A 214,437-nucleotide genomic window follows, 5' to 3' on the forward strand; every position below is an offset into this window, starting at 1 on the left:
CGTTTTTTCACTATTTTGTAGCAATACCACATCAGATTACAAGCCATGATAACAGTTATCAATACTTCGGTACAGGATAGCTGCATTTAGACATAAACTAATATGATTTTTGATAGTGAAATTAATTTCACATTGAGTTTTCTTTAACATTAATCAGTGTAAACCATACCTGATCTTTTTTCTCGTTCCTAATTTTTGGTTTGAATAACATTTCAGACACATGAGGATGGACCATACAGGAAGAGAAGAAACTAGTTTGAAATTGAAATACTCGTGCAAGTTTCCCAGATGCAGGAGTAGTTATTATGTAAAAACAAATTCCAAACACAAGAATAAACATTTCTATAAATTTCCAGCTGCATCAAAAAGTGAGACTTTAAAGAAGTGGAAAGTGATCTGTAATATAGATGAAGGTGTCAACTGTAGTTATTATTATGTGTGTGAGGATCATTTTTATGAAGCAGATTTTGTGAACTTTACTAGACACAGGCTAAATCCTTGTGTTATACCAAAGCACATGGAATTGGTGTTGTATCAACCTCCCCCCCCCACCCATTTGTGTTACACTGGTGGTGGTGGAGAAGGCGGTTTCACCACATTGGGTGCAAATATAAGTGTGCACGAGACAGGTCACAATGCAAGATCTACAGCAATACAACGAAGCAGTCCCCCTTTACAGAGCACAGATGATGGTGAGTACAGCTTTTTATCCTCACCTGTTTATGATGTTGAAAGTAGTCCAGATGCAATGGGATCTGGCGTTTCTAAAGGTGATTTAACTCCAAGAAAACACAAAATGTATAAACTGCATAGAATTACAGTTTCCAGAGTGTGTAAATCGAAAAAACAGCTACAGAATGAGAGGAATAAATTGAAAATTCTAAAAGAGTTGAATGATGACAGGAAATTTCAGTTAATTGAAGAATAGTTGAATGATGTGACTAAAACTTTTATTAATAGTCAGTTAAGAAATACCAATATGCAGCCCAGAGCAGTACGGTGGTCTATAAAAGATAAGGCATTTGCTGTATCTATTTATAACCGTAGTCCCCAGTTGTACAGATATTTGGCCACGTACTTCTCCCTTCCGTCTGTCAGGCTGCTCAAGGGAGTGCTTTCCCACATACCATTTGATACAGGACTTAATCCAAGCGTAGTCCCCAGTTGTACAGATATTTGGCCACGTACTTCTCCCTTCCGTCTGTCAGGCTGCTCAAGGGAGTGCTTTCCCACATACCATTTGATACAGGACTTAATCCAAGCGTAGTCCCCAGTTGTACAGATATTAGGCCATATACTTCTTCCTTCCATCTGTCAGGCTGCTCAAGGGAGTGCTTTCCCACATACCATTTGATACAGGACTTAATCCAGCTTTATTAATCTTTTTAGCAAGGGAAGTAAGTAATATGCAAGTATGACAAGTATTGTGCTCTACTTTTTGATGAAATGTTTGTGGATGATGGTATGTACTATGATGCACACAAACACTACGATGGGTATCAGGATTTGGGTCATTAAGTACGTTCACCTGTAGCTGCTAGTCAAGCATTGGTTTTTATGCTGAAGGGAAACAAGTTCTAGCATATTACTTTACTGCAACCACTTTCCACTACACCCATTGTTCACATCATAAGTGAACTACAGACTATTGGGTTCAAAGTGGTTTGTACTGTATGTGACCAGAATGCAACAAACCAAAAGGCCCTTAAGCAACTGCGTGAAGCAAATTTGTTGAAGCCCAGTATATTTCATTTTGTCATCAATAATCAAACAATTGTTACCATTTATGATGTACCACATCTGCTCAAAAACACTAGAAATGCTTTGATAGATAATAAAATTCAATTTGAACCCCACAAAGTAGCTAAGTTTGAGTACATCAGTACAGTGTTCTTTTTGGATTAAAAAAAAAAAACGGTTCAAAACTCTACCCAAATTAAAAGCACAACACTTTAACTTTTCTGATTCCAATGTCAAAATGAAGGTAAAAGTTGTTGGTGCACAAATGAGTCATACTGTTGCAGCTGCAATTGAAACAATGTTTCTACTCACATATTACCATCTGAAGCTATACACACAGCTGAGTTTGTGGAAAAGGTAGATAATCTCTTTGATTCACTCAACAGTAATGAGCAATATCCCAGGGATGGAAAACAATTTAGGTGTGCTTTATCAGAAAATTCGCCACATTTAGAAATGTGGTATAGCATATTGAGGGAAATAGGCACCTGGCATATAAAAGATTTAAAAACAGGAAGAAACAAGACGAATATGTTTAGCTTCATAAAAGGTTGGCAGATTACATTACAGTCTATTATTTTCTTGTGGAAGACATTGAAAGTGGTTGGATTTAAGTACTTAAATTTAAAGGTGTTCAATCAAGATGCTTTAGAAAATTTCTTTTGTTGTATAAGGCAACATGGTATTGCTAAAACAAACCCAACTTGTTTTCAGTTTGTGCAAGCTCTGAAGACTTGTGTTGTCAATCATATGACTTTGCCTTTCAAAGCCATGAGTGTAAGTAACTGTGAAAATGATGATTACACTCCCTTGAGCAGTTTGTGTCACTTTTTGGCAGCTAGTGGTAGGAGTGAACATTTAAGTGAATGTGAGATGAATGACACTGATACACCTGAGCAAATGATGGTATCATCGAGTCTGTAGAAGATCAACAATCCTTAGCCTATGTAGCAGGCTATGTACTAAAAGCCATAGATGTACCAGATGATTGTGAAACATGTAATACCAGTCTCTACTCCTCTGTTGTGGCTGAAAATCATTTGTTTCCCTCATTTAAAGAGAATAGTGAGGAGCATTCTCATTTGAAATATGCACGTGAAAGAGTCATGATTTTCCTAAGGGCTCTTCATGATCAGCTGTATGAGTATCTAAATAGTCATGGCCACACAACAAGACTACATGACAATTTTGAAAAAAAAAATGTTCTGTGTCATACAACAATTTGTAATAAACATGACATTGAAGAGAGACTTCTGAAGACAAGTACTCCATTTATAATATACAAGTATGTGAAAGAAAAGAAATTTACAAACAAGAGAAAATTGAGTATGCAAAAACTTAAAAAGAAGTTCAAATCATGTTAAAAGATTTTGTATTTTGTTTATTATGTGTACAATGAGGGACGCTCCCTATACATTTACAAATATTGTGTTAAAAGCAGAGGATTACATGTTCTTGTATCAAAATCATGCCTTTGATTTGTTATGACAAAATCTGGTAATTCAGCAGGAATATAACTTAACACTTTCTAGATGTGATGATTGGATTCTAAAAGTATAATGAATAAACTACTGTCAAGTGGAATTTGTGTTAATGTTCAGTTGTGTACCAAACAAAGTTTTCAAAGAGGAAGTAAATAAATAAAAATGTTAAAAATAAATGTTGACCAGCGTCTTCTTTCATTATTTAAACATGATGTGTGTTGCCAAAATAACAGCCAAGTTGGGGAAAAAAGAAAAAAAAAGAGTTGTGTGTTGCAGTTCATTTACTTTGTATGTCTCATTGGCAAAAACATTTTGGCTACATTCATGTAGTGTCTACCTGCTCTGCTCCCAATTTGTTGTTCAGTTCATATAAAGTAGTATTTTGCGTGTTTCATAAATTTATTTGAACTGTGCAGAGGTTCAATTTCAGATGGCTGAATATCCATAAATAACAATCAATAGAAAAAATAATAAATCGGATTTTGTAGACTTTACAGTACATTCTTGCTTTGTAGCACAGATTTTTTTTTGTAAATGACTTCTTGGTTATCCATTAGCTGTGTAGTTATTTATTTGTGTAACCTACTATTCAACGTTCGATCATGCAAGTGGACATAATGTGCTTTAGGATATGTGGAAACATAAAAATCATTTATATATGCATGCAATGTCAGATTATTTTTTAGTGTGGCATGTGGTAAAGCTCGTTTATTTCCACATGGTAATGGCCACACGGCCAAAATCGTAATATTGAGTTTTACAAAAAAAATTTCACAGTCAAAAGGTGACGTAGTAATTTACGAAAATTTTCACAATGTAAACTGCAGCTACGACTAGTTAATGTTTGTTTTTGATTGCGATTTCTTTTATATATTACTTTGCTATGCGGCCCACATTCAAAGATTAAATGAAAAATATTGTCATCTAATTCGCGTATTTTAAGATAAACATAAGAGATTTTCGCTCAATATTTTTTCGTATTGAAGTTCACAGCCAGGCCACAAGTAGCGCTGGTATCGTTCTGTTTTTCCATATAATAACGGGGTCTTTGCACTTCTACTATATTGGTGTTCTGTGTTTGCAGCGATCTTTTGCATATACAGGCGTGTTCGCAGACAGATCGTTGCATGTGGACCAGGCTTTAGCCCTTCTCGTGGCAGACAGTGAAAGCTTGACAGTTTATAGTTGACAGTCGCTGTTACTTTCGACTGAGTCTTGTGTGTTCTGTTCGTTACTTCGCTTGTTTTTGTGGTTGTTACCGTGTTGTTATTGTGTGGTCCAGTTCTCATTAGAAATATGGAGCAATACATTTGCAATTTGTGCACTGCAACTTATAGCAACAATAGAAACTTATATCGCCACATCCGCTGCAAGCACCCAGTTGCTGTTGGTGAAAACTTTATGTGTGTTTTGTGCGGGTATTTCACTCCCAGAACAGATGCTCTAAAGCGTCATGAGAATGCTATACATAAAACAGAACGCAAAAATGTAGTGCTGTGTGCTTTATTTGACTTTGGCAGCTCAAATAGAAACGGAATGCTTCAACATTATTCATTGCTCCATGATCTAGTTATTCGCAAAGAAAATCATGAGTTGTGTGTTCAAAGTAAATTTTATGAATGGAAACATGAATTAGAAAAAGATACTGTGAGTGAATTTGTACATGCAAGAGGACAATGTAATAAAAGTGCGGATGGAAGCAGCAAGTTATATTTTAAGTACCACCGTGATGGAAATTACAAACCATGTGGAAGCAATAAACGTCACTTAAAACAAGTGGGCAGTAATAAAATTGGTGGTCACTGCCCATCTAGAATGGATGTGACACTTTATCCATCAGGCCAAGTGAAAGCTATTTTTTGTAGCACACATGTGGATCATCAGCAGGAGATGGGCCGGTTGAGACTTTCGAAATTTGAATGAGAGGAAATAGCAAAGAAAATTGCTATGAAAATTCCGTTTGATCACATTCTCGACTCCCTTAGATATCTGATTTAAGATTGTGGTTTGCAACATCATAACTTGCTGTCAAGAAAAGCTATCCACAATGTAGCACAAAGTTACAACCTGAAGTCTGAGGCTATAAGACATGAAAACGATTGTACTAGTGTGGAATAGTGGATGAGAGACATGCAGGAGGCAGGATCTGTTGTCCAGTACTACAAACCACAAGGTGTTGCATCACAAGGATACAATCAGCGAAATGAAGATTTCATTTTAATAAAAATGAACGAATCTCAGAAAGATATGTTGGTGAAATTTGGAGGTAACTGTGTTTGTATGGACAGCACCCGTGGTTTAAATGACTATGGGTTCGAATTGACAACGTTACTAGTGCTAGACCAATTATGGCAGGGATTTCAATGTTCGTTGCTGTTTTCCAATAGAGGAGATCTTCCAGTTATGGAAGTTTTTTTAAGTGTCATAAGAAACACACTGCAAGTCCCAGTACATACAAATGTGTTGAAGTCTGACATGGCAGGTGTGTTTTTCACTGCATGGTGCAGAATAATGACTCCATCTAAGCAAAGATTGTTCTGTTCATGGCATGTTGACAGAGCATGGAGAATTAAATTGTGTGCAAGTGCAAGTGTATAAGCTAATTAGAACATTAATGGAGCACAATAACCGAGAAAGTTTTCAGGGAATTTTAGAAGGGGCTATACACTACATGAAAAAAGAACCGGACCTTTCCGAATTTGGGAGGTATTTTGAAAAACCTACAAGGCCACATCTACAAATAGGGGAATATTGTTACCACCAGCACAAATCTCCAAACACCAACATGCATTAGAAAGAATGCATGGTGTCATCAAACACATATACAGGGTGTTACAAAAAGGTATGGCCAATCTTTCAGGAAACGTTCCTCACACAAATAAAGAAAAGATATTATGTGTACATGTGTTCGGAAAAGCTTACTTTCCATGTTAGAGTTCATTTTACTATGTCTTTCACCTATGCTCAATGGAGCACGTTATCATGATTTCATACGGGATACTCTACCTGTGCTGCTAGAACATGTGCCTTTACAAGTACGACACAACATGAGGTTCATGCACGATGGAGCTCCTGCACATTTCAGTCGAAGTGTTCCTAATCTTCTCAACAACAGATTCGGTGACCGATGGATTGGTAGAGGCGGACCAATTCCATCGCCTCCAAGCTCTCCTGACCTCAACCCTCTTGATTTTCATTTATGGGGGCATTTGAAAGCTCTTGTCTACGCAACCACGGTACCAAATGTAGAGACTCTTTCTGCTCGTATTGTGGACAGCTGTGATACAATATGCCATTCTCCAGGGCTGCATCAGGGATTCCATGCGACGGAGGTGGATGCATGTATCCTCGCTAACGGAGGACATTTTGAACATTTCCTGTAACAAAGTGTTTGAAGTCACGCTGGTACATTCTGTTGCTGTGTGTTTCCATTCCATGATTAATGTGATTTGAAGAGAAGTAATAAAATGAGCTCTAACATGGAAAATAAGCGTTTCCAGGCACATGCCCACATAACATATTTTCTTTCTTTGCACGTGAGGAATGTTTCCTGAAAGTTTGGCCGTACCTTTTTATAACACCGTGTATTTGAAGGGAAAGAAGCCCAAGCAATTGGATGTGGCCATCCATGCACATATACGCTACATGCGAGACAAGTTGGGTGATAGGTTGATTCATTTGATTAAAGGAAAATGGACGACCAAATTATCAACCATAAGGCAATGGCATCTATCATCAGAGCAGTTGAAACTTAAAAATGTTATTTGTGGAGATAGAGTGTGGGATTTAGTATCAACAAACAATGAGGATACATACATTGTATAAAAAAATGCGAGACAGCCTATGTAAAAGTGAGCTACGTTGCTCTGACTGCAAATCTTGTATTAATGAATACATTTGTAGTTGTCTTGATTCAGCTATCAAATTCAACATGGGCAAACATATTCATTTAGTTTGCACATTTACAGCTGAAAAAATTGATAGCTAACCTGAGTCCTTGGACACTGACTTGATTGTCAGTGAGACAGGTAGTGGCGATAATCAGGATGTCATAATGACGGAGTTGCAAAACCCTGTCACATCGAGACACTTTAAAAGCCTGGAACACAAACGAGAAAAGCTTTTGCAACAGTCTAATCTATGAATGAAGCCACATCTGAAGAGGCATGTGAAGTCATCAACAAATGTCTGTCCTCTCTGATCCCCACTCTTCAAGCTATGCAGTCTACATCAACTAAATTACCTGCCCTTTGATCAAGCAAAGTTTCTCAATTTGAGCCTCAGAAAAGGTTTGTGGCAACCAAATGAAAAGGGAAACAACATGTGTGCCAATCACGAAGCCTGACATCTCAGAAAGAAGAAATATTGTTACTGGACTATTACCAACACATCAAGATGAGGGATTGAGCAGTGACTGATATACACTTTGCAGGATGGGTCTTGAGCCTTCAATGTCGAGACTTGGAATGGAGACTATACACAGTTCTTGAGTGAATGTTTAGAACCCTATTATTCTTGAATCGCTTTATTGATTTGTTCTTCCATTTTCATCTACAGTTGCACAATGTGCAAGAGATATTTGGATTTTTATGTTAATATTAACAGTTTTACATATAATATACCTTTGTACACAATAAAATACATTAATATGTTAATAAATGATGAATACTTAAATAAATGTTGTTACACTATATACAGAAAGAGAAAATACAAACGTTCTTTTGAATGAGACTGCATTGGGTTAATATAGAAAAATGTATTTTTGTAGGTATTCATTTACTGTGTAAAAACAGTGATCAACCAAGTACAACTTCAATTTAGATTTGAAGTGACCAATGTTTTGTATCTGTTTAATGGTATCTGGTAACGCATTGTATAGATTGATACTAGGATGGTTAAGACCATTTTGAAATAACTTTGTGTTGGCGCTTTGAATATGTACATCCAATTGTTGTCTTGTATCATACCTGTGTATTGCATGATTTTGAGTGATGAGTGGTCTTTTTGTATGTTTTGCTTTAAATACACTACATTTTCATATATATATATATGCAAGGAAGTTGGAGGATCAACCTTTTTTGAAACATATGTATATATTTCATCAAAATGGTATCTGATGAAATTTTAATAGACATCTGATATAGTATGTCTTACGTGAAATTTAAATTGCATATCTGAGGCAATTAAGACTACAAATCTTATCAAAAAAAGGTACTGTGTTCTATTTCACCATGGTTCTAACCACATAAAAATAGTGCTTAGATGGATTCCTTTATGTTTTTAAGGCCTTTATCATTAGCAGCGATGATTTTCATTTGCTTTTTCTTTATCATCAAAAAACACAAATGGCAGTCAGAGTGCACAGGAAATTAATGTTGTGAGCTCGGACTGTTACACTAAAGTACTTGTAAATTCCTGTAAACACAGTTTGCGCTTAACTACCAATTTCTTAACCTGAAATATCTTTAGCGAGTAAATTTTCTATGTCACTACTACTGAGATCATAGAAACAGACGGCCCAATTTTAAAATATTTCGAGTACTAACAGGTAATGCATAGATCTTACTCTAATAATAGGCTCATTACGAAAATTACGTTATTTCATAAAGCCTGCCAGGTGTTTCTGACTCTTCAGTCCAGTGCAACCTATTAACAAATACTTCATCTCAGGCTTATGAAATAGCAATTTCGAAAAGCCTTCCTTCTAATCAAGTTTTAAATTTAGGACATTTCGAGAAAAGCAGATGCTAGGACAGCAATTGAGGTGTGAATAAGATCATACTTTCTGATCAAAACTTGAAAATAAAAAAATATGAAATCGCTCAAATGTTTTGTGAAATCATTTATTGCCTAAAAGTAAGAAATAAATAGATTAAAGAGTAAAAACTATGGATAAAACTTTGTACACAGAACATACGAAAAGGATTAAATGTAAAGAGTTTTAAAAAAATTGTTGAAAATGATTGGAATCATACCAGAGCGCATTTTCGAAGCGCTCAAACTATACACACTACCTCTACACTATGGATGCCACAGGAAGAATGGACTAACATTTTTGTAGTTACCACTCTTATATATTTGTCGGTTATTGAGAGTCTGTGGTCAGATAATAAATGCATGTCTTCACTTCATTGACGAAGTAGTCAATCGTTTCGGTGGACATTCTCGTACATTCGAAGAATTTGTTTGTGATCTTCATAGTTGATGGATAAATTCAGGGTGGCATTCTTTAGAAACAGCTGATCGGCTGTGGTAGCCATGTTGCAGCGGGAGCTCGTCATCTGCAGACCCGAAGTCTACCGAACCGAAGTTAACCGAGTTCACCCGATCGGCTCCACAATTTTCAGTCCCCAGACATAAGTGTTGCTGACTTGTTGCTGTGTATAATATATACGATGGACATACACAAGAAGATTCCACGCAAATTCGGTGCAAATCAATGCACGAACTCATTTAAATACTTTGAATCTGCCCTCCAAAGATAACATTTATTGAAATTGCACCAAATACAGGCCGCAGCAAAACAAATTTTATCAAAAATTTAACCAGCAGCAGATTCCCCTGCTGACAACCATTACAGTGATATTAAGTAAGAATGATATTAAGTATTATCACATTATTGGAGCATATCTCAAAGATACAGACATTAACATGTCATTATAGTGGACCAGAATTGTTATGGAAGTACATGTATCCCTGTACCACATCAATGTATAATTTCAGTATTCTTATGGATAACTACACTCCTGGAAATTGAAATAAGAACACCGTGAATTCATTGTTCCAGGAAGGGGAAACTTTATTGACACATTCCTGGGGTCAGATACATCACATGATCACACTGACAGAACCACAGGCACATAGACACAGGCAACAGAGCATGCACAATGTCGGCACTAGTACAGTGTATATCCACCTTTCGCAGCAATGCAGACTGCTATTCTCACATGGAGACGATCGTAGAGATGCTGGATGTAGTCCTGTGGAACGGCTTGCCATGCCATTTCCACCTGGCGCCTCAGTTGGACCAGCGTTCGTGCTGGACGTGCAGACCGCGTGAGACGACGCTTCATCCAGTCCCAAACATGCTCAATGGGGGACAGATCCGGAGATCTTGCTGGCCAGGGTAGTTGACTTACACCTTCTAGAGCACGTTGAGTGGCACGGGATACATGCGGACGTGCATTGTCCTATTGGAACAGCAAGTTCCCTTGCTGGTCTAGGAATGGTAGAACGATGGGTTCGATGACGGTTTGTATGTACTGTGCACTATTCAGTGTCCCCTCGACGATCACCAGAGGTGTACGGCCAGTGTAGGAGATCGCTCCCCACAGCATGATGCCGGGTGTTGGCCCTGTGTGCCTCGGCCGTATGCAGTCCTGATTGTGGCGCTCACCTGCACGGCGCCAAACACGCATACGACCATCATTGGCTCCAAGGCAGAAGCGACTCTCATCGCTGAAGACGACACGTCTCCATTCGTCCCTCCATTCACGCCTGTCGCGACACCACTGGAGGCGGGCTGCACTATGTTGGCGTGTGAGCGGAAGACGGCCTAACGGTGTGCGGGACTGTAGCCCAGCTTCATGGAGACGGTTGCGAATGGTCCTCGCCGATACCCCAGGAGCAACATTGTCCCTAATTTGCTGGGAAGTGGCAGTGCGGTCCCCTATGGCACTGCGCAGGATCCTACGGTCTTAGTGTGCATGGGTGCGTCGCTGCGGTCCGGTCCCAGGTCGACGGGCACGTGCACCTACCGCCGACCACTGGCGACAACATCGATGTACTGTGGAGACCTCACGCCCCACGTGTTGAGCAATTCGGCGGTACGTCCACGCGGCCTCCCGCATGCCCACTATATGCCCTCGCTCAAAGTCTGTCAACTGCACATACGGTTCACATCCACGCTGTCGCGGCATGCTACCAGTGTTAAAGACTGCGATGGAGCTCCGTATGCCACGGCAAACTGGCTGACACTGACGGCGGCGGTGCACAAATGCTGCGCAGCTAGCGCCATTCGACGGCCAACACCGCGGTTCCTGGTGTGTCCGCTGTGCCGTGCGTGTGATCATTGCTTGTACAGCCCGCTCGCAGTGTCTGGAGCAAGTATGGTGGGTCTGACACACCGGTGTCAATGTGTTCTTTTTTCCATTTCCAGGAGTGTATATCAAAATACACTGAATAGATAAAGAAACTGGTTCATCCTCTTAATATCGTGTAGGGCCCTCGCGAGCATGCAGAAATGCTGCAACATGGCTTGGCATAGACTCGACTAATGTCTGAACTAGTGCTGCAGGGAACCGACACCATGAATCCTGCAGGGCTGTCCATAAATCCATAAGACTACGACAGGGTGGACATCTCTTCTGAACAGCACGTTGCAAGGCATCTCAGATATGCTCAATAATGATCATGTCTGGAAAGTTTGGTGGGCAGCAGAAGTGTTTAAACTCAGAAGAGTGTTCCCGGAGCCTTTCTGTAGCAATTCTGGACGTGTGGGGTGTCGCATTCTTCTGCTGGAATTGCCCAACTCTGTACCTAAGGCATTAGATTGAATCCCATTTAATGCCCTGCTCGCCAAGCTAAAATCATATGATATTGTGGGATCTGTTCTTTGAACTGTCGAATCCTACCTAAATGACAAATAAAGAATTATATCTGTTGTAACAGCAACAGGAACAGTCGCAGGGTTGAAGTGACGGAAAACGCGGCAGCACCCGCGGAACGGCCAATGAATAACAACATAACGGGAGAGGACGGACACGACCAACGAAGGACTTTACGACAACAACAAAAACGAAACAACAGAGTCAAGAAAACCTAACTAAACAACCACATCCACTTGTAAACAGAACACGAAAGTAAATAAGCTGTCTAAGGCGAGGCAATATGTCCTGAGATGTACGCAAGATAGACTTGATGGCTGAGCGAGAGGCAGTACTCTATTGGGGACGCCACTATTGGCTGCTGCAACCACGTGTTCCACTGTGGTGCCCACATTCTAAATGCAGGCCGGGAGGCATGCGCCACCACAGCTTATGGAGCGATGGTGGAGAGACCTCTAGGGGTCTTCGACTTCCATAACGTTTGGCGGGGATCCAAATTCCATGGCACGTGGTACAAGATCCCTCCCCCCTGAAACTTGCACGTAGGGGTGGAAACACCCTACACAGTGCCAAGGTGGGTGGTAGTGGGAAGAGGAGGTGGACTCATCAAACAGTATTGGCAGGGAGGAAGGGATGCCCGAGGTATCCGTGACAGCCCATCCAGAGTCCAGTTCAGGGGGAGGGAGCCGCCAATCCACCCGGACTTGGAGAGGGCCGGCGGCGTGCCCTTGGCGAGACAGCAACCAGGGGCAGGTATGGTAACTCGAGGATCACATCCGTACCTGAAGGAGGTACGGAAAGAGGTGGTGGCGCGAGTCCCGACGGCACGTGGGCAGAGCTGATTATGATGGCGGCTCTCCAACCCTTTCGGCATCTGCACCGATGGCACACGACGCCCATGGGCCGTGCCGTCTATTGCGGGTGTCCAACCAGCCTTGCACCCATACTCGTGGGCCCACACGGCCTTGCTAGGGGCGTACCACTGTGAGGGCTGGTAGTGGGGGTGGGTGGAGGATGGCATCAGTAAATCGAGCAGGGTCCTTGGCTGTCGCCCATGAAGGAGGTCTGCCGGACTGCGTCTGGCAATTGGCGTAGTGCGATAGGTGCTCAAAAACAGGGTGAGGACCGACATGGTTGGAGATGTGTCAACGACCTTAGTCAACTGTTGTTTAAAAGTGCAGACAAGCCTCTCTGCCAAGCCATTGTATGAAGGGTGGAAAGGGGGGCTACAGATATGTTTGATACTGTTGGCCTGACAGAAGTTGCGGAAGGAGGACACCTTGAATTGGGGTCCATTATCGGAGACTATGTGTGTGGCAGACGCTCGATGGTGAGCACATGGGCCAGGGCTGTGAGTGTAGCCTCCATGATGGTGGATGCCATTTGGACAACATATGGGTATTTGGAGTAGGCATCAACGACGAGTTACCACATGGACCCCAGAAACAGGCCCGCAAAATCGAAATGGATGCGATCCCAGGGCCGGCGAGGCACAGGCCAGGGTGCAAGTAACTGAGGGGCCTCGCCTGCTGATGCACACAGACTGCAACCACGGACCAGGCGCTCAATATCGCCATTGATGCCAAGCCAATACACATACCAATGAGCCAAGACTTCCATATGGGACACACCCCATTGCCCGCGGTGTAACAAACTGAGCACACGAACCCACAATTTGGAAGGGATGACCACCCAATGGGCATCTGACTCCGTGGCGAACAGAAGGACGTCACCGACCACGGAGAGCCTGTGGGACAGGTGGCGCCAGGGGCTGAAATCGGACTGCATCCGACGAGTAACGTAGGACGGCCACCCGTGGACCACTTAGTGGAGAACCTGCCGCAAGACAGGCTCACGGCAGGTTTTTTTTTGGTCATCAGTCTACTGACTGGTTTGATGCAGCCCGCCACGAATTCCTTTCCTGTGCTAACCTCTTCATCTCAGAGTACCACTTGCAACCTACGTCCTCAATTATTTGCTTGACGTATTCCAATCTCTGTCTTCCTCTACAGTTTTTGCCCTCTACAGCTCCCTCTAGTACCATGGAAGTCATTCCCTCATGTCTTAGCAGATGTCCTATCATCCTGTCCCTTCTCCTTATCAGTGTTTTCCACATATTCCTTTCTTCTCCGATTCTGCATAGAACCTCCTCATTCCTTATCTTATCAGTCCACTTAATTTTCAACATTCGTCTATATCACCACATCTCAAATGCTTCTATTCTCTTCTGTTCCGGTTTTCCCACAGTCCATGTTTCACTACCATACAATGCTGTACTCCAGACGTACATCCTCAGAAATTTCTTCCTCAAATTAAGGCCGGTATTTGATATTAGTAGACTTCTCTTGGCCAGAAATGCCTTTTTTGCCATAGCGAGTCTGCTTTTGATGTCCTCCTTGCTCCGTCCGTCATTGGTTATTTTACTGCCTAGGTAACAGAATTCCTTAACTTCTTTGACTTCGTTACCATCAATCCTGATGTTAAGTTTCTCGCTGTTCTCATTTCTACTACTTCTCATTACCTTCGTCTTTCTCTGATTTACTCTCAAACCATACTGTGTACTCATTAGACTGGTCATTCTGTTCAGCAGATCATTTAATTCTTCTTCACTTTCACTCAGGAAAGCAATGTCATCAGCGAATCGTATCATTGAAATCATTTCACCTTGTATTTTAATTCCACTACTGAACCTTTCTTTTCTTTCCGTCATTGCTTCCTCGATGTACAGATTGAAGAGTAGGGGCGAAAGGCCACATCCTTGTCTTACACCGTTCTTAATACGAGCACTTCGTTCTTGATCGTCCACTCTTATTATTCCCTCTTGGCTGTTGTACATATTGTGTATGACCCGTCTCTCCCTATAGCTTACCCCTACTTTTTTCAGAATCTCGAACAGCTTGCACCATTTTATATTGTCGAACGCTTTTTCGAGGTCGACAAATCGTATGAACGTGTCTTGATGTTTCTTTAGCCTTGCTACCATTATTAGCCGTAACGTCAGAATTGCCTCTCTCGTGCCTTTACTTTTCCTAAAACCAAACTGATCGTCACCTAGCGCATTCTCAATTTTCTTTTCCATTCTTCTGTATATTATTCTTGTAAGCAGCTTCGATGCATGAGCTGTTAAGCTGATTGTGCGATAATTCTCGCACTTGTCAGCTCTTGCGGTCTTCGGAATTGTGTGGATGATGCTTTTCCGAAAGTCAGATGGTATGTCGCCAGACTCATATATTCTACACACCAACGTGAATAGTCGTTTTGTTGTCCCTTCCCCTAATGATTTTAGAAGTCCTGATGGAATGTTATCTATCCCTTCTGCCTTATTTGACCGTAAGTCCTCCAAAGCTCTTTTAAATTCCGATTCTAATACTGGATCCCCTATCTCTTCTAAACCGACTTCTGTTTCTTCTTCTATCACATCAGACAAATCTTCATCCTCGTAGAGGCTTTCAATGTATTCTTTCCACCTATCTGCTCTCTCCTCTGCATTTAACAGTGGAATTCCCGTTGCAGTCTTAATGTTACCAACGTTGCTTTTAATGTCACGAAAGGTTGTTTTGACTTTCCTGTATGCTGAGTCTGTCCTTCCGAAAATCATATCTTTTTGATGTCTTCACATTTTTCCTGCAGCCATTTCGTCTTAGCTTCCCTGCACTTCCTATTTATTTCATTCCTCACGGCAGGTACCAGCAGCAATGTGAGCAGCCATAAGAGGCAGACCATCCCGTGCATCCCGGCGGGCGGAATCAATGTGAATGCAGAGGACCTCCTGTTCGTCAAAGGCAGGATCGGGGCCTGCTGGGAGACATGACGAGGTGTCTGCTTTAGCATGGTAGACAGTGGGCTTATACCGGATGGTGTAAGAGTAATTACATAAAAACAATGTCCAGCACTGGAGATATTGAGCCGTCCACTCTGGAAGGTGAGAGTGGGGTCAAAAACTGTTACCAAGGGTTTGTGGTCTGTCAGGAGGGTAAACTTTGCCGCAAAGAGATAGGTGTGAAATTTTTGGACTTCAAACACGATCGCCAGAGCCTCCTTTTCAATCTGGGAGTAGTTCCGTTGTGCTGGGATCAACGTCTTATAGGCATAAGCGATGGGCTGTTTGGAGCCATCGGCATCCTGGTACACAAGGATGGCCCCAATGTCGTATGCCGACGCATCAGCCACCACAACCAAGGGGCAGTCCAGAGAAAATGGAGTAAAGCAAGGGGTGGACTTCAGCATCGACTTTGAACAGAGAAAAGCCTGGTCACAGGTAGGAGTCCAATCAAAAGGTACCCCTTGGCGAAACAAGTGATTGAGGGGTTGAGCAACGGATGCAGCCTGGGTCATGAACTTTTAAGTAATAAGTAACCTTGACCAAAAATACCTGGATTTCAGATAAGTATTTGGGACAAGGAAGGGCCGCAATGGCCATGACATTACGACCTGAAGGGCGAATGCCATCTTTGCTAAGCCAGTGGCCTAAGTATTCCATGGTTGAAAGAAACAACACTTATACAGTTGACAGTGTAAACCAGCCGACAGCAAAGCGTGAAATAAGGCGCTGAGGTTTTGCAAATGTTCCTGGCGGGAACGACCGCTGACCAAGATGTCATCCAGATAATTCACACAGGCAGGGATAGGCTGTGTAAGCTGCTCCAGGAATCGCTGGAAAATGGCCGACGCCGAAGAGACACGAAAGTGAAGGCGCTTGTACTTATACAGTCCGAAAGGCGTGTTGATAACCATGATGTTCTGAGACTCGGCATCCAAGGGCAACTGGTGGTATGCCTCAGCCAGGTCAATATTGGAAAAATACTCTCCCCTGTCAAGCTTGGCAAGAAGGCCTTCCTGTCAGGGAATGGGGTAAGTGTCAACGAGGGACTGAGCATTGACTAGTGCCGAAGTCCCCACATGGCCAAAGGAACCCATTGGGTTTCCGTATGACCACCAGTGGTGTCACCCATGCACTGTAAGTTACAGGACCCAGCACGCCAGCGGCCTGGAGCCGATCAAGTTCCTGCTTGACCGTTGGCCGTAAGGCCACTGGAAGGGGCCAGGCCCAGAAAAAGCGAGGCTGTGCATCCGGCTGTAGGGTGATATGCACCTGAAAGCTGGAAGCACATCTGAGATCCGGTGCAAACAACGACGCAAAAGGACCACAGATCGTCGAAGTCCTGAAAGGGAACAGCCGTGGAAACGACCTAAACTTCGTCGGAAATTGAAAATCCAAACAGTTGAAACTCATCCAGGCCAAAAATATTCGAAGCCGATGGATGGTCGACGACAGAGAGGGTAAGGAGCGGGGATCACACTTGTACGTCGCCAGTACGACGAACTGCCCACGAAGGGGATGGAACTGTCTCCACAGGAGACCAAACGGCGAGAAGGATGCGATAACGCAGGAGAGCCTAGCCGGGTATATGTCGCCATATTAATCAGGGAGACGGTGGCCCCAGTGTCAACCTGCAAACTGACATCCTCAGTGAAAATGCAGAGCATGAGGAAAAGCTTCCGCAGTGACGGGTCATCCTGTGGGACGACCAATTGCAGAGCATGAACTGTATCTTGAGGCCGAGGAGGGGCAGGACTGAAGCGAGTCGAGCAACAATGACAAACTGATCGGATGTGGCCCTCCTTGTTACACAGCGTGCACGTTCTCCAGTGGTGGGGACAATCAGCCCGCGAATGTGCAGTAAAGCTCTGTGGGCAAGATGGAAGTGGTCCGCGTGACTGGCGAGGAGGGGCGACCGACGGCGCCGATGCCATAGAGACGTCTGACAACGAGGAGTCCCGATGACGCTGGCCTCTGTCGGCCGGGCCACGTCGACGTCGCGAGGGCGGAACCCACCGTGACGCTGCGATCGCCGCCACCTGCGGTCGCGCCATAACACTCTTGTTAGCCGCCTGAGCAATTTCAACGGAGTGGGCAATGCAGAGAATCTCTTCCATGGAGGGGTTGTCGAGTTGCAACGCCGCAGTACAGACCTCAGGATCGGGAGCCATCTGAACCACCACATCCTGAATCAGGGAGTCCGCATTCGAAGTCTTACACTGCTGATCTGTGCACATAAAATCGCATCGATGGCTGAGACACTGCAAGTGCATGACCCAGGAACGATACGATTGACCAGGCTGTTTATGGTACTGGTGGAACTCCAGCCGAGAGGCGACCACAGGGTAACGTTGGGAATAATAGTTTGTCAGCAAAAGGCAGATCTCCTGGAAAGAGAGAGCTACAGGATCGGACAACGGTGCCAGCTTGCGGAGAAGAAAGAACGTGTCTGGGGAGGCCCAAGACAAACACAACGACCGCTGCAAGGAGTCGTCCGTGACTTGAAAGGCCATGAAATGTTGTTTCAGCCAATGTAAGTAGGTTTCCCAGTCCTCGTTAGCGTCATTAAATGGTTGGAACGAGGGTGGACTTGGGAAAGCATCGGACACCCGATGACTCTGAAGCTGTTGTGGTAGTGCACCCTGAGCATCAACTTTGTCCGTTACTAACTGCAGCGACTTTTGTAAGATGTCTAACTGGAGCTGCTGCTGCTGCATGAGCTGCTGCTGTTGCTCCAGCAGACAGACCAACTTCGCCTCCATACCAACAACGAACACCGTTTACCTCGTCGCCAAAATGATGTAACAGCAACCGGAACAGTCGCGGGGTTGAAGTGACGAAAAACGTGGGGGGACCCGCGGAGCGGCCCGCGAATAACAACACAACGGGAGAGGAGGGACACGACCAATGAAGGACCTTACGACAACAACTAGAACGAAACAACAGAGTCAAGAAAACCTAACTAGACAACCACGTCCACTCGTAAACAAAACACGAAAGTAAATACGCTGTCTAAGGCGAGGCGATATGTCCTGAGACGTAAGCAAGGTAGACTGTAAAGGTGGGCAGGAAATCGGGCCTCTATTAGAAATCACAGTGATTGAGAAGTCACAGGTATCACAATAACAACTTTACAAAATCTAACTGCGATTTCAGTCACAGTTAGCAGTCGCAAGTAGCATTACACATTCAACGCCATGAGCCATCTGTTGGCCGAATTCCGCACTGCTTTCTGCGATTTCAGTGACAAGCGGTGGCAAGAAGTCACAAGTAGCAACTAAGAAGCGCAGTTAGCAGTGCCATCTGTTGTTCTCTCAGGCTGTATCAGTTGTATGGTACAACCTGTGTTCAACTCACGCACAACTGCATGTTCTGGCTGTCTACCTTTGTAAGTAGGCTGTTTAGGTTTTTTTATTGGTAACGCCGCCGCCACGTAGCGCTCTGTATGAAAATCACTGGCTGTGCCGTGTGCAGTCTGTGGCTGGTTGGCATTGTTGTAATACTCGCCATTGTAGTGTCGGGCAGCGGCAGCTGGATGCTAACAGCGCGTAGCGTCGCGCAGTTGGAGGTGAGCCGCCAGCAGTGGTGGACGTGGGGAGAGAGATGGCGGAGTTTTGAAATTTGTAAGAATTGGTGTCATGAACTGCTATATATATTATGACTAGTGAGGTAAATACATTGTTTGTTCTCTATTAAAATCTTTCATTTGCTAACTATGCCTATCAGTAGTTAGTGCCTTCAGTAGTTTGAATCTTTTATTTAGCTGGCAGTAGTGGCGCTCGCTGTATTGCAGTAGCTTGAGTAACGAAGATTTTTGTGAGGTAAGTGATTTGTGAAACGTATAGGTTAATGCTAGTCAGGGCCATTCTTTCGTAGGGATTTTTGGAAGTCAGATTGCGTTGCGCCAAAAATATTGTGAGTCAGTTTAAGCACAGTCTTGTATAATTTTTCTAAGGGGACGTTTCATATGTCGACCCTTAGCCGAGGATACCTCACTGGAATCTTCTGATTTTTTCTTGTAGTTTGTGTAATTAATGTAGATTTTTTTATTGCTAGCGCGTAATCATAGAGAGAATTTCCTTTGTAGTTGTAGTCTTTCATTGTTGTACAGTACAACAGTTGTGGCATGCATGTAGAGTTGCACGAAGTATTTCGCAGCTGCGCTTGCAATTAACTAGATATTATTTTCAGTGCTATGTTAATGTGTTCTCTTATTCTTGTTCTTCAAATTGTGTTTTTCTGTGTTGTCGTGTGAAAAATTGTGACAATAATGGCGTGTGAAAAACGTAATACTAGGCTCCAAAGTAAACTGAGAAATGACAGTGAAGACGAAAGCAGTGTGTTAGCGCCACCATGTAAGGAATTAACTAATGTTCAAAGTAGTAATTTGGTAATTGTGTATAGGGAAATGGAGCGGGTTGCAAATAATGGTGTAGGCAGTGAAACAATTAGTGAACAGGGAAGCGTTATGGATCGATCGGTCGGCAACAGCTCGCCTCAGGATTCCGAAATGACAGGACACAATCTTGCAAATACTGTAGATTCAGATTTTGCGTCCTCACCCTTTTCTCAAATAAATCAAGACACATTTTCTGATTTTCAAAATGCGAATATTGCCGGTTCAAATGCACTGCCGAAAAGCACTGAGGAACATGTATCAGACACCAGTGCCCTGTTATTACAGTTCATGCAACAAATGGGACAAAGGCTACAAAAGTTAGACACAACGCTTGAACAAAATCAGAAACAAATGGGACAAAATCTTCAAAAGTTAGACACAATGGAACAAAATCAGAGAGAAACACAACAAAAGCTTCAAAAGTTAGACACAATGGAACAAAATCAGAGACAAACACAGCAACAGTTGGACACAATGGAACATAATCTTCAAAAGTTAGACACAATGGAACAAAATCAGAGACAAACACAGCAACAGTTCGACATAATGGAACATAATCTTCAGAAGTTAGACACCACACTTGAACAAACACGTGAAGATTTAACTACTGAGTTACATAACATTGAATCGAAATGTCAAAAAATCTGTAATGACGTAAAAACACAAATTTGTGAGCATTTTCAACCTATTTTTTCGCGGCATGAAAACTCATTACAGAATCACGAAGCAGCCATAAAAGAATTGCAAACTGTTGTTCGTGAAAATCACGACACCTTGCAAGCTAAAATGAACTCAGTTGCATCCACCGATTCGGTTACGCAACTTGCAAGAACTCAGGAAAACTTAAAGGACACAGTAGATTCGATTTCAACACAAATGGACACTCTGAAACTTGGTTCAGAAAAACACACTGAGGAAATGTGTTCACTATCGGAGAAAGTAGACGAACTTTCGGATCAGTTCACTAATTTATCTACGAAGGTAGATGATAATCTCAATGACACAAAACCGGTAGTCTTTAATGACACAGAAGAGTTCGAACAAATTAGGAAATTCAAACAAAATCAGAATCAAATTAATACACAACTCCAAAGAGAAATCCGGGAAGTACAAGATTAGTTGACACAGGTAATACAAGAATTACGTATTTCAGAGGACACTCGCACTCCAATACGGGAAGAGGGACATAAAAATACGGAACTGCCACAAAATAACAACACAGGGCACTTTGGAGATTATGAAAGAAATTGGCAAAGTACACCGAATTTTGAGATGGAACCGCCGAAACGACGTAACAATGACCGATATGCGATCCGCCGACACGATGATTTTGACTATAAGCTATTCATCACTAAACGTAAATTCAAAACATTTAAGAATTCTGGCAACGACATTCATCCACAAGTGTGGCTCCATCAATTCTCTCATTGTTTTCCTCCCAACTGGTCACTAGAGCACAGATTAGAATTTATGTGTGGCCACTTAGAGAATGAACCAGCTGTAAGAATGCGATCGGTCATTCACGATTGTCATAGTGAAGGAGAATTTTACCATGCCTTCCTCTCAGCATATTGGTCTCAAGCTACACAAGACCGAGTAAAACATGGCATCATGATGATGAAACAATTCGAACAATCTGAATTTTCCAGTCTTGTGAAATATTTTGAAGACATGTTGCACAAGATTCAGTACCTGTCAAACCCATACAGCCCGTCAGAACTCATCCGCATTTGCTTAATCAAATTGCCTGAACATTTACGGCATATTATTTTAGCAGGACGATGCAAAGACGACATTGAAGCTTTTCAGGGACTGTTACAAGAACTGGAAATTGACACTGACAATCGCGGAACGCGAAAACAGGAGCACAACAATTACAGGTCACACCTGTCACAATTCCGCGATGACAGAAATAATACACGACAAGGCTATTCGTACAACATAAATCTTGACCAAAACAGACACCACCCGTATGACAACCGTTGGCAGAGTAGTAATTATTACAGGGAAAGATCACCTCTCCGCGGTAATGAATATCACAGACAAAATCAGAGAAACAGACAATACGGGAACCAAAATAATTATTATCAAGGGAGACGGAATAACTTCAGACGCAACGGTCCAGCGCGCAGTTACGATTCAGGGAGAAATTCTCCACCACATGACCGACAAACAAGAAACTATGTAAACTACCAACAAAACGACAGACCTGAACTCGATCAGAAATGGCGAGCTTCAAACAGGGCAGAGCCTTCTCGTCAAGGTGAATTTGTAGAAGTTAGGTCTCCTAATCCCAATAACGGCGCGCGCCAACAAAGAAACAGACAATGACTCGCACCGCAGGCAGCCGCGTGCGCCGACTGGCTCAGACAAAAATAACGTAAGCTAACCTTGAGCAAAATTCCAGTGTTCCTTACCGACGTAACCACATGATAATTGCTTTTCAGTTGACAGTCTGCGTACTAGGAAGAGTAAAGGTTTACACCACATTTTACATGTAAAACCGTTTATTAAGAGATAATCTGCTTTTTAAGTTTGTCTTTGCCATAAAACATTTCACTTCACATTTGTAGTATGTTTTGTCACACTGAGAAACTGTTAACATGCAACAATGTTTTGAAGTTAACTATCCAGTCTAGAACCTAGGGAACATTTTTAAACAGAAATTACGAATGCATGGTTATAGTGAACAGACGACACAGTGTTGTTATTTGTACATTCTTGCTTGTTAGTTGCACGATTACGTAACGACTATAAGGCTTACATACTGTTAATGAGGTTTTAATGCAACATTTTGGTTCAGTTGAAAAGACATTCTTTATTTGAAGTACTTTCTGTGAGATTAAAGATGACTTAGCGTTTGGTTTCTTTGATAGCTGCACGATTATATCACGACGCTACTAATGTGTGACACAATTTACAATGTTGCTTTTGCAGTTTATCTGTTTTATATCTGCACAGTTTTTCTGAATTTTTCTGGAAAGTAAAGCATGTTTTAGTAGTAACGTTTGTGGTATAGCTACAATGAGACAACCTTTTCTGTAGCACAACAATACGTACAGTACAGTACTTACTTCATCACGGCAATAAGCGTAATAACTAAGATATCTATACGCAAAGCATTTCAATTTCGTTTATCATGAGGTAAGTACATTGACTTCTGCAGAACTTAGCTTTCGGAGGACAATAACTACGTCACTTCCACAGAGATTGTCTTACAGCAAGACGCACATTTAGCGCTACAGGACACGCATTAAACTATTTATTTTTCAACATATTTGAATTACAAAGAAAGTTTTCCGTGATACATTTCATTCCATTGCTGTAATCTGTAACACCTGAGGATATAATTACATTATTCCTCAGGGGGGTACACGCTTACTTTGTGTACCATGTGTTTGGCAAGCACAAGGAGCCCTAGCTAATATGGTATTTGTTTATACAACTTTACACATCGGTACCATATTTCTCTAACACATAAATTACACAGCTATCTGATCATTTAACTGAGAGAGACAAACATTTACTTTACTACATCAGTGACAGATGTTTACGTAATTACACAGTTGGATAACTTCACACTTACGAAATTGTATTTTTTTTTCTGTACTTTGTGAACTGTTCATATTTTTTCGGAACCATTGTGATACTATGAGAGCTTTGAATGATGTATTTGGTATGGGATCATGATGTTTGAAGTACGTTTGAGGTAGATGACACTTTTGACATGAACAGAGAATTTTTTTTAGCTTCTGAAATTATTGGAGGAAGCTACGGAGATTTTGAGAATTTGACTGTGGTGTTATGATGTTATTATTACGACGACGATGTGAATTATGCTGCTGAGGTATGTTTAAGCTGATGCTACATGAGTTATTTGATTATGCTATGTATTTGTTATGATGAAATATTGAAGAAGTGTCGACGAATAAGGTAAGAAATAATGAGTAGTGGTTAGAGACTCTGATTTGTGAAAAAGGATGTTGGAAACCGAGAATCGTACTTTAAGAGTTATGAAATGAGTGTATATGCGTGAATGTATCACTATGCTGGCGAAAATTTTTTGGACACAATTATGTTTAAATGATTTTATTTCTACAGATTTGTAACGCAAATTCTTGACCTCTGAATTTTTTTATATGAGACTGCCAATGTAGCGGAAACTGGTGTCGTAAATATTTCGATAAGACAGTTAAGTGACCACCTGCATGTAATGTGTCGTGGGCACCCAGCTGCGCAACAACCACCTGACAAAAGAAAGCCATTAGTGTGTGCCTGTCAGAGGCACAGGTGGAGAAAAAAAAGAGGCCATTATCCTCGCTATTGAGATTCCTTTGTAGAAAGCATCGCAAATACTACACGCCCAAACTTGAAAACATATGATTACACTGTGGAGCTCTTAATTTATGATATTTACTAAAATGCCTAATGAAACGACGAGAAACATTTCATGGCTATTGTCCTGCTAGTTGAGAGAAATGCCATGTGGCTTGCTTTATGCATTTATTTACTCATTTTGTTTAATATCTAGTTTCTAACTGCACTGAAGCATTGTTTAAAATAAATTTTATGGATGTACTAATATAAATATTTTATGCCTACAGATCCAGTAAATAATAACTTTATGATGTACTTAAAAAAAACGAAGTAGCACAAAAAGACATTTCCTTCACAGAAATTGCAAACAGAATTGTCTTTTCAAGTACATGGTAATATTTTTTTACAATAAATTTTTGTGGTGCACCACTTTAATTGCATAGACATTAAGATGTGAATAGACATTGTCCTTATCTGCATTGTTGTCTTTAGTGTACTATTTTTTCTGCTTGTGGGTTTGTCATGTTTAGGTATAAGTTATAGCATTTGCTACAGCTGTTTGCCATTCATAGTGCTACTGAATGTCACTTTGTATTACTAGGTTAAGCCAGTTTTATTACTGATTTATTTTTCTTGTTTGCTGTGCATTGCCTTATATTAGTTGTAATATTGCTGCCTTTTTTTGCCAATTTCCATTTTTTAACATTGCTGTTTGTGTAAATTGTTTTGTGCTGCTGCATTGCCTCATCCCTTAGTTAAGCATCTGAGCTCAGTAGATTTAAGTTAGCTTAAGAGGGGGTAGCCTATATAAGAGAATGATTTGTGATGGATTGGAAGAAGTTATACGAAAAAAGTACAGAAGGCAGGTATAGATAGGACTTTTTGGAAATAATGAAGAACGAAGGGAGATCTCCGAGAAGTAAAGAAAGTTTTGTTTGCAAAATACTGCAGTAAAACAAACCCTGCCCTTTCCTTGTGTTATCCCACTATGTGTTTGTGTACCCTTGTGTATTTATGTTCTTCCTGTCTTTATATGTTCATCTGATAAGACTTATGTTGTAGAATTTTCTAATATTCAGTTACATTCACTATGATGAGGAATACTGTTATCCTCAAATATAATTTGCATTAATAATATGTCGTTTTCTTTGTAAATATGTTTAGAAATTATTTATTCTGTTCTGTTTTAATGCTCATGTGTGAAGTTGATGTTTCAAAAGTTATTCTGATCTTTTATGTATGTCGTAAGTTTTGTAACACTGATGTATTTGCTACTTCGATTCTTTTGTAAAGCCTGTACTACTACAAATGTTATCTGTATTATTATGTTCTTTAAAGATGTATTTTGTACCTTTGTTATTGTATTCTTATGTTATAAAATTGTAATTGACACCAGTTCATCAAATTAAGTAACTTGTAAATTACATTTCACTGCACACGTTTCTGTTGGTCATAGTATATGCACAATATGTGAGAAGTAGGGATTGATAGTGTTTGCAAGTGTATTGATAATTCAGCAAGGGATTGGTTAACAGCATTGCTGGTTCTAAGGACAATTCCAAAAACTTTGTGAGTGGACAAGTGGTGGGTTATGGACTTGCTATGTTATCCGCAAGACTCTTCAATGGTGATTGTGCGCCTGCACAGTCAAACAGATGGCTGCTGGCCATCTCTACAAGGACTACAGTGGGTCTACACCTTTGATGACCCACCAATACCATTATTTCTACAAGGACTGCAGTGGGTCTGCACTTCTGGTGGCCCACCAATACTGTAATCTCTATCAGGACTACAGTGGGTCTGCTCTGTGATGACCTACCTACCGATAGTCTACAACGTCGACTGACTCTGTTGTGGCCCATTACCTGTCTGCATGTCAAGAGTCAGCACTGTCTTTCCGTTGGAAGGACAACACTACTTCTTCAAGACTGCATGGAAATCCACTACTTCCGTGTGCATTTTCTTTTACTACTCAGACTTTGAGAAAAACACTGCAATTTTACTTTGATGAATGATCATGACTGTCTTTATGGACTGTGAGAAAATTTTGGCTTTTGACCAACATTGTATCGATAAGTGTGTGCATTTCATTTCTTTGTTATTGTAATTATGAAAAAGATTTCAAATCTGTATTGGCCACTGCCCAAAACAACTTGTAAATTTTTTTGTGGGGAGCATGGGGGCTATGTAAGTAGGCTGTTTAGGTTTTTTTATTGGTAACGCCGCCACCACGTAGCGCTCTGTATGAAAATCACTGGCTGTGCCGTGTGCAGTCTGTGGCTGGTTGGCATTGTTGTAATACTCTCCATTGTAGTGTCGGGCAGCGGCAGCTGGATGCTAACAGCGCGTAGCGTTGCGCAGTTGGAGGTGAGCCGCCAGCAGTGGTGGACGTGGGGAGAGAGATGGCGGAGTTTTGAAATTTGTAAGAATTGGTGTCATGAACTGCTATATATATTATGACTAGTGAGGTAAATACATTGTTTGTTCTCTATTAAAATCTTTCATTTGCTAACTATGCCTATCAGTAGTTAGTGCCTTCAGTAGTTTGAATCTTTTATTTAGCTGGCAGTAGTGGCGCTTGATATATTGCAGTAGCTTGAGTAACGAAGATTTTTGTGAGGTAAGTGATTTGTGAAACGTATAGGTTAATGCTAGTCAGGGCCATTCTTTCGTAGGGATTTTTGGAAGTCAGATTGCGTTGCGCCAAAAATATTGTGAGTCAGTTTAAGCACAGTCTTCTATAAATTTTTCTAAGGGGACGTTTCACCTTCATTTGTTAACAGGAAACTTCACCATTCTACAGCCAGCAGAGGATTTCCAATGCATGTCTGATGAACCATTTTCACCAAACTGATGGAAAACCTATTTCGGCACCCTCCGCTGGGTGAGCGAAGATGCATGTGAAGTACTTCATATCCCTGCCACATCTCGGATACAAATTGAGTCTTCTTTTTCATAACTGCAGTGATTCTAAATCAGGGGTTTGTGACATACTGAAATCCATGAGTATATATTTGCTTGACACTTGTGTGTGGAAGAGATATGTTCTGTTAGTGTCGTACTGGGATGGCCGGAGAGGGTGATGTTGTCGGGGTTATAAGGCGTGGCTGGGTAGAAGAAGGTGGCTGTTTTTAGCAATCTTCCTCTTTATTGTTGGTTCTCCCAATACATTTTCGGGTAGATCAGCCCCACTGCTTGTGTTTTGGTGGAGACTAGCTGATGCACGCAGTCCGGGGAACGCGATGGCGCGCTCGGTCAGCGGCTGCGCAGGCGGTAGGAGGTTAGCGGCACGAGACGCGGCCCAACTCGCAGATGCGTCGGCTCGTGATGACGCCGGTAGTCGCCGAAGCAGCAGCGGGCAACGTTCCCTGTCGACCGGTCCTCGGAGACAGTGTCAATGATGACGACGACGTGACAGCGGCCAAACGCCTAGTCGGTCGAACCGCCTGCCGACGCCCACATCTGATGCCCTTAAATAGTGCAGACCGCTGCTGAATCCGCCGATTACGCGGTATTGTGTTTATTAGAACATTCTCGATGAGTTGGCTAACGCAACCGCGTCACACGCGCCCTGCGCATGCGTAATTCTGCTAATGCTGCGTTCTGATGGCTGCCGCACACGTACACATATACCGACGCTCGTTGTAAAACTGTGTCACCTGCATAACGCGCTGGCCGGCCTTCGTCTGCCGTTTGCCGTGAGGCTGGCGCATCGAGCACTGAAACACACTAAATCACAATTTCGCACTGTATTCCTAAAAATAAACCCTTGTCCTCTACAATTCCTCCCTCGTACGAAAAGAATTCGTCCCCAAATTCAACCAAAAAGTCAAAACAACTACATTTCACTTCACAGTTACCACAAATTGCTATTTATTCACAATGTTCACTGTGTTTATTCACTTCTATCCTCAATCTAATCTTTGTCCATAAACATTACTCAGTGATTTTGTCTGGACCCTTAGGTTAAAAGTTGGAAGGGGCAGGATTTGGGCTACTTTCCCGTTGAGTCGATAGTACACTAATCCTACGACAAAGATAAAAATACAAGTGGCAGTGGTTGATGATCCTATAACTAGTAAGGGTTGCTTATGCTCATTACGGTACTCATGCACTCGTTGAAAAAGTGGTACATTTCAATCAGATACTTCTCTAGTAAACTCAGAATAATACGATCTGAATACAAATTATTCACAGATGGCTCACCATTGCATATTGTAATAGTGCAAATATAGATGTAAAAAATGTCTGATTCCACTACATTATCCCATTGCCAGAGTATGTTTAGAAAATACACAGTATTTGTCTTCACACAACACAAATCATAGATCGTAACTATTCATTAAAATTCCCTATTAAGTAGATTCACATTAAGAGTTACATTAACAGATACACAGATTAGTTGAAGAGTATGAAACAATGCTGCAAGTTAAAGTAAGAAAATGCACAACAACAGCTGGGGCACCTATGCTCGCCACTGCATTTGTTTACCAAAGGACAGTAAACCCCCTCTGGTACCATTCTTTGTACACTTTGATGTTAGATACATGATGAAGACCTCATGATTTATGTGTGTATATGGTTTGAAGTTCCATAGTATTTGCATGTGCAATTCCCTGTATGTGAGAAGGACCTCCATACACTGAGAAAAACTTCCTACATAAAGACCTTACTTTATGAGATAAACAATGTGATTTCAGTAACAATTTCTGACGTACCTGTAAACTCTTGATGTTCCCTAGTGGAATCTGCAGCTTATTCCTTTCCTCTGCGGCTTTCTGAATCTATTCCAATGCTTAATTAATTATTTCACAGTGTCTTAAAAGTTATTGTGTAAGGAAGGCTACACACTGTTTTATTCAATCTGGTAGTGGTTTATTTCTGTAACACAAGGAGTGGAGGCAAAGCTGTAGAATCATTCGGTAGTTTGTTAATGATGTATTGAAAATCACATAGGTGTAAATCCCAGTTTCCGTTTTGACGATAGGAATACGACCTGCAACCTAATTCTTTCATAATACGTTCTGAAGGGTTACAAGATGGCATAAAACGTGATATAAATATTGATTTATTTCTTGTATGGCTCAAAGTTTTTAGTCATGTATTAGAACGAAATTGTTGGCCATTATCAGAAATTACTTTGTCAGAATGCCCCACTTCTTTTAAAAAAATTCTTTACTAATGCATGAGAAACAGCTTTTGCAGTAGCTTTCCGTAAAGATGTAAATAGGACAAATTCAGAGTATGCTCAGCAGCTAAAAAAACAAATGAATGGCCATGTTTAGATTTATTAACTGGGCTGGAAATGTCAATATAAGCTAACTGTGTTAGTTCCACAGGAATGATCGGAAATAGTGGTGTTCAGTGCATAATTGTATGATTTTTACCTTTTGACACAGTTTGCATTTTGTCAAGACAGTACCAATTCCCTATTCCTTATTGTTGAAGTAACATATATCCCGCAATTTCTGAAAACGTTTCCTAGCACCAAAGAGTGCATAACTGAGATATGTGTACCAAATGAATTTGTTGATGAGTTTGTCTGGCAAGCATAGTACCCAAAGAGGACTGTCAGGACACCTACATCTGAATAAAATGTTATTACATATAAGGTAGAACTGTCTTATCCCAATATTTGTTTTTTTTTTTGCCATTTCTTCTTTATGTCTTTCCAGAATGGATCCTTCTCCAGTTAATGAGCAATATCACATAACGTAGATGAAATTAAAAAACAAAATGCATGTACTACAAACTGAAATTATATTCTCTGCAATCTTCCTCATTACTGTGAACTAAACCAACAGGTGTATCAGTAATAATGTTTTCTGAACCCAGAATGTAAATCACTGAATTCCTGAAGGAACAAAGCCCAACAAGATGAATCATCATGATTTAGTTTAGCTGTCATAAGAAACTGAAATGCTCAATGATCGGTGTATACCTTATGTGTTTGTAGAAAGTAACGAAATTTATAAAATGCCCAAAATATGGCTAATGGTTCAATCTCAGCGACAGAAGAGTTACATTCAGCTTCGGTTAAGACTCGAATTGTAAAACTTTTACTGTATAAGAATTCAATTTTCTACGATTTCTTGAAACAAGTAGACACCAAGACCAGCTTTTGAACTATCTGCCAAAAGACAAAAATCAATATATAAATCAGGATGTGATAATATGGGTGCAGTTTTCAGATCATCGTATTCGGTCTGGGTGACATCGCCCCAGTCCCAAACTGTATTCTTACCTGTCAGTTGACATAGTCTAAGTGTAAATAAGGTCTCTAAGCTGATCAAACGTCGATAAAAATTCTCAGCACCTAATAATCCTCTAAGCTATCGTTTTTTTTATAGACACAGGCACTTCTCCAATAGCTTTCAGTTTTTCTGAATCGAGTAATATACCTTTTGTAGAGACAATGAGGCCAAGAAATTTAATTTGTGTTTTACCAGATTCTGATTTTTGTAAATTGACTGTAATACCATGCTCAAGAAATGTCTGTAATAGTTCGCTCAGTGGCTGATTGTGTTCTGTCTACGAATTTTGCACAACAAAAATCTCGCCAACATATGGTAGGGGGTGATCCAGTCTTTTAAATGCTTAGGTAAGACAGTATTCAGACCTCATTAAGTGTAGCAGATGAAAACTGAGAAAAAATGGTAATTTTCGAAATTGGTAGCAGTTTCCAAAATAGGGAAAGACCATATGTTTCCTACATTCAGGTTGTAATTCGATTTGCCAGAAACTATATCGTAAATCAAGAGAAGACATTACCTTTACACCATGTAATTTCTGTAATAATTCGATCTGTTTCTCGTTGTATTATAGTGGTGATCAATCTGGAATCGAAAACAAGTCTAATAGAATCATCTTGCTTTTCAACAACATGTAATGGGCTGTTGTATGAGCTCACAGCATGCTCAATTATTCCCTGATCTAGCATCGATTGTATTTCCTCCTTAATCTTTTCTCCGTATGTCAACGGAATAACATAAGGTAGCACAAAAAATTTATGTCCCTTTACTTTTAATTCACAAAGTAAATTTTGTAAAGCTCCTACCTTGTGGGATAAAACTTCAGAATGTCACTAAAATTTCTAATCATTCGTGTGTGTCTGCATCAGAATCTACTTCATCTCCGAATACTTTCTCTTTAATTAACTGTTCTGTGGTAATAGATTGTTCAGCTTCACAATGAAATGTAATGCCGTCCATGCAATTGTCAGACAGATTCAGTGATTGGTGTGCCTCAAGTGGCAAGAGAAAAATCAAACAGTTCAAATCTTCATCTTCCTTTGTGAACCGACTCTGAAATTTACTTGTAACATTATTTCACCATCGCGAAATTTAACATCGCTTTGTATTCATGTAGGAATTCTACACTCAAAATTGCTTCTGTTGACAAAAGATAAACTATCAGAAAATTCGCAGAAAACTTGTGTCCCTGACAAATGAAAACTAACAAAGTTTGATTAAGTAAATCTGCACTCTTTCCTTGAATCACTCACGTTAATTTAGTTCCTAATAGAGGCAAATTTGGACAAACAGGGCTACCAGGATCAAGAAAGTGAGACGTTTGCTATGTAAATATTTATAATAGGATGTAAAAATGTATTTTCACAGTCGTTATTTTCTTGTAACAAAGTGTCTCTAATGTCATCAGAAACTACAAAAGTAAAATGGCCCATTTGCAGGCTGTCATTAACTGCAAACTGTTCATGTGCAGGCGTGGCTGTTAGATATTGTTGTGTCGGCTCGTTTGGCCTGGAGTTGAAGCATGGGTTGGACAGTCTTACTTCTACAGTTGCACCACTCTCAAACTTTGAATTTCTAGTATCGTGGCAATTTTGGTTTAATCTGTCATCATAATTAGTTCGTCTTGTGCAACTATAATTAATATTATTGTTCTGTAGGCTCGATTCCCTTATTTCTACAACCTGAGCACCATGTTCGGAATTGAAATTTATGCAGTCACGCCAATTTCGATTTACTCTGTCATTACCATTACATCTGAAATTGTTTACATTGCTATGACGACTATGTTCATGCGATATCTGTTCCCTTATTGTTAATTCCGATGGTCAAGAGAATCATTTCTGGAACGTCTGTAATCTGTACTGTACGGTTTATGTCTCATGCACTATGTGATCAAAAGTATCTAGGCACCCCCAAAAAATACGTTTTCCGTATTAAGTGCATTGTGCTGCCACCTACCGACTGGTACTCCATATCAGCGACCTCAGTAGCCATTAGACATTATGAGAGAGCAGAATGGGGCACTCTGCAGAACTCACAGACTTCGAACATGGTCGGGTGATTGGGTGTTACTTGTGTTATACGTCTGTAAGAGTGATTGCCATTCTCCTAAACAACCCCAGATCCATTGTTTCCGATGTGATAGTCAAGTGTAAAAGTGAAGGAACACATATAGCACAAAAGCATACATGCCGACCTCGTCTGTTGACTGACAGAGACCACCAAAAGTTGAAGAAGGTCATAATGTGTAATAGGCAGACATCTATCCAGATCATCACACAGGAATTCCAAACTGCATCAGGATCCACTGTAAGTAATATGACAGGCGGTAAGTGAGAAAACTTGGCTTTCATAGTCGAGCAGCTACTCGTAAGCCACACATCACGCCGGTAAATGCCAAAAGACGCCTCGTTTGGTGTAAGGAGCGTGAACATTGGGCGATTGAACAGTGGAAAAACGTTGTGTGGAGTGACGAATCACGTTATACAACATGGCGATCAGATGGCAGGGTGTAGGTACTGCGAATGCCCGGTGAATGTCATCTGCCAGCGTGTGTAGTGCCAACAGTAAAATTCGGAGGCTATGGTGTTATGGTGTGGCCGTGTTTTTCATGGAGAAGGCTTGCGCCTCTTGTTATTTTGCTTGGCACTATCCGAGCACAGGCCTACATTGATGTTTTAAGCACCTTCTTGTTTCCCACTGTTGAAGAGCAATTCGGGGATGGCGACTGCATCTTTCAATACTATCGACAGTAACATCACTGTAATGGACTGTCCTGCACAGAGACCTGACATGAATCCTATAGAACACCTTTGGGATGTTTTGAAACGCCGACTTCGTGCCAGGTCTCACTGACCGACATTGATACCTCTCCACAGAGTAGCACTCCCTGAAGAATGGGCTCCCATTCCCCAAGAAACTTTTCATCACCTGAATGAACGTATGCCTGCGAGAATGGAAGCTGTCATCATCAAGGCTAAGGGTGGGCAACACCATACTGAATTCCAGCATTACCGATAGAGTTCGCAACGAACTTGTAAGTAATTTTCAACCAATTGTCTGGATACGTTTGATCACATAGTGTATCATGCCTGTTTTTGTCACGTCTCTCATGATATCGTTCACACGAATTCCACTTACGTTTTCGGTTACCCTGCTGACAGTAATTTTCCCAATACTGATTACTACTATCTCTTTGCGTTTTATCATTATTGTTAAATTCAAGTTCTTTCAAAAGAATCTGAAAAGTTTCCAAGTCATTCTTAGAAGGTCCTGCCAAAGATATGCGGCGCAATCAAAGAGGAAATTGAGTCACTCAAATGCGGATTAATTCCGACCGATTGTACAGATTAGTTAAATATCTGTTCATGAGCTTCAATTTTCAAAGTAATGCACTGGAGTTGAAATATTCGATTACTCATAATTTCGCATCATGATAAAGTAATGTGCGATCTTGAGTTGTTTCAGATCAATAAGTGGACAAGAATGCGTGATAAAAATCACTGTACATTTGACAATCATGCGCAATTGATCTCATTTTTGTCGCAGGTACTGCTTCGAGATTCAAATGCAAATGAATTCAAGTTTGTGACAGATCGTCCATGGTAGCGCTAAAGAATAGTCAAATTGCTGTAACTACTCCTTAGAGTGAATTTCATTGCTAGCGTTGCGAAAAATCTTAAATTTCTTTACTGTGAGAAAGTGTTTGTAAACAAAAACATCGTTTTTCTGAACTGAAAAGGTTTCTCTCATACTGTAACAACATTACAGTCATTTTATTCACGAAGGAAGTGATTAGCATTTCCAAAATTAGTGCATTATTGTGATAATTATTGAAGCTATGGTATTGTTATCTCTACCGGCCTTTTCTTCGATATTGGCTAGTTGTATCTGTATCATTCCTACGTCACGTTTAGTTTGTTGATTAATCGTCACCTGGCCTTCTTTAAAACATTGCAGAGACTGAAATTCTTTGGTATCAGCGAACGGAGCCGGCTGAGTATTGTCTGACCTATTGTCTCAATAATTGTTCGTTTGCATCACTCTCTCAGGTAATTCTTCGACACGTTTTGCAACAGTCATCAGCTGATTTTTCGTCTTTGAAACTTTAGTGTTAGTCTGTAACTCTAATGACTCGAACTTTCATATTAATTCCACTACTTGCAATTTCTGTTGTGACATCTGTTGTCTCTACTCAACAATATCAACAGACTCCACATGTCTAAGTCTGGACTCAAGATTATTAATATCATACTTGAGTTCCTCGCATTCCTGATTTTTCTACCCTTCTTAGATTTCCTCGAATTTAAGATTTAAATTATCATTAATCTCATCCTGAAACAATTTGAAGTTCTCTTCCGGTTTACTACCAGATTCCTTGAGGTTGTCACAAAGTTCGTCATGAAATTTTTTAATTTTATCATATAATTCTCTTATTTCATTATTGAATTTGCTAAACTATTCATTGTTGAATTTCCTCATCTCATCAGTTTGAGCTATTATTAATTGTGTAACGTTATTGTTGAAAGAGGAGAAGACAAAATTACTTTGTTCTGTAGAAGTAAAGCAATATCCAAATATCTCATAACAAAATTGGACAGTTTTACATTATTTTCATAATCTGAATTGTGTGTAGTTTCCTGCAGTTCGTCATGCATGACTGGAAAATAATACCCTGCGCTCTGATTATTCACTGTATTGTACGAAAGTTCCCTGATTTTATTACGCTGAGAAGAATTTTCTACAGTCTGTCTCAAATTTTCCGACACTTCATTTGAGGCTACCTCTACAGTCTTGCCCATTCCTGCTCGTGCTCTAGTTTTCATTGTTGTTGTAACAATAAAGGAAATAATAGAAAATGCATAACAACTATCTTATAGAAAACTGTTAACTTCACTGTTACAAAATAAATTCTAAGCTAGAAAATTACTGAAATAAAAAGTTTTGAATTAATGCGAAGTAGAGTGCAGGCAACAAAAATACTATGCAACAACTACTTACCAAGTGCAGTTGCATAAAATTTTGCGAATGCAGTAGCAAGACGAAGCAACACTGAGTGCGAAATCGTCCAACGAAACTAAATCCTGGCTGACAAGTCGACAGGTGAAACTGATTCATAATTATTTTATTTTATAACTCATGTATATTTGTAATTATTGTTTGTCCTGCTGAAAGACATATGTGACGTTGCATCTTTGACAGTAAAAGAATTCTGATTGAGAAACAAAAGAAACAGAAATAAATTACTCTTCTGGCAATTCATAAAGAAATCAGTTCTCAAGTATGTGACTGCGTGTTTTAAAACATTATCTAACAAATGTTCCGTAATGCTTCTGTATGCAACGAACAACTTACCTCATCTTGCCGCTGCAACTGCGTGATCAGCAACGTGCTAAAAACATCTCAAAAGCGATACTGCGATCTATGTAGAGAGCAATGGATGGTCATAATAATCGCAGCTACTGCCATATATTTTTTATGCAGATACTGAATGGTCTGGCTCGGTGTGATCAACTAGCCTTAAAAGGCGTAAAAAATGAAATAAACCATGAAAGACTTTAATTTACTATATACGCAGAACAGATTATTTAAACACTGACAAACTTAACACAGCCTTTAATTATTCCACAATGTCTATACTCGATAAACACATTTATGGCCACAACAAAGATATGAATATTACTCTCAATGTATGCATACACAAATCGGACAAAATCCCTCGAGTGCACAAGCAAGCAATAACTATGTGCAACAAGAAGACACGTTACCAAAAATTCCTCAATTAATACCAAAGTCACCTCTGGCGCTAGTAACGCAATCACGGCAGGCAACGACATCTAATGTTGTGCGGCTTCTCTTCATGGCAGGCTATGTCCGACGACTTCCAAATCCTCTCAACAACTGTTCACTCACTACTACTCGCGATAATAATATCTCAAACTCAGAATTTGTGTATGCACACTAGCAGAATCATTGGTCAACTTTGCAAAGAAGTGCTGATGTCCAGAAAACTTTTGTGTAATTTTAATACATTCAGTTTAAGTGTGTTTCCCATCATTGATTTGATTAGGAAGAAGAACTTGGCACTCTAACATGGAAATAAAGCGTTTCTCTGTCCATATCCACATATCATATTCTTTTCCTCTATGTTTCCTGAGAGTTAGCCGCACCTCTTTGGTAAAACTTGCAGGGTAATGTCCTGACATATGTATTACATAAGACTGATACGCTATCATATCACACTATATGAATCTGTCTGGGAGCAATGAATTGTTCATGTGCGAGTGTGGTTTTGGTGGAGGCAAGAGGAATTTCTTTGCTTAGATATTGATACTTGATAGAGCAGCGAACATAGCCAATCCTCTCCTCCATAAAATATATGGTTTCATTGAGGATAACTGGTACATTGGTAAAATTTGAAGGAGGAAGGCACCTCTGCCAATTCAAAGTTGCAGACAGCAAAGACATGTGAGACATCACATACTGAAAGACCCTCTTGCGATACGAAAAGCTAATTACCTGCCCGAAAACTTCTATCAGTCCAGAGGGTCAGATTCACCATCCACTGCCTACTGCCTTCTTCCCACTGACTGCCTCAACATAGTCACAGTCGATCAATATATATACAGATGGTTCCAAAACAAATGAGAGGACTGGCTTCATATACTTCTATTGGAAAACAATATCTTGTACCACAGAAGCTACTCCAGCAACAATAACTACATCTCTGCCAAAAGGAGCGAAGAGAACTACAGCAGAAGAAGCAATATCAAGTGTTCTGGATAAGTGGAAAATAGTGGCTCCTCGCTGTCTACATGATTTTTTAGTGGAACACAGCAAAATGAAGAAGCCCATAAAATAGGTAGTGAAAAAGATATTATAGCTCCTAACCAAACTTTTCATTCTAAAGACAATGACAATCATGATCTTAAAATCTGCTACCTGAATATTCAAGGAGTAAAAGACAAAGAATTTATTGTAAATAATTTGGGACTAGAGAACAAATTTGATATTTTTTGTCTGAGTGAACACTGGGCAACAGAGGGTGAACTTTCAGCCATCAAATTTGATAACTATAAAATATCAAATGGTAACTGTAGAAAAGTGCATAAAAGGGGTGGCATGACATTGTATACTAACCAGTCACTCAGTCACTCCATCAATAGGTTGGATCTAGACTATTTCTGTGATGAACAGAACTATGAAGCCACTGGTGTAGTTACTGACAATTTTAATTTAGTGATAATAGCCTTATACAGATCACCTAAGGGTAACATTAGTGTATTTTTAGAAAAACTGGACATGCTGTTACATGTATTTAGAAAGACTAAATGGTTACATTGTGACATTGTAATACGTGGAGATTTGAATGCAGATTATGTTGTAACAGCCAAAAATAATGTCAATGATCTCAAAATTCTTCTAAGACAATACAATCTGCACTTTATCAATAATAGACCCACAAGAGATGACGTATGTTGTGTCAATATCTTTGTTAGTTTCAATACTACAAAAGAATCATGTAATGTGATAGTATTTTCATTCTCAGATCATGATTCTGTACCATTAAATTACATAATCAGGTTCTGTGCTGATAAGAGTAATATTGATAAGCCTGTCCCAAAAATGGTAATCACTAGATTGTTCACAAATGATAAAATTGACAGGTTCCGTAAGTCCCTTACTAACAGAGACTGGTTTGGCCAATGAACTGGTGACACAAATTATAGCTTATGTAAAGATCTTCCAGCAAAACTAATATTTGAAAGGTTTTTCAAAGCATTTTTGACACACTTTAATGAGTGCATTCTGGTACAGAAACCCAAAATAATCGTCAAAGGCAAGGGTATAGACAAACAAAACCCATGGTATACTGCACAACTAACAAATCTGAAAAACCAAGTTATGTTGTTGCATAGAATACATCAAAATTTGAAGACCGACCATGGCAGATCAGCTTATGTTCAATGTAGGAAGAAGTATTAAAAAGCCATTGTGGAAACCAAAAGAGCACACAACTTCAGCAGTATTGAGAATTCCATGAATAAAGGCAAAGCTTGCATGGAAACTAATAAATAGAGTTACTAGAGATAAAATAAGTAAAAAAATCAGTATATGCCCTCAGAAATTCAATGATTTATTTATTAAGTCAGTACAAGAAATAGGAAATGCTTTCACCAAACCTGTCATTAGCTCATCTGAGATTCTTTCAAAAAATGTTTGTAAACAACTGGTAAATAAAAGAAAGTTTACCTTCTCTGAGGTCCCACCTAGTCTCATACTAAAAATAGTTAAACATCTGAAATCATCTGAGAGTGTAGACATATATGACATTTCTTGTAACATTCTAAAAAAGTAATATATTGTATTGTGTATTCTTTAACATACTGCATCAATAAGTGTATATATGAGTGATATTTTCCTAATGAGCTAAAAGTGTCTAGGGTAGTCCCAATATACAAAAAAGGAGATACTGACTCACCTTTAAGATACTGACCAATTTCCAAAGTCCTAGCTCTCTCTAAAGTGTTTGAATGTGTAATATACTAACAAGTAACTGTGTAATTTGAAAATGCAGGAATAATTAGCGAATCACAGTGTGGTTTTAGGAAAAACTTGTCAACTGTTGATGCTATAGACTCAGTAGTCCAATACTTACATCAAGTGTTTGAGGCTAAAGGATTTACTCAGTTCACCTTTTGTGATCTACGTAAGGCTTTTGACTGTGCAGAGCATAAAATGCTCATAGAAACCTTAAACTATTAAAATAATACCTACAGGATCGTAAGCATGCTGTTTGTGAAGGTACATAAAAGTTCAGTACTAAATTAGTTAAAATAGGTGTACCACAGGCATCTGTACTGGGGTCTATTATATTACTAATAATGATTAATGATCTGCCATCATTCATCAAAAACATGACAGTACTACATGCAGATGATATAATTTTCATTCATTGTAATAATGATTTCAGTAACCTCAAAGTTTGTGTTGCTCAAGCATCCTATTGGTTTACAGCAAATGGCTTTCTACTGAATGATAACAAAATGCAGCAGATGGTTTTTAGTCTAAAAGACAAGCCTCCATCAGATGATCCTGGTTGTGCTAAGTTTTTGGGGGTATATATAGATGAAAAATTATCCTGGGATCAACATGTGCAATATATTAGTGGTAAATTGTCCAGAATGATGTATTTCCTACAGCGACGTATGGACTGTGTACCTCAAAATTAAGTTAGAACGTACTATTTTGCATTTTTCAAAAGCATCCTAACATATGGTATTCTTTTATGAGGGAATTCGAGGCAGTGCATCACGTCCTAATACTGCAAAAGAAAACCATTAGGATAATTACTGATTCTCCATATAAAGTACACAGCAAACCATTGTTCTGTGAACAAAAAATCATGACTGTAATAAACCTTTATATTTACTATGTTTTACTCCACACAAAAAAGAAATTACTGGAAGCAAAACGTAGAGAAAATATACATTTCTACAACACGAGAAGGAGCAGATCCATTTATACTCCTTACCACAGATTGTAAAAGTCACTTAACAGCTATGAACTGTTGGGATATAAATTATTTAATTAGCTTCCACAATATCTACAAGAACTACCAGAACAAGCATTCAAACAAGAACTGTACGAATGGCTAGTTGCTCACCCATTCTATGACAAAAATGATTATTTAAAATGTAATATAATTTTATAGTATTAATGATATGCCTCTTGTTTTCTTTGAATTAACAGTTATATTGTATTATATGACAGACGTCGTCTATTGCTGTAATGGCCAAATGACAATAAAATTACTATTATTATTAATATGTTTAAGCTCCCAATAGCCAGCATCATCACTGCCAAAGTTCTTGAAATTAAGGAGGCTCTTACAAATGTGACAAATCTGTTAAACGACACCCTTATTATCACAGATTCGAATAATCCACTGGAACACATAGAGAACCTGCAATGGGTCTCCAAAACTAACCACCATGAGCTTGGTGTCCTTAAGTTAATCTACGAGTGAGAATACCAGCGTAAACATATCTGATTACTGTGAATCAAGGGCCATTCTGGTATTTTACACATTGTGTTGGAGGATCGGCGAAACACTGATCAATGGCAAAATTTATATCATTTACCTGCTGCATGCAGATTTCATTGCTGGTGTAAAGAAGCAAGGCTTTCACGAAAGGTTACAGGTGATTAAGCTGTTTCAAGAACCGAAAGGAAAACATTATGCAACAATACTGCCGGGCATTCTCCAGAAAACTTGATTTTTCACTGATAAGGCTATCAAGACGTCACACTACTACTACAACAGATATCCGATTTGGTCACTGTTGTTATTTTCACATCTTTATAGGATGAAATTTCAGCTGTTTTCGAACTGTGAAGTGCATTCAGATGGGAATGCAGACCTCACCCATGTGATACTTGGATGTTTGTATTACGACAAAGGCGCAAGCTTCTCATGTCCTTGATTAGAGCAGGAATTCCCCTACCTAAGTCTGTAACAGGTCTCTTTTGGCAGCTCCCCACGGCAGATTATGTCATTCCTGCCCAGTTTATTCAAGAAACGATATACAGTCATCAATAAGGCGCAAAAAATTCACCTTGAGAAAATATGACACATGGACGGTCTTAACAATCGGTGGTCAGCGAGAGGGATTTCAGTGAGGTGGTCTTGATTTTGTCGATACAGTTGTCACGGAATTCATAAGTTAAAGATACTCAAATGCGATTTCAACAGGGTCCACACATTGGAACCAGCGTTGATGCCAACTGTGTTCGTCAAATGTGTGGACCAATGAAACAGCATTGGATCCAACATTGACCCCAAGGCTGGCATGACTCCATTGCCTGCAGGTATTTCGATCAAACATTAAAGGATGTAGGGCCAATATAGATGCGCCAACCACACATTGGCACCAACATTGTTTGTTTTCTGTCGTTGTCGTTTCGAAAACGAATTCGTTTGTTTATTCATTCGTTCATTGTAGTTTCAGGAACAATGGAGTAACATTGTTCACGCGTAAAACCGCAAATGCATCGACCCGATTAGTGTGTCAGACATGTTTACATTAGCTTTATGCCAATAGTCGTCAAACTGTGGCCTGCGGGCCATATGCAGACCGAATCAAGTATTCATGTGGCCCATGGTCCTCAGCTGTACTTTATAATAATACGCATTTAGCAACTAACAGCCGAATGAAAAGACGTTAACTAAGTTCTAGAAGTAGCTAAGAATCTAGTTTTCCTGCTCATTGTAAGTCTTTAATTTTAATTGATGTTGTTAAATTCGGCCATGAGCTAATTAAGAGAATTGGCTGCTTACGTAGGAGGCAGAGAGGTATATAGCAGAGTGTGTAGGTACATGGTGAAAGGCCCCCAGGATATAGTTAAGTTAAAAATTTATTGAAAACAAAAAATGAAACACCGATTGACCATAAGAGTCGGCGAAGACATTAATTATGAATGCACAGTTAGTCGCAGACAAATGAAAAAACTCATCATTAATTTTTCTTTGTACTTGATTTTGTTTCTGGCTCTCTTGTATGTAGAAATTCTGTTAAGAAGTGCCATTCAGAATATGACGGGCTATGAGCATTTTGTATCAGACATGTTTCGAAATATGAAAAAAATTGATACCAATATTTAGTATTTGTTATTCAAGTGAAGTGAAACCAAGTAAGGAGGATTTTCTTATTTACGATACGCAATGGTGTGCTTCACGTCCGTTGCCTGCAACTACAATTGAAATGTAAGAGAAGAAGTCTGATAGCCTAAAATTCGTACAAGCACAGAACAATTCGTCAGGCAGTTATAGAGTCACAAATTGACAGTAGTAGTAGGGAAACAGTGCCATCACCCCACATTGTGGGTTGCCTACAATCAGGACCAAGAATGCATTAAGTGAGAATTCTATTGTTCTCTTTTGACTGACAGGTACTTAACCTATTGTTCTGCTAAGAGGATTAAGACCCCCGAGGATGATCCATCCTTTTGATTGACAAGTTATGAGCCCCTGGGGATAATCATTCCTTTTGATTGACATGTCCTTAACCTATTGTTCCCCCATTCCTCCCCCCTCCTCCTCCCCCTCCATGTGCTACTCCCCAATCCTATTGGAATCCCCTCGCTGATGCAAACTCACTTCTGATATCAATTTGACTGACTAATTAATTAAATCGATAACTTAATTAAATTCCCAATCTGGGAAACCCCTACCCCTCCTCCTCCCCCTCCCGGAAATTGGCGGGAAAAAGACTGTTGATTGGCCATTTGGATGGAAATCGATTGCAGTGTATGGAATACTGTTTAAACAAATTTAGACAGTGTGTAAAATGGAGCTTCTTCTAAACAATTTCTGGCCTACAATGTGGTGTTTGTAATGTAGTTTAGTTATTTAGTCAAAGAATTTGTCGAAAAATTGACTGCACTGTATGGAATACTATTTATTTAAAAAGTTTGTGGCTGACAAGGCAGTATGGTATACTTAAACGATTGCGGAGCTTTTTTATTCTGATCATGCATGGAACACTGAATGGGCTCACTGTTACTGCAACGGTATGTGTTCATCAGCACTCTGCTGCCACCTACAGGCCATTCTGCACGCTGTTTGTAGCACGCTTACCAACTTACAGGATAACGGCGCGAAATTTCGATTTGTTATTACAAATTTAAGGTTTTCGTTTGACTCACCCTTGTAGTTTGCCGCTGAAATTCTCATAACGCGTCCGTCTGCAGAAATCGGCGGTGTGTTCCGATATATGTGATGAACTTTTAGATACAGTACATAATTGCTATGATTTTCTCGTATGTGTTAAACACCAGTGTGCATCGAATAATGAAGAAAATAAAAAATAAGAGCTTTAACATCCCTGATTCCAGCACCAAATATAAACCAAGCCCATTCAGTATTCCATGCACAATCAGAATAAAAAAAGTGCTGCAATTGTTTACGTATTCCAGACTGCCTTGTCTGCCAAAAATTGTTTAAATAAGCAATATTCCATACAGTGCAGTCAATTTTCTGACAAATTCTTTAACTAAATAACTAAACTACAATACAAACACCACCTTGTATCCCAAAAATTGATTAAAAGAACAATATTTCACACATTGTTTAAATTTTTTAAACAATATCCAGTATACTGCAATCTATTTCACCTATATTCTGTAAAAAATAAATAAACTATAATCTATACACTGCCATCAATAAATGAACAATATTCTATACATTGTCTAAATTGTTGAAACAATATTCCATACCATCAGGTTATCTTCCAGTCAGAAGGCTGTTGCACACAGCGACTGTTATATTAAATTGTAAATAATTGATTTCAGCTATCAGTCATTCTTTTTAATTTTTTTAAAAATTTTAGTGGCAGATCTAGATTTAATTGATTTCATTGAATGAACAGTGGATGAAGCCCAACAAACAGGCATTACATGCATTGATACAAAATGATAGTGCATTGAGAATGCCTTATTTCTAGCTGAAATTTAGATCTGCCAATAAATTTTTAAAAAATTTAAAAAGGACGACTGATAGCTGAAATCCATTATTTACAATTCAATATTCCATACACTGCAATCGATTCCTGTCCAAATTTCCAATCAACTCAGTCTTTCTCCCAACAATTTCTGGGAGGGGGAGGTTTGGGGGAGGGGCAGGGGTGGGGGTTTTCCTGAGGAGGAGATTTAATTAACTTAATGATGTAATTAATTAGTCAATCAAATTGATACAGAAGTCTGCTTGTATCGGCGAGGGAGGGGGGGGGGGGTTCAAGAGAGATCGGTCAGTAGCAGTTGGAGGGGGAAGAGAAGGGGGAGAGATGGGGGAACAATAGGTGAAGGACCTGCCATTCAAAAGGAAGGATTATATGCAGGTGGTCACAATTTGTCAATCAAAAGGATGGATTAGCCTCAGGGGGTCTTAATCCTCTTAGCATAACATTAGGTTAAGGACCTGTCAATAAAAAGGGAACAAAAGATTTGTCCCTGAATGCATACTTTCCTCTGATTGTAGGCAACCCGCAATGTGCGACGATGGCGCTATTGCAATACTACTCATAGTGGCTGCTAGTGGCTGTAACCTGAAACAGAAAACAGTCAACAAGAATTGTTAGAAGTGTTGCCGACTTTTAAAGACCTTTTCTTGAAGGCCAGCGGTCATCTTACTGCACCCTTACTACAGAAACTCTACTGCAGGCTCATAAGACCCTAATTTTTATATGTTACCAATTTATGATAAGGTCGGTATACATCTGGCCTAAAGTGTCGACCCACTATGTCTGTATAGGATATTGAGCAAAAGAGTTTGACGTCCACCACTCTACACAAATTTGACTCAATGTTGACTTCATTGTGTGGGTGCCATCCCATAAACATTAGCCAGCTCTGGTGTCACCAGTGATGTATGGAGTGTTACACAGAAGAGTGTCCACAGATCCTGTGAAGATACATTCCCCGTTATTCTTGTCATATTCTTTTCAGTTGCAACTACACGAAGTTTAACTACAGTCTGTGTAATTAAATATGTCGATGTTGTACATATGATACTGTATAAAAATTCTATCAGTATTCATTTATCTTTCTAAATGCTTAATGCGAAGTGCCAATTAATAAAAAGAACTATATTTTTGTCCTAGGTTCTTGTAATTTTATTCATAAAGATATGTGCCTGTTAAGTACTTTATGTTGTACAAAGAGCGAAGTGCTAAGGCAAGTTCGGTACCTCGCAACAGAACCAGAAGGAAACATAGTTTCTGCCAGAAGCAACGACAAATGAGAGACAGTGGCTTTGACAGGCCCTTAGAAGTTTCAATACGCCTCCATGTCAGCTTCCTTACTTAAAAGCCAGTGGAATTCTGTGCAGCCCACTCATCAATTATCATCAAAGATTACAGCATTTTCTCTTTACTGAGCCAGCAGTGTGATAGTTGTGTTCGACAGAACTCTCCATAAAAGTTTATCTTCAGTTGTATCTGTAAGAACAGACTAGAAACATGTTCTGAATCAAGTGATGTGTTAATGTTCAGTAACAGTAATAAATACTCAGGACTTGCCCGTTGACAAGGATTGCAACTAAGTTAAGTATTTCACCTTGTTCATGTTATAATAAAGTGATTTAATATTTTATATGCTCTTATGTCTTCAAAATTTTCCTCTTGATTTTCGGTGTATTGCTGCAGCAACTGCTTCTGACCTACCTCTGCCGACTGCTTTTGCAATACATGCGCCATCGGTGGCCTCCTAGTTTGAAAGAAATTTTCCACCCAGTGGTGCAACACTATTTTTTGCATTGTCATGCCCATCTATGCGGACTGATGTTGTGCTGTTGCATACAGAAAATAACAATGCACTTATGGTGATTCTTCACTCCATTCAGCAGGAAGTTCCCTCTTTACTGCACCAAGGTCAATGTACTGACTGAGCAAATGATCACTCATTGCAGTGTTTATGCAGGACATCACTTGGCTGTGCTGAAATGCTTTTTGAATGGCCATGTTTGTCATGGACATGTTATGCATCCATATTGATTTTGCAGGTTCATTCTGGAACAGAGATGGAAGTTAGTAGTAAATACATACAATAAAGTCCATTTGTTGTCCCCATGATATCCACCACTACTGCAAGTACAGTAATGGCTGTGTCGTCTTTTTTAAATATATTCCTGAGGTTCTTGTCTCAGTTAATCGACTACAATTCATGTCAGCCAATTTCCAGCAGTTTTATCCCGGCAGTGGCATACAATCAGTCAAATGTAGAAGCTAAACAGTTTGTTCGAAGGTTCAAAAGTCATATCGAGAAACTATGTTCCTGCCACAGATAGGAGCAAGCATTAAAAATTTTTCTTTCCTCCTACTGCTTTTTCCATGTGATGGGAACTCGCCAGCAGAATTATTACAAAGGCGTTGCCACCATACCCCATTGCATCATGAGCAGCTGCATGGAAGCAATTCGTTTCTCCAGGTCAGAGAAAATTTCAGGAGCAGAAAGAAGTCTTCCTTGAATTTTTGCCAAGGAGCAGTATTGGGAGCGTGGTGTCATAACATAAGCATTAGGATATTATTCTTACATTGTACAAGGATCCGCTGGACTACATCAGCATCACAAAAACCAACTGTGGGACTGTTATGAGTTTGTCAACGATTCTACCGCAGAATTTTTGCCCACAGATCGAGCAAGCCACTTGGGTCCACAACAGCCATCATCTCCACTTTTCTGTTAGTTCCGGCAGACACCAGCCAGGGTGGTGCCAGTGGAGACTGATGTCACACCACCGCTGCAGAGGTCGTCTCTGCATCTCCGCTAGTTGTGGCCAGCACAATCCAAAGTGCTGCCCATGGAAGACAGAGCCGTGCCACCACAGCTGCTGCACTCTTTGATAACATTGGCTACATTGGTGCCCATTCTGCAACCTGTGTTGATTTCAGTGAGGCCGTCATCCCCACCCCCACCCCCACCCCCAAGATAACTATCACGCTAATCCAGAAGATCTCCCAGTTCTCCCCCAACCACTGTGTCTTTGTCTCTGGATGCTGGAATGCACCCTGTGGCTAGTTCTTAGGACAGTGTTCATGGTCGCTCACAAAGTGGATCAAAGTGGATTCTGGGGAACGGACAGGGAACTGGTATAATACTTCAAAATTACGAAAAGTCTTTTTAGAGGCAAACTTAAAGAATTCTGGAATATACACATGTGGCCTCATTAAGTACAGTTACGTGGAAAAGGTCAACATATTTCGATGTCAGTCGTTCTTGTGACTGCTGTTGAAGACGTCACACGATGTCGTCTTGCGTAGTGTCAGGAAACACGTTGCAGTCAGATAGGTAGTGCCCGGGCTGGAACAGGAGTTGGGCGTCGGCACCCAGCGCTGCGTCTGCATGGCTGCAAAGCACCTCTGCCTGTCTACACTGGTGCCTCTTCATCTTGGACTGTTTAGCCTGTTTTGACAGCTCCTCAGCAGTTATGTGAAAAAACATCAGCTTTACATTTCTGTTTATTAGTAGAGCGTTTTGCTGTAGCGAGAAGGCACCAAATGGTTAGTTTTAATTCAAGTACAGAGCCAGTTCTGTAGAGATTTGTCACTTCATTTTCTTGGACAACTCTTGTTACACTTAATGTGATACTGCCTAACCATTCTTCACAGAGTTTGCTTTGCCCTTCGATTATGAACAGCCATGATTATGTCGCTAATAAGTATTTGGCGAGTGTCTGTTTATCGATGACTGATCTTTGACACACGCCATTCTAATAACATTCGTCCCAGCGACTGTTTGTGCCTACTGTAGTTGGCATCCGTCGCTCATGTGAAATTCAAATTGGTGCTTGTGCACAACTACTATCCACCCTAAAAGTATTGACTATGGTATCTTCTCTTTTATGCCATTGTCCATACACTTAGGCTGTATCTGTTTTAAAGTTAGTTCACAGTTTTCAATGTTCACACTTTGTACACGAATACTACTGCACATTCTCTTAAAACTTTCACTATAAACCTTTGTGCTGATATTGACCTTATTGTTGGAGGCTGTTTGTTGCCTACTAAACGCCCAGTATCGCACATTCACTTTATCACCATTCATAAACAGTCACAATTCTGTTCCTTCATTGTTTAACAGCTCATTTACGAGTCCATAGTAACGTGTATTTACATTTCCAGTTTTACTTATGTGTAGACATTTTCATATTTATTTACATTCTGAGATGATGATGTGGCCGCGCTGTCAACTGGTTATCGAGGCACGTCTCGTAACAGAAACTGTGAGCCTCAACGTAAAAGAAGAAGTAGTAAGTCTCGAAATAAATACAACCCCCAGGGGCAAGTACTGTTATTACCACTTTCCCTTTGGGCAGAACTGCAAGCCTGAAAAATGCACACCTCCATGTAGCTGGACTGGAAAGGGAAACGCGAGCCAACAGTTGAATTAGCGGCAAGTTCTGCTGCCCAAGTCCATTGCCGCAAAACCCGTTTATTTGTAACTGACAAAAAAACGGGATTGCAATTTTTAGTCGACAGTGGGGCGGATGTTTCTGTAATTCCCCCTCACGCAAATGTTAATGGTGAGTGACCATATAAATTGTGTGCTGCAAATTGTACTGAAATTTCTACATACGGAATCGAACTTCGTACTATTGATCTGGGACTGCGACGTCAATTTCAATGGCCATTTATACTTGCAAACATCAATAAAGCTATATTGGGTGCTGATTTTTTGAATAAATTTCAATTATTGGTAGATGTCCATAATAAAAAATTAATAGACGATGCAACCTAGCTCATTAATGAGGGTAAAGTTATGTCAGTCTCAGAGGAAAACTTCCTGAGCACCATGAGTCAAAACACAAAATTTACAGATCTACTGTTGCAGTATCCAGACATAGCTAAACTTAATTTGGTACCTAGGGAAATTAAACATGATGTCAAACACTATATTACAACTGAAGGCCTGCCTGTGTTTTCTAGGACTAGACAATTAGACCCAAAGCGCATGGTGATGGCAAAACAAGAATTTAAATCCATGTTAGACAATGGCATCATTAGAACATCCAAATCGGCATGGGCAAGTCCTCTCCATATTGTACCTAAGAAGGATGACTCTATATGTCCGTGTGGGGATTATAGACTGTTAAATGAAAGAACAATTCCAGACTGTTATCCTGTACCTAGAATAGAAGATTTCCATTGTATTCTTCAAGGCAAAAACATATTTTCTAAAATCGATCTCTTTAAGGCCTATTATCAAATTACTATTGCTGAAGAAGTTAAGCACAAAACAGGTGTAATCACACCATTTGGACTCTATGAATTTAATGTCATGAGCTTTGGCCTGCGGAATGCACCTTCAACATTCCAGCGATTTGGGCTAGATTTTGTGTTTCCTTACCTTGATGACACTTTAAAAACCTCATCCAGTATTGAAGAACACCGAACACACTTGAAACTAGTCCTGGAGCGATTGTCTAATTATGGACTTTGAATCAACATATCAAAATCAACCTTTGGAGTAAATAAAATTGAGTTCCTGGGGTACTGGATAACATCAGAGGGATCCCGTCCACTACCTGAGAAAGTGCAAGCAATTTTAGAGTATAAGTTACCTGACAAACTGCATGAGCTCCGCAGATTTCTTGGCATTGTCAACTACTACCGTCGCTACCTTAAAGATGCGGCACAGACTCATGGTGTTTGGCATGACTATCTTAAGGGAGCAAGAAAGAAGGATAATAGACAAATTCAGTGGACTGAAGAAGCATAGAAAATGTTTGAGAAATCTAAACAAGATATAGCAAATGCTTCATTGTTGCCTTTTCCTAACTCAGAGTTACCCCTAGCATTATGTACAGATGCATCATATATTGCTGTTGGTTCTGTGCTCCAGCAACTGGAAAATGGAAATTGGAGACCTGTTGCATTCTTTTTACAGAAACTGAGTAAATCACAGAAGGGTTACAGTACCCACGATCGAGAATTATTGGAAATTTACCTTTCTGTAAAAAAGTTTAAGCATTTACTGGAAGGAAGAGACTTCACTGATCATAAGCCACTCACATTTGCTTTCAAGCAAAACAATGATAAGGCATCTCCTCCACAGATGAGACAGTTGCAGGAGATTTCACAATTGTCGACCGATATTCGTCATGTCAGAGGCCATGACAATATTATTGCAGATGCCCTATCCAGAGTTGATGAAGTAGTAATACTGGATTATGATGAAATTCCCAAACACCAGCAACAAAATCAAGAACTACAGCAACTCCAAACAGGGAACAACCCGTTAAACTTCAAGTCATATCAACTTCCATCAGGGAAATCATTGTGGTGTGACACATCCACTGTAAATATCAGACCTTATATTCCTCAGCCTTTTCCTTATCAAATAGTTCTTCATTTTCATGGTTTAGCTCATCCTGGCATAAAGACAACAGTGAAAATGTTGAGTAGCAGAGTCGTTTGCTCAAACATCAAAAGTGATGTGCGACAGTGGACTAAATCCTGTGCAGTTGTCAGAAAACCAAGGTCACGCGCCACACAACATCACCGCTAGAAAAGTTGATGAACGTTTCAGTGTTGTACGCATTGACCTCATTGGACCTTTTCCTCCTTCATAGGCATGACTTCTTGTTTAACTTGTATTGACCATTTCACATCTTGGATGGAAGTCATACCACTTGACGATATTTCAGCTGAAAAAGTGGCAAGAGCCTTATACCAGCACTGGATTGCAAGATTTGGTGTACCATCACCAGGTAGTCACTGACCAAGGAACACAGTTTAGATCGCAGTTGTTTAATAATTTGGGCATAGTATGAGGAATGAAAATTCAGCACACAACGCCGTATCATCCTAAATGCAATGGTAAAATTGAGCGACTACACACAACTCTGAAGTCTGCAATCAAGGCCCATAACAGTTCTAATTGCACAGAAATTCTGCATACTGTTCTATTGGGGTTGCGCACTACAGTGCGAGAAACATCGAACCATTCCACTGCACAGATAGTATATGGAAAAACTATAAGACTTCCTGGTGAATTATTTGCAGAGCCCACCACAAAGGTTGACCTTGATTCATTTACATCTAATTTGAAAAAGCAAATGCTTCATCTGAAACTTAGTAGGCCTACACAAAGCAAATCAAAATGAGTATTTGTTCCAAAAGATCTGCATACCTGTTCCCATGTCTTCCTGAGATGTGACAGGGTTAGAAAACCATTAGTACCTACATATGATGGTCCCTTTCCTGTCATTTCAAGACATGAAAAATATTTCACTATTAAAAGGAAGTGCAAACACATAAATGTGTCAGTGGACGGACTTAAACCAGCTTCTTCTGCAAGAAAAATGGGAATCAGAGAAGGAACTTCCAAACTTTTCCAAGGACACTGAACCACAACACCCCACAGAGGAACCATCTCTAAATATCAGAGTATCGAAGTCAGGACGGATTATAAGGTTCCCACCTCGATTCTTAGAGCAGTTGTCTCTGTGGGGAATTAGTCAAATATCATACCAGACATTTGTAATTATTTTGTATTATATCTTTTGTCATTCCAATATGTTTTTTATTGTTTATGTTAATGTTGTGCTGACTTTTTTAAGAAAATTATTTCATCACCATGCTTTAATTCATAACCATGTTACTGGTGGGGGAGTAGTGAAAGGCAACAGTGATGAAATCTAAATGAAATTTTTATATTTTATGAAGTTGCCAAGACCGTTAATAGTTATAGTTTATTACTGATAACATGATGTTAAATCTTTAAAAATTTTGTTTTGTTTATTCTTTGGTAACAAAGATGTGATGATTCTGGGATAGCTGATAAGTAAGAAGTTAATAAAGAAGTCTTAAGCAGGCCAAGTGGTGTATGTTCTTGGTGACTAAATATAGTCAAGCAACATCTTTTGGGAACTGCCACAAATATTACGTTACAGCAGTTATAATGGCTATACAGCCTTCCATGTCAAATTTTTGTCTCAAAGAGATCCTTATGACATTATGTGCAGACTATGACTTGACTTTATAATAGCATTTACATTTTATCTCAAATCTGAGCTCTTGCTTCATACTTTTATTTCTCGTTTCTTTAGGACCACAGTACATGTTCTCTCCAGAAAAGCAGATCTCAAATATCGGTTCTAAAAAATATGAAAAAAAAAACAAATCTAATAAATGCTTAAAATAAGAAGCAGGCATGCCACGAAGACACGAGTTCGGCTCTAATAAAAAAAATTACTATCTCATACAGGCTCTGGGAGCAAACAAGATAGCTTGTGGTGTCTCAAAACTCCTTTCGTATTACTTCAAGGAGCTGTTTCCTGCTATACTATATCATATGACATTGAAATCATATTTGTCAATAACGAAATAAATCAATTCACTACACATTTACCACAAACACTACAAGATATAAAATAACATCTTACTGTTTTAAAGTTTTTCTAACCGAGCGTTTAGTTTTTATGCAAGAATCTACTACTTTATTGCAAAATTTTAATAATTAAAACATTAAAACACCATAAGACTCCATCCACAGCTCATGGTCTTGCAGTAGCGCTCTCGCTTCCAGTGCATGGGGTCCCGGGTTCAATTCCCGGTGGGGTCAGGGATTTTCTCTGCCTCATGATGACTTCGATTTGGTGTTCTTCATCATCATTTCATCATCACTGACTCGCAAGTCGGGCGAAGTGGCATCAACTAAAAAGGACTTGCAATATAGTGGCCGAATTTCCCCACATGAGGCCTCCTGGCCAACAGTGCCATACGATCATTTTATCATAAGATTCCATTCCCTGTACAGGATATACTGACTGGTTTCTCTTTTAAGCAAAGTTATTCACTGACATTGTTTAGTGAAATAAATATTCAAGAATTTACATACATACTAGACACAAATACCATATACATAAGAAATTAAAAACACTTATGGCTACTACATGTAAATACTAAACTAATACTTATAAACAGTTCTCACTGGGCGTATTTTTTTAGACCCTTGTAATGATAAAGACCATACCAAATCCACGATCTGTTTTTCCATGTCAGGTCTAGTAGTGCATCACTATTCATTACTTGGTCTGGCATAAATCGCCGGAAAAATGAATCTGAGCGAATGAAGGCTTTCAATTGCTTTTTGGTACATGGTCAGGGAAATTACTCTATTGCAACAATTTTATTAGTGTCAAGTACTATACCAGTGGGTGAAATACTGTGACCTGATATTCTATCACTGCCAAACTTGGAGTTTTCTAAGTTGGCAGTGATGCCAGCGTCAGCAAATTTTTTCAGCCCTCTTGTTAATATGCCCATGTGTTCTTCTCGAGTGGGTGCGGCTATTAAAAAGGTCTCCCACATACGATGTCACTTTATTCAAAATCTCTTGACCCAATACTGAGTCTAATGCAGTTATACCTGTAAATACTCCAGTGTTAATCTTTAATCCAAACTGCAACACTCTGAATTGATAGCTCTTCCCACTAAAAATGAAAGCACTATATTTCCTTGTACTTTCTGATAGTGGGATCTTCTACTATGATGACTGGAGGTCCAGTGAGGTCAAATATTTCACACCAATGAATTTTTGCATCTGCTCTTCCAGGTTTTGTGGTCTAGTACAAATAGGGACTACGATTTCATAAATATCAGTAGCATCTAGAACCAGCCTAACTTTGTCCCCTGATTTAGCTACAGCGACTAGCGACATTGATGATTTAATTATACCCCACTGAATCATGTTTCTAATCTGTTTCATAACTGCTTGCTTTTTTGTTCATGAGATGGAGTAAGCAGTACAGCAGATGGTTTTGTGAGGTATGAATAGTGCCTGGATGGGGAGAGAATAGGAGGGCGACCATAAAATATAATACATAATGAAAACTGATTATAAAGTGCTGCTTAAATAATTGAAAAAAGAAATTTTGAAAGAATAATGGAAAGAAATTGGAAAGTACTGATATCCTGAGTGAACTTTAAGTGGCATAATATCAACAGACCTTCAATATTCAACACACTATTAAATTAACATTTGTACATTTATATACATCCTTTTCTGTGTTACCACTATTGTGCACAGTGATTGGTATGACAATACTGGCTCCAGATTGCCCCTTCTATGCTCACGGAAATTCTTCTTGTTTTACTTTTGACCCTCTTGATGCAGTATTCTCAGTGCAGGCAAAATGGTGAACAGAATATGAATGTACGAATAAACTTTGCTGTCCTAAAAACTTTTGTAGCACTTCTTTAATGTAAAGTTTGGATACACATTTTTATCAGTATTAAAGCGGCTATCACTTTTAGTGACGAACAGGTCAAGAATAACCAATTGAAGAATGTATCTCTTCTTGCTTCGTTTGCATGCCAATATTATCTAAGGAACAAAATTACTACATACATACATACATACATACACACACACACACACACACACACACACACACACACACACACACACACACACACACACACACACACACACTGTGCACTGATGTCATACAGAGGTGCACAGTGTCACAACTTATTTGTCTTTTTATGGGTTAATAACTCTTCTAGTATGGGCATAGCCTATATTTTTCGGCCATTGTTGTTATCCTCCACGATTATCAATTTATATAGGCATGTCAGCTCCCTTAACACATGCATACACAAGTTTTCCTTCATAACGAAGTGCTTGCTGTAACCTCTTAGTCCCATTATTGTCAGTCATTATCTACCCAGTGTTTAGCTTGCAAAGCATGTTCACACAGCGCAATGTCCATTACCATCCCAGCTCGCTTTCACATGTTAAATACAAAGTCAGAGTACCCGTGTTGTGTGTTCACATGCTCTTCATTGCACAAATTCGTGAAGCTCCTGTTCAGTGGCGTGATCCTTTGCAAAATCTTCAGTGTGGTGACAACTGGTTTCCATATCAGTGGTCCGAGGAATGTACTTCACATCATCACTCGCACTTATTCAATGGGGCACCATCTGTACATTTGACAGCCTCGACAAGGTAAGTTTTCTTTTTGCCATTTCTACAGCATTGTCAAGCTCAAAAAAGTCATGTTTTTACGACATTGTCGTGCACAGAAAATACATGTTACACGACATTTTCTCATTTTTAGTTCATTAGGCGCACACTCACATAACTCACAGACACATTTAACACTTTGCAGGCAGGTTTCATATGTTTTTGCACTTTGTTTTTAAACATCTTTCATACCGTTGCCTTACACAACATTTCCACATACTATACACACAACAACAAAACTACAAAAATAAACTTATCTTGTTCATTTCCTGACATGCCATTACCATTGCTATATACATTATAGTCTGATGGTCATTTTTTATTAACTTTTGTTAAATTATGATTTCGTTACATTGTTTAATTCCAATTACCCGAGTACAGTCTTTACTCTCACTTGATTTTACAATATTTACATAAAAATTAATACAGTAATAGATTCTTTTTTCTTTTCTTTATGGTATAAATCGACATACATTTCATCTCAATTTACAGTGACTCCTTGTTGGAGCATATTTATTAATTTCAAACAATTAAAGAAGTAAACAGTGGTAGCTACAACAGATTCTACACGCTGCTCAAATAACTATGTGTGGCCTCACCTCTCTAGCATGTTCCCATATGGATCTACACATTACAGGGTTGAGCAAATTTCATGGAAAGGCATTTATGTGCTCAGTTACATCTTGTTACTATACTTAATTGTGATCCCCAGAACAAAATAATTTGTTGTTTATAAACACAATGCAAACCTGATGATACCAATTGTATCGAATACTTACTCAGTGTTTAAAGGGCAGATCAATATTTACTTGTTATGTTCATTGTATAAAGGATAACAATTTAATATGCCAAGGTATACAGAGTTGTGTCATCAATATTATGTGTTATGTACAATGTGCGTAAAATAGTGTTTATATGTGTAGCAAACGTGTATAAAAATTTTAGTGTAAATCAGGTGCTTGACGCTTTCTTGGGTAGTCACCATTCACATTAGTTGGCTTTCGACCCCTTGATTATTTGATAGTGCTCCACCTTAGTTCAGCATCATGATATGCAACATACTGCAACTGTATTCTTCTACAGATATTTTCACAGTATCACATTCATACATATCATGAACTTACTTAAATGTCGATGCATTGTTCCCTGCAAGAAAAAGCTAAATACTAACTTAAAACTAAATCTTCATAGATAATTGGACAGTTACTTGATGGTCACTAGTACCTTATTTATACATTCAACAATATTTTCATTTATTTTAGTGTGCAGTCGTGCAATCACAAACTCATTTAAAGTCATGTGTGCATCTCTACTTACCTTACAAATCTGAAAGATAAAGTGTATTCTATGCTTAGTGCCACCTCTTATTCAGTTTGCCACAAATATTGTACTCGCTTGTTACCTGCAGCAAGAGTTTTCTGGTTCCTCAATTACAATTTCAATAAAATTTGTAAATATATAGATATAATGTACATAGTGTGTAGCTTCAGTAAATATTTCGTAGTTTAGGATCCTTTTCTGTATATATAATCCCTTAGCTTATCTTTGTTTGTGTGTATTGTGTAGATAGTCGTAGTTGTAGTAGAGACTCTTCCTTCATGTTCTATGTCCCTGTTTATGCAATAGGCTTTAAAAATACTAGTATGGGCTGTAGCTCATAGGGTTTGTTTGTTTTGGGCGCTCCAACACTTTCAGCTGTGTCTGTCTGGCATGCACGCGCTTTCAGTTTTTTGACTAGTTTTCTCTCCAATGCACATGCGCTGCGTCACTCTATTACCATTAGCTTCACGATGAGTTGTGTAGTGCATTGCGCGCTACCGTGCGTTTCACAAGTTCGTTTATTCATTTACAACTGGGCTATGTGCAAAGCGAAGCGTTTTGTTTAAAGTATCATCATATCTAGACTCATAAAAGTAAAATTCTTCCTTGTTACATCCACTCACCTTATCATTTACAAATATGGCATATAAGAAAAAACAAAAATTTTCCTTATCAACTAACAACATAAATTCTGGAATGTGATTTTCCAACATTCTAAATTAAATATTATTATACATACATAAAACTTTAGAAGGTATACCTACATTGATCGTATCTGATAAAGCAAGTGTTGATCAAGCTCACATCCTCTCTCCCTCCAAGGTCACAGAACGGGGGCCTAACATGACCAGTTCAAGTTTTCCGGTGTAGCGGTGGCATCAATCTCTGGGTTAGGTGTAACTTCCACTATGTGGACTGTTGGTGTTCGATAACGCCCAATAATATCCTGTGAGGCTCTCGAACGAAATTCTCTTTGCCTCTGCACGTTATTCGCCATGTGTGTGTTACTTTGCTGACCGAATTTCGCTGTCTGTGGGTTATTCGGTTGTCTGTATTGTTTTGCCAAACGATCGACTGATTATTGCAGGTAGCTTGTGTCTGTACATATTGTACAAGCTGGCCATACGCTACTCGCCCACTGTAGTTGTTTTTGTTAAATTTTTGCCCATTTCTTTTAATATCCACCTTTGAATTTACGGCTTTCTCCATCGCCATTGTGATTACTGTTACCATTACCATAGGACTGTGTGGGGTAAGGTTGCCATCCATATTGTACTACGAATCTGTTGTTTATTTTTTGGTCAATAAATCACTGTGTTACTATCGGCATATTAACAGGCTGTGGTTGTACTGGTTTCTCTTCGTATATTAAATCTGTTGAGTCCAGTATGGAGAGAAAGTATTCGCTGCCATGTTCTGGAATGGTAATGAGGTTTTCCCTAATGTGGGCAGGAAGACAGATCTTTAAAAGTTTCTGTAGATCTACTTAAGATTCCGGGTTTGTCCAGTATTTGGTTTTAGTCAAACATTTTTCGAAATAGCCTCTTAAGCTTCCATACTTACTACTGAACGCAGCTGGATTGTATACTTCACGTCCGAGCCTCAGACCAATACTTATCCACAAATGCTCTCTCATACTGTTGATAATTGTGGCAACGTTCCGCCATGTCCGTAGCCCTTAGCAGAACGTCACCCTGTGTGTAGCCAACAACAAATCTAATTTTCTAGGCTTTGGTCCAGGTATGAGGTGAAACATTTCGAAATGCTCTGATAAAGACCACATGGTGTGTTCTTTTCCCTTCAGAAGTAAATATCGGGAATCGTCTATGCCTAAATAATCCCTCATCTGCAAGTAGTGTTGACAAACACGCCACGCCATCGGTGACAGGCGTTTTTATGTTCACTTGTGGCGTAGCACTTGGCAACTGTGCTTGCTCGACAGGTACAACTGCCATCGAGTGTTGTTGCATTGTGCAACCTTTGCAATTTTCCTGCGACTGACTAACCCCGTATTGTGGGTAACCAGTAAAGGTATCTAACTTCTCTAATAGCATGGATTTGTTTTCTGTCATATGTTTTTTTCGGATGCCTGTAGTTTTAGTAACACAGCCTCGTAACGTTTCCTCTGCTTTCTTTAAACCCGAATATAATTTAGCTAGTTCACTTCCTTTCTCTTTTAGAGCTTCTGCTACAGTATCTACATAATTTTGCATTCTGACATTACCTTATAAGCAAGGGTGCTGCCCTTATCCAGCTTCCCTGCTTCAGTTTTTTCAGTTTTTTCCTTTACATCTGCACATATCTCTCTGTTTTTTGCAAATTCTGAGTCTAAATTTAACTGATCTACTCTTGGACTCAACTTGTGTATTTCTGTAAGTAGGTTTCTGCATACGTCTTGCAGATCGATGACTGTGTTCGTCACACTTTACTGACGCCTTCACTTTGGATTGCGTTTCCTGAATTTAAGTATATGCTTCACTGAGGTTTTGTAACTCACCTGCTAGTTGTTTCTGTTTATAGTCTATGAATATTACTTTTTGCGTTAACATATTAATACTGGGGGACATATCAGTAACTATTTCTTGTTTTAGTTGTTTACCGATCTCTGACAACTTTCTGAATAATTCGTCAGATACTTCAGTGCATATAGTGTAGCTCACCTCATTGAACTGTTGACTTACACTATTCTTGAAATCTTCAAGTGCCTGATTGTGCTGTGTAAGCAGTTGTCCTATATATTCCTGATGTTTTGTGAACCACTGCATAAACTGTTGTCCTATGTTTTCCTTATGTCCAATGAACTGCTGTGTGAACTGTTGTGTTATTATTTGCACGAGTTATGTCAAATTCATTGTCGCGTGCTTCAGTCTCACTATTTGAAAAAAATTTCACCAGGGAGATCTGTGAAATTGTCACATCCATGGTCATGAAAGTGACATTATGATTAGTTAAGTTTCCAATGTCATCATTTTTTAATGGCGGGATGCCAACCTGGTTGTTTTGGTAGCCATCGGCCAGTTCACAAGTTGGCTCATTACTTTCAACTGTTGCCAAGCCCAGATTTCCGACATCTTGGCATATTACATTTTGCAATGAGTTTTCAACAATGGTCATTTTCTTTGACACCATTGTGAACAATGTTTAACAAAATTATGAAAAAACTATTTTCAAAAACGAAATTTTGTTTGTATTGGTACTTTTCAATTAAAGACGTTTTATATGCATATTCATTAACGAACTTGATTGTTTTCTGTTGCAGTCTTACAGAATTTGAATAAATTATTTTGCAGTTTAATGTTGACTTAACACAATTTGTAGTTTTTCCTATAGAAATGCACTTCTGTAAAGGATATTAATTGGCATGAAAGGAGATTATCTAGTGGGAGAGAGGTGGCACGAAGCCCGGCCATTCAAAGACAAAGCATAGCAGCTTCCTGTGTTTGCCACTGAAGTAAGCATTCCAAGCGCTCCTTATTTGTAGGCAGAATTTAATTTTGATTTGCTCCTTCAAGTTTTTATTGGTTCCAATCTCACAGACATGTAACAAATGCAACAAAGGTCTTAATAGTTTCTTGTAACGATAAAAATTGATCTTTTATCTCAAAAAAATTTTATCTCAACAACTTAAAGGTCTGTTTATATTCTGCTCGGCGCCATCCTTTAAATGTTCGCCATTGAATAGTGTCTGGTGGGGGAGAGAATGGGGGGGGGGGTGTAGAAAATAGAATACATAACGAAAACTGATTATAAATTACTGCTTAAATAATTAAAAAAAGAAATTTTGAAAGAATAATGGAAACAAATTGGGAAGTACTCATATCCTGAATGAACTTTAGTTGGAATTAATATCAACAGTCCTTCAATATACAGAACATTATTAGATTAACATATCTAAATGTATGTATGTCCTTTTCTATATTACCAATTATTGTGCCTCGAGATTGGTATGAGAATACTGGTTCTGGATCGCCCTTCCTCTGCTCACGCAAATTCTTCTTGTTTTACTTCCGACTCTCTTGATGCAGGATTCGCGGTGCAGGCATTGTGGTGAACAGAATATGTATGTACGAATAAACTTTGCTGTCCCATTGGATACACATTTTTTTATCAGTATTAATGCAGCTATCAGTTATAGTGACGAACAGGTCAAGAATAATCAATATAAGAATATATCTCTCCTTGTTTTGCTTGATGCAAATATTATCTATGGTACAAAATTATGTATAAAAAGAAAAGAACGAGAGAATAAAAAAGAAAAAATAATATGATTCTTTACGGGTACCACCTCTATATGTTATGTTTAGCTCTTGGCTAGCCCAGGTTGCTCAGAAAATACACATATATAATTGGTTAGTAATTGAATGACATTCTTCTGTTACTCTAAGATTAAATATTCAGATCCCTTAATTTTGGAGGTAATCAGTTGTAACTTGTCAGGTAATTCCTGTTCCATGTCTTAGTAATAATATTCTCACTCATATAGTTCATGTGTGATATGCAATACCTTCAACCATGAACATTTTGCTTCGATCCTCTGGCGGTAGTTATCACGGATTGCTTTTGTCCAAACCATTTCCAGAGGTACACTCCTACTCCCATTCTCAGTGCTTACTTCCCCAGTTGAGAGATCAATTTTTTCTTTCCTCTGCCACAAGAGTTTACAACCAAATATGCAGGGTACCACAAGACCCTTTACCACGAGAAAAGAGTATGTAAGTAGCTTCTTCACTTATTTTAATATCCACTTTTATTTGATGTTTTATAAGTTGTGACTGAGTGCCAGTAGCATCGGTCGCTTTTCCGTTGCTAAACGGAAATGTCGGTGTTTTGTTACCTTGACTTTTCTGTTTTTAAGGATTGCATGTCTATAACATTTAATGAGGTTCCTGTATCAATAAATTTACGAATACATGACATATTTCTACCTCAGCCACCACTTCTTTCAATTCAGCGTTGAGTTGATTACATTTATGGTGTTCGATCAACAAATTCTGTTCTATTCCGACACCCACATTGTTGCGCAACATACTAATTTCGTTTTTTGTGTAACTGCTGCCATTCTCACTCTGTTTCACTACCAACAATGGAGAACAAATTGTGACCATCTCCAGTTTGTTTGATGCAAGGCTTCCTGCTGGTTGTCGTCCCTTACCTCAGAGATCAGCGCATTATGATTTCGATTATATTATGGGGGACAGGCTGTTTTGTCCCGGTTGTGCAGAATCATTGCTTTCAGTTCTTGTTATATTCTGGTTGTTATGAGGTGGCATTTGGTTTCACTCCCATGGATGTGGTTATGCACCTTATCCTTGAATATGTGTTTACTACTCTTGCAGTTGCTATTATGATTTGGATGATATCAGCCATCATGCCTATGCTTCCTGTTGTATGGGGATAGGTCATTCCCTTTCAGTGACTCGTTGTTGTTATGGTTGATCGTTGACTCTACAGTACTGTTATTGTGGTGGAGTCTAACACTGTCAAAGTTTTCTAGGTCATATTCTGGTATGTTAATTAATTTTCCTTCATGTTATTCGAGACAGGCCCATCCCAGTAACAGGTAGTATTTACATACTTTTCCAAATAGTTTCGCATGTTGCCTTGTTTTGGATTGTATGCTTTGGATTACAGACTTGTTTTCTCAGTCTTTCTTGTGTACTAGACGACCAATATTTCATGAGAAACACTTTCTCAGACTGCTCACAAGTATAACAGTTGTAAGCAGTTTTTGATTCCCCATAAGGCTGTGTCACCCTTTTTATGCGAAATAATAAATTGGATCTTTGGTCCTTCCATCCATGTTAATGGTAAAATGTTTCTGAATCATCTTATAAATACCACAGCATGAACTGATCATTTTTCGTCTGTGAACATCTGGAATTGGCGATGCTTAATTAAGCTTTCCTCCAATCTTATGTCTGTTATGTTTGGTGCTGTCCCTACCATCTGTAATTTTTCTTTTGGAAGTTTGTGGTAAAGTTTTATAGACCCAAACTGCTGAGGTCATCGGTCCCTAAGCTTACACACTATTTAATATAACTTAAACTACCTTACACTAAAGACGACACACACACCCATGCCCGAGGGAGGACTCAAACCTCCAAAGGGGGGAGCTATGTGGATCGTGACAAGATGCCTCAGACCGCATGGCCAACCATCTATGTGTGGTGTTCTGGAGTATTACTAAAATTTCTCAGATCAGACACATATGGTGCTCAGGTGTGCCAACCACATGGCCAATATCTTCGGTATTCCCACTGTTGCCTACTCTTGGTTCACCAATGACTTTGTCTATTGCTTCTTTTACTTCAGTGTCATCATGCTCCTTTGTTTCAATATCCTCCTTTCTGACCATAAAGTCATCTCCCGGTCTACCTTTTTAGCCTGAGTTCCAAGATGCTGCTCAACTTTGTTATTAGCATCTAGCTGCATGTTTGCCATTCTATCAGATAACTGCTGTATCTCATCTTCTGTTACCTCTTGAGCAGAATGTAGTGTCTGTACATCCTGTGACACGCTCTGTGTTTTCATAGACCTGTTTCATTTCTTTCACTTTGTTATTTATCTTTTCTAAATCACTTCTTGTCCGATAGGCCACAGCTTAAGTACTTTCAGTTAATTAAGTTGCCTATTATGCTCTTCTAGTTTGAGTGCAAGTTGTCTATTGTACTCTTCTTCTTTAGGTGCGAGTTGTCTATCGCATTCTGCTTGCTTGAGTGCAAGCTGTCCATTTTACTCTTCTTGCTTAAGTGCAAACAGCCTGACACATTCATCTAATTTGTGTAAAACTCTGCAAATGTATGTGGTACTGGTAAACACAACGGTACTCTATCTACTCTCTCAGAACAGGATTCTGTTTCTATCCTAGTAGGCGTTGTTTGCCCTGTACTTTCTGATGCTTGGTTATTGGGTTGTTTTTCATGAGCTATTTCACTTGAACCTTCCACTTCTGGCTGTTTATTTTTCATATCAGTGGGTACTGTACTACTTTCATCAGTATCTACATATGAACACTTTCTCTTTCAAATAGAGCTGAACCCTCTCTGCTTTCCATTTGCCCTTGTATCTTTACCATAATGGACCTTGTCAGCTTACAAATACTCTCACAAATAACTCACAGTTGATACAAGATTACAGTAACACATAAAATGCACAATGCCACGACACAAATTTAGTTTCACATTCTTGTTTTCGGGTAATTTCAATCGTTCTAGAAAATATTTATGCACCACAAGTCATCAAGTGTGCTTTCTTCACTGCATGAAACGCAAAAGCAAGTGTCATGCACTGCAGACCTTACCTGATTTACTTTCATCAGTATTTGGTTTCCTGACTGAGCACAGAATTCTTCTCAGGGTCATATTTTACATTAGTTTATTTCATCATGGTAGATTAGATTAGATTAATACTTGTTCCATGGATCATGAATACGAGACTTCGTAATGATGTAGAACATGTCAGGTTAATGGAAGATGTCTGTAAACGATATTACATTACACAAAATATTGCATGACACTAATGTTTAAGTTAGTTTTTTCCCCTCCCTTAATTTATATCTAAAAATTCAACCATTGAGTAGAAGGAGTTGTTATTTAGAAATTCTTTTAATTTATTTTTAAATGTTGGTTGACTATCTGTCAGGCTTTTGGATCTGTTTGGTAGGTGACCAAAGACTTTTGTGGCAGCATAATTTACCCTTTCTGTGCCAAAGTCAGATTTAACCCTGCATAGTGAAGATCATCCTTTCTCCTGGTGTTATAGCTATGCACACTGCTATTACTTTTGAACTGGGTTGGATTATTAACAACAAATTTCATAACTGAATATATATACTGTGAGGTTACTGTGAGGATCCCTAGATCCTTAAATCGATGTCTGCAGGATGACCGTGGGTGGGCTCCAGCAATTATTCTGATTACACGTTTTTGAGCAATGAATAATTTTCTACTCAACGATGAATTATCCCAAAATATGATGCAATACGAAAGCAGTGAATGAAAGTAGGCATAGTAAGCTAAATTTACTGAGAATCTTATCACCAAAATTTGCAATAACCATAATAAGCATACATAGCTGAACTCAGACGTTTCGGGCAGACCATCAATGTGTTGCTTCCAGTTTAACCTCTCATCAGTGGCCACACCTAAAAATTTTGAAAATTCTACCTTAGCTACAGACTTCTGTTCAAAGTCCATATTTATTACTGGAGTTGTGCCATTTACTGTATGGAACTGTATATACTGTGTTTTATCAAAATTTAAAGAGAGTCCGTTTGCTGAGAACCACTTAATAATTTTGTGAAAAACATCATTTACAATTACATCACTTAGTTCTAGGTTTTTGGATGTTATTACTATACTTGTATCATCAGCAAAATGAACTAACTTTGCATCTTCATCAATATGGAATGGTAAGTCATTAATGTATATCAAGGATGGTAAAGGACTTAAGACCGAACCCTGTGGGACCCCATACTTGATAGCCCCCCCAGTTTGAGGAATCAGCTGTTGTTTCAACATTACATGAACCACTTATTTCAACTTTCTGCATTCTTCCACTTAAGTATGAATTAAACCATTTGTGCACTGCCCCCCTCAAACCATAATGATTTAGCTTATCTAAAAGAATTCCATGATTTACACAATCAAAGGCCTTTGAGAGATCACAAAAAATACCAATGGGTGATGTCCGGTTATTCAGAGCATTTAATATTTGATCCGGGAAATCGTATATAGAATTTTCTGTTGAAAAGCCTTTCTGAAAACCAAACTGACATTTTGTTAGTACTTTATTTTTACAAATATGGGAGGCTACTCTTGAACACATTACTTTCTCAAAATTTTTTGATAGAACAGTCAGATGAGAGATTGGGCTATAGTTGTTGACATCTGACATATCCCCCTTTCTATGCAACGGTTTTACAATGGCATATTTCAGTCTATTGGGGAAAACACTCTGCTCTAAGGGCTATTACATATGTGGCTGAGAATCCTACTTATCTGTGGAGAACAAGGTTTAAGTATCTTGCTGGAAATGCCATCAATGCCGTAAGAGCTTTTACTTTTCGGTGAGTTTATTATTTTACTGATTTCAGAGGGAGAGGTTGGTGCAAATACAGTTGTTTCAAACTGCACAGGTATGGCCTGTTCTATTAGAAGCCTTGCCTCTTCTAGTGAAGATCTAGATCCTATTTTCTCCACGACATTTAAAAATGATTATTGAAAATATTTCCAATTTCTGATTGTTTGTTAGTACACTTGTCATTCAGTTTTATGGCACTAAAGTCTTCCTGTGCTGTTGGTTGCCCTGTTTCCCTTTCAATAATATTCCAAATTGCTTTAATTTTACTATCAGAGTTACTGATCTCAGACATGATACATATGCTTCTGGACTTTTTAATAACTTTTCTTAGTACTGCACAATAGTTTTTATAATATTGAACAATTTTGGGGTCAGTACTCCCTCTTGCTTTTAGATACAGTTCTCTTTTACAGTTGCAAGATATTCTTATTCCTTTAGTTAGCCAAGGTTTTTTATATGTTTTCTTGGAATTATGTTTAACTATTTTCTTGGGAAAACAATTTTCAAATACCCTTAAAAATGTATCATGAAGTAAGTTATATTTCAAGTTTGCATCGGGTTCCATATACGCTTCATCCCAGTCTAGCTGCTTTAGGCTTTCTCTAAAGTTTGCAGTATTTATATTGTTAATTGAACACACTACTTTGAAATTCTGATTTGATATACTGCATGGAGCTATGTCATGTACTGTAACTAGCTGTGCACCATGGGCTGAAAGACCATTCTCAATAGGATAAGCATTTATGTCCTTAAATTTATCTTGGTCTATAAAAAGTTATCTATCAATGTCCTGCTGTTCTTTCTTATCCGAGTAGGAAAATCAATGATGGAGCTCAAATTGAAAGAACTGAGTAATACTACAAGGTCATTCTTCCTATTACACTCTTTCAGGGAATCAACATTGAAATCCCCACAAATGATAATTTGCTTCCCCATGTCTGACACATAGCACAACAAAGCATCCAAGTTTTCTAGAAATAGCTGGAAATTCCATGAGGGGGACCTATACACTGTTACAATTATGAAAGTACATTCATTTAGTTTTAGTTCAGTGGCACATGCTTCCATATGTTGCTCTACACAAAATTTTTTAGTTTCTAAATTTTTTGCACTGTGGAAGCTTTAGACATATATGGCAACTCCTCCTCTCATCATATTATCTCTAATTACATGTGCAGCTAATTTGTACCCATTGATACTAACCTTTTGCATATCAGTGACAATAGGTGCTCAGACAGACATAGTACATCTATTACATTCTCAGTTTCTATATCTTCTAAACAAATCAGAAACTCGTCAATTTTATTCTTCAATCCCCCAATCTTTTGATAAAATATACTAATATTATTTTTCACTTTACTTTTGTGAGTATCTTGAATTTTTTTAACATCTTTAGCACATGCCTGGCTGAGTTTCCCACTGGACACTGATCTTACACTAAAAAAGAGTTACCACCATGAGATGTAGTTCCTCCCCCCTTTAAATTTCCTGCTATTAGGCCAGCTAAATTACCTTTCCCCTTCTTGTTGAGGTGTAGGCCATGTCTAGTATAGTCCCACCTACAGAGTAAATCAACAGGAACCACACCAATGTGTGACCCTGCATCAGATCCAAGTAGCCATTCCAACTCCAAATTAACTCTCCTGACGGAAGAGCTCAAATGAGGCCAGTCGTGTCGCTCCAGAACCGACACAAACCCAACACTGGTATGACTCGATGATGATGAAATATTTGCCAGGTCACACTCTATGCTGTACCCCAGATCTCTGTCAATACTGTTGCCTGGCGCACCCACAATAACCACGATATCTTCCTTAGTAAAGCCTCTGCATAGTGAACCTAAATCCTCTGTAACCTGCCCCAGTCCAACACTAGGTTTGAAAAAATTGTGACCTCGTATTCTGACCCTAATTCTTCCTGCAGAAGTTGGCCCACACCCCTAGCATGCGAACTACCTAGCAACAAGACTTTCTTTCTCTTTGCAGACTTCCCTACCTTCTTATTCAATTTGCTGCCGAAAGCTTGTTGAGCCCTGTCTACATCTACTTCTGTAAGAGGCTCATCAGTTTCTGACTGAGGCAACAGGTCAAACCTATTTTGTACATTAATAACAAAGCTGTCAGAAGAATTTCTTGGCCTGTTCCTTATGCCTGTTGCCACTTCCCACCCTTGTTTACCCTCTCCCCCCTTAACCTGCCCAGTTTTCGCCTAGCCTCATCTAACTCAGCCTGAAGGGCAGCAATTTTCCTCTCCTGTTCCACAATCTTTCTATCTCTACTGCATAGCCTACAGAACCACTGATGAGTCTCGCTGATTTTCCCAATTCCCACGCCACCACAATCTCCCCAATGAAAAAAGTGACTACATCCATCACACCAGACCCCGGAGCTAACGATTCTACGGCGCGTAAATATTTTGTCATCTCATTCTCACAAATATATGTATAAGAGAAATTGTGGTTGTATTTAATACATGCAATAGACAAATACATACCCAAGTATACTATAACAAAGTCTACAAACTGATAGAAATTTTTATATTCAGATTGTTGTATGTTCGGGCCCCATGCTATAGGGAGCCAGTTTATGTCATCTCTGCATTTAAATATTACTTTTTCTATAAAGTGATAATTGCAGATTGTTAAATTTTGTTGTAGATTGTCTTTAAAAATCGTAATGAAAAACTTCTGTCTATTTTTGTTTGGTCACAATAATGTAGTTACTAATGAATATTATTATTTGCTGGGTAAGCTCAGTTACATTGGATTTAGTATGCTACATATCACAATTTTTATGTTAGGTGGAGGGAGAGGCATAAATATTTGCATTGCCCTGCATAGAACTTATTTAGCATCTGAAACAAAATTGAATGCAAGAGAAATACTTAATTGTTGTATTAGTTAATGCTGTCATTGACTTTATATAACAAAAGTCTTTACTGTTCACAAAAACATTATAAGTGCCTGTGTTAGTCCAGGCCAAGTGTCAGGTTGGGATTTATGTCAAAATACAGTAAGAAAATGTTTAGAAATTGTACTGTTCAGCTTCTCTGCTGTTCTGAGAATGAAACAACTTAATTTAAATCGTTGTTGGGCTTTCACCTTTTACACAGTTAGTTTAAATTCATACTTTTCGTGTAATGGCAGCTTCTAGCTCTCGTCAATGATGATACTTGAACTGCTAAAAATTATAAATGCTGAAAAATCTTAATGAATCTATTTACAGTACTTAAATAATTCCAACAACTGCTCTATAATTATATATTGAAATATTTAACACACACACACACACACACACACACACACACACACACACACACACACACACACACACAAACCTGATTACTCAAACAGATACAGTTCGACCACTAACATCGAAAGCAAACAATACAGAGAGCGAAATCTGTAATGGCGCTCTTTTTTTAATAACAAAAAATTATTATCATGTAACTCTAAGATAACTCTTTTATAACATATACTTTTTCTTTAATGCTTACGTTAATTACAAAAACAGTTTTTGATAAACAAAATACACATTACATTTTCAACACACAATGATTCTCTGGGTTTTGTGAATGTTTGTTAGAAAAAGGTTTATGTTATTGTTCATTATTCATCGTTTGTAAGTCTATATTGTACTGCCATTAGCTGTTATTCCATTCACTGTCTTCTCACCTACATCTACATTCAAGCCTCCCCCAACCATAGTCACATTGCATGGCACTACACGATGGTAGTGCAGAGGGGGAGGTTTAGGGTGGGGGGAAGGAATGTGGTGTTATCCGAAGAGTGAGGTGCCAAGATGGGGTTGGTACTTCACAACAGAACTACAAGGAAACAAGGTCACTGCCAGGAGCAACGACTAATAAAAGACAGTGGCTTAGACACGTTCAGAACATTTTCCATACGCCACCACGTCCACTCACTTACTTACATCTCAGCAGCAATCATTGTCAATGATAAATGGTATCGTCTCACTGCTGAGCCAGAACTGTGACCATTATGTTAGACAGAACTCTGTGTAAATGTTTATCATCAATTGTACTCTGTGAGAAGAGACTGGCATCATATTTTTATCAAGCGATACTTTAAGCCAGGTTCACACACGCAACTGAAGTGATGCCACAGCTTGTGGCTTTCTGTAGTGGTACTGTGAGCTACTGTTCACACAGAACACCACAAATTCTACATTGCACGGCTTTCAGCATGGTGACAACTGAAATAATATGGGTGGATATTAATATTATAGTGGACCTCATGGCCTTAGAGCTGTAAAAAAAAGTTAAATACATAGAAGATGATCCAAATGTTATACCCGAAGATAGAGGTGGCACAGGGATAAATTACGGGCCACAAAGACACATATAAAAGAAATAGCACTCGAAAACAAAAGTCTTGTCAGCACTGGCACACTAACCAAAAGTTGGCATGTAAATATCATCTGCAGGTTCGTCCCTCTTCCAAGATATTAGAATCCTATTCTATTCGTTGATCTAGACATTTAGAATAACGAAATTTTTGCTTAATAGCTGTCACATCAGAGTCTACAGCTATTTCCCGTCTATGTACAACCCACAGTTTGTACAGTGCTTGTGCTAATACCTTGTAGTTCTTATAGTTCCAGGACCTGCGAAAGTGACTTTTTTCGGCATCAAAACGGAAACACACTGAAATAGAAGAGTACAGCTGCAGAATAGTAAAATTTGTGTTTCTTCAGCTGCACCACTGAAACTGGGCGAACACATACGCAATTTCTTGCAACTGCAGCAGGTAACTAGCTGTGGCGAAACTTTCGTTGTGAGTGTGAACCTGGATTTAATGTTCAGAGACAATAATAAATACTCAGGACATTCCTGTGGATATGGATTGTAAATAAATTGAAGTATTTCATCTGGTTCATATTACAGTAAACTGATGTGGTCTAATATTTTACATGTTGTGGGATCATATCGGCCCCCTCCAGGTGTAGTCGGGTTCATACAAGCAACGAAACTATCCCCATAGTTAGTGGTATACTGGAGTTTTAATGCAGTGACGTGTGAAAATTCCCAGTTTTTAGTGGTTCACCTTAAGAGACGCAACCTTATTCATGCCACAAGAAAGTCAACTTGTTTGTACTTCGTTGCTACACTTTCTTTCCACTATTGCTCCATGGTGGTAATATTTCGAAATACGAGCATTTTGTCGTAGTCATCTTGGAGAAATTGATATTGTACTTCATCCGATTTCATTTTGTTTTAATTTTATTACTGAGGGAAGTGAAAACTGTTGTCGGCAGTTACACTTTCACACACACATATATATATATATATATATATATATATATATATATATATATATATATATATGAGTATGTGTGTGTGTGTGTGTGTGTGTGTGTGTGTGTGTGTGTGTGCTCACGCGCCCGTGCGTGCGGAATTCATTGGTGTATCTCACAATCTGAAAATATCTTTGGATTAATAAATAAATAAACTTAATAGATGTAACCAAACAAGCCAGTTGTATAAACGTCATGGTATGTGAGATTAGCGTTGTATAAATAGTGGATTACATGCAGGAAATAGCTCCCGAGTGTGACGCGGCAGCTGTTAAGCTAAAAATTAATTATTCGATATGCCTCCACCAACGAATACAATAAGATTCTAAAATATTAGGAGAGTGGCGTGTCTGTAGATGATATTTATATGCCAACTTTTTGTTAATTCATCTCCGAGTGTTATGTCTTTGAAAAGTGTGTTTGTAGCCCCTGATTTATCACTCTGCGAAATCTGTTTTCGAATCCAACATTTGGGTTTCGATTTCCTTGTGTTGAACTCTTGTTATAGGTGTAATACCATAAACTGCAATATAACGTTAATACCCGCCCAATTGATTTCAATTGATGCCATAGTGAAAGCTGTGCAACAACGTAGAATTTGTATCTTCCTTTGTGAACGGTGGCCTTTGATGCTACTACAGAAAGCCACAAGCTGTGGCGCCACATTAATTGCGTCTGGGAACTCGTCTTAAAGCTAAGAACCTACCACGAGTGTTTTCCGTACGCAGCATCAAAGAACACAAAGACGTGGAACCTGAAATTCTCCGTTTCTAGAGTTGTATATAACAATAATGAAAAAACACGGAAAAATGTACACTGTGTATTCGGACTATTCTGTCTCATGTAGCTTATGTTGAGGATTGATTCTATACACAATTATTAAATAAAGTTTCCAGTGGTTGTACCAAAAAGGATTATTTCGATATTAAAAGGAAAACTTGGGGAATTGTTGAAATGCAATAGTGCGTCGGGTACCGGTAGACAATTGATACTCCGGATATCCACAGATTTTATTTGTCTAACTCGCATCAGAGTTCAGACCAATGGAAAGCGCTTAGTTTGGAAAACTCCGCCAAAGCCATTTTGACTTAATGTTGACCAATAGAAGTGTGTGCGTTTGTTGTACTCACATGTTGAAGCTTCGGAGATAATGTTTTTGATGACGTAGATTTCATTATATAAAATAAACACCACAAAAAACTTCTCGTTTGTTATTGCATATAAACATGGCGAATATTACATTGGATAAAGAAGCGTTTTACAGGCGCATGAAACGACTTTATGCTGCTTGGAAGGTTTGTTTTTTTATAGTTTAACAAATATGTTTGCAAAATTATTATTCTCTGTGTATATTTTTTCGTTATTTCGTGAGTTTCGTTATATTCTGGTGGACTGTACAATTTGTTCATATGTGTTGATTTATGTACTATTAGTATGTAGCCTACCAGAAACTGTAGTTCCGCACATACCTCATGCTTTTAATTCTTTGAGGATGAGGATGGCATCTGTTTGATTTATGGTACAAGTTAGTGTTATTAAAGGCGTACCATAGTACTGTTAATGTAGCCTGCAAAAGATTTTTTGAAATGACTAACTTCGTAATGGCTTGTTCAGAATTTAGTATGAATAAATAAATCTTATGGATGTTAGTTTATCGTATCTTTAACTTTTATGTAGTTAAGCTGAGTGTGATTTGCTTACATAACGAAGAATAGAAAAGAATTGAGACTTGCGCATAAGGAATTGTTTTCTGAGGGTGTTTTTTAGTTTGGGCACTCATTTCTAGTCTCTGTAATATGCATATCGCGTGTGTAGAGCAGTTTAAGGTACTAGTCTTTACGCAAATTATGCGCGGAAATTTCGAAAATGCTCCCCTCTTTATCTGTATTAGTTTATGATTCATTAAATAAGCTTCATAACACATACAAGTTCAGTGATTTAATTATATTTCAGTCTGAGAAGACACTGCTTTAACTATAATGTTTGTTTCCAAGTTTTCTTATGTTTTGTGTCGTGTAGCCACATCACAATAATAGCTGGGTATCATATATTCCATCTCTCTTGTGGGTTTCACCTTCAAATTGGTGCTTCTATCCATTCTCTATGGCTGAGCCACAATAGCTGGTGAATTTCTATTGCATTACTTGTCTAGCTGCCTCCCCATAATTTGTCTTATTGTATTATTCTGTACGTAATCCATCTTCAAAATGCTACAACTTCATCTCTAAATTAGATGATTTGCTTCTAGGCTAATCCTTTAGCTACACCGCTTTCCCAGAAAACAGTTAAGTTGCCTTATCGCTTTTTACCCTTGACTATTGCGTTACTTATGTTAACTGCACTTTTGTGATTGGATGATATAGGTAGGCTATTTGAAGTACAGTATCTGAATATGTCATATAATTTTTTTGATAGTTTGATGTCTATTTTTCTTTTTGTTATTTCTCATACTGCTATATATTCAGTTTTCTGCATGTAAATTGTCAGTCTGTATAACTTGAATGTCAGTGGAGAGAAAGATGTCAAAGTTTTATCTCCTGTCAGTGTTCCCATGCCACGGAACTTTTTCCACCATCTCAGATTTGGCTGAAATTTAGCACACCAATGCTACCAAGTGTGGAAAACTTAGGTACAAATTTTTAAGTTCCTCTGCCAATTAGTTCCAGAATTATGGCTTGTGAAAGAAGTCGGCATGACCCGGAAATTGCAACCCGAATCTGGCAATCAATCTTCAGACCCAACTTCAGATCTTAATAACTTGGAACTATTCTGCAGAGTCCAGTGACATTTTTACAGCCCAGTAACATCCACTTAGAGAACACACACTATGAATCAAAACACCAACAACATATTTCTGAGGGAAAATAAACAATTCCAAAATGTGATTTAAAAAATGTATTGCGTTAAAAGGTACATATTGTAGGTGCCCTGTATGCCAAATATAATTCACTCAAAAAGGATATAATGTTTTTGTGGTAAGCTTAATGTTGCCTAAACACGCACAGAATTCATCTTGCCCGTATCAGTCACACAAACTGAGTTACATGCACACAAAATTTGAAAAATTACATGAAAAACATGGATTTTCTAAGTGTGGTAGCACAAAAGGGACAAATGATATCCAAGCCAAATTTCAAACACTGCATAAGTAGACCATAATGATATATATCTCAAAATTTCAGCATGTTATTGCTAGACATTTGTGTACAATGGAAGTTGACAGATGTATTTGGTTATGTGGCCATTGTTCCACAACACAATTTTGTAAAAACATATCAAAAGGATTCCAACACCCGTCTGCCAAATGTGGCCAATGGAATGATCTTGCTGGTCCTGCTGGTGCCATGAAGTTCACAAATACATCACCTTCTGCTCCACAGCACTCTGCAACACATCCTAAGTACTATTTGTCATGATAAACAGCAATAACATAGCAACCTGGTTGTATGTTGTTGCTTTTGCTTCTGAATCCTGAGTCAGACACACTGTGAAGACACATGTTGTGCATGAACCTATAGTTATAACTGGGCAGTCTGCTCATCTGCACATTGTCAAGAGTCCACTGGAGAGGTGATGATGGCTCCTTGTGCCTGCAACAGTTTTAACGTGTTCTAGTCTGCAAGATATTCTGCAGATTTTGCTCCTTCTCAAATGTCTTGTTCCACCACAATTCTGCTATCAGAGAGGGATTTCACCCACATGTCAAAGTCTGCACCATGCATTGCTGTTTAGGTTGTTCCTTATGTACTGTCCTTCACTAGGTAGATTTGTTTCGAGAACTTAGGACACACAACCTATATTAGAGTTGTTTTTTGTTACGTCACTTAAAATTGTTTCTTGTGTGAAACTAAGGAAAACACAATGAATGAAACACAAACTATTCCACAGCATAATAGAACAGAACATCAAGGGGGGGGGGGGGGGACGAAATCCACAGAAACAGATTTAGCCACAATGGCAAAGGTTATTTTGCAGAGGCGTAGGTTCTGTTTCATAGTAGCCAACATTCCCATTCTGTACCATTGTGTCATCTTTGTCGTCTCAATCCTTAGATTAGTCGATGAAACTTCGTTCCTGTTAGTATCTCTACCATATGTGCGAGCAGTCTTGTTTCTCACAATTTCTGTAGAGATACGAAGATAGCAAATTTGGAGCAGAAGTTTGGTGGCTTTCAGGGAGAACTAGATAAGGTAAAATTAGATCTGAAAAGGTTGGGGGGGGGGGGGGGGGGTTAGGGAAAAGGAGGTGGGAACTGGCAAAAGGCTACAAAAGAAATAGGAACAACAGTTTTGTTGTTAAAGTGGAAAACAGGTTTGATCTATTGTCACAGTTGGAAATTGATGAGCACAACAAACTTTTAAAAAGTGTTTGAGAAGTAAGAACACAGTAAAAGTTGTGAAGAAAAAGAAAATCTTGTTGTTAGGCAGCTGTGGACTTACTCTTCTGTTAGGGTAGGTAATTTAGATATGGTTCCTGTTGACACTATCAGTAGGTGGGACTATGTGGGTCATTACCGTAACCTCAGCAGGGGGGGGGGGGGGGGGGGGCTGTCTAGGCTAATAGAAATATCTTAAGGGTGCCACTGTCACATGTGGTGAAGTACCATTTGTTATAAGTGACAGAAAAACAGTTTTAGTAGGGTAGGGAGGGCAGAAACAAAAGATATTCAGAGACAGATTGAAAATGACATTCACATTGAAAAACACAAGCAGCCAGAAAGCAAATTTTAATATACACAGTTCATGCAAACAGTCCGTAACTGTAACCGGATAGGTTCAGAAATTGATAGAAAAATTAGGGTCATACAGTTGTAATTCAGCCAGTGCACAAAATCCTTATTGCATCGGAATATCTGAGAAGTGACGGGAAGATTAATAAGTTGCTTATTTATGTTGAAAAATTAAGAGGTGAGCAAACTAGTTGATATAATCTACCTCTTTCAACATCATGCGACCACCAGTATTGATATGTTAAATGCTACAGCATTTAAGCTAGCCTCTTACTTCTGTAGAGAAAATAGGAGTTGCAACATTTGTCCAGAACTGTTTTAATTTTAAGAATACTGATATTAATAAACTCTGCTCAGAGCAGCATTTAGAAGGCCTATTTCATAATAAATCTTTTATAATAGTAAATATATACACAGCATCTTCAGGGAACTTTAATATCTTCATAAAAGATTATGAAGCTTTGTTGTCCCATAAGTTATTTTTATATTGTTATAATCACCAAAATGTTAGCCCAAAAACTATAGCTGATCTACAGTGGAACAAGAAATGCAAACACCTAAACAGCACTCCCAGGTCAATCACGATCAATATCTGCAGGCCATATCGGGCTGAAAAAAAGAAAACAGAAAGGTGAGAAGTCCTGGTTAGAATTTGAAATCAGTCTTCTTCACAAAAAGATAGGCCTGCTTAACATGAAACTTACTAACCACACCTAGAATTAACTAGGGTGAAGTGGGGTAAGTGTAACCATGGGGTTAGTGTAGCCACAGCTTATGGTGCCTTAGAGAAGCTGTATTTTTACCTCTGACGTATCACACATGTTAATTTACTCCTTTCTTTGTTATATTTAACCATAAGTTGTCAAATCTGATATAAATTGGTTATTAATTTTTGGACTTGAGTTGACGTCTACATTTTCACTCTGCGAGAGAGTGACATGTTCAGAATTTGCTGGTCTGTCATTTTTGCAGTTTTAAAGATAACTGCACAATTTTTTTGTTACAAACTAACTTTTGCATGATAATTTCAAATCTGAGATTCGTTTTACTCTACTGATAAAGCTCTTGATATGCCAGACATGGTTACACTTACCCCATCTTTTTCCCATGTGGGGCAAGTGTAACCAATCGGCTGGGGCAAGTGTAACCAGGGGCGTTACACTTGCCCCAAACTAACTTACCGGAACATATTTACGTATTTAAGCCGTAACCTTGTTTTTGCCATCACACTAGATCAATTAAATTGGCCTTCCTGTGTGTGAAATCTACTTGGGACCAAAAGTTAACTCATCAGGGGTAAAAATTAACAAACGTGACTTTTCCACTCTCCTCACTGCTGTATGGAATGAAACACCACCTGAATTGTTGAAAAGTGGTTTTCAAAAAGTAGGAATATTCCCTTACAGTAGAGAAGTAATTATTAAAACTAAATGTGATACAGAGGCATATAAAAGATATATAGCTCATACCAAATCTTTGGCAGAAACAAATCCAATGCCAGCTCATGATTATGCAGCCATAGACAGTGTGGAATCTACGTCTCTAACAGAAAGGACTCAGATTTTTGGGAAGCTTCCAGCTGAACAACCTCCTGAATTTTATAGGCCTACATGTACTGAGCCCTGTAGTTCTCCCAGTGTCAGAGTTCTTTCTCAACCATTTCCGAGCTAACCAATGTTTCATTATGTCCTGGAACTTCTGATTTGTCATTTGAAAGCTTGTTATTGGAAACAGTCCAATGGTGTAGTCCCACTGGTAAAACAAAGAAAAGAAAGGATTGTGCCAGGAGCTGAAGTTATCACTTTTCAAGATGCCACCTATAAAGAAAAATATTTTAAAGGCAACATGAATAATAAGGAGAAAGCAAAACAAAAAAGCATTATCGGCATAAAAAAGGGCTTGGTAATGAAATGTAAATCTTCCAAACAAAGTGCCGTTACTTTATCCAAAATGGCATCTCAGAATGTTGTGGAAAAAATTCCCTGATTGCTCATGTGGGCAACAAGAAAAAAAGACTGGATGTTGAGTCAACAAGTGAAGAAAGTGAAACTGAAGGACGCCTATCTTTAATAAGTAGTGATGAAGATAATGACAACACTGGATGATCTCAGGAAAGAAATGAGGAGCTGTGAAGAAGAAGGCAAACTTTTTTGAAGATAAAATTACAGTTGGAAACTTATGTTCTGGTAGCTTTTGCAACAAATAGTAATAAAATTCATTTTATTGGCCAAGTTACCAAAATTAGTGATTTAGGAGATCCATAAGCAAAAATAAGACAAAGCATGGCACCACATTCTGCTGGCCTGATAGAAGAGATGAGACACAAGTTCCATCCTCTGATGTCATTTCAGTGCTCCCTCAGCCTATTTTGGGTCACAAAGGAGACCTGACATTTGGTGTTACATTTGATTCATACAACAATCAGAGACTAAATAATAGTTAGGGCCTAAGTGTGAATATAATAAGTTGAATTAGGGCAGTTTACCATTAAACACAAATTGCCAACAACTTTTGTTCAATTACTATGAAAAATAATAGAAAGTGAACTTATAAAGTGATTTTTTTTCTTTTTTCTTGAGAATAGATATTTTATTATTTTTGTTAAATTGCCTACTAAAGAAAAAAATTATTACTTTTGTAGAATTTAAATGAACAAATTACTGGCCTAAAACAAAAATAAATCATCTATGATGCGTTGTGTTTCAGTGTTTTGTGGTTTAGGCTAACACTTATTTTTTAGTTTAGCTAACATTTTCTGTGTATTTCATAATATACAAAGAGGCGTGTGCAAAAAAGTTCATATCTTGAGTAAAATTTAAGATATTTTAATAATTTAAAAATCCTCATATTCAGTAAAAATTGGGTAATCAGATCACTTACCCCAAGTCTCTTTTACAATGGGGCAAGTGTAACCTCACAGCACAAAATTTTTAAAACAATAATAATTTTTTCTTTCAAAAACAAAATGTATATCGTTTAAAAGTCAATAAGCCAAACTTTAGGCATGAGAAATTTCAAATACATATCTTCAATAACAAGTTGCCAATTTGGTGTCAAAGTTGAACTATGCCAAAATGTGGTTACACTTGCACCACTTCACCCTAATTATTTTAACAATTACATCTTGAGTATAATGCCATGTGAAACCATTATTCCTGTAATATGATATATGAAGATCACTCATAACCAGTTTAAAAAAAAATAGAAAAAGAGAAGCTACTACACAGAATAGTAAGAACGACACACACCAATTTTAGAAGAATCAGCACTTAGATGATACAATCCCAGACAGAGAAAACAACCCACCCAACAAAGGGCTGAAATATAATGTACAACCTGAAATAAGCACCAAAATTATAAAAGTTATTATTATTGCACCAAAATTAAAAAGTTTTCAGTTGAAACTTACGGGCTGGGAGGCTGGAAGTTTCAACTGAAGACAACACAGGCCATGAGAGTCTACATTGTAATATTATAAAAGTTATTATTATTGTACCAAAAAAATGCTGCGTTAGGCAGTAACGGAAAGACAGCTATAGCTCAGAAGGCTATGAAAGTCATAAACAATCAACTAACCAAACAAGAAGCAAGTTATAATGCTCATGAAGGGGACGGAGAACACTTAAGATATAAACAGAAAGTTAAGTAATAATAAAGCCATAATTATTATGGCGGACAAAGGCAACACATTATGTATATTCAAAGAAGAAAAATACATAAGGAAAACATCAGATTTCTTTATTGAAAATGGCATTACTGAAAAATGCGAAAAGACCTCCCAAAAGCGTTTCAGACAAAAGTCAAATGAAAAAAATCATATTTCTTGCTAACTGACAGGGAGAAGAAATATAGCTACATTTAAGAATCTTAGGGCACCATAGCTAAGAACGCAACTAAAGATAAACAAAGAGGTTGTTGCGTTCATCCAATTGTGAACTCAAGAAACAGCTCAACTTATAAAATTGCAAACTAACTTAACCAGACACTCACGAAGACATGTACATACACGAACAACTACGCCATCAGAAGCAGTCAGCAGCTAACAGCAGAAATCAAAAACATCATCTCCCATTCGGCCCCTAGTATCATTTGACATCACAAACCTATACACAAACACTCAAAGCCGTCAGGTCACACCTCATAAAACTCCAAAAACTATAAATGGCAGAAATTATTGAGTTCATGGACCTTCTTGAACTAGTGCTAAACTGCAATTGTTTCACGTTTAATAATAAAATGTGCATGCATTATAGAATTTACAATTGCTAACACACATATCAACCACCTTGAGGGGGAAAAAAAACCACTATAAACCAAGTTGAATGGATAACATTATTTACTAAAAACATTATCTTAATGATACATTGCTCCTGTTGGATGTTGACACAAATGATATTAAAAACATGCTAGATACATTCAATGAACAGGATAGAAATATAGACGTTGCAGTGTAATATGAAAACAGTGACACATCAATTTCCTAGACATTAACATCAGTAAAGGAGGCAAGTCACACAATGTCAGAAATCACTGAAAGACAACAGCATCATATACCATTATACACACCACACAAGCATGCTGCATACAGAACCAGCAGTATACTATGGATAAATATGCAAAGCTCAATGAATTGAGTACAATCGAACAAATTGCTACAGCAAATGGCTACAATGACACTAGTTGACAGCGTCACATGAAAAAGGAAAAACTATATAAAACCAACTTCCACATGGAAATTGAAAAAGAAAGTCCCTGCTTGCATTCCTTTCAAATGCAAAGTCTCCTGCAAAATAGCAAATATCGTCAGACCACAAAACATTAGCATTGCCTTCACAACAAACAGCTATGTTCGCGGAAGACACGAGTTAACAAACATACAGATAAACACTCACAAAGCCTACGGCATTAACAACTATAACAAATCAGCAGTAGCCACCCACATTAGAAACACAGACCACCCATTCCATGATGTTGCGCATGATCTCCATGTATTGCCAAAAATGAACAAGGGCACCAAATGGACTTCTATGAAGAACTGGAGCTATTCATTCATGGAGACAAGTTACTGAATGATAACTTGAAAGTAATGACATTGAATTAATGTTTTATCTTCATTGTACACTGCTGGTTTAGCAATATAAACTATTGTATCTTAGCATTTAAGAGTCTTTGGGTTGATGTAAACAAATAGTGAAAGTGTTAAGTTGTGATGTTCTTGTTACTGTGCTCTGTATGCCAGACAATGAAATTGCCAACAAAAATGTAAGGAAATGCCCTTACAAAATGACTAATCTTGCTTATCACATGACTTGCACACTGTAACATATTGATTATTCTGAACAGGCATGTATTCCAACACACAACATCACTGGCACACACAGCAAAGGAAACTAACCTCACTGCATTTTAATTACAATGTAAAAGTAACTGTAAATGCACCTGATGATGGCAGCATGCTGCTGTAACATCTGCCAATAAAATATAAGTAACAAGTGACTGTTGTAGTATACATTCTTTCATGAAAATCTTGCAATGCAGTCACAACCCTCAAATATCATCCATGTAACATGGATAAATTTAAGGATCACATAATAATTAACATTTTTTTGTCAGAGGTAATGGTGATGTATGCTGAACCTGATAGTGTTCTAACTCTCAAATCTGCATTGTGAGTTGAATTTATTAAAACTGACACACAAAAAATGAATTCCTTTCTCTCACAGAAATTATCACATATTGAAAGAGTAGCTGGTTAATAAAAAGTACTTTTAAGTAAATTGGTGAAATTAACATTCAGTTCTTAATCTGAGATCTAGTTTGAGATTCAGAACCATCTATTTTCTGTACTTTGGTTCCAGATCACATATTTAATAAGTAATACTTGCATGTATAGTACAGGTATTGCAGTTGATGTGAGTATGTCTTTGTTGATTTCTAACAGGATTCTGATAATGGGATTGATGAAGTGTACAAGAAGATGGATGCTCTTGTGTCAGCTGTGGGTGTGGATGAAGAAATTGTGTACAGCAAGTCAACAGCAATACAGGTAAGGACTATATAAAATTAAGACATTCCTCTCAAGAAATAAAAATTACTATTTGGAGTAGAGCAAATGGAAATACAAAAGTTAAGTCTAATAAATTCTAGGATGTTGTGTAGCCAATAGGAAGTGGCAGCCTGGAAATAGGAAATGTGCTTGTGTTTTAAAGGCGTGGAGGAGGTAGGTACAGAAAAGTAGTTGATTTTAATGACTTTACAAAAGCCAAAACTCTAAAACTTTAGATCTTCCTAATTCAGTCCAATAGTTGATGGGAGCAATTGATTGAGACCACCTATACTGCTAGGTTAGATGGTGATAGGAGAATTTGGAAAATTAGTTCAGGAATTCATAGCCTTACTATAGCAGTTGATTATTAGGATCCAGTCCAACGTTACACTGGTTAATGGAATATTCTTATCAAATTTTGGTGGGTTGTCTATAAATGACAATGTACAACAGGAGGTCCCACAGGGATGGGATCGATTTTTTTTGAAACCACATACAATGTGCTTTAAGTTAGGATTGCATGTCTCACATTCTTCAGCCACTCACTCTGGTGGCCCCTCATCTGTGGGTAATCAGTAAAAACAGAATTACAGTATTTCTTATCAGGACTGTTAGTGGTAGTTTCCAGGCTCTAGTGCATCATGAGAAATTTTGTTTCTTGTCGATTATCCACAAATGATAGATCACCAGAGTGAATGGATGCAGTGTGTGTCACCTGGGACAGTGACAAGTTGATCCAACAGCTGGGGGACCTCCCTTTGTAAGTTGAGAGCCAACCCACCAAAGTTTATCAGAGTATTACCATAATAGTATGACCTTAGTCGGGATCCTATTAATCAACTATAAGACAGGGATATGAATTTCAAGAAGTTATTTTATCACCCTCTGTAGTACCTCACAGTCTCCTGTGTCCTCTTATTTGTGTTAGCTGTGCTGTTCAAAAGTATGCCTTATGATCACTCCTTAGTCCACTGTTGTCAGTACATAAAATTTGAACATCGGGAGAAATGCTCGCTTGAAGATAAAAGCAGATACTAGCCGAGACTACAGGTGGTGATGTAGGATTTGATCACAAATGACAACCTGTGCAGTTCCCCTGATATGTTTCAAATGTTGTTTGTGGTCATAACAGCGTTTTGTGTAATTGTGGGTATATTATGTCAGAGCTAAATAATTTCTGATGCGGGCAAATTATTGATGCTTGTATGGTGGGTGCTTTTGTAACCAAGGTAGCCTAAGGGGGATGTTTGTTGTTTGAAGAGGCTCCGTATTGAAGATTTATACCACATTCAGGGAAAGCAGAAAAAGTTATCTGCTAAGTCACAATATGGATGTGTGTTGGATGATTTTGACAGATGGTCTTTGAAGAGGATTGTGATGAAAATTAAGAGAATGGCAGCTGTAAAGTAACTGCAGAGCTGAATGTTGCACTTGCAAATGCTGTCAGCACCAAAACAAATGCGAAGGGGGCTCCTTAAGCTGGAAATTGTAGGACGATCTGGAATTCCAGTGGTGCAAACACCTGTAACAGGGAAGCAGGATGCCAAAGCCATAAATCCTGTCTATGGGGTAATGGAAGATAGTCATTTGATTAGGTGCGTCTTGTTTCACACTGTTCCCAACTTCGGGCTGAGTTTGTCTGATTACACCATTTCAAGCTTACGATGCAGACTGCTTGCTGCCAAGTGTGAAACATGATGGGGTGTTCGGTGATGATTTGGGCAACCATTCTGTGGTATTCCATGAGTCCCAGTTTACTGTGCAAGGTCACTTTACTGCCAACAATTATGAGACCATTTTGGCTGATCGGACCCATGGTCCAGTGTTTATTTCCCAGTGGCAATAGTGTGATCCAAGACGATGGGACCAAGCGAGATGGCGCAGTGGTTAGCACACTGGACTCGCATTCAGGACGACGACAGTTCAGATCCACATCTGGCCATCCTGATTTAGGTTTTCCATGGTTTCCCTAAATTGCTTTAGGGAAATGCCGGGATGCTTCCTTTGAAAGGGCATGGCCAATTTCCTTCCCTAATCCAAGCTTTTGCTCCATCTCTAATGTCCTCGTTGTTGATGGGACATTAAACACTAATCTTTTCGTCTCCTCAAGACGATGAGGCCGCTGTTACACAACTTGCATTGTCTTCCAAGACTGGTTTTGTGAGATTGGGAAGAATTGTCTGTCGCATCTCCCCTGGCCTCCACAGTAACCAGATCTCAAAATCATTGAGTCTGTGCGGTCTACTTTGGAGTGAATGGTGTGTGATCGCTATCCATCTCTCATTATTGTTACCTGAGCTGCCCACTATGTTCCAGGAAGAATGATATAAGATTTCTAATTTTAGATTACATGGTTGGAGATAAAACAGTGATCTATTGAAAATTATCCCTTAATGAAACAATTAAGACCACAAATAACCATTTATTTGCAGATGATGACTGGTTTTGGGGGGTTTATGCTGGCTGTCTTCTGATCTACAGCACCATATGGCTAAAGTCAGTGGTGCATGGAGTGGATGCGTGATACTATGGTCATTTATTGCTTATAACCACTGTGGGATCACACAGCTGTTCTGTGCACTGCTGACTTCAGTTATAGGGTGCCATAGATTTGAAGATGACAGGCATAAAGGCCGAAACTGTCATCATTTTTAAACACACAATTATTTACCATATGGATTGTTCCATTGAATGGTATAAGATTCCTTTGGAAAAATATGTGTTTATCCATTAAAAACTGACTGGAAACTGTTTTGAATGCCAGCATGTTTTCTACGCCATATTAGGTGTGGTAATATGTTGTATTTTTCGATGTTTCCGTATTTTTGTGCACTCCTTTTATGTGGAGCAGTCTGTAATTTTGTTCATTTGTCCTCATCCTTCCCTCCTTTTCCCTATTTTCTCTTGTCTTGTGCACCCCTTTTATGTGGAGCAGTCTGTAATTTTGTTCATTTGTCCTCATCCTTCCCTCCTTTTCCCTATTTTCTCTTGTCTGCCACAAAGGAGACAAGTTACTTTTCTGCACCTTGTCTCATTGATGTTCTAGGTTTCAGTGTGAATTAACCTTCTTTCCAGCATACTTTTTTCCTATACTTTTCACACCATTCTTTTCATCCTAATATGAGTAAACATCATGAATATTTTCCTACAAGCCATTTACAGAGTTAATTTGAAATTGGTGCCTGACATGACTTTACCTTTATTTATTCCTTGATCATGTGCTCTATCACAGTGCACCCATAAAAAAACTAAATGCCACTTCCATTCAGTTGGCAGTTGCAACCTATAAGTATAGTCTGTTGGATTGTTGCTCTGGTACTAGCTATGATCACAATTGTAATTCATGTAGTGTTGGAGTGAAGACTATTGGAAATGCAGACAGGACAGGCTCATGCTGTTTCATTAAGCCAAATGAAAATATTTGTTCCACTTCATTTAGTTATCTGCTAATCATATTCACACTTTATCCTTAACCAGTGAGTCCCAAAATGATGAAGTTGAGTTATGATTTATAAGTTGTCATCAGTTAAGTGCAGATACTGCAGAAGTTATCACAGCAAGAATTTGTTTCGTGGTGTCCTTTCATGAATATGAGATATAAACTATTGGTTAATACGTGGGTAATGTGATAACAGTATTTGGTATAAACTGTGCACCCAAAACAGCAGATTTTATCTGGTACAAAAGAGAACACACTAGTCCAGATGATGCTGTGGTCTATAATGTAAGAGCAAGTGTTGACCTAACCCCAGACATACTAATTTGTCCGTGGTTTACTTAATAGTTCTGTGATAGTTCTTTCAGGACTACTAATACTAATGCCAATTCTTTCCTATAGCCTTGTTCAGTCCAAGCTGTTGCATTGTGTTTTAAACTTCCACAGGTTTTTTGTGGTGCACTCAGGCATATTCTTTGGGAAAAAGGGTGTAAGTTTTGTCTTCTGCAGGGACAGTGTGTGTAAGTTTAGAGGTGGTAGTACTGAACTATGTAAGATGGTTTTTACATGATATTTGTTTTTATTTTGTTTCAAATGTTATGCTGTTGCACTTGAAATGCTGGATTTAATTGCAAATCTTCAAACAGTTATGCTATTCTAAATAAACGCTATATTCTTCTGGGTGAGTCTCCCAGCAAAGTGCTAGCAAATTAATGTTAATTTGATAAAAGTTCTCCATTTGAGGCTAAAGAATTTCCTCAAGTGCATGCCTAATATTAAATTCATTGATGAACCTTCTCATTACCAAAAAGAAGTAGTGGTGCTATAGAAAAAGAATGTGTTAAAACAGGTTGCATACCAAGTGCAGAGAATCTTTTGTTTGCAGATTTCAAACTACTTTTTGTATTTGAGTGTGAGCTGTTTCATTATTTCATGCAATATTGTCTTCTGTTGTGTTTTAGTTGTAATACCTCTTTGTTTTCTTTTTTAATTTTGCAGACATGGCTGTTTGGGTATGAGCTTACAGACACCATTATGGTACTTGCTGAAAATGCAATTCATTTCCTGGCAAGCAAGAAAAAGATTGAGTTTTTGCGTAAAGTAGAAAATGGCAAAGATGAAAATAGTGTTCCACCAGTGAAATTGCATACCCGTGACCGAGTAAGTAACGTGAAAAGTTCTATATTTTCTGAAGCATAATGTTAGAGCAACACATTAATCCTTAGCTGTGCTCTACAAGCTGGGCTTGTGTATCAATTGCAGCCCTGCCACTGCAGTCAACAAATTGAACTCTGGCAGGACCACTGCCTTACTGTGAATGCTCTCTGAACTGCGTTTGGGCTACCTGGCAACACAGTTTTCTTTACTCTACAGATAGTGCTCAGGTCTTCGGTCGACAGCATTCAGCAGGCTGTACAAAATTCATTTAGAGTAATATATCAGTTGCAATGATAGTGCTACCTAATGTAAGAAACATCTAACATCCATTGTTGGCATTTGTGATGTGTGGAGAAGAAAGTGATGACGAGTACATGAACTACAGTGATACAAATACACCAAGTGACAAATGTGATATCAGAGGCATACTAACCACTGACTGGTTCTACAATAACATTGTCAACTGTAGAGTAGATAAGAGTGAATTTTCATTTACCGGGAACCAGATGTAAAAATGCGTTTTACAGATCCTCCGAATCTACTTGAGATCTTCACATTATCTTTTGATTATATGTTGTTAACAATAATTAACGAGACAAGCAAGTATGCTGCACAGTTCACTTGTGGACATACTAGAACTACAGTTGTTTTTGCAGAAATGGATTCCATTGAACAATGGAGAATTGTATATTTTGTGTTCAAAGTTCCTCCTACAAGCAATAGTTCAGAAACTAGATATTGAAACATATTACTCAAGGAACAAAATTCATGAAACACTGAATTTTCAAAAAGTAATGTGTATGCATGAGCTGCTTGAAGAAAACCATTAGATTAGGAAAATAAATCTCAAGGGTCATGCTTATTTTCATAATGCAAATTGCTGCTCTCAAAAGCTTTCAGTAGTTAGGAACTTACAGGGAACTTACAGTTGCAACAGTAATTTGATTTGAGCAATGTTCGCAGCAACAAATCAGATTACATTACGGTACAAAACAGTGCTGTGGGACTTGGGAATAATTATATAGGTGAGAAAAGATTAGTGGTGCACCCAAAAGCCAGAGGCAGCTGCGCCACAGAAGCAGGCAATACAACTTTAATGCAGCTTCTTGGTGCAAGAGATGACCTGGTCATTGTCAGAAGATGGGCCTTAGCTGCTTGGAGCAGAAATGAGAGCAAAGTCATAAGCAGTATGACACAGTCAGAGATAAACTTAAAATGACCATTGAATATCATTGTTAGTAGTGTTACATCTTTCGAAAAACATTTGTGTTGTGGTTTTCAGTCTGAAGACTGGTTTGGTGCAGCACTCTATGCTAGTCTATTCTGTGCAAACCTAATTATCTCTATATGACAACTATAACCTGCACCCATTTCAACCTGAATAGTATACTCAAGCCTTGGCCTCCTACAATATTTACCTCCACACTTCCCTCCATTAACAAATTCACTATCCCTTGATGTCTGAGGGTATGTCCTATCAACCAATCTTTACTAAAAGAAAAGGTTAGCTACAAATTTCGTTGTTCTTCAATATGCTTCAGAACCACTCATTAATTATTTGATCTACCCATCTGATCTCCAACATTCTTTTATAACACCAACTTTCAAATGCTTATATGCTCTTCTTCTCTACACTGTTTTTAAACCACCTTTCACTTTTGTACAAGGCTACACACTACACAGAAACCTCCAGAAAAGACTACCTATCATATAAATTTATGTTTGAAGTTCTAAAATTTCTCTTTCAGAAACACTTTTTTGCCATTACCAATATCCGTTTTATGTCTTCTCTGATTTGGGCTGTAGGTTTGGGGTAACTGAGATAGAATAGAAAGAAAATAAGGATATCTGGTCACATGAGTGTATCAATGAGTGGATAATATTAACAGCAGCAGAAAGTGGTGTAACAGAAGTAAGATTCATCATGAATAGAAAGGTAGGCCAGGGAGTGAGTTACTATGCACTGTACAATGATAAGATTATTTTCATCAAAATCGACAACAAACTTGTGCCAAAAATAGTAATACAAATTATGTGTGTCTAAGTCATTATCAAAATATGAAGATGTCGTATATTATGATATTCAAAGTGTAATTCAGTATTCAAAGGGTGTTGAAAGTGTAATAATGATGGATGATTGGAACACAGTAGCAGGGGAGGGAATAGAAGAGTTATGGGAGAGTTTTGGCTTGGTAGTAAAAATGAGATAGGAGAAATACCATTTGAGTTCTGTAATAAATTTCAGCTAGTACACAGAAAGATTCCAGCTGGACTACAGAAGCTGGACAGACAAAGGTAGATAGAATGAAGGAAACTTTGGGGAACAAAGGAACTCAGTGAAAGGAGGAAGTAAGAGATGGTCAGAAAAAATAAAGGAATACAATAACTGCAAGAGGAATTCCATTGTTAAACACAATGAAGAAAAGGTGTAGGTGGAAATAATATGTTAAGGGCACTACGAGAGGGAAGAATTGTCTGGTGACATTGTAGAAGAAGAATGGGGAGTCTGAATGGGATTCAGTACTGGAGTCAGAGTTTAATAAAGTTTTGCAAAACTTGCAGTCAAATAGAGCAGGAGGCACAGATGACATTTCTTTGGAAGTTCTAAAATTATTGGGGAAATTTGCAACCAACCAACTGTTCATGTTGGTTTGTAGTACTTGTGAGTCTGTACATGTGGAAAATAATCATCCAAGCAGCCCCAAAGAAGCAAACAGATAGCTCAGCAGCTCATGAGTCCAGTTTTGATAAGGTTTATGGACAGAAGAATGGAAAAGAAAATTAAGAACCCTTAAGATTACTTTGCATGTAAGAAAGATAAAAGTACGAGATAGGCAGTTCCTGTGTTGAACTTGATAATGAAAGCAAAACTTGAGTTAAAGTAAAGACACCTTCAGAGGATTTGTTGAACTAGAAAATTGTTCAGCAATGTTTAACAGCACAAGGTACTCAAAATCTCAGAAAAATTAGAGTTAGCGTATAGAAAAAGGCAGGTAATATACAGCTTGTACAAGAACCAAGAAGGAACAATAAGAGCGGGGTCAAGGAACAAAGTGCCCACATTGAAAAGGCTGTGAAACAAGGAAACAGTTTTTCTCCCTCTACTTTTAAAGCTCTACATCGAAGAAGCAATGATAGAAATAAAAAGAAGATTCAGAATCGGAATTGAAATCAAGGTGGAAAGAGATAAAGGGCAATGTTTTCTGATGACATTTCTATCCCCAGTGAAAGCAAGGAAGATTGGTGGACAGACTGAATGGAATGAAGAATCTACTGAACACTAAATATGGATTGAAAGTACACCAAAGAAAGCCAAAAGTAATGAGGAGTAGCAGAAATGAAATTTCTAAGGAACTTACTGTAAAAATTGGGGACCGTGAGTTTGAAGAAGTGAAGAAATTGTGCTACCTAAGAAGTTGGGTGTAGCAAGGATGGTGTAAAAAGCAGACTAGCACAGGAAATGAATGAAATCCTGGGCAGATGAAGCTAGTATTCAACATAGGCTTTAAGCAAGGATGGTGTAAAAAAGCAGACTAGCACAGGAAATGAATGAAATCCTGGGCAGATGTAGCTAGTATTCAACATAGGCTTTAATTTGAGGAGGAAGTTTCCGAGAATATGTGTTTGGAGCACAACATTTTGTGGTAGCAAAACATGGACTGTGGGAAAACTGAAAAAGAGAGAATCAAAGAATTTGAGATGTGTTGCTGTGGAAAAATGTTGCAAATTAAGTAGCCTGATAGGGGATGAGGATGTTCTGTGCTATATCAGCAAAGAAAGGAACGTATGGATAACACTGACAAGGAAGGATAGGATTATGGGATGTCTGTTAAGACATCAGAGTCTCCCGTAGTACTAGAGGGGCCTGTAGTTAATGAAAACTGTAGGAAATGACAGCCATTTGAATATATCCAATAAGTAATTGAGGACATTGTGTGCACATGCTACTCTGAGGTGAAAAGTGTGGCACAGAATAGGAATTCTTGAACTTTGGCCATTGCTGGCTGTTTTGCTGACAAAATAGCAAAATTCATCTACTACTTACAGTGTCTAATTTCCCAATGTAATTGTATCTATGTTACCTGATTTAGCTACAGCTGCTCGTTTTACTGTTGTTGGTGTTGTCTCGCCACCTCTTTTCAAGACATTCATGCAACTGATTTCCAAGTCTTCTGCTATCTCTGACTTACAATATAATCTGCAGACTACAAGATTTTTATTTATTTTACAAGATTTTAATTTATTCTTCCTGAACTGTAATTACCTTTCCAAATTTATCGTGGTTTCGTTTCTGCTTGCTCTGTATACAGACTAACTAACTTCAAGGAGAGACTGTGGCCTGTCTTGCTTTCATCTTAGCTGCTGCATTGTTTTCAAGGCCTTTGCCTCTTCTAACTACAGTCTGGTTTCAGTACAAGTAGTAGGTAATTTTAGCTCTGTATTTTATCCCTACCACCTTCAGAACTTCAGTGACTGTATTCCAGTTAATGTTGTCAAAAGCCTTCTCTGTTTTATTTATTTATTTGTTTATTGATCATACGGTGCACATTGTGATACATTTATATTTATATAACAATAGAGTAAACACAGTTTATGTTATATACCCAACCTAGTCATAAATTGACATCCAAGTATCTGATATACTTGGTTGCCTATTTACTGCCGCAAGGAAATTGGCAAGGGTCCTTCTTAGGCTCAATTTGGATAGTCTTCCTCTATGAGTCAGGTTGTTTGGTTTTCAACTAAGCCCTTAAAATTTGGAAATGATGTACTTCACCATTTATGGAGGGCATTGGCACTTCTGTCATGACAATTGTGTCTTTAATTTAATGCCATCCGCACTTTCCATGATTGGTTGAAAGCAGGGAGCTTCTCTGTGACCATTAAACATTTGGTATTGTTGTGGACTGTGCTCTTGTCAGTGTTCTAGGCATTGTGAACATCAAAGTTTTGAGTTTATCAGTTCCTCAGCAGTGATTAGTGCTCCTCTTATTTATGTCGCTTGTCTACAATTGAGGTCAGTGTCTTTGTGTAAAGGTAGCTGAGGGTTAATATTGAACTTGTGGCACTCCCATTGGGGGAAGGGGTGACTGTGTGGTAGACATGGGACCCAAGCTATTGCAGCTCCTACTTCTTTACAGTGCTGCAAATCTCTCTCCTCTAAATTTACTTTCTTCTCTTACACTCTTGCTCATAGTGGGAGCCTTTGATGTCGAGCCAGCTCATTCCTTCCTTAACTGATGTAATATTCGGTCCCCTTCTGTGTTTCACCTCCATTACCCAAATTTTTCTATAATGTGGAGAAACTAGGAAAAACGCCTTAAATAGTGGCTACTGCATACCATGTTCAAGGTCACATGTGCACAATATCTGTTTAAGCTCTTACAAACCCTTGAAAGTTAATATGGTAGCCAATCCAATGCGGTGAGCTCATTATGTGCGCTTTTGGTTGAGTGTCGTGACAACACAGGGCTCACATTACTGATGTTTGAGCTACTAGTTCCTTACAAGTGCCAAGGACTAGATAACAAACTCTTGGAGCATCAGAACTCCCTGCAACAACCATTGTTCCAGGTGACCTTTATTATGGATAAGTGACACCCATGACGAGAGTCCTTAATCGGACTAGGTGGGATCAGTTACCTTTCTAATCTGCCCATCTTGTTCAGGCAGGTGTAGAAATTTCAATTTAGTGGTCTCCCAGTGCTTACTTAGCCATGCCAAGAGAAACTCCTCCTTGCATTCTACTGCTACTGTCCCAATTAAGGACGAAGACAGCTACAGAGTAAAGGCAAATGCCTTTACAAATGTCTGCTTTTGTCTGTGTATGTGTGAATGGATATGTGTGTGTGTGTGTGTGTGTGTGTGTGTGTGTGTGTGTGTGTGTGTGTGTGTGTGTGTGTGCGTGCGCGAGTGTACACCTGTCCTTTTTTCCCCCTAAGGTAAGTCTTTCCGCTCCCGGGATTGGAATGACTCCTTACCCTCTCCCTTAAAACCCACATCCTTTAGTCTTTCCCTCTCCTTCCCTCTTTCCTGAAGAAGCAACCGTCGGTTGCGAAAGCTAGAAATTCTGTGTGTGTGTTTGTGTGTTTTATTTATTGTGCCTATCTACCGGCGCTTTCCTGCTTGGTAAGTCTTGACATATTAGATCTATATTTACTGCATATCTACTTGATTGAAATAACTCATTTTGCTCCATTTAACTTCATGCTCGTTGTCTACTCATCCATGATTTATGGTAGTTTATGTATTTATCTCTTAATAAAGGGCAATCAATGCAGAAGATAAGAAAGAGGGAGAAAAAAGACAGTATAGTTTATTAAGGGATGCAACCCATTTAAAAGGAGTCATCCCAACTCGGGTAAGGAGAATCTTAGTGTGTTTCCAACTGGTCATGCTCTTTCAATAGTGGTACAGAACTGGTATGAAGATACATGACAGCTGTTGACAAAAGATATCAAAGAAATTTCAGAAGATTATTCCTGAAAAGCTAAACAAAACTAAACTAAGGGTATTTAAGCAAATAAACAGGATAAATGCTACAGTCATTGATGCTAATGTATCAGTCAGTTATTTGAATAAGCCTTTGGTACTTACGAGTGAATCAACTCTAAAGAAAAATTCCGCATGTACAATCTTATGCTAGAAAGAAATTTCGAAAAATTATAACTGTCCTGGAAACCAAATTAATATCCACTGTTCAAAACTACAGAATTCAAATATTCAAGTTGAGGCAGGAGTGGATCTGAAATCTATTGTAAACTCAAAGAAAACTTACTTTTTATGAAAATCAGAGTTAGAAAAATGGAACTGTATCTCTTACCAGTGATTTGAACTGTTAATAAAATGCAACAGGTGTTTTAGTTTTGATCTGTATGGCCAGAACAGCTAAGAAATTAGTTATGAAAAAGTTTGTTGTGAGTAGTCGGGATGCCAGACATTGTAAGATATAATGTTGAAACCAACTGAATGACGCCAGGGAGAAAGAATCTATGTATCACTTGGTGACAATGGTAATAAAGTTGAAATTCAAGAACATTTTATCATGACCATACTTAGAGAGGTTTATGAAATAAAGTTAATACCTATGACATGCAGTGGGAATTTCTAAGTTCTGTTAACAGAGACCAAAAAACTGTGATGTTTCAGCAAAATTGGACACACTCACTCTATACTTGAAACTGGAATGCAGCTGCCATCTGGTTTCTCCACTGCTAAGCACAGTCTTCCAACACAGCCACTAGATGGTTCATAGGTCAAACTTACCCAGAAGTCGAGCATAGTGAAGAGTTAATTGGAACATGATACAGAAACACACACACACACACACACACACACACACACACACACACACACACACACACACTCTCTCTCTCTCTCTCTCTCTCTCTCTCTCTCTCTCTCTCTCTCTCTCTCTCTCTGTGTGTGTGTGTGTGTGTGTGTGTGTGTGTGTGTGTGTGTGTGTGTGTGTGTGTGTCTGGTGCACAAAACATTGATGATGATTGGTACTGGCAGGCACACTTTTACTGTGGCCAATGATACTGAGCCATTCATTTATCATCATGGTTGTTTGCATGCAAACCCACAGCAATAAGGTGTCACGTGAATAGATGTAAAGTATACCAAGGAGTGAATCAGCTGAAAGAAGCATTAATAATCAAATTTAATAGAGAGAAAATTGATCCAGCTAACCTATAGATAGTTAACTCGAGTGGTCACAAATGATCTTGACAGTGATCGCAAGAACACAGAGTTTATTAATGCAAGTTGTGATATTTTGATTTGATGTTTCTTGCATTAGTTACATATCAAGAGAAATTATTTTACCTTAGCTTCCCTCACAGTTTCGTTATAAGAGTATCGTAGTTCTTTAAAATATTGTTATATTTTTAATTTCATTCCTCAAGAGCCCATTTTTTAATTACTTCATTAACATGACATACATGTTGTTTCTATGGAAAAGTACAAATCAAATTTATTTGGACATCAGTAAAATCAGAGATCAATCTGCAACACCAACAGTGTAATCACCCAATGAATGTACTTTAAACTGGAAATTCCAGAGATTCCGATGATACCCTTGTTTAAATTAAAGAGTAAAGCTGGTCAGTAAAACATACTGAGAGTGACTTGTGGCTGTCCTGATAAAATTAGTTTCGACAATTGCTATTTCTACAGCAGTCAGTGCCTGGTCCCGCTATCTTTGAAACCATTTTCATTAGAAAGAACACGTTTTAAACCATATGAAAACTAAATTTGGTTTCCCAATGTGAGCATATATTGCCCTAAGAGTTATAAAATAAAGGTACAGCAGAAATATGCACTTGCTGGCATTCAAATTGTGACATTAGTTTGTCTCTGGGAAAAGAAAGATCTAAAGTCCTAATGAATAGAAAGTTAGCTTGAATCAGAAAAAGGAAAAACCCTTTTTTTAGTTTCAAAAAAGGAAAGGACACAAAGAATACAATAATACAGACAGCATACTGTATTTTGTGCCTTGGTGTACCAGTTGACCATAAAACTCATCTTTCACTTTTGTAGCTGCCTACACATACTAGAGTGATTTCGAAGAAGTGGGTCTTCATTCTCATAGTGGTTTAGCATGCACTCTTTAAATTGCAGATTGCAAACTGCCATATTGAGAAGCTCATGAGACTACCTCCATTTCAGTGTTCACATGTACATTTTGGTTTATGTTAGATTTCAGTACATTACATTACGTCAGTTTCATTGCACGGTGTTATATTTCACAAATTCTCCCGTGCGTGACAAATGTTGAAGCAGGAAATGGCACACAGTTCTGTATTACCTTCCTTACAACAAAACTGAGGAGTTAAACACGTCAACACAGAACTGAAACAAGGTGGGAAATCAGTAGTGCAACAGAAGCTGAAACAGTACTTGAAACTTGAATGCAGCTGCCATCTGGTTTCTCCACTGCTAAGCACAGTCTTCCAACACAGCCACTAGATGGTTCATAGGTCAAACTTACCCAGAAGTCGCGCATAGTGAAGAGTTAATTGGAACATGATACAGAATGTTTTAGAGAGATGTGAGAAGGCACATGAAAAACTAAAGGCACATGAAAAACTATGCGTGAGAAAGAAACCAAAACAGTAAGAAAAACAAAACAGAAATGCTCTTAGGGTAGACTTCATTTTTATCGGTTTCAGTGACAGATGACTCTGTATCCAATGTCAGAAGTGAAAGTATGTAAGCAATCAAAGATGTCTTGAAAGATTTGCGTAATTCAAGAGGTCAATCAGAAACACAGCCAGTTAATGAAAATAATGGATTTTTGGAAATGCTGCTTCTTGAGATGTGTAGAGTCATTCAAACTAAAAACAAGATAATTTTGTTTCAGTGGAAACATTGAAAGCAGGAGAAAGCTGTTTAAACATGTGTAAAAAATTATTTTGCAAAGTATCATTTGCAGTATGTTGAGAGGAAAACAGTTTCACAGTTGTTTGTCTCCACAGGAAAGCTAACGGACAAATGCACCTACAGACTTACTAGCTGCCTCTTTCTAATGTCCAAGATCTTACTTTACATACCACTATTTACACACACAGAATTACGAGCTTTCGCAACTGGCAGTTGCTTCGTCAGGAAAGAGGGAAGGAGAGGGAAAAATGAAAGGATGTGGGTTTTAAGGGAGAGGGTAAGGAGTCATTCCAATCCCGGGAGCGGAAAGACTTCCCTTAGGGGAAAAAAAGGACAGGTGTACACTTGCACACACACACACATATCCAAATGTGTGCGAGTGTACACCTGTCCTTTTTTTCCCCTAAGGGAAGTCTTTCCGCTCCCGGGATTGGAATGACTCCTTACCCTCTCCCTTAAAACCCACATCCTTTCATTTTTCCCTCTCCTTCCCTCTTTCCTGACGAAGCAACTGCCAGTTGCGAAAGCTCGTAATTCTGTGTGTGTGTGTGTGTGTGTGTATGTGTGTGTGTGTGTGTGTGTGTGTGTGTGTGCGCGTGTGTGTGCGCGCGTTTTGTTCATGTGCCTGTCTGCCGGCGCTTTCCCGCTTGGTAAGTCTTGGAATCTTTGTTTTTAATATATATATATATATATATATATATATATATATATATATATATATATATATATATATATGAGAGAGAGAGAGAGAGAGAGATATTTCAGTCAGGAACAAAATGAGCTGGTCTTAGTAGTCGTTATACAACACATTTGCCATCTTGTAAGTAGTGAGTGAAAGTATTGAATTAAACAGTGAGAAGTAGCTACCATAAAGTGCATTAAAACAAGGAGGCCTTGGGCCCGTGAACAGAAATTTGTACATTTATTTCACAAGTATTACCCAGCCCTGTTGAGGCACTTGTCCCACTGCGACAAAAGAGCGTATGACTCTGTCGTAAAATTCTTGTGGCTGCTTTATGAACCAGTTCCGAACGTTCCACTCTCTGGTGTGAATCATTGGCAATCGAGTCTTCTTTCACTCACTAAAAATGGCGTAATTATAGGGAGACAGGTGTGGATGGCATGGAAGGTGACTGAGGGCTTCCCTTTTGAAAGACTGCAAGAGAACCTTGGCTCTATTTGCTGTATAGGGGCATTGCCTTGTCATTCAACTGAATGATCCCACGGGTGGATATGCCCTGGTAATTTTGATTTAATTGCCTTGTGAAAGGCGGTCACTGTTTGTTTTGTCACGCATTCACTGTTGCCCCATTTTGTAGGAAGTTAATAAGCAGGGAGCAATTTGGTCAAAGAAGATGATGGGCATAACCTTTCCCACATGTGTGGATGGCCTTGGATTTTTTGAGTGGTGGTAACCCTGCATGCTTTCATTGGAGACGTTGTCGTTCTGACCTCCTGGGTTTGAAGTTATGACACCATGTCTCATCTCCAGTGACCACTCGTGGTGGACCCATCCTTAGCTTCAGATGGTCAAGGGAGAGCATTATTCAACATGCTTCCTGTGCTAGTTGAACACTGAGGCACCCATTGTGTGCACATTTGAAATTTCAGTCGGTCCTTAGTAATGGCATGAACATGTCCTTCGCTAAATTCAACCTTTATGGCAATGGTTGCTATCATGAAATGCAATTCTTGAGTTACGGGAATACTCCAGTTGGATAATGGCATCAGTAATGTGGTGTGGTATTCCAGACCATACATCATTGGCCAACAATATCTGTCCTCTGAATCACTTATCACTCCCTGAATCTTGCAATGGACCTGTAGTCTCTATACTCTTCCCTGCCATTATTTGATGAATTCCTGTTCCTCGCACTCCTTGCTGTCCAGAAATGCATTACAGATCTTTTTTTTTTTTTTTTTTCTCCTTTTGAAGCTTTTAATTCGCTGTTTTCAGCATGACTGAGAGCAGTGGTGCTTGATCAGTTTTCACTTGGGTGTGTGCCTGTGTACCATCCTATTGATTCTGTTTCACACAAAGTCCATATTAACCATCCTCATTGGTACCTTGAGGTGCTACATCATCATCCAAGAGACTTTATCAGCATAATGGGAAGTGAAGAATAAGACTTGGTCATGTATATATGTGGATATTACTGTTTTGAGTAAGTATTCCCCAGTTCAAAAGCTGCCCATTTTGCTCACCGTTTGAGATAGTATCAAACGTGATTTCACTTAGGTTTATGACAACAATTGTGATGTTCTGAGTACTAGTTTGATTTAAATTAACTTTTTACATACCACTTCAATTTGTAATATGGCGAGGCAAAATAATATCAATGACACCTGGAAATTCCATCCTTGAGGCACAATTGGAGCATCAGTATTTCATTTTCCGATGTTTTGGTTCTTAACCGTACATCCATTCAATCACTGACTTGCCTTGAAGCAACCAAAATATCAGAAAATGAAATGCTGCTATCCTGGATCCATGTTCAAAACGTGATGGAATGTATTATCAGCCAAGAAAACTTCAATAAAAACCTAGGAATTGTTGAAAAAATATCTTAAAAGGTGTAACATTATTGTAGTCTTGTAACTTTCTTTTATGCAGGTTTGTTAAATTTTGGAAAAAGAAGTATACCCCCCCCCCCCCCCTCTCTCACTCTCTCTCTCTCTCTCTCTCTCTCTCTCTCTCTCTCTCTCTCTCTCTTTCTGGAAGGATCCACAACAGCTAATTCAAATCACGTGCCAAATAAAAATGAAACTGGAAAATTAGTTGTTCTTCCTTCTTGTTATCTTATAGCAAAAGTATGTAATTGTGTTCTTTATTTAGTTTGTGGAAGGAATCAAGTGTTTGATCTTGATAACTTATATAGTCTGTGATTTACATATTGTAGTTGGTATATTTGTGTGACACTATTTTCAATTAAAAGCTAAATTTATCAGTTGTTTGTCAATCTGAAAATAATATCCAAATGGTGCCTCCAAAAATTTTGTAGAACTTAATTGGCAAAATACTGCATAGAGCTAGTATATGTGGTTTGCTTGGTTAATATTTTATTTATAAATTATCCTGCTGTCAATTCATTACATTTTTCTAATTTATTGATTCTTAGAGTGACGAGGATAAAGCAAATTTTGAGAAGCTAATCAATGCCATAAAAGGTAGTCGGAAAGGAAAGACGCTGGGTGTATTTCCAAAAGAAAACTATCCAGGTCCTTTTATGGATGCATGGAGAAATGCCTTGAAAAAAGAACAGTTTGATACTGTAAGTATTGCTCTAATCAAATTAATTTTTTTTCTCTCTCTTGTGTTTACAGGTTAGTGAAATATTGTTGAGAAGATTGTGTATTTATTGTATAGTTTTGTTTGTTTGTAAATAGATAAGTGTGTATGAGGGGGAGAGGTAAAGTTTGTATTACAAGCATTTGGTTATCATGTCTTACTCTCATTTGCTTCTTTGTGCTCCCTTTAAAACTAATTAGTACTGTTGCAATGTACTTTGAAGAAATCACATTTAATCCTTTTATTGTGTTGTGTTAAGCAAGCATTGCATTGATTGTCAGAAAGTAACACATTAAGATTTTGTAAGGGCGACTATCCTGGAATCCAGTACCACTTAATAAATTAGAATTAATAGCTTCCAGAGGCAACAAAGATCTGATTTTCAAAATTTCACATTATTATTAATAGAACTTAAAAATTTACAATCCTGATGTATTCTGCTTACCAAGATGTAAAACACTGTTTTAAAAATGTAACACAATAAGACTACAAATATTACAGCGAGTAACTGTTGGACTTGAGAGAGAGAGAGAGAGAGAGAGAGAGAGAGAGAGAGAGAGAGAGAGAGAGAGAGAGAGAGAGAGTGTAATTGACAGCTCGCAGATACCCAGACTTTGTTCATCCAATATTTGAGAATAAGAGCACTTTGTGACTTCAAACTAACTTTATATGTAATTTCAAACCTTTATGAAACTTCTCTCGCTTACAACCCCCCTCAAAATGACAGAATCAGAAAAGTGTTAATGCAAACATTTTTGCTGTTCATTTAGGAAAATTTCAGCATCAGACATGTTTAAATGTATTACTTTATTACTACCAACTCTGTTTGCAACATACTTCTCAAATGGTATTCATGTACAGGATGATCCATGAAGATATGCAAATATGCACTTTCTGTTTTTTTTTTTATGTTGCAAGATGGCATTCACATCTATCGCTGTGATGTGGAACTGTAGGAACAATCCTCCCATGCAATATTCTACACTCCTTTGCCCTATTGGAGTGCTTTAAGTGTTTGAAATGTTGTTACATATCTTCTTTCTTTGCCCATGACCCTGTCTGTATGAACTCCAGACAGCGACTGCTCAGAGACACAACCCACAACCGACCACCAACTCACTTCAACTGCGGTGAGCATCATCCCGCTCATTCACACTTTAACATGATGCACGGAACTTATTTGGCCATTAATTTCTGTGTGTAGCCTCAGCTTTTTTCTTCTGTCCAATGTAGAGTACTCATTTATCTCTGAGGTAGTGATTACTTTATGACTGTTGTCACCTTGTCAGGCAGACATTCAGCAGAATGTCGTTCATGATGTGCTCTCAAGAAAGCTGGATGGTACATTTTTAAAACAACTCTAACTTTTGGTGCCACCCCCAAGGAAATATTAATGACATCCTGTGAGGTATGTCTGTCACAGCACTAGAGGCCACAGAGTTGATGATTGTGTTTTCCTTGGGATCCAAAAACTCATGAGAGGTGGACAAAATATTGCTATCGCTGTTTTAAGATTGCAGATGAGTGCTCCAGCATCATAATGTCACCCATCAGTAGCAGTAACACTTTTAAAAAATGTTTATGCGCAAGTGTTTTTTTGCAGTGTCACAAGAAGGAATGCTAGTAATGATACATATGTCATAAGCATGCATTGTCCTTTGTAGGTATGGGCCAAGTTGCACTGTATTTCTCTCCGATATTTGTCGAATGGTGCCCTGAATCTATGTGGAAGGTGCTGTTCGCATTTATTTTATTGTTTGTGTTGAGCACTTCGATAAACCTCTACATCTGACAGCTGCCACCATAGCCACCACCAAAATTCGAAAAATTCGTTGCTGTTAGTTTATGAAGTATGTATCCCACCATTTACAATTTCCTGCAATGTAGACCATTTTTTAAAAGTCCCTAAAGTGCAAAATAGGGATTTTCCTGTACTAATGAGTAAGAGGAGAGAGAAATGATAACTGTTTAAATATAATACTATAACACCATAGTAAAAGATTTTAAATGAGAAGCTTCCTCATGCTATACAGTCTTAAGTGGGTGCACATCATTTATTTCCTTCCATCCCTTGTTACCAGGTAGAATTTTTTAGAGGTGGTCCAAAGAAGAGTGAGGCATTTCATCATTAGTTGATTTAGTAGGTGTCAAAGTGTTTATGGAGATACTCATAAAACTCTTAGTGGTAGAGACTGCATTGTGCTTCATGGAGAGGTTTACTGTCAAAATTTTGAGTGTGTACATTCCAAGCAGATTCCAGCAACATACTTCTGTATCACAAATGTATATGATGAAATGTGCAAGGTGTTTGAAAGAAATTCAAACTTACACAGTGACATTCTTTCCACACACCCTTCTGAAGGGTGGGAAGTTGTAGTTCTACTTGAAAGACTCTGCCTACTCACCTTAAGATGGTTTGCAGGGTATAGATGTACAAATCTCAAAATTTTTTGTATTTCTTTTCCTCATTATCATAATTTTGTGCTGTTCATCTATATATATCAAGCATATATTTGCCATGGAGGAATAAAAATTGTTATTTTAGAAACTTCTAATCATTTTGCAGGTTGATGTCAGTGCTGCAGTGGCATATATAATGGCTCCAAAGGAAGACTCAGAACTAGTTACCATGAAGAAAGCTTGTCTTGTGTCAGTTGATGTTTTCAATAAGTACCTGAAAGATCAAATTATGGAAATCATTGATGCTGACAAGGTTTGCATCTGCATGCTATTTATTGGAATGTCTTTTATCTTATCATTGACTGCAGTAAATGATATATGTCTGTCAAATAAGCATTGGTATATGATTTTTTGAAAGTCGTAACAATTGTAGAGGAGATATTATTATTGTATTCCTCTTTACTTTCAGAAAGTGAAGCATTCAAAACTTGCTGAGGGTGTGGAAGCAGCAATTACAGACAAGAAGTATGTCACTGGTGTCGACACTAGTCAAGTGGATATGTGCTATCCTGCCATTATTCAGAGTGGTGGCAATTACAACCTGAAGTTCAGTGTTGTCAGTGATAAAAACACACTGCATTTTGGTGCAATTGTTTGTTCCTTGGGAGCACGGTATCGCAGTTACTGTTCAAATATTGTGCGGACTTTGCTTGTCAATCCAAGTGAAACTGTACAGGTATGTTCCACTGTAGGTGTGAATATTGAAAGTAGAAATGACAGAATGTTTTCACAACCTGTAAATGTTAATTTTAGTGCAAAACAGTTCAGATAGATAAATTTCCTTTATTGACTTTAGTCAGTACTAACAGATATGGAGGAGAAGTGCCTTTTTCTAGATTTTAAGCAAACAGTGTGAAATTGAACCAGTAGTAGAAGAGAGAACAGACTGGATGACTGACTGAGAGAGGTGCCAGCAGCATCATAAAAGAACCTGAGAATACAACAGTGTAATTTCAAATTCTAAGAGCATTTACAGTGCTGACAGTGGGAAAGCTACTCAACCATCATTGATAAATATGATGGTGTTGGGAGAAAACAGTGGTGTGGCCAATAAAATGTAAATAGAAGAAAAAGTTTGTGTGGTTTGTAGATGGTTATCTTAAACATGTAAAATTAAAAATAATGTATTTACTTAGATGGGACATAAAGCATGAAATGGAAAAAAGGAGAAAATGGAGGAGTAAACTGTACTTGTTAAGGTAAGACTTCCCTTAACTTGAATGATGCTTTACATGGATTTAGTGGGCAAGGCCTGACTGAAGATAATGTGCGGTTGCTTCCCTGCAACCTTTGAACTGTGCAACGATGAATTATGAGAGGCTGAATGGTGTACGTTTAGCAGTTGGGTGAAGAAGTAGATACTTTAACCTAAATAGTCCTTAAATATAATTTCTTAAATTTATATTCTATTATTTTGTCATCATTAGGTATTAAAACACAGAAACAGATTTTACAATAATTACACATGTAGTTTAGTCACAATAGGCCTTTCTACTGGAAGGATTGCAGGATAATATGACAACATTTTCAACCAATTTTACAACACAATAGAATTTGCATGGAAAGACATAAAACTTGATACGTGGAGAGCTATATCGCGCTTGAGGCATTTAATGGTAGTTTTCTTCTTCCACATTCTGTATTGCAGTTTTTTTATCCTGTATTGATGAGTCACAAATACAATCTTCTTTTGCATCATAACATATTCAGTTTTATTTGCTTTGTTATGTTGTCCTTGTTGTCCTCTACTTTGGACAATCCTCTTATTTTCTTCAGGTATGGTGCCTAAATGTGAGATCATTCATTGGCCTCTCATTACATGTGTACAGATTCCAAGCATTCTGTTCAGCAACACCGCTTAGATGTGCTGTTATAGGAAAATACCCCTTTTTTCCTCTTATGAATATTCTTTATAAGGATATACTTTAATCTGCGTGATCTACTCCAATATAATTATTATATGCTTGGAACAGCCTTGGTTGAGGCACTGCAACTTTGTTTCTTCTCCCTGGAGAATCGGCCTACTTGTCTCCATGGCAGAGCTTGGTCATATTGGCAACCAGAATAACAACATTGTTATGATTCCAGATGAAGATTGATATTTGTAAAGCAAAACAAAAATAATTAACATGTAGATTTATTTCCGTGTCTGGGTGGATTTTTACCAGTATTTTTATTTGAACAGGACTCGTGTTCCTGTTTCCTCCTACTTGATTCTTTTCTGGTGGAGACAAAATGCAGCTTTTAAGTATTGTGTCCTGACGGATTGTTCTTGAAGCTTCAGTGCCTCTTTTTCTTGAGATCTTAAAGAAGCCAAATATTGGTAAACAGTTGTCAGAAAAATCAGTATGGAACATTTTGCAGCAGGTGATAGGCATATGTAAAATATAACTCCATACAGCAGATTTTTGCCCTCATACTTTTTGATGCAGTTTCCAGCTTCCTGATAAGGTTCCAAACATATTAGATTTTACTGATATAACGAAAGTATGATCACAGAAGCAGAAACGGAAACAGATGTCAAAAGCCAATTTTAGCAGAAGCGGATGCAGAAGTAGAGGTGCAAATATTAAGAAAAAAAATTACAATTCTTTTCAAAATTTATCATTGTCATATGATATTTAATAAAATGTAGTTTTGCTTCTTTTTCACATTGCAGTCTGTTTCAGTGTTCTTTGCACGAGGGCTATTCAGAAAGTAGGGAAAGTTTTGACATTAGAAAAAACTACGTACAAGAAATACATTTTGTTATATACATATGAAAGAGTGACTGACGTACTACTTTTCCACATAACCACCAAACACATTGAGGCATTTATCATAGTGGTGGACAAGATTTGAAATACCTTCGTCGTAAAATTCTGCTGCCTGCGACTACAGCCAGTGAGTCATGCCCATCTGGAGTTCTGCATAATCATCAAAGTGCTGCGTTACAAGCCAGTTCTTGATCTTGGGAAACAAGTGGAAGTCACTTGGTGCAAGATTGGGGCTGAGAGAGAATTTCCCATTAGAATGAATTAAGACGTTCTTTAGTTCGGTTTGCCATGTGAGGTTGGGCATTGTCGTGCAAAAACAAAATTTTGGATGTCCGTATTCCTTGGCGTTTGTTTTGAACAGCTCTTCTAAGGCTGTGCAAAGTTTGACAGTACTGGGTAGAATTTATGGTTGCTCCACATTCGAGAAAATCAATAAGAAGCACACCTTGCCTATCCCAAAACACTGTTGCCATCAACTTCCTTGCTGACAAGGTTTGCAAATATTTTCTTGGTTTTTGGGAGGGATCTTGTGTGCCCCAACTCCATGGACTGTAATTTTGTCTCACAATCGACTTGTTTCACCCAAGTCTTGTCTCTGCCTACGATTCAATCCAGTAATGAATTACCATGTTTGTGGTAGGCCTCCAGAAATGTCAATGTTTGCCCACCATTCGCTGTTCTTTATGGTACCCTGTAAGCATTTTGGGTACCCATCATGCACAAAATTTGTGGTAGCCTAGCTTTTGACTGACAATGAATCGTTTCATCAACTTCAGCGACAAGATTGTCAATCGCAATGCTCAGGCAACCACTCCTCTTACTATCATGAACGTTGGCTCGGCCAGTTTTAAACCGATTGCACAATTTCAGGACAGAACATTCACTCATTATGTTGTTTCTGTACACTTCGCACAGTTCACAATAAATTTCTGTGAGTTTTAGGTTTTTTGCCGACAAAAACCGTATCACAGACTGAGAGGAGCTGATAAATACTAAAGAGTTAGTGGCAGTAGATAGTACTACTTGTGTCCACTTGATTTCCTCCACGTTAGTGGATAATCTAGTAGAGAAAGCTTCTTTTTTTTTCCCTTTTTGTACTCCAGTAGGTTTGATTGTAACATCACCCCAGATTGTCGTTTTCATTAGTTGTAGCCGGGTCTTGCTAACATTCATTCATATGTAACATGAATTCTAATGTTTGTAATGCTGTTTGTAATTGAGATTCTGTGATTAAGGCACAACTTGTTGAAGGCTAATTCGCATTTTCAAATCAGCACCTTTTCTAGCTAGTAGATATGCAGTCATCTTGAGGTGAGTTTGGACTTCTGGCTTTCATCATCAGATTAAGTATTTGGGGCACAGCTTGCTCTGTGATGATGCTGTTGAAAAATTTTGAGTTGTATTGCAGATCAAAATAAGTCACAATTGTGTACTTAGCATTTTTGGTCAGTTCTCCAAATCTCATGCTTGAATTCATCGTGTAATTTTCCCGTAAACTGAAGTATCAGTTTTTATGTCGTCTTACTGTAAAGTGCTCACACTTACTTGAATTAGCTATATGAGTGTTGAAATGCTCGCTTGAGAACTGCTTAAGTTTCTAGTAATTTGTTTGAATGGTTTTTTCAACATTTATTCAGTCTTTAAGTGGATATAATCATGATTGGATTTGAACATGAGCATAAAGTTAGCAAATCCTTGAGCTTTGAAAATCCTTCCATCATATAAAATTTGCTATTCCAGCTGGAAATAGAAGATATTAGAAAACAGAGAGGGTTTTCATTTATATATATTTAACAATATTTAACATGTTGGGCTGTCTTGAATGATAGATATAGCAGATTGATCAAGGCATTCCCTTTGAATTTTTGCCAGTTTGGTTTGTATGATAAAGAGATGATTGAAATGGATTGCAATTTTTTTCAGTTTAGCAGTAAGTTGAAGGAGCCACTCCTACGATTCCATAGCAGCTCAATCAAACGCAGACAATTGCAAAGCTTCAATTATGTTAGATCCATGATCAGAAACAATACAATGCACTTCTTGGTGATTTATATCCTATTCTTGAAGTATCATTTCCAATTTTGTCAATATTAGATCACTTGTATGATTCCCAGTCGTGACTAAAAGTTTCAAAATTGTAGACATCCTATGAAAATTTTTTGAAGTACCAAGACAAGTCAAACTTAGTAATGAAATTACAGAATATAGGTCAGACCATTTGACATATATCAGCTGTGAAAGATATTTTTTCAAAATCTTCAAGTAATTTTTTTATTTTTTGTGCCATCTTATTGTACCTGTTATCGCACAAATACAAAATTTAAAAAAATAATTTAAAAAAATTCCACGACCTTTCAACTTATTGTTTGGAAGAGCAGCATTCATTACGCTGCAGAAGCCAGTACCCATGATAATAAATGATAAGTTCAGGAGGGCAATCATTTCAGCAATCATACGACCATTTGTTGATACCTTAGGTGTGAGGAATCCCGATAATAATTTACTTGCAGATTTTGTTGCAGTGTAAATTGTTGTTTAGTGTCTTTGGCCTGAGTAAAAGAAACCTATAACAACAACACAATAAAAATAGTAAAATGCCCCAAGAAATAAAATACATAAAAGGTAATGTAAAAATAAAATTCCAAGTTGTTAAGTAGAGCATGTCAGTAATTTGCACCATGCCCAGATAAAGCAACAGTTGTAAAAGAAATATTTCTGAACCAATTTATAAATCATGCTGCAGTTTCTCAGTAGGGTGTTAATTTGTTAATATTGGCTTTTATTCCTCATATTGCATACTAGTTTTTGGTAACTTATTTAACATCATTAGTGTTTAATTGAGAACTGATGATGGTAAAGAAGTTACAGTCACCTGGAATCCAATACAGAGAATAAAATGCAATAAATAAATTAACATTCGACTGAGTAAGTGCAGTGTGATTGGTGGTATAAACAGTTACATAAGTAGCATTACTTGTCTACATAAGTAGCATTACTTGTCTACAGAAAAATTGAAGATAAAATTCATTTGCAGACCTAGTATTTTGATCTAGTTTATCATTGATGTAAACATGAAGATTTTTCAGTTCATTCTCTTGATGTGGCACTAGAGACAAGTTCATTACGGCTGTCAATTTCTTCTTACCAGTACATCTTTCTCCCCAGGACCACAATGTACCCACTGAGAGGAGTACAACTAAGAAAATCCACATTTCATTTTCAGTGCAGTCTCCCAATATCTCCCTCACGCCCGCCCCCCCATCCCCCTCTTCCCCCAAGGGACCCACAGCTCCCCTCATTGGTGTCTTTATTTGCGTCAGCCTGGCTAGCCTCTTGGCTTTGTTTTAACTTGCAGTTTTGGTTTGCTTGCTTTTCTCCCTCCTTTTTGGCTTTTCTGTTTTGGTACCCTTAGGGGTTTGACCTCCATTTCTAAATTTGAAATCTGTATTGTTAGCCGGATGGGGAAGAACTCCCTCCTTAGCATCTTTGGTGTGGGTTGCTCTCCTCCTCCTCCTCCTCCTCCTCCTCCTCCTCCTCCTTTCCCTCACCCTTTACCCCTTTCTCCACCACAGCCCTTTCGCCTCCTTGCCAGGTCACAAGCGTGGTAGCCAGTTCATATGGTGGGTCTGTTAACGTACTCATATGGTTGAGCCCCCGACACCACATGGATCACATTGCTGTTCACGAGAGCCAGGTTAGATATAAAGAAACCGAAGGGAAGTCATGTCACCGGGTCATGGTCAGCACTGACGAGGGTGGGATGACATCCATAAAAGCTGGGTCTGATTCGCAGAGAGCAGGAGGGAGGGAGGAGATGTTATCAGTAAGGGAATAGGTGGGACTGCAATTGCAACGGATATTACAGCCACCTACCAGAACATCAATGTCTTTCCTCTTACTCTGCAATCTGTCTTGCTCTTCAAGAAATGTGCTTCAGTGATGATCACTCTTCAACATTTCTTGGTTATTGAGCATTCTGTCGGAACCATGCTGTCACCAAGATAGCATCTGGAGGGATCTGAACTTTGGCTCACACAGTTCTCATTAGTGACTGGATCCCCATTTGTATCAACCTGGAAGCAATAGCGGTATGAGTGCGAATGCCCAGCAATCACCATTTGCAATGTATACCTCTCTCCAGGTAGGCCACTTCCTTATGTTGAACTGCCTACCTTAATACAACAACACCCATCCCTGCATCCCCTCCTTGGGGACTCCAGTGCGCACCACTGTCTGTGGGGGAGTGCTGTTTTGATGGGTAGGAGCTTCCTAGTTGACCAGCTTATTACAGACTTTGTCTCTCCTCAGTGACAGTTCCCGCTCCCACTTCAGTGCTGCTCATGGCACCTTTCCTGCTATTGATTCCTGATCTTCTCCCCTGCTCTTGTGGCTTCACTACATTAGCCATCCCATGATGATCTTTGTAACAATGACCACTTTCCAGTGACTCTATCGTTCCCCTATCATCATCAGGTAAACAGCCCCCCATGTTGGGCATTCCGCAGAGCCAGTTGGCCTTTATGTATAGGACTGCTGTGCACTTTGACACCTCTCTGTCGGATTGTTTTTATGCAGTCATGCAAGACATCTCTGACACTATTCTTCATGCTGCTGGCACTGCTTATCCCCCTATCCACAGATTGCCTTTGTTGTCTGGCCCTGTGGTGAACAAAGGACATAGCAGTCGCTATCCAGGACCACCGATGGGCGTTCCAGTGATTTAAATGACACCCTTCACAGACCAACCTTATCGCTTTTAAGCATCTCCATGCTAAGGCTCACTGCCTTATTAAGCAGAGTATAAAGGAATGCTGGGAATGCAATGGGGACATATGCCTCTTCATCCCAGGTTTGGTCCAAGCTCCATAGCCTTCCGGGCTGTCAGGCAATCAACTGTCCATGGTCTTATCCTTCAGAGTTTACTGAACCATTAGTCCTTGCAGAACACCTAGTGACACACTTTGCAACAGCATTGGTGTCCTCTTCGTAACGTGCTACCTCTCTCTGGCGGAAACGATGAGTTGAGAAAACAGCTCTTGCAGTTTTTGGAATTGGGTGGATTATATTTTTTTGAAAGTCAGATGATATGTCACCAGACTCGTACATTCAACACACCAACGTGAATAGTCATTTTGTTGCCACTTCCCCCAATGATTTTAGATATTCTGATGGAATGTTATCTACACCTTCTGCCTTATTTGTTCTTAAGTTCTCCAAAGCTCTCGTAAATTCTGATTCCAGTAATGAATGCCCTCTCTCCTCTAAACAGACTCCTGTTTTTTCTTCTGTCACATCAGACTAATCTTTCCCCTCATACAGACCTTCAGTGTAAGCTTTCTACATATCGGCTCCCTCCTCCACATTTAATAGTGGAATTCCCATTGCACTCTTAAATGCTACCACCCTTCCTTTTAATTTTGCTGAAGGCCATTCTGACTTTCCTATTTGCTGAGTCAGTACTGGTGTTAAGACTGCGGCAAGGCTGTTGCTATTTATAGTTAGCTCCAACCTTTCACATACATCAGCATGAACAAATTTCCTGGGAGCACAGGCACGAGTCTGAAAACTTGATCTAAATCCCTTCCTATGCCGTCTACCATACTGACATGACTTACAGAAAAAAGTTATTTAGAGCATCTGATTTTATTTCTGCGATCAAACCACAGACCGCCACATCTTCAATTTTTCGAAATTTACTTATCACACCACCCGCATCGTAACAGAGCTAAGTCAAGTGAAGAACAACTTGTTTGGTCCATATTGCCTATACAAAATGACATTTCATTACATTGCTTTTCAAATTTTACACCCCTTACCACTAGCCTCTCACTAAAGACTTCAGTCTTGTTATTGTTAAATGTGAATTCCAAAATTGACCGCCTTTGCTCCCATTCAAAACTTCCCCCCACCCCCAAAAACCAATTACATACATTGTATCCTCCAGTGTACGAAGTTCCCACACCACACACCATTTAGTAGGTAGTCAAGTTTAACTTTACTGATCCAGCATCTTCAGCACAGAAAACTGAATTCTCTCTTAACTGAACAGGAACTCCGAACTTCTCTAGTGATTTAAGTATTAAAAACCATTCTGTGTGTGACATCAATCATGTGATGCAGCACTATCAGCAAGCCAAACATTATCGCAATTGGTAGTCAAAATGTTCCTAATTTCTGCACTCAGAGCTTGATGTTTATGTTCTTGATTTTCTCTTGAGAATTTCAGGAGTCTTTTCTTCAACTCAGCTTTATAATGATCTTCCTTATGACAATAATAGCACTCAGCATTCTACTTGTTAACAGAACAATTGCTTAAACTGCTTTATAAGAATAACATCAGCAAATCCAGTTGCCATTCCTTCAATATGCGACAAACATTGCTAGTCTTTTAGATACCTTTCTGGTAAATTATCGTAAGTCTACCTGCTTTCATCACACAAGTCCCATGCCCTAACCAACAAACCACATTTTGCCCGAAGGCCATCCTGAAACATTGGCAATCTTGTCTTATCTCCAACTGTTTCATGAAGATCTGCAAGAGACTGTGCTAATGCATCAACTTCACTATTATGCTGCACAATTGTATCGCAGTGTGACATATTATAACAAAAGAACTGTTGTTTCAGTGATACTTTATTTATTGCAGATTTCTGCCTGTGAATTATCTTCAGCTGATTCCACATACCATTTGTTGTAACAACACCATGACAACTTGCAGCTGGTCAGATTCCATACCAGTCTAAATAAAAAGCATTGCTTTTGCATTAAGCTCATCCCACAAGTTCTGTTCATCTTTGCCTTTAACTGTTCTTGCTTTATTTCCATCAATGGCGCCTAGCAATTCCTCAGGTCAAAAGGTAATTTCCATTTGATACTCCCGTAACTGAAAATTACCTTCGTCAAATTTTTGGATACTGAAGAGCTTCATTCAATCTATCTTTTACTTATTCACTTTACAAATAAATCCTTGATTTAATTGAATGACTTCTGAGACTTGATTTACAAAAAGAAAAGAAAATGTTGTACGTGTAAATTAACATGTTTTCTGGGCCGATAACCTGTTAGACAGTCTATAATTGTTTTATTACAGCATATGATGAAAGAGTTTTACTTCTTGAATCAAGTGAAGGCACTTAAAAACTTGAGACACACAACATTTACTGTGGTGGTGGTGGGGAAACTGTATGCAAAAGAATGAAAGGCCATGTGCTGGTCAGAAGCAGCATAGATAGTAAAACATCAGATATACAAAGACATTATGTCTGCACAGAAGCTACACTGTGCGAGAAAGAATGATGTTTTTTGTTACTTTATGGGTGGTTTGTGGCAAAAATATTACTGTATATCATTCAGCTTTAACTGTATACCAATCCCTTAAAGCATTGACTGTGACATGTCCTTTTAATCAGTCAATTATTTTGTGTACAGTGCTTCGCAAATGAACCACTTTTGTTGTTTTCGGTTCATCTTGGAATATCCAAAACAATTGTTTCTTACTTAGTTTCTGGCTCGTACAAATATATCGAGTTTTTAATTCTTTCCTGACTCACATTTTTTGAGCATTTCGTTATGCTAATGGACAACAACTGAATATTCGAATAAAATAAAATCATTGATATGCCTAAGGATACCTCTGTCTAACAGTAAGTTGCTTGCCAATTGTCTTCAATCACTTGTGCACAGAATCAGTTTTCTTTTTGCCTAAAAATCAATTTTAGTCATACACAAAATACATTTTTTGCAGAAGCACAACTACAAAGAAAGTTTGCAAACCAATTTGCAAACAGTTTAACAACATTCAACAGAGTTTTAAACAATAGTAATATCCCACATCAGTTTCACCATCTAGAGGTAGTTTATAAAAACATTAAGGCTACACTTGTACTTAGATTAATCCAGACAAATAAGCCATTAATTTAGTTATTCAGAAGTGTTTAATACTACTCAACGAATCAACCTTATGTAAAAGTTTTCCATTAACATTTTAATTATGCAAATGATTGTTTTAATGTTTATTTTCTCTACTATTTAGGATAATTACAATTTTCTGCTGGCGTTAGAAGAAGAACTCCTGAAGTTAATGACAGCTGGAACCAAGATAAGTGCAGTTTATGAAGCTGGTGTGGAGTATGTAAAACGAGAAAAACCGGCTGTTCTTGATCATCTGACAAAAAATTTTGGGTATGGATTTGTTTAATTGTTTCTGAAATGGAGAGCTGGCAAATTCCATGTTTAATGTGTTAAAACGTTATTTGTAATTTTGTTTTATCATCTGTTTATTCTCCGCCCCTCAGTAATTCTCTCTTTCAATACTGACATTAAAGGTTTATTTTATAATGACTGAATAACATATTGAGCATCATTAAGACTTATGTGTGAGGTTTCAACCAGCATACTGAGAGCTTCATAATATTGGTTGTGGTTTCTTTTCCCCTCCACAGTCAAACTCCATAAATGTAATTTATAACAATGACAGCAACCAATTTTCAACAAAAAAATTTAATTTGAAATATGAAATTCTACGCAACAGGCGACGGGAGAACACACTCGTTAAAGGAGGTCACAATTGTGCAAGCTTTCACAGCCAGTGGCTGCTTCTTGCAGCAGAAGGGTTGGAGGTATAGGAATGGGGGGGGGGGGGTTTGGGGAGGGGGGGGGGGGGGGAGGTAATGAGAGGTAGATTTCGGAAAAATCACCCAGAACTGGGAGACTTATTGGACGGGTTGAGAAGGAAATGCTTTAAAAAGTTATTTTTAATTTCCTTCTCATTCCATCCAGTAAGTCTCCTCTGACCCGCAGCTCTGGGTGACTTTTCCAGAATCCACCCGGTTCCCTAGACCTCTCCAGTTCTTTACCTTCACCCCTCATCCTTCCTTTTCAACCCTTCTGGCGGAAGGAGCCGCCTCTGGTTCTGAAAGCTTGCATAATTATAATCCTCTTTTACATGTGTGTTTTGCAGTCGCTTTGTGAGTAAGTGTAATTTAGTTAGAACTTTATGATGAGAATATACTGCCCTCCCTCCCCCCCTGCCCTCCCTCCCCCCCTGCCCTCCCTCCCCCCTGCCCTCCCTCCCCCCTGCCCTCCCTCCCCCCTGCCCTCCCTCCCCCCTGCCCTCCCTCCCCCCTGCCCTCCCTCCCCCCTGCCCTCCCTCCCCCTGCCCTCCCTCCCCACTCTGCCCCCCTCCCTCCCCACTCTGCCCCCCTCCCCCCTCTGCCCTCCCTCCCCTCCTCTGCCCTCCCTCCCCCCTGTGCTTCCACCCCCCACCCTCGCGCCCCGCCATGCTTCCACACCCCCTGCACTGCGCTGCCTCCCCCCTCTCCTGTCCACCCTTATCCTGTCTCCACCTCTAAGATGTTGTGTTACTGGTTGTCATATAGTTTCTCTGTGTTTTTATTTATTTTTTGTTGTTCCATTTTTGACGACACTCCTTATTGTGACAGTTTAAAACGTAAAATAGTCTTCGGATGTTATTAATTGATGAGTTTATTTTTCCTATTGAATGTTTGTATCAGGTTTGCCACAGGCATAGAGTTTCGGGAGAGTTCACTTTTGATTGGCCCAAAAACAACAACAGTATTAAAGAAAGGAATGATTTTTAATGTAAATGTTGGTCTTTCTGGATTAGAGAATAAAGATGCTCAAGACAAGGAAGGAAAAGTATATGCACTCTTCATTGGAGACACAGTTCTTATAAATGATGTGAGTATTTCACCTAAATGCTTGAAATTTTGGAGCAATGACTTTCTCATTGACTTCATTGTAACTGTCATTTGCTGAAATCTTTAGAGTATATGAAAACCAGAGATGGTAATTACTTGAGAAAAATATCATAATACTCTTGAATTGTCATTTAGATTACACTATTTGCTGCTTTTGTTAATTCATTATTACTCAAATAATTAGTTACAATTTTCGTTTCTCAAATTAACGCACAATAAAATATTATATCAACATACAAATAAGTAATAATTACAATAATAGATGCACAACATGCCTTATGCTCATGATTCTTTCTTGGCAGAAACATTTGTTTGTTTATATGTTTAGATTGTTTCAAATTAGTTTTTGCTATCTAGTTGAACAGATATGCAGTATTATATGCAGTATTCTTGTTGTGCATCTAGGGCCAGCCAGCAACAGTTTTGACAGCATCAAAGAAAAAAATTAAAAATGTAGGTATATTTGTCAAAGATGAAGAAGAAGAGGAAGAGGAAGAAGAAAAAGAAGAAGATAAGAAACCTGAAATACTGGACCGTGCCCGACGCACAGCTGTACTTGATTCAAAACTTAGAGTAAGTTGCATATTTATGTCTTTCAGCTATGTTGTACAGGGTGTTTCAGAAAGGACTTTATAACTTTGAAAATTTATATAAATTAATTCGTCGTATCTAAAGAGATGATTTTAGTGCCAATTTGTAGGGAAATACCTCAAGTTTTGTCTCGCGTAGTTTGCTAGTACCAAATCACACCATAAGGAGTGCTAGCAACAGTTGCCTGTGGTGCTCGGTAAGACATCTAAGACATGGGAAATCATCAGGTTGTTCAAGCACATCTGACAACATCGTTGAGGGAGTGAGACAACGTTTTGTCAACAGCCGTACGAAATCTACCCGGCTTGCATGTCGCCAACTGCAAATTCCACATATGTCTATTTGGCAAGGTTAACACACATAACTGTAGGGTTTGGGGCAGTGAAAATCCACATCAAACATTGCAACTTGTTCATGATAGCCCCAAAACTGAATGTTTTTTTTTTGCATTGAGAGAACCATCATTGGGGTAGTGTACTGGGAAGTGTTACAATTTTGGATACCACAGGTCGATGAGGGTGACCAAGAATGAAACGTTTGCTTCACCCAAGATGGTGCTCCACCCCACTACCTGGCTGACATTTGGGATTTTCTCAGTGACTGCTTTCCAGGTCAATGGATTGGGTATTGTGTGCCAATTGTATGGCCCCCACATTCCCCAGACCTGTCTCCACTCAAGTTTTTTTTTTTAAAAATGGGAATTCATCAAGTATATCGTATTTGTACCTCCTGTGCTAGCTTCTCTACTTAAACTTGGAGCAAGAATTTATGCCACCACAGAGAAAGTTATGCCTGCAGTGCTACAGCAAGTTTGGGAAGAAATTGACTTCCGTTGGGATGTGTGCAGGATTACCAACAGAAGCCATATACAAACGAGATCTGTATCTTCCTTCAATAAATTTATATGAATTTTGAAAGCTGTAAAAATCCTTTTTGAAACCCACTGTATATGCCTCCAGTTGTTATCTGTTTTACAAACAATACATAATGCAGCACAGTGAAATTTATTGGTATGAATAATATTGCAGAATAGTGATACCATACCAGTTTTACTTTTATGATGTTTTCGTAACAGCTTTGGTCTGTTTTTCATTTAAAGTGCCAAAAGTTTTTGTTATTTAAACTGAAGAAGCAACCATCGGTTGCGAAAGCTAGCAATTCTGTGTGTGTGTTTGTGTGTTTTGTTCATGTGCCTGTCTGCCGGCACTTTCCCGCTTGGTAAGTCTTGGAATCTTTGTTTTTAATATAAATAAGAGGTTACTTACAAAACAGAAATGCAAAACTTATTTTTAAAAAAGAAAAAAAATCGTCTAAGATTTTGGAAATTATACCATAGTCAAACTATCCAGATGAAGTGTAAAAATGATAACAGAAAGATTTAAAGATGATTACAACATATTTGATGATTGATGATTGTGTTTGGTGCTGATAATCTAAATATTGCCAAGTCCAGTTCTATATAGTGTATTTTGCTACCATATTTTTGTTTTGTCTGTAATTCAGTTTCTAAAATATATCGTGAACATACAAGCTAATCAGTGACACCAGTTGTTTGATCCTAATTGGTGTTAGTATTTTAAAAAGAAAAAGAAAGAAACTACAGTGGAGCAGAGTGCAACATGTTAATGTCAGTCATATTTTCAATACAGGTCATTGAATCCTTAAAAATTGTCTGACATGAATACTAATTCATCATAATACTGTGTAGGTAGCTTGGTCACAAAACACTATAATCACATTTGTATGTACTCCAGTCAGGCAATTCAGAGACTTGAATTTTGTTATCTAAATGAAGGAGGCAATGAGTTAATAAAACCATGATAAAATCCTTCTCTTCGGTCCTAACAGATTATATTTTATCTGTGATTATAACAGTACTATTAAGATACTAACAGTACCAAAACACTAAAAATTCTATATTGAAAGTGATGTTTTTAATGGGATTGCTCCATGTGTCCAAAACATTTTGGACTTTGAGAAATCTCTATTCTTCCTCCTTTCTTTGCTCTTTTTAGATGCTGTGGAAACCAATAAAAGTGACAGTACACTCAGAGTATATCTACACAAACACAAGGGAAATAAACTAATATTTATTTTAATTACGTGTAAATAGTGCCTACATTGGTATTTCTTATTTAATTCTTGTTAACAAAGTACCACTCTAAGTATAAGAATTTGAGAATAAATTTGTGGAAACTGAATATTTTATCTATTTATTTTTACAGTCTGAGCAAAGTTCAGAAGAAAAACGTAGAGAGCATCAGAAAGAACTTGCATTACAGTTGAATGAAGCGGCTAGAGCTCGTCTTGCTCAACAGTCAGGTGGCAAGGAACAGGAGAAAGTACGAAAGTCAACAGTATCTTATAAGAGCCATAGTCAGTTGCCCCGCACAGAGCCTGAAGTGAAGGAACTGAAGATTTTTGTTGGTAGGTATTCAACATACATAAACGATAGAGATAACCTGTTAATCGTCGAGATATATTTAGTGCTGAATTAAATGCAGTTCTGATTTTTGGGGTTCCATACCTCAGTCTGTTAAAAAAAGAATCCTTATCCCTAGAAGGATTCTGTTCGTTCTCCGTCTGTCTGCTGCCCACCCACTCAGAACTCTTCTCAGGAACTGGTAGACTTATTCTGTTGAAATTTATGTAACATATTAAGGTTTATGGTCCCTTGGTGATATGAAAAAGTGAAGCTGTAGTCAGTGGAATCAAAAGTACAGCCATACGTTCACACATTTTGATGCTTGCAAACTCGCTCATCAAAACTTACAGTATATGTCCTGTTGACCTGGTATAATGAAATTTGGTAAGAAGCTAGGTTTCACGGTACAACCAAAGGAAAAAATCTGAAATTTATTTATTTTTGATTACATCATATGAAAAAAAAAGTTTGATCCTCTGTCTGTCTGTCTGTCTGTCTGTCTGTCTGTCTTTTTGTCCATTCATCCATCTGTCCATTAAAAGATTGTAGTGTGTTGTGGCGATATGCTATGCTAACCTGTCAATAAGTCTCCAGCCCTGCCTTTAAGTTTAGCAACATCCTGTCCCAGTACAAATAGGAAGTAAAATTTTAATCCACAATTTTTATTGATTTTATGTCCTTGTGGAGTTTGGGCAAGGCAAACTCTTTGCCTTTACATATATCTGTTTGTGTTTGTGTGTGTGTGTGTGTGTGTGTGTGTGTGTGTGTGTGTGTGTGTGTGTGTGTGTGTACCTGTCCCTTTTTACCCCTAAGGTAAGTCTTTCCGCTCCCAGGATTGGAATGACTCCTTACCCTTTCCCTTAAAACCCACATCCTTTCGTCTTTCCCTCTCCTTCCCTCTTTCCTGATGAAGTAACCGTGGGTTGCGAAAGCTTAAATTTTGTGTTTGTTGGTGTCTCTATCAACATACCAACGCTCTCGTTTGGTAAAGTTACATCATCTTTATTGTTAGATATATTTTCCCCATGTGGAATGATTCCCTCTATTATATTCCTATCATTAATTTGGACTTATTATTTTTAATGTTGCTTATTGAAATCATAATTAAAAACATTTTCAGTATTCAAGTAAATTTATCTATAATTGATGAATAACTTTAATTTGTTATCTCTAACACTATTAATAAATGAATTATCTTTGTGATTGTCGCTTTTGAATGTCTTGAAAATAAAAATGATATATTTTCCTTTCAAAACTACTTGCATTAATAGCTTTAGTGGGGATTCTATCCTTTCCACTAAATGAATGTTCGTAACACAAATTTTATTTTTACTTCTTTCCTTATTTACTTTAGTTCAATAAATTCAATACGAGTTTGAAGTTTTAGTGTGAATGTGCGACTCAAAACTAATCGCACTTGAAACAGAAATAGCAGAGACAAAAAAATTAAAAACAAAAAATCTACATGTCGCCATCCCACTTGTATCCTGAATTAAATTACATTATTAGCCAAAATTCTCAGGTTTTGGCTCATATGTTCTCACTAACAGTCTCTATTTGAAATATCATTCTTCACTCTAATAAACAATGGTATGTTGTCAGCTTTTGTGTTTGTTGGTTCCACTAGGGTGCTAAACTGTCCACACTATATGCAGTCACACATTTGCAGGCAACAGTATCTGTATTACCTCAACACATATGCTGTCTAAATTCTGGCTCCTGGCTATTATCAATCACTGATTGAGACCCTTGCTAAACAGAACATACCCCATATATGTTATACCAGAAACAGAGTAGTGCGTATTAAAATTTCAAAACACACCAACCACAAACCATCACAAACATTCAATTACTTTAGAGCCTCAAAAACCTCCAAATACAGCCACAACAATTTTCATTATCTTGTGCACACCAAGATAACCATGAATTGCAACTAATAGTCCAGTTCTGTGACTGACTAGGACTCCTCTACATACCTAACTTTTTGAAACAGAGTACACAGCTTCTACAGTTTGTGCATGAACATTTGCTAAGCATGACAGCCCATCTCTTATTACTTCTGTGACCACTAACGATGAATATTACGCTGGTCACAGCAACAACCATCACATCTACCACATAAAATATTTTAACTAATTGTTTCAAAAACTTTTGACCAGAAAATCTAAAATTTACTGCCGTCAACCTATCCTGATCGCCTCTTACAGAACAAAATCTATTATAGGCACACACAGCTAAACTCGTATTCAATAACCGATCACACCAACAAAGTGATCAAAATTCCCCACACCACCTAATTCTATATCTTCAATCAAACCAGCTCATCAATGATATTCGAAACAAATTAAGTTCTAGAACTCGGCTACATCAGCAATCATCTGTCTTACCCAGGCAACTGTTATGCACAATATCTAAATGGGACTTTTCTCTTCGCCATCTGATAGTGACTATCTATCCCATACTAATCATAGGGGAACAACTTTTCGACGCTCATATTAAGACTCCATTGCTTTTAACAATTAAATACTTCTTCTTCAGCTGCCGTTGCTACTAGATGAGATGGGATCTATGGCGCGGTTAGCTGTTGGCTTCTGCTGCTGGCGCATGGAGAGTCCTTGCTGCAACTTGCTCGTACTTTAAAGTGCAACCATTTGCTACCTTTTCTACATGATATTGACATATAGTGACAATAGTTTCGAACATTTGTAAAGTGAAAACAAATATTCAAGGTTTTAACATCTCTCCAACCACTAAATTAATATGTTGAAACGATAAAAAAATCCATGATGACACTTACAATCTTTTGTCCCGTCACAAGCTCTTTTTTTTCAGGAATGGGTAGACATATCAAGTTGAAATTTATGTTGCTCTCTAAGGTTGTCTTCCCTTGCTTGGCAGTATAATAAACATTAGCTTCTAAGTCAATGCAGTCAAAAGATATGGTCATTTGTGTCCCATACTTCGAGACTTGCAAACTCACTCATAAAAACCTACAGGGTACTTGACGTAGAATTATGTAATTTGACAAGGAAAAAATTTTCGTAGTGCAAACAAAGGGGAAAAAATAGAAAATTTTTAATTTGTAATGATATCAGACAAAATAATTTTTCTTCTGTCATTTGTTATCAGACTTAGAGCTTGAAATTAAAACACCCTCGAAAATCTTGCCATGCATGGGACCAGTATCTTGACAGTATCAGTATTGATAACAGGCAAAAATCTTCGAAATCCTAAAATGGATGAACACACTGTCAATGCTGGCCATGGCGTACCAAACCACATGTGAATTACATGTCCAGACAGTGGGCGAGCCAAATCTCGGCCTGTCCCAGGTTTGCTTGGTTCTACTCAGAAGTACCCGGTATAGAGCAATATTTTATTTAGTATTGCAGTGCGGCTTTTCTCAGTCAACACAGCTGTTTTCAGTTTGGCAGAAACATGGCATCAGCATTTGTGCCCTTTGCTGTTTGTTTGTTGTTTAATGGACGTTCACAGACCCAGTAGGAAATCGTATAAAGAGAGGCAGTCTAGTGATCTATTGTCAACAACCTTTAAAAATGAATGTGGATGACTGAAGACAGGGACAAGGATTCTCAGTATCTTATGCAGTTGCATGATTGACTTGTACTACAATGTTGCTGTGAACCTATAACACAATATAGAAGGAATTAGACATTTGACAACGAAAGAGGAAAAAAATTACAATTGACAGAATTGGTTTGATGTTCTGTATGTCAAGAAGTTCTTTGTGCTATTTTTTTTTTTTTTTCAGACATGGAGCACCTAAAGAAAATGAATTGAATTTCTGAAAAAAAAGTGGTATGCGTTATTCCACTGTCTCGTTTCAACAGTTCTTGTTGGAATAGAATGGAGACTTCATATATCACTGCAATGTATGTTGGTTAAGTCGTGTGGCATGCTTGGAAGGATTTCTTGATTTATATCCCACTATTGTTGAGTTATGAGGGGAAAAAAGTACTGCGGGAAGGAAAATTAAAACATCTGGAATGGGCTGCAGGTCTCAAATTTTAGCTGAACTTGATTGCACTCTGTCCGCAGTAAGACACTGCATTGTGAGAAAAAACTTATTTCTGATTTTTTTTTTTTTTTTTTTTTTTTAAGGCCTTAGAGAAGGAACAAACTCTGGTCAGAAACGTTCATTGCCTTAAGCTGACAGGCATTAAAGTCCGTCCCCGGTAGGTGAGTGGTCAGCGCGACAGAATGTCAATCCTAAGGGCCCGGGTTTGATTCCCGGTTGGGCCGGAGATTTTCTCTGCTCTGGGACTGGGTGTTAAGTTGTCCTAATGATCATCATTTCATCCCCATCGATGCGCAAGTCGGCGAAGTGGCGTCAAAATACGGGTTTTGTAGTATTCTGTGTGGCCTTGAAAGAATTACAAGGATAGTTTTTGGAACATATTTGAGGACACTGCGACCTTATATATGTTTTCGGAGCTATTTGTCATTTCAGTTGAAATCTCCCCAGCATGTCTGCAGATGTAACTGATGGATCTCCAGTGTAATTTCCGTTTTAAAGACAAAACCTTTTGTGTTAAAACTGTCCAGGATGTCTACATTGTTTTCTTCAGGGGCGTTTCTACATCTCCAGAATGAATTTGCAATTTTGATAAAACATTTTGATCAGCATATATGTGTAAAAGGCATTTTTCCAGTTATGAAACCAAGTAAGTCACAATTACGTGGTAGCCAGAGGCCAAAATCACCTGCATATGTCTGTATGCTGATACTTCGTACCAGGTAAAAATTACGTTTTCAGCATAAAAAATAATTAAGTTATTCTGCAAATTTGTTTCGTTTGTTATCTATAATTAAGTCGTATGCAGTATGACCGCATTGCCATTTAAATACTTTGCATTAGAAGTTTACCACCCTTCCCCCTCACATCGTGGCATGGCAATGTGGAAAATGTACAATCTGCTTGAACACTGTGGTGTGCAGCCCAGGACATGATTGCGATCTGAATTCCTGGCCACCCCTGTTCCGTGTAGATAATAAAGTTTGTTCGGAACCCACAGTTCACAAGTCCTACTCACACCTGGACCATTTTTTAATTATTTCCTCGAACACCCTTGTAGTTTGTTTAGAGATACATTACATAAAAGAAAAAACTGCATGTTTTATGATAAGTAAAATGGAGTTATTAGCGAGTTTTATTTGGATATGTTTACTACAAGAAATAGATCAGTATAGCAAAGGGTTATCTGTAGCAAACAAAAAGAACGTTGATGGTTATACTGAATAGAAGTCTGATAGATATTATAATAAAAGCCAACCAAAGTAGCAATTGTCAAAGAAATTGAACAGCTGTTTGATAATATTAATGAACTTTTAAAATATATCACAGGAAATGAGAATTCTACTATAATGGAAGATGGGACTGCAGTTGTTGAGGATAGGGTAGTTAGTTAGTTCTTCAGTGAAAAGAAATGGGAGAAATTTCACTAGAATTATATGCATTACATGAGTTAGTCATTGTGAATACACATTTCGAGAACCTCTTGAGGGGGAAATATACATAGACAGTCTTGAAATGCCTTGGTTGAACATGGGGCAAAAGAAATATTGCCACTTCAATTTGATGTGGAAAATGATTGGAGCAGCTTTAAGAGGTGCTGTAAATGAAGCAGGAAAAGGTACTAGGAATGAAATGGCAGAAAAGAGGTAGCCATGGATAACAGATGAAGTAGCGGAATTAATAAGTAAGATGTTGAAAGTAAAACAGCAACAATGTAAGTCATTTATAAATGAAATTCATTGGAAATGTAGAACAGCTAAAGACAATATCATGAAAAGAATAGATTGCTACACACCAGATAGTGGAGATGTCGAGTCACAGACAGGCACAACAGAAAGACTGCTAAACAAGTTAGCTTTCAGTGAAAAGGCCTCCTTCTGAATTAGACGCATGACGATTGTGTGTATGTGAATTGAAGTATTGTGAATGTGGGTGTTTATGTCGTCTAAAATAAAAAAGTCAGTGGAGGAAGTAGACGGTCTCAAACTGGAAATTTGTCGTGGACAGAAAACTGGCATGACATGATCCACTGGTGACTGCTAAAGATCAGGTTTGTTGATTAAGGCATGAAGGCCAATGGACCAATGAGACAAATGCCTAATAATAAAGAGTTAAAAGGGGGCAAAAATATAACAATGCGAGTTTTTGCTGAAAACTAGTGGAGGGGAAAGAACCACAGTGCCAGGTCTGAATCAGCAAAACTCAGAAAGTTCACACTAACACTGTGAGAGCTGTTTTTGAAATGAGATACTTTTACAGCAATATTCAGGATGACATCGTGCTAAATGCTGTTTTCAATATATTAAAGCTTAAATGTTATCAAAGTGAGCAACTTGAATATTTGTCACAGATTATTTACACATTAAACCTTCTAACTACCATCAGCCCTCAGAGGCCCATCTGTGCGTTTTATTACCTCCATTTTAATGAATTGTTAGGGCTTTTCCTAATTTGTCTTCTTAGTCATAATTTTGGAAAAAAATTGTAAAAAATTTATCTGTAGCTTTGTGTTAAAGTGTTGGTTCATGTGTTATTAAAGCAGTTTTTAGACAACCAGATGCCTGTTACATCATTTGCTATTTTTGGCTTGCGTTCTTATTCTGTCAGTGTTTAACAGTTCGCTTTCTCATAAACACTTGTTGATTGTTGTATGTTATTTTGCTGAGTTATACAAACTAAAAATGTTATGGAGGAGAGGACTATCAGATACGGAGGTGGCGGGAATTGTTGAAGCAGTCTTCTGGTACTGTAAACCCACCTAGTGAATTTGAATTATCCAGTGGTGGCGATAATGAGGTAGACATAGCTGAAAACTGGTGATGAACATGAATAGTCCCTTTACGAAGAAGGAGAACAACAGTTTAGTGCAAATTCTGTTGAGTGTGACTTGTTTCCTCCTTGTAATGGGAATAAAATATGGACTAAAGCCTCGCAGGCTGGATTTTCTTGTTGGCGGAGTGAAAAGGGTGTATTGAGAGAAAGCCAGGAAGCTACAATGTATTCGATTAGTAACTGTCTTAATGAAGAGTCTTGTATTTTGTTGTTATTTTGTGTGCCCCTCATTGAGAAGGTGTATGTTTGGAATGAACATAGTCATGTTTTGAGGTCACTGCCCATTTCAGTCCAGGCTATCTGGGGAATTGGTTTCAGTGCAATAAGCTAGTGCTGAAAGATGAAAGTTTATTTGGTGAAGGAGAAAGAAACAAGAGGTGTGCGACTTTCAGAGAATTTTGTGAAAATCCTGGTGACTAAATTTGAATGAAAAGTTTGTATATAATGTAAACTGTGATAATTTTTTTGCATTTCTGATTTTTATCATTCGTTGTCAAAAGACCTGACACTTGTTAGTACTATGTGAAAAAACGAAGGTGAACTGCATACTGATTTTATTACATCTTAAATAGGTGAAGTACAGTGTACATTATTTGATCAGATGTGATGATACCCTCTTATGTCCTAAGAAGAATGAAGTTTTTGTTATCCTAGCTGTATTTATGACCAGCCAACAGTATCACCATCAGAAGTAAAGAAGCCTGGAATTATCATGAGTTGGAATGCCACAAAAGGTGACATTGGCACCATGGACCAGAAGGTGCAGTGCTGCAGTGTGGAGACAAAAACAGGGCACTGGCCATTTGGCCATTGGTGGTTTTCTCCAACATGATTAATGTTAGTGTAATGAATGACTATGCAATTTAGATAATACCAATACAGAAATGAGAAGTTCGGCTTTATTCATCGATTTGGGAAACCAACTAGCAGAGGTAGAGAAGTTATGAATGTATTAGTAGCACTGGATCCAAGAAGGGCAGCAAAATCTCCAGCTAAGAAAAGGAAATGTGCATATTGTTCAGAGTTCAAGAAAAATAGAAAAAGTCAAATTACATAAGTGCACCAAACCTTTGTCTTGGAACACTCTGCTTTTGTCTGTGGACTCTGCGTAAATTTGCAATAAGTATTACACAGGGCATATCAAAAAGAATCATCTGATTTTAAAAAATTATGACTATTATATTATTTGAGATACGTGTGTGAACAATGTACTGTTGGAAAGAGCAAACACTAGAGTTTCACATGGTTCCTGCTAGGTAGCAGCAGTGTACACCCATTTCAGTTTTAGTCAAAATGGTGTCGGGACAACAGAAAGCATTTTGTGTTCTACGTTTTTTAGTGCGGGTAAGCTATAACTGTTCAGCGTGACTTTCATACTAGGTATGGTGTGGATCCTCCTGCAGCACAGAGCATTAGACAATGGCATGAACAATTCCAAGAAACAGGTTGCCAGTCTAAAGGCAAATTGCTGGGCCATCCGCGATTGTCTGACACAGGTGTTGAACGCATCTGCCATGGTTTCTCAAGAAGTTCGCAGAAATCTGTTCACCATGCAGTTCAACAGCTCAACATGCCCCCAATGTCCGTCTGACGTGTGTTGCGTCAACCATACCAAATTCAGCTACGGCAAGCTATTCATGAAGGTGACAAACAACATCGTGTGGAGTTGTGTAATTTCGTTCTTGGCAAGATGAAGGATACATGGTCCATTTTTCTTTGCTGCGAATAATGTTACAGGAAGTGCATATCTCAATGTGCTTGAGAACTTTCTTTTCCCACAATTGGAGACTGATCCGAACAACTTCATTTATCGATAGGATGGGGCACGGCCACACTGGCATCTAGAAGTGTGGGAATTTTTAAATCAAAGGATTACTGAAGAATGGATCCCTTACGTTACTGGTCTCTAAGGTCACCAGACCTAACTGTGTATGATTGTTTCTTGTGGGGGTTTATAAAAGACTCAGTTTATTTGCCTCCATTGCCAACAACAATGAAGGATTTGAGACATTGCATAACAGCAGCTGAGGAAGCTGTAACTCAAGACATGCTCACTGCGGTGTGGGAACAGCTTGAATACTGCATCGACATATGTCGTGCATCTCAAGGGGGCATGTTAAACACCTACAAAAATATATGAAAAAAGCTTTTTGAGTTGCCTGTTCATCAAAAACCAAAATTCATTGTGTATGTTTATTAGTTTCAGAAATGTAGACATGCCAAATCAGATGATTCTTTTTGATACTCCCTGTATTATAAAAGCAATTGGTGTAGAATGAGTGTAAACTGTTTGTCATTCAAAAGCTACCAGTTAAAGTATAAAAATTGTGGTTTTAAAATGTAAACTTAAAATGAAAAAAAATATTTTAAAAGTATTTATACTTCACTTGTGGTTCATGTCGTAAGCAGTCAAAATAGTGTCAATTTATGTCAGTGTAAAGATCACAGGTCTGATAGGCTTGAATGGTGGGTAACATTATACAGATTTTCTGGCAAGCAGAGTGTTAATACCCAAATTGTAAGTGCAGTGTTATTTATATTACAGAGTCTTGATCTTCTTATATTAATGCAATGTCTCTTGTAGCAGGTCTCAGAAAGACTGTCATGTTTACAAAATGAATTGCTAGCAGAGTTTTCTGAACTGACATTTGGCAGGAGTTTGGTTCACAATCTTCTTGGGCTATTATTACTTCATAAATTTTCTATGGTTTCCTAAAAACAGTACATGTTAATTCTAGGTTTTTTGTTCGTCAGTTTTCTCTAGATGTGTTGGTATTTCACTTCTGAATAGCATATGCCAACAAGACATTACACTGAAATAACAGAAATATGCAAATTATCTTATTGGAAAAGTTATAATTTTTAATTATAATTATATAAATGATAGAGTAATTTTCATGGTGACACTGTATATTCCCTTCATGTCTTCTCTAGAGCTGTTTCACTCAGTTGTTGTTGAAAAAGAAAAGAAAATACTCAGCTGGCATTTTATCTTGATTTAGCAAAAACTGTGTATCACTATCTCTCGCTATCTCTGTATTAATAGAATTGTTAAATTTTATAGTGCTGAAATAGCTCCGTATATAGCACTACATAACCAGTACACTTTCTGTAGTTACCAGGGTCACCCTTGTGTGCAGATACACTGTCTGCCCACATTCTTTCACCCTGGGAGAGAAATTGGACCGCACAGACTTTTCCTTCCATCTTAAAGGAAAGATGTGGAGGTTTGGTTAGGTGCATACATATATTTGAAGGCAGAAAAACCTGATATAATTCTCTCTCCCTCCCTCCTCCTCATGTGTGTGTGTGTGTGGGGGGGGGGGGGGGGGGGGGTCAGTTCAGTAGACCATTAATCACGATGGTGATACAAATGTTTCTTATTCATTGTATCAAATATTTACAAGTATTATTACTAAAACATTTTGCAGTGTGACCTTAGTATTAAACAGTGCAGACGAGTGTGAAGATGGTATGCATGTATTAGACAACAATGAAACCAGTAGCAGCAAAATATCAGAATTGCTGTCAGAATCTCCGAACTTTCCAGAATGCTGTATTTTCACAAACATTCTGGCACAAATCACCTGTGGTCTTCAACGCTGTTCCGTTATTCACCACCACCATTAACAGCTACTATTAAATCGATATTTTGCAAATTTGCAGAGAGGCAGATTGGTAGGCGAGTACTTCTCTTCACGAGGTGAAATTCTAATACTGCCAATATACACAGTTAAAAGTGGGGAAGAAAGAAGGAAAGAAAGAAAACCTATTTGTTGCTTTCAGAACTATTAGTTCTTTTTTCAGGCAGGAAAGAGAGATACATTGGGGAAGCCTAGAAAAGGAGGAGCATGCCGTGCAGGCCGAAGGACGGGAGGGAAGCAGCTGCTGTGGGAATGAAGTACATTCTATTGCTTCTTCTTTCATAATAATCTGGCAGATTATTTGCTGCTGAGCAATGCTGGCCCTGAGGTGCAGTGGAGGAACTGTGTGTGAGATTATTTGCTACTGAACAATTCTTGATTATGTCAGTAAGGTTCAGTGCAGGGGAACAGCCACTACAGTTCTGCATCTATCTGTTCCACAGCATACTCAACAATATAAGGTTTACCCATGTCCTCCTTGTGAGCGAGTCCCCGTCTTTGGAACTGAATGGCCTGTCCCTCCTTTTTAGTCTTCCCCAACATATACCTCTTTTCTACCTGAGAGTGGAACTACCGTATTTACTCGAATCTAAGCCGCACCTGAAAAATGAGACTCGAAATACAGGAAAAAAAAATTCCCCGAATCTAAGCCGCACCGGAAATTTGAGACTCGAAATTCAAGAGGAGAGTAAAGTTTTAGGCCGCACCTCCAAATTGAAACAAACTTGGTCCATTGTAATATGAGACACAATTTAGGTCGAATGAATGACGATACAGCTACAGTAGTTTGGTTCGAGTCGTAAGCTTAGCAATTAAGCTATACCAGGTAGCCATTGCTATGAGTCGGGCGCTCCATCCGTATTTATACGGGTACCCTTCCTTTTTCACGTGCTTCGTCTGGTTTGAATTGATTGCTTGTTTTGCTTTGATCTGATAAGTGCTGTTTTCTTTGTTATAGATGTTTATGTCACTAAGCTGAAAATGCATTGCTGTACTGTGTCACGCATTGTTTGTCGCATTCTGATAGTGCGTGTTTACGGCCTGTCGCCGCTCGTGGCATGGCTTGCTTTTGTGCGCGCTACCGCCACTTACAATAATCGTCTCATTAGCGAAACAATGGCTAGAGACTGCTATTTATTGTTACTTACACTGCTGCTTTCTTTGATAATGATCAGCAAGAACCAAATAATAGACTGCGTATGATAGAACATGGTATAAGAGTTAGGCGAATGCATGGGAATGCATCCCACACGCTTTGCTTATTGTGAATGTTTACCATCTTTAAGTTGCAGTTCTTCTAAATGTAAATGTAATCAGTTCTGAATGGACATTACAAATGGATAAATGCAAAGGCAATATACATTTCTACTGGGGTCAAATTATCATAGTAAATTTATACAGGAGACAATTTATTTCTAATGCAAATATGTTCACACACAACAGTCTAAGCCCAGAACAATAAATGAAACGCTAGGTTCAATAATGGTGCTGAAGTAGCTGCTGCTCGACAGTAGTGTTGATTCTCAAGGTTGGCAACCAAAGGTGAAGTCCACTATTGACCGAAGTGGTCAGATTTTTGCCAGTTCAGGACTAAGAACCCAAGAAGATAACATTGTTGTTATATAGTTAGTTTATTGCAGTAAGAATAGTAAATGTTGCAATTGATAAGGGGTGTAGGTCACAGCCTTGACTTGAGAAATGGAGATCAAAAAGTTTGGACTTCGTAATTGGTTCATGCAAACAATATAAAATTGTTTTAAGTTAATGGTTAATGTGGTGCAGAGGCCACAAATAACTGTGTAGCAGGAAGAAAAGTTGATATAACAGGAGTGAGTGTTAGTAGGTGTCATCAGATGAACGACAGATAGCCAGTTCGAAACAGCAAATGTTCAGGGCATCAAATTGAGAAAGGTATCATAAATTGGAGTAGCAAGTTGTTCAGTATGAGGATGAGAAACACAATTAATGCTCCTTGATTACTTTGAGAAAGTATACAAATGAAGCTGTTGGAGGTAGAGTTCTTCTCCAACTCCTTGCATTGTGAAATACCAAGAAGGTAAGAGCTGGTGGTTGACACTGATAAAGGGGCATGACTTATGTTATTTCACAGAACAACATTGCCTCAGCGACTTCTGTGGCTTGTAACGGAAAACTACTTGTGTGTCAGCATTTCTCGGTATAAGAAAACACAACTACTGATAACAATGTATGGTGTTAATTCTTATTGTGCCGATCTTAACATACTTTGTATCAGTAACAAAACAGTGGAAACTCCAGGTTGGAATATCAACAGAGTAGGAAAAGATAAATTACTACTTACCATGAAGATGACACATTAAGTTGTAGACAGGCACAATTAAGACACTTACAGATAAGCTTTCGATCACAGCATCTGTCAGAAAAAGAAAGAGAAGTACGCACCATTCATTCACACAAGCAAGCTGCTGCAGTTGACAGTCAAGTATGTGTGAGGTGTGCTTGCTTGTGTGAATGACTGGTCTATGTTTCTCTTTCTTTTCCTGATGAAGGCTACGGCTGATAGTTGATGTGTGAGTGTCTGTTAATTGTGTCGGTCTGCAATCTAACATGTCATCGTTATGGTAAGTAGCAATCTATCTTTTGCTACATTGTTTATATCAGTTACACAGTTTGTTAATTTGATACATTAAAATTGAAAATTTCCCAAGGAGCCTCTTCAGAAAAGGGAATCATTTTATATTTGTGATAGTCTTATTGTCAGTTAACTACAGTATATCCTCCATTGGTGTCAGTGCTAAGGCAAAGACAGAGGGATGTGCCACCTGCCGCACATATTTATCCCAGGGGCCTTATCCCCCCACCCTCTACTGTTTTTTAGTTCCTCTCATTGTGCTAACATTTCTAGTTACCTTGACTTTCTTTTTAGTCACCTCATTTAAAGTGCTCTTCTGCAAATTTTAGTCTGGATAACATTGAGGCCTAGCAGCAGACAGTTCTTGCAACCTCATTTCACATCATTATTTTACATGGACATCTTGAGGATGGAAGGACTGATAACCATTTAAATAAACAATAGTGGGTTGAAATTGTTATTATTATTATTTTCTTTTTTATAAAAACAATTACTCAGTAAGTTATTATTTATTTGGTTTTTGAGAATTTATTGTTTACTGCATACTTTTTCAGATCGAAAATACGAAACTGTCATACTACCTGTATTTGGAATTCCTGTACCTTTTCATATTTCAACAATCAAGAATATTTCACAGTCAGTTGAAGGAGACTACACGTACCTGCGAATAAATTTTTTCCATCCTGGTGCAACTATGGGCCGTAATGAGGGTGGCACTTACCCACAACCTGATGCTACGTTTGTGAAAGAAGTGTAAGTTTTTGTAATTACTTATTTGTGATCAACGTAAGTACTCGAGTTTACCAGTCCAGAAACAATCTTCTGCAGATTCCAATGGGAATTTGTATCAATTTTCTTTTTCACTTGTTTCTTGAGAAATATAGAAAATTCACTAGTTCTACTATTGGTACAGCAACCAATATTAACTATTTGGGAGTAATACTACATAGAAAGTAATATACATTTTTTTGCTTGTGTATTGCAGGACATACCGTAGCACCAATGTCAAAGAAGCTGGAGAGCTGTCAGCACCATCTTCGAATCTCAGCACTGCTTTTAGGTTAATAAAGGAAGTTCAGAAAAAGTTCAAAAATCGTGAGGCTGAAGAACGTGAGAAGGAAGACCTTGTAAAGCAGGATACACTTATTCTGTCCCAGAATAAGGGCAATCCGAAACTGAAGGACTTGTACATACGACCCAACATTGTTGCCAAAAGAATGACAGGTATTACAATTTTTTAATTGCTTATTAACAGGCAATGATCCATGACTTATTGAATTCATTGTTCCCAACTTGTGTGCCTAATCGATTTTAATCTTGCTTATGTCATGATGTAGATATTATTATGTTGTTTAACTTACAAAGTGTTTTGAGTCATTGATAGGGACATAAACAAGCTTGAGACCATTGCTATCTTTCTTATATAAATCCTCCTTCAGAGCTATAGATTTTACACACACACACACACACACACACACACACACACACACACACACACACACACACACACACACACACACACACAATGGCTGGGATGGAGAAGCAACAGGTGTAAGAGATAGACATGTGGTGCCACTTAGCTCATTCTAGCCCCAAGTAAGGAGAATTGTGGGTAGCACCTTACGATGTGGTACATGAATTGGAAGGAGGAGATAGGACAGATACAGAGGGAGACTGGAGGAGAAGGTGTGAAGCTAGGATCATGGGGCGGACAGAGGTGGAGATGGATGTGCAGCAGTGGCTCAAGGGGAATTAAAGGATTTAGGGTTGCATTGCAAGGATAACCCTCATCTTTGTAACTCAGTGAGGGTGTTGTAGTTAGAAGCATCCAAATGCCACAGATGTGAAATAATCACTGTAATAAAGCTAGTGTGTTCGGCAGGAGTTTCTGACACTGGGTGTTAAACTCCACTCTTGGTCACAGTTTGACAGTGACCATTCATTTGTTGTGGGTGACAGCTGGTTTGTTGTCATATCCACATAAAATACTGTACAGAAATTAAAGTGGAGTGGGTATATGATATAACCGCATTTACAGATGGCTCGGCCTGTGATATCATGAGATAACTCTGTGACAAGGCTGGTTGTATGTATGTAAGTTGTGGCTATAAAATAACAGGACTGATGCTGTCTCAGAGTAAGTGTACATGCATCAAAGATGAATGGGATGACCAGTAGATGTGAAGCATGAAGTTAACTCAGTGGATGTAGCATATCTGGTGTCTGTAGACAGATGAATGGTTCAGGCATTTCCAAGACGTTGAAGCTGATGATATCTAGGTCATCCTGCAACATTGAATACAAGTGCAAATATTGAAAAAGTAGGTATGATTCAATGTGGCCTTTGGTTGAGTAAGTTGATTGCCAAATTTGTAGAAATTGACAAAGAGTGCGTAAGGCAGATTTTACATAGCCAATTTAATGTGTGGAAAGTGTGTGAGAAAAAAGTGCTAAAAATTCTCATCAAACAAAAAGAAGCTCATGAAATGTTTGTACTGACACTTTAAATACCATTGAAAATGATCCTGATTTCTTGGAAAGTGTGATAACGTGACAAATCTTGGTTTTTAACTTATGACCCACGAGCTGTGTGTCATCCCATGCCTTGAAAGAGCCCAACGTCACCTAGAGTGAAAAAAGCTCGAATGACCAAATCAAAATTCAAGGGGATGATGATATTTTTTTTTAAAGAATACATGGAATTGTGTATCTTAACTGGGTTCCTGAAGGTCAGGCTGTTGAACAACAGGCTTGGAGTGTCATGTTTGCTTACATTCAAAAGAGAACTCTGTAATCCTACAGAAATCATACTGAGAGAGGTGTAACAAAGAAGTTTGTGAATCCTGTTGACATGTTTTATTCAAAGTATTTGAGAAACAGTATTGTAGGTGAGAAAAATTAAATATAAAATTCATCATGTTCTGTTTGATGGTTAAAAGAACATAGATAAGATTTATAAAAATGTCATGATGAACTAAACCATGACTCTGTATTTGTGGTATGTATGTAAAAAAATAGTTTTTAGGTTTTCTTATGGAAGAGGGAAATGATGAAAAAATGTTGATGAAATGGTTAAATTAGAAGAAAAGTGATAAACCCGATAAATTTGTTTGCATAGTAATTTATTTCTGAAGAGTGCATGGTAGTTTGAAAGATTATGTAATTTAATAGCGTGCAGCCCACATGCCATTGCATTGATCATGTCTCATACATTTCATGTGTGCCCCATTTAATAACAAGAACTTGAATGCCGAGAGAACAGATTGTTGAAGACATTCTTTTCTGCTCTTTTTCTAGTTATAAAACTATGCCCTCTATTTGCCAATAACAAATGGTTACATTGTAGATCAGGGTTTTATACAAGTGAACCAGGAATGACAATCACAGTTTGGAAGATAAGATTGTCACTGTAAATTCTACTAGTAAAATGCTTGTAATATATGTCATCTTCCCATTCATTACTGTTTGTTGTGAATAGTCTACACAAGAGAAATTATTCGTGATCGCTGGACCTTGCATCTTATTGTATCAAATCATGATGTCATGTTGAATGTCAGTCTCATTCCATCTGAAATGTGTGTGTGTACAAACCCTACACTAATGTCTCTTTAGAGGCAGTGGTATAAATCAGCAGGAGAAATTCCATAGAGATTGCAAGAATAAGGGCATGCAGTGACAGATAGAAGCTTTGCATTGTTTAAGGTTCTTCTTTTGCTTTTGTTTCTTCTCCCTTAACTTATCCTGTATTTTCACAGGGTCGAAATTTTGATCTGTATTTGACCATGTCAGCAAGAATGCCAATATATGTATGTGGGGGTGGTGGTGGTGGTGGTGGTGGTGGTGGTGGTGGTGGTGGTAATAATAATGATGTTGTGTCTTTTGTAACATAAAAGTGGGTGAGCAATATTTTAGGTTAAAAATCTTCTCTCCAGGTTCATTAGAGGCTCATGTGAATGGCTTCAGATACACTTCCGTTCGTGGTGATAAGGTGGATATCTTGTATAACAACATTAAGAATGCCTTCTTTCAACCCTGTGATGGTGAAATGATCATCTTACTCCACTTTCATCTCAAGGTACAGTATCAGTAAATTATAATAATCTCTCTCTATTGTAGCCAGTTACATTCGGAAATGGTAGATATTTATTTAACATTTCAACCTACTTAAGATTTTTGATGATCTCAGCATGGATATGAATTAAACATCCTTTTGTAATTCATTCAGGTTTGGTTAGGAAAGCTCTGGCCTAAAGTAAATCATTTAGGAATAGAGGAGATAACACACTGAATAGCAGATGCTTGGGATTGTTGCCAGGCACACAAAAAGGAATGAAAGCTTTGCCAGCTTTCAGATTAATTCCTTAATGACTTAGTGCGCACCTCGCTCCCCCCCCCCAAAAAAATCCCCCCCCCCCCCCGCCCCCCTCCCCCCCCCCCCCACACACACACACAAACGAGAGAGAGAGAGAGAGAGAGAGAGAGAGAGAGCCAGCACAAGGTAGTTGCATAGGAATGAAAAAGAGAAACTTTTTAATGGCCTACTTTCATACGTATTTACCTGATTATATGACAAAGTTTTTTCCCAAATGGTCATTCAAAAAATGCAGGATTGTCTTACATTAGCAGATAAAACTATTGTTGCTATGGTTAACATTGTTACATTTTTTATTTGAATGTATTGGGGTTTGTCTTATATTTACATAAGAAGGTCACGTGCAGATTTATTTTAAAGAATTCGGAAGGATAGGGCAAGGCAAGTGATACTCGTGTTCACACAGGCTCAGTATTTCTCAATATGTTGAAGCACTCACTATAGTATCGACGTTACTTGAACAAGCATGTGACATTTGACTTGTGTGGCATGAGTGCAAGAGATATATGAGAAACTATGAACTAGGCTCTACAACAATCTATTGCTCTGCTTAAAATTTGGCAATTTTGTGCGACACGGAGGAAATAGTGCTAAATTCTATCATCTTGTTGTGTTAGAATAAATTTGCAGTAAAAGTTCTCATACACTCCTGGAAATTGAAATAAGAACACCATGAATTCCTTGCCCCAGGAAAGGGAAACTTTAGTGACACATTCCTGGGGTCAGATACATCATATGATCACACTGACAGAACCACAGGCACATAGACACAGGCAACAGAGCATGCACAATGTTGGCACTAGTACAGTGTATATCCACCTTTCGCAACAATGCAGGCTGCTATTCTCCCATGGAGACGATCGTACAGATGCTGGATGTAGTCCTGTGGAACGGCTTGCCATGCCATTTCCACCTGGCGCCTCAGTTGGACCAGCGTTCGTGCTGGACGTGCAGACCGCGTGAGACGACGCTTCATCCAGTCCCAAACATGCTCAATGGGGGACAGATCCGGAGATCTTGCTGGCCAGGGTAGTTGACTTACACCTTCTAGAGCACGTTGGGTGCCACGGGATACATGCGGACGTGCATTGTCCTGTTGGAACAGCAAGTTCCCTTGCCGGTCTAGGAATGGTACAACGATGGGTTCGATGACGGTTTGGATGTACCGTGCACTATTCAGTGTCCCCTCGACGATCACCAGAGGTGTACGGCCAGTGTAGGAGATCGCTCCCCACACCATGATGCCGGGTGTTGGCCCTGTGTGCCTCTGTCGTATGCAGTCCTGATTGTGGCGCTCACCTGCACGGCGCCAAACACGCATACAACCATCATTGGCACCAAGGCAGAAGCGACTCTCATCGCTGAAGACAACACGCCTCCATTCGTCCCTCCATTCACGCCTGTCGCGACACCACTGGAGGCGGGCTGCACGATGTTGGGGCGTGAGTGGAAGACGGCCTAACGGTGTGCGGGACCGTAGCCCAGCTTCATGGAGACGGTTGCGAATGGTCCTCGCCGATACCCCAGGAGCAACAGTGTCCCTAATTTGCTGGGAAGTGGCGGTGCGGTCCCCTACGGCACTGCGTAGGATCCTACGGTCTTGGCATGCATCTGTGCGTCGCTGCGGTCCGGTCCCAGGTCGATGGGCACGTGCACCTTCCGCCGACCACTGGCGACAACATCGATGTACTGTGGAGAGCTCACACCCCACGTGTTGAGCAATTCGGCGGTATGTCCACCCGGCCTCCCGCATGCCCACTATACGCCCTCGCTCAAAGTCTGTCAACTGCACATACGGTTCACGTCCACGCTGTCGCGGCATGCTACCAGTGTTAAAGACTGCGATGGAGCTCCGTATGCCACGGCAAACTGGCTGACACTGACGGCGGCGGTGCACAAATGCTGCGCAGCTAGCGCCATTCGACGGCCAACACCGCGGTTCCTGGTGTGTCCGCTGTGCCATGCGTGTGATCATTGCTTGTACAGCCCTCTCGCAGTGTCCGGAGCAAGTATGGTGGGTCTGACACACCGGTTTCAATGTGTTCTCCATTTACAGGAGTGTATATGTATGGATACTGTGTGCAAACATTAATGCTTCTTTTTAAGTAAAGAAATGTTGTCTCTCAAAAAACATTACTTGATTCTGAAACCAGATAAACACTTCATTTGATTATGAAAGATTATAATGATTTACTAAGTGGCTTGCAAATGAGAAATTTGGTCGCTGTTCACATCTTGCAATAACGGGTAAAAACATTACCAACTGTTAATCAGCTTTAGAACATGAGAGTGACATTAAAATGAAACAAGAAGAAAAATTAATGCAGAATGAAATGTCTAACAAACGAAATAAACCATATTAGACTGTTTGTAATTTTTGTCACGGGAATAAATTGCAGTGGCAAGTTCCGTCATGGAGATAAGGGCCAACAGATGTCAGTAGATCACAGGACGAGTGAACGTTCAAAAATTAGACTGAATCGTGAGTGTGATTTTTTATTTATGTATTAGTTGCTATTGTTACATATGACTTGCGCTCTAGAAGATATTTCAGTCTGTGTTTTGCACTTGGTTAAGCACAGCACTGGGGAAGGGTTGGAGGGGGAATAGTGATATCAGCTACTCTGAGAACCAGATGAGTTGAGAGAGGGAATAGTGAGAGGGCAGCAGAGGGAATAGTGAGAGGGCAGCAAATTTGGCTATTTAAGAACATCTGTCATGTTTAAACTACAATTTGCCCGAGTCCAATTGTAGTCGGATTTGAATCGACTTTGAAATTTGACAAACACTCAACAAAATAGTATTCATTTCTGCAGTAGGCTGTAAAGTCTAGTTGGGGTCACTGATGTACTTAAGCGTTTCATGCTACATTGTTGTCAACAATCACTATGATGCATGATGGGAACAAAAGGGGTGCATCAACAGCAGGTTCTGTGCAGCCAATGAGACAGCAATGGACGTATAATAAGTTTGTAAGCAAAAGACATTGCAGTGCCCTCACATCAGTACAGAAGCGAAATCATATATATTATTAGCATAAAAAAAGGCTGTGTCCTCAGGTCCCATGTTAACCACAACCTCAAAAATCGTAACATATTTGGAAGAAACAACCAAATAGTGCAACAATAAAATATAAATTTCACAGTTGGGTTGTTAGGGTGGTTAAAAATAATGATACCACAGAGAACAGGGTTAGTAAGTGAAAAATGTATAAAAGAAAATGGCTGGCAAATTAATGTGAATCATTTCTTTTAATTTATTTTATGTCTCCTTGCATTATCAAAAAGTAGACAGTCAATAATTGGTGTAAATTTAGAACAAGTGTAGTGTTAACTATTTAGCCAGATGCTTTATGTCAATAAAACAGTTTGTAATTTTTATTTGTCAGAATATGTTAAAAATAAATTCTTCCCAAGAAACCCCTTAAGAAAGGAGGTTTGTCGTCTTATAATGAGGGTTGTCTTATGCTTGGGTAAATAGGGTGGTCATCTTTGGCTGAATGTAACAATCGTAGCAGTTTTTGCACATTATTGGTAGTCCACTGGCTGTAGGATGTTCATTGGTTTCTGTGATTAATATGCTTCTCATCAGTACAATTAAAATGTTACTCTTTCAGTTGGAATTAAGCAGTGGTGATGTCATTGATTAACAAGAAGTGGCTCACAAGTAGTGAATGGTTTGTCAGTTTTTTAGAGTGAGGGAACCCCACTATAAATTGTTCCATCTTTGGATTGTTAACTTACAACGTTTTTTTTGTCAAGAGCCTAAAAATATTATAGGTGAACATTACACTTGACATTCTAGTTACTGGAATGTACTACTTTCATACAAATGAATGAGACTTTTTGCATTACTAAAGAACCTTTTTTTTGGTATGTAGGTTATGTGTCTATTCCCTTTTGGTATTAAACTAGTTCCCTATGATTAAGAAAAATTTGTCAAAATCAACCAGCTTGGTGGCAGTGGATACATAATAATTACAGATGTTTTCTTGCACACCACCAGAACGTAAAAACAGTCTGCAGAGCATCACAAAAAACTAAATTGGAAATGTTGTGAGCAGCAGAAGGAGCTAGTGGAGGCACATGTTGACTCAAATGGATTGTATTTGTAGACAATCTCAGTTTATTCAACATATTTTAAAAGTATACAAATTGTCAACTCCAGTATCACTTCATTTGTGGCAGGCCATGCACACATTATTTTTTGGTGTAATGCAAGTTCATCTCAGTACTACTATGCTGTTCCTGAACCTAGCTGATCAATATTGATGTATTTTGTCTCAATATAAGGACATAAATAAAGATTAAAAGCAATTGCACTCCAAATATGCTACATTAAGTAGTTCCTGGTAATGTGGTCAATCTCATTTCTTATGAGTCAGGATAGTACATTATTGTTTCTGAAGTTCTGCGTAGCTATCCTCTACACACTCCTTACAATCTTTGGTACATTTAAACCAAATTAATGAGATTGCTTTGCTCAAAATTTGTTCACAGGATCCCTATTTATTATTCCTGTGCCCCTCATCTGAATTTAATTGGGATACCTTACTGTGTGGTTCAGTGTGAAATCTCCTCATCCGTGAACATCATAATGGGTTGTAGAGTTTGCACGTAGGTGATATAACATAGATGGGATGATATGGAATTTCCTTATGCTTTTAAGAATATTCAGTGAAGGTCTTGTCTTGCGTGGTCAACCATTTCAAAATACATAGAAACAAAAGAGAGCAGTCGTAATACAACCATGAAAAACAAAGGAATCCACACATTTGTGAAGTTATCATGTTACTGACTACTGTTTTAAATGAATATGGCAACGTACAGGGACTTGCCATCAAACATAGTTTTAAGCAAAATGCTCCCATTTTCTTGATTTTTGTTTGCACTTAATGCACTATAATATTTTGAAAATACTACAGAATCTAAATGTAAAGGAAGTTTATAGGTAACTATTTTATTGTGTAACCACAAACATTTTCCTTTTCATGACTGTATAATGTCATACATGCAATGCTGTTGACAAACTTGCCATATTTGAATATCCATAGTATGTGTGAGGTATCATTACTACTCTATCACATAGTCAATGCCTGTAAGGAATTTTTATGATTGCTTTAGTGCTAAGTTCTATCCAGTGTGCCAGATTAGGGTGTGGGATGATAATTAATTTACATTTAAAGCATGTCAAGGGACCTTTGTGATGCTTTCCTGGAAAATGGTCATCTGTTCAGTTCTTCTCTCTATTTGATAGTTGCCTGTTACCAACATATTCTTAGCTTAAACAGACCAGTTCACATAGATGAACTATGGTGTAAAAACCGAAGATTGCTTAGTAATTAGGATGTCGTATTTTATCTTATCCAAGTAGCTCATTCATTTGTCTGTGGATCATAATTATAATGGGCATGGCTATTTTACAAACAGATTACATAGTTAAGAAAACGATTTACTTTACGTGTTTAAATTGTTATTGATATTGTGACTACATAAGCTTTTCCAACTTACTTGTTTGCAGTATTCTTCTAAGGAATTTTAATACTTCATCCTATACTAAAATTAGCTTCACATAATTTATCAGTAGTCTACCTGGCTACTTTCTTCAGATGGGAGACTGTTGCCAAGCCTTGCCAAAGTAGATGTCACCACTAGACACAGCAATGTTATATAGGCTGCAGAAAATGGATGTGCACTTTAAGTTGCCATTTCTGCCCCGTTTAATGTAAACATTAAGTGGCACTTTGTGCTAACTGCTGGCAAGAAAGAATTATCATTTTCCAGAATTACCAACATTTATATAGACAGCCAAGATAAAGTGCATTCTGTTTTGATGCACGTTAATGCAAGGATCCACGACTTCCATAAATTAAAACCCATATTTCTGTTAATCAGATTGCTATAATCTATGGACCTCTTCTCCTATTGCATGCTGTGCTTCCTAGTCAAAGAGTGCTCACCACCAAAGATTTCTCAGTTTGTTGTAACGTTGTGTTATGGTGTTCTACACACCTTTTTAACATTCTGGTCTCCTTCAGCTTCGCCTCAGTGACATAGTACTTGTGTAAGTAGCATGTCATTGAGCTTCCAGGAATACTCTAGTATTGAAATTTCGTGACAGGTTCAAACTGCGTGCTGGACTTGGGCTTCACACTGGGACTTCTGCCATTTGTGGGCAAGTGATCTAACAGCTGAGTTATTCAAACACGATGCACAACCTTTCCTCGCAGTCTTTCTTTCGGCACTACGTAATCCCCTACCTTTGAACTTCGCACAAGTCCTCCTACATACCTTGTGGGACTAGCTCTCCCGCAGAGTGAAAATTCATTCTGGAAACCATCCCCCCCAGGGTGTGACTTAAGTTACGTCTCCACAGTATTCTTTCTTCTGCGTGTGCTGGTTCCACAAGGTATGTGGGAGAACTTCTTTGAAATTTGGAAACAGGTGATACGAGGTACTGGTGGAAATACCGTTGTGAGGGCAGGTTTTTCATGGAGAGCTCTGTCAGTCGAGCGCTTTCTCACAAAAAAACAAAGATACCAGGTTCAAGTCATGGGCCAGCACAAAATTGTAATCTGCTAGAGTGAAAATTCATTCTGGATACTGCAGTGTTAGTTGCCCGGTGAAATTAAATACCTCTGGAATCGTTCTAACCCCCAAAGCTCAACAGATACGCTCCTCTACTCTGCTGAAACATTATTATAAGAGTTCCATCATAATCATGGTGCTGAAATGGAGACCATTAAAACATTTCAAGAAATGATTAAGAACATCTTATCCATGTGCCCTAAACATGACTGCATTGTCAGTGTATCTGAAGTCACAAATTGTCTTTATATTTCTGCCAAAACAACTGCTCTTGTTAAGCCACTGCACAGTGTGTTTTCTCAAAGTGACCAGTTAGTAGAGAAAAGTTCCTACCTGGTGTTATCATATGATGGTACTATGTATACACATAGGGTGGTTTGTTAAGTGTGGTAAAACAGCAAGGAAAAAGTCTGTGTTTCCTAAACAAGTCACCTTATTTTTTGACATAGTCCCCTTTGAGGCATATACACTTTGGTCCAGCAGTCCTCCAGCTTTTTTATCCCATTGGAAAAAGAGATTCTGTCACACCCTGCAAAATACTGGTTGACTGTGCAGTGTTACGTGGCTTTATGCTTAATTACAGACTTACTATTTGATCAGTTGATTTGTTTTCACCATGTAACACCCACTGCTACGTACTTCGTTGCTGAGCGATGTATCACTTTTCTTTCTGATGCCGTAACTCTTCCTTTCCTATATCTTTACTACTTTTTATCTATATAAATGATGAACTATTGGTTTTGCCGTTTAACAACTTTTTAATAACTGTGGAAGTATTACAGGCATCGGGTCCCACGTAATGTGTCACCCGCCTATACATTTTACATGAACTTTTCAAGACTCGATCGATCTGTTTACAAAGAGAAAGCAGAATCTCTCTTCCTTTGACGTTGTACAACAACGACCTAGGAAGCTCGACGCCCTTGCGGCTCAGGCTCTTCCATGGCTCGCGGTAGTTTGCAGCATTCATTTTATTCCTTGCCCACTTGCTGCTATGTCGAACTTTCGAGGTGATCGTTGGGCAACGTCTTCTATGTTATCTGCAACATAAATAAACTTTCTTCCCACAGTATTTATGAAAACCCAAAAACAAACTTAAAGAACATAATATTAACTGTTCTTACAATTATTCGTATAAGTCTTGGTCGTTTAATGAGGGGTGGGACTGGCCTCAGCCTTGTGACACCACAACTGCAACTGTCATTCCTCATTTGATGGTAATTTTTTCCCAGCAAGCCAAAGTTTCAAGTTAGGGAACACGAAGAAGTCACTTGCGGGCCAAGTATGGTGAATGGGGTCAATGAGGAACAAATTAAAAGCCCAATTCATGCGCTTTTGCCATTGTTATTGCCGATGTGATAGTTGGGGCATCATGCTGGTGAAAGAGCACTTCTTTCATGCTGATGTGGTCTATTTTTCAGCCAACACAAGTTTCAAATGATCCAACAATGAAGCATAATAGGGTCCAGCTATGATACTGCCTGTTTCAAACCCGTCTGTGAGGTTATTCGGTAAGAATCCTAAAAACACAGTGGCCATCACCTTAGCAGCTGACAAAATAGTCTTTGCCTTCTTTGGTACACCAGCCATTGTCCATTGCTTGGACTGCTGTTTTGACTCTAGTGTTTAATGATGCAGCCGGGTTTCATCAGCAGTCACAAATTGAAGCAAAAAGTCTTACTTATTGCAATTAATCATAGCCAAACATTGTGTTGAAATGTAGTGCCTGATGTGCTGTTGGTCGACTGTGAGCAATCGCAGCAACCACCTCGCATACAGCTTCTTCATAGGCAATTCTCCATGCAGGACAAGATATTATGCACCCCCTCAGTTTAGATGCCTAAAGTATCAGCAATCTAATGAATTTTTATTCGGTAGTCTTGCACTACTAGATCATGAATTTTGAGAATGGTTTCCATTGTGGTGATCCCAATTGTGTGCTTCATTTTCAGTGCTTGTACGACCATGTTTAAATTCACTAATCCAAAAGTAAATGGTCTTCAATGATGGTGCAGAATCCTTGTCAACTCTATCCGATTCTGTTAGTCCAATCCTTCAAATCAAATTATTTAATTACAGCATGAATCTCGGTTTTCTCCATTTTCAATCGCGGTTGACACACTAATCAATTCAGATGGCCTTCAACAATGAACTGTATGTGGTACATTGTTGAAATTCATGATATGAGCCTTGACATACCATGAAGGCGCAACAAAAATGTTCCATTCTTTCATTCAAAATTTACCAGACTTATCAAACCATCTGTGCAGATGGGGACAGCATATTTTGGCACATGTACCGTACATTTCCTGCAGCTTGTGTGAGACTGTGTTTAGTGGAGCCAATGTTAGGCAACAGCAGTTCATCCGAAGATAAAAGCCAGATGAACTGGTGATTTTAGGGTCAGGCAGCAAATTTGAGAATAATGCATGTGATGTTAGTTTGCATCAAGTGTTGAATGACGTCAATGTGTCACACTTTATTATGCTCCATAAGAAGATTTGTCTGCTGATGGCAAATTAAGTTCTCTCATGTACAGGTTTAGTTTAAGTTACCCCACAAAAATAAAAAAAGGACTCTTGATTGTAGTAATTTTGGATTTAGAAAAAAAGATTAATGAAATATTACAATAATGGATGCATTCATCAAGTGCATTTTGTGTTGGTGAGAATGGAATATTTCTGTGGTTAGGAGACTGGTTTATAAAGGTGATGGGATTTTGTGGTTTCTCTATTTTAGTTTGAGGGCAAACTTGTGTTTTATTAGAAAAATAAATTGATTTGCTTTGAGCATTTTTCCAAAATGTGTTTCCTTCTGATTCAAGTAATAGTATAAAAAATCAGTGGTTTCTATCTCGATGGGTTTATCTGCTGAGACTGCTCTTGATATTTGGATTTCTTCCAGAAAATTCAGAAATATAAAATAGCAAATTAGGTATCATGTTGCATTTAAGGAAATTTCTACTTTTTCAAATTTTCTCAGCCATTTACAATTAGCCTTGAAAACTCAGTCTTTTTACTTACTATTTTACAGACTACTTTGCCCTCTGATGTGCTGAACCTTCAGTGCCTTTTAGTATGAATGAAATGTATAGAGAATTTTCATTGTAGGATCACTCATCAGAATTGAGTATCTGCTCACCAGTGAGACTGTTGTCTGACCAGTTTTAAAGTGTATTTGTCTTCAGATGAATTACATGGTTTTTATATTTGACAACTCTTTTAATTATTTCCATTGTACCACATCAGATTTTGGTGTTCAATATCTTCAAAGCATTATAGATTACAACTGCCCTGTACGATACACATAGTGTGCTGTATATATTTAATATGTGGGGTTGCAGGGGGAGAAGATCACTGTATTTATTGTTCAACATTTCTTCTTATTTCTGTATAGCATGCCATTATGTTTGGAAAGAAGAAACATGTGGATGTTCAGTTTTACACAGAAGTTGGAGAAATCACAACAGACTTGGGGAAGCATCAACACATGCATGATCGTGATGATCTTGCAGCTGAACAGTCTGAACGGGAGTTAAGACATAAACTGAAGACAGCATTCAGGAGTTTTTGTGAAAAGGTAACTACTAGAACACAGTTAAACAGTTTTGTGGCACAAAAGATCATTTATTGTATTCACTGTCTAATGTTCTTTGCTTCTGATACTGAAAAAATCTGTGATGTATCGCTAAAATAAAAAGGATAAACATTAGTACTAAGATTGTTTTTGTCAGTAGAATCCTAACATTTGTCTTTATTGTAACTGAAAATCTAGTTATGCTTTTGTTTAGGTGGAGGCAATGACAAAACAAGAAATAGAATTTGATACTCCATTCCGAGAGCTAGGCTTTCCTGGTGCACCTTTCCGAAGTTCTGTACTACTGCAGCCAACGAGTGGCTGTCTTGTAAACCTTACTGAGTGGGTGAGTTACGTATTTATCATGGTTTCATAAAATATTAAGAGAAGAGTTTTCACACAGTTTGTGAGTATTGCTTAGTGTTAAAATAGGAAGAAGGAATATATATCAATCACAACTTCACAGCATTCACTTTACTTTGCCGAGATGTTCTGTGACAATACTGAAGTGTAAAATATTACAGACAAATATTACAACAACTCTCCTTGTTATCCTGTGATCAGAAATAGATTTTTTTTCCTTTTCCCCCCCAGGAAGTGTCCTTGCTATCTGCTGTGTAACATTTTTACCGATTATTGCAGATTTGTTGCCTATTGCCTTCTGCAGTGTGTTCATATTGTGTGCTCCAGCTGTTCCTATAAGCATTAATGAACACTACCATAACTTCACATTTTTTGGTAAAAGATTATCACAAAACAGTTGCTAAGTTTATTACAGTTGAAGTGTGTAAATCCATGGATCCAGTTTTTTTTCGTTTTTTATAGGTGCATATTGATGACTGAAAATCTTTCATAGGTTTTTAAGTATGACCATAAGTATAGTACCTGCAAGACAAATGCGAGCTCTAGGCCAATTAAAAGTTACTATTTGCACATGGGCTCAAAACTTGACACTGCTTGTAAATGGTCAGTTGACTCTCTTGTTCACTGCATGGAAGTGTAGATACGAACTTATTCCCAGGCATCTGACATTTGCCACTCAGTGAGATGATGCTGTGGTGGCCCACTAAATTGGACTGCAAGATTCAACAATTGTGGTAATGTTTCCTATACTTTCTGCAAACCATTTTATGCAAAGGACTGTATCGCTCCCGTAAGTAATCCAGTAAAATAATTGTCATTTCTTTTGCTCATCCTCATTTTACATCAGCTGGACTCAGCTGTAGTTGACCTCACTGATGATATGTAGTCATTAATCTACATCTACATCTCCATATATGTACATACTTTGCAAGCTGCCGTGTGGTGTGTGGTAGAAAGTACTTTGTACCACTACTAGTCATTACCTTTTCTGTTCCACTTGCAAATAGAGCAAGGGAAAAAATTACTGGCTGTCTCCGTACGAGCAGCAATTTCTCTTATCTTCGTGGTGGCAAAATGTACATTATATAATCAATCTGCAGTCAGCTTCAAATGCCGATTCTACACGTTTTCTCAATAGTGTTGCATGAAAAGAAGTTGCCTTCCCTCCAGGGATTTCCCCCAAACACTTGAGCAGTACTCAAGAATTTGTTGCACTAGTGTTCTATAAGGGGTGTTCAAGAGAAAAGGTACGAAATAACACTGTGAGTATAAATGAAGTCTTTATTGAAAAGTAATTACTACAGACCTGAGCACAGGTATCCCACTGTTTCCCAAAATTTCTGTGGCTGTCACTGGGCCAGTCCACAACTATGACATTCATTTGTCATCAGTGTTGAAGCGCTTTCCTTTGAGTTTTACCAAACATGTGAAAGTCGCAGGGCATCATATCTGGGCTGTAGGGCAGATGCTTGATTTGCTCTCACTTGAGCTTGAGCATTACACTTTGTGCGGACTTGCATAGGCTACTGAGTGTCTCACTGTATACGATATTGTTAATGGTTTTTCTCTGGTAACCAACTTGTCGGTTGAGGGAATAACTTTGTGAATTTTTTAACGGGTGGCGATGTCACTAATTTTGTGTCCCTGTATGTCTCACTATGTTATCCCAAGTTCAGCAAATGCAAATTACAACTGGTTTGGCTGTTATGACATTTTGTGTCTTTTCATTTTTACATTTTTTATGTGTGGGGTCACCTTTACAGAGGAACCAATAAAGTGCTGTTGACCATTTGCTTTCTCTCCTATAATCCTTACATGGTCATTTCATTTCACATCACTTTGCAATGTTACTCCTGGGTATTTAATAGACTTGACTGTGTTAAGCAGCACATTCATCACACAAACTAGAAATTTTGCCTTAAGTCATCTGTATCATCCTCCTGTCACTCGACGACATCTTCCCGTACACCACAACATATCAGAAAATGGCTTCAGAGTGCTCCTCAGATTTAGAGAATAAGGTCAGTCTTATCACACTTCCTTGGAGCACTCCCGACAATACCCTTGTCCCTGATGAACACTTGCCATCAAGGACAGCATACTATGTACTAATACTTAAGAAGTCTTCAAGCCACTCATGTATGTGGGAACCTATTCCACATGCTCGTACCTTCATTAACAGTCTCCAGTGGAGCACCATGTCAAACACCTTTTGGAAAGCTAGTATATGGAATCTGCCTGTTGCCTTTCATCTATGTTTCGCAGGATATCATGTGAGGAAAGGGCAAGCTGAGTTTCACACAAGCGATGCTTTCTGCAAAATCGTGCTGATTTGTGCAATTAATGGTGATTAGTGGTTTGAAGAGATTAACACAGAGCCATCTCCCTCCGCCCCCTCCCCCCTTTCATTTGCTTGAATGACCTGTCTTTACACTTAGATGACAATAACTTAATGATTGATTGACGTTTCAGCAAATGGAATGATAGGAGACCAGGCACCAGCAAACTGCATTTCTTTCTCAGGTTCTGCATGCTTGCAGTGTTGTCAGTTTTGTGTGTAGCATTTGCAGACCCTTGACGGTTGAGGAAGGTTACATAGAGGGTAGGGGTTTGAGTTAGACACACAGTAATTTATCCTGAATGTGTGAGCATATGGCATGCTGTGTACCACCTAGCATCGCTGCCAAGCTACGGGAATTCCCAAGATTTGTGTTGGCCAATTCAGACGAGATCAGTTGGAGAGGCCAAATACTTCCTTGCTTTGACAAATGTTCAAGGAAGTACTTGTCTATAATGCGAGAAATAAAAATTGAGTACCACAACTATTTTTGTTAAAAAGCAGACTGTAAAAAGTATCTGCACTTTGTGCGTAGATAGTGACAGAAAATGTGAACAGTATTTTAATAATCTATTTTAGACAAGAAAGAATCTGACATCAGACTACAGCAGAATACACACAAAAACAAAATGGAGTAACTAAGAGTTAACTCTTTTGCAGTCACCCAATTTGGAGTGGTGTGTGCTAAAAATGTCATACGTATTTATACTGTTATGCTACATTCTGTTTAAATTGCCATATATCATTCAGTATTCACTTTAAAAAATATGAAAAAATTACCACTTATCCATAAAAGTATGTAGAATATTATGGCTTACACAGATTATGATAATGTTTCAAATGAATTTGATTGAGACAGACCAAATAAAATATATATTTTTTTAATATTATAAATTTGACTTTGATTTCATATACCCAACACTGTGCTTCAGTTTAAGAAGGCTAACTACAGTCCATAGAATCTACACACATTTGTGAGTAAAATGACATGAGGGATATCAAATTTGTGTTATTATATAGAAAGATAACAATTATTTATTTGAAGAGAACATTACAGAATTTCCGTGTCTACAGTGTGGCTTAGCATTTGTTCCCTAAATCGTTTCAGGCAAATGCCAGGATGGTTCCTTTGAAAGGGCACGGCCGATTTCCTTCCCAATCCTTCCCTAACCTGAGCTTGCACTCCGTCTCTAATGACCTCGTTGTTGACGGGACGTTAAACACTAACCACCACCACCACCACTTAGCATTTGTGTTTAGGAAAACATTCACCATGCAACCTCTTATTACATCTATTGCAAGCAGTTTTGACCTTATTTTCCTTCCCTCACTAGTACACACACAGCATCTTGATTCTTTCTTCTCTGGAAGTTTTCTCAAACCCGGAGAACCGCGAGAATCATCAGTTGCAAATGCTGTAATAGGGAAGTGTGACATTTAGTGGTAACTAGACTCTTGTCAATACTAAGTTGTTCATGAGGTGTGTAATGATGTCTAAATATATTATTAGCATAATCTACCAATGGATGGTACCTGATACATGGGTGATAATCAGGATGGTCTGGTGCTGGGCATTTCTCACTATCCACAAGATGAAAGAATTTCATAAGATGCCTAAATCGGGGGGGGGGGGGGGGGGGGCAGAAAATGTTTTACCAAACCATGGAAATGCCTGTGATGATTTTGTGCTCCAGTATGAGAGCATTGTGTGCCTTTTATTGAGTCCCATATTTAGTAAGTAAGCAATAAAACCTCTTACCTCGGTACTTCTCACATTCTTCCATTTCTTATATGGTTTGGACAATGTATTATGTTTAGTTACAAACTGTTAGGCTGAGCGATTTGTTTCAGTTACAATAAGTTGCAGCAACTTTGTAGTAAAGAATAGATTGAAATATTCTATCACAGGAGATCCTGCTGGCGGCATATATTTTGGTCCTGGCAGCTCTTGAAATGGATGTGATAATGGCTGGAGTGTTTCAGGTGCAATTACTTCAGTGTATTGTACATCTTCCATTTCATCTTCACTTTCATTCACAATATCGTCAAGTACATCACTGTCACTTTCTGAACTGTTGCTACTTTCGATAAAACACTGTGTATCGCTAGTACAATCTAAAAGTTCACAAATTTATTCGTCTGTAAGTCCTCTGTTGTGGCCTGGTGTAGGTCGCATTTTTCTCAAAAAGTGGAGAAAATAAACAAACTGTAAATGCTTAACGTGAAGAAAACATACAGAAGCAATGATAAATAACAGTACTGCGCAAAAACAAGAACGTAGACAGCAATAACAGAATGTAAACATGTACTGCGAAACACATCAATAAATATACGATGCAAAAGGGAATAATCGAACGCTAATATTTCACTAAAACAATGCTAAATTGTTGATAGCCATCAACCTACACCTAGCTAGAGTCAAAGAGCATCTGCAATCAGCACACCAACACCATCGGGTGCCCGATTCCGTAAGATAAATAAGAAGAAGCAGAGTACCGACGAATCGGCACCCTGTCAGTATTAGTGTCAGTAGGGGGTGGTGATAGATCGTTACCTTGACATTCAAAGGGTTAATAATGATGATGATGGCAGAAGCAAGATGCATGTTCTCCGAAGCAAACTTGCTAAATGAATTCTGTGCAGAATTAGTCTCCACTGCAGTCTCCCTAATTAACAGATCTCTAATTGAGACACTAAAAACAAGACTTCAGAAGCAGCTTGGAGAAGCAAGAAGCTTTACCATCAACATCTCAAAATGTTTGGGTAGGATACTGTAAAGAATAAACAGCATTCAGAGAATTGTAAAAATAAGACATTATTTTTGATGAAGGTACTTCTGAATGGTACAAAGCAGAAACTGAGTGACAGGAGTAAAGTTTATTCTTCATCTTATTCATGAAACGGAAATAACAGTTACTGAACTTGAAAAAAACTGACCTCAAACCTGAAACTATCACGTCAAGTAGTACTTTGATGGGTATCTGGCTGCAATTAGAAATTAAGTTCAGACAATGCAAATAATAATAACAAGTAACCATAGCAATTTGAGCCTATACAAAAGTCTTAAAGAATTCTGAATGACAGTTACCCTCTCACAAAGAGAAGTCTGCTAGTTCACCGCCAGACAAGAAAGCAATAAATGCCAAATGGGTCTGAAAAACTAAGAAAGACCTGAAAGGCAACATTGCGCATTATAAAGCACGACTTGTGATACATAGTTATGCTCAGAAGCAAGACTTAGACTATTATCAAACATATAAAGTGGCTACACTGCACAATTCTTTAAGGGATTTATTTGCTCTGGCTGCTAAACATTATATAGAGTTTGATCACTTAAATGAGGTCACGGCTTTTTTACAAGGTGTCTTACATGAAGAGATCTATCTGAAAGTTCTGGAAGTAGATCCATTTATGACAGTGTCAGATTCTGTTATTAAAAGACTAAAAAGGTGGCATATGGATTGAAGCAAGGCAGTTGCTGCAGTAGCTAGAAATTAGACAGTAGACTGTTGAATTTAAAATTCAGAAGGTCAATAACTGACATATATTTCTATTGCAAAAATCAAGGTACATACATTTTAATATCTGGAGATAATGTGAATATTATGCTGATCTTTAGTACCAGCCCGTGGGAAACAGATGTTTTCAACTAGGTGAAAAGTTCAAGCTGAGAGACATTGGTTAAGTTACTAACTGCGTAGATACCTTAATTACTATGAACCACAAAGTAGGTTGTTTATGGATAGACCAGACACACTGTGTGAAGCACATTCTCAATGGATCAATATGAAAGATTGTAACATGATATCTGTGCCACTGAACAATAAACAACTGGTCACTGGTGACGAGTCCAAAATCAGGATAAGGAAAAGAAACTATGGTAAACATATCCTATTGGGAAGCAATGGAAGTCTAATGCATGTACAATCAGAACAGGTCCAGAATCAACTTAACTCGACAGGAAATGTTCACCACTTTTCTAATAATCCACGCAGCACCTCTGGTAGCCAGTCAAAAGGATCTTTAAATGTCTTAAATGTACCGACGATAAGAAAGTATTATATTCTGAAGCTGAGGAATACCACAGAATAGGTTACTGCAATGTAGTCTGGACTGGAGTTGCAGAGGATAGAAGACTGACATTAAGATTTCAGTTTAAATCCCAAGGAGAAATGATATCCTGGCAGAGTAAGAAACAGCCTATGGCAGCCTTATCACCAACTGAGGTGGAAAATATGCCCCTAACCTCAGCATATCAGGCTCTTGGCTTCAAAGATTAGGCAGCTAAATATCTCTAGTCTCGAGAAGGAGGCAGTGAAACTTTTATTACTAGTGGCTACAGGATCTGAACCAAAAATATACACACAAAACTGTACTTCATAAGAGAAAAATATAGTGTCAGCCCAAGTCACTGTGGCATGTGTGTCTTCAAACTAAATGTTAGCAGGCATTGTGACAAAAACTCTGGAAAAGCATTGCCATCATATGCTACTACAAGAGTTTGGACAGAAAATGTAGCTTCCTGTTTTCCAGTTTTTTGCAAGTATGGCTAATGGAAATGTGATAATTTATAGTATTTGACTAGCTTGTTAAACCGTCAGACCATTGCTCTAGTGTGTGTATCGGAGCTTGGAGCTTTTTATCTGTGCAATATCATATTGTACAATAATTTCATGTTAGTCTTAGCTTGTTATGTGTATGTGCAGTAAATGTGTTCATTTTAATTGATACTACATAGCAGTTACTACACTCAACACATTTTGCTTATCCCCCTATATCGAGCTCCAACGTATCCATTTCTCTTTTTAAGTAGTCTGTTGTATTTATCTGATTAAGGGATCTAACTTTCCAATCTCCACCCTTTACACAGCCAGTTTTGTTTCAGAAACAGGCGACTACATCCTCCTCTATACTCCCTAGATACCTGCATGGGATACTATTTTATCTCTGGAATATTTTATCTTAGTTGATGCCATCATTAATAAACAATACAATAGAGCTGCATGCCCTCATTAAATATAACAGTTATAGTTTCCCATTGCTTTCAGCAGTTTGCATTATTGACATAGCAAGGCCAAGTTGGTTAATGTTACAAGGAGAGATCAATCAACAATACAGGCTGTGCATTTGCTACTATTGAAGAGGCCTCTGTTCACGAACCATATTGTGTTAGTACAAATACAAGCCACATGTGAATATAGGCTGCATATAAACTTTTGATACGAGATTATAGTAAAAAGTAAATCTCGAATATAGGCCACACTAGAAAATTTACCTCCTATTACAAAGTACTACTATTATGTATGTGATGCAGACACATATAACAATTGAGCAACATCAAGTTACCAGCTATGCATTATGCAAAGGAACACAGAAAGTGGGCTGGATGTAGACTTCATGTGTGTGAAAAAAAAATGTCCATTGTCAGTGCACAAGTGATGAGAAACTCTTAATTAGTTTGAAAAGTCTATGTTTATTTCAAGAACAAATTCCAAATATCCAGATGTGGAAAGACACTCGCTTGATTTTGTTGTTCAGGAACTGTAGATATGCTGCTATAATGGAATGATTGAAATTGAAGGCTGCAAAACAGCACATAAAAGAAACACTTTGCCAAACGAATTTAAAGTTTTGTGTGAGTGAGTAATTTTTAATTTACATTCCCACTTAGGGACTGCTGGCGAAACATTGGTCTAATTTGATAAGTCAGACAGCTCTACAGTAAATAATTTAGCGGAACATAGTATGCAAATATATGTATATTGTGCTTAAAAAGGCAGTGGTGCACTGGTTTCTTTGTCACTAACAGCTGCTATATTTGCAAACTAGGTATAGGTTTTTCTACTATTTTCTTCTAAGTCTTTGGTGGTTTACAAAAGTAACTGCAGTAACTTGCAATTTTATTAATTTCAAATCACATGGTACTTGTACATGTCATTTAGAATCTGACTATTCGTGATGTGAGGGGAAATTTAGATTGAAGGCTGCACCATGATTTTTTCAAGCTAAGATTTAGGAAAAAAGTGCAGCCTGTATTCACACAAATACAGTATGTTAGTTTGGCAACACCATAAATACCCCTCCAATGTGATTGCACCTTTAATATGGCTATCTGCATCATTGAGTCACAGTCAGACCACCCCCATGTGGCAAGTTCAATGCTTTGTGGAGAGGGAGTCTTTTATTAATCTTTATTAACATTAAGTTTAGCTTTTGTACATATTTGATCACTTATCTAGTGATACGAAATGTCGGACACATAGCTAATATGAATTTGATTTCTTTCCATGGGAAATCAACCAATGGTCTGGGTCTTTACATCTCTGATTTTGATAATTTTTTGTATATCAGTAGTAGGATTTGTTTGTTTGCAGACTCTCAAATTAAAATTTTGTTTGGACCATTTGTTTTTTTAAGTTACTAATTTTTGAACTAAACACTACATGCTCAAGGAAAGGCAACAAATAATTTATGTAACTATACTTGAATTGCACAAATACACTCACATTAATTAATATTAGTAATTAAACATTGGTGCAGCTGTAAGTATTTATCAGTGAGTTGTTTAAATGCCTTTCAGTGAGAAATTTTCTGTTCACCTTCAACAAGAAAAGACTCAAGATTAAATATCACATTCTTCTTGTATATGCCATTACCTAGTCCTCTAAAGCCGTACTGACAGATTATTTGTGCAACCACACATTGTTTGACAACATAATCTGTCAGAGTTTTCACATCTCTTCATTTGAAAGTCTGTAAATTACACCCTACAACTGCCACTGGGAGAATGTTCAAAGTATGAAGTTCTTTAGAACAACCAATTCATCCTATCTTCTTGGGTATGAAAAAGGAGCAGCTGGCCCACAAGGATGCATAAATAAGAGGTTACTTAAGCTCCTTTTTCGTCTCTAGACAGCACACAACCCATCCACCATTTGTTGTCATAAGCTCAACCACCAAATCCAGTAATCTGTTGAAAAGACGTGTCATCTACATCTGGACACACTTAAATTTTATTTACAACAAAGTCGTCAGTATCATTTGTTTTAACCTTGTCTTTACTCAAAGTCCATGTGACTGCTATGGCTTCTTCTTATTCTTTTTTTTTTCTGCCGATATCCTTTCTTCTGCTGATTGTTCGCCATTTGACATAGAGAAAAAGTGATAGATGGGATGTTTGCTTTACCCCTCAAACAATTGGGAGTTAATATTTTGTGACTGATAGGATTTCACAGACTGACTTTGGCTGAAAGATTTTTTTACTGTGCCACCACCATCACCATCACCATCGCCATCATCATCATCACAGAAGTAGCATAAAAATGCCATTCTTTTTACAAAATTATTTAATTGGATAGATAAAAAGATCTACTCACCAAGCAGTGGTACAACTCTCACATAAAAGATGGTTGTGACTGGCAAGCTTTTGGAGCCAGAAGCTGCTCCTTCAAGCAGAAGGGTTGAAGGGGAAGGAAGAGGGGTGAAGAAAAAGGGCTGGGGAGGTCTAGGAAAAGGGGTAGATTTAGGGAAAGTCACTCAGAACCATGGGTCAGGGGAGACTATACGGGATGAGAAGGAAACACTGATTGTTGGGACTGCATCGAATAAGATTTGAAAACCTGAGAACTTAAAGGTGGGAGACAGGGTGATATGCAGACAGAGATTACTGCTTAAACATCTTGCATGAATTAATAAGAGTGAAAAGTTAAGTGCATTGTACATAACAGAGGTGGGAGGGGGGCAGTGAAAGATAGACGGGTAAGACAATAAAAGATGTAGGTAACTAAAACAGAATGAAGCAAATAATAGTTCAAGTGAAGAAATGCTGAGGCGGAAGAAATTAATGTAAATTAAGGCCAGGTGGGTGGTGAGAACCAGGGAAATGTTATGTGCTAGTTCCCACCTGCGGAGTTCTGAGGAACTGGTGTCTGGAGAAAGAATCCAGATGGCATGCGTGGTAAAATAGGCACCGAGGTCACGATTGTCATGTTTTAGAGCATGCTCTGCAGAAGGATATTGTGAGTTGCCAGTATACACCCTCTGTCTATGCCCATTCATCCTAATTGGGCATATCACTATCTGTCTCCAGTTTCGAGAAAATGGAGAATGAAATACTCATAAATCCCTCATATCTCGTGAACGGTTTGAGATATCGAAACAAGATGTTGGCATATGACGGTGAGCGAAACGGAGAATATTTTGCCTTATGATTCATATGTGAATCTTCCATATCTACCGCAATATTCAAGCAACTACAGATCCTTTTCAATAAAATAATGTAATTTTTTAACAACCGTCAACAGCTGCTGAAACGAGAATTGCTGTGTGTGTTGCTACAATATAAATGGAGAACTTACACATTCATGTTTATTCTGAGACTAGGTTTCTTCATAAACTACTGATGTCTTGCCCCAGTTGCTAATTTAATAATACACTGTTTCAGGATCCTGTCACAATTTCAGCTGCATTAGAATGTTAATGACATGAATATTTTTAAACTCTACTGTGGACTTTCATTGCTAATTTCCTGTTCAGATGTGCTGTACTGCTATTATCTTGTTCTCAATACATGACGACTACAAAACAATTAAACCTCCTGAAAATACCACTTTTCAACTTTGCAATGTAGATACATTAAGTGCATAACACCATGTGGTACTGTTTTTCGTGGCACGGCACGGTGTGAATTGCTGGTGATGTGGTAGGGAAAGCCGGCTCGCCATTGGTGTTACCTGGAGAACAGTGTCATGTCCCCTCCAGTGAGGGAAACATCAGTAGTCACGACTGATTTTAAACACACTACAGTAGCAGCAATAGTGTCGAAGACATGCATAGCACAAAATCAGATTTATTTTAATGTTCCCATTGGAATACTGTCACAAAGATTGGCACACACATTAACAAATACTGTATAACTAACACAATTTTTTTTCCAGAAAAAAAAATTTGAAATTTTAAGAATTTAAAAGGAATTTGGTTTTGAAAGGTTAACGTTTTTATGAATGTAGTAATGTGACATGTATTTTTAAACCTTATAAGAAGCTGAATAAATTGGTACAAATTTCAGGTCTGTAAGTCAAGTAGTTCTTGAGATATAGCAGCTTCAAGGTTTCAAAAGATGGCAAAAATCACACAATTTTGGGAACTTTAAAAATTAATAACTCCAAAACAAAACACCCAAAAAATCTTTAATTTGGGATTGTATCTTGTTTTGGTAGGTAGAATAAATGACAAAAAATTACAAAATTCTAATCATCAAGGTTCATTTTATTTTCTGATTTGTGAATTTCACATAGAATGACCCTGTAAAGTAAATGAAAGTAGTTTGTTTTATGGAATTGCTTTGTTTGCATAAAATAATCTTTATTTAAACTCTTGTATGAGTTCTAAGGAATTACACCCTTACTTCTGTGATTAGACTGTTCCATAAACTTATGTGTAAATAGCCATGCACCAATATATAAATAACTTTAAATAGCCTGTGAACTGTCTGCATCCCATATTAATACGGTATACCGTGGAAATAATTCATGCAGCAGTATAAATATCCTAACAAAAGTATTTAGAAAACTTTTATCTGCTTTCAGTCATTTACAGTAAAAATATTATGAAAGTTGTTGAAAAGCTTATACACGTGAATAGCAGTAAAATGGAATGTAAATGGCCGTAAATGCACACTTCATGACTAACTTAATTTGCTCTGGAATATTTTTAACTATTGTAGAATTATAGTCGGAGACACATCTTATTCAAACATTTAACAGTTAGAACAACAGACTTTTCACAGGTACAAACATCAGATAAAAATCAGATTAATAAAGCGGATGAAATGATAACTTATCAAATAGTCACTTTTGTGCAGTTACTAATGTTCCATCAGAAAGTAGATTGTCATATCACTTTTATCGCCCCTTTTACTTTACCATGCCACTGGAATTCATGTGGATTATTCTTCCACCTAATATACCATCAGCCTTCAAGGAGAATGTAATAAGTAAGATTCCAAAGAAAACAGGTCCGAATATTACTGAACTATCATTTTCGTAACTCATAGTTGCAAAATACTGATAAGAATTATTTACAGAAAAATGGAAAAACTGACAGAAGTAGACCTCAAGGAAGATCAGTACAGGGTCCTTAGAAATGTGGGGACAGATGAGGCAACACTTACCCTGTGACATATCTTAGGAGACAATATTAAAGAAAGGCTAAATCTTTATAGCATTTGTAGACGTAGAGAAAGTTTTTGACAGTGTAGAATGGAATACAGTCTTGAAATTCTGAAGTTAGCAGAGATAAAATGTTTGAAGTGAAAGGTTTTATACAACTCTTATTGAAACCAGGCAGCAGTTATAACAATTTAGGCATGAAAGGGAAGTACTGATTGTGCAGGAAATGAGATAGGGTTGCAGAAGGAATTAAGGAATCAAAGTTCAGGGAGAAATAGAATCTTTGAGGTTTGCTGATGACATTTTGATTCTGTCAAACAGCAAAGGACATGGAAGAGCAGCTGAATGGAATGAACAGTTTCTTGTAAGGAAGATACAAAATGAACATCAGCATATTAAAACAAAGATAATGGAATGGGGTTGAATAAAATCAAGTGATACTGAGGGAATCAGATTAGGAAATAAGTCACTAACAAAAGTAGATGAGTTTTCCTGTTGGAGCAATAAAATAATTGATGATAGCTGAAGTGAATTGGAGAGAATCGAAAATGAAGATTGGCAATGGTGAGAAAAGGGTTTCTGAAAGAGCAATTTGTTCACATCAAATATAAATTTAAACATTAGGAAGTCATTTTTGGAGGTATTTGCACTGAGTGTTGCCTCATGTGGATGTGAAACATGGATGAAAAACAACAAAGACAAGAAGAGAACATAAGCATTTGAAACTTGGTGCTATAGACGAATGTTGATGGGTAGATCAGATAATTAATGAGGTGAGGTGATCCTGTATTGAATTAAAAAAAAAAATGCGCAATTTGACTTAAAGAAGGGATCATTTGTTAAGAACATTGAGATATCAAGGGATCATCAGTTGAGTGTTGGAGGGAAGTGTGGGAAACAGAAATTGTAGAGGGAGACCAAGAGACAAATATAGTAAAAAGGTTCAAGTGAATGTAGATTGCAGTTGTTATTCAGAGATGAGTAGGCCTGCACAGAATACAGTAGCTTGGAGAGCTGCATCGGACCATTCTTCGACTGAAGACCAAAAGAACAACATTCTTCAGTCTTCATAAACTCGTTCAGGTACCAGTATGTCATTTGGTGAACTTGTTGTATCCATGCAGTTAACAGCATTCACTGTTGTTCCCCCAAATAGCATATTGTGGCTTGTGAGCATCAGTTACACCTGCAACAACCTGTCTTATATTGAGGCCATGTTGCTGCAGAACTGGTTCTGATTATGTGCCAGCAATTTACTTAAATTAGTATTTTACCCATTTATTTATATTATTATGACAAATTTGCCATACCTTTAACATTTCTGTGGTAATTCAGTCATGATTTCACATTTTCCACAAGTGTCAGTTTGCATAAGGAAACATTTTGGTAGTGATATGAACAATATATTGTCAATATTAAAAGACACCATGGGGTTGTGACTTACTGGAAAACAAATACCTGGAGAAAAATAGATTCTGATTAATCTTATTTCTTTAACTACATTTATTATTTTTCTATATGTCTGCTGTGTGAACTAAAATGTAATTTTTTTTTATTTCTAGCCACCATTTGTCATCACTTTGGAAGATGTGGAGCTGGTGCACTTCGAACGTGTGCAATTCCACTTAAAAAATTTTGATATGATCTTTGTTTTCAAAGATTATCATCGAAAAGTAGCAATGGTAAATGCTATTCCTATGAATATGTTGGATCATGTGAAGGAGTGGCTAAAGTGAGTATAATTAATTAATTGAAAAGAAAAAATCAAACGTAACAATATTATGAGATGGAAAGTTGCTATTCACCATATAGAGGAGATGCTGAGTCACAGATAGGCACAACAAAAAACATGTTGACAGTGTGGTTTCAGCTGTCTGAGACTGCAGTCGTGTGTGTAGAGTTGTGCTTGTTTGTACTGTTGACAAAGGCCAATGGTCGAAAGTTTTAACTATTAGAGTTCTTTTTGTTGAACCTATATGCAACTCAGCACCTCCGCTATATGGTGAGTAGCAGCTTTCTTTCTCATAATATTGTTACATCCCATCCTGGATTTTCCATTGTTTGAAAAATCAAATGTAGTTTCTAATGAAATACTGTTTCAGGATTTGAAATTTTCCTGATTTTAAACACTCAAAACTGAGGAAAGGCAGCTGCTTGTCTGTAACTAGTTGATAGGTTAACCATACGTATCACTATATGAATATTGTTTATGAGCAGATGCCTCTGCTGACAGGTGTGGCAGCCAGGAGTGAAACATGATGTGGGAGTCGGGTGTGTCTCAAAAGCAGCGGCAAAATGAGAATTGATTATGGAAAAAATCATGATCAATAATTTTAGAGAAGTAAAGTCCTTTAGCATACTTAATCAACAAAATGAATGACCATTCAAATACTGCCTATCAGCAGTCAGGGGTGTCATTATAAAAATAAAGTTATTCTGTCAGGCACAGTTTCGAGCAGCATATATGCACATAATTTTACAGCTAAAGTAAAATGCCTCTGTAATAAAAAGATACATCATACACATGTCTGAAGAAATTTACAAACTTGTTGGTTCCTCATCATTGTAAACGTCTTGTGTACAGAAATAAGTAGAGGTGGATCCAATAATTATTACTCAACAAAACATACTGGTAACCTGGCCTGGTAGCATTGTCGATTTAGTGCCCGAGAAGTGGGGGTGGCAAACACTTCAGTAGTCTTACAAATAGGAGAGCCATAGCATGCTACATGTCTTTAAGTGCCACTGAATGAAGTACCTATCTAGAACCAGAATAGATACGGAACATACAATGTTTCTCACATTAGGTGCCCACGATGGTTTTCTGGTAGTATCCATAAAACTACCTGCCCATAATGGTGACTGATGATTTGTCGCCTGCTGTTTCAGTTGTGGATGAGTGAGTACGACTTTTTCTTGAAATCTGTGCTGAACGAACTATATTAGGAAGAGGATAGATTGGTATTCAATGTAAAGATGACCAACTGAGTTGTAGACAGGCAAAACAAAAACACTTGTCATACAATTAGCTTTCAGCCAGCAAGACATATCTCAAAACTGGACAACATACACACATGCATGACCACAGTCTTTGGCCAGAGGCTGTGGTCATGTGTGTGAGTTGTGTTTGCTTGAGTGTGTGCATGTGTGTATGTTATCTAATTTTGAAATAGGCCTTGTTGGCCAAAAGCTAATTGTGCAACAGCCACTTTGTTGTGCCTCTCTGCGACTCAGGATCTCTGATACATGGTTAGTAGCAACTATCCTTTTCATTATATTGCTAAATATTTTATTATATTTTCAGTTTTCCATCACCATCTCTCTCCTCCATTAGTAATCACACACTTTTTTGTGCAGTACATGACCTTTCAAGTTTTATAATGTTATAACACAAAAAGCTAAACTGTATTTAATTCACCACATGGGATAGTGATTAGTATTTTTCGCTAGTAATGGCAAGATCCTATTTTCAATCCTGAAGATATTTCTAATCTTTTTTGGATGGATAGCCCTGATAGGAGGTCCATTCAGCCTTATGTACCAACTGTAAAGGTAGTTGCATGTAAAAGCAGTGATGTTGATGCACAAGTCACTGAAGTAGTGTTATATTAAAAGGCTTGTGCCAGGCAAGGTGATATACACTCTGTTTGTTTATTAGCAGTAAAAAGCATCAGCCATTATCTTTTTGAGTTAGAATGTAGTTGCTTGGTGTATTATGACTATGGATATTATTTTTGCAAGATTCCAGACCAGGTTCAAAGTATGTAGGTTTTGATGGTATGGCAGCAGTAGGTAGGCAATCATCATTGTCCTCGTATGTATATATTTTCAATTTTTTATGTATATTTCTACATGATAGTATGTACTTACGTGTTGTAGTCATAGAGCAGAAGTCAACAAAAATGAAACTGCCTTCACAACAATGAGACATTGCCTGACAGTGATATTTGATGATAGTTGTGAGACTTGCCTGACACTCTTATTTGACAGTACTAGTCAAACTCTGCCACTTTTCAACACAGTGTAGCGTGTTGGATAATCAAAAAATGAATTTACTCACACACCTCTTAAAGTAAAATCTCATAGATGGAGCAGTTACTTCTCTAAGTTTCCGTGCTATCCTGGAAGTCCAGTTTTGTACGACAAAAAGCCGTGAAGTTTCTGCAAAGACTGTTTTCTTTGTATTGTTCATAATATCAAAGAAGTTACTCTCAAATTTTACATTGTCAATGAAATATTTATTGTGTACATTTTATTTGTTCTACTTTGGGGCAGATACTTGAATTCTGCTCAAATTGACATGGTGTCCCTCCTTCTGTAATTTGCACACCATTGATTTAACTCTTACTTGTCAAAATTTGCTTGCATTTTCTATTGCCTCTGTGTCAGGACTGTCACAACTCTCTCATTATCATCAAAATTAGTGATGGTAATAGCAATTCTCATGGCTTCTCGTGAAGGTGTTTTCCGTGATCACTTTTTACTCTTGCACTCTGAAATAACAATGCACACTGCTTTGAATTAGAATGAGACTACCTGGTCACATGACCAAATTAGTTTCTACTGTACCCCAGTTACCACTACGTCTTGCCAATCAATAGATTCTGCTTATTTACAACTCAGATAAAAAACAATTTCATTTAGTGTGTAGTCACAGCCAAGGGATACGCATCTCCACCCCTTCCTCAAGTGTACACATTGAAGAAGTGGCTGCCTTTTCCTACCTTATGCTTGTTGTTTCGACTGTACAGTTTTCATTATAACAAACTCTGACCTTAAAGTTGTGACAGCAGTTTTTTGTTAAGCATGAATTTAATTTTTTTGCAGTTCATGTGATATAAGATACACTGAAGGTATTCAGTCTCTGAATTGGACAAAAATTATGAAGACAATAACAGATGATCCTGAGGGCTTCTTTGAGAGTGGTGGGTGGACATTTTTAGATCCAGAGAGTGATGATGAGAACAATGAAGATGATGTTGATGAGGAGGAGGAAGATGACCCATATGAGGTATTGCATAAAACTTCTGTATGAGACTCAAGTAACTTGGGTCTGTTATGAATCATAGTTGTAGTATGTCATTAATACCTTTGATCTGGTATCCTGCCTTTTCACAAAATGCATTTAATTTGTAAGTTTTAATACAACAGCAAAAACAAATTCCAAGTCTCTGAAATACCTGTTTTCCGTAAAGGGTAGAAATATCACACTACACAAATCAATACATTGGCATTTGGTCACTTACAAATTTTATAACTACTAACATACTTTTAGCAGGTGTAATCAGTATGTAGTCCTCAATAAGGCCTCTCAAACTTCTAACTTAAAATAGTTTTGTGTGACGAATAAGGCATTTGGAAAAAAGAAAGACTTCCAAACAGTATAAGATGAAAGGTACTCAGAGAAGAACCGGGTCCTAGTTGCTAGAGATGGACAAACAATTTCATCTTTGGGAACTTTTTATGTTTACTTGTTCATTGTTCCATTTTTATCTTATTGTGCATGCTATATGGGTTTTAGATAAATTTCCTAAAACAAATAATGTTTCTGCATGATATATTCATTGATTACATAGTGTAGACAGATTGGTTAGTTAGATCTCCTTATCTGCATTCACTCTCAGAAAGCATTACATAATTAGGTGATGTAACGGGCTAGTGACTGCAGGCCAGGTAGAGAGAGGATGAAGATTTATATGGAAAACACAATTTCTGTAAACAAGAATTGAGGAACTCCACACTAAAATATAAGCTTTGTATCAGCAATGGCAGCAACGCCGTAAATATGCTGAGAGAGTGTCACTTCATAAGTGAAAAGAAATAAGTGGTTTGAAGGTCTTTACAATCAAAAAAGATGGTCAGTTTTAAATCAGTCAATAGTTGAAAGGGACTCCAAAGTTCATGCATGTATCAGTTGTCAATTATTTGAGAAAAAGATTTTCTGGGTAAGCATAGGCACCCATTAACAGATGAGAGTCAAACAAGTATGAAATTCAACAGTTCAGTAAATTGCTTATTGATGTACTTAAAATATATTTTGTACACAAATGTCTTTGAAAATAAAAAGAAAAGAAAAATCCACCACTATTTCAATGCTGATAATTTTATGCATAATTTGGTTGCTTAACAGCTAAGGAAAAGGGTTGGAAAAATTTATCTGTGAAACTTGCACTGAATTCATTTCAAGTTGGATTGTTAGTTTGTCACTACAGCATAAAATATGACAAATTTGAGAGGTGCATTTGTTGTGTTTAAAAACATTTTAGGAAAAAATCTGTATTTGCCTCACAGGCCCAAGTATACAAGAGGATTATATGGATTTTTTTTTTTTTTTTTTTAATTAACTGTGAACTTTCTTCTCGAAAAACGCTCTCATGGAGTATCTTTCCTTGTTCCAATGGGATCCATCATGCAAGGTGGGTGGTGAAAGTCATTTGTGTATTGAAAAAAATCTATGTACCTTGATGAAGTTGGATACAACAACAAGAACAGAATTCAGTTTTTTCTACAGTGAATGTCCATTAATCTGGCATTCGACAGTCCAGCATGTCCAATAATTGGGCACTGCTCCGTACAAACTGAATATTTTGGACTCATTCAACAGAGTTCGATCATGTAGTGCCAACAGTTGTTTGTCACCTGTCAGCCAGCTTGTTTCATGCACCAGCTGTCTACAGTAATTTAAAAATTGGTGCTTTGAAGAATAACCATGGTTAGAGCTGTTCTATATTACATTTACAATAATGCTAAGTGTTGTTGTGGAATGTTTTTTCAAACAACTCCCAAGACAAATTGAAAGTGAGATGTATAGAAATTATGCTTACGATACAGCAAAAGCTTGAGATCATTAAGTGGCTTGAAAAAGATGAGATTAGAATTAAGATTATGGAAGAATGTAAAGCTGTTTCTTCAACAATTAATGATATTAAGAGAATTAAAGTTCAGCTTCAGAAATTTGCCTCACAGACTAGAATTAAATGACACAATCACAAAACCTTTATAAAAGTCCAAACTCTTATCAGTTGAATGTAATTTTGTAGGAGTGGTTCTGTGGCAGAAAGTGTGAAGGAAAACCTGCAACTGGGCCCATGATTATATAAAAAAAAGTAAACAGTTCTATAATGATTTGGGGTAATCAGAAACTGAACATGTATTTTCTTATGATTGGCTATCCGTATTCAGAACTAGTAATGTAATTTGGAAGCTGGGTGGGAAGTCATGATTAGCTTATCAAAATGCAGCTTAAGAATACTAAGGAACTTCTGCAATTTAACACCATAACTTAACTGCTAGTCATATCTATAACGGTGATTAAATCGGCCAACTTTGGCATTGTGTTAACCCCTTATGTTATTGGCAAGTTCAAAAAGCCAAGAGCTTTTAAAGGAATTTTAAATTTGTCTATAATTTATGGATCTCATTCCACTTTATAGATGGCTCCAGAATTGTTTTAGGGCTGTCTTTTTCTTAATTTTGTACCGTCTGTGAGAGAGAATAAAAAAAAAATTTAAAAAAAACTTTGTTTGTCTGAACCAAGCAAGGTTGTACTGTTGCTGGATAACTGTGTAGCCAACCCTCCAATATCTGAATTTATCATGGGGAATACATTCACCACTGATCTTTCAGCAAACTTTACTTCCCATATTCAACTTATGGATCAGGGAGTAATTCAGAATTCCAAATGTTTTTACAGAGCTTCTTTTCTTCAATAGCTTATCAATTCAGGCTGTTCAGTGGTGGATTAAAAAAAATAGCATTAAAGAGTCTTTTTGTGGAACCATTTTGGTGTGGAATAAAGTTAAAAAGTCTTGGCAAAAACTCTGGCTAAAAGCCTAAGAAAGAGAAACAGGTTCCACTGTTCCAATCAAAAGTGATACTGTTGTTAAACTGTTAGATGTTGAAACTTCCTGGCAGATTAAAGTTGACTTCCAGATCTCGGTCTGAGACTTGAACTCGAGACCTTTGCCTTCTGTGGGCAAGTGCGCTGCCGACTAGTCCATGAAAGGCAAAGGTCCCGAGTTCAAGTCTCAATCCAGCATGCAGTTTTAATCTCACAGGAAGTTTTAAATCAGTGCACATTCTGCTGCAGAGTGAAAAATTCATTCTGTTAGATGTTGCTCAAAATGAAATAAGAAATTTGCCATGAGATGAAGTTTCGGACTGGAAAGACGGTGACAATGAAGAACTTGTAGTTAAAGAAGAATCGGACGAACTGATAGTAGAAATTGTTATGGTGCTACAACAATAACTTGAACCTCTCAGACATTAAACCTGATGATGGAAAAGAGGCGGATACAACCAACTCATCACCTCCACCTACCTGCCACTATTGGTATATCTGTAAAAATATTTTGAAAAACCATTTTTCCTCTCAATAAAATTGTTCACTACTCCCCACACACATCTCCTCCCTCTTCCATGGGACCATTTTATGGGCCCTAAGAGTGAGTTACAAATTATAAAACTGAATACAAATTTAAAAGGTTACCACACAAAGTTCTGCTTACATTTACAGTAATAAGGGACCTTAGAAATATTTGGTGATTGGTTTATAGCAAATCATTTAAAAGGGACCTGGTTTACATATGATTTGTGACAACTGTTAAAATTGATTAAAGGTTTTGACATTTGTGAAAGTCAAGTGTAGAAAGGCCACATAGAACTTCTTACAAAATTAAGCAAAACTACAGAGAAGTGGCCCTGTAAGTTGGGTCTGGATGTGAGATAGCTAATGTGACATCGTCAGAGTAAGGGTGATGTCAGGAGGATGACTGCTGCCAAAGCCAGTGGATGGCACAATGATGTGGTCGAGACAGTCAGCCAGACATGGCAGGGCTCAGGTACCGAAATATAGGGGTGCGGCCGAAACAGACAGTGCTGGTGCTGCCATAGGGTGAAAGGCAGGCTTGGTGAATAGGCCTCACGAATTACAGGTGACTGCAACACACAAGGACAAGTCTCACTTTGGTGGAGGGCTCAGGGAGGTATTTAGTGTATGGGGCCATTTACAGGTAACTGTATCACAATTATTATTAACATACATATCACATAATGTGCTTTGTCACACAAATAAAGATAACTAGGCAATACCCGTGACTGTTGTTTACAAAAATGTTTACTCGTACATTTCTTAATAAAAGTTACAAAATAATCCTTGTACCTGATATGCATGACTTTTAAAGTTGAAAAATAAATACTCCTTGTCGCGCGATTATCAATACAGTGACTCTGCATTACTTCATGCCTAGACACGAATTTGACCATTTAAAAGGAATATGAATGCAGTAACATAGACCACTAATCTCAACATCTTAACATGAGGGTGGGTCATGCCTGAAGTGTGCCTAGGTATTACCTATGATGTTGGCCCATTGTTGCTTGGGTATTGCTTGTGGTCGTACCTTAAAACATTTACAGTAGCCATGGGCATACAAGATTTGTTCAATATAGCAAACAAGGATCAGAGTTAGTGGGACAGACATAGCACTGGGAATAATCACTTGGTGCATGTGTTTGATTTTCATTCGGTGACTTTTATGATAAAGAGTATTTGTCCATGTTCTGTAGCAAATAATTTGTTAATGGAGACTAGAAGTCAAGTCTTAGAATTGTCGGGTAATACTGCTGTTTGTGTGTGGTAACACTGTAGGTACTTCAGGCAGGTATAACACTTAACACTTGAGACTAGTGTTGCGGGATTGTGTTAAAGAACAGAAAGCTCAACAGTGGCTGTAACTATATTGCAGGAAAAAATGTTAAACAGTTGTCCACTGTTAGCCTTGATGACCTGGTAGTTATGATAGTAGGCTGATAGCAGATCAAAACTACTTGTGGCGCAGAGTACAATAAACTGTTTCCGACAGGTACGAACCAAGGTTTGTGTCTCACAAAGACAGAATGAGGGCAAGGAAGGGTTTTAGTCTCTTCTAGGAATAGAATTTTGGACAACATGGTTGTGGAGAGAAGCAGAATCAACAATTCAAGAACAGTCTGTCGCATTTATTATTGTTATAATGCCGCCAACCGGTTTCAACCCGACGTAGGGGTCATCTTCTGGGCGTTTACACCATTGGTCGACTGCTGGTAGCGTCACTCTTATCTACATAACGGCAGGAAACTATCAGGATAGTTAGGATAGGGATAGCCAGGATAGTTTCCTGCTGTTATGTAGACAGGAGTGACACCACCAACAGTCGACCAATGGTGTAAATGCCCAGAAGATGACCCCTACGTCGGGTTGAAACCGGTTGGCGGTATTATAACAATAATAAATGTGATTAAGACTGTTCTTGAATTATTGATCTTTTAGGAATAGTACAATTTCACAGTTCCTTACCCCAGTATTATGCGTTGTTGTCATTCAGTGACATTAAAGTAAGTAGATATGTCCTGGATGGTGCCTCTAGCACTATAATTTTATTAATGGGATCAACCATTATACACTTTCGTTGTCTCAGTTAACCACTGCCAGTTCTTACAGAAATAAGCTATTCTAACTTGTTCTCAGTTAGAATGTTTCTCGTAATCCGAACCAAAAGGAAATGTGGCAATTAGCTTTCAGGGTGCGCAGGTTCCATTTCAAGTCCAAAACTCTAACAAGATATGCTCTTCCACAAGGGGAAATAGTAAATCACTGAGTCGCAGCAGGGGAAGTGATGTTGCAAAGATATATGGAAGCTTTTCCTTAACAATGTTATTTATAAATGGAAAAAATATGAATTGACACACACTATCTGCTTGTATCAACATATGTTTCTTTGCTCGTATTGAACAGTACCAATCTGCATTAATGCTGTTTCTTTCCATTAGTTATCAGTATTCTCATGACACAAAATACACTTGAGTTTATGGCCAAGCTCAGAGAAAGGAGGAAACTGTCACTCTTTATGGAACAAAGTTACAGAGTATAATACAAACAAATGCAAAAATAGCAAGGCAGAACTCAATAACCATATGCTAAAAACGATAAACATTATGAGAAGCCAGAACAGCAGTGGGCATAATTCTGATGGAACTTCCTCCAATCTTGCATTTCTCAGACTTATGAGGGTACTGCTTGACATTTTTATGTCTCATTTTATCATTGCTTCTTGAGTCAAGTTAAAAAGAAAAAAGAAGCTATGTCTCTTGTATGAGTTTGAACTATTGCTAGCTCTCTCATATTAAAGTAGCACTTGACTGGCTTGGTACAAAATATATATGAATTGTCTGCCTTTAAACAAATAAATCAGCATTGCTTGGCTCATGAATATCTAGTTTGTGTTCAGTCAGTTTTTCACTATGGGTTTTACATCCTCCGTGTTCACAGTAGTTACAGAAGTCTTCCAATGTCATATAGTACAATGTAGTTGGACTAAATGTAAAGGTGCTGTAGAATATCTCCAGTGTGGTGAAATACAGAACTAATTTCAAAATTTTGTAACAGCTTGGCATCGTGTTTGATTTCTAAAGGTAGACTGTGTCTTCAAATACGTTATTCCAGTGTATTGTGCTAGCATTCTCTTGTTCAAAAGTTCGATTAAACCCGACGTGTTTGTCCAGTAGGGGTTGTATAGTTCCAGCGCACAAGGGGCAGGCTCATTGCGAACCCAAAGTTTGTAAAACCTCTGCAGAATCATGCTTTCTACGAGTAGATCCGATGTAGGTGTAAGCATATTAAGAAGAAATGTTGCATCACTTGCTTGATAATTGTGCATGGTGACTTAATATTAGCAAAGTTTTTAAAATCTGTTGTACTGGGTCACTAGCGCACTATACAGCACCTGGCTCATGGTGCAGTTTGTACGTGCCTATTCAGCAGGGTCAGATTACGTTTCTACCCAGGCTGCTTGTGTTTTTACATCACAGCGGCTTCACAGGCATCTACTTTCAAGAATATTCATAGCAACATTGGCATTGGGGCAGTATTCCCTTCTATTAGGTGGCGTCAGCACCTATATTGATTCACAGTACATGCAGAAGGCTGACGTGAAATTTCTTTTTATGCTATTGCAGAAAGGTGTTTAGTCAATATTTATTTAATAGAGTAATAGAGGGAAACATTCCACGTGGGAAAAATATATCTAAAAACAATGATGATGTAACTTACCAAACGAAAATGTTGGCATGTTGATAGACACACAAACACACACACAAAATTCGAGCTTTCGCAACCAACAGTTGCTTCGTCAGGAAAGAGGGAAGGAGAGGGAAAGACGATAGGATGTGGGTTTTAAGGGAGAGGGTAAGGAGTCATTCCATCCCCGGGAGTGGAAAGACTTACCTTAGGGAGAAAAAAAGGACAGGTATACACTCGCGTGCGCGCTCACACACACACACACACATATATATATATATATATATATATATATATATATATATATATATATATATATATATATATATATATATATATATATTAAAAACAAAGATTCCAAGACTTACCAAGCGGGAAAGCTCCGGTAGATAGGCACAATGAATAAAACACACACACACAGAATTTCGAGCTTTCGCAACCGGCGGCTGCTTCGTCAGGAAAGAGGGAAGGAAAAGGAAAGGATGTGGGTTTTAAGGGAGAGGGTAAAGAGTCATTCCAATCCCGGGAGCGGAAAGATTTACCTTAGGGGGTGGGGGGAAGGGTAGGTATACACTTTCGCGCGCGCGCGCGCGCGCGCGCACACACACACATACACGCATATCCATCCATACATACACAGACACAAGCAGACATATTTAAAGGCAAAGAGTATGGGCAGAGATGTAAGTTAAGGCGGAAGTGTGGAGGCAAAGATGATGTTGAATGACAGGTGAGGTATGAGTGGCGGCAACTTGAAATTGGCGGAGATTGAGGCCTGGTGGATAACTAGAAGAGAGGATTTATTGAAGGGCAAGTTCCCATCTCCGGAGTTCGGATAGGTTGGTATTGGTGGGAAGTATCCAGATAACCCGGACGGTGTAACACTGTGCCAAGATGTGCTGGCCGTGCACCAAGGCATGTTTAGCCACAGGGTGATCCTCATTACCAGCAAACACTTTCTGCCCGTGTCCATTCATGCGAATGGGCAGTTTGTTGCTGGTCATTCCCACATAGAAAGCGTCACAGTGTAGGCAGGTCAGTTGGTAAATCACGTGGGTGCTTTCACACGTGGCTCTGCCTTTGATCGTGTACACCTTCCGGGTTACAGGACTGGAGTAGGTGGTGGTGGGAGGGTGCATAGGACAGGTTTTACACCGGGGGCGGTTGCAAGGGTAGGAGCCAGAGGGTAGGGAAGGTGGTTTGGGGATTTCATAGGAATGAACCAAGAGATTACGAAGGTTAGGTGGAAGACGGAAAGACACTCTTGGTGGAGTGGGGAGGATTTCATGAAGGATGGATCTCATTTCGGGGCAGGATTTTAGGAAGTCGTATCCCTGCTGGAGAGCCACATTCAGAGTCTGATCCAGTACCGGGAAGTATCCTGTCACAAGTGGGGCACTTTTGGGGTTCTTCTGTGAGAGGTTCTGGGTTTGAGGGGATGAGGAAGTGGCTCTGGTTATTTGCTTCTGTACCAGGTCGGGAGGGTAGTTGCGGGATGCGCAAGCTGTTTTCAGGTTGTTGGTGTAATGGTCGAGGGATTCAGGACTGGAGCAGATTCGTTTGCCACGAAGGCCTAGGCTGTAGGGAAGGGACCGTTTGATATGGAATGGGTGGCAGCTGTCATAATGGAGGTACTGTTGCTTGTTGGTGGGTTTGATGTGGACGGATGTGTGAAGCTGGCCATTGGACAGATGGAGGTCAATGTCAAGGAAAGTGGCATGGGATTTGGAGTAGGACCAGGTGAATCTGATGGAACCAAAGGAGTTGAGGTTGGAGAGGAAATTCTGAAGTTCTTCTTCACTGTGAGTCCAGATCATGAAGATGTCATCAATAAATATCAAACTTTGGGTTTGCAGGCCTGGGTAACCAAGAAGGCTTCCTCTAAGCGACCCATAAATAGGTTGGCATACGAGGGAGCCATCCTGGTACCCATGGCTGTTCCCTTTAATTGTTGGTATGTCTGGCCTTCAAAAGTGAAGAAATAGTGGGTCAGGATTAAGCTGGCTAAGGTGACGAGGAAAGAGGTTTTAGGTAGGGTGGCAGGTGATCGGCGTGAAAGGAAGCGCTCCATTGCAGCGAGACCCTGGGCATGAGGGATATTTGTGTATAAGGAAGGGGCATCAATGGTTACAAGGATGGTTTCCGGGGGTAACAGACTGGGTACGGATTCCAGGCGTTCGAGAAAGTGGTTGGTGTTTTTGATGAAGGATGGGAGACTGCATGTAATGGGTTGAAGGTGTTGATCTACGTAGGCAGAGATACATTCTGTGGGGGCTTGGTAACCAGCTACAATGGGGCGACAAGGATGTTTGGGTTTGTGAATTTTAGGAAGTAGGTAGAAGGTAGGAGTGCGAGGTGTCGGTGGGGTCAGGAGTTTGATGGAGTCAGGTGAAAGGTTTTGTAGGGGACCTAAAGTTCTGAGGATTCCTTGAAGCTCTGCCTGGACATCAGGAATGGGATTACCTTGGCAAACTTTGTATGTAGAGTTGTCTGAAAGCTGACGCGGTCCCTCAGCCACATACTCCCAACGATCAAGTACCACGGTCGTGGAATCCTTGTCAGCCGGAAGAATGATGATGGATCGGTCAGCTTTCAGACCACGGATAGCCTGGGCTTCGGCTGTGGTGATGTTGGGAGTAGGATTAAGGTTTTTCAAGAAAGATTTAGAGGCAAGGCTGGAAGTGAAAAATTCCCGGAAGGTTTGGAGAGGGTGATTTTGAGGAGAGGAGGTGGGTCCCGCTGTGATGGAGGACGGAACTGTTCCAGGCAGGGTTCAATTTGGATAGTGTCTTGGGGAGTTGGATCATTAGGAATGGGATCAGGATTATTTTTCTTCGTGGCAAAGTGATATTTCCAGCAGAGACTACGAGTGTAGGACAGTAAATCTTTGACAAGGGCAGTTTGGTTGAACCTGGGAGTGGGGCTGAAGGTGAGGCCTTTGGATAGGACAAAGGTTTCAGATTGGGAGAGAGGTTTGGAGGAAAGGTTAACTACTGAATTGGGGTGTTGTGGTTCCAGATTGTGTTGACTAGAATTTTGAGGTGTTGGGGGGAGTGGAGCTGGAAGTGGGAGATTGAGTAGATGGGAGAGACTGGGTCTGTGTGCAACGAGAGGAGGTTGAGGTTTGTTGGAAAGGTTGTGGAGGGTGAGTGAGTTGCCTTTCCGGAGTTGTGAAACCAGGAGATTGGATAGTTTTTTGAGGTGGAGGATAGTTTTTTGAGGTGGAGGGTGGCATGCTGTTCTAATTTGCGGTTGGCCTGTAGGAGGATGCTATGAACAGCCGGTGTGGATGTGGGAGAGGAAAGATTGAGGACTTTGATTTGGGATAGGAGTTGACGGGTGTGTTCATTGGCCGAGTCGATGTATAGGTGAAGGATTAGGCGGGTGAGGGCTGTGGATTGTGCTGTTTGGAACTGGTATAAGGACTGATGGAAAGAAGGATTGCAGCCAGAGATGAGAACTTTTAAGTGTGAGGCCTTTGGAAGTAATGCCAAATGTCAGGAAAGCCTGAGTAAATAAAATATGGGAGCGTAATCTGGCTAGGGTGGAGGCATGTTTGCGGAGGGAATGTAAATAAAATTTAATGGAGTCGTTGTAGGGGTGTTGTGAGGTTGACATGGTATTAGAAGGTGGAAAGGGTAATATGAGGTTAAAGTGAAAATAAATAGAAATTTATATAGGGAGAGATAAAGGTGTGAAAAAAGTCGAAAAAGTGGTTTGAGATGAGCTATGTTGATCCTGTGCTGAACTTAGGTTGGTGAACAATAATGGGTGCAAAGGTTAGGTAGTTTTGTTGTCTCCAAAACACATTAAAGCGTGGGAAAATTCAGGAAATTTTCGAAAAAAATTTGGAAAGAAAAAAAAAAATTTCGAAAAGGATTTCCCGATAAAACAAAATTTCAAAAAAAAAATTTTCGTATAAAATCTCGAGAAAAATGCGTGTAAATGTATTCAAAGGACTGGTTGTGTACTGGCAGGTTATGAGAATGAGGCTAACAATTGTTTGAAGAAGAAATAATAACGTTTAAACCTGTGGGAAGCTGCTAAAAAATGATCGGTTATGTGGGAAAAAACGGGAATGGAAATAAAAAGAAAGTTGTTGGAAATAGCTGAGATGGTTGTTTAATGGGTGAAAGGAACTGAAGCTGTGAAATAGTATTCACGAGTTTACACGAAATGTTTGTAAACTTGGAACAGTGGATTTTATAGCAGCGGTTATGTTGAAAGCGTTAAAAATTTTTAGGTTATGGTTTGGAAGTAAATTACGTATTATTGAGTATAATTAGGCATGATAAAATGTATGGTAGATTACGGAAAAAGGGAAGATGAATACAAAGTGAAACTACTTGTACAAACAAAAAGAGAAAGTAAGATGATAGAGAAGATTTCGAAATGCAACAGAGACAATAACAAACGTAATTGTTGGTTTCAAATTAATGATGATGTAAATAAAATAGAAAGAAACTTCCACATGGGAAAAATATATTAAAAACAAAGATTCCAAGACTTACCAAGCGGGATGTGCCGGTAGATAGGCACAATAAATAAAACACACACACAGAATTTCTAGCTTTCGCAACCGACGGTTGCTTCTTCAGGAAAGAGGGAAGGAGAGGGGAAGACCTTAGGGGGAAAAAAGGACAGGTTTACACTCCCTAAGGGAAGTCTTAATATATTTTTCCCATGTGGAAGTTTCTTTCTATTTTATTTACAAGCAGACATTTGTAAAGGCAGAGATTGGGGAGGGAGGGGGGGGGGGGGGGGGAAGTGTGGAGGCAAAGATGATGTTGAATGACAGGTGAGGTATGAGTGGCGGCAACTTGAAATTGGCGGAGATTGAGGCCTGGTGGATAACTAGAAGAGAGGATTTATTGAAGGGCAAGTTCCCATCTCCGGAGTTCGGATAGGTTGGTATTGGTGGGAAGTATCCAGATAACCCGGACGGTGTAACACTGTGCCAAGATGTGCTGGCCGTGCACCAAGGCATGTTTAGCCACAGGGTGATCCTCATTACCAGCAAACACTTTCTGCCCGTGTCCATTCATGCGAATGGGCAGTTTGTTGCTGGTCATTCCCACATAGAAAGCCTCACAGTGTAGGCAGGTCAGTTGGTAAATCACGTGGGTGCTTTCACACGTGGCTCTGCCTTTGATCGTGTACACCTTCCGGGTTACAGGACTGGAGTAGGTGGTGGTGGGAGGGTGCATAGGACAGGTTTTACACCGGGGGCGGTTGCAAGGGTAGGAGCCAGAGGGTAGGGAAGGTGGTTTGGGGATTTCATAGGAATGAACCAAGAGATTACGAAGGTTAGGTGGAAGACGGAAAGACACTCTTGGTGGAGTGGGGAGGATTTCATGAAGGATGGATCTCATTTCGGGGCAGGATTTTAGGAAGTCGTATCCCTGCTGGAGAGCCACATTCAGAGTCTGATCCAGTCCCGGGAAGTATCCTGTCACAAGTGGGGCACTTTTGGGGTTCTTCTGTGAGAGGTTCTGGGTTTGAGGGGATGAGGAAGTGGCTCTGGTTATTTGCTTCTGTTCCCCCAGGGGCTCAGCATTCACTTGCTGAGTACGGGCTTGGCGACCCCGGGGTCCTGAGCTGGGGACTGGTCTGCGCCGCCAGTGTCCTGTCACCGTAACCCCCGGACATGCTTCAGCGACCACCGTACGGCGCGGCGGTGAAATGTTGTGTGCTGCGGGGAATGGTAATCTTGGCTTGACCGCCTGGATTGCGAGGAAGGCCAACCTCTATAAAAACCCCTCAATCTTTCGGTGTGCTCCGCGCCTAGAAGATGCATGGCTGTTGGGGTGGAACAGTCGCAAGCGGGCAACCTCTGGGGCACCTGCCGCACCCCAGTTGTATAAGGCTTACTCAGGCACGCAGGGCTCTGTCTGAGCGGACTTTTAGTTCCCTAGCTGCTCGTGGGACCACAATGGACCCTTCGACCTCTACATTTCCCCCTACCAGTGGCTTGGGTGGGCCGCTGGTAGGAAAACACACCCAATCGAAAAAACGGCTACGCGCTGCGAGTCCTCCAGCGCCTGGTGTTGCTAGAGATTTAACAGAATGTAGTAACGGAGCACATGCTGATAATCAGAATGTGTTTTTGATTATTAAAAGGAAGGAGGGTAGCTTTGAGAGGGTTTCTCCCTTTTACATCCACAAGGGTCTTGAGGGAATTGCAGGAACACTGAAATCTGTAAAGCGACTGCGCAATGGGACTCTGTTAGTTGAAACTTCTAGTTCCCGTCAAGTCGCTGCCCTTCGGAAAGCACATTGTCTAGGAGAGTACGCTGTCGAGACCGAGCTCCACTCCACTTTGAACTATAGTAAGGGTGTTGTGACGTGTAGGGACTTGGTGGATATCCCCATAGACGTGCTAAAATCTGAGTGGGCTGACGAAGGAATTGTTGACGTGCAGCACATTATGAAACGAGTCAATGGGGACCTCGTCAAATCTGACTCGTTTATTCTCACATTCAGTTGCCCGAGACTCCCGGAGCATGTTAAAGCGGGGTTCTTACGTTTGTCCGTACGGCCATATTTCCCCAACCCAATGCGCTGTTTTAAATGTCAGCGCTTTGGGCATACTACGTTGGGGTGCAATGGAATAGCCACGTGTGGTAAATGTGGTCAGCCTGCCCATGACGGAGCCGATTGTTCATCGCCTGTGAAGTGCGTGAATTGCTCTGGGAGTCACCCTGTCTGGAGCCGGATCTGCCCCATCTATCTCGAAGAGCGGAAGATACAGGAGATTAAAACATCTAAGCGCATCCCCTATGGTGAGGCCAAGAAGATCTTTAAGGCCATGCAACCTCCTGTGTTTTCCACATCTTTCGCTTCCGCTCTCAAAAAACCGGTACAACTGGCCACTGTTGCTACACAAACGGAGGTTGCTAGTGTTAGCACTAAAACCTGCGCTTGCCAGTGCACTTGTGCTGCTGCGGTTGTTTTGCAATCTGCAGTTCTCCCCGCTACATCGGACAAGGCCGTGGTTGCTGTCATTGAGGTACTTCCAGCCTCCCCCCATATGGCGCCTTCTGCCCAGGCGAGTCAACCTCCAACTGTTGACAAGGCTCTGCATTCCAAGCCCCCCAAGACAAAGCCTCAGAAGATGAAGGTTCTGCCACCTGAGGAGACTAGTCAGCGTCGGTCCGATGATGATGCCATCGTACTGTCTGACATCTCCCGTGGGTCGTCATCGGATCTTATGGACATTGATGTCGACCGGGGGCGATCTTCTCGCCCCAGGAATAAATCTCCGGCCAGTACGGTCTCTCCTCCAAAGCACAGAGGCAGGGTGAAAGTTCAGCCACCCTGATCACTGGCTCCCATATTACAGTGGAACCTGAATGGTTTCAGGACGCATGTGGCCGAATTACAACTCCTCATACGAGAGTGCCCCTTGTGCTTATGCATCCAAGAGACACATTTTCGGGCCACTGATTCTCCTTCTTTACGCGGCTATACCGCATATCGAAAAGATGATCTGACGGGGCAAAGGGCAAAGGGTGGTGTTGCGGTTTTTGTCCGTGATGTGCACCCCTCATCTGAGCTCCCTCTCGTCACCGACTTGCAAGCAGTTGCAGTTGACATTCTTGTGGGTCGGAGGCTCACAGTCTGTTCTGTTTATTTACCACCTCCGAATGCGATTGACACTGAGGCTCTCACGGACCTTATTAGCCAACTCCCTCGCCCATTTCTTCTTCTGGGGGACTTCAACGCTCATAATGTCTTATGGGGCTCTCCGACTACTTGCCCCAGGGGTCGCATTCTGGAAAGCGTCATGATGTCTGAAGAACTGTGCCTCCTCAACTCTGGTGCTCCCACTCATTTCTGTACTGCTTCCGGATCGTCATCGGCTATTGACCTTTCCTTTTGCTCTCCAGCACTCGCGGATTCTGCTCTGTGGGAGGCTGCAGCTGACCTCCATTCTAGTGACCACTTCCCCCTCTGGATTCGCCTCCTGGATGAGGCTGTGGCATTACCAGTGCCGCCCCGGTGGCACCTTTGCAGAGCTGACTGGACACTTTTCAGCCAACTGGCTGTTTTGGAACACCGTGCCAGCGTCCACGAATGGGTAGACCATGTTGCAGCCGTGATCTCTCATGCTGCTGAATTGTCCATCCCACGGTCATCCGGTCATCCGGTCATCCCAAGAGGCGTCCTGTCCCTTGGTGGACCACTGAGTGCCACTCAGCCATCCGCGCCCGCCGTGCAGCACTGCGCCGCTTCAAGTGCCGTCCCTCAGCTGACAATCTTGCGGCCTTTCGGGTGGCAAGGGCCAGAGCGCGGCGGGTGATTAAAGAGAGCAAACGACGGTCATGGCAATCGTTCTTGAATTCCATCTCTCGCTCCACTAGTTCTACGAAAGTATGGGAAGCCATCAGGAGGATTTCCGGGAAACTTAGCCAGCTACCTGTCACGGCATTGCTGCATCAGGGATGTCTCCTCACGGCGCCGAGAGACATTGCCCAGACACTGGCCATGCATTTTGCGGAATCTACCGCCACTATTAACTGTGATCCAGATTTCTGCCGCTACCGCACTGCCGTCGAAAGGGGTCACTTGGACTTCCGGTCTCTAAATTCTGAAACCTATAACTGCCCCTTCACAATGTGGGAACTGGATTCTGCGCTGTCTGTGGCTCATGATACTGCGCCTGGTCATGATCAAATCCGGTACAGCATGCTGCGGCACCTGTCGCTGCCATCCAAGGAAGTTCTCCTGAACTGTTTCAATATGATATGGTTATCTGGCACGTACCCTGACTCGTGGAGGGAGGCAATTTTGATTCCCCTCCTCAAACCAGGGAAGGACCGAACGCATCCCAGTAGTTATCGGAGTATTGCCTTGACGAGCTGTGTTGGGAAGACGTTGGAACGCATGGTCAACCGCCGCCTGGTTTGGCTGCTCGAGACCAGGCAGCTCCTTAGCCCCTCTCAGTGTGGCTTTCGGAGATGTCGTTCCACTATAGACAACTTGACCCTGCTTGAGGCCGCCATCCAGCAGGCCTTTCTACGTAACCAGCATTGTCTAGGGGTCTTCTTTGACATTAATAAGGCGTATGACACTACTTGGCGCCGCCTTATCCTCAATCAACTCCATGAGTGGGGCTTTCGTGGCCGTCTCCCCATCTTCATTCGGTCCTTTCTTTCTCACCGCCTCTTTCGGTATCGGGTTGGTAATGTGCTATCGGATTTGTACGTGCAGGAGAATGGTGTTCCTCAGGGCAGCGTTTTAAGTGTCACCCTCTTTGCCGTTGCTATTAACAGTATCACGTCCACTATCCGGAGTCCTGCCCAATGCTCCTTGTTTGTGGACGATTTTGCTGTTTTCTGTTCTTCCTCCAGTCTTGTCAGTGCTAGTCGGCAGTTACAGCTTACGATAAAGCGCTTAGAGGCATGGACTGCAAAGACGGGTTTTACCTTTTCTGCAGACAAATCTGTGTGTGTTCATTTTAATCGTTCTCGGCGTCTTTTTCCCTCCCCTGAATTGCGTCTGAGAGACACCGTTCTTCCTTTTAGAGACACTGTGAGGTTCCTGGGCCTCACTTTTGATTCCAAGTTGTCGTGGTTGCCTCACCTTAAAGACCTCAAGGTGTGGGCCCTGAAGGCACTGAATATTTTGAAGTGTCTGAGCCATCGGTCCTGGGGAGCAGATCGGGCGCGTCTGCTGCAGTTTTATAGGGCTTTCGTCCGATCGCGTCTTGACTATGCTTGCACCGTGTATGGGTCAGCAAGGCCTTCGTATCTGAAGATCCTTGACGCAGTACACCATGAGGGTATCAGGCTGGCCACTGGTGCCTTCCGTACCAGTCCCATCCCCAGCCTGTGTGCTGAGGCAGGGGAACCGCCGCTCGCCATCCGGCGGAAACTCCTCATGGTGCGACGGGTGTGTCATTTCCTTGCCTGTCCTACCTCCCCTGCGTACCCTACCGTTGCCCGACCGCCTATGGAACGTCTCTTTTCCAGTCGTCCCAGGGCAACAAAACCATTTGGGATTCGTGCCAAGCATTTGCTTGAGTCCCTTGGTGTGGAGCGTGTGGCCCCCCAACGACAAGGTTTTACTCGCCTGCCTCCCTGGTTGCTCCAGAGGCCCAGCATCCTTTTAGACTTGTCGGAGAACCGGAGGAACTGCACTCCGGCGTTTGTTTTTACCTCCTTATTTTACGATATTTTAAACCAGCATCCGGACCATGTACCTGTATTCACAGATGGCTCTAAACAGGGGGACACTGTTGGTTGTGCTGTTGTTTTCCCTGATCGAGTCGTCAAGTTACGGCTTCCTGCGGTGTTTACCATCCTCGATGCCGAATTGTTTGCAATCTTGCGGGCATTGGAGCAGATGAGATGTGTTCCCAGTATTAAGTTCCTCATCTGTTCTGACTCCCTGAGTGCCCTTCAGACCATTCAACACTTGTACCCAGCGGATACGGTCGTCCAGAACATCCATGATGCCCTACTCCACCTGCAACGGCAGGGGAAGGAGGTTTCTTTCTGCTGGGTGCCGGGGCACGTGGGTATTAGGGGCAACGAACTGGCGGATGTGGCTGCCAAAGATGCATGTTCCCTCCCTCACGTTGTTGAATGTGCCGTCCCCCTCCATGCTGTAACCTCCCTTTTGCGTTTTCGTGTTATGCATCAATGGGAAGAGGAGTGGTTGGCAGTTTCTGACAATAAGCTGCGTCTGGTAAAGGCCACTACGCGACCATGGCGTACGTCCTACCAGTCATACAGGCGGGATGAGGTTCTCCTCACTCGCCTCCGCATTGGACACAGTCCCTTCACGCATGGTTTTTTACTCCGGCGGGAGGACCCCCCAATCTGCAGTGCTTGTGGCGTCCAGATTACTGTCCGCCACATTTTACTTGACTGTCTTTTATTCTCTGACCAGAGGGCGGTGGTTTCCTTGCCACCGGATTTGCCCTCTATTTTGCAAGACGACGCAGCGACTGTCGTTAAGGTTTTACGGTTTTGTGTCCTGTCCAATCCGTTGCCTCGGATTTTAGGGAGAAGGTTTTAATGTGCTGCTGGGTGACTGGCTCACCCAGTTTTTAGGTAAGAGGTCCGCCAGTCACGATTACCTCCTTGTTTCACTTCGGTATCTGTTCTCTTTTCCTTGTGTTTCCTTTCCTTTTTAGTGTGTTTCTTCTCCTCTTGTTTTGCCTCTGTATGTGCGCATTTGGAACTGCGTCAGGCCTGTGTCTTTTAGCCGTTCTCCTTGTTGGGCGTCCGTCTTCGTCCCTTCACCGCCTGTGTTCCTGTTTCTATGCGCTTGGGCGCTGATGACCACGCTGTTTAGCGCCCGTAAACCTCAAACACACACACACACACACATTTGCTTCTGTACCAGGTCGGGAGGGTAGTTGCGGGATGCGCAAGCTGTTTTCAGGTTGTTGGTGTAATGGTCGAGGGATTCAGGACTGGAGCAGATTCGTTTGCCACGAAGTCCTAGGCTGTAGGGAAGGGACCGTTTGATATGGAATGGGTGGCAGCTGTCATAATGGAGGTACTGTTGCTTGTTGGTGGGTTTGATGTGGACGGATGTGTGAAGCTGGCCATTGGACAGATGGAGGTCAATGTCAAGGAAAGTGGCATGGGATTTGGAGTAGGACCAGGTGAATCTGATGGAACCAAAGGAGTTGAGGTTGGAGAGGAAATTCTGAAGTTCTTCTTCACTGTGAGTCCAGATCATGAAGATGTCATCAATAAATATCAAACTTTGGGTTTGCAGGCCTGGGTAACCAAGAAGGCTTCCTCTAAGCGACCCATAAATAGGTTGGCATACGAGGGAGCCATCCTGGTACCCATGGCTGTTCCCTTTAATTGTTGGTATGTCTGGCCTTCAAAAGTGAAGAAATAGTGGGTCAGGATTAAGCTGGCTAAGGTGACGAGGAAAGAGGTTTTAGGTAGGGTGGCAGGTGATCGGCGTGAAAGGAAGCGCTCCATTGCAGCGAGACCCTGGGCATGAGGGATATTTGTGTATAAGGAAGGGGCATCAATGGTTACAAGGATGGTTTCCGGGGGTAACAGACTGGGTACGGATTCCAGGCGTTCGAGAAAGTGGTTGGTGTTTTTGATGAAGGATGGGAGACTGCATGTAATGGGTTGAAGGTGTTGATCTACGTAGGCAGAGATACATTCTGTGGGGGCTTGGTAACCAGCTACAATGGGGCGACAAGGATGTTTGGGTTTGTGAATTTTAGGAAGTAGGTAGAAGGTAGGAGTGCGAGGTGTCGGTGGGGTCAGGAGTTTGATGGAGTCAGGTGAAAGGTTTTGTAGGGGACCTAAAGTTCTGAGGATTCCTTGAAGCTCTGCCTGGACATCAGGAATGGGATTACCTTGGCAAACTTTGTATGTAGAGTTGTCTGAAAGCTGACGCGGTCCCTCAGCCACATACTCCCAACGATCAAGTACCACGGTCGTGGAATCCTTGTCAGCCGGAAGAATGATGATGGATCGGTCAGCTTTCAGACCACGGATAGCCTGGGCTTCGGCTGTGGTGATGTTGGGAGTAGGATTAAGGTTTTTCAAGAAAGATTTAGAGGCAAGGCTGGAAGTGAAAAATTCCCGGAAGGTTTGGAGAGGGTGATTTTGAGGAGAGGAGGTGGGTCCCGCTGTGATGGAGGACGGAACTGTTCCAGGCAGGGTTCAATTTGGATAGTGTCTTGGGGAGTTGGATCATTAGGAATGGGATCAGGATTATTTTTCTTCGTGGCAAAGTGATATTTCCAGCAGAGACTACGAGTGTATGACAGTAAATCTTTGACAAGGGCAGTTTGGTTGAATCTGGGAGTGGGGCTGAAGGTGAGGCCTTTGGATAGGACAAAGGTTTCGGATTGGGAGAGAGGTTTGGAGGAAAGGTTAACTACTGAATTGGGGTGTTGTGGTTCAGATTGTGTTGACTAGAATTTTGAGGTGTTGGGGGGAGTGGAGCTGGAAGTGGGAGATTGAGTAGATGGGAGAGACTGGGTCTGTGTGCAACGAGAGGAGGTTGAGGTTTGTTGGAAAGGTTGTGGAGGGTGAGTGAGTTGCCTTTCCGGAGTTGTGAAACCAGGAGATTGGATAGTTTTTTGAGGTGGAGGATAGTTTTTTGAGGTGGAGGGTGGCATGCTGTTCTAATTTGCGGTTGGCCTGTAGGAGGATGCTATGAACAGCCGGTGTGGATGTGGGAGAGGAAAGATTGAGGACTTTGATTTGGGATAGGAGTTGACGGGTGTGTTCATTGGCCGAGTCGATGTATAGGTGAAGGATTAGGCGGGTGAGGGCTGTGGATTGTGCTGTTTGGAACTGGTATAAGGACTGATGGAAAGAAGGATTGCAGCCAGAGATGAGAACTTTTAAGTGTGAGGCCTTTGGAAGTAATGCCAAATGTCAGGAAAGCCTGAGTAAATAAAATATGGGAGCGTAATCTGGCTAGGGTGGAGGCATGTTTGCGGAGGGAATGTAAATAAAATTTAATGGAGTCGTTGTAGGGGTGTTGTGAGGTTGACATGGTATTAGAAGGTGGAAAGGGTAATATGAGGTTAAAGTGAAAATAAATAGAAATTTATATAGGGAGAGATAAAGGTGTGAAAAAAGTCGAAAAAGTGGTTTGAGATGAGCTATGTTGATCCTGTGCTGAACTTAGGTTGGTGAACAATAATGGGTGCAAAGGTTAGGTAGTTTTGTTGTCTCCAAAACACATTAAAGCGTGGGAAAATTCAGGAAATTTTCGAAAAAAATTTGGAAAGAAAAAAAAAATTTCGAAAAGGATTTCCCGATAAAATAAAATTTCAAAAAAAAAATTTTCGTATAAAATCTCGAGAAAAATGCGTGTAAATGTATTCAAAGGACTGGTTGTGTACTGGCAGGTTATGAGAATGAGGCTAACAATTGTTTGAAGAAGAAATAATAACGTTTAAACCTGTGGGAAGCTGCTAAAAAATGATCGGTTATGTGGGAAAAAACGGGAATGGAAATAAAAAGAAAGTTGTTGGAAATAGCTGAGATGGTTGTTTAATGGGTGAAAGGAACTGAAGCTGTGAAATAGTATTCACGAGTTTACACGAAATGTTTGTAAACTTGGAACAGTGGATTTTATAGCAGCGGTTATGTTGAAAGCGTTAAAAATTTTTAGGTTATGGTTTGGAAGTAAATTACGTATTATTGAGTATAATTAGGCATGATAAAATGTATGGTAGATTACGGAAAAAGGGAAGATGAATACAAAGTGAAACTACTTGTACAAACAAAAAGAGAAAGTAAGATGATAGAGAAGATTTCGAAATGCAACAGAGACAATAACAAACGTAATTGTTGGTTTCAAATTAATGATGATGTAAATAAAATAGAAAGAAACTTCCACATGGGAAAAATATATTAAAAACAAAGATTCCAAGACTTACCAAGCGGGATGTGCCGGTAGATAGGCACAATAAATAAAACACACACACAGAATTTCTAGCTTTCGCAACCGACGGTTGCTTCTTCAGGAAAGAGGGAAGGAGAGGGGAAGACCTTAGGGGGAAAAAAGGACAGGTTTACACTCCCTAAGGGAAGTCTTAATATATTTTTCCCATGTGGAAGTTTCTTTCTATTTTATTTACAAGCAGACATTTGTAAAGGCAGAGATTGGGGAGGGAGGGGGGGGGGGGGGGTCTTGCAATATAGAATACCAACATCTGTGTGACAAACTCTGGGTGACATTCTACATCTCTCTCCGTTCCTTCCTTTATCTTCTCTATTGAACAATACTGACTTCGTTGCTCAACATGTATGCATTTTGGTGGCGACGGCCTGGGTTGTGACAGACTGTGCAGTCATACTCTGTCAGCTGCATTGCCCGAGTTCAGTGACTAAAGGAGTGCTTTAAACTTGACATCCGTACAAAGGCATCATGGTCAGTGATCACACTGCACTTGCGTCCTTATAATTAGCATTTAAAATAATTGCCTCCAAACATGAGGATTAAAAGCTCTTTCTCAATGGTCCTGTCATTAATCACAGCTGAATTCATCTGCTTAGAGGCATAACCTATAGGTGTTTCCTCACCATTGTATTCCTAAGAAAGAGTCATGCCCACAGTGTAATCAGCTGCATCCGTGGAAAAAGTAAATGGTTTTTGAAAATCTGGGCAGATTAACAAAGGTGAACTCGTTAAATCGTCCTTAATTTTTTTTCATAGCTACCTCACATTCCTATGTCCACTCAAATGCAAACCTGTCTTTAACGACTTTGTCAAAGACTTGACTATCGTAGTATAATTCTCTACAAAACGGCAACAATAATTTAATTTGCTAGGCCTAGAAATGATTGCAACTCTTGTCGGTACTAGAAAATTGTCTACAACTTCTGTCAAAATAGGGTCCCATTGAACCCCTTCTGCACTAATAATATGTTCCAGGTACTGGACCTGTGACTCAGCAAATGAACACTTCTCTATCATGAAACTGATATGTGCACTTTGCAACCTAAACATCTCATTCCTTAATCTCTCTTGTGTGTTCCTCAATTGTTCCTGAAAAAATTATTATGTCGTCCAGATGCATGACACACGTAGTAAGTTTCAAATCTCTCAATAGTAAGTCAGCAGACCATTGAAGAGTGGCAGGCACATTCCTTAGACCAAAAGGCATACAGAGAAACACACAATCCAGTAGGAACCACAAAAGCAGTTTTGGGGTGATCTTTGATCTTGTGGTGCAGTCGAAACTTGGTGGTAGCCAGAGCACATATCAAGGGTGATAAAATGCTTACAATTCGCTAATCAGTCCAGTGTTCCATCAATATGGGGTGAGGGTAAGTGTTAGGGGTGGTGATTGTTTACTGCTCTCATATTGACTTATAGGCAACGGGATTTTCCTCAGTTTTTTATTTTTTTTAGGACCATGACTATATGTAACGACCATTGGCTTGCAGAGGGTTGACCTATCTCTGCAGCCATCTGCTGTTTAATAGTTTCTTCAATAACAGATTGTAAATGAAATGATTACAGAGCAATCAGTCTAGTATTTGTATTGTGCTGTACAAGGGCAGTTGCTGGCAAATACTGCTATTCCTCGACTAGCCATGCATATTCCTGCAGAACTGGGTACAGAAGATCTATAACCTCTTCTCCACCTGCCAATATCATTCCATGTAGGGTCTCAATATCTTGTCTACTGAAATTACCAACACAAACTACTACTCCAAACTTCTGGTTTACTTATACGTCTCATAACATTTGATTTGCAATCAGTCGAGAATGTCATTCTGCCAGAGCAGATCGATCAGGAAGTCCGATCTCGACAGTATTGGAGTTTTCACATCAATCCAGAGAAATTTTCCTGTACCTCCACTGATTCTGATAGTGGTGGTAGTTTTTAACACCCACATAAGTGAGTCTGTTGGAGCTTGTGGGAAAGGCCTCATACCAAAAGTTCCTCATGGCTGAGGTGCACTCTTACTGTCGAAACCGTGGGATGCCTCATGGAATTGAACAGTACACATCTTGTAATCTTATCACCGCCTGAAGACGGTGCAGGAAATCATTCCCTATAATGTTCAAAATCTTGTCTGCATCGCCTCACTACTTCCATGTCAAACCCTTATTGTATCCCAGTGATTGCTGATCAACAAAACTAGTGTCAGGCGGTATTATTGTCTCCTCACCTCAGCCACTTATAATATACTGTGGCATGAGTGCATGCTGTCAGCTGGGACACAAATAAAACATTTATATGAGCTCCAAAATCTACTAACATATGGACATTCTTCCCCCTGAGCCTACATTCTAACAATGAATTGACGGACCTTGTTAATACTTCCCTTGACTAGGTTCACAGGTGTGTCTGGGGAGGAGGGTGGGTGGCAGAGCCTGCCCCTCACTTGATTCCCCATCATTTTGTGTTTGTCCCACTGGGACCTCCAACTTTTTCTGTCATTTTGCAGAGGAGCCCTTTGTGGAAAACTTTCTCTTGTGTTGTGAAAATTTGTCACTGGGATACCCGATAGTGTGACATTTTGTGCAACAAGAAGTGTGACAACCCTCTACAGTGTTATTTGGCTTTCCATGCCACTGGCAGTTGTTTCATTGATAGAAATTCTGTGCATGCAGGAGTCAAAACAAACCAACTTGCTTTCTGGCATTGAACTGCCTCATGCAGAGCGATGGTGGAGGCTACTTTTATCTCAGTCCCGATCTGCAGATTAAGTCTCCATACGAACACATCAATTGCTTTGACTTTGGGTTCAGCTTCCTCAATTAGTGTATCATTGTGGGTTTGTTTTTTCCTTAAGACATAAATGTGACAAGAGACAGTTATGATGTGATCTGCAAATGCTTCGAAATCTTTTCAATTCACACTGTTTGTCAGAGTAACACTCTGCAAACCCCAGGACACTGAAAGTGACTGTATTGTGCAATATGTCAACGTACTCCATGTAAGTGTGTACTTCATGTATGTGCATACATCAACAGAAAGTCTTTAATTTTGATACGTTCAAAAGAAAGCTGTTGGGCAAAGAACTTATTTTCCCTTACATCATGGACATTTTGGAGGAATGTAGTGACATTTTCACCTAGTTTCCCAGAAAATGAAGGTTCAAAAGTAACTGCTGAGGGAGTACTGGTAGCATTAGCCAAATACATGATGGGATCCACTGCAGGGGCTCTGGAGGAGCTTGCAACAGTCTGTATTGATGCCTGCAGGGTTTCACGGCATGTATCGTGTGAAGCTTTATCAAGCTTCCTTTTTAATTTCTAAAGTGTCATTTGATTAAGCTATATTTGTAAGAGCGTGAGAAGATATTCCTCATCATTTAAAGAAGCAGGGGCTACAGGAGCCATTTCTGGCAAAGTACGCAAATGCGCATAAGGCATAGTTACAGTATTAGGGCTAGGATTTATGTAGACTGGCAGCGTTACAACAGAGGGTCTAAACAGTTACCTACACTAGAGTGTGTGTGTGCGCGAGTATATACCTATCCTTTTTTCCCCCTAAGGTAAGTCTTTCCGCTCCCAGGATTGGAATGACTCCTTACCCTCTCCCTTAAAACCCACATCCTTTCATCTTTCCTTTTCCTTCCCTCTTTCCTGACGAAGCAGCCGCCGGTTGCGAAAACTCTAAATTCTGTGTGTGTGTTTTATTCATTGTGCCTATCTACCGGCGCTTTCCCGCTTGGTAAGTCTTGGAATCTTTGTTTTTAATATATTTTAAAGATTCCAAGACTTACCAAGCGGGAAAGCGCCGGTAGATAGGCACAATAAATAAACGCACAAACACACACACAGAATTTCTAGCTTTTGCAACCGATGGTTGCTTCTTTGCTTCTTCAGGAAAGAGGGAAGGAGAGGTAAAGATGAAAGGATGTGGGTTTTAAGGGAGAGGTTAAGGAGTCATTCCAATCCCGGGAGCGGAAAGACTTCCCTTAGGGGGAAAAAAGGACAGGTGTACACTCACACGCGCGCGCACACACACACATATCCATTCGCACATACACAGACAGAAGCAGACATTTGTAAAGGCATTTGCCTTTCCCGCTTGGTAAGTCTTGGAATCTTTGTTATTAATATATTTTTCCCGGGTGGAAGTTTCTTTCTATTTTATGTAAAGTAAACGCTATTTTATGTCATTCTAACGTTTTTGAAGTGGAGAGGAACATCTCTCTCTATTGAGCTGAAATCAAACCCAACCCCCCCCCTTTTTTTTTCCCAGGGGAAGCAAACTTGGGTGTAGCACAAGAAATTTATAAATTGTAAGTTCACATAAAAATTTTTTGCACTACAACTAAAAACTGATTAAAAGTTATTTTAAAAACCAGTCAAGCAGATAAAAACAAAAAAATGTACGAATAATAATTTTTTTAAAAATCTTGCGTTGTGATAATCTGTTCTACAGTTAACCAAAATGATGTAGAGGTTAGGAGATTTCTCTTTTTGTTGCCTGAAAAATGTATCTATTACATTCAACTTAATTTTTATTGAGTTATTAATTATGAAAAAGTTGAACTGGAATGATGCACCAGTGACTACTCGAAAAAGATTGAGGGCGAGGCGAGACTGGGGAATGAGAACATGTGAAAGGAAAGGGTAACTACTGTTCTGGAAACAACACCAGCAGTGACCAAAGTGAATGACCATTCCTTAATAGTCAGCGCTCAGTCCTTCCATTCACTTTAGTTAACTGTTATATTGGACCCATTCTGTTGCGACCCATTCTGTTGCAAACGACCCACTTATAGTAGTTGCGTCACAGTAATTATAACACATACACATTTAAATGTTCTTTCTCATTTTAAATTGTTTTCTTACCTTCTCTGTTTTTATGATTTTAGCCGACTGACATTGACTCGGAAGAATCAGAGGATGACTCAGAGTATTCTGAATATTCAGAAGACAGTGGGTCCGAAGGTAACATATTATTTATAATCACATATGATTGTGGTACTAAAGATAAGAGATTTAAAAATGAAACAGATTTTGTGACACTAGTAATTATCAAAAACAATTCTCCCCTTTCAGAAGAGGAATTGGGTAGTTCGGAGGAGTCAGGAAAAGACTGGTCTGACCTTGAACGCGAAGCAGAGGAAGCAGACAAAGAGCACAGAGATTTTCAGGATGAATATACGGACAAAAAAGGAAAGAAGAGATCTGGCGGTTCTTACAATGACCGCAACAGCAAACATGCTAAAACATCACCTGAAAAAGACAGGTAATATATTTTTATTTCTTATTTATCATGCGACATTATACAGAAAATTAGTTGAATGTCTTTCATGAAGAGTGAGGCTTCTTGTTCTTGGATATGGCCATCACAGATAATATCTATCCCTTGTGTCCAGACTAAGCAAATAACAGTTTTAAAATGAAACTGTTCTGTGTAGTAGTCATAAGAGTTGTAGTGTCGTTAGTGCTGCCTGTTTTGTGGTAGGGATGGACGTCAGTTGCCAAGTGAAATGTGGAAGAGTAAATGAGGTATTTGAGTTAATGTTGAATTGATGAAAATAGTGGGATGACAGTGTAAGTGTAAATTACAGCTGTTGATATCAACTCTTTAGCTCATCAAATATGACAGGTGATGTACAAGTAAGATTTATTGTGCTGATATATTCATACATGTCCTATGTGTTTAACTGTATGAATATACAGCTATAAAGGGCACCCAATCCCAGTTGCCCATTTACTTAGTTCCAGGGGCACCAAAAATTTGACTTTCAGTATTTCATGTAATTATACCCGGGCCGCTGAAACATGTCACTTCAAGGTCACTCCCCAAGCACCTTAGAGTTGGTAGTGTAACAAACAATCAAGTGAGGAACGGGAGGCGCTGCATCTTCTGAACCAATAGAAGCACTGAACAAAAGCCAGTTGCTGCGTCAATGCTGCCACATTGCCAGCTTGTGTGTAAACATTGTATGTTAGTGCGCAAACATCTCCCGTTGTGTTGTGTTACCGCCTCAACTACAGTTTGTGTTTGTTAAACAATGTCACCAAAATGATGTCGTTCACCATGCGACAATCCGTTGGGCCGTGGAGTGCCATTAAATAGTCAGGCTTTGGAATTGCTATGGAGGATGCGTGAGTTTTACATTTCTGTTCATGGGCATGCATCGATTCCTGCCAATAAAGTTTTAGAGCATACCTTGAAAACTCTAGGACTCAGCGAAAGAACAGTTATAAGGAAATGGGTGCTACTTCAAAACTTACAAGACAGTGAAATAAACAGTGTGGAAGAAACAGTGTGTTTTTAAGTACTCCTGGCAAGAAAAAGAAGCAGCCATGTCCTATTACAGATATTGGTTCTTTCTAATCCGATACAATTTGTTGGCACGTATATGGATACTATAAAAGAGAAAGAATACCCCACAATAGCGAAGTTCCTAATTTCTTTAAAAGAAAGTGAACTTTTCTCAGGGGAGAAAACGTCACTTAAGATGATATTAAAAAGTATAAACTTCCATTTTAAAAAGTTAGATGGACGAAAACTGTTAATAGAAAAATCTCATGTCATTGCAGCTTGTACCATTTTATTACAAAAAGTTGTAGGAAAGGACATACACTCAGTCATATGGTTAGATGAAACCTGGGTCAGCGCTGGAGAATCAGTTGAGAAATACTGGACAGATGATACTCCGAATAGCAGCAGTCATCAGCCAACAGGAAGAGGATCACGATTGTGGTCCATGCAGAATCTGCAAACAGCTTTGTGCCTGAAGGACTTCTAGTTTTTCAATCGGGGGGATATCATGAGGATATGGACCACCCACAGTTTCTACAGTGGTTTAAAAATTTGGTGCTCCAGTTTAGTGTTCTGACAGTTTTTATGATGGATAATGCACCGTACCATTCTGTGATTTTAGATAAACCTCCCACCACTAGTGACCGTGAAGAAACTATGGTGCAGTGGTTGCAGGCGAGAGACATTGCTGCAGACATGAGCATAACAAAGCTGCTGTTATACTCACTCGCGAAACAAAACAAGTCTGTGACGCCTAAATACGTTGTAGATGAAATTGCAAGCAGACAGGGTCACTTGGTAATTAGGCTACCGCCTTATCACTGTCATTTTAATCCAATTGAATTGGTTTGGAGTGAAGTCAAGGCGTATATTAGAAGTAACAACAAGACTTTTGCCATAACAGAAGTGGAAAGACAGTTAAATGAAGGTCTTGCTACTGTAGACACTATCTCATGGAGGAAAAAAGTAGACCATGTTACTAAACTGATAAGAGAAGCATAGACCATAGATGGCATTGTAAATGAAAACAAACAGTTAATGATTTCTCTTGATGACAATGATGATGATGATGACAAAGACAACAGTTTTGGCACTGATTCCGATGACAGTGAAGGAGAACTGGATGGAATTGCGCCATTGACATTGTAAGTTAGTGAGTGTAAATGTATACAGAATTAATTCTTTTTCTCTATCCAATCGGGTAGTCTATGCATGTATTGTTTCATTTCTTCTTAAGAGTGTGGATAGCGTGTTACTTGGTATGCTTAAATTTACGACATTTTACATGCAGCTATTACTGTAACAGTTTGGAACGACTTTTATAGATATTGTTATTAACTTTGGGTGTTTTTATTTCCCGGTTTAATATACTCTCTCCACTGTTAGAAAAACGTACTTTGTTGCACTTACATATAAACGTTGATTGTAGCTTATATTTACAAAACGTACTTCGGAGTTGTGGGCATGTGCGGTGGCAGCTATTGCAACCTTGCAGTCGCAGTGTAACCAACCACATGCAAGCTGTCAAGTGACATGTTTCACCGGCATGGGTATATTGACCAAGTTTAAAATTTATAAATATTGACATAATCGACTCATTAAGAGGTGCAATATTACATTAATGGTTTGACACAATAACTTTTTTAATTTTTTTATTTTATGTACTTTTTTATGTTTTTGATAAGGTTTATCCTTACTAGATGTTGGTTATTCATGTGGTAAAACTTCAGCTTCAAGAACAACTTGTAATGTATAGTTTTTTACCACTATCTCTTACTCACAACAAATTTAGCAGACAGTGTTCACATATACCATTGAAGATACCTGCAAAATATACACTATGTGATCAAAAGTATATGGACACACCCAAAAACATATGCTTTTCTTATTAGGTGCTTTGTGCTGCCACTTACTCCATATTAACGAGCTCAGTAGTCATTCGACATCGTGAGAGTGCAGAATGGGGCGCTCCACGGATTTCATAGACTTGGAACGGGGTCAGATGATTGGGTTTCACTTGTGTCATACATCTGTACGTGAGAATTCCACACTCCTAAACATCCCTAGATCCACTGTTTTCCATGTGATAGCGAAGTGGAAACGTGAAGGGACATGTACAGCACAAAAGCATACAGGCCAACCTCGTCTGTTAATTGACACACCGCTGACAGTTCAAGAGGGTCGTAATGTGTAATAGGCATACATCTATCCAGTCCATCAAACAAGAATTCCACACTGCATCAGGATCCACTGCAAGTACTATGACAGTTCGGTGGGAGGTGAGATAACTTGAATTTCATGGTCAAGCAGTTGCTCATAAGCCACACATCATGCCGGTAAATGATAAACGACGCCTCGCTTGGTGTAAGAAGCGTAAACATTAGGTGACTGAACAGTGGAAAACCTTTTGTGGAGTGACAAATGATGGTACACAATGTGGTAGTTCGATGGCAGGGTGTGGGTATGGCGAATGCCTGGTGAACGTCATCTGCCAGCATGTGTAGTGCCAACAATAAAATTCAGAGATGGTGGTGTTATGGTGTGGTCGTGTTTTTCATGGAGGGTCCTGCACCCCTTGTTGTTTTGCGTGGCACTATTTCAGCACAGGCTTACATTGACATTTTAAGCACCTTCTTGCTTCCCACTGTTGATGAGCAATTCGGGGATGGAGATTGCAACTGGTTTGCACAGAGTCCTGACCTCAGTCCTATAGAAGGGATGTTTGGAGTGCCAACTTTGTGCCAGGCCTCACCGACCGACATTGATACCTCTCCTCAGTGCAGCACTCCGTGAAGAATGGGCTGCAATTCCCCAAGATGTGCAACACAAAGTTTAGGAGAAATTTTTGTTTTCAGAAAAGTTTAAATGGTTAGTAATACCATTTGTCTTATACAGTAAAGGTTTTGCCTGCTTGAAAGTCAAATATTTAACACAAGAACTCATTTGTGAAGTAATCAGACATTTGAAGATGTTTTATACAGGGGAGCTACATTCTCTAATGAATTGGGGACAGGCTACTGGTAGTCTATGATATGTAAAGATTTCCGGTTTGATTTTATTTTCACAATTTTTAATTACTAGTAGCATCTAATAGTTCGACCTATTAATATTTGTACCAGGTAGCTGTTATTAAGTATTTATTTTGTTATTTGTAAACAATGGTAAATTCAGGAAGCAGTGTTACAATATAATGAAAAGGATAGTTGCTACTCACGATATAGTGGAGATGCTGACTCGCAGAAAGACAACAAAAAAGACTGTTGTAAAGTTAGTTTACAGCCAACAAGAGTTTTTTTTTTTTTTTTTTTTTTTTTTTTAAATGTGAGGTTGTTGGGAAACATTCACAATTGTGATTCACAAACATTAGTTTTTTTTGCTACTTAGTATAATGATAGGTGTTATCAAGATGATGAGGCGGCGGATCTGGTTAAACTGGAAACTTTTTACAGAAGTTAAGCATTTGACTGAAATATGTCAATTAAGGTTGCATAGATGGTTTCGGAAGAAGTGGAGCATTCATACACTCTCAGACAATATGCACAATCTTGATTGCATGAGCCTATTATTAAGAATTGCTACATCCACTGTCTCAAGTTATGTGTGAAAACGTCATGAAAATTTGTCGTAGTTTTGGAGATTAGGGTATTCAGACAGACATGACAGTTTTAAGGTTTTATTATTAGTATAGATTTTGTGCATTACCTTAGTTCCCATGTTAGTAATGGAAAGCAGTTATTTTCTCAGTAAATGACAAATATACATTTAATTTGAATGTAGGATAGTTTTACAATGCTCGATATATACTGCCTAACAAAAAAAGCGAAGCACCCGGAAGACAAGCTCGCATGTTAATGTAACTCCGTACATGTGCACACCATTGGTGTTGTGTGTGTTAAGAGTTACAGTTCTCTCTGATGGATGGAATGGCCACCAAAGTGCATTAATGTTGTTCAGGTTTATTGCTTGGTAGGCTGGATAGTATGGAAGGAGCATGAACAGCATCGGATATCACTGTGGAGGACACAGAGATGCACATACTTATATGAGACAGCAGTATCAGTATGACAGAATTGGGAAGGTGTCTCCTGTTGTGTTTCCTTTTGACCAACTGGTTGAATCGTGCAATATCCAGATCTGTGGGGTATTTGGAAGTGTCAGTGGCCTGATGTTGGACTACATAGGAACATGAGGGCAGGTGTACCCTACATCAAGGTTCCAGTCAACCATGTCTGATCTACAGGGAGGATCATTGTATTGTGTGCCAAGCACACCGTGACACTTCGCATCTGTGCCTGCCATTATAGAAAAGGTAATGGACTAGCAAATATCTTGGGTAGCTACCATACCATACATAGGCTGCCATTAATGCAACAACACAAATGGCTGCATTTGGAGTGGTGCCACAGTGAAAAGCATGGACTCCAGATTAATAGTGTCAGAAGGCTGCCAGTAGTGCCACAACACCAATGGCTGCATTTGGAGTGGTCCCATGATGGGAAGCATGGACTGCTGATGAATGTTGTCACATTGTGCTTTAGGGATGAATCATGATTCTGCACTACCCCGGATGGGCTTCGTTGATTAGTATGACAACGGTCTGGGTACACGTTCAGTTTTTCCAATGTTTTTGAGATTCACAGTGGTGGTACTCTTGGTGTCAATGTGTGGTGAGTCATGGGGTATAACTCCTGGTCAAGGCAGGTAGTGATTGAGAGAACTCTGATAGTACAGTGGTATGTCAGACATCCTGCATTCTTCTCATGTCTTAGTCTATGCAACAGTATCATGGTGCAAATTCAACACAGCAGTGCTTATTAACATAGGACACGTCTGTGATGCTGAGGTACTCCAGTGGTCAAAAATACCCCTAAGTTTGTTCGTGGTTGAACATTTGGGTGATCAGTTGAGATGTAAACTCTCTTCCAGTGCCACTGTTCAGGATATTGAGGACCAATTACAACTGTTTTGAGTTGGCTTCCCTCAGGAGCAGACACAGTGGCTTTATGGCACCCTTCTCAAAGGAATAGGTGCGTGCATTCGGGCCATAAGTGATGCAACATCGTACTGATATGTGGGCTCATACTTCAAGTTTCTTGTAAATTTCATCGATTTTGAAATCATTAAAATGGCATCACGTAGCCTGTAGATGGCGAAGTTTCTTCATTTCATTTCTTTCTTCATCCGGGTATTTCACTTGTTTGGTCAGGCAGTGTATATGATTAAATGATTTTATCATGTATGTCATCTCTTAAGTTAATTTGTACAGCTGGTCTCAATTGCTTAATAAAACATTCGTTTTTTTTGTTTTAGACATTCATCGAAACATAAGAAGCACAGTTCAAACCACAAGGACAACCACAAAAACAAATCTTCAGATAAGAGCAGGTGAGTTAACCCTCCTTGATTCTGATGTTAATATTGAATCCCCAAAATTTACTTTTTTCATCTCCTTTATTCATTTAATCAATTTAGATTCTTTCTAATTAAGCTGTTACCGCATTTGTTGGCAAATTTGACTTCTTATAGTTCTAGAACAACAAATGTGTCTGATGCCTTAAACATGATGGTCACTAGTACGTCGGTGCCTGACAGATTAAGGCAATCACTGTTTACACATACTAAACATTTTGTCAAAAAATATAGTTGTGCAGGGCTTTTATCTGTTTTGTACATGTTTTGTTTCCTTTTATGAATTTGCATTTAATGTGTTGTACATGTACAAGTTTGTCCAAAGATATGAAGGGTTGTGATTGTTTTCAGGACTTTGATGGAATTATTAGAGCATGAAATATTGCACTGATTGTACAAAGTCCATCAAAAAGACCTCCCTTATGTCAAAAGGTAGTTACAAACAAACAAAAAGACAGAAAAGTACTTTTATTTTTGAACAGCAAATACTATGCCATTTTGTATTAGTTTGTTTTAAAAATTATGTCCAGTAAGTGGTGTCCTCCATTCTTTACACGCTGATGAAGCCATTCCCATAAGTCGGTGATAGTTCTTGGTGTCGTGGGCAGTGGAATGGCAGCCACTTCCTTGGTGATCGCCTTCTTATGTACTTGCAATGTTGTCAGGCAATGTTTGTACATGGGAGCTTTTAAGTGTCTCCAAAGGAAAAACTCATAAAGTGATTAAACTGGTGACCTTGGGCCCCAGATAAAGCCTTCTCATGAAGAGAGAAGATATCCCGGAAACAGCTGTTTCAAAATTTGTAGAGAATACCAATAGGTGTGACCTGGGTGCTTCATATTGTTGGGACCAAACTTCTCCCTCTTCATAGTCCCCAGCTAACTAATTTAACTTAAGTCTCTATTGTGCAACAGTAACAAATTGAATTAACCATTACCATTACAATATATTCTTCAAAGAAATATGGACTCCACACACCTAATTCAGTAACAGTGCACCAAACTATCACATGATGGCTGTGAAGTGGTGATTGCCCCTGAGAGTTTTCTGCTACCCAGTATAGGAAATTTTGTTTACTGACAGTATCTGACAAGTGTAAGTGGGCCTTGTCAGAAGAAATCTCAACGGCACCTGGTGGATGTTCTGAATAATTTCATGACGCACACCTTTGCGAGTTTCAAAACCTCTCTCACTTCGTTATTGAGTAATTATCATTTTGTAGGATTGCATACGAAGATCTCTGTGCAGATGGTCATATCGGACATTCCAGGGCAGTTGCATGTTTAAGCACTAAACACTTTGGAGATTGCTTGATGGACGCTATCACATACAACACATTTTCAGACTCAGAATATTAAAAATTAATTTTTTTGAGTTTTCTTATTTTTATTATGTCAATAGATGTACATTGAGACAGGAAGTATGAAAACCAAGTGTTACATACATTAATTGAACACATACAGGATGGTTTCAAATGGAGCCACCATGCATGAATTGTCGTTACGTTAGGTGATAAGGAATAACACAGTTCCTTTGTGCTGTTAGGCATAGTACTGCTTGACAAGAGAGAACACTTCCATCTGTTTATGCGATGTTCCTTAATGATGATGTAAATAAAATAGAAAGAAACTTCCACATGGGAAAAATATATTAAAAAGAAAGATTCCAAGACTTACCAAGCGGGGAAAGTGCCGGTAGATAGGCACAATGAATAAAACACACAAACACACACACGGAATTTCGAGCTCTTGCAACCGGCGGTTGCTTCGTCAGGAAAGAGGGAAGGAAAAGGAAAGATGAAAGGATGTGGGTTTTAAGGGAGAGGGTAAGGAGTCATTCCAATCCCGGGAGCGGAAAGACTTACCTTAGGGGGAAAATATATATATATATATATATATATATATATATATATATATATATATATATATATATATATATATATGAAAGACAGGTGAGGTATGAGCGGCGGCAACTTGAAATTAGCGGAGGTTGAGGCCTGGCGGATATCGAGAAGAGAGGATATACTGAAGGGCAAGTTCCCATCTCCGAAGTTCTGACAGGTTGGTGTTAGTGGGAAGTATCCAGATAACTCGGACGGTGTAACACTGTGCTAAGATGTGCTGACCGTGCACCAAGGCATGTTTAGCCATGTTTAAGGGCAGGTATACACTCGCGCACGCACGCACACACACACACACACACACACACACACACACACACACACACACACACACACACACACAAGCAGACATTTGAGCCCTAATTTTGTCATTATTTCTGAAATAACTCTGTGAGAGCCAACATTATATTCACAAACACTGACAGAAGCTGCTGCTTTTACTCTCATTGCAGAAACATCTCTCTCTTTGGGACACACATTCCATATAATGCTGTGTAAACACTCATTAGCACTTCGTGTTAGACATCAAGCACAACTTATTAGTAGTGATTCATCAGTCAAGCAAGTACAAAAAGGCAGTATTTTATCCAAACAAAATTGATGTATGGTTGTTTGTCTATTAGAAACATGAGATCCAGGCTCAGGTTCTTTTGCCAATACTGACTGATAAAAACACCATGATGACTCTCCTTTCGGGCAGTGAGAAAGTTGAGAATTTTTATCCATAGTAGTCCAATGATATATTGATTTGTATATCGTATCTTTCATATTCCTTAAGTAATAAATTAGTTGGCATCTTTGTAACTGTAAAATGTCAATCATACTGAAAACTACATTGTTGGATTCAAATTAATGATGATGTAAATAAAATAGAAAGAAACTTCCACATGGGAAAAATATATTAAAAACAAAGATTCCAAGACTTACCAAGCGGGAAAGCGCCGGCAGACAGGCACATGAACAAAACACACAAACACACACACAGAATTACGAGCTTTCGCAACTGGCAGTTGCTTCATCAGGAAAGAGGGAAGGAGAGGGAAAAATGAAAGGATGTGGGTTTTAAGGGAGAGGGTAAGGAGTCATTCCAATCCCGGGAGCGGAAAGACTTCCCTTAGGGGAAAAAAAGGACAGGTGTACACTCGCACACACACAAACACACATATCCATCCGCACATACACAGACACAAGCAGACATATTTAAAGGCAAAGAGTAAGGGCAGAGATGTCAGTCGAGGCGGAAGTACAGAGGCAAAGAAGTTGTTGAAAGACAGGTGAGGTATGAGCGGCGGCAACTTGAAATTAGCGGAGGTTGAGGCCTGGCGGATATCGAGAAGAGAGGATATACTGAAGGGCGAGTTCCCATCTCCGGAGTTCGGATAGGTTGGTGTTGGTGGGAAGTATCCAGATAACTCGGACGGTGTAACACTGTGCCAAGATGTGCTGGCCGTGCATCAAGGCATGTTTAGCCACAGGGTGGTAATGAGGATTTTTCCCCTAAGGGAAGTCTTTCCGCTCCCGGGATTGGAATGACTCCTTACCCTCTCCCTTAAAACCCACATCCTTTCATTTTTCCCTCTCCTTCCCTCTTTCCTGACGAAGCAACTGCCAGTTGCGAAAGCTCGTAATTCTGTGTGTGTGTTTGTGTGTTTTGTTCATGTGCCTGTCTGCCGGCGCTTTCCCGCTTGGTAAGTCTTGGAATCTTTGTTTTTAATATACTGAAAACTACGTTATATGTACCTTTATATCACCTATATTTCTAAATATTGCTTTTTATAATATTCTGCAAGCTTTTTTTATCCTAGTGTCCTTCAATTGTGATCCGTGTCACCCACTGTAACTTTTTTACTTCTTCCACAATTTGTATTATACATGGTAAGGCCCTGCACAAAGTATGACTTCCAAATGTATCCTGTCCAAATTTTGCGATATAAATATTGAAAATAAAAGTTTGTGTAGTAGATATGTGTACACTTTTGTGTATATACAAGAGATTTTTTTGTAGATATGCTCACATACAATACCTTTTTGCAACATGACTCAAACATTCTTCCTTTCATATTTCACGATTATATCCAGAAATATTCAGTTGAGGCGACACATTGAAAGCTTTTGAGTCACCACCTGAAAGCATTTTGTTGTATAGAAATCCATAGCTTTCAGATAGTTTCCATGTATTTTCAGCAATCGTAGGTTGCATCAGACCAGAGGATCCCGAATGATTCACAGGACATTGATTGGCATCCCCTTCCAATCAAAAATTAAATTCGATTGAATCTTCACCTAACTGACTTGTAGAAGCCATGCAAGTGTGACAAAACTTTGGTACAATATCAGAATTGATAATGTGTCCTGTAAATAAATCAACAAGCTGCCAAAACCAACTTTTCTTTGGAAACCCCTAGTTGGCTATGAACCATTGTAACTGGCATCCGAATCCGTTTTGTCATCTAAACTTTTGCAGTGTTATATCATTGTTGGCGATATTAACATCACTAAGCTCACAATCAGAATCCATGTGTCAATTGTCCTCACAATCTTTACCAATAAGCTCATCATCTGAATCCAATTTTGCATTTTCCTCAAGATTTATGAATAAGCTCATTCTCTAAATGCAATGTTAAATCTTCATCAGTGTCAGTTTCAATAAGCTTGCCATGAAGTTCTGACCCTTTATATGTATTTTTTACTATTATGCAACATTAATAAAAAATGACTTTTATAGGTTATCAGCAGCAATTTCTGTATGTTGCACATGTTCTTGAAAAGTATTACAGGAGAAAAATTGCATATTTGTAATCATCACAAAATGTTGAATGCTCATATATCCTCTTCCTGCATGTATAAATGCTAAGCGCAGACTCATATTTACATCAAAAGAAACTTTGCATGTATTTTGTTTTAAGCATCATCTCGATGTACAAAAATGTGATTTGGAAGATTCATTTCCACTGAATTCACGATAAAAACATTTTAGCTTCATTCTACACAAACCCCTTGCATGTTATATCCAACTCAAAATTCAAGGTACTTTGGTTGTAATTAGGGCACCTTATTTTTGATCATGATGATGATAACAATGAAAAGCCAATTAAGATTCATCTGTCTTTCCTTCATTGTTTTTTTCTTCACTAATACTAGCAAAATTGTGTTTCTAAATGCTATTCCTAGCAATGTTCTCAAATTGCATTTGTTTTTGTATGTTTTTCTCGTGCAATATATTTTTTATTGACACTTTCACTGCTGTCACTGACACTTTAATTTTCTTCACCTTTCACATTTTCCCTCTCTTCTTCACTATCTCACAACGATTCACCTGTTGTCTCTTATATTGAGACATGTTTGATACTGTTAGTTGCTTGTATTTCAAAATTTTAAAGAATGTGCCAGAGAGTGATGAGGTAGTGCACACGAATACTCACCCTCCACTGCAGAGAGCACATTCTCGTGTCTGCTACGTCCACATGGGTGGGTCATCAGCCAAGGGTATAGCTGGCCAGGCGGAATAACACTGGGTCTTTTATAGCTGCCAAGTGTAGTGTTCTCAGTAATTGCCGGACTTCCGCATCCCTTTAAGAGATGGTAGACAGACTGTTCGGACATTGACTGCTAGAGTTTATGCATGTATCATGATATGAATAAAGTTATGTAAAGTAACTGGACTGTGAAACTTCCTGGCAGATTAAAACTGTGTGCCCGACCGAAGCACGACTCACGCCCGCTCCTCACAGCTCTACTTCTGCCAGTATCTCGTCTTCTACCTTCCAAACTTTACAGAAGCTCTCCTGCGAACCTTGCAGAACTAGCACTCCTGAAAGAAAGGATACTGCAAAGACATGGCTTAGCCACTGCCTGGGGGATGTTTCCAGAATGAGATTTTCGCTCCGCAGCGGGGTGTGCACTGATATGAAACTTCCTGGCAGATGAAAACTGTGTGCCCAACCGAGACTCGAACTAGGGTCCTTTGCCTTTCGCGGGCAAGTAGAAGTGGTAGAGCACTTTCCCGCGAAAGGCAAAGTACCCGAGTTCGAGTCTCGCATGGGCACACAGTTTTAATCTGCCAGGAAGTTTCATATTAGCGCACACTCCGCTGCAGAGTGAAAATCTCATTCTGGTAACTGGACTGTGTTCCAATGTTGATCACCCTAAGAACCTCACACCCCATCACAATGCATCCTGGACCACAAATCTTTATAAATATTTATTGAGTCCACCACAAATGTAAATTTGCGTGTCTGGAAATTGCAAGAAAAATGTACGTGTAGATTAGGCACATAAACATACATGATTACTGATTACTGATTTCATACAGATTGTGCACATATGCAGACATTCCTTTAATGTTTCAATTAAATTTTTGCACTGTTCATATACGTTTATTGATAGGAACCTAACTGTACTAATTTCAACTTTTTTGAAAAAAATCAAAATGATGACAATAAAAAGATACTACTACTCCATCAATTTTAAACATTTTTGGCCCAAACTTTTTTTGTGAATACATTTCATGATAGACGACTTCATGCATGGGTTTGAAAAGACTCAAAAATCCAAAGGTATGAAAAAAATTTTTGTTTAGCAAATTGGATTTACCCAGTTAATTCACATGCTAAGATATCTAATGACACTCATTATTTCAGTCTCATGTGATAATCCCCCCCCCCCCCCCCCCCCCCCCACACACACACACACACACACACACACACACACACAGTCGGTTTGAAATTTCATCAGTACCCACCTTAACCCATGTGCAAAACATAGCTTGTAGAGACAAATTCAATCACAGTTCAAAGACAAAGACATTCATGCACTGCGTACAAAAATGTCTGTTACATTTGGTCAAGCTGTGGCTACTATGTACCTATGGTTTGTATGCCACAAAATGATAAAATCCTAGGTGGCTTCAAACGGAACCACAACATCTGAAAGGGTTAAAGTTTGAGGTCGGTCAGTAGATTTCCTTGTCAGTGGAGAAGCTGATGCTCTAAAATATGATCCTCAGAATTGAATTGTTTTTCTATCAGGAACAAAATCATGTCGGTCTAGTTTGAACCAAATGCGGAACGCTCGCTGAGGAGTAATTACAGAACCACAATTACGAATATACTCCTCCACAATGGTGGCATGTATACTATTGTTACTTTGTGGAACCATGTAATGAGCTCTTATGACTGGGAAATGGCAACCCATGTTATTGACGAGGTAGTGTTTCTTGTATAAAGCAAACATGTCGTAAGTTGGTTAGACTGTCAGGATCATAGAGAACAGGTATATTGAGCATAAATGTGATACAGGCTTATAACAGGCAAGCAGATCTTCTATTGAAGAACATTGTCTTGGCAGAAGTTGTTCTATAAAATATAACAACACAGAGATACTACTTAGCCTGTTCTTCCAGCTATTTGAATAGTGTTATTAAGGAAGCAGTTGTGATTAAATTAGCATGTGAGCTCTGAAATAGATGGTGAGGCTTATGCTTGGAATCTTGCTCCCTTCCTAGTCAAAGAACAGCAGGGCAGAGTTAATGCTACTTGCTTATCTATTGATAATTCATACTTCCCATGCAGAACACACTTCACATTGCATTTGTGCCTTCAAAATTGACAGACTGTGCACTGGGCTGTAATCTTGCAATTTGTTTGTTTGCTGAGTGAAGCTAAAGTTTCACATTGTTACTGCTGTTAATACTGCCTATCAGTGGCTTATCATCATACAGCATTTTAGGCAGTGGGAACATGAACCTCAAAGTAGTACCAAATGGTATCAGTCACATGCTGAACTCAGGTCTAGAGGTGTTAGCTTGTTCATTGCTTTATTTTTGGCATACAATACTCCCATCTTCCCCAGGAGCCTCAAGATATTTATGTTGCTCCTAATCTCTTCTACAGTTGGTGGTTCTGATCATGGATTGGGTTCCTTCTGATTATAGTTGAGTGTCTTGGATGATGCTCCAGAGAGAATTTTTCAAAGCAATAAAGACAAGAGTTAAAAAATGTATTAAGTTGAAATACAAAATTATTATGGGTTAGAAATTTTGCAGTTTTGTAGGGACTGAGAGTCTGGAGAACCACATTGTCCCTCAGTATTTTAGCTATACTTTTATATCCACATCCATACTCCTCAAGCCGCCTGACAGTGTGTGGCAGAGGGTACCTTGAGTACCTCTATCAGTTTTCCCTTCTATTCCAGTCTCGTATTGTTCATGGAAAGAAAGATTGTCGGTTTGCCTCTGTGTGGGCTCTAATCTCTCTGATTTTATCCTCATGGTCTCTTCGCGAGATATACGTAGGAGGGAGCAATATACTGCTTTGACTCCTCGGTAAAGGTATGTTCTCGAAACTTCAACTAAAGTCCGTACTGAGCGTCTCTTGCAGTGTCTTCCACTGGAGTTTATCATCTCCGTAATGCTTTTGCAATTACTAAATTATCCTGTAACGAAGCACACTGCACTCCTTTGGATCTTCTCTCTCTCTTCTATCAACCCTATCTGGTACAGATCCCACGCCGGTGAGCAGTATTCAAGGAGTGGGTGAATAAGTGTACTGTAACCTACTTTTTTTTTTTTACTGCATTCCTTTGCTGTATTTTTGTCATTGCTGAACTCTTACCAACCAACCTTCCATCTTCAGCATCTATATTAATCATCTCTACAGGCTCATTATCAATAACTGGGAATTAGGCATTGCCAACATTATGTGTTGATACCTGTTTTCAAGTTCATTAATATTATTTGCTGAGTTTGAAAAGTTATCTGCTACTGCTGTCATCTTCAGGATTCGGCAACTGATTCATTAATCACTTTGGGATGTTTTGTTGAAATGTTATCCATGCTCCAGCTGCGTTGTATGTAGCTTGCTTGATATTGATGGCCAATACATCTTCTTGCAAAGGAGGCGTTATCTTAATTAAGTTCTTCAATTCTTGAAGGAGCAGTTCCCAATGTCTTAAACCATTGACTGAAATAGGCTTGGAACACTGGCTAGGAGAAACTTTGCAATTATTTACGGAGTTTCCAAGGCTTGAGATGGATTATTGCCCAGTAAGAGAAGAGCAGTCATTGATCACTCTACAAACACAAATTATTGTTCAGATTTCAGGACAAATAGAGCATGAAACGAACCAGTTACAAAACAGATAAACGCTCACCTGCTTCAATCATGTTTGAAGTGGTCAGGAAGAATTTTGGGAACATTGTGTGTGCGGTTGCGCGTGTGCGGGTGCGCATAGGTATGGGCGTGGGTGTGGGTGGGCGTGCGGGTGTGGGTGTGAATGTGTGGGTGCTCGTGGACACCCCAACCTTGAAAAAGGAGGTGTTCCACGTGGTGAAACAAGCGATGACATGAACATATTTCACATCGAGGATAGGGCAGAGCGGGATAGGCTATGCCTGTACTTTCTTAGATTTTCCTCCCCATACAGACAGATCAGTTTTTTTTTTTTGCAGGCTTGTGTGAATGTGGGCATGTGTCTGTATTCAATTGTTAAATGCTGCCATGTCATTGAAGTGATCTTATATTTTCACAAGTAGAGAAACAGATGTATGGAATTTGGGTTCATTCAGGGAATTTGTTACATATGAAGTCACTCTAAATGTCAAAATAATTTCATTAATAGTAGTAAAACTTTTTTGAGATGTATGTGGTTTTCAGTGAAAGCTGTCAAAATCATGGAACTAATATTTCTTATTTTTTATGCAATTAGGAAGCTTCATGGGAATAAGAAAGCCTCAGCTTCTTCAAAACACAGGTACTTTTGTAGGCTTGTGTGAATCCACACAGACACGCATTGTAGTTGTTGTAGATGTGCTAACTTCTGAATGGTATGCTCATGTTACCAAACGCTGAACCATTTGCATGACCATGGAGAGCACGTCTATTTTTTCTGTTGTAATTGGTTGTAGTTTAAAATGAAAAAAAAAATCTTTTCCTGCTGCTGAAGTTGTTAAAATAGTGCTGTTCTGTCGTATGACATTATGGCAACCAAATTAAATAATGTATCCTGCAAAATAACGATCCCAGCTCAGCTTATTGAAGTTTAGTTCCTCAGTTTGTTATTGCTTAGCTTATCATCATACTGTTGGATAGTGTTGGTGCACATGTTTTCACTTGATAAAATAGGCAAGCAACCAAGAAAAAAGAAAACTTTTTATTCTGTAAAAAGAGAGAAACTGGCATAATACAGACCATTTGGAATCGTCTTGCTGGTGCATGAGATGAAAGAATATCCATGAAATGCAAGTGCAGTTGATGAGTAATACTAATAATAGTAACAAGCCGAGTTTAAAAATGACCTGTTTTTCATTTGCTGTAGCATATTTACCAGTGATGCTTTGCAACCATGTGTCAGGTTCAGGTACCATCTTTCTGCAGTTGTGGGCAATCTCCAAGTGTTTGTGTTGTTATGACGTTAAGTGGTACATTCCAGCACAATTTTGAGCACCATGCCCAGAAATAATGCTGCTGCCAAACTGGTTTTCTGTGGCCATTATTATAGAAGAATATGTCACACACATGGATGAAGAGCTCTACAAAATTAGTCACTAGTTGTTACTTTTAAACTTTCAAAAAGACATTTATGTTTATTCTGAATACTTGATTTCTGTGAGGAAAGACTTAAGAGTCCAGTCTGTGTAGAATGAGTGTGCATGGGATTAGTTAATCTGTTTCTAATGTGATCCACTAATTGAGAATTTGCAAACATATTCATGTTCTCGTACCCTTCATTTCATAGTATTAAAGAAATTTTACTCCCCTAATATCATTAAACTACTTATTGACTGCATAGAAGTTTGTTAAAATCTGTCCAAAGCACTAAGAAAGCTTTAACAATATTCATTACATTAACCAAAGTGCCTTTGCATGAACACTAGAAATTTAGCAATGGTTTACTCCAAAAACAGTACTGTTTGGTGAGGCAGTATATTGTCCATTAGGTTAGGTACTTACATTAGAGTTTGTGTTGTTTTCCGTAGAATGTGTAAAATGTAGTTGAAGAATACTGCGGTGATTTCATCTTTGTCATCAACGTTAAGAGGTCTCTGCAGCTAATTTTTCCATCATTGCATGAAACATCTCTCTGTATGGGCATATGAGGGGGGGATTGTTAGTAAATTTCTTTTATGAACCGACTTGGTAATAGTGTGAGCTGTAATTGATGATGATTGGCATTATAATATATTGTTTTAAATGTATGATATGTGTACAGCAATTTAAATTGTGCTAGTCTGGTAACTTAATGTACTCATAAACATGACTAGCTTTTGCTGTTGAACATCTGTTGGTGTACTAAATATTTTCTGTTTGTCACACCTTTCAAGCTATATTGCAGTTATTTTTCCACATTTCAGCCCATCCAAAAACAAACACAGTGACAAACATAGTGACAAGCACAAGTCGTCTTCAGACTCTAAGCACAAGTCATCATCAGACTCTAAGCATAAGTCGTCATCTGATTCTAAACACAAGTCATCGTCGTCTGATTCGAAGCATAAATCCTCATCAGACTCCAAAGACAAAAAACGACCTCGAGATGACAGTGGTAGTCGTGATCATTCGAGCAAGAAAAAGTGAGTATCTTTTGATAAGTTGTGTTGCATTTATCCAATAAGTTGGGTTACTTATTTATATCACTATGGATATACTAAACAAAAAAGTTATTTGATGGTGTAAACTGTTGTTGTACTATACTGTACAAAGCTAATTGCAAAAACAACTGTCTTGGTTAGGATTCAGAAGCTTTTCAGTTTTATTTTTGTGTATTGGTAAAGGTAATGAATTATATATGTGTCACTTATTTACTTCAAATTGAATTTATATGAATATTGAGCAGCAAGTGGGCTTACACTGTTACCCATGTCCCTTTTCTCTCTGTCAGGTCCTAAAGTGGAATCACTAAGGCAACCCTAAGGGAGGGTTTTGACCAAATTAGCGTGAGGTTAAGGCTGCAGTTGGTGGGAAAGGAGACACATGAAAGAAATCTAAAATTTCTAATATTAATAAATCCATAAATTTTGGGATCCCTAGGCTGATTGGTGTTGGTCTGTCACATTTTTCGCCTAGAATGTTGGGGTAGATTGAATACTTAAAAACACTAAACAGCTCTCAATATTGAATTTGTAATTTTCGGTGGCGTGAGTGTGATTCATTGAAGTCGAGAGGTCACTCGTGTCCAAGGATTGGGGAAAAGAACAAATACACTGATGAGCCAAAACACTGTGACTGCCTGCCCAATAGCTTGTTTGCCCATCTCTGATATGAAATGCATTACTTATTCTGTATATCATGGATTCAACAGTTTGTTGGTGGCATTAAATGTCTACATACTGGTCATGTAATTCGTGTAAATAATGGGCCGCTAATTTCCACACATGGTGATGGTGCACGGTAGCAATGCAGATGGGTTCGATAGGATTTATGTCAGGTGAATTTGGTCACTGACATATCAGTGTGGGTTCATTATAAAGCTCCTCAAACCACTGTAGCACAGTTCTGGCTCTGAGACAAGTACAATTATACTGCTGAAAGATGAATTCGCTGTTGGGGAAAGCATCAAGCATGATGCCATGAAGTTGGTTCACAGCTGTCGGTGTGCCTTCAATTACTACCACAGGTCCCATGCAAGTGCAGAAGAATGTCTTCGATAGCATAATACTGCTGCCATCAGCCTGCGTTCACGGCGCGCTGCACGTTTTGAGCCATCGTTCATCTCGATGAGGGCAACCATCGACCTGGTGTAGCAAAAATGTGATTCTCCCAAAGAGCTGACACATTTCCAATGATGATGATGTTGGGTCAACATGTGAACATGCAGGGGTGGTCTGCTGCGGAGCTCCGTGTTCAACCATGTACAATGAAAGGTATATTCTGAAACACTTGTGCATGCACCGGCATTATGTTCTTTAAGCAGAGATGGCGTAGATAACCATATATCCTAGTTTACAGAGCACACAAGCCTCTAAACCCCATGTTCCGTAAAATGTCTTGGACATCCAACCATTTAGCGCCTAGTGGTAGTTCCACTGTCGTCCTACCTCTTTTCATAGATGCTCACAACAACAACAGTAGCATGTGAACATTTGACCAGCTTTGCCATTTGTCCAGCTACTCGTTTACAGGTTTTGTAATAATGATCTGTCCTTTTACAAAATTGCTTTTCTCAGTGGATTTCCCCATTTGCAGCTCATATCTTCGCTAGGGCGATCCCCATCGATGTCTACTGAACATATGTACTTTTCATAGCATTTCACGTGCCCGCAACATCACCATGCTGCATCCAGCCTCACGGCAGACAGGGGCCATAATCTTTAGGCTTATCAGTGTAGATCGCCGGACAACCTAGAAAAAGGAAGGAAGGAAACATCTAAGAAATATCTTTTCCTCGCTTCCATATAATGAAAAATCCGTATAAATAGTTGTAAGATAGTATTTGTTAGTGCAGAGGTAGCCATTTACATTGTGTGTTGTAAGCTTCAGAATTTATTCAAAAAGTAAATATCTATTGCATTTCATACACGGATTATGACTGTAGCCATTATGGTACATTGGAGCAAAATGCTTTTCTTCTTCTTCTGAATCCTTGCCTTCACAGAGCAAGATGAAGAATATAAATTGAACTCGTTTGCTGTATGGTGTCCTTAAGCATACCATAAAAGCATTGCAAAAAATGGAAAATGTGGGAGTACGGTCTTATTCTACTGTGTTCTGTTTTCATATGTTGCAGGAAATGAACAATAAATTTGACATGAAGAGCAGTTCCAGTATTGTTCAGCATTCCATTGTCATCTCACCATGTGTATATGGACAAGATGGGATACCTAGGAAGAGACATCACCGCCTTGTTAGCCGCCTTTGTGAAATAAATTCGTACAAACTACAAAACACAGTTCTGCAGAATGCTGTGAAAGAAATTTATTTCAGTGTTAGGGTGCTGAAGGCAAACTGAAAATGTGAATGAAATACAGTGTTTGATTTATTTTGATGTGAAGAAACAAAACAAAAAACAGAAAAAAAGAAATGAGTATTTTGTATTGCAACTGAGAAACTAGTACAACAACCTGTTCTACCATTCATTACTTAAGTTGAGAGTTGGTGAGAACTTGTTTTATATTGTTTGACTGTGGGCAGTGCTCTACAATTAGGCATATTGTCTCTTTTTTATATTTGTCAGGCTTACATGTGGCATCACAGTCAAGACAAGAGAACTGAAATTTTTAGTAAGTTATCTGCCCCTCCACTTTCATGTGTTTAGCTATTGCAGTAGACCCACTGTGATAAAATGTGTAAATTTCTAGGGTGAAGCACTCAAAACTTGTTCTATTTTAATGTTAGTGACATTTTTATCTGTGTCTGCTATTGACTCAAATAAATTTCTTTTTGTATGTATATTTTTTTTATCATTGAAGAAATACTTGTTAGTGAACTTCAGTTGTTCATTTTGTTCTAATTTTGAGAAATTGGATTAATTTAACAAGTCATATGACAGAGGATAAATGTTCCCTTTGAACTTTTTTCGTACACTCCTACTTCACTGGCATCAAATCCTGTAAGCATGAAGAAAATCAATGTAATGTTGTAATTTTATTTGAGGGAAATGAATTAATTTGAAATTTAGTAATTGTTCATAACAGGATTGTTTACTGTGATATAGAGTTCATCAGCTCAGCACTGGGAAATGCATAAGTCTTGTACATGATTCAATTTATACGAAGTGTACTATGGTAAATTGTGCATACTTCGAACAACTTTGTTTGGTAAGATGTTATGGCTTGGTTTTCGTGTTTCCAAAAATGTGTTGTGCATGCATGACATACATTTGTAGATGAGTTCAGGACGATGACCGTGCTGCTACACTTCTGTTAATCCTCTATATCTTCCATACTGTCTGTCTGAAAAACTGAAGTTGGCATCTCGTAATGAGCAAGATGTTGAGCGTCATTAAGTGTTAAGCACTACAGATCTCCTGTGAAAACCCGCATGCTGTCAACCTATATTATAAAGTGACAGAAGAATTTTCTTTAAGTAATTAACCCCTATTCTTGAGTTCTCCCCGTAACATTTAGGTGTGTAGTATGCTTTATTTAAGAGGTATACTTTGACTGTCTATTTAAATAAATGTAGTTTAGTTTCATCCCCATGAGCAATTTATTATACAATTTTAGTCCATGGCAGGAAATTCTATTTTTTCTATTTTGAGTTTGTCATTTGCTTTTTGTTATCGTTCAGTCTGGCTCTTCTTCCATGATTATGTACAGACATATTTGTGATGTAAAGTACTAACATTTTTCCTGGGATACACAACAGATTGCTAGATGAACACACTTGGTGATCTAAGGTTGCTCAGTTTTTAAAAAATATTTCCTTATAATGTGCTTAATTATTTTCATGGCCCATGTCTACAGTTAAAAAGTAGTGAACATCTTTTGTGCTGGAAACTCGGCAACAGACTACTACTCTGCACACTGCTAAATAAGAGAATTTTCTTCTTTCATAAGCCACGTGTATTGTACAGGGTGTATATGCTCCGGAAAAACTGGGGAAAAAACCCAGGCATTTTCTAGAACTCCAGGAATTTTATATTGTTTTAGTCTTCAGTTAAATTTTTAATTTTGACTGGTAAGAACTGATAAACAGTAAAATGTGTCAAAGGCTTTAGTACGAAGATTGTGGATTGTGTAAACTGTTTCCAATGAGTGTGAGATCGCAACTGTTTACATTAAGTCCGTTTTAAGCAGTTGCCAGCAGGCTCATGCGCGTGCGCAGCCGAGTTGCATATCAGCATTGCCTTCTCCCAGTTCTGGCTATGGGCTAGAGACCGTCCGGAGAGTTCAGAGATGGCGCACTGTGCTGAATGCGACACTGAAGTGAAGGGTGTGGCAGATCGTCGATCGCCAGAGGCCACAAGTAGTGGGGGAAGTCGCCACCCCGGTTATACCGGTGAATACGGCCTGTCTTCTACCTATGACTTCTCACTCTGGGAAGACAACAGATGATGAAGATGCAAAAGCACGAGACAATGCTGATGGATCGGGTAGCTGTTATGCGACTTCGACCTCGGTCAAGGAAGCTAGTTGCGGGGGAGTCGCCGGCCGGGGGGGCAATACATTACCGGTGGCCAAACCCTGTCGGCAACCTATAGCAACACGTTCCCAGAAAGAGAACAAGAAGAAGCAGAAGCGCACCATTACTATCGCAGGAGGCATGCCCTCCTATGTTGTAATACGCGTACTCAATGTGGGCGGACCAAAGAACGCCACCTCCAAGATCAAGACACCCAAAAGGCTAACATCAACCACTGAAGACTGGACGGCCCAGTTCATGCTGGGGAACGACAGAGAGGAAGCTGAAGACGCATAGGATGTGGAGATGGAGGAAAGTTGCACTAGGAAGTGCCTGGCGGAAATGAGTCCGGAAAGCTACCAGAAACATGCTATTAATGCTGCTCTCACCACCACACCAACACTGCAAACACAGAGAGCCCCTAAGATGACCACTGTTGTGGGTGGGTTTCAAATACCCAAACACAAGGAGATTGGAAGATGTGTACAGATGACCATTACTGCAGGCATGGTCATTAAAAACGGGTTTGCTGAGCTCGAAGGGAAGATGGAGGAGACAGCAGAGAAGCAAGGGGTGCCCACCACCCCCACCCATCATGGTGAAATGGCCAGGCTCCTTTGAAGAAGTAGAACAGGCGATCCTTGCATTCATTAAGAACAACTTTACTATGAAGACAGCAAGTCAGGATATGTACAGAATCGTGAAGTGAACTGCGGACGACTACAAAAGCAACCTCAGTGTCAGTCGTTGTCTAAACTGGTTCATGTACTCGTCAAAGTAGTTTTCCACCACCTGCCCTTCAGTATAGATCCCCAGTACCTCAAGGAGCTTCTTGAGGCCAATGTGTACACCATAAGGACAATATCCCAGATGACGTCGCCGAAAGACAATGCAGACACACTGCTCTTCCAGGTCATACTGGATGACACACTGGAGCATAAGAAGATTTTTCAAGAAATGAGGGGGGGAAGTCTCAGCGGGGTCACAGTTGAAAAACTGAGGAGGCAGAGAGGCCTGTTTCAATGCTTCAACTGCCAGGAGATTGACCACCTGGCAAAATGTCCCCACACTGCGTATAGTGTGCTGGGGAGCACATGAGGTGGGAATGTCTGTTCCGGCTGGGTACGTGGGTGCGGAGGATGGAGGCCGCCACAGCATGACTCCCCCCGCCACCACCACCACCACCACCACCACCACCACCTAAGCCCGCCCCACCACCTCCGACCACAGTAACCACCGAGGCCACAGAACTATGTGAGATGCCGTGGGAGTTCAAACAGCTGCTACTCCAACTACCACAGATGATAGTGTCTGCACTGATTACGGCCACCCAAGCCAACACCACAAGAGAAGCCAACAACACTCATGATGCCTAACCACATCATAAGTCTCAATGTCTGCGTATAGAACACAAACAGCAGGAGGGCGAATTTATGTAGTTTTTACGCAACGAGGCCGTGGATGTGTGCCTCGTGTGTGTGTTATGGCTAAAGGCTGGTGTAAACGCAAGGGCACCTATCTATAGGTGGTATCATGATGATAGACCAACAGCATGTGGCGGAACTGCGGTCTATGTAAGAAGAATGCTGAGACACCATCAAATCCAACTACCTGAGCTGACACAACTATAAGCAACAGGCGTCACAGTCAGCACTTCAATGCGTCAAGTGACCTTCATCGCCACGTGCCAGAAGCCTTGAGAACTCCTATGGCAACAGGACTTGAAGACCCTGTTGTCAATGCGCGGCAACATCTTTATCGGTGCCGACTTCAATGCCAAGCACCCGAAGTGGAACTTCAGGGTCACCACAATCAGTGGCAGGAGGCTTCTTAAGGTGGCCACTGATAATGGCGCGATAGTGCTGGGGTCGTATGATCCTACACCCTATCCCAAGGGAGGCTGCCCAGATGTCTTGGACATCACGATCATCAAAGGGGTGACCCACGAAGCACTCGCAACGACATATCTGGCCCTGTACTCAGATCACCTGCCTGTGATCTTCAATCTGAGCACGGACGGGGCCGCACCACCTCAATGACGCAAGACCTACTTCAACTCTGACTGGGAACACTTCCAGGTGCACCTGTCAGAGACGCTAGCCGCGGTTACGGATCCTGAGGTAGATGGCATGGACGCCACATTCACAGCGTTCATGCATTTCGCGATCAGTACGGCTGATGCAGCAACACAGCACAGACGTCAGAAGCTGCAGGATTTCTCCTGCCAGCTACCGCCGGACATCCTGCTGATGGTTCAGGAGAAGAAACAGCTGGTCTGAGAATGAAAAATCGGATCAACCAAATGTGCCATGCCATACAGTACACGGTCACGAATGCAGGGACTGGGCTGGGAGAATAGCGACTCTGAACATCGCAGATGGCACTGCTTGGTGAGCAACCAAGCAGTTCCTTCGCAGTAGGCAACGAGTCCCTCCGCTACCTGTTGGACAGCATGCAGTAGCCGAGCCTGATGCCAAAGCTGCCGTACTGGCCGATACCTTTATAACCAACTTCGTGCTAGTTGAAGAAGTAGTAGATAACGACTATACCCAAATGATGGAAGATAGGCTCTGTGTATACCTCATGGCAGAAGACCCTGAGGACTTCATCGAACCCACAATGGAAGAAGAGGTTCAATGGCAGCTACTGCGCCTCAACCAGTGCAAAGCGGGTGGGTGCAATAACGTCGGCAGCGCAATCCTGAAGGAGGTCCCCCCCCCCCCCCCCCCCCCCCCCCCCCCCCCCCCCCCCAGAGGCTGTGAAACTACTCACGAAGATGTTCAACGCCATCCTTAGGACCAGCCGCTACCCCTCCACCCAAAACATGCAAGGTGGTGGCGATCCCTAAGGCTGGCAAATACAACAGGCTGGCGCAGTATTGCCAGCCCATCAGCCTGCTACCTACAGTCTCAAAGGTATTTGAGCAAATCTAT

General features: G+C 39.2%; 2 protein-coding genes across 3 annotated transcripts; both read left to right on the plus strand.

Annotated features, from left to right (window-relative positions):
- The first annotated feature begins 50,747 nt into the window (after window positions 1-50,747).
- LOC126344010 (uncharacterized) lies at window positions 50,748-51,279 on the plus strand. Its single transcript, XM_050001990.1, has 2 exons — window positions 50,748-50,883; window positions 50,948-51,279. The coding sequence occupies exons 1-2, from the start codon at window positions 50,748-50,750 to the stop codon at window positions 51,277-51,279; spliced, it is 468 nt and encodes a 155-aa protein (XP_049857947.1).
- Window positions 51,280-71,602: 20,323 nt separating this feature from the next.
- On the plus strand, window positions 71,603-209,830 carry LOC126342514 (FACT complex subunit spt16). 2 transcript variants are annotated; one of them, XM_050001862.1, is made up of 23 exons: window positions 71,603-72,156; window positions 81,532-81,636; window positions 86,072-86,233; window positions 98,734-98,886; window positions 101,470-101,616; window positions 101,773-102,039; window positions 112,152-112,300; window positions 113,632-113,818; window positions 114,244-114,411; window positions 116,655-116,856; window positions 130,532-130,730; window positions 130,963-131,201; window positions 133,910-134,052; window positions 144,333-144,515; window positions 144,727-144,858; window positions 158,945-159,114; window positions 162,210-162,393; window positions 188,736-188,811; window positions 188,923-189,112; window positions 195,449-195,523; window positions 205,152-205,196; window positions 206,797-207,015; window positions 209,169-209,830. In XM_050001862.1, the coding sequence occupies exons 1-23, from the start codon at window positions 72,088-72,090 to the stop codon at window positions 209,173-209,175; spliced, it is 3,471 nt and encodes a 1,156-aa protein (XP_049857819.1). In that variant the 5' UTR covers window positions 71,603-72,087; the 3' UTR covers window positions 209,176-209,830. The 2 variants fall into 2 exon arrangements, with proteins under 2 accessions (XP_049857819.1, XP_049857820.1); XM_050001863.1 differs by lacking the exon at window positions 205,152-205,196.
- The last annotated feature ends 4,607 nt before the right edge of the window (window positions 209,831-214,437 follow it).

This window comes from Schistocerca gregaria, chromosome 1 (assembly GCF_023897955.1).
Source record: "Schistocerca gregaria isolate iqSchGreg1 chromosome 1, iqSchGreg1.2, whole genome shotgun sequence".
Classification (NCBI taxonomy): Eukaryota; Metazoa; Arthropoda; class Insecta; order Orthoptera; family Acrididae; genus Schistocerca; species Schistocerca gregaria.

What these genes read in the sequence shown, in the direction of transcription:
- LOC126344010 (XM_050001990.1), top strand. Translation starts at nt 50,748, where the DNA reads ATGACTTCTTGTTTAACTTGTATTGACCATTTCACATCTTGGATGGAA. An exon ending in ATTTGGTGTACCATCACCAG is followed by an intron (nt 50,884 to 50,947) that starts GTAGTCACTGAC and finishes GCATAGTATGAG; the next exon opens with GAATGAAAATTCAGCACACA.
- LOC126342514 (XM_050001862.1), top strand. Translation starts at nt 72,088, where the DNA reads ATGGCGAATATTACATTGGATAAAGAAGCGTTTTACAGGCGCATGAAA. An exon ending in ACATCACCTGAAAAAGACAG is followed by an intron (nt 189,113 to 195,448) that starts GTAATATATTTT and finishes TTTTTGTTTTAG; the next exon opens with ACATTCATCGAAACATAAGA. An exon ending in AAATCTTCAGATAAGAGCAG is followed by an intron (nt 195,524 to 205,151) that starts GTGAGTTAACCC and finishes TTATGCAATTAG; the next exon opens with GAAGCTTCATGGGAATAAGA.